Genomic DNA, 257,302 nt, shown 5'->3' with positions numbered 1-257,302 from the left:
ATACAGTTTATTTAGACAGGATTCCATCCACGTGGATGCAGGTCCAAGAATAAGAAATTCCAGTGGGTTTGGGTCTTTGTGAACAATATAGTCGTAATGGTAATTGATTAATCTTGTTTATTTTCAAAGGTTTTGGGCTTCTCTGCCTTAAAGATTTTTAGCACTTATGTTCCAATGTTGGGAGTTAAATGTGTAAAAACTTCTGTAATAAGAAAGGGTTCTGAAAATGGGTTTTAATACTGTTGGATAGTGTTTCGCCTTTAAATGACTTATTCATCCTAGTCTACACAGTCCAGGCTACTAAATCAAGGGTATGATAAAATTAATAACTGCTGGTTTGTAATTAGCATTATAGTTGGCACTTGAGATTGAGAGCTTTTCTCTGCCTTTCTGAGGCACAGTACAATATACTTAGATAATTATAATTTTTCAAGCTTTTTGAAATAGTTTCCTCAATATTGTGAAGTCCTTTGTGCTTTCATCCATTTGAAGATGCCCAATTTCCAAATTAGAAATGTGTGTTCAATTTTAGCTCAACTTTCTGTGACTTTTAGAGGACTCCCATGGACTTAATTGTTTAGTATTTCACCTTCGAAAAGGAAAATATCCTGAGAAAAACAAATTCGAAAGGAATTTTACCTAGATTTTCCTACCTTGTATTCAGGTTGGATGTCAGATCATTCAAGATACTTTTTTGCAATTTGAAATGTTAGTTTAGTTTAAGCCAATGCTTCCCAATCTTTTCATGTCACATAGAAAATACTGGTATGGTTTTGGGTGCAAACTGAAAGGGATTTGGATTTGGAGCCCCTAGCTATCCCTGAGAGTTTGGGGAGGGGAGGCTGTCAGGATGTTGGATTTGTGTATTGGAAAACCCCAAAACCATATTGGCATTTTCTGTAGTATAAAAAATTAGACTGTGTTCACTCGAAGAGTTTGGCCAAAATTGGTTTGGTGAAGACCCCAATGCAGCTAAACTAGTTCTGCTATTTGCTAATGAGTTTTTCCAGTGGAAATTGTTGACGTTTGACTCTTTGTTCTCAATGCTTTGTTCTGTTGTCATTTGTGACTTTGAATAGCTATGTTTGTTTACTTTTCTCCTTTGTTGAAGACAAGGGAAAACAGTCTCACCATGTATGATCCATGTCAGTTCAAAGCGTTTTTTGTTTTTTTTTTTGTTAATCCTCACCGGAGGATGTTTTTCCATTGATTTTTTAGAAAGAGTGGAAGTGTTGGGGGGAGGGGGGAGAAAAACACTGATGTGAGAGAGACACATTGATTGGTTGCCTCCTGCACCAGGGTTGGGGATCAGGTCTGCAACTTGACTGGAATCAAAAACCAGGTACCTTTCAGTCTGCTGGTTGAAGCTCTAACCACTGAGAAAAACAGCTAGGGCAATTCAAAGCATTTTTAACCTTTAATATTAACAAAATGTATCACATTCACTCAATTTAATCTTAGTTACATTTGATTGGCTATCTTCCCCCAGCATGTTACATTTTTAAAATCTTATTTTGGAACTAGAAGCCCAGCTCAAAATCGCGCGTCCCCGCCCACCCACGCCTGTCTTTGGTAGTTATGGCGTTAGGGCCACAGTCCTCTTATAATATACACTAGAGGCCCAATGCACGAAATTCGTGCAAGAGCAGGCCTTCCTTCCCCGGCTGCCAGCACCGGCTTCCCTTGCAGCCCTGGCCTTATCTGGAAGGTCGTCTGGTCTAATTACCATATTATGCTTTTATTATAGATAATTTTAGTCTTTTGCAAAAAGAATATGCAGAGTTCTCATATAACCTTAACTCAGCTTCCTCCAAATGTTAACATTTTACATAATTAATAAATAGTGATATAGTACTATTAACTAATCTACAGATATTATTTGGATTGTGCTAATTGTCCAAGGAATGTCTTTTTGTGTGTTTTTTTTTCTGGCTCAGCATTCAATCCAGGATCCCACATGCATTTAGTTGTCTCTAGCCTCTAGCCTGTGAGTTCTTTAATTTTCCCTTTTTATGATTTTGACTTTTGTGGAGAGTACTAGCCAGTTATTTTATGGACTGCTCCTGGATTTGTCTGATTTTCTCATTATTAGATTAAGTTACTTTTTTTTTGGCAAGAATGTAAAAAGTCATGTATTCTTCTTAATGCATTAAATCAGGATACATGATGTCCATGTCTTATTACTGGTGATGTTAACTTTGACCTTTGGTTAAGGTAGTGTCTGCTGGATTTCTCCACTATAAAGTTATTGATTTTTCCTTTGGAATTAATAAGTAACTCTTGGAGGGGTACACTTTAAGATTGTCAATCTTTGGTTCGCTAATTTTGAGACCTTTGGATTGTTATTGCCTGCAAAAAGTAGCATTTGCCAAATGTTTATTATTTCTTCTACATTTATACTAATTAGAATGTTTTTTTTTTAATATATATTTTATTGATTTTTTTACAGAGAGGAAGGGAGAGGGATAGAGAGTTAGAAACATCGATGAGAGAGAAACATGGATCAGCTGCCTCCTGCACACCCCCTACTGGGGATGTGCCCGCAACCAAGGTACATGCCCTTGACCGGAATCGAACCTGGGACACTTCAGTCCGCAGACCTACGCTCTATCCACTGAGCCAAACCGGTTTCGGCTGTTGTTGTTTTTTTTAAATCCTGACCTGGGGTGGGTGGGTATCAAACCTGCAACCTAGGTACATGCCCTTTACTAGAATCAAACCCACAACCCTCCAGTGCCCAGGCAGGCACTCTAACCATTGAGCAACACTGGCCAGGGCCTACTTAGAATTTTGTAAGGAGAAGCTGTCCTCTTTCCCCTTTTGTTTATTCAGCTATATCAGTATGGACTCAGGGATATTTTATTCCACGGTCAGTGCTATTATTTATTTGGTTGCTCAAATTATCCCGGCTTGGGAGCTCCTTCAAGTTGGCTCTTGTCTTTTTGACTGCCCCAACATTTTTAGGAGCCCTTTCTTTCTGGTACTACAAGATGTTCCTGGATAATTCTGTATTTTCCCTGCCATGGCCCCATTTCTCCAAGGAACAAAGGTTCCTTTTTATTGGAGAATATTTAGAAACCATCCCTTGATTTAAAAAAATTTTTAATCTCACCCGAAGATATTTTTTCCGTTGCTTTTCAGAGAGAGTAGAAGGGGGTGAAGAAGAGAGAGAGGAAGAAAGAAACATGGATGTGAGAGAGACACATCGACTGGTTGCCTCCTGCATATGCCCACGTGCCCTGACCTGGGGTGGGGAGCAAACTGGGAACTGAGGTACGTGCCCTTGACTGGGAATGAAAGCTGAGACACTTGGGTCCACAGGCCTATGCTCTAACCACTGAGAAATACAGGCCAGGGCTTGATTTTTTTTTAAAGCAATTTTTTAAATTGCAAGATTAGAAAATGGGTTTTTATTACTGATAGATGGAGGATTATTTAGCCTAATCTAACCACCTAACCACTTTATTTTTTACAGCACTGTATATGAATCTTCTGGAGTTATGGAGAGGGCTTTCACTTAGCATAATGCTTCACCTAGAGTGAGACCCACTGAATGCACATTGGCTTGCACCCTTTCATAATTCCTACCTGTAGTTTAGTTAACAGAGACAAAAATGTTGGAAGCCCTGGTTTGTACCCCATCTAAACTATTTTATGGGTTCAGGCCTTTTTCTATTTGTGAGAAAACACATGGTCATATACTAAAAATTTTGTTTTTCATTATAGCACTTGAATATTGCCTCTTATTTTGACCTTTATTTGAAAAATGATTTATTTGAAATGTGCTCTGTGTCTGTCATGTAGGATCCTTCTTTCTGAAAATGAGTTAAAGTGTCCCTAGCATTCAGATCTGATAAAGTTAGTTCACAATTTTTATTTTTTGCTTTAGGGAAGTGCCCAATTATAACTGCCATTTATCACTAGTGGTTTCTGGGCAGCTGGTGAAACTTCTTAATCCTGAGAAGCCTTTCTTTGGAACCGTAATACTTACTACAGCTGTTGGGTTTACAGGTTGAAAGCTGACATGGCTGGGGGATAAGCCATCCACAGCCAGGATAAGTGGATTGGAGGTCCCACAAACCTCAGGCTTCTGCTTCCAGGTTTCTAGGACTGGTTCTGTAGCCCCACCTGTGGGGTTGGGGTGGGAGGTTGTGAAACCAGGTGGCACCACGAGGTTCCTGCCCGACTACTGGGCTGGGCCACTGGACAGCACTTGCGAGCTGCTGGAGATCAAATCAGCTAACCTGATTCTCTCCATACTCCTGCAACCCCGCCAACGCAGGCTGGGGCTGTCCGGCATTCCCTCTTGTTTTTTGGGTATAGCCCTCATCAAGCACCTGCACAAAACCTCTGCTGTCAAATCTCTTACTGTCACAGGTGAGCTAGATGAAAATGGGATTTTTCCCAACAAAATTAGTGAGTGGCAAAAATGTCACTTGTGCCATGTATGGTTTATTGTTTTCATCTATTTAATGCTCAAATGTCACTGTCTAAAAGTTGGAAAGTTATTACTCTGGCCCCACCTGCTGGCCCTATGTGCTACTCACTTGCTCAAAAAAATTAAAGTTATTTTACAAAACTAGGATAATGCCAAATCACCTGCAGAATGTCACTTAACCCCTTCTTTGTGGTTCCATGAAGTTTTAATTTTGGTCTGCTAAAGTAGGACTCAGGTCTTCTATGACAATCTTATATGAGTGGCTTTACAGGATTTGGGCATGAGTAGTGAGTGCCCCAAGGGCCTGGATCTCTGTCACCAAAGCAGTTTGGCAGAAGCCTGCCCTCTTAATCTCATCCTCTCCAGCATTGAAACCCAAACTCTTCCAGATTTCTGCTTCCCCAAAGCTTATCAACTTGAATTAGGTACTCAAGTTTTTAGATGCATGTCATTCAAAGTCAAGGCATCTTGATGCAGATGTATAAGGACATGTCCTGGGCCTGTGAAGAGCAAGCCGGCCAGAATTGCATAGGGAGGGTACTTGGGGGAGGGTTGCTACAAGCCAGGCAGAGTTATAGGCACTCAACAGCAGAAAACTAAAAGGCCTTCCCTTCAATGGGACAGTAATGGTGGTGGAGAGATGAACAAAGTTGTCAGGTAGTGAAGAATGCTATAGAGGAAAGTAACAAGAATTTGAGGCTGCAAGAGAGTCTTTCTACAGAAGCCCAGAGAGGTAAAATGAAGACAAAGGGAAGAAAACACCCACTTTTGAAAAAAGTATATCTCCTTTTCATTTTTTCTCATCATCCCTCGTGTCTTCTTTTCCAACTTAAATTTTGTGCCCCACCATAATCTCCCTCCCCATCTTGTATTTACCATCATCTTCCTTCCCTCTTCTCTTCATTTAGTTTGACAAACCACGATCCTGGTTACATACAAATCCCCACCTACCTGCACCCGGGCTGTTTAGAGTGGTTGGAGAAAAATATTCAACCAGTGTGTCATTTTAAATTCATGGTTACTAACCTTGAGAAGGAAATCAACATTTTCCCCATCTTTTCACTGTTGAGAACCATTTCATAGCCTCCCCTTTCCCCAAAATTCTAAAATCTTGTATCCCATATTTACTCTCGGTTAATGACTTCCTACTCGACTGAGGAATGAAGCATCACGGACTCCCTCCACCACATCTGCTCCACATAATTGCAGATCAGTGTTGAAGGCTTCTCTCCCGGCCAGTGTCATCAGCACCACTAGGGAACATGTCATACGGCAAATGATTGGGCCCCACTTCAGACACTGAATCACAAATAGGGGCAAGGTGGAAGGAGGCGCAGCAATCTGTTTTAATAAGGGCTCTGGGTGATTCTATGAACCTTAGAGCTTGAGAAATGGTGTCCTTTGACTGCTTTTTCTGTCTAGAAAGAATCCCTCCACTCCTGAGACCTCAGTCTATCACCAACTCAAGAACATGGCCCCATCAAATCTTTCTTCCACACACCAGTTTTACTTCCATTGGGTCATTCCCATCAGTATACAAGTATGCCATGAACCCCCAAAGAAGAAGCTGTTACTGGCCCCATTTCTCCTTTCATTCTCTAACCCACTCCAATCAGGCTTTCATCCTCTCAATTCCAGTGGAACTGGTTTTGTCAAGGTCTAGTGATGTCACAGTTTCAATTCTCAGTTCCCAACTTATTTGACCTAAAAACAGCATGTGGCATTATTGCTCTTTCTTCCTTCTTGACCCCCCCCCCCCCCCAACTTGGATTCTAGCATACTTATTGATTCTCTTATTTCACTGGTACTTCCTATTTAGTCTCCTTGGCTGGTTCCTCCTCTTGCTTTTTGTCTTTTTGATGCCAAAGTGAGCCAGCATATAGTCCTTGACCCCCTACACACTAGGTTTCATCCAGTCTTGTGGCTTTAAACACCATCCATGTGCCAACAGTTCCCAAGTGTAGACCCAGTCCAGGTCTGTCTCCTTAACTCTGGTATATTTGACAGCCTGCCCAGCCTCCAGTGGATGTCTCACCAACATCTCAAACCCAACACTTTAAACTCAAACGGCTTCCTTCACCATTGTCCCTATCTCATTTAATAAATTCATCTTTCCCATTTCTCAGGCCAAATCCTGGAGACTAATGCTTGACTCCCTTTCTCATGTATTTGTCAGAAAATCTTACTGGTTGACCACTTTTTGCCATATGTATGGGCCAAGTCATCATCCTTGCCACCTAGTTGACTGCAACCTTCTCTTAGCTGGTCTCTACTTCCACTTTTGCTTCCTACAGTCTGTCCTCCACACAATAGCAGGGGGATCCTGTGAAAATGCACAGATCCTGTCACCTCAGCTCACACCTCTCATGCCTCCCATCTCAGAGTAAAGGCCAACGGCTTCTACGGCTCATAAAGCCTTATGCCATTTGAGCCCCTCCCCATTCCCACTTTCATCTTACTGTTCTCTCTGCTCATGCTTCCACTGTTCTTATTTATTCCACTCAACTTGGCATCCAAGCAACCCTTCAAACATGCCAGGTTCCTGTCAGAGGGTCTTTTCCCCAGAAGTGTCTTCCACCTGGAATACCCTCCCCTCATATCTCTGCAAGGCCCATTCAAACCTTCACTCCCTTCAGGCTTTTCAGTTGGGGTTACCTTATCACAAGGTCTCCCCCAACTGTCCTATTTACATTCACTATGTCCCACACTGCCTGTCGCCCTTGCTCCAGGCTGCCCGTAGTCACTGGAGGCCCTGAGATTCCATTCTGTCTCTACTCTGAGGTGGGGAGTCAAGAAGCAAATAGAAAGTTGTCAAACAAATTAAAAATGGAATATGTCAGTCATTACTGGTTAACAGAATTTTTAAAATCCAGTTTCTATTCTCAAATTCCAACTCCCATTTTCCTAGAGTGATAGAACACTGACGGAGCGCAGGCCGGGATCTGGCATTAGGAGCTCTCTGACCTGTGGCAAGCAAGTCCCTGGCTTGCTCAGTTTGGGAAGTGAGGGAACTGGGCTAAGTGGTCGATGAGATCCTGTCATCTCTGCTTCCAAAAGAAATCGCAGCGCTGTCTACCACCACCCGCTCTCCACGCTGCTGTTATCTCCTGCCTAGGCTACTGCATCCTCTTCCTCTTGTTCTTTCGTTCTTGTTCTTTAATCCACTTTCACATTGCTGCCTAAGTGAAGTTTTTTCTTTAATTATAAATCAGAGCGTGCCCATTTCTTGAACTCTCCAGTGGCTTCCCGTTGCATTTACTAGTAGAATCACCCCTATGCTCCTCACCCGCCTATAAGGCCCCTCGCCATCTGACTCTGTGCTTCCAACACCTCATCTGGTTCCAGCCACTCCAAAGTGTCAAGCGAATGCCTGCCTTGGCAATCCTTTGTTTTGCTTGAACGTAACGTCCTTTCTCTCTGTGTTCCCCTAGTGGATTCCCTCTTATTTTTTAGGACTCGGCTTCAGTGACATTTCCTGAGCATGAACTTCCTTTCCAAACCACCTTATCTAAAGCCAGATCGCCCTTGTTATTTTAAAATTCAGCTTTCTACTTATTTCTGTTTGCAGCATAACATCACAATGTAACATTATTTTAAATCATGCACTACTCACACAATAGGATACCATATAACTATAAAAAGAATAGAAATCTATGTATTGATATAGAACAATTAAGATATATTATTAAGTGAAAAAATCCAAGGTGCAGTACAAAGTGTGTAGAATACCGCCATTTGTATGATTGGGGGGGGGGTATATTTGCTTGTATATACATATGTTATCTCCTGGTGGATGCAGAAGGAACTGGAGGGGACTAGGTAGCTAGCAGTAAGAGTGGGAGGTTTTTCACTGCACCTTTTTGTATTTTGAATCATATAATGTACCACTTATTAAAAATAAATAAATACTTAAAAGTTGTTTATTGCTTTGTTTCCCATCTCCCCAAAGAGAACATAAACATCATGGGAGTGTATGCCATGACTTTCCTTGTTCACTATTATGTCCTCAGCACTTTACACATGCTTGGACCTAATGGTGCTCCGTAAGTATTTACAGAATGAATGAATGAAAGAATGAAGGTCTCCTCCAGCTCTAACATTGTGGTTCTCATGTTAGGGCTTCAAAACCATAAGACATGGATTCCGGGTCCCAGTCATTTGGAGGCACCGAAAGAGACACTGACTGGTTTTGTAGTGTGGTGTACTGTTTGTCTTTGTTAACAATAAGCTTAGCCCAGCCCGTGTGGCTCAGTGGCTAAGTGTTGGCCTATGAACCAGAAGGTCACAGTTCGATTCCTGGTCAGGGCACATGCCCAGGTTGCTGTGCGGGAGGCAGCCAATTGGTGATTCTCTCATCATTGATGTTTCTATCTCTCTCTCCCTCTCCCTTCCCCTCTGAAATCAATAAAATACATTAAGAAAAATTAAAACAAACAACAGCTTTAAAAAGAAAAAGTAATGAGTGTGTAGGAGGGTGGAATGTGGAAGACCTGCATGACACAGATGTGCTTCCCAAATTAAGAGTACAGGGAGCCACAAGAGGGTAATCTGCTCAGGCCGTGCCTTAATCATGGCCTCTGGGGATGGCAGCCTTAGGGGCAGGCAAAGAAACCCCCTTTCCTGTGGCCTAAAAATATTCAGGATCGCAGCTTCTATCACACCTCAGTTCTGAGACTCTTCTGCACTGAACTTCCTAAGGTCAGGAGCTGAGTGTGTAATGAAAGCAAGAATAAAAGTTACCCTAGCTGTTTTTTTTTTCTCTGTGGTTAGAGCAGCAACCTGTAGACTGAAGGGTCGAGGGTTTGATTCCAGTCAAAAGCCCATGCCTCTGATGCAGGCTTCTTGGGGTGGGGGTAGGGGACCGCCGGGAGCTCAGCACATGAGGGAGGCAACCAAACCATGTGTCTCTCACATCGATGTTTCTCTCTGTGTGTCTCTCCCCCTCCCTCCCACTCTCTCTAAAAAGAAAACATCAATGGGAAACATCCAATAGCTCCTCCAGGACAAGGGAGACAGGCCTCCTTGCTCTGTTTCTGGCTCCTGCAGATTTTCCCTTCTTACAAGTTCAGCAATGAATTTATTTTCCTCCCTTTTTGGCTTGCTGGCTTGCTTCCTTTCTTGTAATATTTTATCCAGGATTTTGGGGTGTTTGTGTTAGAAAGGGCAAAGTCTGCCATGTTGCTGAAACCAAGACGACAACAACAAAAAGAATGAAAGTTGAGGTGAAGGTACCCCAAGAACAAGGAACGCCTCGAACAAGGAGCTGTCATATCCTATCTAACCAGGAGGTGGCACTAGAGGAGCATTTTCTGAGTTGTCAGCGCACCCTGATCTTCACAGTCAAGGGTCACAGATCCCTATTTTGACCAGGGGAGGGGCGGCTGATATTTGACAAATTTAACTAAGCACTCTAGGCTTAGGGACTAGGGATTGTAAGAAGAGGAACAGCTGGGCCAGGGAGACAGTAGCCCCCGCTGGAAATCAACACTATATATGAAGACAAGTTCTATTCTGACCCTTAGGAGTCCTGAAAAGGGAGCTTTAAATTCGTCTGAGGCATTTGGGGGAAAGTTCACAAAGAAAGTGACATCTGAACTAGGCCTTGAAAATGAGGAGGATTTATGCAGTTGGAGGACATTCTACGTACAAGGAATGGACTCATGGGAAATTGGGAGAATGGTGAGTTGCCTAGGATGGCTGGGCTACCCACGTTTGGTGGGAGATAAAAGGGTAAAGAAAAAGTTATTTTTCTGAGAGTTTACATTTTTTATGAAAGAACAAAGGACTCATGAAATTAACTAATGCAATGTACACACTGGGGGCTCAAGAAATAGCTAATGAATTGAGATGTATGTATCAGGTGAATAGTAGAGGCTCAATAAATGTGTTGTTGAATGAATGAATCATGGAACTTCAGATGGTTTCTTTGCTAAATCATGTGCCTTTCTCATATTTTAGGAATGGGTTTTCCAAGATTCTGTCCCCCTGTGTCTTCACAGACAGCCTTTTTCCTGAAATCTTGAAGTCAAGAAATCCTGACCCCCCAAAGGGAAAGGATTGCAGTAACCTGTGAGGTCCCTGGCATCCAGAGCCTCGTTAGACGATTCCCAAGTCCTACCCCTGGAACCTGGCCTCCTTCCTTAGGACTGAGACAATAGTAATCATAACTTATATTTTTACTAGTGTCCTGGTGCACGGATTCATGCACATTGAAAGGAAATTAATTAGAAAAAAGATTTGTGCAGTAATTACGTTACTGCAAAAAATTACATGTCAAAATAATATATATAATATAGTATTATAAAATTAAAACACGCGTGCAATTGGTGCCAGCAAGAGCTTTATATGTATCACGCATGCGCTAGTCAACATTTATTTTTAAATTGCCAGTGCACGTCATATGTACTGGCCGGTCGGTTCGTCGGACGGTCAGTCACTTAGCCTCTTATATATATATATAGATTCTCCTTCTGACTTGTGTGACCCTGTGCTCTCCAGTTTGCCACCTGCCTCTCTCCTCTTCTTGGTTTCATTTGCCAGCTTCTCTTAATCCTCTCTGTAGCCATGAAAGGTTGAGTTCTAGACCCTAGCTTCTACTTGTTTTATTCTCTCCCTGGGTGATCTCTTCCTCCCCTGTGGTTTCAATGACCATCTAGATGTCAATGGTAATTCTCTCTCTGAGCTCCAGCCTATGCACCAACAGTAGACTACTTGACTTTTTCACTCGGATGTTTCTTAGGCATCTTAATCTCAACATGTATAAAAACTCCTCATCTTCCCCAGCAGAACCTGCTTTCCCTCCAGGGGCCCTATGGTGGAGAATGGCTGCATCCTCCAGCCTATTGGTCCAGCCAGAAGCCTGTGTGATTCATCCTTTATTCAAGGCCTACCATTCCACCTCCTCAGGATCTCCTGAATCTTTCCACTGCTCTCCATTCTCTCCGCTGCCATCATTGTGAGTTGCCCCTTCTGCAGACCATTCTCTCCTCAGTAGCCAAAGTGACTATTTAAAAATGCAAATAAGCCCGGCCAGCGTGGCTCAGTGATTGAGCATCAACCTATGAACCCAGAGGTCACTGTTCAATTCCCTGGGGGGCACATGCCCGGGTTGTGATATGTATAGTGTGTCTCATTTGTGGCAGGTGTGGTACTACTAGATGCTTGGGTATGAACAAGGTGAATGTTTTGTCCTTATGAAGCCCCCTCTCTCTAGAGTTTTCTCTTCCAGATTCAGGCCCTTTTCCCATGCTCTTTCCTCTGCCTGAACTCCCTTCTCCAACACATGCATTCTACTTCCCTCAACTATTAACTCTGGCTCATCATTCAGGTCTGAATTAAATCTCATTTTCTCTCGGAAGTTTTCCCATACCTTTTAGGCTCAGTTAGAAACCTCTGTTACGGATTCCCATGGTCCTGAACTTGCCCTACAGCACTCATGTCTGTTTCCCCCACTGGACCAGAATCTCCATGAGACTTAAAACCAGATGTGCCTTATTCACCATGACCTGGCACCACACCACGCATTACTCATGTCATTAACTCAATTCATGTTGGTTGAATTAAAGGACATGCCATTTCCACTTGGATCTGTTTTTAGAACATTCGAGGATGACATCTTCAATGCTGGCCCCCTAGGAATAGCCTCACACAATCAAGTCTACCATGCTCCAAAGCCGTGTTCTGGAGACCATTGACCGTTACATCGCCCTGGTTCAAGAAAGTAAACAGCCAGCCTGCACAGAGGCTTGCTGCTAAAGCCTTTTCATGCAGTCAGCTCATCTTTCAGAAAGGCAGGCCATGGTGTTCCACAGAGAGCAGGGCTTTATGTTGGAAGGGATCCTAGTTCCAGTGTTGGCCACTGGTTAGTTATCTGGACAAGTCATTCACCGTTTCTGACCCTCAGCCTTCCTACCTGTAGGAAAGACGGGCGTAAAAATATGTGCGCCGCTGGGTTAACAGGGGGTGGGTGAGGGTTGATGAGCTGTCACCAAGGAAACGCGGACCATTAATGTTAGCTTCCTTCCTCACTACAAGGCCGTGGTTGGCAGGCTCAGCTCTGGGTCAGACAGACCAAGATCTGAGTCCTGATGCTGGTACTTCTTCGTAAGCTGACTTAGAAACTCCGAGTTTCAGCTTCCTCATGTGGAAATCGGGACAAAGCCATATACCTGCATCTAGGATTGTGAGCGCTCAGTGATGCTAATGTGAAGGACTTAGCCCAGAGCCTGACACATAGTAAGCCCTCAATCGATGTGCACAGCGGCCTGACAGATGGTAAGAGGGACAGAGAAACTGGGTCTGTTCTGATCTCCATTGGGGAATTCATTTGGGAACGATTTATTGAGCATCTAATTTGTGGAGGGGCCTAAGGAAGGAGCTGTCCAACACCGTGTCCAACTGCAAAGTACGGTGGAGGGGAGAAGACAGGTAACTAAAGAAGCTGTCATGTGCAAAGCGATAAAGGTTATTGGAAAAAAAACACACAAAAAAACACCACACCAGGAGACTCAAAAACTTGTTAAATGGAAGAAGCTAGATTAGAAGCAAAGGAGAACATACTATGTGATTCCATTTTTACGGAGTTCTAGAGCTGGCTAAACAATCTATGGTGATAAAGATCAAAACAGTGGTTCCCGTTGGGGTATTGGTTGGCACGAGGCAGGAGGGAACTTTCTGGAAATGTTCTCTATTTCAATCTTGGTAGTGGACCCCTGGGTATAGGTGGACCCCTTGGTATAGGCACATATGTAAAAATTCATCCAAAAGTTCACTTAAAATTTATACACTTTACTGTATGTAAATTACATTTGAAAAGTGATTGTGCCAGAAGACTTTAGAGGCGCATTCTTCCTGCTAAGTGGAGGGTGAAGGGAACCGGCCTGGAGAGGGAACTGCAGGGGGGAAATGGCTACTCTCTCTCTCTTCCTCTCTCCGTGGCTCAGTAACAGGATCTAAACAAAGCACTTAATGGAGTCGGAAATCATCAGTAAGTGGTTTTGGAGATTATTTGCTATTTGTTTACAGTGCAAAAAAAAAGTTTGGAATTATATACTTGCAAAAGTCATATGCAGAGAGGTAATTATCAAGTGTAACTTGAATGATCTATTTTGGGGGTCTCTTCTGGTCCTTCCTTCCCTTTGGCTAATGTGATTGCGAGTTGTTTCACTGGTTCTTTTCTGTTGGAGGCAGCGGGGTGATGGGAGGAGGCGGATGGGAGATATACGGGGGAATGACAAATCACATTTCTGCCGGGTTTCACTGTTCACAAAGCACCCGTGTACACAGCACCTCATTTGATAGCAACCTAGGAGGGAGGCAGGGGTATCCGTCATGGTTATTGATCATAAGCAACAGAAACCAATGCTGGATAGCTTAAGCAGAGAAGGAATGTATTGGGAAGTTATCAAATAGCTCACAGAGTCAAAAGGAAATCTGGAGGACGAGGGTCAGAAAACAGGCAGGAATCAAGGAAGGTGTGAAGTATGGTAGCAACCATACTTAGGTAAAAACTGCTGTTTGAATTTTAACCCTGCTATTCTGGCTTCTGTACACACTTGCTTGGACAATAGGGTGGTTACCTCAGCTTCCACACTGAGACCTGGAGACTCAAAGAGGTAATTTTCCTGTGCCTGTGGACCAGAATCACAGGAGATTGATTCCCATTGACTCAGTAGCTCCAGGAGTAGAAACTGTAGATAACCTTTAGAGATTACTGACTCCGCTTGGGTCTGCTTCTGTAAAAACCTGCTTTCCCAAGATAAGGCCACATTCCAATAATGTCCAGCAGGGGCTGGGAACCCCCCTGCAGGCTGTTCCCAGACTTTAGAATTTAGAATTTAGAACAAAGGAAAATTTTTGTGGTTTGGACCTTTAAAAGGACTGCCTACACCTGGGACAGCGCGGTCGTGAGGGTGGCCACCTGCGTGTGGTGCCCTCGCGGCCGTCCTGGCCAGCTCAATAAATCCTTGCCTGTTTTTTTTAATCAATCAGCAGCCTCCGGTGGTCTTATTTTTGACTCCAGGGTTCGACCCCACAACAGGCGTCCTTACACCCAGGTGTTTTCGGGTGTCTTTGTTTCAGCAGCTTACCTTACTGGTTACACTTGGGAATGATCAAGAGAGATTTTCGAAGAAGCAGTAGCACGGACATGGATGAGGGGAAGCAGCTTGACCGGCAGAGAAGGGGGATTCCAGGAAGGACCAGCACGTGGCCACGGCAGGGAGGCAGGGAGAAGGGCGGGGCTGTACTTGGGGTACCCGGTTTGTGCAAGGGAGCCGTGGGAGATGGAGCGGGAAGGCCGTGGAGGCTGTTTCCTGGAGAGCTCTGGGCACCCGGGTGCTGAGTTCCTACTGAAACCGGTGGGCAGTGAGCACGTTTGGAGGCTTTTGAACAAGGGAATGCGGTTCCCGATTTGTCCTTCAGGAGGAATAACCGGGACCCACAAGAAGCTGGAAGGGTCCGGACCCAGGCCAGCTGACACAGCGAGCAACAGGGTCAGCGCTCCTGAGAGTTTGAGGAGAATGGGAACCAAGAAAGGGCGCTGGGACCTGTCGGCGCTGCTGCCTGGTGGTCACAGAGAGAGCAGCTCCTGGCATCGCCGGTCACTTCCAGCCGGGAGGCTGCCAGGCAGACACAACAGGGGGTGCCCTGCGCCCGCCGGGCCGCCTGCCTGGGAAAACCATGTCCCCCTCCCAGCCCCTTGTCATTCACATTCTCCTTAGACTTCATTTGCCCATTTTATTTCTCACTTAGCAGGGGTGAGGAAAAATGCTATTTTTAAAAGCTGCTCGAAGTAGTAAATTTTGCGTATATTTAACGATATATTTAAAAAAGCAGCCCGATAGCATTCTCTACACGAAGGCTGCCTTCCTGTTGGTGGAAGACGGCCTTTTTCTCACCATCATACCTGCTTGGCCCCCGGGTTAAGCAAAGCAAGTCTGGGAAGCAACGTGGCTGGGCCCCGGGTGACCAGGGGTGATCAGGGCGGAGTCTTCCTTGTGGTAAGGTGGCTGGCTTGTTGTTTTGTGTTGCTGTTGTTTGCTTTTGTCTGGTTGTAAGTGCTGTTCTCGTTTTCTTCCTCTGGAGGCCCCAGGAATCGCCTGCGGGCCACAGTTTGGTCCCAGAGAAGAAAGAGCCAGGCCCGGAGACTGATCTGAGCAGGGAAGGCCACCCCCATGGGCAGGGGTCCTGGGGCGGCTGTGCGGAGGTTGAGGGACCGGAGGGCCGTGACTGAGGGGCCTTGGGAGTCTGGATTTGAGTTTTCTGGGAGGACATCATCCGTTTTAAGTTTTTGTTGACTGAGTTGCAGTTTCTTCATGACTTACCCAAGTCGTCAGCGAGACCTGTCGCTGCCACAACTTGGACTTCGGCTGGGGCTAGTGCTGCTCGGGGACCGATGGGGAGGAGCGTGCCCTGTCCCTGGGTGAAGGTCACCGGGAGCCTGGCAGTCCCTGAAAAAGTGACTAGAGGCTAGCCTGGCGGAGCAGGAAGAAGCCGAGCAGCTGTTCAGATGACGGGGAAACAGGACGCGGCTATTGTTAAGATGTAAGTTTTGGATTCCGTCTTGTTTGGATTCCTGGTTCTACCTTACAAGCTGTGGGACCTTCACCTCCCTGTGCCCCACTTTTACTCTCTGTTAAATGAACGTAACAGTTTCTATCAGGGGTCCTCAAACTTTTTAAACAGGGGGCCAGTTCACTGTCCCTCAGACCGTTGGAGGGCTGGACTATAGTTTAAAAAAAACTATGAACAAATTCCTATGCACACTGCACATATCTTATTTTGAAGTAAAAAAAAAAAAACGGCAAAAACACCCGCATGTGGCCCACGGGCCGTAGTTTGAGGACGCCTGCTCTATATCATAAGTGGGGGGGTAAATGAGATACTGTATGTACATCACTTAGTAGAGTGCACGTGGCCTAGACTTCAGTTCAACCATATGAAATTGCTGATGTGTGTTCAAATATGGTTAAGAGAGGCAGTCATATGGAACCTAACCAGGAACCAATAAACACAGGTCATTATTATTTTTATTATTGCTGTTGTTATTATTACTTTTAGTTATTGATTGATTGATTTGAGAGAGAGAGAGAGTGAGAGAGAGAAAGAGAGAGAAACATGGCTTTGTTGTTCCACTTATTTATGCATTCCTTGGTTGATTCTTGTGTATGCCCATGACCTTGGCATATTGGGACAATGCTCTAACCAACTGAGCTACCTGGCCAGGGTTTGTTGTTGTTGTTATTATTAAAGTACCTCCTGTCTAGGAACCCTCAGAAATATTGGCAAGAAGTCTAGACTCCCTGCAGTCACTCAGAAGGGAGGATTGAACTATTTGTTTCTGATATTCAAGAAAAGGGGGGACGGCCAGGAAGAGTAGAAAAGGGGACTCTCAGGTTACAACTGTTTTCATCTTGATAATAATTTCTCTCACTTAGACCACTTACCAACAGAACTCTTGCATGTAACTCTAGGTTTTTCTGACCTTTATTCCCTTTCAAACCCCCCTCCCGCCCCAATGCTCTTTGTGACCAGGTTTCACTTGGACCATCATCTGAGGAGGAGGCTGGTGAGACGGAGTCCATGTAACCTGGGCTGCCAGGCTGCCAGGCTGCGGGTGGGGCTCCAGGAGGGTGTGGGGGGGGAGGTAGTCCTGGCTTCCCTGAGGCCTGCAGCCCTCTCTGGCATCAGGGCCCGGGGGCAGCAAAGGCTGCAGAGAGCGGAGGCCTTCTCTCTCTGGAACCCAGGCCTGGCTATGGAGCTGGGAGGAAAAAAATGGAAATGAACACCCACCTTGTTAACTTCCTGGCCTGAGGGTGAGTGGGAGGCAGCTCTGGGTCTGGCAGGCAATGGCCTGGAATTAGCTCCCTGGAGAGACGAGCAGGACTATTGGGTTCCTCTTCCTCTCAGAGAGAGAGAGAGAGAGAGAGAGAGAGAGAGAGAGAGAGAGAGAGAGGAGGGCAGATGAGCAATTTGCAAGTCTGAGGAGGAGATGAGTCATGTTTAAAGGGCAGTGGAGGAGAGAGACCCCGCCTGCCCTTCCAGGCCCTCTCCACCGCCCCTCCTGCTGAGGACCCACCTGCTGTCCGGGCCACTTCAGCAAGATTGGCAGCAGGAGGAGATTTATTTATTTCTAAAAACGGAAAACGGTGTCGGAATTTTTTCTGCTTATTCTAAAAGGTTTATAGTTGCATAAAGATATATATAAAGTAAACAGAATCACATTAGTCCATCATCCAGAAATAGCCGCTGTTAGCATTTTGGGGTCAAGCTTTCCTCACTTGGTTTTCTTACACATTCCCTTCCAGGTCACCTGGAACAATGCTGGGGTCCTAAGATGGAGATAAAGTGCACTTGAACCCTTCATCCTGTGCCCAGTGGAAAATTCCAATTTTCTCTTCAAAACCATGTTTCTCCAGGGGGTGTAAGTGGGCACAGTCACTTCTGGCTCCAGGGAATTTTTAGTCTCTGCCTGCATCTTTTGGCTGTTCTGGTGTGTAATTCCTGGGACAATATGGGCTGTTCTGGTGTGTAACTCCTGGGACAACTGAGACCTGGAATTTAGCTCTTTTTCTCCAATTAAAAAAAAAAAAATCCCATTCCCAGGAAGTCATGTTTGCATATATCCCTAAGGGAGGAGGGACAAAGCGTGGGCTTTTGTCACAGGAATACAAACCATTTAAAACTGAATGTTGACATGCTGTTAAGAAAAGTCTTTGGTCCTCTGCCCCCACCTGCTGTCCTCCTTCCTTTCCTCTCTGCCTGGTGGCTCCCTCCCCAGTTCTCCTTGTTTCTAATGCATCTCTGATAGGCTGGTCTGAGAGCTAATGCCCTTGGGCGCATGCGCACTTCCTGCCTCAGGTGGCTTGTCAAAGTGTTATCTTATGGAGACAATTCTCTCCCTAAGGAGCCTGCTGCCATCTGTTAAGGCGACAGACAGTTCCTTCCATCCTGCTAGACACATCCATCCTTTTTTAAAAACAAAAAATGAGCTCATTCTACACATTCTCTATGGCAACAGAGCTGATACTCCTTTCTCCGTTTTGCAAAAGAGTAAACGAAAATCTTGGCCTTTGCCTAAAAGCTGCCCTGCCCAACTCGGGGTTCTGCACGTTTGCAAACATCTCTAATGAATGTGTTTAATGCTGTGCTGGTTTTTAATTTATTGTTCCCTTCTCCCACTAGAATGTAAATCTAGCGAAGCCACAGACCATGTTGTTTTGCTCACTGCTCTGTCTTCAGAATTAATCAGATAGTAGGTGATGTAGTCAGGGATCTCCAGAGAAACAGAGTCCGTAGGATGTGCATATATAGAGAGAAAGATTTAATTCAAGGAATTGGCTCGTGTGATTGTGGAGGCTGGCAAGTCCAGAATCTGTAGGGTGGTTGGCAGGCTAGGAACCCAGGGACAGGCTGATGGTGCAGCTCGTGTCTGAGGGGTGTCAGGCTGGAGAGCTCCCTCTTGCTTGGGGGAGATCAGTCTTTTTTCTATGCAGGCCTTCATCTGATTGGGTGACGCCCACCCATGTTACAGAGGGCAATCTGCTTTACTCAAAGCCCACCTATTTATTTTTTCCAGTTTTTATTTTTATTTCAAAAAAACGATTTTAAATACAATAATGTTACATGCAATAAACCTTAATATTTCAAGAAAAGTGATCTTAAATATAATAATCTTACAAGCAATAAACACCAATTCAAGAAACATGATCTTACATATAATAACATTACATGCAATAATCGTTACTATTTCAAGAATAAAAGGCTTTCAAGTATAATAATATTACCAAAACTGTACTAACATAGTATGATATAACAAAACTTGTAGGAAATATTAAAAATCTGCAAATAACAGGATTACTTCTATTATATTCTAGTATATATTTTTCCCCTCTGGCTCTATTTTTGTTCATCAGTTTATATTGTCCAATATATTCCACAAATGAGTGAGTGAGATCATATGATAATTATCTTTCTCCGACTGGGTTATTTCGCTTATCATGATGCTTTTAAAGTCTATTTTGTTGGATATGAGTATTGCTACTCGAGCTCTTTTTTTTTCTTTTTCATTTGCATGGAAAATTTTTTTCCAGCCCTTCACTTTCATCCTGTGTGTGTCTTTTGTTTTGAGGTGGGTCTCTTGTAGAGTCCAGTGGTCGCCGACCTTTCAGACCTCATGGACCACCTGTAGACAGCATATAGTTGGGTCATGCTTTTGTGTCCATTCAGCTACCCTACACCTTTTGATTGGAGCATTTAATCCATTTACATTTAGGGTTATTATTGAGAGGTACTTATTTATAGCCATTTTAATTCTGTATGGCTAGGTTTATCTCTCTGTTTCTTCTTCTCAGCAATCCCTTACAGCAATCCTTTTAGTATTTCTTGTAATGCTGGCTTGGTGGTGAGGAACTCGTTAGCCTTTTTTTGTCTGGGAAGCTCTTTATTTGACCATCTATTCTGAATGATAGCCTTGCTGGATATAGTAATCTCGGTCTCAGATTCTTGCTTTCCATTACCTTGAGTACTTCATGCCATTCCCTTCTGGCCTGTAGAGTTTCTGATGAGAAATCAGGTGTCAGCCTTATGGGAACTCCTTTGTAGGTAACAGTTTTTCTCTTGCTGCCTTTAAGATTCTCTCTTTGTGTTTAATTTTTGGCATTTTAATTATGATGTGTCTGGGTGTGGATCTGTTTTGGTTCTTCTTGTTTGGGGTTCTCTGTGCCTCCTGAACTTGTGTGACTTTTTCCTTTACCAGGTTAGGGAAGTTTTCTACCATTATTTCTTCAAACACCTTCTCTATTCCTTTCGCCCTTTCTGTCTCCTCTGGCACACCTACTATTCTACTATTGTTACATTTTGCATTGTCCCACAGCTCCCTTAAGCTGTCCTCCTGTTTTTAAATTGTTTTTTCTTTTTGGTTCTCTAATTGAGTGATATTTTCAACTCTGTTTTCTAATTCACTGATTCAATTCTCAGCTTCCACTAATCTGCTGTGTATTCCTTCCAATGTGTTCTTTATTTGTGTTATGTCATTCTTTATCTCAAACTATTCTTTTCTCATAGTTACTATATCTTTTTTCATACTGTTGAGCATTTTTAACATCATTACTCTGAACTCTGTTTCAGATAAATTTCTTATCTCTGCTTCATTTATCTCTTCTTCTGGAGAATTCGATAGTTCTTTCATTTGGGGGTTGTTTCTTTGTTTCCCCATTTTGGTTGTCTGTTTGAGTTTGTGACTATGTTTTAGGTAAATTATCTATACCTCTCAATCTCTAGTGCAGGACAGTGTTAAAGGCTGTTTCTGACTAATTGGATCAGGCAAAGACTCAAAGCCTCCAGAGACCGCCTCTGTCTACAAACTAATAGAATTCTGACTTGAATTGCCTCCAGGCAATTGTCCTCAGGTATAGTGAGAGTTTTTTTCCAACAGGGTGGTGCAGTTGCTTCTGCCTGGAGGCTAATTGTTACTTTTAATCTCTTAAGTGGCCTCAGGGCAAGGTGTTTTCCAATAGGTGATGCTTTTAAAGTTTATTTTGTTGGATGTGAGTATTGCTACTCCAGGCAAGGCAGGTATCTATGTAGGAAAGATATCCTTCTCTGTGTGAGGGAATGACTCAGCCCAGAAAATTTGGGGTGTCTACCTTCTGAGCTCTATCCCCGGAGTCCCCAGTCCTGGGTTCTGCTCTCATAGCTCCAGTCCACTTCACCCTCCCTCTGCCAGAGCACAAGGTGGGTGGCTCCACAGGGAATTTTTGTGCATTGACCCTTTAAGAAGATGCCTGAACTTTCAGCTGCCACTCCTTGGCAGATAGCACCCCACTGCTTTTCACAGCTAGATGTTATATGGGTACCCTCCTCAGTTTGGTGCTTTCTGCTGGGGAGCCCAGCTTTGGGATTAGATCCCAGAGTTCTCAGTGGCATCCCCCCCACAGCTGAGATATCTCTCTGGGACTTCAGTTGCCGTCTTTGGGTGCTTGGCTAGCCCTTTCGCACCTCCGCCCCTCCTACCAGTCTCTGTGCTGTTTCCACCTTTGGTCCTTGGGTATCAGGGTTCTCTCCTGTGAGTTTTCCATTGATTATTCAGGAATAATTTCCGTATTTCAGTTGTAATTCCAGCTTGTTCCTGGGAGCATGTCCGTGCAGTATCCTCCTACTTTGCCACCATTTTTAATCTCCAAAAACCCACCTATTTAAATGTTAATCACATCCAAAACACCTTCACAGAAACATCTGGAATAACATTTGACCAAATCTCTGTGCACTGTGTGGCCCAGCCAAACTATTTGTTGAAGGAGCTTCTTAATGAATGAAAAAATGGATTAATTTAAGGAGGGGGAGAGTCTTGTCTGAGTCACACAGCTGGCAAAAAGAAGGCCCAGGTTGCCTGACCGGCTTGGCTCAGTGGTTGAGCGTTGACCTATGAACCAGGAGGTCATGGTTCGATTCCTGGTCTGGGCACATGCCTGGGTGTGGACTCCATCCCCAGTGGGGGGCGTGCAGGAGGCTGCTGATCAGTGATTCTTTCTCATCACTGATGTTTCTATCTGTCTCTCCCTCTCCCTTACTCTTTGAAATCAATAAAAATATAGTAAGAAAAATAGAAAAAAAAAAGGAAGAAGACACAAGTTTTCTGAGTTGGACACAGGCAGCTGTTTTTTTCATCCCACCACAAGTCTCCTCAGCGTAGCAGCCAGAGCCAGCCTTGTGTGGCTCTAGAGCTGCTGTCACATAGAAGACATTCTCTTGCAAAGACTCTATATTCCACAAAGGTCTACGCGCATGCCTGGTGTCATTACAAAATGCTTCTGTCAGGCATTATTAAAAAGCAGGTCTTTTGATAGATTTTTCAGTACCTGTGTGGCCTGAAGCAATTAAAAATTTATTGTTTTTACAAAAAGGGGAGCCTCACTCAACCCTTCTCCTGCAGGCATGAGTGAGCTAAGGGCTAGATGTTCTGGTGTGGAGATCTGGCCCTGCCCACTCACCCACTCATCAAATCCCTGCCCACTTCCCTTTGTGCTCTCTACCCTCCAGCCAAACTTAGCTACTCTCTGTTCCCAGTACAGACCCTGCTGTTATTGCACCTGGAATGCACCCCACCTCCTCTACATTGCATCCAGTTTTTTATTCATTCACAAATATTTCTTAAGCACCTGCAAGGTGGCAGGCACTATCTTTGCATTGGGGATGCAGCGATGAGCAAGAGAGTTAAGGTGCCTACCTTATCGGAGCCCACAGTCTAGTACTGGGGAAACAGACACAACTCAAGCCAGTAAGTGAACAAGATAATTCCAGGTGGTGATAAGCGCTGGGAAGAAAGCCAGGAAGTAATAACAGGTTGCAAACAGGCTGATGTGAAAGATAGTGCTAGGGTGGGAGAGGGATGCAATTTAGATGGGAACTCAGAGCTGGTGTTTGGAGAGAGACCTGAATTGGTTAGAGGACCAGCCACGTAGGGGCTGGGGGAAGGACATTTTAGGCAGAGGGGACAGCAAGTGCCAAGGCAAAGGGTAGGATAAGCTCGATGTGTTTGAAGAACAGCAAGAAAAAACTTGTATTAGGTACTTTCTGTCAGGCATGTGCTAGGTTCTGGGGCTACAAAGATCAATAGGGTACAGTCTTTTCCCTTGAAGAGTTCATTATTTGGGGGGGGGGGGGAGGCAGACATAGCTGACACCCTTTGAGGGACCTACCTGGACCGTTAACCAATGACTCCCCTCACCCCCTACTTTCTCCAGGAACCTCCACTTTCCAGGGTTGCTGGTCCCTGGAAGCCATGTTTGTACTCTGAGCCAATTATTCGGCCATGGCTGATTGGAGCAGGAGGGTCACCTCCCTTAAGCAGGACCAATCAGGTTTCCTCTCGGGATCATTGAATGGGGGTTCAAACCCTACCCCCGCTTGGCGCCAGAATATGAACTCAAACATAGCTTGAGCACTACTGTTAGGGTGACCAGCCCTTCTGATATTCCCAGGACTGAGAGGTGGTAAACTAGGGGAGTCCCAGGAAAACCAGGGTGGTTGGCCGCACTATCTGCTGTGTGCCAGGCTGAGCATTTTAGTTGCTGCCCATGTGTCACTGGGCAGAGGCATCACTGTGGCTGGAGCAGAAGAGGTTTTTTTTAAAAAAAAATTTTTAATTGATGTTAGAGAGGAAGGGAGAAGGGGAGAGAGATAGAAACATCAATGATGAGAGAGAATCATGGATCGGCTACCTCCTGCATAGCCCCCTACTGGGGATTGAGCCCGCAACCTGGGCATGTGCCCTTGACCGAGACCCTTCAGTCCGCAGGCCAATGCTCTATCCACTGAGCCAAACCAGCAGGGCAAGAGGAGAGGTCTTTAGAGAGAGAAGAGGAGAGGAGAGACAGGGAACAGAGAGTGAGTCCCCTGGAGTGATTCTATTCTTGACTCCAGGCCTTCCCAAAGCCAGTCTATATCCTTGACCATGGATTCTCAGACACCCTTGTTCCCTTGCAACAAATCTCTTTGTCCTCTTCCATTAACTGCAGGAGGCTTCTGTTACTTGCAGCCAGAGTCCTAATTGACAGAGACAATATGTGTAAAGAACTGTAACCCAGGAGCTACGTGCATTCGCAGAGGTGTCCACAGTCCCGTGTGTACCTGCCGAGCGTAACTTGGCTACGTTCCCAGGCCACGTTCTCCAATCTATGGTCCCTGTCTCTCAACTCCCAACAGCTTGATCTGACTCTCTCTCATAACACTTTCTGCCTCTTCCTGTCTGTCTTATATGTTACCTTCTAGACCATGAAGACTCATGCATGTCCTAGCTGGTGTGGCTCAGTTGCTTGGGCGTGGTCCAGTGCACTGAAGGGTTGCTGGTTGGATTCCTGGTCTTCGGGCTTGATCTGCCTCATAGGGGAGATGCAGGAAGCAGCCCATCGATGTTTCTCTCTCACCTTGATGTTTCGCTCTCTCTCTCTCCCTCCCTTCCTCTCTCTAAAAAATCAATAAACTATTCTTAAAAAAAGATTCATGCATGATTCATCTTCATACTTCTCCCCAAACATGTGTCTTTTGTATAGAAAATGCTCAGTTCAATTTATATGCAACAACCAGGGGAGTGTGCATATTCTTAATGAGTAATAATAATCTGTTGCTATATATAAAGCAGTTTCAAGTTCATTTTCTGCTGGGCATTCAACTCTTCTGAATTTAGATATTAATAATCCTATCTAATAAAAGGGTAATATGCAACTTGACTGTCACTCCAACACAAGATGGCCACCCCCATGTGGTCAAAGATGGCTGCCCCATGTGGACACAAGATGGCTGCCACAAGATGGCCAGCAGGGGAGGGCAGTTGGGAGGGACCAGGCTGGCAGGGGAGGACAGTTGCGGGGGACCAGGCCTGCAGGGGAGAGCAGTTGGGGGGGACCAGGCCTGCAGGTGAAGGCAATTGGGGGGAACCAGGCCTGCAGGGGAGGGAAGTTGGGGGCAACCAGGCCAGCAGAGGAGAGCAGTTAGGGGCGACCAGGCCGGCAGGGGAGGGCAGTTAGGGGTGACCAGGCCGGCAGGGGAGGGCAGTTGGGGGCAACCAGGCCTGCAGGGGAGGGCAGTTAGGGGCAATCAGGCTGGCATGGGAGGGCAGTTGGGGGGACCAGGCCTACAGGGGAGGGCAGTTGGGAGGGACAAGGCCTGCAGGGGAGAGCAGGGGGGACCAGGTCGGCAGAGGAGGGCAGTTAGGGGTGACCAGGCTGGCAGGGGAGGGCAGTTAGGGGCAATTGGGCCAGCAGGGGAGTAATTAGGTGTCCTTCAGGCTGGCAGGGGAGTGGTTAGGGGGTGATCAGGCTGGCAGGCAGGAGTGGTTAGGGGCAATCAGGCAGGCAGGCAGGCAGGCAGGCAGGTGAGCGGTTGGGAGCCAGCAGTCCTGGATTGTGAAAGGGATGTCCAACTGCCTGTTTAGGCCTGATCCCTCGGGCCTAAACAGGCAGTCGGGTATCCCTCGAGGGGTCCCAGATTGGAGACGGTGCAGGCTGGGCTGAGGGTCACCCCCCCCCCTTGTGCACGAATTTCATGCACCAGACCTCTAGTCTATATATATATATATATATAAAAGCCTAAGCGACCTGATGAACGGATGACTGGCCGGTAGCTATGATGTACACTGACCACCAGGGGGCAGATGCTCAATGCAGGAGCTGCCCCCTAGTGGTCAGTGCGCTCCCACGGAGGAAGCACCCTTCAGCTGACAGGCGGGTGTCAGATGCCAGGCTCACACTCTCCTGTGGACACTCCCCATGCGTGCCTGAGCGGCGGTGGCGGCAGGCACAGCGGGGCTGGGATGAGCGGGAGCAGCGGGGCGCCCAGCCTGGGCTCGGGCTCCTCCCTGGCCGCCTGCCTCTTCACACACTACTTCGTGCTGTGCAGGATCAATGTCGACAGCAGGCTGGAGCCCGATGAGCTGGTGGGAAAGGCCGGGCTGTGGCGGCGGAGGTCCACTGACCCCCGCAGGCCAGGCCGAGGGACCCCATTGGTGCACGAATCGGTGCACCGGGCCTTTAGTAACAATAATAATAATAGCAGCTACCAATTATCGTGCGCATATTCTATGTGCTAGGTAAGAAAAAGAAGCTCTTGAGGCTCAGAGAGACTAAGTGATTTGCCCAAGATCCCAAATTTATATGTCACAGATCTGACCTCAGGATCTTATTTTCAGGCTGCAAACCCGTGCTCTCTCTGCCCGAGCAGCAGGATCTCGGGGCAGAGTGCAGGCCCCCTGTGGTCTGATTCAAGTCTTCCGGGCAGGCCCTGCCTCTGCCCTGACTCCCTTGGGGACAGCAGGCTTAAGGTCACTGGGTTTGCCAGTCTGGCTAAGTCAGGCGAATTCCGTTCTTGGAGCCACTGTGGTTACCATGGCACCTTCCCCAGGCTCCTCTCAGTGTAAACTGGGGGCGAGCTGTTTTGAAGCAAATCGGGAAAACAGAGCAATTCTCCCACCAATGCAGGCAACGAGCAAACAGCCTGCCTCTCCTCGAAATTCCTTTCAATGCCCCACAGGTGGGTCCTGGGGCCGTGGAGCCCAATTCCTCCATTTCACAGGTGAGGAAACCGAGTCCCAGGGTGCTCAGTGTCAGAGAGGGTTTGTGCCTTGGCCAGGAGGGTCTTTGGAGTCAGAGAGACCTGGGTTCCAGTCCAGCCCCTGCATGACACTGCGCAGGCTCCCGACCTGCTCTGAGTCCTGGGTCCCTCTGTAAACAAGGGGTCGTGACCCTCCTTCCCTGGAACATGCATTGTCACAGGATCCAGGCGGCCTGGGTTCTGGGCTAGATCCTGCTACTAATTTGCTTCACCACGTTGGACCTCGGCATCCTTTTCTGGAAGTGAAAGGAGATGATGCCTAAGCTTTTTTCCAGGCCCGAATGCTGTGCATTTGGTGACAGGACGCTATCTTGGGGCTCCTAAGCGGTGTTTCCTTCACCACATCACCCTGCCAGCGGGGCTCCAGGACCAGCCAGGAGGCCAGCCCCCGAGCCCCAAGTTCCTTTGCTGGAGAGGGAGAGATGGCTCTGACCTCTGAGGGCAAGACCTTTCCATGAGGGCTGGGCTGTCGGCATTCAGTCTGGCTCCCCAGGGTCCACCTCCGGTTCTGGTCCTGCCCAGGCCTTGTGGGGACAGGCTGGGGAGGACAGGGATGGGCAGGGAGAGAGGGATGCCTTGAATAAGGAGACTGTGCCCATTTGACAAGGTCAACTGAAAGCCAGTTTTAACACCCCCTGCATCAGAGTGTGGCGATGAGAGATGGGCAGCTGCCACGCTCCAGAGAGTGACTCCTGAGGGTGAAGGAGGAGGGGCGAAGGAAGTGGGTGGCATTAGGGATTCCAGGGGAGGGGAGGGGAACTCCAAACGGGGGGGTTGGTGGGGTGGAGTGAGAAGCTGAAGGAAATAAACAGAGAGAAAAAAGTAGGGGAAGGAAGGGGAAGAACTGACTCTTGTCTAAGAAACATGACAGCTTGATTAAAAAGACAGGAGAGAGTGTTTACGTCCACTGTCGTGCTGTCTGCTCACTGTCCCCGGGGGCCAGGCGGGGAGGCCCAGCGCACTGCTCTCGGAGGAGAGTTCCAGAGAAAGCCGTCCCCCCCTGGGTCACACTGGATTGCCTGGGCGGCTGGGGCCCCTGCTCAGAGGCCCTTGCTTTCTGCCTGTGACTCCTCGGCCTCTATTCGGGCAGCTCTGTTGGCACTGGGCTGGGGAGCTCTGAGCCTGTCCCCCCGCCGGCCCCCTTAGCCACTGTCCCTTCCCTGCTGCTGCTCACTCATTTTTCAAGTCCCTTCTAATCCCTCCCCTGTTCACCCTCCACCCTGAACAAACAGATCCTGCAATTTGACACGTGTGAGTTACTCCAGGCAGGACCCAGCACACCATTCAGTACATGCGCCCACCATTGGCTAAATCCCAAGGGTGGATTCGTCTAAATCTGGGATCACTGCTTCCCAAGATCAAGGAAGGAAGGCTGATGGAAACGTTATTGGAATAATAGAACCAGCCAAGACAAGAGTTCATTGAATGTTTCCAATGGGCCAGGCACTGCAACAGGCTCTATCTTTGCATCGCCTCATTCACCTCCTGCACAAGCCTATGAAATGTGTATTATTCTCATTTCCTCTTAACAGGTAAGGGAACGGAGGCCTGGCAAAGTTGATAGACTTATCCAAAGTCACATCACTAGCATGCTCAAACCCAGGGTTGCTGCTCTTAATCACAGAATGCCACCTCTCAGTCTCAAAACAAAGATGTATTTGCCAATAAACCATGTCTGTTTATTTCTGGGTCACTCTTCTTAGGATGTCACCCAAACACTGGTGCATCCTTTAGGAATGCTTTAAGCTGCAATGACAACAACAAAATGACAAGCCGTTAAGGAGTGGCTTACACAAGAGGTCTTGCAGCAGGCAGTCCAGGGCTGGTGTACTAAGAGCTCAACAGCATCCCACCCAAGACTCAGGTTTGTTCTGTCTCTTTACAGAAAACCTCACCGTATTAGCTTTTTATCTTCATGCTTATTGCTTTGTGATTGCAGGATGGCTGCTACAGCTCCAGGCATCTTATCAGCATCCCAAGGGGTTTGGTCAAACAGTCTTCTTCTGTTGGGGCTTTGCTTTCTTTAATGGAAAAAACAAACAAACCTGTCAGTAGATTTCTCTTTGCATTTCATTGGTTGTATATCTCCCCATAGACCAATCCCTGATGTGGGAAAGTATGTATTATGATAGCCCCTGCTTAACAAGTCATCCCAAAACCTAGTGGCGTGAAACAACAGCCATTTCTTATCCTTCAGCTGCCAATGGATAGCTGAATAGTTCTATGTTCCGAGCCAGGTCTGGCTGATCTTGGCTGGGCTTGCTCGTTCACCTGTGGTAACTGTTGGGTCTGCTGGGGTTGCCTGGTCTAGGATGGCCTTACTTATTCACATATCTGATGTTGGCTGGTTGTCAACTGGGGCGATGGGTAACTGGGTCTTTAATTCAGCAGGCTAGCTCAAGCTTGTTTCCATGGCAGCAATAGAGTTTCAAGAGATTGGGTGGAAGAAGCAAGGCCCTTTGGGGCCTGGACTCTGAACTGGCACTGTCATTTCCATCCTAAAGCAAGCCACAAGGCCAGCCCAAGTATGAGGGTGGGGAAATAGATTCCGCCGCTCGATGGGAAGAGCTGCAGAGCCGCGTAGGGCGCGGATGCAGAGAGCGATGAAGAATGTGACTATTTTGCATTCTGCCACAGAGGACCATGATTTATTTAGGCCAACTCATCCCCTGAGGTGGAGAAGAGGCTCCCTTCTCCCCAAACCAAGGAAATATCCGTATCCCTGATCAGGGTACAGCTGCAGGGAATGAGGCAAAGACATGGTTGTTGGGCAGATGGCTGACAGTGTCTGGACAGGGGGCTAACCCAGGCCCAGGGAGGAGGAGGGAGACTTTGCAGCTTCAGTTTCTCCAAGTCACCTTCCTTTTTCTGAAGAGGGTGCTTTTCTTTCTGTTTTTTTAAAAAATATTTTTATTGATTTTAGAGAGGAAGGGAGAGGGATAGAGAGAGAGAAACATCAATGATGAGAATCATTGATCAGCTGCCTCCTGCTCGCCCCCTAATGGGGATCGAGTCTGCAGCCCAGGCATGTGCCCTTGGCCGGAATCGAACCTGGGACCCTTCAGTTTGCAGGCCAACGCTCTATCCACTGAGCCAAACCGGCTAGGGCAAGAGGGTGGTTTTCATCTGTCTTTTTTTTTTTTTAAATATATTTTATTGATTTTTTACAGAGAGGAAGAGAGAGTGATAGAGTTAGAAACATCGATGAGAGAGAAACATCGATCAGCTGCCTCCTGCACACCCCCTACTGGGGATGTGCCCGCAACCAAGGTACATGCCCTTGCCCGGAATCGAACCTGGGACCCTTCAGTCCGCAGGCCGACGCTCTATCCACTGAGCCAAACCGATTTCGGCAGTTTTCATCTGTCTTTAGTTGATGCTTGGCCTGGGCCTTATGAAACTCAGGTGCAAAGGTAATTTAAAAATAAACAGAAAAATGTGAACTCTGCCTCTGCCCCCATCCGCCAGGGTTGGGAAATCCAGTGTCACTCACTGAGGATGGGGCTGGTGGGTGGTCTGGTCCTTGTCCTCTCTGGGGTTTGCATGACCCAGGAGACATGGGACAAAGACCTTTGGCATTTGGTCCATCAAGGTCACCTCTGAGATGCTTTTGTCCCAGCCGCAAGGGTCCATTAGGAAGTGGGAGGCTATTTCTGCTCCCTTGACCCTGAACTTGTTGCAGGAAATTTCAGGCTATTCTGGCCCATCGAAGTCTTTAACCAGGAACTTACAAGCTTCTCTGGTCTCCCCTCCTCAGGGAGTCCAACTCTCCCCTTTCCTCCTCAGCTCCATCCTCTCCTCCTAACAGACCCAGGTCTCTCCAGTAACATCTGAGGGGGATGGTTTTCTAGGGACCCAGGGCTGACTGTGCTTCCAGGAGGGGGACACACCCTAAGGGAACAGGCCGTGTGTGACGTAAACTAATCCGGGGGAGCAAGCAACATGTCCGCTGGGATGTGATGGGGGCATGGGAGTGGGTTAGGGGACAAAGGCTGGGAACCTGCGGGGGCATGTTCCGGGCACAGGAGCCATCACAGCGACTGCTAGCACATACTGGCACTGTCCACACGCCAGGGGTATAAGCAGATACTTTTGTTGTCCCCATTTTATGAATCTCAGAGAAGTTAAGTAACTTGCCCAATGATGTATTTAGAATTGTATACCTGAAACCCATTTAGTTTTATTGACCAATGTCACCCCAATAAATTCAATAGACTTTTTTTAAAAAAAATAAAATACATTTTTATTGATTCCAGAGAGGAAGGGAGAGAGAGAGAAACATCAATGATGAGAGAGAATCATGGATTGGCTGCCTCCTGCACGCCCCCTACTGGGGGTCGAGCCTGGCAACCTGGGCATGTGCCTTTGACCAGAATCGAACCTGGGACCCTTCAGTCCGTAGGCCGACACTTTTGGATCCACTGAGCCAAACCGACTAGGACAATAAACTTTTTAATAAAGTAAAAAAAAAAAAAGTAACTTGCCCAAGGTTGTGCAACTAGTAAGTGGCTAAGTAGAGATTTCAAATTCAACCAGTCTGACGCCAACGCTCCCCTCTTTTTTAGTTTATTTATTTTTTAAATATATTTTTATTGATTTCAGAGAGGAAGGGAGAGGGAGAGAGAGAGAGAAACATCAATGATGAGAGAGGATCATGGATCGGCTGCCTCCTGCACGCTCCCCTACTGGGAATCGAGCCTGAAACCTGCTCTACAGGCATGTGCTCGGACTGTGAATCAAACCATGACCTCCTGGTTCATAGGTTAATGCTCAAACCACTGAGCAACACCGGCCAGGCCAAAGCTCCCCTCTGAACCACTTAGATTAACCCAGAGGTGAGAGTAGCAGGTTATCGGGAGACCCACAAGTAGTTTATTTTGGTTGGAACAGAGTGTGTGAAGGGAAAGGTGGTACGACAAGAGGCTAGCAAGATCGAGGCGACAGTGTGGCGCATCCTGTCGCCATGTTACTGCTTGAAGGCAGCAAGGGAGGTCATGCCAGGGCTAATTCAGTAGCTTCAGCAAGAAATGGTGGTGCCATCGGACTGGAAGATAGAGCAAGAATAAAGGACAATGGTAGGACTCATGGGTTATTTAGGAAGAATGGACCGGACTTAAGGATTGGTTAGAGGTAAGGGATTAGAGAGAAAGAGAGAGGGGAGTCAAGAACAACTCTCAGGTTTCTGGCTTGAGCAACCCGATGGATGGTACCAACCCTATGTCTTGCCCCGATTTGCTATGTGTCCTTGGGGAGCTCACCCAGGCTCTCTAGATATCTGTCTTCTCAGCTCTAAAATGAAAATAAAGAAACCTGACCTTTCCATGTATCCAGATGGTGTCACGGTAAGATGAAGTCATCAATATGGAAGTGCTTTGGAAAGTCAAAAGTACTTTGCAAATGTAAGTGGTTCTTAGTTTGTGGGCATTGTCAAGTCCTCCCTCTCCTGGGGCTCGCAGATGGAGCCAGACTGAGAGGCAGCCCAGGGGAGCCGCCTGCTCACTCAGAGGAGCCGCTGTGCTTTCCATCAGGCGGATCTGTCTCTCTGGCAGGTGGGAACCGCATTCCCACGTACTAAATTGTTAATAGCTTCCCCAGGGAGTTCCTCTCTGCTTCTGTGAGTTCTGTTTCTCCACTGCTGACACCTTCTGATGCCCCCAGTTGGCTCGGGATTTCCCATGCATTTATGTTTTTGTGTTTTCCCCTGAAGTCAAGATCAGGGTCCCTTGGACTGAAAGTCCAAGATCAGGGTAGACGGGCTCCAGTGAGGGCTCGCTTCTGGGTTGCAGACGGCTGACTTCTAGTGTCTGGAGCAGAGACAGCAAGCAAACTAGAAAGGGCCGTCTATAATTGCATATCTATGTTTTTGGGGGGCAATTTTGATAGTCTGTTCATGTACTTGGTCATTTACATATCGTTCACAGCTTCTTTTTTGTTTGTTTGTTGTTGTTAATCCTCACCCAAGGATATTTTTCCATTGATTTTTAGGGAGAGTGCAAGCAAGAGGGAAAGACAGAGAGAAGCATCGACATGAGAGAAACACATCGATCGGTTGCCTCCTGCAGGAGCCCTGACCAGGGCCTGGGCTGAGGAGGAGCCTGCAACCAAGGCACGTGCCCTTGACCAGAATCGAATCCAGGGCCCTTTGGTCTGCAGGCCAACGCTCTACCCACTGAGCCAAACCGGCTAGGGCTCTTTCACAGCTTCTTGATTTGAGCTCGTTTAAGAGAGCAATGGTCTTACTCATCCTCGTGATTTAATAACGAGGATGAGTAAGACCAGGCGGCCTTTCTCAGTTGGCAGAGAATCGGTTGTTTCACCAGGTTCTCACCCATTCTGCACCTCTCTACCTTATAGAAGAGAAAAGCAAGGCTCAGAGACGTGAAGGGAATCTTTTTCTGTCTTTTGCCTCCACTCTAGCTATGGGTTTCCACCACAGCATCTCTGTATCCAGGAGGGACTCGAAGAAACATTGTGAAATGCAATTCAAAATAATTCCTTTCCGCCCAGAGTGACTGGAGCATGCCATTGGGGTGGGAGCAGGGGAAGGAGTCGCAAGAGGACAGCAATAAACCCTGGTTGGGACCACACTGGGAGGGACCAAATGCAAGGCCAAGGAGTGAGGGTAGACTTGCTTGGTGATGGCCAAAAGCCAAGGATGGGCATGGAGCTGGGATCTGGTATTTCAGTCCCAAGTAAGATGTGATTGCCGAGTTTATGCAAAGGATTTTAATTGCTTAGAATTCCTAGGCCTGCAGTAAGCTCTGTTTGTTCTGTCTCCCTTACCAAAATGAGAGCTCACCAAAGTTGGAATTCAACTACCTATTCACTCACTCACTGAGCTCCAGGAACTGTACTGAGGTGGGGGTACAGGAGTGCACTAGACCTATTGTAAAGGTGATGCACAAAAATCCAATGAGTGTATAAATACTATGTGAGACATTCTGTAAAGAAGAGGTACATGATGCTATGAGAGCAAATAACAAGGGGAGCCCTAGCCAGTTTGGCTCAGTGGCTAGAGCTTAGGCCTGCGGACTGAAGGGTCCCAGGTTTGATTCTGGTCAAGGGCACATGCCCGGGGTTGCGGGCTTGATCCCAGTGTGGGGCATGCAGGAGGCAGCCAATCAGAGATTCTGTCTCATTATTGAATTTTCTATCTCTCCCTCCATCTCCCTTCCCCTCTGAAATCAATAAAAATGTATTAAAAACAGAAACAAGGGCACCTGGTCCCGTTGGTGGGATGGGGGGCAGTGAAGTGATAGTTAAGCTGAAACCTGAAGGATGGATAGCAGTTAGCCTGGGGAAGTGACAGCCTTCGAGTGGAGAAAGAGAGTGTGCAATATCTTTTTTTTTTTTTAAATATATATTTTATTGATTTTTTACAGAGAGGAAGGGAGAGGGATAGAGTTAGAAACAGATCAGCTGCCTCCTGCACGCTCCCTACTGGGGATGTGCCTGCAACCAAGGTACATGCCCTTGACCGGAATCGAACCCAGGACCCTTCAGTCCGCAGGCCGTCGCTCCATCCACTGAGCCAAACCAGCCAGGGCTAGAGTGTGCAATATCTTGAGGTAGGAAAGCGTTTGGCTTGTTGGAAGGATAGGGAGGGCCCAGAACTCCAATAAAGCAGCTCTCCTCTTCCCTGTCCCAATTTCTCCCCCCTGGCACCAGAAAAGTCTGAGTGTCAGGCCCTTTGGGACAGGGGAGAGAGTTTTGGCAACACCTGTGACCACAGAGCAAAAATCACCTCTCTGAGGAGTCCTTAGATGGTTAAGTGGGAAGCCTGGGGGTGAGGAGTCTACTGTAGCTGATTGAGGGGCTTGGGCAGCAGCTGGGAGGGGCAGAGCATGGAGAGGAGGGGGAACTTGAGAATTCTGGCTTTGCTCTTCCTGGGAAAGGGTAAGAGCCTCGCATATAGATGGATGACTCAAGCCAGAGAGTGATATGGGTGAGGGGTCCTGGCCAGCCACTCTCAGGGTCAAGAGCATCACCCCAAAGCCTCAGGAACCCCAGTGTGGTCCCATTCCATCCCCCCTTGGGGCCTTTATTCATCTAACCAGTATTTTCTGAGCACCCACTGTGACCCTAGCCCTCTACGGGGTGGAGAGATCAATCAAACCTGGTTTCCCCAAGGAGGAAACAAACGCAGGTAGAAATAATTGCTATACGGGCTAATTTAGTGCCTAGCTTAGTCTTCTCATCTGTAAAATGGGGACAGTAATAATAGAATCGACTCCAAAGGGTTGATGCATGGCTAAAGTGCTAGGAACAGAGAAATGGTTGGTAGAGAGAATGTTCTGGGAAGGACAGGAGCCCCACGGAGGGTGGTTCTGGGCCGGGGCAGGTCAGGTTAGGGAAGGAATATGAGAAATGCCCCCTTCCGGCGGCATTGGAGACCTTCCCACCCCCTCATCCCATTCCCTCCACACTGGCTCCCTTCCCTTCTCTTCCCCTGGCCTCCGCTGAGCCCTCTGACCACAGTGCCTTTGCACATGTGGACATGTGGTTCCCAAACTTCACATCTCGCCTTCCGTGTCACTTTGTCGGGGAAGCTGTCCTGACCTCTGTTTTGTAGGCCCCGCCTCGGGAAAGCCTTGCTGACCTTCACTTTCCTCCATTTGTAACTGGATCTTCATCGGTGTAACTTTAGGGTCGGTGTCTCTCCTTCACTGGACTGTACGCCCCCGAAGGCAGGGGCCACATCAGCTCTGGTGCACTAGCGGATCCCCAGTATTACCTGGCTCTTACACGCCCCCAAGGCCGCTGCGTGAATGAATGGGGTTCAAGAAACCATGGATCCTAATGGCTATTTGTGGAGCACTCACTGTGTGCCAGGCACCGAGCTAAGTTCTTCACTTAATTAATCTCTGAGCCCAGTGGTGTGATCATCCTCATTTTACAGGGGAGGAGAATGGAGTTGAGAGGTTAAGTGACTCGCCCAAGGTCACTGATCCTTAGTGCAGGGTGAGAGGCAAGATTCACGTCCGGGTCCTTCTGACTCCAAAGCAGCCAAGGTGTGTGTGGGGCTGGGTGGGGAGGGGGTGTCCCGGCTGGGGTCGCGTACACCCGAGCCCAAGGAGCATCTGTGGGGGAGAGTGGGAAGCTTCCTCGGCCCAGCTCCAAGCCGGTGGTGCAGCGCCCGCCCCCGGTCGCGGGCGCAGACTGGAGGCCGCCTCCGGGCCACGTGGTGCGCGCGGCGGGCGCGTCCGAGGAGCCCGCAGCGGCTCCCAGTTAAGAGAGCTCCGGGCGAGGAGAACAGGCGGGAGGGCTCCCGGGGCCGGGCCGGTGCGGGCTGCGAGGCGGGCGAAGGAGGCGCGGAGGGAGCGGGGCTGCCCGGGCGCTGCAGCCGGCGGCGTCGGGGCCTCGGCCTCAGCCCCAGCCCTTGGCGCGCTCCAAGCCTCTGGACTCTGCGCCCAGGGCGCACGGTGGGGAGTAACGCGGCGCTGGCCGCCCAGCCGCCATGGAGCCGGCCCCCTCCGCCGACGCCGAGCTGCAGCCCCCGCTCCTCGCCACCGCTTCGGACGCCTTCCCCAGCGCCTTCCCCAGCGCGGGCACCAACGCGTCCGGGCCGCCCGGCGTCCGCAGCGCCTCGTCCCTCGCCCTGGCCATCGCCATCACCGCGCTGTACTCAGCGGTGTGCGCCGTGGGGCTGCTGGGCAACGTGCTCGTCATGTATGGCATCGTCCGGTGAGTCCGCTGCCGGCTGGCGCAGCGGGGCTGGGCCCGGGTGTGGAGGGACCCTGACGGGGGACCCCGGACTCCCCGGGCCTCCGTACTTTTCTGTAGGGGGCGCATGGGGCCCAGCGGTAAGACCACTTTCCTTGGGAGAGGACGCTGGATTTGTATCTCTGTGTGCGTGTGTGTGTGTGTGTGTGTGTGTGTGTGTGTGTAACTAATGACATGGGATCATCTGTTGGCATTTCTTTCTGCATCAGGCATTGTGGAACAGTTTGGCGACAGTTTGTGTACCTGCCAGTTTGTGAGTGGGTGAGTCTGTGTTTGTGACTGTACAGACGCACGGTATGTTTGGACTTCTGAACCCCATAGGGGCGGGCAGAGGTGTTTGAAGTGCCATGGAACTCTGGGGGAAACGGCTGTCTATGCAGGTGGGGGGGTTGGGGGCGGGGAAGAGAGTGTGTCTGCAGCGTGCGTGGGGCACTTACCAAATCACATTTGGTGGTCCTCTGCTGGGGTCCCTGTGTTGGTGTGTGCTGCCCCACACTGCCAGTTTGTGGTTCTCGTGTATGATAACATGACAATGTGCTGTTTCTTGTCAAATCCTTGAGGCAGAGGGAGGGGCATCCACAGTGCCCTTAGACACTTGTGTTTGTGCAGTTGTGTGTGCATTTGCCAGTGGAGAGCCCGTGGTTCCTGGGTACCGTGGACAACAGCTGTGGGCCAGCCAGTCCGTTCTTTTTGTTATTATTATTTAGTCTATTTTTATTGGTTTCAGAGAGGAAGGGAGAGAGAGAAACATCAATGATGGAAATCATTGATTGGCTGCCTCCTGCATGCCCCCCACTGGCCAGGAAGCAAACCATGATCTCCTGGTTCATAGGTCGATGCTCAACCACTGAGCCACACTGTCCAGGCCAGTCAGTCCTTTGCTCCTGTCCCCCGTGGCCATCTGGGCGGGAGCTCTGGGTGTGATTTTGAGAGGCCTCAGATCCTGTTCACCAATGCCCTTCCCATTTCCCCCTCCTCTCTTCTTCTTCTTCTTTTTATATTCCATTGATTTGTCCTGTCAATATAATTTATTTAGCAAGTTCTAATTTATTCATTCAGTTTACTCTTCCCCTCCTCTCTAGTCTTTTCCTGCCAAAGGCAGCAGAGGCGTGTTTGGGCCGGAGTTTGTGCTTTCCCATCGGGAAGTAAGGCTCTCTTCCTGGAATCCATGAACCTCTCCTCAAGTCTAAAACATCACTGGCTTGCCCCAGCAGCAGCCCCCCAAACCAGCTCCACTAGTTCAGACACGAGCAAAAGGATGGAAAGGAAGCTCCTATTCTTGTGACAACAAAGATGCCCTGGTATTTACCGTTAGTTGAAAATGGGTCCTCGTGCTGCTTGATCGAGGGCACAGCCCTAAACCTCTCTGGGCTGTGGTGCCACCAGGCAAGGCGGAGGGAGATGGTGGACTCAGAAGTTGGAGGTGTGAACTGTGGTATCGGCCCAGTCACTGGTGCCCATCAGAGCGGGAACAACCCTTCCAACCCTGCCCAACCTCCCACCTGCCTCAGTTTCCCTGTCCTAAGGATAGAGACCCAATCTCCTCGACGGGGAAGTGTGGGGTTTCTACAGGGCAGAGCTCAGGGCACTGGAGTACAGTATTGGATGCGGTGTGTGGGTGTTGAGGGGCTTTGGCATCCATGAGCTCGGGGGGATCGTTGCTCCTCCAGGAAGAGTGGAAGGCACAGAATTTCCTGCGTTTTCAGTGACTCATCACCAGCTACAGTGGGCAAATTCCCCCAGCACAGGCGGCGATGATCTTTGCTTTGTGTTTTTGTCCGTGATTCTCTCCACTTTGCCTTCACAGATAGTGCAGGGGTTAGAGCTGGACCAACCTGTGTATGTGTCAGTCCCAGCTCTGTCATGAGCTGGCTTTGGGACGTGGGTGAGTCACCTCGTGTCTTTGAGCCCCACTTTCTTCATCTATAGGATGAGGTCGTAATAGGACCTTCTTCAACAGGGTTTTTGTGAGGTGTCGACGAGAGAGCATGTGTAATGCAGCTGGCCGGGTGCCTGGGCCCAATCAATGGAAGCTGAAGAGGGGGAATTTTCCAGATCCTTTAGAATCTAGTGCCTACTAAAGAGGGGAGAGTGAGGGAGGCACTTGTCCTAAGGTGGGCCTGAGAGTAGCTACCGTTCGGAGGGTTCCAGGTTCCTGGCACACACCCTCTCTTGGGGAGCCCTTGGTGCTCTATCTGAGGAAAGCTGAGTGTCGGTGTGTTCACTCCCATTTCCAGCCTCTTCTCCAGGGCCTCCGGCTGGTGGGCTGATGAGCATAGCACCCCGCTACCACCGAGCTGGGGGAAGGCCTCACTTCTGAGGGTCCACTCAGGGGAGGCCTTGGGCTCAGCCTGCTAGGGGTGCTCCCAGCCAGCCTTCCTTAAATCACATTATCAAGTGCATCTTGCTGCCCTGGCTGGTTTGGCTCAGTGGATAGAGCGTCAGCCTGTGGACTGAAGGGTCCAGGGTTTGATTCCGGTCAAGGGCACATGCCTGGGTTGCGGGCTTGATCCCCACTGGGGAGCATGAAGGAGGCGGCCGATCCATGATTCTCTCTCATCATTGGTGTTTCTACCTCTCTCTCCCTCTCCCTTCCTCTCTGAAATCAATAAAAACATATTTCAAAAACATGCATCTTGGCCAGCAGTGTAGCTAGCCCCCAGAGGTCCCCACATTGCAAGCCCATGGCCAACCATGTGATAACTGTATATCTGGGTCTGAATGACTTAATCCTCACCTCCCTCCCTGACTGGTAAGCATTGGAATCCTTATCACCATCCCTATTTCACAGATGAGGAATCGGTGGTTCAGAGAGAGGCAGGGTGCCTTTTTCTCCTAAGGGCCCGCAGCTAGCCTAGACCCGGAGCTAGAGCCCTGGTCTTGTGACTGCACGTCCAGAACTTTTCCCAGAGTTGTCTGGGAGAGGCGACCGTCAAAGAAATGCATGGGAGAAGGGGGCCGAACCCTGTCCCTCCTCTGGTCCTAGAATCCTCAGAGAATGACGGGGCCAAATGGACTGTGATCCTACCCATGTTATTCGGCCCATGCATTTTAGGCTGCTGTCCTTGGGGGAGGGGCAAGGAAGGAGGATCCAAATTAGTCTGTCCCCACTGAGTGGGAGACCAGGGACAGGGTGGCTGCCTGGGGCTTGGCTGCTGGCAAAGTCCCAAGAGCAGTGAGGAGAGGGGAGCCCAGGACAGAGAAAAGCCTCTGCTCTATCTGACTCTCCATATAAGGCTTGGCACAACCAATAAGTGAGTCAATTGATTGGTTGAATGAATGAGTGAATGAATGAATGAATGAATTCTGCTTGTCAGTTTTGAGCGTAGGCATTTTGGCGTGCAGGGGGAAGGTTTGCAAGGGAAGACCCAAAGACCCCTGGGGGCAGGAGAGCAGGGTGGTATAGTGGCAGAGCTGGGGCCCCGAAGCCAGACAGAACTAAGTTCAAATCCTGAGTTCAAAGCCACGTACTGGCTGTATCTTGGGGCTTGTGGCTTTACCTCTGAAGCTCATTTCTTTGCCTGTAAAGTGGGAATACAATGCACCCTGGGTTGTGAGGATTAAGTGTGATAATGTGTAGTATCTGAGCCTTTCAAGCCCTTTGAGAACAGGGAGGGTCTCTGTGTGATGGAATGAAAAGAATTAATTAATTCGAGAGAATTCTATGGGTGCACTGTGCTAGACGCTGAGATGAGGAAATGGTGAGGGAGAAAATACACGGCCCCAGCCCTTATGGAGCTGAGGGTCTGGAGGGAGAAGTAGACGTTCGTTGGTCATCCAACAAGCTTACATTTGTAGCTGCAGGGGCTTGAGGGGCCCACGATGTGCGGAGGGTCTCCCCTGAGCAGGGAACTCAGAGAAGGCCTCTGAGGTGCTGACGGATGACGGAGGGGTAACTAAGTAAGAAGCTGAGGGAGGCCCGGCTGGTGTGGCTCAGTGGTTGAGCATCGGCCTATGAACCAGGAGGTCATGGTTTGATTCCAGTCAGGGCACATGCCCTGGTTGCTGGCTCGATCCCCAGTAGGGGGTGTGTAGGAGGCAGCCGATCCATGTTTCTCTCCCTCTCCTTTCCTCTCTCTGAAATCAATAAAATATATATATATATATTAAAAGTTGAGGGAGGAGGCTCTGATGGGAAGATGGACACAGATGAGGGGCTGGGAAAACAGAGCGCTGGGCTCAGAATCCGACATCACGAAGCACTCTCCATCCCCCCCCCCCCCCCGCACCTGCTGGGCCTCTCCCCACCTCATGGGCAGGCCTGAGAGGCCCCGCCATCCTGCGGGGTGCAGAGGGGGGCCTCTGGGAATCTCATTTTTAGCAAACAGCCCGTGGTAGGGAGACGGAGCCGACTGCGGAACAGACGAGAGGCCAAGACACGCTCCCCTCTCCTCACTGCTCTTGGGGCTTTGCCAGCAGAAGCCAAGCCCCAGGCAGCCACCCTGTCCCTGGTCTCCCACTCAGTGGGGACAGACAACTTGGATCCTCCTTCCTTGTCCCCCCCCAAGGACAGCAGCCTAAAATACATGGGCCGAGTAACCTGAAGTGTGAACAGGATTCTTCAGGACCTCTGGCCCCAAGCAGAGCATCCCTCCCTAGTCCTGTGGGGTGAGTTCGGCTGGCGGGTGGCTCTGTGGATCCCCGGAACAGAGGCTGGACAACCCGTTTCTGGGCAGAGTCAGTGCCTGGAGCAGGGCTGGTATCTCAGAGTTCCCTTTGGCAGCCCTCTGGGCGGGGTGGAGTGTGAAGAGCTTACCTGGAGCCACCCCCCTCTAGCTCCCTCTCTTCTCTCTACCTGGCCCAGAACTTCCTGGTTCGCCTGGACTCCGAATCCAGGGAGCTGAACAGAGTTGGTGCTTTTCCACTTGGCTTCTTTTTTAAAAATATTTTTTTATTGATTTCAGAGAGGAAGGGAGAGGGAGAGAGAGAGAGATAGAAACATCCATGATGAGAGAGAATCATGGTTCGGCTGCCTCCTGCACGCCCCCTAGGGGACCTCGAGCCCTCGACCCAGGCATGTGCCCTGATCGGGATTCGAACCCGGGACCCTATGGTCTGCAGGCCGACGCTCTATCTACTGAGCCAAACCGGCCAGGGCTCCACTTGGCTCCTTATCTGTTCCACAGTCTGTCTCCCTACCACCACCTCTCCCTGATCCTGGTTTTGGCAGATTTACACCCCGCCATGTCTCTTACCAGCCCCACCCCTGCCCCTCTTGAGTCTGTTTTAGGCGGTGTGCTGCTCTGCCCCCTCCCCCTTTTTAAAAAAAAAAATATTTTATTGATTTTTTACAGAGAGGAAGGGAGAGGGAGTTAGAAACATTGATAAGAGAGAAACATCGATCAGCTGCCTCCTGCACACCTCCTACTGGGGATGTGCCCGCAACCAAGGTACATGCCCTTGACCAGAATCGAACCCGGGACCTTTCAGTCCGCAGGCCGACGCTCTATCTACTGAGCCAAACCAGTTTTGGCATGCAGGGTTAGAACTCTTGATTTGGGGGATCCAGCATGAGCTCCTTGCCTTTTGTGCCCCTCCCCTCTCCTGGGGCCTGAGTGGGCCAGGAGGGACCCCAGTGAGGTGACGCGATGCAGTGCAAAGGTCACAGCTGGAGTTCAGGTCGTGCCCGGCCTCAGTTGCAGCTCAGCCACATCCTGGGCAAAGCCGAACTCCCCTGAGCCTCCTTTCTGCGTGTGTAAAGTTAGGGTGGTCTGTGGTGGACGATTGGAGAGATTAGTGAGCTCGTGCGTGTGCAAGGCCACGGCCCAGCACCTGGCCCATCGCAGGCCCTCAGCACGGCCAGCTGTGGTTGACCCGCACCCCGCAGCTGCTCCAGGCTCGCGTCTTTCGTGGCTGCGAGGCCAGCTTGTCTGCATTTTCCACCTTGGCCCTTTCCTGCTTCCTGAATCGTCTGCACATTTACTCACTCAACAAGCATTTGCTGCTGCTGACCCCCCGCCAGAGCCGCTCCCACTGCCCAGACTCTCCCCTGAAGCCTCAGCACAGCCCCTGGCTCCTAACACAGCCGTGCCCCTCCAGACCTCCTGGTTAGCTACAACTCCAGGGACAAGTGCAGCTTCCCGGGGCTGTGGGATTCTGGGGCTCGGGCGGTGGGGGAGGGGGAGGGAGAGCATGCTGGGGAGGTGATGCCTGTGCTGCGCTACCAGGAGAGGTGGGGTGGGGCATTCCAGGCAGAGGGAACAGCAGGAGCAAAGAAAGGTTCCTCGGATTTCCTGTCCCGCAGAGGGCAGGGCTGGGCGGCTGTGACGTGGGAGAGGCTGTAGGGACGAAGGCAGGGAAGGCCTTGCCAGCAGGTGTCCTCCCGGCCATGCTTGTCAAGGTGCCTGCTGTGTGCTGAGCTCTGGCCAGGCTTTGGAGCCAGGGGTGAATCCAACTATGGTCTCTGCCTTCCACAATTCCCGCAAATGTTAGAGGAACTCTGTGGACCAGCCCCAGGTAACTGGGGGGAGTCGTTCTGGTGGGGATGGGGAGGCGGGGAGGCAGGACTGAGGAAGGAGACAGCCTGGCAGGGCTGTGTTAGGGGCTGGAGGTCGAACGGAGGCTCCAGTTTCAAGTCAGGGCAGTGGGAGCTGGGGCTGGGCAGGTTCTCGGGGCCCAGGACAAGGTGGCCATGCTGGGAAACGAGGGAGCTTCGGGTCACAGGCCGCGGGGGAAAGGACTTTGGAGCAATGTCTGTCCAGAATGGTCTTCAAGAGGATGCGTTTGGTGTGGGTGGGTGTGCGGTGGGTTGGGCGGGGAGGGCCTCAACGTGTGGAAACCCGAGAGGCCAGCTCAGGGTGATGGAAGAGAGCTGGGTGACCTTGGGCTGGTCCCTGAAACCCTGGCCTCCGTTGTCCCCGAAGCACTGTCAGACCTACAAGACGCCAGGAGGCTGCCAGGTGACTCGCGGTGAGGAGAGCAGGGAGAGCGAGCCGAGGCCAGGCCCAGGCTGGTGTGCCGGCTCTGCCTTCTGGCCTCGCCCGGAGCCAGCACTTCCCAGGCCCCCGGTTCATCCCTGAGGCGTGTGTGTGACTCAGACCCAAGCGACCGAGTCCAGGAGTCACAGAGGGCACCGAGGAGCCCCTCCTGAGCGCCGGCCACATGCCAGAGGCTTCTCCGAGCCGCACAGCAGCTCTGCAGTGGGGACTGGACAGTCTCACAGATGGGTGAGGGGCAGGTGGTCCTCACAGCCCGATGGTGCAAACCCAGATCTTTCTGACTGCAAAACCACTCCACTTCAGCTCTGCTACTGCCGTCCATGAGACACAAGAGGAATGGGGGCGAGAGCTGGGGTGTCTGTTAGAGTAGGGAGGAACAGGGGAGATTGTAAACCTCTGAGGCCTCTGTGTGGGGGAACAGCTGATGAGAGCCTGGACATTGGAGCCAGACTGACCTGGGATCATGTCCCAGCTGTGCCACTTACTGAGAGAGTGCGCTTGGGCCACATATACACGACCTCTCTGAGCCTCAGTTTCTCATTTGTGAAATGGGAGTAGCAATAGGTCCATATAGGGTGGTTATGAGGAGTTCATGAGGCATGACGTGAAGGACTGCAGCACAGAACCAGGCGTTTAGTAAGTGTTCAATAAACAGTTTCTATTATTATGTCTACTTAGAAGAGGAGTGAGACTTACTTCTCATTCATTTGATCGATATTTATCAAGCCCCATAGGAACCAGGCTTATTGGGTGGATACTACAGAGAAACTTGATCAGTTCAATATTAGAAATATTCTTTTACTATAAAGGTCACACAGTGGTTATTTCAGAGAAAAGCTTTGCCATTTTGGTGTATTTCTCCTCTCTCTCTCTCTCTCTCTCTCTCTCTCTCTCTCTCTCTCTTTCTCTCTCTCTGTTTTAATGACACGAGGATCACACTTCATTGAAATAATGAGCACATTATATAAACTATTTTGTAAGCTGCCTTTTCACGTAACATTATCTCATGAGCATGTACTCATGGTATCAAACACTCTCTGAAAACATGATTTTTTAAAAATGGCTGCATTATATGAGTGTGTTCTATGTGTGGGGGGGGGGACTTACATTATTTCTAATAATTAAAAAAATATTTTATTGATTTTTTACAGAGAGGAAAGGAGAGGGATAGAGAGTTAAAAACATCGATGAGAGAAAAACATCAGTCAGCTGCCTCCTGCACACCCCCCACTGGGGATGTGCCCGCAACCAATGTACATGCCCTTGACTGGATTCGAACCTGGGACCCTTGAGTCCGCAGGCCGACGCTCTATCCACTGAGCCAAACTGGTTAGGGCTATTTCTAATATTATGCCAATTTAAATAATGCATCTGTGAACTTTCTGGAACACTTACGTTCATGCACATTTCATATGATTTCTATAAGAAATTTTCCAACTGTCAAAGCTCTCCAAGAAGATATGGGCTGCTGTGTAATGTAGGGAGCGTCTGCTGTGTGCTGAGCTCTGGCCAGGCTTTGGAGCCAGGGGTGAGCCAAGAGGACGCTGCATTAAAAAAAAAAAAAAGAGGACACTGCATAACCACTGGGTGCGGGTCTGGCCCTGCAGATTTGACAAGACAGACCATTCCAGGCCCCCTGCCCATGGCTGAGATTTGAAGAATGCTTCTCAGATGAGATCTCAGGTTCCCTTTCTCCCCTTCCTGGCAGATGATGCCTGGACTTGGAGAGGAAGGCGGGCTGTGCACGGGCCAGGCATGATTTCATTAAGCTCAGAGTCCTGGGACCTCTAAATCCAATTGGCTACCCAGAATATCGAAACATGCCCAGGAAGAGGGATAATCGTGGGGTGAGTAGAGCAGAAAGCCTGGCCTAAATGAGCCATTTAGGCCCCATTATCAGCTGGGAGATACGGGGCGGGATGGGGCATCTGGGCTGTGCTCTGTGGATGTATAGCTCCCGGTGCAGCTGCGAAAATCAGCCGCTTTGTCTCCGGCCTGGGTGGGTGTGAGCAGAAAGAATCGTGTCTTTCTTTTGTAGCTTTCTGAGTCATTCTTGATAAGTGGAAAGAACTCAAACTTCGAAGTCCTTTGCGGCCCAAACGCCCCATTCAATAAACAGCACACAGAGAGAGGGAGAAACAGCTTCGCTCTTCCCCCTGCGGAAGTAACCTTCTCACCAAGGCATAGAATTTTGAATCGTGACCATTCTCTTTATTGAACGCTTATGTTGTGCCAGGTGCTCTGCTTAGAGATGTGTCTATAATATCCCGTGTATTCCTTATTCCCGTATGAGGTGAGCCCCCATTTTATAGACGAGGAAAGGTGAGGCTCAGAGACGTGACAGTGACTCCAAGTTCTGATCTTAGGGCCCACACTCACGACCTCTGCCCTGGTTTCTGCCGCCTTGTATGTCCAGTGCAGCCGGTCTGATTTACAAATGAGGAAACTGGGGCCTGGGCATGTTCTGTGTCTTTTGAGTTCGTGGCCAAGTCAGGGTTGGAACCTGCTTGTCCTAATCCCTTGTCCCCTCTTCTTGCATTTCTTTCCACGCTTAGAATTGCCTGGGCTAGGGGAGAGCCCAGGGGTGGCTCGAAGTAGTAGTTCTGGGAGCACGAGAAGTGGGTTCCCGCCCAGGTCAGTCCAGCCTGGGTGCCGGTGACAACGCCTGAGAGGCCCCAAAGCACCCTAAGTTCCGTCGGGCAGCTGCTGGAGAGGCAGCCACATCCTCAGAGGTGGAGAGGTTGGGATTCCAATCCAGGTCTGCTTCTTGCTGGCTGTTCACCCTTGGGCTCACCTCACTGAGCCCGTTTTCTCATCTGTGAAATGGGGATGATAGAAAAACACTTAATAATCCAGAGCCTGTCACATAGAAAGAGGGGAGACGCACACAAAAATAGATGGTCATGAAATAGTGTGGTTTTGTGTTTTTTTTTAAATATTTTTATTGATTTCGGAGAGGAAAGGACAGGGAGAGAGAGATAGAAACATCAATGAGGAGAGAATCATTGATCGGCTGCCTCGTGCACGCCCCCCACTGGGGATTGAGCCTGTAACCCAGGCATGTGCCCTGACCAGGGATGGAACCACAACCCCCTGGCTCCTAGGCTGAGGCTCAGCCACTGAGCCACGCTGGCTGGGCTGGAACAGTGTGTTCTAACTGCAGTGGAATTAATTGCTCCTGTGTTTGCCTTCCCGTTTACACTGGCTACTCCTGGAGGGCAGGAGCTGTGCCCCATTCATCTTCTCCCTTGTTTCCTAGTTCCATCCCTGGCCCTAAGGAGCCATCACTAAGTATTTCTTAATTATCTAGTTGACACTTTGTTAATGAGATTCCCTCTCTTGAGTTGGGTTCTATAATAAAAATCCCCCAACTACCAGACAAGAGGGACGTAAAGTGTGCAGGGACCTCAGGTCTCGGTTCTCTCTCGAATAACCCCTTCTCAGCCCAGGAAATCTTTCCTCCAGGGGCCCTCTCTGACCCCCCTCCTCGGTGTTCCCACAGTGCCCTAACTGGTCCCATTACAGCAGGACCACACACATTTCCAAACACATGATTGCTCATCTCTTCCTCTACCCCCCACCTGAGCAGATGTGTGGTGGGGGGTGGGGTGGGGGGAGGATCCTTTGTTCAAAGCGGTAGTTCCAGCCCAGGGGCTGACGCTCAGGTGTTTGGCCAGTAGGTGTTGGTAGGAGGGACATGTCCTGTTTCCAGAGACACTCGAGGAACTCTGTTTTCTCGGGGCCTCTGTTGTGTCCGACTGCCCCATCCCTTGGTCCAGCGGTCCGCAAGCCTCCGTGGCTTCCACGAGCACATGGTGGTTCTTGAACTGAACGGAACAAGGAGTCTGCCCTGTTTATTGCTCACCTGGCTGGCCTCCCTGCTCATGTTCGACTCAGTGGCCCTGTGTCTCCATATTCCAGCCCTTAAACTTCTGTGACACACTCACTGGGTCTCATTATAATGAACCACCTTCCTTCCTCAGGCTTTGCCAGAACGGAGGCAGCTCATTAATTTCTGGCCACTCGCCACTCCTTAGATGGTGGGCAGGGCTGTCGCTTGCAGCCCTTGCTGCCCAGCCGCCTTGTTTTGCCCGTCGGAAGAGCAACCCCCCTTTGTCTGCAAATAGAGGGAGCCCCCGCTGGACCCCTGCTGGCTGGCAGCGGCTTTATTTAAGCTGTTCCCACAACGGGCAGAGCCTTTGTGATCACTGCTGTAGCTGTGCCTTGGTCTCCTCATTTGTAAGACAAAGGGATTGAACTTGACATTTAGGGAGAAGAAGGTGTGGCAGAGGTTAGGAGGGTCTGAGCCTCAACGTTCCTCATCTGTAAAATGGGGTTACTACGGCTCACCTCCTGTGGTGGTTGTGCAGACTCAGTGGGACAGTGAACACCCACGTGGCACTTATTTAGTAAGTGCTCCGTGAATACTCTCACCAGCCGTCTTTCCTTTCAGTGCTAACATTCTCATCGTCCTGATGTAAAAAAGTCCTTTTGTTGGGAGAGTTGGAGAGGGGAGCAATTTTAACAGGCATTGCTTCTGTGTTTTAGGCCACGGCTGGCCACACGGTGAACCCCTCGCTGTTAGTTTCCTTGGGCTGCCCTAGCAAACTGCCATAAACTGCGTGGCTTAAAGCAACAGTCCGGGAGGCTAGAGGTCTGAAGCCAAGCAGAGCCACGCTCCCTCTGAAGGGTCTAGCGAAGACGCCGTCCTTCCTGGCTCCCGGCGCTCATTGGCAATCCTTGGCCTCCCTTGGGCTCGCAGCTGCATCATCCCAGCTTCAGCCTCTGTTTCCACATGGCTGTGTTCCTTCTCTCCGTGTGCCACTGTGTTTCCTTTTATAAGGACACCAGTCTTGGATTTAGGGTGCACCCTCATCTCGTATGGCGTCACCTTAGTGAATTTCATCTGCAAAGACCCTATTTCCAAATAGGGTTGCATTCTGAGGTGCCCGGTAGATGTGAATTTTGGGGACACCTGTTCAACCCAGTACACTCTCCTAGGCTCACTCTCCTCCTGTGTGTGAGGATGATAATAGCAGCAATTTCATAGGGTTGTTGGAGTGATTAAATGAGATCATCTCTGTAAATGTCACGGTGGAATTCTGTAGACTGTGTCAGGACCGTGTAAGCACTGAGCCTGTGTAGCTGCTGTGATGGAGACGGTGGTGAAGATGATGACAGTGATGGGGATGGTTCTCTCCATGGACCTACCCTACCTTGGCTAACCATTGGACGTGGGGCCTAGAACATAGGCGTCTACTAAGAGCCCAGAGCCGCTTCAGGAAGTCTGAAGCCTTGGACAGGAGCCCCCTTCCCCTCTGGCCTCAGCTATCCTGAACCCGCACCTGGGACTCACCCTGGGGATGCCGCTTGGAGAAGTAGAACGTGGCCTTCCAGAAGTCAGGAGAACCAGTACCCTAAGTCAGAGAACATGTAACCTTGTGCCTTACACCTTTCCCTCTCCTGGCCTCAGTTTCCCCATCTTTAAAGTGGGAGAGGAGTTTTTAATTAATTGTTGCAGATCAGAGCCTCCTCTAGTGCTGAGGTTGTAGCACAGGGCTCTGTGTCCCACCAGTGGTGGCAGGTGACCCAGGGCCAGCACAGGAGTCAGGTTCCTGAGACACCCGGAGCAGCTCAGGAGGTGTCATTCTAGACCTATTTTCATCTGGACAAGAAGAGGAGCTACTGTCATATGGGTGCGCCTGGCAGTGTGCGAGGGACGTCATAGGCATGAACCCATTCGGTACTCACCACACCCTCATGTGGTAGGTTCGATATACCCAGTTCACAGGTGAGCAAACTGAGGCTTGGAGATGGTAGAATTGCCCGAGGTCCGACTGTTAGTTAGAGGCAGAGCTGGGGCTTAAATATATTGTGTCCAGTGACGACGTCTGTGCTTCTCCCTGGTTCGCACCTTTACTATTTACGGGCTGCCGTAACACATTACCACAAACTTGATGGGTTAGAACAACAGAAATGGTTTCTCTCACAGTTCTGGAGGCCAATAAAAATAATGTCTCAGGGCTGTCCTTCCTCGGAAGGCTCTTGGGGAGCGTCCTTCCCCAGCCCTTCCAGCCTCTGGTGGCTCCAGGCATCCCTTGGCTTGTGGTTGCATCGCCCTGCTTTGTGCTTCCATCTTCCCATGGCCGTCTCCTCCTCTCCCTGTGTGTCTCTTACAAGCACACTTGTCACTGGAGTTCGGGCCCACCCAGATAATCCAGGATGGGCTCCTGTGGAGATCCTTAACTTAATTATATCGGTAAAGACCCTTTTTCCAAATATGCCACATTCATAGGTACTGGGGGTTGGGATGTGGACTTGTCTCTTTCAGGGCCTCTTTCTTTCTTTCTTTCTCCCTTCCTCTCTGTAAAAAGTCAATAAAATATATTTTAAAAAAAGAAGACATATGTGACGACAACAATAATCAAGACTTACATAGAAGCTTACTTCTCCTCACATTTTTGTCCTGTGGATGTGAGGAGATAAGGCACAAAAAAAACCAAAAAAACAAAAACCAAAAAACCCCAACATCTGTGGGGTTTGCCCTGGTTCTTGTTTAAGCTTCACGGAGTAACACATAGGAGGCTGCAAATCGGAGGGCTTTCATCTGCGTGGGTCCCTTGGCAAGAAAGTCAGAAGTCATCGTCACTCTCTTCCAGGGGCTCAGGTTTCCGGACCCTGCGGCTCGGTTTAGCCGGAGAGAGAGCAGTGCTCTCCTCTTCCCAATCATCGTCGTCTCCCATGTCAGTTTCCCTGTCCTCTGAGTCTTTATCATCATCCGAGTCTCCCCCGTGCACTGTGCCCACGATGCATTTGCTAGGTCTTCTTTGCATGAGCACCTCCGTGGCTGTCCGTGGCTTGGACGGCCTCAGGGCCACTTTCAGCCCAAGTTGTTGAAGCCTTGGTGGTGACAGTATCTGCCGAGTCCCTGGCCCAGGACAGGGAGGTGCAGGGAATGGGGAATTTCTGGAGTGGTTTAAAAGTAGAAGGAGATGAAAAAGTTGTGACTTGGGGAGGCCGATCTGGGGGGCCTGTGTGACGGGGTGCAGCTTCAGCTGACGTTCTGCCAGCGGTGATGCCAGGTAGGTAGGAAATACATGAAGACCACATCCGGTAATGGGTGGAGGAGCCAGCCACAGGGCAGAGACCTGGAAGCCTGTCCTCGGGAGCCGTCTGTGCTGGCTGGGGCATATGGCCACGTGGACTGACATTGCAGAGCCACGGGAAAGGGATTTGGCCTCATTTACTTGCCTGGAGAGACGGGAGAAGCCCGGCCCGAGCACCATCTGTGCCTGTGAGGTAATCACCTGCATGGTCTCGGGCCCTCCATTCACCTAAGAAGTGGTGTCTTCTTCACTCAGATAATCACATTAATGAATACACGAGGGCAAACCAAGATGGGGCTCTACGAATGGCCACACCGTGCTGAGAAGGCAGCTAACCAACCAGCCACAGCAGCTGACACGTGCCGAGCACTTCCTGTGTTAACTCCGGTCTCCCCACGGCTGGGTGAGATGTGCACTGTTACTGTCTCCACTTTCCACCATGTGCGAGGGAGCAGGGTTAGGGTTAGTTTCTGTGATTCCATGGGCAGAACCAGGAAAAATAGTGCCAGGTAAGAAGGAGCCAGTCTTTAGCCCTGCCCCATCCCCTAACCACCCCTACCCCCCCCCCAAAAAAAAAAAAAAGAGAGAGAGAGAAGAAAGAACTTGCCTACCCTGTGAGTGGTGCCAACACCGGGACGGGTTGTGCCTGCAGGTGGGGCTTTGCTGTCTCCAACACTCAGGTGGAGGCTGCGAAGCCGTTTGACGAGGGCCACAGAGGGAATGCCCGCCCTGTGACGGTTCCTTCTAGCTCAGATTCTCGGATTTCTCTCCAGGAGACCATCCGCTAGCTGGGTGCACGAAGATGTGGGTCACAGCGTTATCTGTAATAACAAAAAGAGGGGAAACACCTGTGTGTCTTTCGACAGGGGATTGATAAGTAACTTTCTGTGGGAGCTTTAGTATCTCATAGTCAGACGCTTTGCCTGTCCTCAGGGACGCGGCTTGGCGCCCTGTAGTTTCTCCCTGACCCTCTGGGCACAGAGGTCCGGCAGACTCTCTGGAGCTTTAGTATCTCTAAGTGAAACTAGATCCAGCCTGAAGTCTGTTCTTGAGCTAAAAATGACTTTTATCCTCTTAAAGGGTTGTTGAATAAAATAAAATAAAATAAAATAAAATAAAATAAAATAAAATAAAATAAAATAAAATAAAATAGGATATGCAACAGATATGGCCTACAAAGCCTAAAATATTTTTAAAAAAATATTTTATTGATTTTTTACAGAGAGGGATAGAGAGTTAGAAACATCGATGAGAGAGAAACATCGATCAGCTGCCTCCTGCACACTCCCTACTGGGGATGTGCCCGCAACCAAGGTACATGCCCTCGACCGGAATCGAACCTGGGACCCTTCAGTCCGCAGGCCGACACTCCATCCACTGAGCCAAACCAGTTAGGGCATAAAATATTTACTCTCTGACTCTTCAGAAAGAAGTTGGTTGACCTCTGGACTAGAATAACAATCAGATTGGTCACCAAAGTCTTTATTAATTTGTACCTATGGTTCTAGAAAGATGGTCACACCATAGTTTTGAGAGAAACAGGTTACATAACAGTATTAGAGCAAGATCCCAATGATATAAAACAGGGCGTGTGCGTTTGCGTGTTATCGATAATGATGGTCTGTAAGAGTAATGATGTTTTTAAAGCTTTCTTTATTAAATGATTCTGTATTGTTTGAACATTTTATAGTGAGCAGCTGTTATTTTTGAGCTCCCAAAAAGCATTTGGGAATATTCATTTGAATTCTAAATACTCCAGCAATCCCCGCTGTTTGGGACCAAGTGAGTTTTGATCGAGGCTGAAGCCATGTTCAATTTGGTTCCAGTACCACAAGGTGGACCAGACTGCGGGTTGGTGCTCTTACCTTGTTGCTGTTACTGTTATTGTTTTGGCTTTTAGGTCTCTTGCCCTGACTTTGACCCACATGGGGTTTTGTGTATAAATAGAAAAAAACATTCCCCTCAGTTTGGTCCAAAACAAATGAGCTACTTGGATAAATGATCTGACAGTATTTCCCTTTGCTGCTGCAGAGCTGAGTCACTTCAGATTCGGGGCAAACAGGGTGAGGCCCAGATGTCCTTCAGGGGACCTGGACTGGTCCGGGTTAGAAGGTAGGAATCGAAGAAGGAATGAAGGGAAGAGGCAGGGAGTGGGGAAGGGCTGTCCCAATCTGAGCTCTTCACTCCATGACTGGTTACTCTCAAGGGTCAGGACACCGTGACTCCTCTGCCCACAGGGAGTCAGTCCTCCAGTAAACGCTGTCCCCTGTGTATAGCATGAAGGGGACACGGTTTTTGCCTGAAGGATGATGGCCCAGTCTAGTGTGGAAGACTGACTCATCAACATTCATTCATTCACCAAATGTGTTTGGAGCACCTGCTTTGTGCTAAGTGCTGCTGTAAGTTCTAGGCACGTGGTGGCGACCAAGAGAAATGCCATGCTTTGGGGAATGTATGCTTTCATTGTCCGAGAGACTATGTGGGGGCACACAGAGTACTCTGGATTCACAAGAGAGAAGCGGAAACCGAAGTCAAAGGCCGGCACCGGGGTTTCAGGGGAGAGCTCTGGGTTTGAAACTCTGCTCAGCCTCTTTCTGACTGTGCAACCTTGGGCAAGTTCTGTGTGAACTGGGAATAATAAATACTGTCTGCTCTGTAGGGGGATCTGTGAGGATTAAATGACTCAGATCGCTTTCCCAGTGCCTGCTACGTAGTCAATGTCCAACAAACGTTTATTTTCTATGAAAAAACAAAACAAAACAAACATAGGTGTAAGAGTGCATCAAACCATGCCCGAGAAGACCTTACACATAGTTGTTCATAAATACTGGCTACTGCCCGCCCCCCCCCCCCCCCCCCCCGTGACCAAGGGGTATATTTTGTGCTGAATTGACCTCCCCTCTTCATCTCCCCATTGGGCCCGTCATTGTGCCGGTGACATTGTTCTGATGTTTATTGGTCTGTCTCTCCCTGACCCTGCCTGGATTGTGAGCAGGTTGTCTCCAAAGCACGGGACATAGCAGGGTTGAGGAATGTGTGAAAACCAGACGAATGCTCTAGAGCCAGCTCACCTCTGGACCAGTGTCCTCCACTCGGTCCTGGCCTCCGGATTGGGGCCCTCGCCATGGCCAATGCTTGATAAGGTAGTGCAGGTGGCAGGAAGGCCTGGGGGACAGTTGTGGGAACCCCTTTCACGTCCCGCGTGGTTCAGGGTTCGGGTTCTGAAGGAGGCCGCACACAAATGAAAGAGACTAGAAAAGTATTAATTTGGGAAATGGGGACCAGGCGGAGGCCCAAGAGAGGACTACACCCCGCTCTGGCCTTGCTATCCCTTTTATTAAGATCATGGGATACACCCATAGCCTTTAGGCAGGCAATTCCAATAATAGCCAATCAGCAAGAATTTACATAAGACTAACAGGTGGAGGCTGCTTCAGCTACCAATGTCTCAACTAAACAGTGAGTGATTGGCTCTGGCCTTTCAGAGCTTCCAAGGTTAACCAGCCTTCCGGGTTCCTTGTCCACACCTCTCTGCTAGTGGGACAATGATCGTTTCCGACCACAGTGAACAGCAAAGCGCAGACCGGAGGGGTTATGAGCGTGGGTTCCGGAAACCAGATGGAAGTTTGCATCCTGTCCCTGTGGCCTCCTAGCCATGTGTCTTTGGGAGCGCCATCTAACTTGGCGCATCTGTAGACCGAGCATGGCATTAGCACTCAGGGTCACAGTGAGGATGAGATGAAATCATGCCTTTGCTGCTTTAGGCATAGTGCCTGGCACATGGAAGCAAAGGCGGCCAGAGACTATTGCTTAAAGGAAACAAACAACCCACACAAAGCTGTCAGGCCAGTCCCATCGAGGCCTGCACACAGGAGGGAGTGCGTTAGTCTGCTTCTGGGCGCCAGGCACTAAGACGTCAGCCAGTCTAACCAACTGCCCTGCGGGTGTCTAGGGGAGAAAACTCTTATAAGGAGCTTGCTTGTTGTCCGTCCAGCTCTTCAGAGCTCAGGAGGGTGTGTGGATTTAAGGTGGCCCTGCCTGTGCTTCAGTCACACCCCGTCTCCTTCAAATGGGAGGAAAATCAGTAGAGGTGGTGATGATTTCCCTTGACAACGGGCTGTTTGACAGAGGACAGGAGGGGTTTAGAAGCCTCGCCGAGGACTGCGAAGTTTGGGAGCACATTCCCTAGCAGCTGCTTAATTCAAGGTGAGCTAATGGGGATTTGACTTAGAAAGCAAAGGGTTTCCCAATGCATCTCAGAGTCAATAGAGGTTCAGCCAGAGCTTACCTCACCTCTGGGGTTGGGCCCAATGGTGAGGATTGAATCTTATGAGAAAAAAAGCAGAAAAATATCAGAAGAAGAAGAAAACCCCCAAAAGGGCTGCCAGTTCTTGTCTACATGCTGGCTAGTCAGCTAGACATTTTCACAGGTTTTGGCTCCTAAAAAGCATGATTACACTGAAATTACCAACAAGAAAACAGGTTCAGAGAGGTGAAGTAATTTCTCCAAGATCACACCGCTGTCTGTTGAGGAGCCAAATCTGAAAGGCTCTGAAGGACACCCTTACCACATTCTCCAGCTTAGAAAATAGACAATGAGGACAAATATGTGACACCTTAATCAATAAAGAAATTAAAAAAAAAAAAAGAAAATAGACAGCAACAGCTCTTGGTTACCCACAACCTTTCTTCTTTGTTGTGGTAAAATACACACCACATAAAATTTACCGTCTTAACCATTAAGTGCACAGTTCAGTGACATTAAGTGCATTAACGTTGTTGTGCAGCCATCACCACCATTCGTCTTCAGATCTCTTCTCATCTTTGTGAACTGAAGCTCTGTTCTAATCTAAATATAACAAAAGCGTAATATGCTAATTAGACTGGACGTCCTTCCAGACGACCTTCAGGACGAAGCCGGGGCTGCGAGGGAAGCCTGGTCCCGGGTGGCCAGAGGGAAACCAGTGTAAGCAGCCGGGGGAAGGAAGGCCTACTCTTGCATGAATTTCGTGCATCGGGCCTCTAGTTAAATAATAAGTCCCCATTGCCCCTCCCCCAGCTCCCAGAAACTGCCAATCTACTTTCTGCCTCTATGAATCTGACTACTCTACGTACCTCATGTAGTATTTGTCTTTTTGTGACTGGCTTATTTCACTTGGCACAATGTCCGTAGATTTATCCATGGTATGACATGTGTCAGAATTTCCTTCCTTTTTAAGGCTGAATAGTATCCCATTGTATGGCTGTACCACATTTTGTTTATCCACTCATCCATCCATGGACACTTGGGTTGCTTCCAGCATTTGGCTGTTGTGAATAATGCTGCTATGAACATGGGGTGTATGTATATCTGAGAGCCTACTTTTACATCTTCTGGTTATATACCCAGAAGTGGAATTGCTGGATCACATGGCAGTTATTTTAGTTTTTTGAGGTATTGCTGTGCTGTTTTCCACAGCATCTGTATGACTTTACATTCCTACCAGCAGAGCACAAGGGTTTCAGTTTCTCCACATCCTTGCCAGTATTTGTTATTTTCTGTATTTTTTTAGTAGTAGCCATCCTGGTAGGTATGAAGTAATATCTCATTGTGATTTTGATTTACATTTCCCTAATGATTAATGATATTCATCATCTTTACATGTGCCTATTGGTCATTTATATATCTTTAGAGTTAGGCCTTTTTAAGTCCTTTGCCCTTTTAAAACAATCTGTGTTTTTAAAAATATTTTTTAAAATTGATTTTTAGAGAGAGAGGGAGGGAGAGGGATAGAGAGATAGAAACATTGATGAGAGAGAAACTTCATCAACTGGCTGCCTCCTGCATGCCGCCTCCTGGGATTGAGCCCGCAACCTGGCATGTGCCCTGACAGGGAATCGAACCGGTGACCTCTTAGTTCCTGGGTCAATGCTCAACCACTGAGCCACACGGGTTGGGCTGTAGTTTTTTTTGTTGTTTTTTGAGTTGTAAGAGTTCTTTATATATTTTGGACATAAATCCCCTATCAGATATGTGATTTGCAGATATTTCCTCCCATCTGTGGGTGGCCTTTTTACTCTGTTGGTAGTGTCTTTTGGTGCACAAAGGTTTTTAATTTTGATGTAGCCCAGTTTATCTATTTTATTTTTTGTTGCCTGTTCTTTTGGTATCATATCCAAGTAACCACTGTCAAATCCGGTGTCATGAAGCTTTTCCCATATTTCCTTCTAAGAGTTTTATAGTTTTAGCTTTTTTATTCATTTTTAATATGGTATTAAAGTAGGAGCTCAATGTCATATCCACAACTTTTTGAAATAGAGAAAAAAAATTAGAAACCAATGTAGGATTTTGGGCGTGGGGCAATAAGCACTTTATTTTTCTAGAGAGTTCAGTCTCTTGCCCCTTCTTGCTCTGCCCTTCATCTAGCCTCCACACAGTAGTCAGAGTGATTTTTAAAGACGCACACATAGATCAGACCACATCACTCCTCTGTTTAAAATCTCTGATGACTCCCTCCAACCCCTTGCACAAGGAATAAAATCCACCTTTTTGTTATGGCCCGAAGGTTCCGCATGACTGACTTCTCAGCGGCCGACTTCTGCCTCTCCTGTTGTTTCCTCTCTGGCTCGCTCCCCTCTAGTTGCACTTGACTTATGACTATCCCTGCAGCTCACCAGGCTCTTTCCCGCCACAGGGTCTTTGTACATGTTGTTCTTTCCGTCTGAAACAACCTCGCCCTTCATCTTCACGTGGCTGACTCCTCATTCTTTCCAACCTGGCAGAGGTATTGTTTTGTCTTAGCTCGAACTGCCATAACAAAATGCCACAAACTGGGTAGCTTAAACAACAGATGCTTATTTTCTCATAGCTCTGGAGGCTAAGGTGCCAGAGAGCTCTCTTCCTAGCTTCGCATGACACGGAGAGAGGGAGCGACTGGAAGATTGGGGGTGGGGTGGGGTAGGGAGGGAGAGAGAGGGAAAAGGAGAGAAAGAGAGAGATATTAGTGCCCTTATAACAGGTGTCTCTTCTTAAACGGGCACTAATCCCATCATGACTTCATATAACCCTAAGGATCTCCCAAGGCCCGATCTGCAAACACCATCACACGGGTAGGGCTCCGATGAGAATTTTGGGGAACACGGTTCAGTTCACAGCACATCTCCTCAGAGAAGCCATCGATGACCTCCCAATCTATGCCAGGTTCCTCCCACAAACCCCCTCAAACTCCCACTGGTAATGTCCATCACTAGACCCTTCTCTTATCTTTCATGGTAGAGCGGTAATAGTGGGTAGCTATACACTAATTAACACAGTTAATTTGTTCAATGTCTGCCCCCTCCCTACGACCATAAATTTCAAGGAGCCAGACTATCACCTTCTCTCCTATGTCCCCTACTCAGTGCCTGGCACATAAGAGGTGCTTGTTAATACCTATTGGATGAGTGGAGAACTTTAGCACATAAGCCCACATCCCTGGACTTTTTCACTGACTATGAGAGGTGGGGGAGGAAGGAAGGTAACACGCACCGAGGGGCAGTAGAGCGAAGTCATTACCAGGTGAGTTGGCACTAGAATACCTCAGTTAAATACCAGCTCTGCCACTTACGGGTCATGGGACTTGGGCAAGTCACTTTACCTTTTATGCCTCAGCTTATGTTTCTTAAGAGATGTCAGCACCTATTTGGAAGATGGAAAGCAATTGGAAGAGGAGTACCAGGCTGAGCTGGGTGAGGTGTGGGAATGAAACCGGGCAGGGGGTTGATTCCCCAGAGAGGGAGCAGTGAGACCTTCAGGCCTCTCGCTCTTAGGCCCTGCCCAGCCAGGCAGCTGCCCCATTTTGCAGGAAGTCAAGATTTTTTCCTGAGAGAATTTAACCTGGAGAAACTCTGAGCTCAGGGCCAGCAGACGCAGAAAGGGTCAGAGTGAGATACCGAATGGAAAACGGAGGGATCCCAAGGTAGTCTCTGTCTCTGCTACCAGAATCCCTTCAGCCAGATGTGTGTTGCCAGCAGGAGATGGGAGGATTCTTTTCTGAAAGCCTCAGAGAAGAGAACTGATATTTAGCTGTCCCCCAGTGTAAAGCCAGATCTTTGCTCAGTCCCCCTACAGGGCCCTTGTGCACACACACACAGACACACACACAGACATACACACACACAGACACACACACACACACACACCTATCAATTAGTGACTTAGTGCTTCATGGAAAGATCCACATTTAGTCACATATTACCAGATAGTTGAAGGCAGTCTCCAGAATAGAAGAGAAAGGCCAGTACAGACAATTAAATAAAAACGTTCGAAGCAAAAAGACAATGCAGAGAGCAGAAGAAAATACAAAAAACAAAAACTATCATATCCTTAGAGAGGTCAGAGAAGATATTGTATCCATGAAATAAGATGTTATAAAAAGGAATAAGAAGAAAGGACACTGAGAAAACAAAATACAAGAGCCATAACATTGAAAAAAGTCAATAAAAAGGTTGAGAGACAATGAAAAGGAAATGTCCCCCAAAGACAACAAGATGAAAAGAAGAAAATTTGAGATCAATCCAGGAGGCCCAATGTCTGGCTAGCGGATTGTCCAGGGGTTCCAGACAAAGCAGAGGGGGAAATGAGCTAATAACTATGAGGACATTTCAGATCGACGGGCATGAATCTCCAGACTGAGAGGGCCCAATAAAATGAAAACGAACCACCCCAAGTACATCACCAGGAACGTCAGAATACCAGGGATAAAGAGACAATACTGAAAGTTTCTTGGCCGGGGAGGGCAGCTTACAAATCACCAGGAGTCAGAATGGCTCAGATACCTCAGTGGCAACATAAAGTTAGAAGATGAGGAAGCCAGGCCTTCAAAATTCTGATGGAAAATGATTTCCAACCGACTAATCCTTATACAGTCAGAGAAGTCAGAGGTGAGGCTAGAAGGAAGACACTGGCAGACATGCAAGAGTGTAAAAATGTTATTTTCTATGTGTCCTAAAGGTTGTGCTGCACCAACATGAGGGCATAAACCAAGACAGAAAAGACGTGTAAGCCAGAAAGCAGGTGCTCCAACACAGGAGCACAGATGTGCAGCTGGTCCAAGAAACCGCCGGCAGATTAAAAGGGGAGGACGGTCCTAGACGCCTTGGCTCAGTGGATAGAGCATCGACCTGCGGACCGAAGGGTCCCGGGTTCGATTCCGGTCAAGGGCATTCTCTCTGTCTTTCCCTCTCTTTTCCACTCTCTCTAAAAAGCAATGGAAAAATACCCTCTGGTGAGGATTAAAAAAAAAAAAAAAAAAGGGAAGGAGGGTGACTTCAGGAGATGGATCACTAGGAAAAGAGAAGGAACTGGTATATTATGTGACTGCACGGGAAAGGCATTTTATGGGTCTGCTGGAATGTTTGAGGAGATTTAGCAATCTGTGTACAAATGAAAAAAAGGAGGCAATTATTAATTCCAGGAAAAACAAAAATCTGTAGTAGAAAATAAATGTGATTATAGCATACCGTTTGGCTCAGCAGTGGACAATATCGACAAAGTCATATGAATGTAAACCCTAAAAAAAAGAGTATAAACCTTGAATATCAGTTTAACTTAAATTTTAAAAATTGTGGTAAAACTGTATTGGAAGAATGGAGAGGGGTGGTGGGTTTGGGTAAGTATAAGAGAGTTAATCCTCTCCCATCATTAATAGGGAGTTGTGGAGGACATTATAGTGTTCCGTATTACCTGCTTCTCCCTGCTTCTGGGCACATAAAAGAATGAACTTCTCAGCCCCTTGCTGTTGGCTGGGGCCACATGACCAGTTCTGGTCCGTCGGCTTCAGGTGGAAGGGCTGTGCTGCAGCTAGACCAGAGCGTGGATGGCCCTGCAGCGGCCTCTTCTCCCTCCCTCGTGGTGATGGAGGAGGCCTCAGGCAGAGCCGCACGGTTGCAGCAGGCTGGGATTGCCTTGTGGAATCTAGTCCTGGAAGCACTGACAGGACTCTGCAAGGGGGAGAAAGAGACCTTGGTTGTGTTAAGCCACTGAGATTTGGGGATTGTTTGTTACGGCTGCCTAGCCTGGCTCGACCGAATACAAACATCAATTACTGTCTAGCATGGCTACATCAAGAAACCACTGTTTAAACATGTTGTTTAGAATGATGGAGGTACTAATGAGAAGAATAACGGAAAACGTGGAAAGTGGTGGCTCTGGAGAGCAGCCAGAGGAGTGGGGAAGGGGAGGGCAGAGGGGCGCCTATTTTCATTATGGTGCGATGTGACTTTTCATATGATGTCATTGTATTGCACTGGCAGAAAGAACATTTTATAAAAAGCTATATGCATATATGTGTGGTTTGGAAGGATTCCCGCCAAACCATTACCGTGGCTGTCTCTCAGGGGGGAGGGGGTGCGCGATGGCGTGGCTGGGCGCCGAAGGCACTGTGGGAAAGGAGCCCACACAGATGGAATGCCCGTCTGAGGAGTTTGGCTTTTATCCAGATGGCAATGGGGAGCCACAGAAGGACGGTAAGCAGAAGAGTGTCCTGAGCAAATCTGTCTGTTACCGTGCGCACCCGGCTTATGTGGATGATGACTTGAGGGGCGGAGAGGCTGCTGTGGGGGACCTGACCTGTACAACAAATGCCTATTGAAGGCTTGTTATTTACCGGGCACCGTTGGTAGGGCCGATAATACAGCAGGGAACAAAAATGGACAAAGGACCTGTCTTCAGGGAGTGTATGTGGGTGAGAGAGTCAAATGGACAGAAAAGAAGATAAATACTAAGTCAGGCGGTAGTTCGTGACGTAAAGAAAATGAAGCAGCGTTAGGAGCTAGAGAGTGATGGTAAGGATAGGGGGGTCAGGGCAGCCTCTCTGAGGAGGTGACATTTGAATAGAGCCCTGAGTTACGTGAAGGAGCAAGCCATGCACAATTGGGGACTCGAGGCTTCTAGGAAGAGTGAGCAGCAGTCCAGAGGCCCTGAGGTGGAAGTGGGCTTGATGTGTCCAAGGAACAGGGAAGAAGTGAGGGGTGGGGGGCAGCCATCAAGGGAAGGTTCTGGGAGCTGAGGCCTGAGAGGTGGTTGGGGCCAGTTTGTGGAATTGGCCTTGAGAGTAGGAGAGCGGCATTATTTTTTTAAAATTTATTTTGGTTAATCCTCATCCAAGGATATTTTTTCCATTTATTTTTAGAGAAAGTGGAAGGGAGGGAGGGGGAGAGAGAGAGAAACATTGATGTGCGAGAGACACATTGATTGGTTGCCTCCTGCACACTCCCAACCAGCACTGGGGTTCGAGCCTGCAACTGAGGTACGTGCCCTTGGCTGGCAGTTGAACCCGCAACCCTTCAGGCAGAGGGCCGATGCTCTAACCGCTGAGCAAAACCATCTAGGGCAGAGCAGCATGATTTGTCAGAGGAGGCCAACAGGGCAGGGCTTGGTGCTGGTTAGCTGTGGGGTGGGGAGGCCTGTGAGGAGAGGGGGCTCTGGCTGGCCGGCAGCGCTGGGCCTCTCAGCCCTGCCTGGATCAGCTACAGCAGCTTCATCACCTACTTCCCAGCATCTCAGCCCCCTCTGGGAATTGAAGGAGCCTTCATAAATCAAAATAGCAGGCAAAGAACAGCCTCTAATTGTTCTGCGTAAAAGAAGCAAAATTAGACGAGTCAGCTGTGGGGTTGAGACTGCCTCCCACACAGCTGTGATCCCGCACCCCACTGAAGGCAGACTTTCCAAGACTTGCAATTCTGCTGTCTTCGAGCAAAACTTTTTGCTTCTCCAGCTGCAGGGCAAGTGACAGCTATTTTGGGAGGGAGTAGGACAGATGCTGGCCCTGGAGGACAATGAGTGACTCAGTATATTTTTTTAAAGCCAACCAAATCAGTGACATCATGGAGCCTTAGCTGATAGAACCCATTCAGTCATTCCAAACACCTTGAGGGCGCGCATCTGTCCAGCCTAGAGGGGTAGAGACAGAAGTGTGGTCCCACCCTTGGGGTAGAGTGGAGAGAAAGCCTGGGTCTGCGAGTCAGGAGGTCTACGTTCTTGACTTAGCTCTGCCACCGTCGCTCCTGACCTTGGCTCAGTTTCTCCATCTCTCCTCAATATGGGCAATAGGCTACATAGTGTTTCTTAAACGTTAGGATCCATAAGAATCACCTGGGGGAGGGGGTTCTTGTTAAAGATGAAGATTCCCAGAGATTAAGACCTAAAGGTCTGGGGTGGGGTCCCAGAATCTGCATTTCTTGGGGTCCTTCCAATGATTGCGAGGGAAGTCCTTGGACCACACTTTCATAAAATCACTCCCCTCCACCTCTCAGAGTTCTTCTGCTCTGACATTTGAGGAGTCACTCATACAACTCTTCTTTGGGTTTCTCAGATCACTCCAGGGACATGAAAGCAGTCCTTACCCCTGCCTCGGGGTACTGGTGTGTTTCCATGATCACACTGCACTGGAACTGTTTTTAGTGTGCGAGCCTCCTCCAGCACACCTGGTGCCCAGCCCAGGACTGGAAATGTTGGCCAAACAGGGGCCAGCTGTGGTGCAAGCAGCTGTGTGGAGGGATGGATGTTGGAGAGTTTCAGGTTCAGGGTCTGGTTGAGGACATTTGGCTTGGACACCTGGGCACGTGCTCTGTGTTGGAAGTCTGACACTGTCCCCTGCTCCCCTTTCCCACAGCTGGTGAGTCCAGCTGTATGGGAATAAGATAGTCTGGAAAGGACAGTAGGAAGTATGGAGGACATTCCAGGTGGCCTAAGGTCCTAGTCATTCTTCTAGGCAGAGTCCCTCCATCAGAGCTGCCCAATCATATGCCCAAAAGGCCAGGTCAGTGGTAGAGGGTCAAGTCACTCTGGTCTAGCCCCCAGCTTTGTTCTTTATATGTGAAGAATAATAACATCTATCATATACCAAGCACTTATCATGCTTTGGGCTCTGGCCTAAGTGCGACATCATCTCATTACATTTCCTAACAACTCAATGAGATTGGTAAAAATATTGTCTCTCTTTTTACAGTTGTGGACACTAAGGCTTAGAAAGTTCAAGTTCCTAGCCCAGAATCACTCAGCTGACAAACTGTAGAAGCAGGATTAGAACCTAGACCTGTTTCCTTCTGGAGCCGTTTTATTTTTAAAGATTAGGGTTTTTTCCTAAAATACCTTCTGCCAAAGTTACTCCAAGCCAGATACATGCTCTTTCACCTGTTAGCATGGGAAGGAATGATGCTGAATCAGATAGGTCAGGGTTCTAGTCCCTCCTCTGCCCCGGACTTTTGTGTGACCTTGGATCAGTCATTTCACCTCCCTGAGTTTCAAGTGAAACTGAAATCTGTGGATTGGAACAGTTATATATGCATTTTCTTTTAAGGTACGCGAAGATGAAGACAGCCACCAACATCTACATCTTCAACCTGGCCTTGGCAGACGCATTGGCCACCAGCACGCTGCCCTTCCAGAGCGCCAAGTACCTGATGCAGACGTGGCCTTTTGGGGAACTTCTCTGCAAGGCTGTGCTCTCCATTGACTACTATAACATGTTCACCAGCATCTTCACACTCACCATGATGAGCGTGGACCGCTACATTGCTGTCTGCCACCCTGTCAAGGCCCTGGACTTCCGCACACCCGCCAAGGCCAAGCTGATCAACATCTGCATATGGGTCCTCGCATCAGGTGTTGGTGTACCCATCATGATCATGGCTGTGACCCATCCCCGGGGTGAGTGGCCACAGGAGGCAGCACATGGGCCTCTGTGGGTTTATAGGCCACTTACTAGGGTAGAGATATGGATTGCTGATCAATGAAAGTGTGGATGACTGGCCAGTGGGAATATGGATAGTCAACCAATGGGAATGGGAATGGTTGGCCAATGAGGAATGGGAATGGTTGACTGTGGTGAGGATGAATGGCTCATCAGTAGTCATATGGATTGCTGGCCAAAGGAAATTATCAATGGGATTATGGATGGCTGATTTCTGAGCATGTAGCCGCTGGCCAGAAGTGTGTGGATGACTGACCTTTAAGGAGATAGATGGATGGCCAGTGGGGTGAGGCTGTTACTGATCTGTGAGCAGTGGAGGCCACAAATTATTAGTATAGTAACCACCTCTATCAGTCAAGGTAGCTGCGCAGTGGCTTAACAAAGTAGAAGTTTATTTCTTACTCACATTACTATTCAGTGTGAGCAAGAGGAGGGTCTCTATGCCCCACATCATTCAGGGACCCAGGCTCCACCTGATGGTTTTGGAATCCTCCACTGCTGGATCTGGGCAGCAGATGAATATGGAGAGGGAGTGGTGAGAAAGCACAACCACTTTTAAATGTTATGGCCCATCTCTTCCTAGTGAGAGCTGGTCACATGACTCCAACTTGATGTAAAGAAGTGGGAAAAGTAGTTCAGCAGGGTGCCAAAGACACTGGTCACTAACCTCTCTGAGCCACACTCTATCATGGGGTGTTGAGAAGATTAAATGAGGTTGTCAGTGTAAAATACTTAGGACAAGTATTGGCTCATTGCCAAGGCCCAATAAATAGCAGCAATTAAGACGATTAAGCCTATGAGATAGACAAGGCAGAGACTCCTATCTCCATGGTTTATTTAGGGTCACACAGCCAGACATTTGGTGGAATTTGGCCTAAAACCCAAGGCTCCTGGCCCCTTTGGTGAAGGTTTGCAGATCATCAGAGCTGTGGTGGGAGAGGGGAACAGGCTTGGTGGGGGGCTTCTTGGCCATCACTGACTCTCACAAGGGTAGAGCCCTTATGAAGTCTCTGAGCTTATTGGTCTTGACTCAGCAGCTGGGCCCTATTCCTCACTGTCAGCCTTCAGTTTACAGGCCATTAACTACAGCCCTGCTGGGGGCTGGGCCAGATGGGCCTCCTCACTCCCCCCCACCCCCCTCCTCTCTCTCATTCTCTCTCTCTCTCTCTCTCTCTCTCTCTCTCTCTCTCTCTCTCTCACACACACACACATACACACACACACACACACACACACACACACACACACACCACTTCCCCAGTGTGTGCCATCAGCACTTATATGCCACTTGCTGTGTGACCTTGGACAAGTGCTGTTCCTCTCTGGGCCTGGTCCTACCATCTGTACAATGAAGTTCTGGGACTCAGTTATCCATGTGATCCTGCCACTCTGATGTCCCAGGTCCATTCCGTCTGTGGATTCCCAGCCCCCTTCTCTCAACTCTCCGGCTCCAAGTCCACTGTGTAGCTCCTCAAATTCCAGAATTCCAAAAGACCTTGGGAGTCTCTTGGGCCGCCTCAGCCTTGTATCTGTATCTCACAAGAGCCCAAGCCCACACTCTAGGGACAGGGAGCTCATTCCCTCCTGGGTGCCCCTCTTACCTCTGGACAAGTCTGGCAGTCAGAAGTGTTTGCCATGAAGCTGAGATTTGCCTCCCAGCCCTAGCCCTGACCTTTGGACTCCCACATGTATCTCCTACATGAGTGTACCAAGAGCTGGAACCCCACTGTGCTATGTGCTTCACATGCTTTGGCCCAGTTAATCCTCACAACAACCCTATGAGGTTTAGGTACTGTTGTCAGTCCCACTTTAGGGAAGCTCTTGAAGTTTGAATAATTTGCTCAAGGCCACACCACACAGTTAATAGGACCTGAGTCCTGCTCTGAACTCAGGCTCTCTATGTCAGTGTAGCAATATTGTCCCCACTGAAGCTACTTTGGAAATGTGTGAGCTCTTTTTAAATATGTTTATTGATTTCAGAGAGGAAGGGAGAGGGAGAGAGAGATAGAAACATCAATGATGAGAGAAAATCATTGATTGGCTGCCTCCTGCACGCCCCACAATGGGATCAAGCCCGCAACCCGGGCATGTGACCGGAATCGAACCTGGGACCCTTCAGTCCACAGGCTGACGCTCTATCCACTGAGCCAAACCAGCTAGGGCTGTGTGAGCTGTTTTCAGTTATCATAATAACTGGCATTTAGTGAGCTTAGGCTAAATTATAGCATTATTGTTGGGCTTATAAAGGGACTTGGGGAGAATATAGGAAGACCTGTATTAGGGCCAATCCTGCTGGGGTCTTGAAGGATGAGTCAGAGTTCAGCACGTGCAGAGGAGGATATTCCAGGGAGAGGAATCACCCTGAGTGAAGGCTAGGAGGAGGCAGTGGGACCTGACCTGGTGGAGAAGGGCGGGTGAGCAGGCCGGCCGAGCCCCTGGGGCCCCCATTCCCCTTACCCTGCCTGTTTTTCTTTCTTCCCTTGATCCAGACGGAGCAGTGGTGTGCACGCTCCAGTTCCCCAGCCCCAGCTGGTACTGGGACACGGTGACCAAGATCTGCGTGTTCCTCTTCGCCTTCGTGGTACCCATCCTCATCATCACCGTGTGCTACGGCCTGATGCTGCTGCGCCTGCGCAGCGTGCGCCTGCTCTCGGGCTCCAAGGAGAAGGACCGCAGTCTGCGGCGCATCACGCGCATGGTGCTGGTGGTGGTGGGCGCCTTCGTGGTGTGCTGGGCGCCCATCCACATCTTCGTCATCGTCTGGACACTGGTGGACATCAACCGCCGCGACCCGCTCGTGGTGGCCGCGCTGCACCTGTGCATCGCGCTGGGCTACGCCAACAGCAGCCTCAACCCGCTGCTCTACGCCTTCCTGGACGAGAACTTCAAGCGCTGCTTCCGCCAGCTCTGCCGCTGGCCCTGCGGCCGCCCCGAGCCCGGCAGCTTCAGCCGCGCCCGGGAAGCTACCGTCCGCGAGCGGATCACCGCCTGCACCCCGTCCGAGGGCCCTGGAGGCACCGCTGCCTGACCAGGCCCGGCTGGCCCACGGCGCACCCCTCCGGAGTGACCTGGCGGCCACACCGATGCTAATGGGGGCGGGGGCCAGGGAGCCGCCGGAGGATAAAGGGGCCTCTGTTTTGAAAACAGACCCAGGCTGGGGATGGGCCAGGGGCCGAGAGATGGGGCCCCTGCTGTGGGGGGACCTCTGGGGCGGGGCAGAGGGCTGGGCGGTGGGCTGTGCCTCTGGACTGAGGGCCTGGTCCAAGGCTCTGGGCGGAGGAGGAGCTGGGGAGCAGGACCTGTGGCTCTAGAACCGGGCGGATAAATAGGGCCTCTACCGTGGGGAGAGCTTCACGTTCTGACCCTGAGCTGGGCTTGCCGGTGAGGATGCGGACTGAGCCCTGAAGATGCCCGACCAGGACCCGTGGGGCAGTGGAGGGGACAGTGGCTTGAGAATTGAGCTGCAAGAGCGGGCCTCTGTGCAGTGAGGAGGGGCCTCTTGGACCGAACGCAAGGACAGAACAGGGAGGCGTAGCTACTGCTCAAGTCAAGACTGGGCCGCAGAGATAGGGCCTGTGTGCAGGGGACAGGGGCCTCAACTTCGGGCTAGAGGCCCAGCCCTGAGTTCTAGCAGGAGGTGGGGCTCAAGGCCGGGCTTGCCCAGGTCCAGGTCCAACTTGCCATCCCTGTAAATAAAAAGAAGAGAAAAATAGAGAGGGAGAGAAAAAAATGTACCTCCTCACTCCTTGACAGTCATTTCCGTGGAATGGGCAGGGTGCCTGAGCATGGAGGTAGTGCCCCAGCGCTGCACCTCCGTGGGGATGGGACAGGACACCAGGGCAGGGCGGGTGGCTCCAGGATAGGATAGCAGACCAGGGCCCCGGTTGGGGTAGACTCCTCAGCGTGACTCCCTATCGGGGCTCAAAAGGAGCAAGGAGGTTTTGTGGCTTCAGTTCCAAAACCGAAGCTGCTGGTTGGTCTCAGTGCCAAGGGGTGGTGGTGGGTGGGCTGAGGCAGGAAGTGGAGGTGGGGGTGGTGCTGGTTCTGCTTTGAGGTTAGGTCCTGAAGTCAGTGGACAGATGCCTTTGGGGGTTCCCCAGGACCCTGGCTTTTCTGGCCCAGGTGCTGCAGGACAGAGGACTGTGGGTCAGAGCTCCGTGGAGGGTAAGTGCCCCTGGGACTGGGTGGGCTTCTGAAGCACCAGCACAGACTTCCCTGCCCCCTGCTCCGGGCCTGGGGCTCCTGAGAAGAAACTCCCAAAATCCTCTTTCTCCCCACATCTGGCTGCCCCCACTGTGTCCAGTGTTTCCAGAAAGCTGAACAGCTCACGTGGGCACCTGACTCTGAAGGAACTGAGGCGGGGAAAGGCTTTTATAACTGCAATGCTCCTGTCAGTGCGTGCTCCCCTCTGCCTTTTCCCTGGACCCCCAGGTCCCCACCTGCTCTCGCTGCCCCCTTCAAGCTGCTGAGAGGCGGGTCCACCCAGAGCTAGGCAGAGAGTATTTCATTTCATTAGTTTGGCATTTTATTAAGGCAAACCCAGATCTTTGCTCCCCCCAGTACCAGGGTCTGTCCTTGGTCCCTGGCCTCCTCTTGCTTTATCTCCCCCCCCCCCGTCCCCCCCCCTCCCCCCGCTTTCCCCTTCCTCACACACGCGCAGCCTCAATCAAGCACCCTGGCTCCCTATTGAAGCAGTGTTCTGACATCCTTGTAAAAACATTTAATCATCTTTCCTTTGGGGGACAGATGGAAAGAAATTGACGTCTGTCTCAAGCAAAAAAGAAAAAAGAAAGAAAAGGGGGGGGGTAAAAGAAACAATGTACCTCTTCTCCCGTTGACAGCCATTTCCTTGGAACAAAAGGCTTTGCGGTGTCTGGGAGGCTGTCACTCAGCAAGGGCTGAACTGGATTCAGCGAGGTGGGGGCTGAGGCACCAGGGTGGGCTCTGGGCACATTAGGAGTAGGGTACCCTTAGTGGGCAAAGCACAGTCCCCTTCTCAGGGCGAGGTCCCCGGAAGCTGCAGACCTGGGACTTCCCTTCTTCCGAGAGAGGCCCCCCAGTGCCTTGGGAAGATGCGGGGCTGTGCCCAGCACTCAGACCCGCCTGCTAAGTTACCTAGGTCTGGGATCCCTGCTCGCTTTCACCCTTCAGATGGAGCCTGTGACCATGGGATCTCTGTGTCTGAACGGGGGGTGGGTATCAGCAAGGTGGGAACCCTCCTGGACACTCCTCATCCCCTGGGACTCCTCGAGTGAATGCCTTGGGGAGATGTCAGGGGAAGCAGACAATTTAGGAACCGAAGGGGGTGATGTTGGGACCAAGTCTGTTTATTTTCCTTGCAATCGCCGTGTCCCCTTTAATTCCTCCTAGAACAGGCTGCTCAAGGTTGCCCCAGTCTGTTCACTATCGTTTTCTGTGGCTATAACAGACTGGCTCCCTTTTACTACTTCTCATACATAAATTGGTCCTGGGGTGAGCAGGGGCTGGGTCCAGACCATGTGCATTTAAGGGAAAGCAAATTTGTACTGAAATGTATGCCATGCCAGGCTGTGAGCACGCTGGGCACTGGGACTGGGAAATGAGTCAGATACTGCCCTGCCCTCAGAAAGTTTGAGCTCATGCTGGAGACAAAGCATAAACGATGATTGCATCTCCCTGTGGTGTGTGTAGCCACAGGGAACCCTGGGAGGGTGTCACAGGGAAGTACCTTTTCTAGCTTTTCACAGAAACAGATTTGTAGCAATTCTGAAAGAGGTGGAAAAGGGTCAGAGGGCCTTGATGCATGACTAGGAGTTGGCCACTAAGAAGAGGGAACAGCGTGTGCAAAAACAGGGAACTGTTCCAGTGCTTGGCAAACCTGAGAAGTTGTGTGCAGCGGGAGCATGGGGCTTAACTGAACGTGTCTGATGACATTCCTGGGGGGACATGGTGGGAGTAGTACGATTACCCTTATTTTAGACAAGAAGTCAGGCTCAGAGAGGTCAAGCCACTCACCCTAAGTCACAGAGCTTGATACTGGTAGTGGAACTCAGGTCAGTGGAATTTCAGGGTCCAAGTTTCCAGGAATTTAATGATGAATTCCAGACATCATGGAAGTAGAAGAGCTGTAGAACCCTGGGATGAGGTTTTGAAGACTTAAAACCAAATGGAAAGACTTGAAGGAAAAGTGCAATTTTCCATGACCTTTTGTTCCACCTGACGCTCTCTAACTCTTCGCAATTTAAAATGTACTGAAGCCCTACCTGGTTTGGCTCAGTGAATAGAGCACCGGCCTGCAGACTGAAGGGTCCTGGGTTCGATTCCAGTCAGGGGCACATGCTCGGGTTGCGGGCTTGATCCCTGGTAGGGGACCTGGAGGAGGCAGCCGATCGATGGTTCTCTCTCATCATTGATGTTTCTATCTCTCTCTCCCTCCCCCTTCCTCTCTGAAATAAATAAAAATATATAAAAAAATAAAATGTGCTGAACATGATGCATTTTAAAGCTCCAAATTGACAGTGTAATTCTAGAGCATCACAGGGCTCTCAAACTAGAGTACATCTTATTTCCCCCGAATTCCCATTCCTCTCTCTTCAGGAGGTGGGAGGGAAGGGAATTACTGCCTCCTACAGTTTCATATCTCTTTAATAGAAGTAGTGGTTGAGGCTGGAGTCAGAGCTTGGCTTTCCCTTTCTGTGCCTCTGTTTGCTCCTCTGTAGAATAAACATCTTTCGTGAGCCTGTGAGGATTTGATGAGTTAATGTACAGCAAGTCCTCCCTTAATTTCATCTCTAGTTTCTTGGAAAGTGCAACTTTAAGTGACATGATGTATAACAAAACCATTTACATAGGCTAATTGATATAAGCAAGAGTTAAGTTCCTACGGGATATTTCTGGCCACAAAAACATCACACTGTCCTATAGAATAAAAGCCTAATATGCAAATTGTCCCCTCAACCGGGAGTTTGACCAGGGGGTGGGGCTGGCCGGGCAACCACAGGAAGGGAGGCCCAGGCCGGCAGCGGTGGCAGGCAGCTGGGGGGGTGGGGGGAGAAGAAGGAGGCCCCAGCCAGCAGCCAACAGCTGCTAGTGACCCTACCCGTGCACAAATTTTGTGCACTGGGCCTCTAGTTTCTAAATAAAGACCCCCCCCCCAAATACTTCTAATATTAGACATCAAAATCAATGTCAGCTATACATACATTTAAGAAAGAGTAATAAAATCAAGTAAGATGATTATTTTCCGACTCTCTTATTTAGTTCAGGATCACAGGTGGTCACAGCCTCTCCAGGCAGCTCATGGTGCAAGGTGGACAGGATGTTCTCCCATCACAGGTCACATCACACACACACACACACTCTCTGACTGAGACAATTTAGACGTGTCAGTTCACCTCACGTGCACATCTTAGAATGTGGGAGGGAGCTAGAGTATCCAGAAAACCCCCACACAGACAAGGAGAGAACATGCAAACCCCAGATGGGCCTCAGCTGGGAATCAATTCTTTTCTCATCACTGTTCTAATGAATTGGTGTTGAAGGAAACGGCATCATTTGGGGAGCCTCTGTATAGGGTCCAGGGCATCAGTAGGCTCTTAGCACATGGTTAGTCACTGTTACTATTTACAAGTGGACCAGCAGCGCAAGGTCAGAGCTAGAGGCCTAGAGGGAAAGCAGATGAGCTTCCAGGGCAGCAATAGGAGAAGAGACTGGGGACCCAGCCTAGGGATCCCTCCAGGCTCAGGAGCCACTGTGGAGAGTGAGAAGCTGGAGGAGGACGGGGAGATGTGCTGCCATGGAAACTGGAGGAGGAGGGCGTTCCCAGAGGGAGGGAGTGATGGATAATGTCAAGTGTCATATAAGAGCGGTTGGGGGTGGGGAGGGCAGGAGAGTGATGAGAGTAAGCCAGAGTCCTCAAGTTCAGTCTCCTACCTGTCCTGCAGTCAAACCTCAGCTCTGAAGCTAACTGGCTGTGTGACCCAGGCAAGGGATTTGCCCTCTCTGGGCTTCTGTGTCTTCCTAGATCTACCAGTAAGTCCAAGGTCAGGCTCTAGTATGATGCTTAGTCTCATCAGAATCCTGATTTTTCTGCTTATTGGCCACTTGCTAGCAGTGTGATTGTAGGCAAGTCGCTTTACTTCCAAGATTCCCCTCTGAGGGCTGGATAGTGCTAGTGAGGTGCTTACCAAAGTGCCCGGCACGGAGCAGACCCCAAAGACAGGGTTATTCTGTGACCAGGATGGGGCCGCCAGCGGCAGCTGTCTAAGGACGTTTGCTTGGCTTGGAATTTGAAGCGCTCCTCAAGGTGGAGAGGGGCCCCCAGCGTCCTGAGAGGACTTGGAGGAGCAGCAGCCCAGGCTGGGCACCTGCTAGGCTCCCACCGAAGACCAGCCCCGTCTGTTTGCAGCAGCAGCTCCCTAGCCTGGGCCCTGGCCTGACTGCCTTCCCTGCCCGGCAACTGCTGCAGACCCACGTGGGAACGGCTCCAGAGGCTCCAGAGCCCCTGGGCAGTGACGCCCCTGGGTGGAGGCCCCAGCATTCACACACAAACACAGACACACACCTTTCTCTCATCACTAACTTATTGTTATTTATTCTTTTCTTTCATTTCTGGGCACTGAGCACAGAGTGCTGTGGGGAGAGAGTCGGGCTGGTTCCTCCTCCGAGCTCGCAGACGCCCGGGAGACAGAGACTAGGACAGCTGGCTGTGTGCTTCTGGCTGCCTGAGTGTGGGAATTCTGAAAGGGGCTGGGGAGAGCCTTCGAGATGGACATCCTGATGGAGTAGAGGGCTAGGCCGGGGGTTGCCCAGGTTCTAGCTCTGTCATCTCCACTGGCCATGAGCCCCCTCCCCGTCCCCCCCCCCCCCCAGGGCCCAGCTCTTCACAGAGTGCAGAGCGCTTTCACAGCCATCTCATTGCGAATGAAGCCCATGTAATTAATAACAATAAGTCACACACAGCACGCAGTCCTCATCAGTGCTCTGAGCACATTCCTGGGATAATTTATTTAATCTTCACAGCTTGACCAGGAGGTAGGCATTGTTATTGTTAATACCCCAATTTTACAGATGAGGAAACAGACTTAGAGAGGGAATGACTTGCCCAAGGCCACATGGCCTATCGATAGCTGGGCCGGCGAGGATGCCCTCTTGGGTCTGTCAAGTCCCCTTCCTCTGCTTCCCTCCTCCTGCGTGCCGAGAGGAAACGGTGATTATACAGAAGACACTGGGGAGACCTTGCGCCCAGCTCACAGGCATGAGCTGAGCCTTCCCGGTGCCAGGTTCTGTGCCTCAGCACCTCGGCAGCAGAGCCACATGCCAGCTGGCCAAGAAACGGCTGTGACCTTGGCAGGTTCTCCCATCCATTTCTCCCTGCCTTGGAACACCTGCTGGTTCGGTAACTTTCCCACTGCCTGCCATGACTTTGCGGTATGACTGGGGGCAAGTCACTTCATTCGATCGTGGATGACAACGCTTACCTGGTAAGAAGTTGTGAAGATTTAGAAAGAGGCTGTGAAGGAAGGACTTCGTTTTAGTCAAGAAAGGGTTCCCAGCAAATGGCACTGCCCACGGTAGTTACTCTACTCCGTGGCTGAATGAAGTGCCTGCTGCATAGTAAGTGCTCAACAAATGGAGCTCTTTAATATTATGTAGTATTAAGGTTACCCGTGCTCTGACCCGTCTCTTAAGGCTGTAGGGCTTCCTCTTTTAACCATTCTCCTTGAGTTTCAGACGGTGGGGCAGAATGCATTGGAGAAGAAATTTTCAAGAGGATGTCTTCTCCTCCAGTACCTTACCCAGCGCTGTCCCCTTTTGTCCTCACCAGGACCGCTCTCCCAGGGACCCAAGAGGTGGGCACAGCCAGAGGGAAGGAAGGTCCCTGGGTGGCTCTGGCCTAGACCTTCCTGGCCTGAGGATGGAGTCCTGTGGTGGGTATAAGTGCAGGTGACATCCATCTGCTGGGACTCAGCTCCTGGAATCTCCTTCTGGAATGAGTCTCAAGCCAGGAGACAGGGGATGTGGGTTCGACTCTGTCATCCATTTCCTGGCTGTGTAACTTTGGGCAGGTCTCTGTCCCTCTCTGGGCCTCTACACAATGGAGGCACAGAGGTAGAAGTTGATGGGTTCTGGGGGTTCTACCATCCTGGGAGAGAATAGAGACATTTCCTTCTTGTTCCTTGGCCCCAGAAACAAACACTTATTGGTAAAATCCCCTGGGCATCTGCGCAGAGGCCAGGACAAGGACGTCTTGGGGTCTGGTGTTTGTAACGGGAGCCGCTCCACTTCGGGGATGAGGGAAGCAGGCCTGTCACAAGAGCAGCGTGACTCAAACATCTGGCTTGTTGCCAATCCCAGAGCCCATCTCGGTACCAAGGACCCAACCTTCTGTTTTCCCAATGAAGTGAGCACTATTGCAAGGGTCCACATCTCTGGCTGTTTCTTTTGCTCACCTTCTGTGATGTCCTTGTGTGCATGTGTGTGTGAGGGGGGAAGCGGGGGCAATTTTGGAGGTGATGTAGACCTGCCTGCCCACAGAGTGAAAAGGATAGCTCTGCCCTCAGGACCTGCCTTGGAGGTAAATACAACACTGTCCCTTAAGAACCCCATCTGGCCCAGCCAGTGTGGCTCAGTGGTTGAGCGTTGATGTATGAACCAGGAGGTCAAGGTTTGATTCCCAGTCAGGGCACATGCCCTGACTTGATCCTCAGTAGGGGGTGTGAGGGAGGCAGCCCATCAATGATTCTCTCTCATCGTTGATGTTTCTATCTCTCTCTCCCTCTCCCTTCCTCTCTGAAATTAAAAGAAAAAGAGGGGGGGGGACCCCATCTGATGGGAGAGACGGATACACAAGGCATGCTCCCTCCCCTCCCCCTCCCTCCAAGTTGGCTCCTCCTCTTCCCTGTGGTAAGCCCCCTAATCTAAGTCCCTTGTTCTCCAGAGCCCTGCCTACCCCCTAACTCCTTCCTGCCACCCTACTCCCACCTCCCTTCCACCCCCCTGCCCCGTGGTGACCTTGCCTCTGACTGTAAGAGGCCCAAATCTTTGTGCATATAGGCAGCTCTGATGCTCCAAGAGAACTCCACCTCCTCAGTGTTCTCTTTCTCAAATAGTTGCTGGCCCTACTGGTTCATAAGTCACTCTCCGGAAGGAAAACTTCCTGATGTGGGATCTGCCTCCCCACCATGTGTGACAGGTTGTGAGGAGGGCACCAGGGCACAGAGCCCCTCCTCCTCTTCCGGGGCGACCTTCCTTCAGAGAACCAGAGCCCCAGCCCAGGGCTTCCCCCCTGGGGCTGCCGTGCCAAGATGAGGCGCCCCAAGGTGGTGGGCTGGGATCTCAGTCCCACTCAGCGGCAGACGGTGTGGGCAGCGGCCTGGGCAGGGCTACCAGACCTGCCATGGTGGGGAGGTGGGCTTGACTGCTTGGCCTCAACCTGCTCCCAGAGAGGTCACGGACACTTCACAGCCTGGCAGCTCCACCCAGAGCCAGCTCCCACTGCAGCTGGGAAGAACATGTCTGAAGGTGAGGATGTTTGCACAGCATGGTCGGGAGCCCCTGGGTGTTCATGTGAGTACCTGTGCACAGTGGAGCGTCAGGTACTCACATATTCCCCAAGGAAAAGCACACGTGTGACTACTATGGGTATCGCGTTCCTCTTTTGTAAAACCGGATAACAACTGTTATAACTAAATTACCAGGACTGTCCCGAGGGCCCAACAAGACAACAGCTGTGCGTGGTAACTAGGGCACACTATTATCATCAGGGAAACACACTCAGCCTTTAACCTTCAAGAGCTGTTAGTTGCTTGAAAAAATCTCTAGATGATCTCTATGCCCCTTCCCAGTGGGGAATTTTCGGATTCTAAATTCAATCCTGCCTGCCTGCCACCCCAGACTCTCCAGGGGGAAGAAGTGGGCCCCCTACAGGAGGCCCAGGCCAAGGGTGGGCAGTTCTCAGAGAAGCGGAGTAGACAGGGCAGACTCCCGTCATGTGCCAACTTCAGCACGCTTCCAGCTCAGCTTCGCTCCCTCTGCCTCCACGAAGCCTTCCCTGATTGCGCTGTACTGACCCTTTGTCCTGGTTGGATGACCCTCAGCGGCTATCAAGGCTCCCCAGCGCTGAGCGAGACCTGCTCTTCTCAGCGGGCTGCTGCCCCCACCCCCCTCGCTGCATTGCCAGATGCCTGGGAACAGCGCCGCGCCCTGAGGGAAAAGGAAAGACTTTGGAAGGAACGGGTTTTTTCTTTAGTAACGTTTATGGTTGTTACAGAATGTTCAATATAGAAATCTGATGAGCTTGGAAAGAAGGGGAGGAAACATCACCCACAGTGCCCCATTCTATTAACATTTGACTGTACTCCTTACCCAGGGGCATCCCTGGGGGGGGGGGGGGGGTCCACAGGTGATTCCAGAGCCATCCAAAACAGGGTATGCACCACGTGTCACCATGTGCCCTGTGGTGAGAGTCATTGGCGGTGCCAGGAGTCCGGGTCCAGACCCAAAAGATTAGGAGGCTCTGCCCCCGGGGGGAGGGGGGGAAGAGGAGAAGGGGGAGACAGTCACATGCACACAGACCCACATTGACCAAGAGGCCACACATACACACCCCTGACTGTGCACACAAACATCTTCTCCACACAGGTCTTCACATGGTCAGGTACATTCTGCTCTGTCACCAAGACTCCTGGCATCCGCATACATATTGCTCATGTGCGTTCATACCATAGGTATGCACATGTATGCACATGCCCTTCTTTGTGCACACACCTCCCACCGAGGCACACACTCATTCATACAGCGATGTTCATACCCTGGGAGTCAGCCAAACGACTTGGCCTGGGAGAAATGTAGGAGAGGCAGCCCGTGGCGGCGGGGTCCCCTCAGGCAGCATCTACCAAAGTCACAAATGCACGTAACCTCTGACTTCGAGAGACGAGACGCATCCGGCAGAAACCCTACTCATCCTGGCGGCCCCGGGAAGGACACTCCGTGGGTCTGGAGGTGCCCCTGTGCCAAGATCTTGAGCCAAGATCTTGAAGGCGCGTGGCTGCAGGACACGGCGGGAGGGGACAGTTAGTTTGTAACTGTGCTGCTGCCCTGAGTAAAAGGCAGACGTAGACAGACGCTTCTCAATGAGACAGGCTTATTCCACGGGTGCTTCTGCCACCTATTGGCCGTGCCTGGCCTTAGCACCCTTATTTAGTTCCTACTCTTTTTCCCAGCTGGTGTCCCTAGCTCATCCAACTGCCCCACCCTCTCCTCATCCCTGGAAGCTGTGGGCTGGAATTGGTTCCTGAAAGAGGGTCTTGAATGAGGGAAGCGTTCTGTTAAGGGACACTAGGTGAGCGTGGGCTGGAGGGGGTGGGGAACCAGCACAGGCTGACCACCCATTGTGTGTCAGGCAGTGTTGTGCTTGACAGCTATGATCTCATTTCTTTTTCTCAATCGCATGTGCCTTATGCAATGCCTGACACATGAAAAGTTATACTAGGTATATCAATTGAATAATTAAAAAAACGCTGTAGCCCCGGCTGGGTAGCTCAGTTGGTTAGCGCGTTGTCCTGATGTGCCAAGGTTGCAGGTTTGATCCCCTGTCAGGGCACATACAAGAAGCAACCAGTTAATGCATAAGTAAGTGGAACAACCAATAGATGTTTCTCTCTCTCTCTTCTCTCTCTAAAAGAAAGAAAGGAAGAAAAAAACAACACTGTAAAGGGGGTATTTTTAACAAATGAGGAAATGGAGGCGGAAGTGACTTTCCCAGAGTCACAAAACAGCTTCCTCTGAAAGCACATTGTTCTGAGGATAAGAAGGAAGATGCAGCAAAGCTGAAGGTCTAATAAGACCTGCAGGAAAGCCAGCCCAGACGCCCACCCCCAGGGGACCAGAAGACGTGCCCAGAGGTGGGCGAGGTCGACCTGGAGAGGTGATTTCCCACCCAGGAAGGTCCCTCTGCTCTAAGTTGCTGCTTCAGATTCATCCACTCAGCTAACATAAACTGAAAACGGTGTGGCAGGCTCTGCGCTCCGTCTGAGGATAGCAATGAACCAACAGACAAAAGTCCATTCTCTGCCCTTGTTTCAGCGTGGGGGATCCAAGAGGACCCCTTCTTTACTGTCCCACTCCCATGGGCCCCTGGGGTCCCTCTGAACTTCCCTTGGCCATTCTGGCTGTGCTGCGTGGGTGGAAGATCCGGAGTGAGATCATGGAGATAGGAGTCAAGGATGGGAAGCGATGCTTCAGTATTGAGGTTGAGCCGAGAGCCTCAGACCTGGAGTCACGCAGACCTAGGTTTGAATGCAGCCTCAGCCCCTAACTATTTTGTGACCTAGGTCACACCTCTTCCCCTTTGCTGGGCCTGTGATAAAGCAAAGGGCTTGAACTTGAACAGTGATCCCAACTATAGTTCCTTAGAAGGGCTGGGAGAGGCCAAGCACACGAACCTTCCCACACCCGCACCCCCCCACTGCTGCCTTCTGTTTCCCACACTGAGCTTCTCAAAGAGTTTGACAATCACCTGGACTAATTTCTTTCTAAGTTATTCTTGGCGCTAAACGTTTTACGATTCAGTCCACGTCTTACTGACCACCAGATTGTGAGCTAGAGGGGGGCTGGAACTGGGTCTGAGTCCTCTCTCTATCTCCCACTGACCTCTGACCTCACCGCCCCTACCCCCTACCCCCCACCCCCCAGGCCTGGCTGCAAGAGGAGGCTCAGAATGTGTCCATCTGGACTGACCACATATGGGCAACATTAGACGGATGGCACTGTAAGGACTCAGAGTACTGACCAAAGGCCTCTGTCCAAGCAGAGTGCTGGCGATACCTCGGGAGGCAAGGGCAGGCAGAGAAGTCTTCCTGGGGCTTATGGGTTTGGAGCCCCAAACCTGGAAAGCAAAGGAGGGTTCCACTGGATGGAATAGAGCAGTGATGGGCAACCTTTTGAGCTTGGTGTGTCAAACTTCGCCAAAAAACTGAGCATAACTCGGGTAGTGTGTCACTTTGAGGAAAAAACTAACTCCAAGACTCTAGTCGCAAATGTTTCATCCTCAGGAGCAGCAAATGTTTCATCCTCAAGAGCAGCAAATGTTTCATCCTCGGCATGCGGCTGCGTGTCATCAGAGATGGCTACGCGTGTCAGTGCTGACACGCGTGTCATAGGTTCGCCATCACTGGAATAGAGGGTCCCTGAGCAGTCCTGGCTGGAGCAGCCCAACTGTTAGGATGTGGCCACACAGAAGGTGTGGTGAGTATGGACTCAGGTCCAGGAAGCTCTGGAAGTCCTCAGTGAAAGGCATGCCTAACAGGAGGATGGGAGGGTTGGGAGTGGTTGGGAGACATGAATCCAGAGCCTGCTCTGCCTTCAGAATCCCCAAATCTCCCATGGGGACCTCATACTTGACTAGGGATGAACTCACCATGAGGCTTATGTGTCAATCAAGGCCTCACACTTGCATAGGCCCTAGGAGGGACCCTGGCCTGTGCTGACAGGGTCTATTTTCTATGATATTTGCCAAAGCAAAATACATGCACATCAATTGGTTAAGACCCTCTCTTTCCACTCTGACTCCCCGCCCTCCCACTAGTGTCCTCCAGCTTGAGTGGCTACAGGCATTTTGTATTCTTAGCTTAGCTTTCTTTTTCTTTTCTTTTCTTTTTATTAATCCCCACCTGAGGACATTTTTTCCATTGCTTTCCAGAGAGACTGGAAAAGAGGGAGGGGGGAGAGAGAAACATCCATGTGAGGGAAACACATCGATTAGTTTGCCTCCCACAGGTACCCTGACTGAGGGCGGGGAGTGAACCCGCAACCCAGGTAGATGTCCTTGACTGGGAATCAAACCCAAGACCCTTGGGTCCGCGAGCTAATGCTCTAACCACTGTGCAACACCAGCCAGGGCAGCTTTCTTTTTTCTTTTTTAAATATATTTTATTGATTTCTTACAGAGAGGAAGGGAGAGGGATAGAGAGCTAGAAACATCGATGAGAGAGAAACATCAACCAGCTGCCTCCTGCACACCCCCTACCGGGGATGTGCCCGCAACCAAGGTACATGCCCTTGACCGGAATCGAACCTGGGACCTTTCAGTCTGCAGGCCGATGCTCTATCCACTGAGCCAAACCGGTTTCGGCAGCTTTCTTTTTTCTTACAGAGGCCCTCAAATAAGCTTCTAGCGCCACAATCCTGGATCTTATCGCTGGGTCCCTGGTTGTTCCCAACTGCGAAGATTGCATAAAGGCTGTGAAGGGTCTTTGCAGGAGTAAAGACTCTCTCTTTTAATCCTCTTACAGGCCTGGCGGGGCGATGAAGAGCAGGGATAAGAGACTTGCCTGGGGTCTCACAAACTGTGCTGAACTGGAGCTGTAGTCTAGGACGGTCCCACTCGAGAGCCCACCCTTCCCCGACACCCCCGGCCTCGGAAATGACACACAAGCACCCGCTCTCCTTGGGGGAGGGCGCTTGGCACAGCTCCCCTCAGGCAGCCCGGACAGCTAGGGCTCCGCCGCTCTGCCCAGGTGTCTCTGGGACCACAAGGTGGCGGCAGACACCTTCTTTCTTTCTCCCTGGAGCCCGTTTCTGGCCCCAGAAACCAGAAACTTAGCTTTCCCACCACCTGCATCAGCTCTTTCCCGCCCTCTCAGGAAATATGCCTTCAAGTCCTGGCCTTGCCATTTGCTGGCTGTGCAATCGCCAGCAGATCACTTTGCCTCTTGCAGCCTTATTTCACTCATCCATGAAATAAGGGTATCTGATGGGAACAGGTTCGTGGTACCTGGCAGATGTGTAACAAGCTAATCGTTGGTACCCATTGCTGTTTCAACAGGAGCTTCTGGAGATGATATTTTCCCTGGGAAGGCGTTCTCCTGGTAGGATTGGCCCCCTCTCCATACCGCAGCAAACTCAGAGGAATGCCTAGACAGTGGGATCTTTCAGAGACTTTAAATGTTCATTGGTGGGCACCCTCTGTGCCCATGCATGGGTCCCTCCCTGGACGGGGGCAGCTGACAGTCTTTTCTCCATCCTTGCCAATACCCATCTCTCCTTTGAAGGAGGATCTACGGATCTTGCCCGCCTCAATGTTATCCTATGGATCTGCCCCAGGTTTCAAATATATCCTCATGGGGAGAGGGCTTTCTGAACTGTCCCCCAATTCTCTCTCTCCTCTCAGCACCCCCCCCCCCCCATGACTGCTACATCCCAGCCAGAACATGGCTATCTCTACCCCAAAGACTCCCTGGCTATCCCTATATGTCAGTATCTCTCCCCACGCCACCTGCTGCCCTGGTCCTAACCTGGCATTTAAGGCCTTCCACAATTTGGTCTCATGATCCACTCTGTGCTCCAAATATACTAGCCCAGTGGTCGGCAAACTCATTAGTCAACAGAGCCAAATATCAACAGTACAACGATTGAAACTTCTTTTGAGAGCCACATTTTTTAAACTTAAACTTCTTCTAATGCCACTTCTTCAAAATAGACTCGCCCAGGCCGTGGTATTTTGTGGAAGAGCCACACTCAAGGGGCCAAAGAGCCGCATGTGGCTCGTGAGCCGCAGTTTGCCGACCACTGTACTAGACTATTTTCTGCTCCCAGAGCACATCTTCATTATTCTACCTTCAGGTCTTACGTGGGCTCTTCCTCTACCTGGAATGCCCTCTTCCATTTCCATGTAGTAAATTCACCCTCACCATAAAAGTCTAGCTGGAAGGTCACCTCCTCCAGGCACTCTCCCCTAATCCTCAGATGGGATCCTTTCCTCTCTCTGAGCTCTGGGTGGACGGTTGCTTTAGGGCCTTTTTACAACGGGAACGCCCATTAAGTATGGAGAGCAGCTCTCAGTTTACAAATGGCTTTTCCTTCCAGGACCCTGGAGTCAGGAAAAGCAGGAAGGATGAGCACCATGACCGCACTGGGCTGATGAGGAGACAAGCTGGGAGAGAACTATGACTGGCCAGGTCACATGCCTTGTAAATGGTGGAGCCAGGATTCAAACCCGTAACAGATTCTAGCCACACCTCCTACCGCAGGCCTGAGCTTTGCCGTCAGTCTCCACCATTTCTTGTGGCCTGGTCTTGTGACTCTCCTCTCCTCTCAGGCGGAGCAGAGTAGTGGTCAGTTTTTAATCATGTGGTCAAACAAGTTTTTTAAAAAAATAAAATATATTTTTATTGATTTCAGAGAGGAAGGGAGAGGGAGAAAGAGATAGAAACATCAATGATGAGAGATAATCATTGATCAGATGCCCCCTACTGGGGATTGAGCCCCTAACCAGGGCTTGTGCCCTGACTGGGAATCGAACTATGACCTCCTGGATTATAGATTGATTCTCAACCACTGAGCCATGCTGGCCGGGCAGTCAATTGTTTTATTGAAGGAATAGATGCTTCCATTGCAGCCTTTTCCATCTCCTCCCCAGCCCCCCAGTCTCCTGGCCTCTTTATCACCCAACTCAAGACCCAGTCACCCTGTCGGAGCTGCTGGCAGGGTCCAGGCTCTGAAGGATAAGGATTTGGCTGAAGGCCCAGGCAACTCAGAAGAGGGGGGGGGGGGGGGGGGGGGAGGGACACACAAACAGGTCCCTTTCCTTGCCCTCAAGCTTATCAGTTCCCCCACAGGCCCCAGGCAAACTGGGTGCCCAGCTTAAGGGAAAGACCTGCCTCCTCCTTGCCACCTTCAGGCCCGCCATTACTTAGGAGCTGTGTGACCTTGGGCTGTCACTTCCATTCTCTGAGACTCACTCTCTTCTGAACGTGTTGGCTGTAAGGATCCAGAGAGCAAATGAGAAAATGCATGTGAAATAGTGATCACTACATGCCAGTTGCCTCCTCTGGAGGTCTCCCTTCACAGGGAGCATCTCAGGTACCAAATTGCTCCTTATATTCTGGGGAAGGAGAAGGAGATTTCACAGGCTGAGGCAGTGGGACAAGGGCGACCGCACCGCCACCCTCAATTCTACAGTGACAACAAGGCTACATTCACCCTTACAAGTACACAGGTGACCTTAACAAGAAACACAGGCTGCCCGGACAGAGAGGCCCCTGGGGCAGGGCAGAACTCTCTAGGTCCTCAGGGCTGGGAACAGTTTTTTTTTTGTTTGTTTGTTTGTTTTTTTGGGGGGGAGGGACCTGTTTATATGACACACAGAGAGAGACAGACACAAACAAGAGTCACACCCTCTATGCAAAGTCACCAACACATGGGCACACCCTCACACGAACCGATGCACTCCCCTACACACACACAACTACAGAGATGAGACACACACAGGTTCAAGATCACGAACACACTCCCACAGGTACTCCTCACAAACTCAGAAACAGAGTCCTCCCTGGCCGCCCCCAACACGCGCATTCAGAGGCACACACCCTTATCAGGCCGGGCAGGCGCCGGCCCTGCTGAGTCACCCACCGGCAGCTCGGCCCAACGGAGCCGGAGCCACGTGCCCGCCCCAATCAGGGAGGAGGCGGGGCCTGCGGCCGCTCCTTAGCGGAATCCCGGGCTCAGCCAGGATTCTCCCTGCCTCGTCCCTTCCATGGAAGACCCCGAGTCAGAATGGAGGGAGCTGGAGAGGAAACCTCAGTGCTAAATTGAGACATTCTCTCCTGGGTGCATGAATACATGTGGGGACAATTAAAAAACAACACTAGCTCCATTACTGGGTATTTGCATATGTATTTTCCCATAACATTTGATTTTCACCACAGCTCTATGTAGCGTTGGAGCTATAATCAGTCCTATTTTACCGCCGAGAGAAAGTGACTTGCCCAAAGGCATAAAGCTGGTAAAATGCAGAGCCAAGACTCAACTGCCACCAAATTGCAAGCCCAGGTGACGGGGCAATGTCACCTGGTGGGCAGGTGAAAGTTGTGTCAATATGCTTGGAGCCTGGGTGTGTGTCAGCTTTCCCTAGGGCCTGAAAGTGTCTCAAGTGTCACCTCTGGTGAAAGGAACTAACGCTTCGCTGGTGGGTTGGAGCTCACCCATCTATATCAGAAAGCATCCCTCAGCTCTAGGGGCTCAGTCAGACCCTCCTCTGCAACACGGTGAGCTTCTTAAAGGCGGGGGGGAGGAGGGGCGGGGGCAGGACCCTGGAGCCTGAAACAAGACCTGAGTCAGAGGAGGCTTCAGCAAATTTGAGGGGCTATACATAAATGTATGACCTTGATATAACATTAACATCAATAATCATAATAAACGCGAACACTTTTTGGCTGCTTAGCCTGAGACTGGCACTATTCTCAGTATTTCACATGGATTATTTCATTTAATTCTCACAACAACCCTTGAGGGAAATACTTTTATAAAAATAAAAAGATTTTTAAAAATTTATTTTTAGAGATAGAGGAAGGTAGAGGGAGAGAGAGAGAGAGAAACATCAATGTGAGAGTGACACATCATCGACTGCCTCCTGCATGTGACCTGACTGGGACCCGCAACCCCTCAGGGCTCAGGATGATGACACCTAGCCAACTGAGACATTTTGGCCAGGGTGAGGGAAACATTTTTATTAACCCCATTTTCCAGAGGAGGAAACTGGTTTGGAGAGGGTTAGCAGCTCACCCAAAATAATGCACAGCTAGTAAGTGGCAGCATTGAAGACTGAGACCCAGACAGTCTTATGCCAGAGCCCATCTAGTAGAAAGATCACCGTTACTTGCCCACAGTGGGCCCCAGTTTTCCCCATTTCCCCCAAAAAGTGATTAGCTCTCCATAGCTCTCTGACCTGAAATATCCGATGATCTTATTATTCTGTGATTCCTCTACATAGGAGAGGGATTAGGTTTGTTCTCAGTGGGCAGACATCATAGAGGGCAGATTTGGCCTTCATTTTAGGAAGAGCTTTTGAAGTTTCAGGATGGTTTTAAAATGAAAGAGGCCAGCCTGGGAGGTGGTGAGTTTCCTGTCACTGGCGTTATATGAGCACAGGTTTGAAATGAGGTATTGGGGAGGAGGCTTGGATCCCTGACTATGTAAGCACCTGCTAGCACTGAGATGAACCAGCAGGAGGGGAAGTCTCTGAGAGGAGTGGCAAGATGCGGATGAGAGGAACCAGAACCCCCATTCACTGAATGTCACCTACTGTGTGCCAGACCTGGGCTTGCTATATTGCTAATGCTCAGGAAGGCACGGTAAGATTTATAGTTAAGGAAACTCAGATTCAGAGAAGTGACTTGCTCAAGGTCACACAGAACAAAATGGTGGGCAGGTGATCCCGGTGTCTCACCACGGTCACTTTCTTAGGTCACCTAAGACCAACTCCGCTCCTTCCTCTCTTTCTGAACTTAGGGACACCACCACGTGGTAAATTGCATCATACTTTTGCCATATGACGTCAGAGACCATACCAGCCAATCCAGGAGCTCCCTGCTCAACCTTCCCTTAAACTCCTCGGGTTAACACGCGGCTGCCTAAGGCTAGGCGTCCGGGTCGGGCCGCACCTGCAGCCCCCGCCCCTTCCCGGTTGCAACGCTCCCAGTCCCCCGCCCAGTTCTCCCCGCAGCCCCGCCGATTGGCAGTTGCCTGCGCCAATCAGAAGGCCTCCCGGGTCGGGGGCCGGGCCTCAGCCGGAGTTGCCCTGTCAGTGCAGGTGGAGGCCCCCGGCCGGGGAAAGTGGCAGGAACCTCTTAAAGGGAGAGAACAGCGGACGGAGAGAACGCGGTCCGGCTCGGCCCGGCTCGGCCCGGCCCGGTCCCGCCCCGTCCGGCCCAGGTGAGCCCTGACCACCCGTGGGGAGACCCCTGGTCTTCGGGAGGGACGGGGTGAGGGACAGATAGACCTACTCCCAAGGGCCCGGGCCGTCCCGGTAAGGGTGAGACCAGAGTCCAAGGGTTGGGGGAGTTGGGGTCTAGGCGCCCGGATTCTAAATTCCGCGCTGGGGACCTAGAGGGTCCTGGGCGTCTTGAAGTTAAGAGTGCGGGGAGGGGCACCGGCGACCGGAGAGGAGGACCGGCAGCTCGGGTCCGGAGCTGGACGCTCGCCGCAGGCGGTCCCGGGCCTGCCTTGCGGGGGGTAGGGGGGGGGTGAGGGGAATCCCGGGTTAGGCTCTCGCGGGCGGGTCTCTGCGGGGTGTGCAGCCCACGGTCCCCCGCCCCCCGCCCCCACCAACCCCGCCCTGTTCGCGCCCCGCACGCTCCCGCCGGGTCCTGCGCAGCGCGGGCTGCAGCCTGCAGCCTGCGGGCGGGTAGCGCGCAGCGGGAGGCCCCCCTCCCCCGGGCCCGGAGCCCCGCGCCCCGCTCCGGTCCTTACGTAACTGACTTTGAGTTTCCGGACCGGGGGACCCGCGAGGTGGGGCGCCGGCTCTGCCCCACACTCTCCCTTCTAGGCTTGGTCTCTAGGGGGCTTCCCTCTGCCTCTGGTCTCTCCGAGGTCTCTGTCCGTCTCAGATTCCGGCTGGCTCCTTTCCTCTAGTCCCTGTGTGCCTCACCTCTGGTCTCTGCGGGGCCCCGTTTCTTCCTTCCCCGTCCTCTGCCTTTCCCCGTGAGTTTCCTCCCCCTAACCTATACCCTCTGGCAGACCCCACCTCTTTGGGGGAGAACTGTTCTCACCTCCAACAAATTGGAGGCGGGACTTGTCCCGACAGAACCCAGCCCAAGTTAGCCCCAGAAGGGGGGAGGGGAGGACTGTCCTGGGAGGGGTGGGGGTGGGGGTTACTGCTAGGCTTCCCTTGAGAGGGAGTGGCTGACCGAAGGCAGTCTCTTCTCTGTTTCTGGAGCCCTTTTCTCCGGAAGGAGGAGGCTTGGGGAGAGCCTGGCTGGGGCTGGGGCTGGGGCTCAGGGCCGCTGGGAGTCCCTGTGAGAACTGCCCGGTGTCAGGTCAGGGTCAGATCCTCAGCTACGGAAAGGGGGTGGGGAGTAGGGCCAGAGCACTGGCACAGGGCCCTGAAGTTTGAGCAAGCTTCCCACCTTCACCCCAGTTTAGGCCTGGGGATGGGGAGATCAACAGGAGGAGGCCAGAGGACTTTTGCATGGGGTGGGAGAAGGGGACAGTGCAGATAGAAGGGACAGATGATCAGGTCTAAGGAGCACCTACTGGATCACCCTCTGTCTTCAGGGCCTTTCTGTGTGTCAGAGAGACTGGCACCTCAGATAGAACTCCTGTCTCCTGCTGCTGTCCGGTGCATGGAAACAAGGTCTTACAGCAGTCATGAGATGGGAATTATTATTCTGACTAGGAATGGGGGAGGAGAGACCTTGCAGAGTGCGGTGGAAGTTTTGGGAATTAGGGGATCCAGAAGCTGTAGGAAGCAGAGAGGAGGGGGTGGGGTAGGGGACGTCCCCTGCCCTGTAGGCTTTGCGTGCAGCAGAACTGGGTTTGACTCCTGGCCCTGCCACTTCCTTGCTGTGTGGTGTTGTTGCATGAGTCATTTCACCTCTCTGAGTCCCGGATTCCTTTAGTCAATAATCCAGATCTCACAGGCATTAGCAGAATCAAATGAGGTAATGCATGTGTAGTGACCAGAATGGTGGCTGTTCTGAGAGCAGGCCCGTGGGAGTGTTTTAACAAGGAGTGGAGTGGGGAAGCCCTGAGGTTTCCTCTGTGCATATAGGAGAGTCAGGCAGGGCTTGACAGGTTTCAGCACTGTGGGATGCAGGTGGAGGGCCTGGGTGTGTGGCTGATACTCAGTGAGGCAACGAGGTCCACACCCGTCTGTCTGCTGATCTGCCCATCTCTGCACTGCCCAGACCACGCTGGCCTCCCTCCTGTAGCCCGCAGGTGAAAATAGAAGCTCCCAGGGTTCCTAGGCTGCCCCACCCCTTAGACCAGTGGGGGTGGGGCCCCTGGCAGGACAGGGTCAGCACCCCCTCTGCAGAGTGGATCCTGGCCAGGAGCCTGGCTGGCTGTGCTGGGCAGGAACACCCCAGCCTGCCTGGGAAGATGCTGACACTGTACAGGCCTTTGGAGGCCTAGAGCTCCGCTGGCTAGGGTCGGGTCCAGCACTGGGACCTGAGCTGCAGGGTGAGACAGAGGCTGGGGTGGGCGTGATGAAGGGAGATACAAGGAGAAACCCTGGAAGGGGAGCCTGAGTAAAGCTGTGGGACCAGAGAGGAACTTCATGGGGTTAAGCCCTAAGCCTTTCCCGAGCTCCTGCTGTGTGCCAGGTTCAGGTTTGCTAGCCACAGAGCTGAACAGGATACCCATGAATGGTTCACCATAGAGGTCGTGGTGGGCTGAGATTTGCTAGGGGTTTGCAGAGTAGATCTTTATGATAGTCCCCTGAAAAGGGGGGGAGGGGGATTGGGCATTCAGAATTTCCCAAGGGCCTAAGATTCAGATGTTTATTAAAGGGGTCAGGATTTCACTTCCTTATAGTCTATGGACCAGTCACTTTTCTCCCTGGGTTTCAGTTTCCCTTTCTGTGAAACGAGAAGGGAAGATGAGCCTAGAGTCTCTTAAAGTCTTCCAGCACCCATTGCTATAGTCTCCAGGACCTGTTTAGGGACTTTGTCCACCCCCTACATCACCCCACATGAGGGAGAATGGACAGAAGGGGGCAAGAACAAGGGCAAGGTCAAGTGAGATGGGCCCCCAAGTCCTGTTCTTGTCCTGCATTCTCTAAGCATAATTAGAGCTGCACTTACTATGCATGGAACTCTGTGCTAAGCCTTCAATATGCACATTAACTCATGTCATCCTTACAATCTCATGAGGGAATAGGTATTATCCCTCGTTCATAGGAGTTCAGAGAGGTGAATTGACTTGACCAAAGTCACACAGCTAGGAAGTGGCTGAGCTGGGATTTGAACCTAGGTCTGTCTGACTTCAAAGCCCAGACTCACTCTGAGGGAGAGCCTCTACCCCTATAGGTACTAGCCCTTACCTATGCCCATATTGCACCCACATTGTTTACCCCTTACCTATGGAGCCTGCCTGACACCTGCTGGGTGAACTCGGAGCTCTGGGATATTCAGGCTGTGCCAGTGCCCACTGGGCCTGGTATGGGGGGAAAGGAGCAGAGGGAACAATCTGTGGGTCAGGGTCCCCCCAGAAGTTTCCCCCGATGGTCAGCAGCAATTGACTATTGCTCCGGTGTCAGAGCTGGACACTGAGAAAGGCAGCCTTGGTTATGTGGCCAACTTTGGACTTCAGTTTCTCCACCTATAAAACTTGGATTTTATTATTTATTTTTAATGTGTTTTTATTTATTTCAAAGAGAGAGGGAGGGAGAGGGCGAGAGAAACATCGATGAGCTGACTCCTTCACACCCCCTACTGGGCATCAAGCCTGCAACCTGGGCATGTGTTCTGACCTGGAATCAAACCTGCAACCTCTTGGTGCATGGGATGATGCTCAACCAACTGAGCCACACCGGCCAGGGCTGTGAAACTTGAATTTTAGTAGTTGAGTGCAGACATTTCTTGGCCCACGGGTTTGTAGCTGAAGTCAGCGATGGGGTAAAAGGTTAGAGGCGGGGTTGGTGCAGCAGGGCCTGCGCCTGTGGTGAAGGAAGAAGCGTTTGGGCCAGGAACAGCGTGGATCCTGGGCTGGCTCTTTGACAGCTATTTCAGATGAAGGGACTGAGGTTCAAAGCCGTGTCTGGGGCTGTGCAGCCAGTGCTACAGAGACTGAAGGGGAAAAAGCAAGGGAGGACCTGGAGAACAACATCTCGGCAGATGCCAGTTGGAATCCTGGCTTGACTCCTTAACTTAGGCTTGGAGATATGAAGCGACGTGGCCAGAAACACACAGAGGAGTCCCTTCTCACTGTCCTCATCTGTAGAATGGGAATAGTAATAATTTCACCTTTGTCTACTTCCGGGGTTATTGTGAGGATCAGAGGAGATGAGGCATTTGTAGAGTCAGGTGAGAAGGTGGGTGCCTGGTATTTTTCAGCCCAAAGCTGCAGTTCTGGTTATGTGTTTGTGGGGAGAGACACTTCTAACAGCCCCTCTGCTGAGATGCTTTACCCTGGTGATGTGTGGAGAACAGCCGTAAGAATGCCACCACCACTTATTGAATGGGCTCAGGCCTTCGCCTCTCATTGTCTTCTTTAATCCCTACCTTGCCAGGCAGGTGGTGGCCTGACCTGTACTAGATCCCTCTAAATCCCAAGCCTACAGTTCCCTGTACTAATAGTAGCTAACACTAATGGACAGTTTATTGTGTGCCAAGCATTGTGCAAAATGTTTTACATATATTCACTCACTTAATTTTCACAACAACCATGGAGGTGGGTACTAATGCTATCCCCTTTTTACAGATGAATAATTGAGGAGGCCCAGGGGTGGGGTTGGGATAATTGAGGCACAGAGAAGTTAAGAAGTGGGTCCAATGTCACAAAGCTAGTGAGTGGTAGGGCCAGGATTTGAACCCAAGTTCTCATTTCCTCCTTGAAGCACTCGTCACAGTTGTAATTCAGCTAATAGTATATGATTGCCTCCTTACTGCGCTGTAGGCTCCATGAGGGCAGGGAGCATGTCTGTCTACTTCATATTGTATCTCCAATACCTGGCACATAGTAGGTGCTCAGTTCCTATTTGTCCACAGGGATCCCGCTGCCTCCGGTTGGGCTGGGCCCTGGGAGGACTGATGAGCTCAGGGTGGATTATCAGATTATCAGGTTGCTGACTAAGAGGGTATCTGCCCCAGCGGAGCCCCAGAGGTAGAGGGAGGGCAGAGTTTCACCCCTGACCTAGGCCCAGGCCCCGGCCCAAGAGGCGCCCCAGAGGTTGTTTGTTGGTTGTGCTTGTGTCTCACTGCTGTCCTTTGCTTCCATGTGCCACCGTGGTGATGGCTCCTCGGCTTCCCCCTGATTGGCTGCGTGACCCCGATGGCTGCTTCTGGGTGAGTACTGGGTTGGCTAAATAGCTGCGCTGTGGGCTTGATTCTCATGCATGTCCTGTGGCTTTCGAGCCACTAGGAGGTGTAAAGGGAGGCCCAGGAGTGGGGGTGGAAGAGAATACTCTGTGAAGTTAGGATCCTGCCACAGCCACCTGACTTCTCTCAGACGCTTAACACACTGATGTGATTTTTGGGTCACGTGGTACAATGCAAAGGTCTTTGGGGCTAAATAGGTCTGGAGTAAAATCCTTATTCTGCCATTTTGTAACTGGGTGGGTCTTTGCATCTCAGTTTCTCATCTGTAAAATAGGGGAATATTAACACCTAAGGTATGTTTGTTCTTTTCTTCATGTAATCCCCATAAGGGCAGGGATTTTTGTTCATCTGTTCACTGCTGTATCCCCAGCATCTAGGATATAGTGGCATGTAGTAGATGCTCAATGAATATTTCTGAATGAACCTATTTATTCATTCAGTGTCACTATTCCCCATCAATGTGCTTTGTATTGGATTAAATGGCTAATGGATATAAAGTGCCCCGCATCATAGGGGCTCGTGAATGTGGGTTTTCCTTTTTGCTCACTAGACTGTGAATTCCTGGGGTTGGGGGACTCGTTACTGAGCTCTGGGACCTCTGTACTGAATATGGGGCCAAGTACCAAACCCATCAATTAGCAGAGAGAGAGGCCTAGGTAACTAGACTAGAACTGGGGAGGGAGTGGTAGAGCCTCTAGGTTTCGTCAGCAGAGGGGTGGCTGGGGAGGTCTGGGGCTGAATGTGGGAGGGGTGAGGAGGGATTCTGCCTCCAAGTACTTCCGTTTTCCTAGCTGTGTGACCTTGGACAAGTCATTCACTTCCCTGAATCTTGGAGACCTCATCTGTGACATGCATACTTGGAGCCAAGGGGAAGTGCCAGCTCAGGGCCCCATGTGATAATTGTTGGCTTCCTTCTAACCCTGGGCTCATTCTGGGATGGGACCAGGTAAAGGGTCCCTCTTTTGGGCACCTTTCTCTTTTAACTTCCTACCTAGCTGGGACTGGAATCTATGAGTCAGGAGTCTCAGACTCCTCAGCAGCCTGGCCAGGGCCCTGGGAGAAGGGCTGGGCTCTGCCCAGTGTAGAAGCCGCCCAGTGGAAGTCTCAGCGTGGTCACTCTTTTGCTGTGTGACTTGATCACTAACCCGCCTTCTCCAGGCCATCATTGCCTCATCTATAAAAGAGGGTGAACAAAGGACACTTTCCTTGAAGGATTATTTAATGAGCAAATGGATGGATTAGGCATTAACATTGCTGTGACTACTTGGGTCTGGCTGAGGAGGCTTCAGGGCGGGCCCCGGAGAATGACATCCTATCTCAGCCTAGGGATCCTGAGAATGTCTAGTCAACGTATGTATTATTGCCATTCATTGGATGTTTCTTATATGCTGGGATGGTTGTTTATGCTATTTTAGATACATTATCTCAATTAGTCCTTCCAGTGACCCAAGTATTATGACCCCATTTTATGGATGAGAGAACTGGTGCTGAGTAAATCAAGTGAGTTACCTGGAATCACAATGTTATTTAGGGGTGAATCTGGGGCTCAGACTCAAGTTATGACCCCATTTTATGGATGAGAGAACTGGTGCTGAGTAAATCAAGTGAGTTACCTGGAATCACAATGTTATTTAGGGGTGAATCTGGGGCTCAGACTCAAGTCTGCTCATCCAAAAGCCCAAATTCTTAGTGTGACACTCTTTTATCTCCCCTGAGGAGACAGATACTGTGTTTGAGTCATTTCTGTTAATCTCCAATGCCCAGCATGGGGCCAGTGGAAACTACTGAGCTGTTTGCTGAATGAATAAATTCACACACACACACACACACACACACACACACACACACAACCTTCTCCCAGGCCTGCAGTTCTAAGAATTTTGAAGACAACAGAAAGCAGGAGAAATCCAGACGCCATAGTGGTTTAGAGTCAGACAGACCTGGCTTTGAATCCCATATCTATTGTTTACTTTTGTGACCTTGAACAAGATCTTTAACCTCTCGGCCTTAGTTTCCTTATCTGTAAAATGGGGATAATAAAAAAAACCTACCTACCTCCTAGATTCTAGAGAGTTCTTATGAAGATTAAATAATGCATTTGAGGCACATGGTGAGTAATCAGTGATAGTAATTATTGTTATTATAGTTGTAATTATGAATATTATTTGGGGATTACAAAGATATCCCTCTTGGGACAGTGGAGTCCAGATCTGGGAGGGGTCTGCTGGAGACAAGCAGGTGGCAACCTAGTCTGACAGGTTCTGAAAGGCATCTGTAAGGTGAAGGGAGGGAGGAGACCTCTTGGAAGGTCATCTAGTCAGTCACCTAGTTATCTGCTCTCTCCATATCATCTGCTTTCACTAACACCCACTCTTTGACAGAGCATAGCACACAGAGATGAGTCTGTGTTTTCTTTGCCCCCTACCTCCCCAGGTCTTCAGAGTCTAGTTTGGGGGATAAAGATACAGGAATCACCAGCTCCACCTTTGATCGATGGACTGAAGTATGACCTGTGAATATCTTCACAGGCAAAGACCGGGAGAAGGGGCATTCCTAGCTGAAGGAACTGCTTTGCCAAGCTGCAGAGCCATGACCTGCACTTAGGGGAATGGGATTGGAAAGACATGCTCAGGAGAGTTGGGGAACTTGACCCAGAGGCAATGGGGAGGCCATCGGATATTAAGCAGGGGAATCACATAGTCGTGCTTGTATTTTGGGAAGATCACTGGTATAGAGGACAGATGGGAGGGGAGGGGCAGAGGCAAGTCTCCAGGTGAGAGATGCTGAGATATGGGGCAAGGATTGAGTCGTGGGATGGGGAGCAGCGGGGTGGATGTGAGGCCTGCTTAGGAGGCAGAGCCGGCAGGATGTGATAGTGGAGTGCAGGGGGCAGGCAGGAGAGGAAAGAGGTGAGAGTGAGATCTTGGAGAGATCTGAGTGACATACCTGGGAGAAGGAACCAGAGCTGGCTTGGGGTGAAAAAGCCACTTGTCTACTCCTTTCCACCTTCTGTCTCAGTTTCCCCAGGTAGCTTCTGTGTCTGAGCTGGACACTGGCAAGGCCTCTGGCCACCAGGGCCCATATCCCCCATTCCTGCCTTGGGGGTTCCTTGTGGTGACCCTGGCAGCAAGGGCAGCTCTTTGAGGTGGGGGTCAGGCAGGGGCTGTGTGGTCTAGAGAAGCCCGTGGTTGTAGTGCTACAGTGTCACTGGATGTCTGTGAGAGCGGAGGTAAGGAAACCTGTTTCGCCTGCCTCAAAGCTTCAGTGATAAAACGCAATTAGAGACAACAATCACTGATTGGACATTGACTGTGTACTATGTTATAGGGGGAACAAAGATGACTCAGATAGGATTCCTACCTCTTGGGAAGCATGAAGCACTTCTGAGCAGGCCCCGCTGAGCAGGTAGTTAACTTTCCTAGGCATCGGGGGAAGAGATATTTAAACTGAGATTTGAAGGATGAGTAAGGGCTCTCTAGGTGGGCAGTAGAAGGAAGACATTTCTAGGCATAGGGAACATATGTGAAGGTCTGAACCCACATAATGTGCGCAGGGCACGTACTGTAGTTTGGTATGGCCTGAGCACAAAGGGAGAGAGAGGTGGTGGTGGGAGATGAGGCTGGACAGGGAGGCAGGGCCCAGACCATGGAGGGCTGAGAAGATGGTCACTTTGCGGATGGTCACTTGCTACCCTCTCCGCACTGCACCCTCATAGCTGCCTGTTCTCTCTTCTCACGGAGACTGCCAGGCCCTTTCCTCGCCCACCTCCCCTCCTATTCCCTTCTCATCCCTACCCTCGTCAAACCCAGTGGCTCCTCTCCCAGGAGCCAGCACCCTGGGTTCCCTGCCAGCCTGCCACTTACGGAGTGTGGCCTGCAGTCGCTTGTCCTCTTTGAACCTTAGTTTCCACCTCAGCGCAATGGGGACGGCAGGCCTTCCTCACAGGGAAGGGCGGAGGCTTCGATGAGGTAATCCCCACAAATGGCCTTGCACATGTAATGGACACCCGTAGAAAGGATTATATCATGACTTGGACTGCTCCGTCCCCGGGTCCCACCCACCGCTTCCCCTGCCTCTCCTGGCAGCCTGATCTGGCCAACAAAGGAAGGAAAGGATTGAGAAACAAGCCCAAATCTCCAGAGGGGGCCTGGCCCACTGCCAGCGTGCCCCTCCTGCCCCTTGCTCCCCTTGGCTGCAGGCCCAAGGACACTCACTCAGTCTTGAGGCCTGGGCTTCTGCCAAGGCCTCACCCTAGAAGCGTCTTTCTGGCTAGAGGCCAAAGCCAGCAGCAGCCTTGATCAAGAGACAAATACTTTGGGGAAAAAAAAGTACCTTTATTTTTACTCCCTGGAAGCTGGCAATCGGCCCCTTGCTTTGGGTGAGGAGGAGAAGAGCAAGTGTGATGTCCTATATCTGTGGGAGGCCCCACGGACTGGGCAGAATGGGATCCCGGGACCTCCTGGATTCCATCGCAGAGGCTGGTGACCAAGTTCCTTTTGGTATGGATGCGGAACCTCCAGTTAGAGCAGGTGGCTCATGGCACAAGCTCATGCAACAGACACCTCGGTCTCTGGACCCTTCTCTGCGCCGTCCTATGAATGGGCATGAAGTGATGACTGACCTTAGCTGTCCCTGTATTTCTCTGAGCCTCGGTTTTCTGTGCTGTAGAAGGGGCTGCTTTTACTGTGAGGATTGGCAACGATGTAGGTAAACCACTCAGCCCAGTGCGTGGCACTCGGAGTCCTCAAAGGTAGGTAGCTAGTGTTACTGTTATTGGAACTGCTGCCTTTCAGAACCTTCTCTGCCCTCTCTCTTTCCAGTCTAGGGACTTGGAGTTTTGATACAGTTTCTTGTTAAACAAATGACACCCAGTAAACCTGTTGTAAAGCCAGAGGCTCAGCATCTCCCCCCTCCACCACCACTTTCCCCTCTCCTGACTGGCTGGAATACTCTAGCCTCACCCTTAGCCTGATTTTGGCCCCTGCCCCCAGATGACCTCTGCCCTCCTGGATCCAAGCCTGCACAGTCTCTCTTCCAGAAGCCACAGGAGGCCAGTTTCCCTTTCGCACCTTTCTCTGATCAAATGCTACTCTAGTCACTTTGGAAAAGCAGAGTCGGAAGGGTCCTGCGTCACCCACACCTGGGCTGAGGAAATAGAGGTAGACTGTGGGTTCCTGAAACTGTCCTTAGGGAGCCAGGGCAATGCTAAGACTTTCGCAGAGGCCATGAAATGGGCCTAAAAGAGAAAACCTGGTAGAGTGGAAGGAACACCGGACGGGAGGTTGGAGGGCTTCATCTCTCCCCCAGCTTTTCCTGCCCTCTCTGAGCCTCTGTTTTTTGATTTATAAAAGGAAGGGGATGGATTGATGTCAGAGGTTTCTACTAATATTATAGGATTAAAAGAAGGGATTTGGGAGCTGACAGACCTCGATTTAAATCCAAGTCTCACGACTTAGTAGCTGGGGGACCTCTAGCAAGCTTTTTTTTTTTACTTCAGTGAGCTTTAGTTTTTTCACTTATAAAATGAGAAAAATGTTAGCACCTTCACATAGGATTACTTAAGGACTAAATTAGATAATTTGGGGAAAGTTCTCAGTCTATAATTGGCACATTGGAATTATTATTGTTATTCATAATTGAGTAAAGACAAGAACAAGAAATCTGTCAAAGCCAGTCAGAAAATAGTTCCTCGAAGATGAATCTCAGAGGAAAGAAGGGTGAGGGGAAGGGAAGAGATTAACCAAAGATCTTACATGCATACTAGAGGCCTGATGCACGAGCAAAAGTAGGCCTTCCTTCTCCTCTCCCCCCCACCCCCCCAGACTGCTAGCATGGGCTTCCCTCTGGCACCCGGGGACCTGGGCTTCCCTTGCAGAGGGAGGCCCCGTCCACCGCCCATCCGCCACAGCCCATTGGTTGGTGGCCTGGGTCTTCCTCTGCAGGGGCAATCATGGGGCGACAGCTGGGCCCCTGACCAATTGCATCGACCAATTGCATCGCACCCACCTTGGCTGGCCTGGCGCCAGTGGGAGTCATGCGTGGTCCCAGATGGTCGTCCGGAAGGTCATCGGGTCGGTCGTTTAGCTGTTCGGCTGTCTGGTCTAATTAGCATATTATGCTTTTACTAGAGGCCCAGTGCATGATTTAATCATGCACCTGGTGCACCAGCGGGCTGGCTGTCCGCGGGTGCCCCAGGCCTTCCGAAAGCCTCCGGCGCTGCGGAGGCTTTCGAAAGGCCTTGCGCCGGAGCAGACAGCCGGCCGGGTCCCCCGCTTTGGCCTTTGATCGCGGGGGACCTGGCCGGCTGTCCGCCGGTGCCCCAGGCCTTCCGAAAGCCTCCGGCAGCCATGGCACAGACGCTGAGCTCGCGGCGCCAGTGGCGCCGCGAGCTCAGCGTCCTGCTGGCCCAATCAGCTACCCCGGCCACCCTGAGTCCCGCCCCCTGCGCCTCCTGCTGGCCCAATCGTGGGCGTAGCGGAGTGATGGTAATTTACATATTACCATTTTATTATGTAGGATTATTATAGACTAGTAGCCCATTTGCACGAAGATTCGTGCAATAGACCTTTATTCACCTGGCTGCCTGCACCAGTTTTCTGCTGGCACCAGGGACCCAGGCCTTGGCTGTGGCCACTGCCTTCTGCCTTTTTCAGAGTCAGGGCTTGGCCCCAGGCGGTGGCCTTGGGCTCAGCCGCACCCAGCGTCCCTGCTACCGATCGCAGGAGCCGACCCCCAGTGGTTTCCTGCGATCAGTGCAGGCTCCCCGCTGGTGCCCAAGGCCCAGAAAGCCTCCGCCCCAGGCTTTCCTGGCCTTGGGCTCGGCGGCACCCAGCGTCCCTGCTACCGATCACAGGAGCCGACCCCCAGTGGTTTCCTGCGATCGGTGCAGGCTCCCCGCTGGTGCCCAAGGCCCAGAAAGCCTCCGCCCCAGGCTTTCCCGGCCTTGGGCTCCGCCACACCCCAACGTCCCTGCAACGGTTTCCTGGTGGGCTTGGTTGGTGGGCGTGGCTTGGTTAGTGGGCGTGGCTTGGGCGTAGCGAAGGTGCGGTCAATTTGCATATTTGTCTATTATAAGGTAAGATATGCATTCCCTATGGACTCAAACAATAAGATAGTGAAGGCCTGGGGTGGGGCAGGAACCCAATAGAGGGAGGTAATGCGGGGGGGACGAAGAGGGGACATCTGTAATACTCTCAACAATAAAGATATAAAAAAAAGAAAATAATTCGTCGAGAGGGTAGGACTAGAGGCATGTACAGGATTCATTCATTCGATAGTCATTCATTCACTCAACAAGTAATTTGGATTTGGATAGATAGGACACAGAGAAGAGGAGCCAGGAGGCTGGAAAAAGCTAGAGTCAAATAGACCTGCCTATAGCTGCTTGATGTGGAATCAATTACTTCTCTCCTTTGGGTTTCACTCCCTCCTCTGTAAAATGGTGAGAATAGTGAGCTTAATCCTTACCTCCAGGATTGTCCTAAGGCTTAAAGGAGTTCAGGTTCACAGTGGGTGATCAGTCTGTCTGGTTTCTTTCCTCTTCCAGTTCTGTTACTGACTAGAGGTAGATTTCAGGCAAGTCCTTGAATATGTCAGGCACACTTCTGCCTCAGGACCTTTGCACTTGCTGGTCCTTTGGCGTGGAACACTCTGCTCCCCAATACTTTCGTGACTGTTCTCTCATCTCCTTAATTTTTTTGTTTATGTCTCCTTCTCAGTAAAGCCTTTTCTGATTATTCTATTTAATATTGTAACACCCTCTCCTGCCACAACACCAACACTCCCTTATGCTCCATCCTGGCTTATTTCCCCCCATAGCACTAATCACTCTTGGACATACTATATTTTATTGGATATTTGTTTATTGTTTGCCTCCCCTGACGAGAATGTAAGCTCAGTGATGACAGTGATTTTTGTCTGTCTTGTTCAGTGTTCTATTCCCTACACCTAGAACAATGTGTGGCTCATGGTAAGTGCTCAGTAAACATTTGTGGAGTGAATTAATGAATACATAAAGCCTTTTCTCTCTGGGTCTAGCACTGTGCTGAGCACGTAGTAGATTCTCCGTAAATAATTATAGGAGTAGTCATCATCCTCTCCATTTGTCAGATAATATGTTGGGCTGGGTCAACCCTGAACCCTTTCTTCTGACATTTTCTGCCAGGGCATCAGTTTCAGATAGAGTGCCCACATCTTTTGTTCCTGAGCCTGAGCTATGCAGAATTTCTAGTTCAGGCTGTTTGGCTGTTGGGCCACAATGGTTATTATGTCATTATTGGTAATTAGCACTTAGGCTCAGAGGATGAGCTTTTGTTTTTCAGCCGAAATCACAGCAGAGAGTTGTGCCAGCCACTGGGGCCTAGGCCTGGAGCAGCTTCCTGTGTAACTCCCCACTTCCCAGCTATGGGTCCATAGCGTAGGGAGACCTAGGGGCACCTGGGTAAGCAGGTGCCTTCCCCAGGCCGTATTCTGCAGTTTCTCGTCTGCACCCTTGACTCTCCATGCCTGGCCAATATATATAGGGGCTCCTACATAGAGGAGTGCTAGGTTTAGGGTTTCCCAGTGTCCAGCTGTCAGGGGTATTTTCTGATGCTCAGGATTCAGGTAGAATGGGTGGAGGAAATAACCCTGGGTTTAAGACTCAGGAGCCTGGTTCAAGTCCCTGCTTTGTTGCTGTGTTGCTGGGAACCTTAGGCACACACATCACTGCCTCTTCCTGGGCCTCAGCCTTTTCATCTGTCAAGTAGAGATAAAGACACCTCCTGAGCTTCATTGCGAAAGAGAGGCAGGATAGTGTAGTGGGCAAAGGATAGAGTTCTGGAGTCAGACACACATGGCGTCCCACCTGTACCCCTTTCTAGATGCGTGACATTGGGCGAATTGCTTCACTTCTCTGAGCTCAGTTGCCAAAGCTATAAAATGGGGTTAAAATAGTACCCACTCCATAAAGTTGTGAGAGCTAAATAAGAGAATGCAGGCCAAATACCTAGGCACATAGCAAGTGCTCTATACATCTTTGCTGGTAGTTTTATAATGACCATTGTGGAAATGCAGGTAATCTGTAAATAGTGAGAAGAGTACTAGCAGTAAAGCCAGGCAGATGTGGGTTTCAATCCTAACTCTGACACTAAGTGGGTAATCTTGGGCAACTTTTCTCTTCTCTCAGACTCTACTTCCTCATCTGTAAAATGGGAATTATAGTCATACCTTCCTCCAGGGGCTGTTGGGAATGTTCAGTGACAGGTTGTATATACGGTGCTAGTTGATACAGTGGTTGGCACATGTCATCCCCATTTTATAGATAAGGAAGAGAGGCAAGTGACTTGACTGAACTCCCACAGTATCTCAGTGGTGAAGCTTTGATCTGAACCCATGTTGGCCTGCCTCAAGAGCCCATGTTCTTTTTACTTCTTCCTGCCATCACCCATTTAGGGGCTGATGATGGAGATTCTTATGGCTGCTGTCACCTCATTCATTCTGTGATCCCCAGTGCGTATACAAAGGAGATGCTCAATGAGTGTTTGTTGGATGAAGAAAAGGGGTACCAGTGTGTCCTCACTTCCAGATAGGCTTTTGCCTTGGGGTTGAAGAATTTTTTTGGCTTGGTTGAAGGCAGAATACAAATACAAATAAAAAATAAAAATCATATGCAGTGCAGGTGTGAGCTTTGTAATCTGCAGAACCTTTTGCAGCCCTCCCATAATTTGATCCTTCTTGCTACCCTGTGTCACATCCTGGGTAGGCCCTGCCGCCTCCCTTTGACTGGTGAGGATATGGGAGCCCAGAGAGGGTGTTGTGGGCTGAATGTTTAAGCCCCCCCCCCACCCCAATTCATATGTTGAAACCTCAAACCCCAATGTGTTGGTATTTGGAGATGGGGCTTTGGGGAGGTAATTAGGGTTAGATGAGGACATGAGGGAGGAGCCCTCATGATGGGATTAGTGCCCTTATAAGAAGAGACACCAGAGAGCTCACTCTCTGCCATGTAAGGACACAGAGAGAAGGCAGCCACCTATAAGCCAGCAAGAGAGCCTTCACCAGAACCTGACCAGGTTGCCATCCTGATCTCGGACTTCCAGCCTTCAGAACTCTGAGAAAGTAAAGTTGTTGCTTAAGCCACCCAGTCTATGATATGGCAGCCCAATCTGACTAAGGCAGAAGGTAAGTGACTTGCCCGGAGTCACACAGTGAATGTTTGGCAGAGCTGAGGCTGGCAGTTATTTGTAGTCATTTGTCTCTTTCTTCCTCACGGAAACCCTCCCAGTCTCTGGAAGGCTTAGAAATTGAGACAAGCGAGGTTACTAGTTCGATTCCCGGTCAGGCACATGCCCCGGTTGTGGGCTCTATCCCTAGTACGGGGCGTGCAGGAGGCAGCCAATCTATGTGTTTCTTGCTCAGAGATGTTTCTATCTCTCTGTTCCTCTCCCTTCCCCCTTCTCTCTCTAAAATCAATAAAAACATTAAAAAAAAGAAAGAAATTGAGACAAGCTAGATAGGCAGCTCAGGGACTGTCCTGCCATAGCAGCTTTGGAGCATCTTGGGGCAAGTCAAACCTGGGCCATTTCTGGATGCCTAATCCCCACTTCTTCCCTATAGCTCCTCCTCTGCCCTCTCCCACGGTGAGGGGACGGCCAGGCTGACTTTACCGGTTTTAGAAGGGGCCCAACTAGCTGATGGCACTGAGCCTATTCCTGTGTTTCTTGGGAAATTCTCTAGCTAGTGGGTTCCCTGCCCTAGAGAGAGAGAATTAGTGGGTTAAGTTTGAGAGAGCTGGAGGCTTTGCTGGATCAGGGTCATTAGGCTCACTCCCAGCTGGTGAGAGAAGGGGATTCGCGGGGGGGGGGGGGGGGGGGGGCATGGGAGGCCAGATCCTTGGATTCCTCCTTGAATGTCTGTAATCAGAAGGAGTCACAACAGTCTTCCCCTGGGGTCTTGGCACAGATTTTTTTTTTTTTTTTTTTTTTGACGAGAGAGAGAGAGAGAGAGAGAGAGAGAGAGAGAGAGAGAGAGAGAGAGAGAGAAACATCAGTTTGTTATTCCACTTATTAATGCATTCATTGGTTGATTGTTGTATGTGTCCTGACCAGGTATTGAACCTGCAATCTTAGTGTATTGGGATGATACTCTAACCAACTGAGCTACCCAGCCAGGGTGAGGACAGATGTTGATGTTGCTCATTCATATCATTTCTAGACTACTTTCCTGAGAGTGATATGAAAGCAGTATTGGGGGGTGAGGGCATGAGTTGGGGGGTGGGGGGGTAATGGGGGAATAAGGACACGTATGTAACACCTTAATCAATAAAGAAATTTAAAAAAAGAAAGAAAGCAGTACGGAGCAGAGGACAGTGGGATTGCACAGACCTAGTTTAAGCTGTGTGACGTTAGGCAAATCACCAACCATTTCTAGGCTGTAGTTTCTTTTTTTTTTTTTTTTTTAGGCTGTAGTTTCTTTAACTGTAATTGAAGCTAATAATACCTTGCAGGGTTACTATAAGGCTGAATGCAACGATGCATATAAAGTACTTCGGATGTGCCAGACACATAGTAAACACCTCATAAATGTAGTTGTTACTATTTTTAATAATAAATTCTCTTTAAAGTCCCTTCCAGCTTAGGCATTCCTAGGTTTTATGGCTGTAGAATTTAGCCTGGCCTCCAGCTTCAGGAGGGAAATGTAGCTGAAACAGAAGAAGGCACTGAACAGAATCTTGTAGTAGGGGTTGGGAGGCTTAGGTTCAAGTTTAGGCTCTGCCACCCCTATATTGTGTGACCTTGGGCAAATCACTTCCAGTTTCTGGACCCATTTCCCAAACTGTTTAAAAGTTAGCAACGTGGCTTGAAGATCTCTAAGGTCCTATCCAGTCCTAACCTTTTGTGAATCTAGAGGCCTAAAGGAATACCTTAGAACCTACTCACCAGGCCCGCTTTTACTGTTTCAACTTCCTTCCCTTCTGCTTCTTGCATCTTGGAGTGTCTGCACAGCAGAAAGGACATACCTTGCCAACCCTAATATATTTCTGTTACTTACATTTAGATTTTTGCTTTTACTGTGCACAGAGAACTCTTTAAGACAGAGCTTAATATAATTTTATAAGCAAAATACATTGTGTCAAAGAGTCAAAACATGCTCTGTGTTTTCAAGTAGACTTTCATTGCATCTGATTTCTTTTGCTTTTATCTCAATCAGAACAACATACGCTGCAGTCAATACATACTAGAAGAAGAATCACTGGTGTGATTTAGATAAAAGTGTGTTTATCAGGTAGCATAGAAGAGCAAAGAATGGGAAATAACCTAAATGTCCAACAGGTAGGTTTAACTCAATTATGGTATATTCACTTATTATTATAAAAATATAACAAGGCATTGTTAAAAATGGTGATGTAAATGTCATAATTTTGTTAGGTGAAAAAAGTTGGTTCCAAAACAATATGATCTAAATTTTTAGCTCTAGCCGGTTTGGCTCGGTGGATAGAGCGTCCACCTGTGGACTGCGGGGTCCCAGGTTCGATTCCGGTCAAGGGCACATGCCTGAGTTGTGGGCTTGACCCCCAGTTGGGGGGTATGCAGGAGGCAGCTGATCAATGATTCTCTCTCTTATCACTGATGTTTCTATCTTTTTCTCCCTCTTCCTCCCTCTCTGAAATCAATAAAAATATATTAAAAAATAAAATAATTTAAAATTTTAAAAGCATTAGGTTGAATCACATGCAATTTGCTGATATTTGACCATTTTTAACCTATAAAATTAGCAATTTTGTATGACAATTTAATACATATAAAAAGAAAAAAGTGTATCTATAAGAAATGGTACTTGAAAAGAAGTCTCCCACCAAAATATTGATGTTGGCTATTTCTGACTGATAGCTTTATGTTGATTGTAATTTTTCTTTTAATTTAACTATATAAGTACATATAGTTAAATATATCTATCTATATATATCTATATATCTTTGTTAATCCTCATTGATTTTTTTTTAGAGACAGTGGAAGGGAGGGAAGCAGGGAGAAAGAGAGAGGACACATCAATTGGTTGTCTCCCGTATATGCCCTGACTGGGACTGGGGATCAAACTTGTAACCCAAATACCTGCCCTTGATTGGGAACTAAGCCCATGACCCTTTGGTGTATAGGCCGACACTGTAACTACTGAACAATGCTAGCCAGGGCGCGTGCTCCCCCCCCACCCCCCCGCCTCTCTCTCTCTCTCTCTCTCTCTCTCTCTCTCTCTCTCTCTCTCTCTCCATATATATATATATATATATATATACACACACACACACACACACACACACACATATATATGTATTTTTTTTTATGAACAATTCAAGTCCTACTACTAAAAACAATCCCCCTAGAGAGGCATACCACTGTATGAACAGTAATTTTCCCAACCTGTTATAGCTTGCTTGATTTATCATTTGTGTTTAATAGGTCTAAAATGACTACAATTTTATGACCATGGGCAGGATGGAAAGCTCCACTCTTCATGTAATTTTGGTACCAGGATTGGTTTTTATTCAGTAGTGATTGTTCAGAACACTTTACTGTGTGCCCAGCTTTTCAAAGCCCTCTTCATCTCTTGTTACCCTCCCCACCCCAACAGACAAATGTTTTCCATGAGCCCTATCGTTGGGGTGTCAGGCCAGCTGCGTCCCTAATACGCCCATGTCCCAGATTTGGTAATGGCTCAGATTCCAACTGTGCCCCCACTCTACACCCTCTTTCTTTCAATCTCATCTCTTCCAGGTCATCGGAGGCCCCATCTACCCTCTCTGTCTTTCCCCACTGGTCACCACCTAATTTCGCCATCTGATTTTACCCTCTTTCATGCAGCTGGTGCTTGCTTTCGCTGGAGCTCAGTTTGCAGTGGGGAAGGATTAGGACCCTTTCATGCCTGTCTTTTTTTTTTTCTGCTTAGTGGCCTTGACCGCTCCTGGGGCTGACAGGCAGCCAGCAGGGCCTGTATTCCCTAGGAAGGAACGGGAGGGGTGGTGGGGGAGACAGTGGCGGGCTCAGCTGGCAGGCGGGATAGAGATGGCCCCTAGAGACCCTATCCTGGGGCTTGGAGCACGCCTCCGCCACCACCCAGATGTGTGCATGGAGCAGGCAGGGAGGGGCTCTGAGTTTCTGCCTAGGTGATTAGCTTCAGAAATGATGCTTGAGACCTTCATCCTTGGTACCCAATGGCAGCCTCTTCAGGGTGAGCTGGGGCTCAATGTCTGGTTTGCAGAGGCCTCTTTTGAGAGGACAGATGGGCATATGAGTAAGGGTAGTTTCTCTGCCTTCAGATTGGGCAGTAGTTACCCCCAACCCCCAATTATGTGTTGGGCCCAGCTATACTCAGGGACTGGGCATTTAACCTAGCTGGTGATGGTGTGCACCTAGTTAATAACAGAAATCTCCCTTGTGTGGATGGTCCTTTATAATTTACAGAGCTCTTTCATCTTCAGGCTAAAAGCTAGGACTAGAATTTAAGTCTTTCAGATTCTAAAGCCTGAGCTAACAGTTCTTGGTGTGGATTTTAAGAGTGGTTTACACCTGCCTGTGTAGTCATTTTCTGCTAGCCTGAGACCTCCAACTTTCTTCAGGGTGATGTTTATTAAATATTGTACACTCAGTGCATCAAAATAAGCCTCTTTAATATGCCGTGTCATTACCTAGCACTTCACAGCACAGAGAATATTGGTCTTTATGAATCTGAATTTGGTGGTAGAGGTGAGCTGTCTTGTGGATTTATCCTTCATGGTAGCAGATTTCCAGGTCTAGTTGTAGGAAGCCTCTGAGGCACAAAGGTGGTAGAGCTAGAGCTCCCCAATCAGAAGCATGGCTGAAAGGGAGATCGTAAAACAGGGGACCAGAGTATTCAAGAACAGGTGCTTCACCCCTAGTATACAGAATGACCTTGGCCATGTCATCTGACCTTATAAGCCTCAGCTTCCTTATATATAAAACTAGAGGCCCAGTGCATAAAAATTGTGCACTGGAGGGGGAAGGGGGGTCCCTCAGCCCGGCCTGCACCCTCTCTCAGTCAGACATCCCTCTCGCAGTCTGGGGCTCTCGTAGTCCAGGACCCCTCGCTCCTTACCGCCCGCCTGCAGTGGAGGCGGGAGAGGCTCCTGCCACTGCCGCTGCACTCGCCAGCTGTGAGCCCAGCTTCTGGCTGAGCGGCCTCCCCCTGTGGGAGTGCACTGTCCACCAGGGGGAAGCTGCAGTGTTGAGCGCCTGCCCCCTGGTGGTCAGTGCGCATCATAGCGACAGGTCATTCCGCCATTCGGTTGATTTGCATATTAGGGTTTTATTATATAGGATGACTTGTTCATTAAATGAAAAAGAGGGACAAAGTCCCTGCCCTCCTGGGGCTTATAGTCTAGTGGGTCTATACTGCAGCAGTTTATTGAGAAGGACAGCAAACAAATAATACATAATATAGTTGAGTCAGGTAGAAGTAAGTGCTGTGAAGTAAAATGAAAGCAGGACAAGGGGGTGTGAGTGGAGGCAGTTTCAGATAGGGTAGTCTGGTGGTCCTCTAGGGTTTCTCAGAATGTCTCAAACAGATAATTCATATAATGTGCTCAGTTCAGTGCTGACAATTGAGTGCTTAACAAATATATTATTATGATGTTAGCCAGCTCCACATCTCCCAGTCCATATTTTAGTGTCCAAATAGCAGTAATAATTCTGTAGCTCTTACTATGAGCTAGGCACTGTTCTAAGACCTCTACATATTTTAACTCATTTAATTCCTACAGCAAGTCTTATGAAGTAGAAATTATCATCCCATTTTATGGAGTCTGAAACAGGCACAGAGGAGGCCAAACCATTAAGGAGGGCTGGAGTTTGAGAATTGAACCTAGGTAGTCGGTTTCTTGAGGCTGAGCTGAGATGTGAGAGGGCTGTGATTAGATACTGAGACAGTGTAGCTGGCACATACAGGCTCTGATGTCAGATTGTCTGGCTTCTTATCCTGGCAGGTCTAAGCCTCTCTGCTTGGGCTTCTTCTCTGCAATGGGAATAGCAGAACCTGTCTTACCTTATAGAGACCATGCTTCAAACAGAGCCTTCTTTCTGCTCTGTGGGGCCCCAGCCTGTTCAGAGACCAACCTGGCAGGAAATGTGAAAGGTCAAGCGGCCTCTGAAACTTCTGAAAGGAAATAAAGGCACACAAGGCAATTGTCAGAGCAACCCTAAGTTCTGGTAGTTTTTTTTATGATTTTGAGGGTGCCAGGGCAGAATTAGGAGGTCCTTAAACACAGAAATCTTGGCGTGGCCACACTTAGCTTCCATTTCAGGCATTACACAGCTGCCAGGAGAGGTAACGTCTAATCAAATGTCAGGGTTAGAATGGCATCAAGAGATGGTCAAGTTACTAGAAGGGGAAACTGAGGCCCAGAAAAGCTCAGTGGCTTAACCAAGGTGCATGAGGGGGCAGTCAGCTGGAGTCATCTGGCAGCAACGTCAGCTTTCCCTGAGGCTTTCAAATCTCGGCCTGTTACCTGGCCCTCCTCCGGGTGGAAAGGGCCTCACCTTGGTCCCGGGCACTGGCTGCCTCCTTCCCCACGTGGGTGCCGCTGCAGGCCAAGAGCACCCGGACTCCTGAGCAGGTTCGACTTGCGCCTGCGCACACGCCGCCAGCCCCTTGCCTTTCCCCTCTTTTTTCTCCCCTCCCCATTCCTCACCGGCTAGGGGAGTGGGGAACCGGAGGAGTCAGAACTTGGCTTCAGCCAATGGGGTGACGGGCCGCGGCCCAGCCCCCTCCTCCCCTCCGGCACCGTCCAATAGAAATTTACTACAATGTTGTGGCGACCCGAGGGGGAGGGGCGCGCGCGGGCGGGCGGGCTGGCTGCGGGCCGGGCCGGCCTCGCTTCGCGGAGGGAAGGCGGGAGGGCGCGCGGCGCAGCCTCCAGCTCGCTCACTGGCTCCCTCCCTCCGCCGGTGGGTTAGTCTGTCAGTCCGCCTGCAGCCGGCGAGCCCGAGAGTCGCCGAGGGCCCGGAGCCTCGGACGCCGGCACCTCCTCCTGCCATTGTTCATCCGGCAGCTGCAGCGAGCGGTGGGCGCGGGACCCTGGTCCCCGGAGCGCCGGTGAGGCGAGGCGGCTGCAGCGTGCGGGCTGGGTGGCGGGAGGCGGGGCGCGGAGCTGTCCCCGAGGGGACGGTCCTGGCGGCCGCGGTGGCGCCGCAGCCTCTTTGTCTCCAGCCCGCCGCAGGCCCGGGCCGGGGGCTCTGGCGGTGCGGCCTCGGACGCGGGAGGCTGAGGGGCTGCAGCCGGGACGCGGCGGCCCGCGGAGAAAGAGGCGGGGCCGATCTCGGGGAGCGTTTCGAAGTTAGGCTTGGGGTTTGTTTCCGACGCGGGGAAATCTGTGCGGTCTGGTCCGTCCGTCATTGCCGGAGCCCTGGAAGGGAACCAAATGGAGGCGGATCGCGGGTTTCGGGCGGTGGAGGTGTGGTGTGCGGCGGCGGGGCGCTTTCTTCCGGACCGGGGAGCGGGCTGCCTGGAGGGGTCGGGCGCAACCCGAGGGGTGGCGAGAGCGCTGCGAGGACTTCCAGGCCTTCCCGCCATCGACTCCCGTGTCATTAAACAGATTCGCCCGCACGGGGGGCTCGCAGGCGCTCCCCCTCGGTCTTCACGGTCCCCGCGACCAAAGGGTTAAATCTATTCTCTCAGCGTCGTGACCTCCTTTTCCAGTTCGCGCATCTGTCGGCTTGGAAATCTTTCCTCCTGCTCGCCGGGCCCCCTCCTCCCCTTCCCGTCCATACCTGTGGAGGGACGGGGTGGAGGCTCACCCTCCAGGGTGCACCCGCAGGCTGTGCTTCCCGGTGGGGCTTTGCCCAGACGGGCTTCTTCTTCCCCGGCTCTGGCATTCTCTGGGAAGAGAAAGTGATCTCACGTGAAGCCTTGCTGACGGGTCGGTTTCTGGCCACATGACAGCGACTGTCATCCTGTTGTGTGTCTAACTGTACCCGCCATAAATGACTAGTCTGTGGAGACTCGCCGGGTTTTGGCGTGTATTGCTGATTAGGAGATAGTGGTGGTTTTTTTGTTTTGTTTTGTTTTGTTTTTAAAGAGATGCTGAGCTTTTTTTAGTAGTCTGGATGATTTCACAGCTGCTATTCTGTTCGTTCTGTTTTTAGGGAACATTGCAAGAAATGGTGATGCCTTGTATCCTGAATATTAGTATAGTGGGTTTATACTCTCTTGAGGATATACTGTGTTCAGTGCTGTTCATCATGTTGTCAGTATTCTCAGTTCCTGGCAAAAAACTTCCGTTGGTTTGATCCTTTTAATTAAGTATACATGCACACACATATGTAAGCTACCATCTATCTCGGTGTCTATGTCTCCCTTGTATAAAACTTCTCATCCCAATTTGGTGAGTGTAGCATTAACCCTTAACTTGTTATGGAAACTTAACTACTCTTCGTTTTCCTTTTCTCTAAATTAGAAACATGTAAGTTCTTTGTTGGCTGGACAGTTTTTGGCTTTATAAAATAGTTTCTCGGGATGTGATTGGTATAATCCATGTAGAGTATACAGCAGACTATCTGGCACGCAGGAAGCACTCAATAAATGGCAGATTTAAAAATGGGTATAATAACCGAGCATCAGGTTGCCTTGGAATGAAGGTGCTAATTCAGAGTGCTTTCTACAGAAAGGTTATAATTAAGGTAAAGATAGGCATTATTATTTTTTTTTTAAATTACTGATTTTTTACAGAGAGGAAGGGAGAGGGATAGAGAGTTAGAAACATTGATGTATCCTGCAGCCCCCTACTGGGGATGGAGCCTGAAACCCAGGCATGTGCCTGACCGGGATTCAAACTGGGGATCTTTCAGTCCATGGCCCACGGCTCTATCCACTGAGCCAAACCGGCCAGGGCGATAGGCATCATTTATATCCCTGGGGAAACTGAAGTACGGTATCTTTGCTACTATTGAAAGTGAACTCACTAGTAGACCCAACCTGAGCATGCTAACCTGAGTCCTTTCTCTTCTAGTAACAAAACTACACTTTTTTCCTTGTATAGTTGAATTCAGGCTTAGAAATAAATGTTTTTAATCTTTAGGCTTACCAAAATTCTCTCAACATTTATACTAGTGTATTATACCAAATGTATTATAAGTCTTTATACAATACTAGAGGCCCAGTGCACGAAATTCAGCCTGGCCTGCGCCCTCTCACAGTCTGGGAGCCCTTCGGGGATGTCTGCCTGCCGGCTTGGGCCTTATACAATTTGGCCTCAATCTACCTTTCCACCTTTATGCTTCCCCCCCTTTTTTTAGCTGCTTAACACAATAAAAATTTATTCTCAGTTTCTGTAGGTATTCTCCTTATTACGTATATTTTCCAACCAAAAAGAACTGTGCAGTAATAACCCATATTTTCCCACCTCTGTACCTCTGGCAATGTGATTTCATCTATGCTTGTCATATGTGTATATTCCTTCTGATTGTTTTCAGTTGTCTTACCTTAAAAATATTAACTATATTAGTAGTTTGAAATGTGAAGAAAAGTTCCCTATGTTGAAGGAACTTGACGGAATTTTTTGTTTTGTTTTGAAGTTTCTTTGAGCTTCATTATTGAATTTTCTTTAAATGGTGTTCATGAAAAGGATTTAAGTCCTAAGTACTGCATCCATGTGTGCAGCTCATGGTAAATGATGGTTGATGGTAGATTAAGAAAAGCTCTTAGGCTTCCATTCTACTCAGAGCTAAGAATTCCGACAATTAATGCTTGGAAACTCTGGCTGTCAGCAAATAGACTAAGCTAGAAGAATAAAGTTTTATCTTTTAGGTGGATCTCTGCTTGCTTTCCGCATCTCTTTCTTAGTGGTCTAAGGGCCAATATTTCCTATTTATTGCATTAAAGTAGTAAATATGGTGAATAAACCCGTGTTAAATCCTATTTATTGCATTAAAGTAGTAAATACGGTGAATAAACCCGTGTTTTAAAGTAGGGTTACCCTCAATAGAATATATAAAATAACATTATATAATAATTTATATAATATTAACAAAAAATATACAAATCTCCCTCTTTGTATATTTAAAAGTACTTCAATTTTATCTCCTTTTTTTTCCCCTTCAGAAGTGAGAAACACTTGTAAATTTACAAGTGACTTTTTAAAAATCCTCACCCAGGAATATTTTTATTGCTTTAGAGAGAGAGTAAGGGAAGAGAGAGAGAGAGAGAGAGAGAGAGAGAGAGAGAACATTGATCGGTTGCCTCCTGTATGCACCCCCACTGGGGGGGGGGGGGGAGAGAGAGAGAGAGAGAGAGAGAGAGAGAGAGAACATTGATCGGTTGCCTCCTGTATGCACCCCCACTGGGAATTGAACCTGAAGCCTTTTTTTGCAGAGAGAGGGAGGGGAGGGGGAAGGGGTACAGGACCAGGCTCAACCAACTGAGCCAGCCGGCCAGCCGGGCTTAAGTGATTTTAAATGATTCCTGTCTCCTCTGAAAAATGTGGTTGTGGTATTTTGTTGAGATATGACCTATATATTTTTCTTGTTGTTCTCTTCTGTCAGGTTTGTGCCCCACATGCAAAGTTCACCGGTATGATGTTTTCTTGTGTGCAGCTTGAATTTAACATTTCTGGAAATTATAGAGCTAGCTTTCCACCTCATTTCTTAGTTTATGCTCTTAATTTTGAATAGATTCATGTTATAGGAGAGAGCGTGCTTACAGTGCTATTTTGTTTCCTTCTTCCTGTTCCTAAGAAAGCTTTCAGGTAAGCGTGTCAGAGTGCTGCGTAGTAGTAATCAAGGGATTCTTGAATTCTCTGCAGGAACTTTGATATGCGTACCAGTAGATTGAGATTTAAAGTATGTTAGTCTATAATTTGTGATGTGAGTGGTCGGGCTTGCTTATATTGTATTCTGAGTGTTCAAATCCAATTTAATATTGGTGATCTGATATTATAACTTTAGAATAGCAGTGGCCATTGTGGGTTGAATTTGGTTCTTAAACCAGTAGGAGTGTAGGTTTATATCTTAATCTGTCTCCGTGTTATCTAAGAAGCAGGCCAGCCCAAGTGCTACCAGTATATTTTTCCAAGAGGCTCAACAGATTCATGATTGGTCATGTGCATATTTATATGCAGGTTAATTGCTACCTCTAAAGGAATTGTTTCCCCCCTATTGCTTGAGCATGGAATTACCTTATTTTGTTTGTCAGCTAAACAATAATAATTCTAATGAACAACTTTGCGGTGTTTTTTTTTCCCCCCTGAATAATGCCCTCAAAGATGAAACTTTTAAAAACTTTTAAAAGAGTTATAAAAATAACGTAATGATTCGTTACAGGCCTTATTTATGTAGAGAATTTAGAATGATTGGAAGGTAATTGGTTCATTGCATTTACTAGTATATTAGCTTTTAGTTAGAGAAGAGCCAGATTTCAAATATATATGTTAATTTTGTTGTCTAAGTTTGTTGGTATGTGACTGGTGATTTACTGTGTGTCCTTTTTATGAGTGGGGTCATGATTTGTTCAGTACAATGCAGTATAACAAACACTTGGATGTACACACTGGGTTAGGTTAGTATTTTTATTTACTCTGCTTCTATTTAAGGAATACAGTGAGAAGGATAATGAAAATAGGTATAGCCCGGCCAGCATGGCTCAGTGGTTGAACGTTGACCTATGAACCAGGAGGTCACGGTTTGATTTCTGGTCAGGGCACATGCCCGGGTTACAGGCTTGATCCCCAGCGTGGGGTCTGCAGGAGTCAGCCAATCAATGATTCTCTCCCATCACTAATGTTTCTATCTCTCTCTCCCTTTCCCTTCTTCTCTGAAATCAATAATAAAAATATATTTTTTTAAAAAAGAAAGAATCTGAGAGAATCTGATTATGATCAAAGTCTGTTTACACTTATTTTTGTTAATTATTTTTATTAAAATGGGATTATACCCATCTTGAAGTATTTGAAAATAAATTGGCTAGCTCTTTTAACTTTAAAGAAAAGCAACATACCATGAGCATGGCCAATACAATTCAAGGAATGACTTGGAGAGACTTTAATATACCCTACCCCCTAATCTTCATCAGCTTTCTCCCTAAGTCACGTAAGTAAATATGCTACCCCTAAAACCCCTTCTATATAGAAATTCCAGAGCCATTCTGGCATCATGTTTATTTTATTATTTATTATTTTAGTGCATTAATACCAGTTCTCATTTTGTAGTTATCTCTTATTATCTCCAAGATAAATCCATATGGATTAAATTGTGATTGTTTATTAAATTGCTACTCTCTCCCTTCCATGGCTGAAGGCTCTTTGAGTCACTTCCACTCAATTAATCTAGGGTCTCTTCTGTCATTCTTAATTTTCAGAGCAATCTCTATTTGTAGAAATTAAAGTTGTTTCTGAGCTATGTGGAGTGGACTTTGGATAGCGTTGAAGTAATCTTGCAGATTGGGTAGGAAGAGGCAGGATTGTCTGATGAAATGGATGCGAACTATGACTAAATATGTATATTGATAAATAAGATTGGAAGAAGCAGTAGATACTCTACTCATATTATCTATTCTATCTGTATTCAATGTGTGTCTATAATTCTATTTATTAATATTTATCTACTGATAGGGATTGGAGCACCTCAATTTTTTTTTGGAAAATAAGTGGAAATCAGAAGATAAAATAGGATATAATGTGTATTCCTATGTGTAATTCTGATTTACAAATGCAACCTACCTGCTCTTTGTGCCTTCTATCTTCTATAAAAATTATCCTAATCCAAATTAACTTTTGGTAGGCCCTCTTACATGCCTGAATTGTAGCACTGGACATAACATAGACTGATGTTTATATACTTTCTACATTAATATTCACTCAGAAAACTTTTATATTACATTTTGATAATATCTGCATTAAACCATAAAAAGTTATGGTTAAAAGTCTTGAGTGAGAAACTCTCAGTGATTTAATGTTAAAGCATAGGGTTATTTTGAAATAGTTAAATTTAAGACTGTGACCCACAAGTGTAATAGAAATGTATACTTTTGGTAATTTGTGAATATACAATAATATGCCAAGCTTCATTTGTGATTGCTGTTTAGCCATTACTTAATGCTTACATAAATTAAGTAACCCTATCAGAATCATTTTAACGCAATGCTAAATGCTGTATTTTAAAATATATATTTTTATTGATTTTAGAGAGAGAGGAAGGGAGAGGGTGATAGAAACATCATCAAATGGCTGCCTTCTTCTGGGGATCGAGCGGAAACCTGTGCATGTGCCCCTAATGGGAATCCACCAGGAATTAACCGGTGACCTCTTGGTGCATGGGTTGATGCTCAACCACTGAGCCACACTGGCCAGGCCTAAATGCTATCTTAACAGTATAACTTTTTTTTTAACAGTATAACTTTTAATACAAAAATCAAATATCGTATAAAAAAAGCATTATTTTAATTGATATGTCAAGTATGTATTTTAATTTACCAATTTGATGTTCTATATGTATTCAAGTGAAAAGTGTTTCACCTTAAAAATAGACTTGGTACAAATTGTTGAAATTCATTTCCCCCCACTACTTACCCCCCAGTTTTGACCATATGGCAGAACTGTCAAGAGCTCCAAGGATTTTAAGCCCTCAAATTTTACCTGCCAACCTGTTTCAGTGTGCGACAGGGACACATGGAAGGCAGTTTAAAGTGAAGGCTTTTTTTTGCTACCACCCACTTGCTGTTTTTTGCCCTTTTATCTTTTTAATGATTCAGAGAATTGATACTGTTGCTAACTTACTACCTGCAAGAGTCCTGCTAGTTTTGATGGTATTACGTAATTATATAAATCTTTGCATGGTGTCATATGATGTTGTATATATGTCCTCCCACACATGTCTTTAGAGTAATTTCTTTCCATCTGGTGTTGGAAATGAGCTCTTTGTGAGGTTATTTTTAAATCTTCAAGCTTTCTGGCATCCTCAATACTTGAAACAACGCAATTGCTTCTGAAGGCAAGAAAATTCAGATAGTATATTTAGTGCTTTTTTTCCAGTGAAAATGTAAAAAGTATTTTATTTCAGAAATCATATCCTGCGTTCCAAGCAAGCAAAACATGTATTTTATGTTTATATAGTCTCCAGATAATTTTGTTAGGTAGGAAAAAAATTAAGTCAGTTGTTGCCAAGTAAATTAAGTAAAGGAGAAGTACTTAAGGGAAAGGAGGCCAAGAATAAGAAACCTGTTAAAGGGAAGAGGTTTTAAAGATATTTTATTCTCTGGAGGTTTATTGGTATCCTCTTCTGAACTCTTGCAGCATTTATTTGTTCCACACCATATTTGTCATGTATTGTTTTATATTGCATATAAAATTTGTATTCCTAATGAGATTATCAGCTTCTGGAGGGCAAAAGATCAACGTCATGTCTTTCATTGTCTTCCCCATTCTCCCAAACACAAATATTGCTTAGTATAGTAGCTAGGTACATAACATAGGGAACACACTAGACATACAGAGGTGTTGTGAGAATGTGAATTCCAGGATAATTAAGATTTAAGACCTGGGTTATAATTTTGACTCTGCTTCTGATTACCTCTCTCTTTATATGTGTAAATGTATCCTAATTTCTTGGACAGTAAGATTCAGAGGCATAGCCAGGTAGCTCAGTTGGTTAGAGTGTCATTTTGAGTTGCAAGGTTGCGGATTTGATCCCCAGTCAGGGCTCATACAAGAATCAACCAATGAATGCATAAATAAGCGGAACAACAGATCAATGTCCTGCTCCTACCCTCCCTTTCTCTCTCTCTCTAAAACCAATTTTTTTAAAAAAGTAAGGTGCAGATTTATGACATTTTACTCCTCTCCTAAGAATAAAGATGTTATCCTTCATAACTACAATACTATTATCAGACCTAAGAAAATGAACAATTTTTCATAATAACCAATATCCAATTCATATTTTTTTAAAAAAAACTGATGTCATCTACTAACTGATGTTAATTCCCTTTTACTTTTGTTAAAATCTGAACTCATGGAAATGTGGAGAATAATCTTTGGTTAAGAAGAATAATTTTTGCATCTTGACCCATACCTTTTTCTCCTTCAATTTGGTATTTATTGTGTGTATATTATTATTTTTTATAAACAACGATAGCTATGTAGAAATATATGGTTTTGTCTAGTGGTGATCTTTGGATTTTATTCAGACTTACACTGTAACATTTTTAAGTCTGCGTGTCTGAAGACCCATTTCACAGCAACCCTGGCTTCATAGCTTCATTTCCGGGTTGGTATGACACGGTCATGTGGTTGATGTCTCCATTGTTCCTTTTATCTTTTGCAGCAGATGTGAAAGTAAACACACAAGGTGAAAAACAGGAAGGCGTTGGGCTGGTGTTCGTTGGGAGGGTATTTTTGCAGGGTAACTTGTACATAAGGCACCTGAAATCTGTGCCTTGAATCTGTGTGACTTTCGGCAGATACAGAAAGATATGCCTTGAGAAAGCAAATGATTTTGCAGTTTAAGGAATTCATGAATTTGCGTGTATTTTTGCATTTAAACATATTGGAGAAGTGAGATAGCGTGTTCCCCTTTTTGTTTGAAAGCGAGAACTGATGTATGAATTTTATAGTTGCCACAATTCTGGGTTCTTCTTACCTATAGAATATTTTTAATAAGGAAATGTGGAGTGTTTTGTTGTTGGATATCTGTTCTAATATCATTACACTTGAACTTTTTCAAAAGCTAAAACGTAAGACAGCATATTTCTATATGGCTTTTATCTTTGTTCCTAAGAAAGGGAATTGACACATACCAAATGCTAGCTATATATCAGGTACTACTCTCCATATATGCTAAGTGCATATATTAAATTGAAATATTTCCATCTTTGACATTCAATCCACAATGACTTTTTATGCTTTGGTGAAATCCCTTCTTTTCCCCTTTCCTCTCTCTTCCTCTCTCTCTTTCCACTTTCCTTCTCCTTCTTCTCTTAAATAATTATCTCCCATACTTTTGCTAATCAGTTCTCTATTTATAGTATTTCAGAGACAATGTGATGTAGCAGCTAATAAGAATACGGATTTGGAATCAGATAGTCCTGGGTTTACAGTAAGCTTCATTTTTGATAGGAAAAAAACTACTTTCTATCTTAATAAATAAAAGTCAGAATCTTCCAGAATTGGCTTTAGAAGGAAATTCTGCAAATGGGGTGAAATAATTGGGGTTCACAGCAAGATCTTTTGATCCCTTGAGGAATCCCTTGTAGACATTAGGGAATCCCTTGTTGCTTTCTTTTTAATTTTCTGTCCCAGAGATGAGTCTTCTCTTAACACTCCTGTAGTACGCAGCTGAGACCAGGCTAGAACATTTAGTACTTTACTAAAGGCTCAGAGATACAAAAGGGACATGAGCGCAGAGTTACTAGTATGCTTCTGTGTCATCTGGCTCACATGATCAATTTGTGGTCTTCTATTGGGATGCCTCCTTCTTGACTGCAACACATCTATCTGCCTTCCGGTGGCAGACACCATTTCTAAATCTACCTGGGAATGCCTCCAGCATATCCAGATTGGTCTAAACCCGAGGAGAAAGCCCAGGAAAAAGGGGGGTTCTCTATCTTACTAGCTATGGTTATATCTCAGAGAGGACCCATTTCTTGCTTGTGATCAACACCAGGTCTATACAACCCTTAGGGGAAATCACAGTTCCCATAGAATATCATTACTATTCACAGAAGAGAAATACAAACAGTAGAGGGGTTTTGGGGTAGATGTATGGGGGTTCCTTTTAATCATTTACCTTAGATCCGTGGTCGGCAAACTGCGGCTCTTTGGCCCCTTGAGTGTGGCTCTTCCACGAAATACCACGGCCTGGGCAAGTCTATTTTGAAGAAGTGGTGTTAGAAGAAGTTTAAGTTTAAAAAATTTGGCTCTCAAAAGAAATTTCAATCGTTGTACTGTTGATATTTGGCTCTGTTGACTAATGAGTTTGCCGACCACTGCCTTAGATCATAACAATCTCCGACCACAGCTCAATAATTTGGCACAAAACAGCTCTCAATAAATATTGCCTTCCCACTCTTTGATTCTTAATACCATTTGATACCCAAGGATCTATCCTTTAGTTTGTTGTAATTCTTTTTTAAAATATATTTTTATTGATTTCAGAGAGAGGAAGGGAGAGGGAGAGAGAGGTAGAAACATCAATGTTGAGAGAGAATCATTGATCAGCTGCCTCCTGCACACCCCACACTGGGGATTGAGCCTACAACCCCGGGCATATACCCTAACCAGGAATCAAACCGTGATCTCCTGGTTCATAAGTCAACACTCAACCGCTGAGCCGAGCCAAGCCAGCCAGGCTAGTTTGTTGTAATTCTGTCTCAGAGTTTTGCTTGAGGAAATCCTAAGCACTTAATCAGTCCAAAGTTTGGCAGAGGACAGTAGTGATAAACATAGCTTGGTGTGATCAAGATGGAATACCTGGTGCCCTGAGCAAGCTGAATTTAAATGTTAAAGGGGATGTCCTTTGTATCACAGACTATTAATACCAGAAGGGGATATGGAAGTGGGCTATTGATACAAGGTTCCTGGACTTGTTTCTAAGATAGGAAAAGAGTAATAAGGTCAAAGACCTTTGTAGTCACAGCTCAGATTTAGAATCCTGGCTCTGATACTGATTAGCTGTGTGTATTTAGGCAAGTTACTTATCTTCCCTGTTTCTCAGTTTCTTCAGCTGTTAAATTTATATAACATTTAACATCCTAAACCTATCTTTTAGAATTGCTGAAAAGATTAGAAATATATATGCTTAACATAGTACTTTGCACATAGTGGACACTTAATGAATAAGAACTAATTATTATTATTATCCTATCTAATAAAAGAGTAATATGCAGATTGATCATCACTGCAACACACAATATCGCTGCCCCCATGTGGTCAAAGATCCTGCCCCCATGTGGACACAAGATGGCCACCACAAGATGGCCAGCAGGAGAGGGCAGTTGGGAGGCACCCGGTCTGCAAGGGAGGGCAGTTGAGAGGGACCAAGCCTGCAAGGGGGGGCAGTTGGAGGTGATCAACCCTGCAGGAGAGGGCAGTTAGGGGTGACCAGGCCGGCAGAGGAGGGAAGTTGGGGGCAAACAGGCTGGCAGCAGAATGGTTAGGGGGTGATCAGGCTGGCAGGCAGAAGTGGTTAGGGGCAATCAGGAAGGCAGGCAGGCAAGCAGTTGGGAGCCAGCAGTCCTGGATTGTGAGAGGGATGTTCGATTGCCCATTTAGGCCCGATCCTGGTGGGATCGAGCCTAAACGGGCAGTCGGACATCCCTTGAGGGGTCCCATATTGGCGAGGGTACAGGCTGGGCTGAGGGACAACCCCCCTCCGTGCATGAATTTCGTGCACCGGGCCTCTAGTTTTATTTATTTATTTTTATTTATTTTTATTTTTATTTTATTTTATTTTATTTTTTTAAAATTTCTTTATTGATTAAGGTGTCACATATTTGTCCTCATCCCCCCATTCCCATCCCACACCCCTCCCCATGGATGCCCCAACCCCCTGTTGAACTTAACCATTGGTTAGGCTCATATGCATGCACACAAGACCTTTGGTTGATCTCTCCCCCCTCCCCCCACCCTCCCCTATCCTCCCTCTGAGGCCCGATAGTCGGATCGATGCCTCCTTGTTTCTGGTTCTGTTCTTGTTCATCAGTCTATGTTGTTCATCATTTCCCCTAGATGAGCGAAATCATGTGTCACTAGAGATATACTTATAAGAATTGAATGTGCGACGAGCAATAATAGTTATGCTGACAGGCAAATGAATCAGTCTGTAGTGAGTTTCTTTCTGGACCAACAGTTCTTTTGAGACCCAATATCAATGTCCACCAGTTCCCTATGAGTACATGTCGGCACTGACCCCTCAGCTCTGGATGGTGGACAAATGGTGGTAATGCAGGTCCGACTCCCTCTGGTTTGGTCTCGGCTGAACCCAGGGGCACGGCTTCACCCGGATCCAGGGGCCCACGGCCTCACCCGGACCCAGGACCCAGCCTCACCCGGATCCAGGGGCACACGGCCTCGCCCAGACCCAGGATTCAGCTTCACCCGGACCCAGGGGCGCATGGCCTCACCCGGACCCAGGGACGCGTGGCCTCTCCCGGGCCCGGGATCCAGCCTCACCCGGATCCAGGGGCACACGGCCTCGCCCGGACCCGGGATCTAGCTTCCCCCGGACCCAGGGGCACGTGGCCTCACCCGGACCCAGGGGCGCGTGGCCTCTCCCAGACCCAGGGTCACGTGGCCTCACCCAGATCCAGGGGCCCACGGCCTCACCCGGACCCGGGACCCAGGCTCACCCGGATCCAGGGGCCCATGGCCTCACCCGGACCCGGGACCCAGGCTCACCCGGATCCAGGGGCCCACGGCCTCACCCGGACCCGGGGCCCAGGCTCACCCGGATCCAGGGGCCCACGGCCTCACCCGGACCCGGGACCCAGGCTCACCCGGATCCAGGGGCCCACGGCCTCACCCGGACCCGGGACCAGGCTCACCCGGATCCAGGGGCCCATGGCCTCACCCGGACCCGGGATCTAGCTTCCCCCGGACCCAGGGGCACGTGGCCTCACCCGGATCCAGGGGCCCACGGCCTCACCTGGACCCGGGGCCCAGGCTCACCCGGATCCAGGGGCCCACGGCCTCACCCGGACCCGGGGCCCAGGCTCACCCGGATCCAGGGGCCCACGGCCTCACCCGGACCCGGGACCCAGGCTCACCCGGATCCAGGGGCCCACGGCCTCACCCGGACCCGGGACCAGGCTCACCCGGATCCAGGGGCCCATGGCCTCACCCGGACCCGGGACCCAGCCTCACCCGGATCCAGGGGCACACGGCCTCACCCAGACCCAGGATTCAGCTTCACCTGGACCCAGGGGCGCATGGCCTCACCCGGACCCAGGGGCGCGTGGCCTCTCCCGGGCCTGGGTCCCAGCCTCACCCGGATCCAGGGGCACATGGCCTCGCCCGGACCCGGGATCTAGCTTCCCCCGGACCCAGGGGCACGTGGCCTCACCCGGACCCAGGGGCGCGTGGCCTCTCCCAGACCCCGGGTCGCGTGGCCTCACCCGGATCCAGGGGCCCACGGCCTCACCCGGACCCGGGACCCAGGCTCACCCGGATCCAGGGGCCCACGGCCTCACCCGGATCCAGGGGCCCACGGCCTCACCCGGGACCCAGGCTCACCCGGATCCAGGGGCCCATGGCCTCACCCGAACCCGGGGCCAGGCTCACCCGGATCCAGGGGCCCACGGCCTCACCCGGACCCGGGACCCAGGCTCACCCGGATCCAGGGGCCCACAGCCTCACCTGGACCCGGGACCCAGGCTCACCCGGATCCAGGGGCACACGGCCTCACCCAGACCCAGGATTCAGCTTCACCTGGACCCAGGGGCGCATGGCCTCACCCGGACCCAGGGGCGCGTGGCCTCTCCCGGGCCTGGGACCCAGCCTCACCCGGATCCAGGGGCACACGGCCTCGCCCGGACCCGGGATCTAGCTTCCCCCGGACCCAGGGGCACGTGGCCTCACCCGGACCCAGGGGCGCGTGGTCTCTCCCAGACCCAGGGTCGCGTGGCCTCACCCGGATCCAGGGGCCCACGGCCTCACCCAGACCCGGGACCCAGGCTCACCCGAATCCAGGGGCCCACGGCCCGGGCCTCTAGTTTTAAATAACATTTAAAATTCAGCTTATACATGACATATATGTTCTGATCTTGGCTTTTTTGATACCTTTATTGAGGTATAATTAACATAACATACAATTTACCCATTTAAAATGTACAATTCAATGTTTTGTAGTATGTTCGCAGGGTTGTACAGTCATCATCTCAATCTAATTTTAGAACACTTTTGTCCCCCCAAAAGAAACCACATACCCATTATCAGTCAATCCCCATTTCCCACCCTGCAACTCCAGCACTAGGCAACCATTAACTACTTTATATCTTTCTAGATTTGCCTATTTTGGATATCTCATATAAATGAAATAATATAATATGTGGCCTTTTGTGATTGGCTTATTTCATTTATGATAGCATTTTCCGGGTTCGTCCGTTTAGTAGCATGTATCAATAGCTCATTAATAGTTCATTCATTTTTTTTTGCTGAATAATATTTCATTATGTGGTTGTACTACATTTTATTTATCCATTCATCAGCTGATGGACATTTGGCTTGTTTCTACTTTTTGACAATTATGAATAATGCTGCTGTGAACATTCATGCACAAATATTTGTGTGAACATGTTTTAATTTATCCTGAGTATATTCCTAGGAGAGGAATTGTTGCATCATATGTGAATAACATTTTGAGGAACCGTCCTTGGTTATTATTATTTTTTTAAATATATTTTATTGATTTTTTTATTTTTTATTTTTTTATTTTATTGATTTTTTACAGAGAGGAAGAGAGAGGGATAGAGAGTTAGAAACATCGATGAGAGAGAAACATCGACCAGCTGCCTCCTGCACACCACCTACCGGGGATGTGCCCACAACCAATGTACATGCCCTTGACCGGAATCGAACCTGGGACCTTTCAGTCTGCAGACCGATGCTCTATCCACTGAGTCAACCGGTTTCGGCCCTTGGTTATTTTTTTAATCATTTTTTTCTCTTTGATTCTATGGTCTCCTGTTTTCTGTCAGCCATCTTCACTGTTAGTTACCAACAGCCTCCTGACTATTTTTTATTATTTTCTTACTATTTAGCTGTATTCCATCTTGCCTAAATAAATAATCTGATTTCAAAGGAATGGTTTTCTATACTAGATGTACCACCTATCCATGAGCTGTTCTTTTCCATTTCACCACCTTTTTCATCCCTGTTTTTCTCTGGCTGAATATGGTTTTAAGAAATAAAGTTCTAAATAAAATTCCACTGAAATTTGATTTACTCCTTAGTATATTGTACTTGGTGATGAATAATACCCAAGATCTGTGATAGAAGGAGAAGTCTTTAAATAGGTCTTTAATACAATGATATTAAAAGTATGAAGCAAGTAAAATTATTTCATCAGTTTTTAAAATGCTTAACAACAAGGGCTTTTTAAAGAAAAATAATACAAATTTATGAATACAAAATTAGGAAAAATATTTAGAATGAGAAATTGCAACTAATTACGTAGTTTTATTTATCTATTTATTTTTTGTTAATCCTTACCTGAGGATATCTTTTCCATTGCTTTGTCAGAGAGAGTGGAAGGGAGGAAGGGAGGGGGAGATAGAGAGAGAAAAACATGATGTGATAGAGATACATCAACTGGTTGCTTCTGGCACGTGTTCCGACTGGGGGTGGGAGCAAACCCACTATCCAGCCACATGCCCTTGACCAGGAATCTAACCCAAGACCCTGCGGTATGTGGGCCAACACTCTAACCATGGAGCAACATGGGCCAGGGCACAAGTTACATAATTTTAAAAAGCTGGCCTTGGCCCGTGTGGCTCAGTTGTGGAGCATCATCCCATACACCGAAATGTGATGAGTTCGATTCCCAAACCTGGGTGTGGGTTTGATCCCCAGTTGGGATGCAAACCAATGGATGTTTCTCTCTCCCTCACCCTTTCTCTCTTAAAAATCAATAAAATTTTTTTAAAAGCTAAAAAATAGCACAAACATCACAGAATTAAAAAAATAGCCTAACATTTTTTATTAATTAACTGCCTGTTATACTGCTATAATTTTTAAAATATTTTTAGCTTCATACTCCTCTAAAGATTGTCATATTATGACTTTGTAATATTTTCCATAAAGACAATAGAAAGATAATTCAGCCTTTCCTCTACTACTTGGACTTGGCAGTACAAATGAGGGCTCTGAAGCTTAAGTTCTTTTAGTTTCACAGTCGATCTACCTATGCATAGTAAATAATCTTAAAATATTAACGAAGAGGTTGTAATATGCACATTCTGTATTGATTGCAGTTTATTATAAGTTACTTGTGAATCATTCTTGGATTGAATGTTCAATTATAAATTTATTTGTGTACATTTCTATAATATCTTTTCTTCTAGGAGTGTGCAGTACTAATTAGTCATACTTGACTACCGAAAGCTTTTTTTTCACTCTCCCTCCGTCCAATGTAGATATCTTTATTTCCCAAATAGTTTGTATTAGTGTTAGTTTGGGGATAAAAAACAGGACAAGCATAAGTTTGGTATAGCCATATATTTTTCACCCTGAGATGTCTACTCTGTTCAGTTTCACAGTAAATAGTCTGTTTTTTCAGGCCCTCAGTACATTTACTCTTTCATGTCAACTTTAATTCTGTTTATCTCTTCTTGTATTAGTGTAAGTCAAGTACAGTATTAAAAGACCATATGCTCTGCAAATCACTTACAAGTAAATGTGCTCCACGATAGTATGACCCTAGTCTCTTATTAATATTATTGGTTATTTAGAGTTTTATTTTTGGAGTGACTTTTTGGAGGTCAAAGGTCTACAAATAGGATAAAAAAATATGAGAAGTTAGTAACAGTAGAAGAACTAAGCTTTTTCACCAAGGCGTATACTCCTGTTTTATAAACAGAAGTCTAGACATTTTGGTAGATTTTTAAATACCTTTGTTGATAATTTAAAAATTTAGTATGCATATAGTTGAGTATTTAATTTTTTTTCCAGTTTTTAAGAGCTATGACATCTTCTATTCCAAATTTAATTATAGGTCTGCTAATTTACTTCTTAGTAAATTATTATTGTATAATATAACATATTTTAAAAATTAAACTTAAAAATTTTAGAAAGAAAATGAATTCTAAATCACATTGAAAATTAAAATCAAATCCAAATTTAATTATAGGTCTGGTAATTTACTTCTTAGTAAATTATTATTGCATAATATACCATAATATACCATTCTACTACTTCCTGAAGCAGCTACATTTTCCAACCCTGACACCCATGTTCCAGTCTATCTTTTCTTTGTCTGTGGGATTACTCTATTTGGATATTTTGGCATCACCTCTCTCCACCATTTGTCTATCCAGTATCTTATTCTTTGCTAGTCATTATACTAGAAATAAGGATTTCAGAGCTGAACAAGACACAATTTTTACCCTAAAGGAAATCACCAAAGTGGGAATAGCTCTGTAAGGAGATATGCACAGAGTATTTTGGGATTACAGAGAAGAAAAAGCAAGGAAGGAAAGCAGATTCTACTAGATCAAGTGACTTTTGAATAGATTTTTTTGAAGGACACATGAGAATTAGCCAGTTCAGCTGGAAAGGAGTGTGTGTGAAAAGCTTTTCAGATAGAGGGAATTGTAAATACAAAGGCACAAAAAGGTGAAACATGTTTGGAGAAGTGTGAGTAATTCTCTGTCCTAGAGTACATGATGTGGAGAGAGATGAAGTGAGAAATCAGATTATGAAGAATCATGGATGCCATTATGAAGGGGTTTAAACATTATTCTGAAACATGGTGAGCTATGAGCGGATTATATTATTGAAAGATTATTCTGATAGTTCTATGAAGAACGAATGGGAGAGGACTGAAACTGGAGGCAGGAAAACTAAATATAAGGCTACTATGTTAAATAAGAACAAAGATTATCTTTGCCTGAACCTGGACAGTGACAGTGGAAGAGGTGAGAGATAAGAGATTTAGGAGTTAGGTTAAATTTCACGTGAGGATACATTGATTGTGTGAAGTGAGGACAACTAGGTTTTTTGTTTGAGCGGCAGGGCTTCTAATTAGGTTTGCTTGTTATATAATGGTAACCTTAGCATTTTGCACTTCTCTGAAATACTCCATACTTTGTAATTTCTTTTTTAATCTCACTCTTCCTTGCTAGACTATAAGACTACTAGTGGCCCAGTGCACGAAATTTGTGCACGGGAGGAGGGTGTCCCTCAGCCCAGCCTGCACCCTCTCCAATCTGGGACCTGGCAGTTGGACATCCCTCTCACAATCTGGGACTGCTGGCTCCTAACCGCTCACCTGCCTGCCTGCCTGATTGCCCCCAACTGCCCCCCCCCCGCTGGCCTGCTTGCCCCCAACTGCCTCCCCTACTGGCCTGATTGCCCCCAACTGCCCCCCCTGCCAGCCTGCTTGCCCCCAACTGCCTCCCCCACCGGCCTGCTCGCCCCCAACTGTCCCCCTGCCAGCCTGCTCACCCCCAACTGCCCCTCACAGGCCTGATCGCCCCCAACTGCCCCCCCTGCTGGCCTGCTCATCCCCAACTGCCCCCCCCCCCCCGCTGGCCTGCTCGCCCCCAACTGCCCTCCCCTCCTGGCCTGATCGCCCCTAACTGCCTCTGCCTTGGCCCCGCCAGCATGGCTTTGTCCGGAAGGACATCCGGAAGGTCTCTCGGTCTAATTAGCATATTACCCATTTATTAGTATAGATGAGGGCAAGACCATATCTGTTTATTCAGGTGACCAGCTTTTACTGGGTAAATGAATGAATGAAGAAATAATGATGCTGCAGTACAGGCTAAATACAGGAGGAGGAACCTGTTTAAAGGAGGGGAAGGAGGAAAATATTCAGTAGGTATTCTAAGGCCAGCCTCACTTTTCCAGTCTTGTCTTTCCTGTTTCATTGTTTTGTTTTATTTTTGTAATGTCAATAATATTTTTCCCTTTCCCAGACTTAAAAACATCTGTTTAATATTCCACTTGTTTATCTCCTTCAGCCATCATATTTTCTTTGTCATCCGGTTCTATTATGTCTTTCATTTTAATATGTCTTGTATTTGTCCTTATGTTTGCATTCTCACTGACAAAGCACTAACTCAGACCAGGGTTAAATTGTTGCATTAACTTTAAAAAAATATGTGAACTTTTATCAGATTTAGACCTATAGGCCCACAGTGGCTGCAATAAGTTTAGAAACAGCAGGGAAACTAAAGGCTGGTGACACCCAGGCCTGCTGAGAGTTTACTAGCTGACAGGCATTGCTCTAAACACTTTAGATCTTTAAAAAACATCTTTTTATTGATTTCAGAGAGGAAGAGAGAGGGAGAGAGAGATAGAAACATCATGATGAGAGAGAATCATTGACTGGCTGCCTCCTGCATGCCCCTCACTGAGGATTGAGCCCACAACCTGTGCATGTGCCCTGACTGGGAATGGAACCGTGACCTCCGGTTCATTGGCTGAAGCGCAACCATTGAGCCACGCCGCCCGGGCTCACTTTCTTGATTGTGTCCTTAGAAGCACAAAAGTTTTTAATTTTGGTGAAGTCCAAGTAATCAAATCTTTTTTATAGCTTGTGCTTTTGGTGTAATATCTAAGAAACCATTGCCTAATCTAAGGTCATGGATATATACACTGATGTTTTCTTCTAAGAGCTTTATACTTTTAACTCTTACATTCATATCTTTGATCTATTTTGAGTTATTTTTATATGATATGAGGCAGCAGTCCAGATTTATTTTTTTTCCATGTCCCAACACTGTTCTAGTTTGGTTAAGAATCATGTTTAAGTTATTCTGGTCCTAAATAGGGAAACCAAAATAGTCAGAGATTGGCCATATGTTGTGTAACCAAAAAAAAAAAAAAAAATTGCAACTGTCTCATGTGATATGCCAAGAAATACGCATTAGGATATTCAATGTGTTGCTTGATAAGAAAATGAAAGCATGACATTTACTTTTCTTACTGGAGACTTTACACGTAGAAGATCTTAATGAATTACCCATTACCCTTGAAGTATGGGATATGAAAAGTACATAGAATATTACTAAATGGTTATTTTGGTTTTCAGGACATATTTCACAGTTTTTGATAGAATACCTGATTATTGTACATTTAGTGTGGAGTCAAATGATGAGAAAGAATGAGTTGTATGTGGTTGTAAGCAATCTGTTAGATGAGTATCCTTTGGAGGAAGAACTGTTTTTTTGTTTTTTAAAATATATTTTATTGATTTTTTTACAGAGAGGAAGGGAGAGGGATAGAGAGTTAGAAACATTGATGGGAGAGAAACATCAATCAGCTGCCTCTTGCACACCTCCTACTGGGGGTGTGCCCGCAACCAAGGTACATGCCCTTGACCGGAATCTAACCTGGGACCTTTCAGTCCGCAGGCTGATGCTCTATCCACTGAGCCAAACCAGTTAGGGCTGGAAGAACTGTTTTTAATGAGTCTGCACTGAGTTAGAAAGTACCTCAATTGCGCTATTAATTTATCAGCAGAGATAATTTTTCTGCAAAGAAGATTCATAGAAATAAGTGACTTAAAATGCCTTTCACCCTGATTTTAAAAGCAATAAATAGTTGTGGAGTATTAGAAAATGTGGGCAATAAAGAAAAGTATAAAGACAAAACTAAAAATTTACCCATAATTTTACCAAACAACAGTAAAACTATAGACATATTAATGGTATTTCTTTCTGAACTTCAATATTTTTCATTTGATAAGGAAATATGGAGCTTTATGGATTTCATACCCCCAACCCCTCCCACTCTGATAGTTTTAGCTCTTTATTCTTTTAATTATAATAGGAATATTAACTCAGTTTATTGGAAGAAAAGAGAAAAGAATAGAAAAAGTTTATTTTCTACTTATGCACAACGAGTAAAGGTTTCAACCCTGGTCAGTGAGACAAACAAACAATCTGATGTTAGCTTGGTAAAAGCTTTCTTTGGTTCTAAGGAATAAAATCAAGATTTCAAAGCTAATTTGGAGAAAAAAAAACACCAGAATATAATTCTATTTATAAGTCGATAAATCTGGACTGATGAATCTCAGAGGGACTTGGGAAGAGATTAATCCAAGAACTTATATGCATATATGCTAACCCATGGACACAGACAATAGTTTGGTGAAGGCTTGGGTGGGCGCAGGGTGGAGGAGGTCAATGGGGGAAAGAAGGGGAGATATGTAATACTTTCAATAATAAAGATAAATTTTAAAAAGTCTATAAACTTGGGGGTAATAAAAATAGTTCTTACTAGTGATGATATGAGCTAAATTGGCTCTGAGTATGCTATAATTGACTTTGTGACCATGTAGTCCCTCTTGTTACTTGGTTAGTTATCTGGTGATAATCATATGCATACAATTATTTAATAATATGTGTACCTGAGGAAAACTGCACCTGGGACACAAGTCATCTTTTTAAAAAAGTCATATTAATAAAAATGGTGTGTGTACGTCTCATTAAAGCTACGCCTAATTCAGTTAATGTTTGTTTATGATGATGACTCCTTAGTGTTTGCAGTTTAGAATTTTTATTCATTTATTTTAAACATTTTTATTTATTTATTGTTAATCCTCACCTGAGGACACTTTTTCCACCAATTTTTTAGAGAGAGTGGAAGGAAGGGAGAGAGAGGGGAGAGAGAGAAACATGATATGAGAGAGATACATTGATTGATTGCATCCCACATGCTCCCCGACTAGGTTGGGGATCGAACCTGCAACCTAGGTACGTGCCCCTGATCGGGAATCGAACTCGAGACCCTTATGTGTGCAGGCTGATACTCTAACCACTGGCCAGGGCTGCACTTTAGAATTTTTAAACTGATGATTGTTAAAGTAGCTATATCATCAACCCAAAACATTGTGAGAATAGACCCAAGACTGTATCTTTTACACTGCAACATAGCATAATTCTAGAGTTGAGTTTCATAACTCTAAAGGAACAAAGGTCTTGTGCACCAGTAGAGTATGTCAGGTATATGTATTTAATGTTCTGGGGTTTTTTTAAATTGTCTTTAAGTTAAAAAATGGGCTAAAGTTATTGGACTGATGTGCATTGTGAGGTTATTGTTAGAATACTAGTATATGTTAATATACCGTTAGAATAGTATATCTTTACATTTTAATTGTCTGTTTTAGAGGGGTTCCTTAAATAGGTTTGACCACAAAATTAGAAAATAAATTTGCTTTTAATAATACCAATCTTATTGGGCTGGCTGAATTAGATTGACATCTAAAATGTCTTTCAAATAGGTATTGTGAATGAATGTCAGAATAAAAATGGTGCTGACGCAGATTTGGGTTATTGATAATGTGTAATATTTTATTCCTTTCATAAATGTTTGTAGCTTTTTACTAATGTATATAATACTTTTATGCTTGAGGAGAACCTTAAAGTTATCTATTTTAACTTCTTATTCAAAACAGACATCTCCCCTGCTATCTCACCTACCCATAGCCAGTTAAATTGGAAATTGGCAAAATGTGAATGAACATTAACAATTCAGGATAACTAGGCATGATGTGAAAATTTTGGATATTTGATATTTTAGAGCTCACTTTTTATTTTGGTGTGTTGATTTCCATTAGATTAAAAATTTCAAGTATAAATAATTATAACTTGATTAATACTTGATTATAATTTTACTTGCAATAATGACTCCACTTTTCCTTTCATTAAGGTAGCAACTGCATTTTATTTCATGCTACACTCCTTCCTCTCTCCAGTATTCAGCATGTAACTTAGAATAATAAAAATCAAGTAATGAAGAAGATATCTAGCTGGTTTAAATCTCAAAGGACTGTTCTAGAGTTCTCTGGCCTAGTTCATGCTCTTTGATATATTCAAGACATTTATAAGGGTAAACAGAATGCTCATGGTTACCTCAGGTGTTTTGTGTTTTTAATGTGGAATGAAGTAAACTCATACAAAAGGAAAGAGGTAGGGAAGCCTACATCATGGCTGAAAGGAAAGATTTTGAGTATGGAGAGAATATGCAGAGTGTAGTAGAAAAACAAAAAGTGAGAAGATGGAGGGTGAGTAATTATTCAGGAATGGGAATGGAACAGCTGTGGGTGTGTACCAAAGGGAAGGCCAAATTAATGGATAAGTGTAACTTTAAATTCTTTTCTTAATTATAAATCTCAAATAGGCCTCTTAATCCCTCAAGGATGAATGGATTTCTTTTTGTTAGATACAACTAGGGATTCTTTTAGTGTTTGGATGTCATTAAAAATATAGTTATTTTAGATATTCCTCAGAATAGGTTGGACATCTTAATGTTTAATTTTAGGATATTTCATATTAATTCTTCTTAATCAGCAAAATTGTTTTAATCAATTTAGTATAATGACAAAAATGCATTTTGGCTTGCTATAAATTGAAGTTATTTAATAATTACAATTTTTTTCATGTTCTTTTTAAACATTCCCCTGATTCCTTATAAGACATTCTTGTGGAAATTGTCACATCTTAACTTTCATACTATTCATACTGTAGAAATTATATTTTTTATGTCTCAAATCATGTGGAAATTTTATTTCTTTAAGAGAAATTTTACATGTACTCTGAGAGAAAACAAATCAACAGTTCTTGGAAAGCTGCTAAGGACAGTACTATATTTACTTGTGTTTATGTGGTGAGAATTGGTTATTGATAATGAAGCAGCAACTATTTGCGTGTAGCAAGAATGGAATTTCTTATTTATTTAAATCAGCATAGCATCCTTATACACTATTTTATGTTTATTATGTGACGTTTGATACATTAAAATAATACATAAAATGTAATTTAGAAAGTATAGTAAAAGGAATACCTATACACCTACAATCCAACTTAAGAACTAGGACATTACCAGTACTATTAAATCTATCAATGTTTCCCTTCCCCATCATTTCCCTGCCTTCCCCTCGGGATAATTGCTGCGATGCATGTTGTATTTTACATTTATTTTAAAAACTAGGGCCCAGTGCGTGAATTTGTGTACCTTGAAAGGAGCTGTGGGCCGTGAGGCTGCAGTGGGCACAGGGGCGGGTCTCAGCCCATCCTCCGTGCCCCTCCCTGGCCCCTCCTGCCGCGGTCCCTGGTCTCTTATCTGCCGGCATTCCCGCTCCCATTGCAGCCGCTCCCACATGCTACGGTGCTGGCCCCTCTTGCACCCACTGATGGCATGGAGCGATTGGGGCCGGTGCCAGTAGCGGGTGCGAGCAGTGGCTGCTGCCCTGATTACCCCTCAGGAGCAGGGGGAAGTGGAGAAGCCCTCAGGGGTGAGCACGGTGCAGGCAGCTGGTACGAGTGGGGCCGTTGCCGGCAGTGGGTTTGAGAGGCAGCTGCCAGCCCCAGGAGCAGGGGGAGGTGGAGAAAGCCCTGAGGGGCGATCGGGGCTGGCAACTGCCGCTCACACCTCCTGACAGCGCCGAGCAATTGGGGCCCGGGCTGGCGCCAGGTGCCAGCAGCAGGTGCGAGCGGTGGCTCCGTCGCCGGCAGCAGGTGCGAGCAGGGCCATCGCTGGCAGTGGGTGCGAGAGGTGGCTGCTGGCCCTGATCTCCCTTCAGGAGCAGGGGGAGGTGGAGAAACCCTGAGGGGCAATCAGGGCTGGAAACCACTGCTCGAACCTGCTGACAGTGCCGAGTGATTGGGGTCTGCACCAGGCGCCGGCAGCGGCTCTGGTGCCGGCAGCAGGTGCAAGTGGGGCCAGTGCCGGCAGTAGGTGTGAGCACTGGGTGGGACTGTGGCCCGTGGAAGCAAAGAATTTTCAGTAACCACCAGAGGCTTGCCCCAATGACTGTGACCGGCACCCCGCCTTGGTCTGGTGCCCCGACTCACCTGCTCCACCATCCCGCTGCAGCCGATGCCCACCATGTTCTGCGCTCTGCTGCCTGCTGCTGACACCTGCCATGTTCTGTGCATGCCCCCTGGTGGTCAGTGCACATCACAGCAACTGGCTGTTCGGTTGTTCCTCTGTTTGGTCTATTTGCATATTAGGGTTTTATAACATAGATAATTTTACTATATATATATCCTTAGAAATATATCATTTACTTTTGCTTATGTTATTGCATGTAATTATAGCTGATTCACTTTTACTATGGTATAATATTTCATTGTGTAACTATTTCACAATTAATTTGCTCATTTTCCTGATGATAGCCATTGCAATGCTGCAATGAACATTGCATTCTTGCACATGTCTACTTGTATGTGTGAGATGTCTCCGTGTGTGTGTGTGTGTGTGTGTGTGTGTGTGTGTGTGTGTTGGGTATGTAGGCATGCATTAGCACATCATAGTTTCTCTAGAGTAGATTTTTATGAGTAGAATTGCTGGGTCATAGAATATACATGACCAACCTTAAAGATAATACCAGGTATGGTACTAAGTGTTAGAATTTAATAATCAGAACAACCCTAACTATCAACAGTTTAATAAAGGAATTGTGGCGTGGAGATGTTAAGTGTCCAAGAAGCCACATAGGTAGCAAGTTAGCTGAACAGGGTCAGATTCATGTTTAACTTTAGAACCAGACCATTAATCAGTATAATATGGTAAGTTTTTATATCTAAAACCTCATAATCAGGTTTTAGATATAACTGCGATGCTTTTTAATGTGAACGTTTGTCATAGATCTATTTTAGAGAATAAAATCTATGTATATTAAACAAAAAACTTCCATAGTTTCATGAAATTAAGAAACTAGTTTCATTCTAAATTGTGTTCTGCCAGCCTTCACATATGGCTTCCATTCTGAAGGTCATAAGATGGCAGCTTATATCCCGGTGAGCATCTGCATTCTAGGCAAGACAGTGGGGGGGGGGGGGGAGGGTAAAAGGCCAAAGGGCAATGACTTTCATTTATAGCCCACTGGCAGACTCTTTCCCTGTAAGGATAGCTGGGAAATGTGGCCTTTTAGTTGGGCACATTCTGCCCATAATTATATAGGGATTTTATTAATAAGAAAAAGAGAGAGAGACATCTTGGATAGGCACCGAGCAGTTTCTGCACATTTACATCAAGGCTAAGTGAAGAAAGTTGTACCTCTTCCATTTACAAAGGATGATATTATAGTTGTTGGTTTTTAATTGTTGAGAAAACGTGTTTATAAAAACCTACCTCTACTTCTACATGTAATTACTAATCATGTTTGAACCTGATATCAGGTTGAACATTAGGTTGTGTCACATGAAATTTTATTTTTACATTATCCCAATGTATTGGTGCTTAGAAATAGGGCAGGGACTGAGAAAACAAAACAAAACACACACACACAAAAACACACACAAAAACACACACCACACATACACACAAAAACAACAACAAAAACCCTAAAAAACTAAGTGATTTGATGTATGTTGGAGGAATTGAAGCAGGAGACTGAAAGGAGTACAATAATTGAGTGGAAACAAATCAGAAAAAAATTGAATGAGAGGATCATTTCTAAGGGAATTTGGCCTAGGCAGACAGACATTGTCTAGAAAAAAGATACTAGTTGATGGATATTTCTTGAAACCGGGAGATTTCAAACTAGGAAGTTATTTAAAGACTAGAAGCCCGGTGCACGAAATTCGTGCACGGCGGGGGGTTGTCCCTCAGCCCAGCCTGTACCCTCTCCAATCTGGGACTCCTGGAGGGATGTCCGACTGTCCCTCTCACAATCCAGGACTGCTGGCTCCCAACTGCTTGCCTGCCTGCCTGCCTTCCTGATTGCCCCTAACCGCTTCTGCCTGCCAGCCTGATCACCCCCTAACCACTCCGCTGCCAGCCTGGTTGATGCTTAACTGCTCCCCTGCCAGCCTGTTTGCCCCAACTTCCCTCCTCTGCCAGCCTGGTCACCCCTAACTGCCCTCTCCTGCAAGGTTGATCACCTCCAACTGCCCTCCCTTGCAAGCCTGGTCCCTCTCAACTGCCCTCCCTTGCAGGCCTGGTCCCTCACAACTGCCCTCCCTTGCAGGCCGGGTGCCTCCCAACTGCCCTCTCCTGCTGGCCATCTTGTGGTGGCCATCTTGTGTCCACATGGGGGCAGGATCTTTGACCACATGGGGGCAGCTATATTGTGTGTTGCAGTGATGATCAATCTGTATATTACTCTTTTATTAGATAGGATAGAGGCCTGGTACAGGGGTGGGGGCCAGCTGGTTTGCCCTGAAGGGTGTCACAGATAAGGGTGGGGGTTCCCTTGGGGTGTGGGGCAGCCTGAGCGAGGGGCCTGTGGTGGTTTGCAGGCCGGCCACGCCCCCTGGCAACCCAAGTGGAGGCCCTGGTATCTGGAATTTATTTTCCTTCTACAATTGAAACTTTGTAGCCTGGGGCGGAGCCAAGCCTGCTGTTCCCTCCGGGGTGGTAGCCATTTCTGTGGCAGTTAATTCACCTTCTACAATTGAAACTTTGTAGCCTTAAGCGGGTGAGCCCGGCCAGGGTGTGCGGAAAGCTTTGCTTCCCCTGTTGCTGCCGGCAACCCTGGCCTGCTCTCTCAAGCTCCATTCTGCCGCCATTTGTTTGAATTTGTTTACCTTCTATAATTGAAACTTTGTAGCTTGAGTGGAGGCTTAGGCCTTCAACGGCTATGGAAAGCTTGGCTTCCTCTGTTACCTGGGAAACCTTGCTCTCTGTGGCTGTAGCCATCTTGGATTGGGGTTAATTTGCATACTCGCCCTGATTGGCTGGTGGGCGTGGCTTGGCTGGTGGGCGTGGCTTATGTAGCGGAGTGATGGTTAATTTGCATATTACCATTTTATTAGAGAGGATTAGTGTTATCTACCCTTTGAAGTAAACCTATGGAGAAACAAACAGAGGTGACCTTGTCTCCTACTGATGAGGGCTGCTGAGAAAAAGATGTCTAGTTCATATTGGGGATACAAGCAAGGATAAGGGTAGAAGAAAAACAAAATTATAGTCTATATTAAAGATAATATAGGCCCAAATTGAATTGTGTAATGGGACAGATAATTTACTATATGATGTGGTAAAATAAATTTTCTTCTGTCCCTGGAGTAGAGGGGCACTTTTTCTTCCTAGCTATCAAAGTGGTAGATGCTCATTGTAGTAAATATGGAAAATCCTGAAAAGGGCAAAGAAAGACATCCCTCCATAGGAAGATAACTACTGTTACCTTTAGTATATTCTTAAAATAGTATATTTTAAAATATACTATATCCATATGATGGTGTAAGATCATCAATTAGGTATATTATGTATATTTTGGAGGGTAAGTATTTTCACACAAGGGCTGCTGTCTTGAAGTTTTTCTCTTTGCCAATTTTGTATTTTTAAAATAAATTTGTTGTGTAAATCAGGATGAAGATAAAGATTTTTACTTGCCTTTTCATGGAAACATTGTGACAGATTTTATGTGGGACCTGAGCTGTGGTTTCTCCATCACCCCATTTAGGAAGAAGTTGATAGAGTGGCCCTCGGGAAGAAAGCATCTGTATACACACTATAACCATTTATTAATGCCTGGGGCAGCTGAGTCCGGACCGAACACTGGTTATTTTCTTAGAGAATTAAAAATACTTAAGAAAACTGAGCAGCTCACAAGAATGTACTTTAGCCATCTCTTTCTTTAAATTGCAAAGTACAGTATTCAGATTTGTGTTTTAAGTTCTAAAAGTCCTAAATAGTCTTATTTTTAATGTTTTCCTGACTTCAGTATTTCAGGCAATACACGGAAAAAATGTTCCTTTCACAGTTTTGCCAATCTCTTTTAACTTCATTTAGTTTAAAACTTTAAAATTTTGGATAATTTGAAACATATGTATTAGGATAATTCACAGTATACGATAATGCATCCCAAGTACTCATCACCAGCCTTAACAATTATCAACTCATAGCCAATCAGATTTCATTTCTGTCATCTACCTGCTTTTCTTCCTCTTGTGTTATTTTGAAGTGAATCCAGGACATACTATTTTATCTGGTAATAATTTTGTATTTCTTTAAAGATAAGTATGCTTTAAACATAATTATAATGCCATTATTGCACCTAAAATTAGCAGCAATTATTCAATACCAGATATCCATTTAGTGTTCAAATTTCCAATAGTCTGAAATACACTTTTTATTTGTTGATAATTTGTTTGAGTTAGAATCCATTGCAGTTGATTGATATATCTCTTCAGTTTCTTTAACCCATAGGATCCTTTATATCTCTCTTTTTCTTATTCTTTGTTTTTTGAAGAAATTGGGTCATTTATTCTGTAGAACTTCTACTTTGTCTGGATTTTTGTCTATGTCAGTTCCATGGTAGGGCTTTACAGGCTTCTTTGTTCTTTGTATTTTTTGTAAATTGGTAGTTGATTCTAGACATCATGTAATCTTAAAATGAAAAAAGAAAAACTATGTGGTTTTTTTCCATCTCAAGGTTTGCAATTAATCAGCTGACTTGAGAAACTCCTGCTTCCCAGGACCAGAGGAAGAATAGACAAAATGCCATGCTCTCTTTGGATCTCTTATCTAATGCCTGGCACATTTATGTTTAAAAAGGAAGCCTGATCCAAGAACTGACAAATTGAACCATTTTCCAATCAAAGTCACATGAGTGTTAATTTAATGATTCATTAAGACAAAACAAATTTTTAATAAAAAACTCTTCAAGTATACTTATATTAGTTAAATCTCATTCTCATCTTGTAGAGTTAATAAAGAGGAGGTGGACACCATGGTATAAAGCAGAGGATCTTAAACTTTAGCATGCATCACAATAACTTGGAGGTCTTGTGAAAACAGGTTGCTGGGCATCATCCCCAGAGTTTCTGATTCATTCAGGGGAGAGTCTGGGAATTTACATTTTTAACAAATTTCCAGGTGATGTTGATGCTACTGATAAAGGGACTACACTTTGAGAACCTTTAAGTTCAAGTTTATCTAAGAGTCTGAATTAGAATTCTTTGGAGCTTTAAAAAAAAACAACCACCAGTCTTGAGGGAGGCAGGAAGGAAGAGAGAGAGAGAGAGAGAGATGCACCCCGACCTGGGATGGATCCTGCAACCTAGGTATATGCTCTGACCAGGAATCCAACCCACAACCTTTTGGTGTATGGGATGATGCTCCAACCAACTGAGCCACCGGCTAGGACTGGGCATCTGTACTTTTAACATATTTCACAATGATTTTGATGTGCATCCCAGATTGAGAACTGCTATTGTAATTGTTTAATTTATCCCTCTATATTTTCTGTTTACCAAGATATGCTCATTCCTTTTCCATTTTAAAATATTATGGGCTTTTGATATTGTTATAAATGAGGCACACATTATGGAAGATTCATAGTTTTACACTGTGCTTTTATTGTCACAGTAGATGCCATAGTTAAAAAAGGGCAAATGTAAAAAACAAAGCTGTTGGTACCTATCCTTGACAAATCAGCATTGATGCTCTTGCTTGCTGCAAAGCATAACTGTTATTTCAAGATGATTAATGTTTCCCAAAGGGAGATTGACAATAATTTGATCTGAGGATACCTCAAAGCAGGGAACCCCTCTGTGTAGTGTTAGATCCTGAACTTTTCATTAACCATTATGTGTGTGAGCCAATGATGAGTGATGACATCTCAATCACATTTAGAGTAGAATCTTACAGATTAGATATGCCAGTTAGCGTGATACAAATTTTTGTTCTTTAATAACAACTTCTAAGGAGAGGCTCTAACTTCATACAACATATTTCTACTTTACCCTTCACAGGCTTAAATATTTTAGGGTTTTAAAATCTTTGGCCAACTTGAAAAATATGCAGAAGGGAGATTAAGACTCCCCATGTTTAAGCCATGTTCAGTTTAGTGTAAAAGCACCTTTATTCAGTAATTCCTGTGTGTTACTGGCAACAAAAACATGAGTTATATACAGTTCCAATTCAAGGTGCACAGTCTCATGAAGTGATTTTCAACCTTAAGGTTGAGATTTTCAACCTTAATTCATCTTTAATTTTCAGTCTCAAATCAGTCTCATCAGTTATATAGACTCTTTTTTGGGTAAAATATTTTAGTGGATCTTCATGTGATAGTAGCTATAATTTTGGTAATTATTAACTAACAAAATACATGACAAAACTATTATAAGTCATTAAATGTTTTAAATGTAGTTTGATTTTATTAATCATAACAGCATCTATGTACATTTGAAGAATAGTAGTATATAAGAACCATTATTTAGTTTGTGAGCAATATTGGTGTATATGACTTTTTGGACCCTTTGTTATAGCTCCAACCTCCGTGGCCCTTACTTTAAATGAAGTAAGTTCATCATTATAGTTACTAGTAATAATACGTACTAATGTAAGCACATAGGTCAATTGGAATGATATTTATCCATGAGTGAAGGAATTTTCATTCATATTGCTATAGTGGGGAAGGGACAAGTCTTTTATTCCTACTTGAATTTTACTTGTAAATTAAATGTTTAACAAATGAGTTGTTTTTTTCTTCAATTTGATAATGTATTTTACTTGACTCTCCTCCATTTACTGAAAGGGTGTGGGTTGGAGCTTGACAAGGTTATTGATAAGCTGTGGAGAAGATTGAGTGAAAGGTGATGCTGGGTGGGAGTCTGAGGAGACTGGATGGTGAAGGGAAGGTAGAAGAGGATCCAGAGCCTTCATATATAGGCAGTCTGTCTAACTGTCTTAAGAAGCACTAATTAATTTGGCTGAAAACTATGACTTTACACCAAAATCACAGTAAACTGTCATGTAGTAAACACCACAACTTTTGTAGTAATTTGTGAAAAAAATATTTCCTTGACAAATGTGGTTTATGTACTAAGGTCTGCTTTAGAACCTGTATTCATAATTTTACTCAATCTCAACTAGGTAGTTTCCCTTCTTGCAATTGGATTGTGTGTGCAATAAGAGAAAGGATGAATCAATTTGCAGTCAGTGTTGAGTCAGTTGCAGCTGCCAAGTAAAGTGCTCTCATTTAGCTATTGAAGGCTTGCATGTGTAAAATATTCCTAATTTGTTAGGAACACACATGGCTGTGTGTGTATACATGTCATTGTGCTGTAGGCTGTTCTTTATTAGAAAAATACAGGTCCCCATGGGGTGCTAATTATGGCTTTGGCTAGCAAGCTGCAGAAAGGCAAATAACAAAGGCAAGGGAAAAATATAGAGGAGTGGAGAGAGAATCGGGCTTTGCTGTTTTACACCTCTAGTATAAATGAGACATGGTGTGAGTAAACACAGCTGTATGGAAAAATTGGTTTTTAAGAATTGAAAGTAACTGCCACTTATTCAGCAGATCTATTATACTGCAGGTCTCTAAGAACACGAACTTTTTCTTGAAATTTAGAGAGCTGTCACGGATTGAGCTATTTATTTCTTGGAAAGTTGCTTGACAGATGAATCTTTGTGTTGAGTTGCAATCATTGTTACTAATACTGCCTTTATGCAACATTTAACCACAAATAAACTTGAGGAATTTCATGATTAAAGAATTATATGTAAAGGTTTAATATTTACATTACTATAAAAGTAACTCACAATAGGAATCTTCTAAAATATTCTTTATTGAGAATCTACTATGCAACACCTCTGACTAGGTACTGTGGGAAATACAGACATTTAGGATATAAACTCTGCCTTCAAGGAGCTTGCAGTTTAGTAATACACATAAAATATTGGAGAAAGTATTTAATGAAATGCTGGGTAACGTCGTATGAACAAGCTCTCTAAATTTCACGGAGAGGAAGAGAGATGATGGAGAGCTAGAGTTAAGGAAGTTTCCTGGAAGAGCTGCAACTTGAGCTTGGCCTTGAAATAGTGTAACAATTCTATAGGCAAGACATGAAGAAAGCATTGCTTACGAAAGACTAAGAATGGGTAGAAGTGTGGTTGGATCTGGAGTAAGTCAACCTTTAAAGGGGAAGCTTTTGCATTAAAGGTGGGTAGGCAGTGTATCCTATATGTATGGCTTACATCTGTCAAATTTGGTTTTGGCAGATAGAACCACACTATATGTCGAAAACCTTTTCCATGAGGGATACTATGCAGAGGAAGTTAGAGAACATTAAAATAGTTTTTAGACATCTTCATGGAAATGTCCTTTGATTTTGCTAATGACTGATTGCTTCTGGATAATCCATTTTCCCTTCCCTCTGTGGAGAGACTGCCAAAATAAAAAAAGAAAAGAGAAAAGAATGCTCAATTTGCCTTACAGAAACACAGCAAGAATATGTGCCTGACCGGGAAACAAACCCACCACCTTTTGGTGTATGGGATAGCGCTCCAACCAATTGAGCCACCCAGCCAGTGCAAGAATATTTTTGTAATATACTGTTGTTTTTAAGAATGGGTCTTTAAAAATGGCCCTTTTTGTTTTTGGGAAAAATATCAATTTGAATGAATGTTTATAATTATGTGAACCTGTGCTGTTCCCACAATTCTTCATACCCTCTTTACACTCCTCTGGTTTGATTCTCTTTACCTTTACCTAGTTGAATTTGCTATTATAATTTTAGCAAATAACCTTTCTGTACTTGTTTGAATTTTCTAACCAGGAGCATGTATTACTTTTTAAAAAAGGGTCAACAGGTATTATCTGGTCAGAGGGATTGCAGAATTATTTTTCTTTTCTTCTCTAAATAGAAGAATTAATGTTTTAAAAAATTGTATGCCATCTTTGAATAAAACCTGTGGCATTTACAAAGTAAAATACTATGCAACTATTAAAAATAATGAGCTGAAAAAATGTGCACTATATGTTAAGTAAATAAAGACACTTAAATGGAGGGATTAATTATGACTGGAAGGGTTAGAGAAAGTTTCGTGGAATACATGGCATTTTGGCTGGGCCTTGAAGGAGGGTTAGAATTTCAGTAGGTGGATATGCAGACATAGGGTATTACAGAGAGCAAAGGGGCAGAAGCAATGGAAATGCAGGTGGATTTAGGAAATTTAGTAGTTCCAGGTGACACCGGTGGGAAAAGAGAACGGTAAGGGCAAATCACAGCCAAGCTGAGGTGATGTGGAAAAGGAGTTTGGGTTTTATACTGTAGCAACTATAGAGCCTTTAAAAGTTAGATCTCTCAATAAATATAGGGTGTCCCAAAAATGTATACGCACACTTTGAATAATTATAAAGGCAGTGTTTATTAAAATACATTTCATTTTCAAAATTGAGCTGGTCAGCTGCTAAAGTGTTAATTTCATTTTGGGAGGACACCCTATATTTGTTACTTGAATGAATGAAAGAGTGACATGATTAAATCTCTGTTTTAGGAAGATAGCTTTGGTAGCAGGAGGAACTGGAAATAGTGGCAGGTTATTTGTAGTATTCTTGAGTGAATTAGTGCAGGAACAGTAAAAATGGAAACAAGCAGGTAGATGCAGAGGTAAAATCAATAGGATTTGGCAACTGACTGAATTTAACTAATTTGGTACAGGAAAGGGAATAGAAGAATCCAAGGTTTTGAGTTTGAGAAAACAGGAGCTGCATTCTTCCTGCCTTCTTGAATAAAGTATATGGAATTGCCATTTTTTTATTGGTGATTTTGTATTATTATGAACAGTAATAAAGATCTTAAGTTATGTAGGATTTCTTTTCACTTGTTTGGTGGTGCCCTTGGGAAACGTAAAAGAAAAAATTTTGAGGAACTCTAACTTATGTATTTTCTCCTTGGTTACTTGTGCTTTAGCTGTCATTATCTAAGAAACCCTTACTTCATCCCAGGTCATGAATATTTACATTTATGTTTTCTTTTAAGAGTTTTATAGTTTTAGTTTCTATATTAGGACCTAATGCATTTTGAGTTAAATTTTGTATATGGTATAAGGTACAGGTCCAGATTCATTCTTTTAAATGTAGATATCCTGATATTGTTCTTGTGGCAATAATTCTATTACCAGACACACAGGTAGTCTACACAAACTCATTCACTAATTTTAAAATTAATATTTTAAAATTAGTGAATGAGTTTGTTTGAATTAGTGAGTGGGTTTTTTATATTGCTTATAATGATGATATAACTTTAATTTTTACTTTCCTCAAAGGAGGAAGAAGAAAACTATTTTGTTGTTTATTATGGGGAAAAAAAAAGCTGTTTTTATATTGTAACTAGAATCTCAGCGCGCGAAATCGCGCAGCCCTGCCCACCCACACTCACAGCCCCACCCACCCGCGCCCGTCTTTGGCGTTAGGGCCACAGGCCTTTTATAATATAGATTCTCATTGGCCTCCAAAGAGAATTTTATTATACTGTTTAAAAATTTTTATGAAACCTAAATAATTCAGGGAAGCATTTTATAATTACTTATTAAGAATTTTTTCAAGTTAATTCTTGATAGAAAGAAATCCTTTTAGGGTATTATTACTTAAAAAATAGGTGTATTCTGGAGACGGTATCAAAGAGAAGAATGAGTCAGATGTAGATATAGAATGAGTTAACAGTGTTTCTAGCATCTAGTTTGGTGCATGATCCTCTTGGCAGTATTGAAACACAATCTTATTTTTTCAGAGCACATATAAATAAAAATGACCTAGAAGTTAGGTAGGAATGGCTAGGCTTACTTCTCTCTGGACTCAGACTCCTGGGATCTGACCCAGAACTATGAACCCTTAGGGACTCTAAGGTCATTGCCATTTGCATTGATTCTCATCACTCTAATTTCTTTTGAGTGTTACCTTTGTTAGGTACACAAGAAAATATTTGGAGTAAACTTGAGCATTTTTAAGGCATTGGCATATTAATTTACTTAAGTGGCTAGGCAACACAAAAATTTAGCTAATTGTTTTATAATTAAATTACAAAAGCATTTGCCTTATGATGGAATGTTTTTCTTTAAAATAGTATTTATTACTAAAAAAAAAACTTTAGAAAAGTAATACAAAGTTTCTGATATTGATTATTGCCCATCATTAATTTATTTTAAAAGGAGTTACTATATCCACATCTGAAGTCTCTGAATAACTTCGATATATAAATAAGCCTTTTGTATTCTTGAGTATGCCTGGACTCTGAATTTCTTTACTGTTTATCAAATGACTTATGTGCATCTTTTATCTTGAGGAAAATAGTTGTTGGGCATTAAGCATATTAAGATCAGTTTATTTTATTCATTTGCTCATTTATTGGTACAGCATTCTAAGTACCAGATATGAAGCAATGAGCAAGACAGGTAAAATCTTTTGCTTCAATGGAGTTTACATTTTTCTAGTGGGGTAAGGAAAAACTCTATAGTGTGTCATTAAAGAATAATAAGGGCAGAGAAAATTAAAGGAAAAGGAAAAAAAGTGCAGTGGGGGTTCCAATTTTAGGCAGGAGAGGTGGTAGAAAAGATTTTTGGCTTTTATTCAGAGAATTTACTTCAGTTTTCAGTTTAGAATTAAGTTATACAATTGAATTCGTATAAGAACTTTTCTGATTTCAATTATTTAGGAAAATGTATTTGACTCCAAGTACCATGTATGAAAGAAAGATACTGATACTCTGGAATCTATTTGGAGGAGGGCTAAAATAGATTTCATAAAATCCATGAGTTGAAGTTATTCCAGTAACGTGAAGCTTTAGTCTTTTACTCTTTCTTAGTCCTTAACTCTTATTTTAGACACAATTTTAACACACTTGGCTATTGGCTTCCTAGTCAATAGTAGAAGAGGAGATATTGGAAGCTACTTGTTGGCAGGCCACCTTGACATCAGCAAGAAACATGAGTTAATTTTGCAAATGGACAAACAGGAAAACTATTAAAGGCTGATACAAAAAATTAAAAAATAAAGTACTCAGGTATTCTCATGACAGAGCTCACTGTCCCTACAGACTTCAGTAGCCCTGAGGACGTTATTATTGCATAGTACTTGAGGTTCATAATGATGACTAAATCAATAAAGGTTTAATTATGTTCTACTAGAGGCCTAGTGCACGAAAATTCGTGCACTGGGCTGGGGGTGCCTCAGCCAGGTCTGCACCCTCTCACAGTCCGGGAGCCCTTGGGGGATGTCCACCTGCCAGCTTAGGCCCACTCCCAGGGAGATTGGTCCTAAGCTGGCAGACATCCCTCTGGCAGCCTGGGACCCCTTGGGGGATGTCCAACCCCTTGGGGGATGTCCCAGGGAGCGGGCTTAAGCCACAGTCGGACATCCTTAGCACTGCCGCGGAGGTGGGAGAGGCTCCCACCACCGCCGCTGTGCTCGAAGCTGTCAGCCTGGCTTGTGGCTGAGCGGAGCTCCCCCTGTGGAAGTGCACTGACCACCAGGGGCAGCTCCTGCATTGAGTGTCTGCCCCCTGGTGGTCAGTACGTGTCATAGCGACCAGTCGTTCCCGGTCGTTCTGCTGTTAGAGTCAATTCGCATATTACCCTTTTGTTATATAGGACTAGAGGCCTGTTGCACGAAGATTTGTGCAATAGGCCTTCCTTCCCCTGGCGGCCGGCACCAGTTTTCCTCTGGCACCTGGGAACCAGGCCTTCGCTCCTGCCGGAGCCTTCAGTCTTCTCCACTCCAGCCAGAGCGCTGCTCCTGTAGCCCCCTCCACCCCTCCCCTCCCCCTCATAGCAGGCGTCCTGCCCCACCCGGCTTCTCTGTGCCTGTGTATGCAAATTAACCCATCATCTTTGTTGGGTTAATCTGCATACTCACTCCTGATTGGATTGTGGGCGTCGCAGAGGCATGGTTAATTTGCATATTTCTCTTTTCTTAGTGTAGATAGGTTTTTAAAATGAAATAAGGAAGCATATAGTCCATTTTGTAATGGTTTCCATTCAGAATGATTAAACTAACATTTAAAAGAAGTAAAACTCAGTTCTATGGAAAATGATTTTTTTTAATCTCATATCTTTCTGTGATGCCTATACGTTTTAGGGGTAGTGTATTCTTCTGGGAGGGCCTGAGTGGTGTACTTTTAGATTATGTCCAGACATTGTCTCAGTATAAGCTTGAATTCTATGGATATATATTTGGTCTTCCTAGAAGGAGATGAGTAAGGGTTTGTTTATTTTAAAATATCTATGAATGAGTTGATTCAATGGTGTTAGTTACCATAGAAATGACTTAAATTAAAAAGCAACTTGTTGAAAACAGCATGTTCATGCTGACATTCCTGATTCACTCAGTATCTCAAGTATTCTTTAAAAGTCTACACAAGGAGTAGTTAGTTTAAGGTTCAAATAATTTTGGAAGGATAGAGGGGAATCACAAAATAACTCTTGTATATTTTAAATTACCATTTTAACCTGAAAACCATGTAAGTCGTTGTCCTGTTTTTCTAGAAGTGTTAATTGTGTGATTTAATTCTAAAGGAAAGACACTTTCCTGTGGTTTTGAGGGGATTGATTTTATTGGGGAACAAACTATTCTTTAGCATACTTTTTGAAACTTCAGTATTTGAACTTCTTTTTTCTTTATGTCTTAAAGAATGCCACTGGATTTTGTTGTCTGATTAGAGAAGTAAAAGGGCCTTTTTCTTTTATTTTTCCCCCTCCAGCTTGTAACCTAAATGGCAATTCTGACTTTAAAATAAGGCTTTGCCCTGTCCACGTAGCATCTGCCTGATACGCCAAGGTTGCATGTTCTATCCCAGGTCAGGGCACATATAAAAATCAACCAATGAATCCATAAATAAGTGGAACAATAAATCAATGTTTCTCTCTCTCTCCTTCAATGTTGCTCTCTTTTTTAAGCAATAAATTTTTTAAAATTTAAAATAAAACCTTAAAGAAAAAACCCAATTGCATCACTAGCTTACTGTTTCTTTTGGTTTAGTCCTTACTTTCCTTCCTGTAAAATCTTAGCATTGGATGGGATCTTAAAGGTCAATTAATGTAAGGACCCATTTAATGGAAGAACCCTTTCTCTGGCATCCATAACAGATGATTATTCAGCTTCTGAGTGAATATTTCCGTTGATAATAAGCTCACTATTCCTAATCAGCCCACTTAAATATTGGATATCTTGAATTATTTGGAATTTCTTTTACTTTATTGGGATGAAGAATGTGTCTCTGTAATTTCCACAGACTAATCTGAGTTCTGCCCTTAGGAATCACATAGAATTTGGCAACTCCTGAAATTTGTGAGGGCCACAATCAAGTCCCTGCTTTGGATTCTCTTTCTAGGCTAAGCATTCTAATACCTTTCACTTATTTATCTTATGATGTGCTTTCAAATTCCATCCTTTATTTCTTCTTCAGACAGATTCTGGTTTCTTTTAAATAAACTGTCCAGAACTGAATGTAAGTTTTAAGATGTAATATAAATAACGAGAACTGAGGGATTGTTACTTTCCATGATCTTCTGCATGGAGAGCGAAGCCCAGGAAGTCGGGGACTGTGTTTGTCTTTCTCACTGTTGTAGCCCCACTAACCATGTTGCATAGCACATAATAATGTTCTCAGAAAATATATGTTGACGAGTCAAATGAGTGCTGTGGTTCCTATAAATCTAAAAATGCAGTAAAGTTTGTTAGCTATTTTAGAATTTTATCTCTGGAGCATGTTCAATCAAGAGCTTAACATCTTTTTCTTGTGAACTATCATCAAATTGTATAACCTTCAGCCTGTACAGGTATAATTGATATTGTTAAACCTAAATTCTTCTTTTTCTTTATATTAATTCATTTACTGAACAAATATTTATTGAGTACCTACAGTGTTCTGTGCTGGGCACTAGGTTCTGTGCTAGTACTAGGTTCTGTGCGAGGTGGCACAAGTTCTGTGCTAGGTACTAGGTATACTGTGGAAACAGCCTTTCTGTCATGGATATTACAATGTAGATGATGGTGCAGTGGGGAAACAGATATTACACAGGTAAACAACAAGTATGTTCGTATACACTGAGAGAGTTCTGAGAAGGAAGTAAATAGGTTCTGGAAAAGAGGACGGGGAAGTGACTTACGGGGAGAGTTTTGTAGATGTTAGGGTAGTCAAGGAAGATTGCCTGAGGAGGACTTATTCTACCTGGAACTTGAATTATAAGAAGAAACCAGACTTGTTGCAAGGGATGGGGTGTGTTCCAGTCTAAGAAAATGGCATGTACCAATGATTTAAGGCAGGAAAACACTTGACTAGTGTGACTAGACTATAGAGGCAAGGAAAAAAATAGAACAGGGTGAGGTTGTTGAGCTCATTCAAGGATCTGTAGTTCAGTGAGAAGTGAAAGCAGCTTACACAAACATGGCAGCAGTAGAGAAGAGGAAAACTGGGCTGATTCTAAATATATTTTGGAGGTAAACTCTATAGGATTGACAGATAGATTTTATTGGGAAGGGAAATGGAGAAGACTGAGATAAGGATGATGCTTACGTATCTGGTCTGAGCTACTGGCTGGTATGATTGAACAATTTACTGGGACAGGAAGAGAGAATCAAGAGTTTACTTTTGGACATGTGTTTTGTGATGCCTGTGAGATATCCATCTCTCTTCCCTCTCTTTTCTGTTTTGGTTGTATTGCTATCCCTCCTTTATTAAGCTGTTCATCAGAGTGGGTCAAGGAAGGTGTATTATAAAAATGACAGACTCAGACATGAAACTGCTTGGGTTAATGAGAAGCATAATAAAAGTAAGCTGGAGAATAAGCTGGAGAATAAGCATGCTAATGAAAATAAGGGCAACAGTCATTCCTAAGCTTTGGTTGCAAAGGCTTTTCAAATTTCTCTGCTCAGTATTTGTTTCCACTTCCCTAGGGATTCCCATTGTGAATTTATTCACTGATAACCTGAATTTACTCAGTCATTTGCCAAGTTTCTTTCTTTCTCTAGCCTCTCCCGCCGTCACTTTGTTTACCCACTTCACTGTTTAGAAACCTTCAGTGGTTCTCCATTGCCTTCAGGATAAAGTCCAAACTGTTTAGCAGGTTATTCAAGTCCTTTTTTAAATCTCCTCTTTGCCTGTCTTTCCCTGTCTCCCCATTCTATCTTTACATACACTCTATGGAAAGAGAAATATGTAAACAAGTGCGGGACTTGAAACTTGTGGGAACAGAGGTGGTCTTGGCCGGACTGAATAGCCTGTTCATAAATTCTTAACAGACTTTAGCAGAGAACAGTGGAGTAGAAGCATCTGAAGTACCAAGTTTCAGAAAGACAAATACTATCCTGGGAATTTACAATAGAATCACTACCCTGTAGTATATTAATAGTTTCATTAAAGCATGGCGTAGTTTTATAATCTGAGGGGAAAAATTAACCTCCCAGAACCTGTTTATCTGGGAAATGAAGACACTTACCTTATAGAATGGTTGTAAGTAGTGAAGTATATAGAATAATATATGGTATTTAGTAGGTGCTCAATAAATGGTAGCTACTATTATTTCAGTTAGAATTATTTTATTCTTTTTTCCTCCCCTCCCCACATACCTTCTTCTGTCTCCCCTCATCCCCCTTCCAACAATAATCACCATATTGTTGTCTGTGTCTGAGTGTTTTTTTTGTTTGTTTCTTAATCCCTTCACCTTTTTCATCAAGTTTCATAACCTAGAATTAATTTTAAATGGTAACTATATAACCTTACCTCCTTCTACTTCCCTTTTTTTATCCCTATTCCAACCAGTCTGGACTACTCACTATACTTTGGAAGTAGACTCTATAGGGCTGTATATGTCTTATTTCCTTAAGAATTGTGTAGTATCCATTTTTAGTCCCTCTCAAAGAGCTGAGCCAAAACTTTATGCATGATTAGCACCCAGTAAACATTTATAGGTGTTCTGTGAGCTAATTTGAAGAGTATTACCAATAAGTAAATCATTAAACTTTATCCCTAAATGGTGATTTTAAGGGAAATTTTCTTAGTGGTGCCAAACTGTACTGTTTTTATAAAGTTTTCCACCCAAAAAGCATTAATGGAGTACTGACGGTGCTAATGTTAGAAAGGGATACAAAAAAGGTGAAAGATAAGAGTCCAGCACTTGCAATCTGCTCAGTATCAGGTTTTTAAAGATCTGATTTGCCTGAAGTCAACAGATGCACACTGTTAAAACAAGTGTATCTTTGATACCAGATGGGGTATAATTCCCAGGGTTTGGAGGATTAGGATTGAAATGGAATGGGAATTCATTACTTGGTCTTCAGCGCTGTTCTGATTTTTTTAAAATCAGAAGACCTTTTTCTGACATTACATAAACAGATATTTCCTTTTAGATATTGTATCCAGAATGAAAACTAGTATTATTTACAGAGGAAGGGCCTATTTGTAGAATATTTATCCTGTTTTACTGTTTGACTTCTTTGTATCTTTTCCTCTGGTTACCCATTCTGTCATTTGTAATGCGAATAATTTGGCTACAGGTAAAACAGGTTTGTCAGGATGAGTTTGTTGGTCCATAGAGTATTTCTTTTTGCGATTATTTATTTATTTAATTCTGATCAACCTTCCGTGCTAGGCGCTTGATAAGGATTTGTTGAATGGTCATGCATTTGAAGTAAATGTGCTTGAATAAATTTAGAGAATGCCTTTGCAGTTTATATTTGTCAGATTTATTCAGTTGAAGTGAATTAATTCAACAAACTTTTATGAAGGTCTATAATGTGCCAGGTATTATTCTGTCTTCATGGAACTTATATTTTAGCTGGGGGAGAAAAAGGGAGAGGACACTAAACCAGTAAACAAATAAGGTAACAGGATAATTGTAGATAATAAGTGCAGTAGTGGTGTGAGGCCATCTGGAGGACAAAGGGCCACTACTTCAGACAGGGTATGTGTGGGAGGCCCAAGGAGGTGACTTCTGAGCAGAGAAGGTAATTATGAGAAGAAGACCAGCTTTGGTGAAGAACATCATCCTAAGTAGAGAGAAGAGTAAGTACGAAGGGCCTGAGGAGGGAATCAACTAAATATAGTTAATTAATTCAGATTGTTAGCATCCAAATACAATTTCTTCATATAAATAGTAGGGAGCAGATGTAAAGACAACATAAATGGTGCTTTTTGAGTGGAATACTTTCAGATATAACAGTGAATCAAAGTGTAAGATCATCAATAGTCAACTAGTGTCTCAAAAGTTCCCTTGTGTGGGGGTTATTCTTTGGTAACAAGGTGTGACAGTGCTTTTTGGCTATTATTGTAAGGCTTGGTTAATAATACTGGGATTTTGAGATCAAGAGGCTAGAAACCAACAAATTTGAAATTTGTGCGGTCTATAGCCTACCTCTCCTCCTTTCCTCCAATTGAATTGTTTGCTTTCTAAAATTGTCTTCTCTATTTTGTTCCTTTTTTTCCTCTCTATTATTTCTCTACATTGTAATAGTTTAACTGCCTACTCTTAAAAATGCTGAGCATTCAAAATCACATTTGTCAGAGATAAAAAGGTCTTAAAGAACTTAAAGTGGGATACTTCTATAAAACCCTGTAATTTAGTATTGCAACAGGAAAACCTAAGGAATTTTTTGTGATTCCTTGTCATTGTTGTCAAGTTTGATAAATGATCAGAATTCTGAATTTGTTGTTCTTAATAGAGAAGTCTATGCATTCTAAGAAATATAGGGGAAAAGAACAATAAGGAGTTGGGGAGGGGCTTTTAATCTCATTTTTTGGGGTATAGAGGAATAATTCCTGCAACCTTGCACCTTCAGATTGATACCCTCAGAAGACATTATACAAATAAGATCCTTTTTTAGGCAGGATAAAGTATTTGCTCTGTACAGTTTTGAGCATTGAATTTAAAATATGATATATTTCACTAAGGTGACCTCAAGGGGTACTATTTTAAGCTAATTTCTCTATGTGAATATCTTTAGCAAGACAAGGCATTAATAATTTATTCAGGATGTATAGGTAAATACTTTTGTGCTTTAATGGAAAGCCTGATGTTTAATGGACTGGAGTATTGTCTGTTGGCGATTAAATACCTAAATATATTAATTTTAGCACACTTGACCTGATTTAGGGTTTCGCCTGCGGTAATGTGTTTTGCTTATAATAGCCTCCTTTTCCAACTTCTTTTTAATAGCAACATCATGACAACAGAGAAGAGTTTAGTGGCTGAGGCTGAAAATTCACAGCACCAACAACAGAAGGAAGAGGGAGAGGGAGCTACAAACTCAGGCCAACAAGAAAGTCAGCTGGGAGAGGTTTCTCAAGCAGCAGCTGAGGGAGATAATCAGTGTGAGCAGAAGCTGAAAACATCTAATGGAGACACTCCTACACATGAAGACTTGACCAAGAACAAGGAGCGGACATCAGAAAACAGGGGCCTGTCACGGCTGTTCTCCTCATTTCTCAAAAGGCCTAAATCTCAGGTCTCTGAGGAAGAAGGCAAAGAAGTAGAGTCAGCTAAAGAGAAAGGTGAAGGAGGTCAGAAAGACATAGAATTTGCAACCAGTCTTGATGAAGAGGTCATTTTAAAGGCCCCAATTGCAGCTCCTGAACCTGAACTCAAAACAGACCCATCCTTGGATCTTCACTCATTAAGCAGTGCAGAAACACAGGTAAGGATATGTGAATGTGTGAGAGGTGGGTGTAATGAAGGTAGGTTAGACACTTTATTTTTCATTTAAGAACATTAGGTTTTATAGCCAGTTGACTTGGGATTGATAGTAATAAGTAACATGAAGCTTTGGAGTTTCTGCTCTAAAGAAATTATTGTAGTCATGGGGATGTAAAGTACAGCACAGGGAATATAGTCAATAATATTGTAATAACTAGGTATGGCGCCAGATGAAATATCAGGGGAACTACTTTGTAAAGTATATGATTGTCTAACCATTATGTTGTATACCTGAAACTAATACAAAATAATACTGAATGTAAACTATAATTAAAAAATAAAATTATAAAAGACAAAGAAATTAATGTAGTCAATGGAAACTTGATTTTTAAAAGGTACTTATACGGTATAAATCAAAGAAAACAAAATGAAAGAAAAGAACTTATCCAATGAATTTATTCAGCCTCTTTGTCATTTTACTGTTATTGTGGAACATATCCATGATATTTAATAAAAGGGAAAAAAGAATTAAGGTGGTTTAGAGTTAATTTTGTTGGAATTATTAGGAATGGGATAGTTATCAGCAGACATGATTTTTTAATGGAACTCTCATTAAAGCCATGTGATAGATTCAAGCCATCCAGAGGTACGTGATAGATTTGAGCCATGCCTGCCTTATTTTTGTCATCTTTTCTAACTGGATCATATTACCACAGAGTAACAGAGTATTATATACAGATGAGAAAGTCTAAGTCTTTATATCACCATTGTAATATATAGTAATTTGTGGTCTTAATTGTGTCACAGTGTAGCTAATGAAACATGAGCTCTGGATTTGTTCATTTGTCCAAAAAACATGGGGAAATTTTCAGTCTTTTTATTTCTGAAGCATGTGAGTATTATCTGCATAGTAAAAGTCTAAGTCCTATATATTTTTACTAGAGGCCCGGTGCACGAATTTGTGCATGGGTGCGGTCCCTCAGCCTGGCCAGCGATCAGGGTCGATTGGGGCTGATCAGGGCTGGCCAGGGAGGAGGGACCGCGGGAGGTTGGCCGGCCGCGAAAGGTTGACTGTAGGAGCACACTGACCACCAGGGGGCAGCTCTTGCGTTGAGCATCTGCCTCTCGTGGTCAGTGCACATTACAGCGAATGGTCAACCAGTCGACCTGTCGACTGGTCAGAACAGTCGCTTAGGCTTTTATATATATAGATCATAGGTCTCAGGTTTGGGCTATACAGTTTTATTAGAATTTTCTAAAGTATTACATGTATTTATAGAAATATTGTATAATAAACGTGCTAAGAGTAAAATTTAGGATAAAGTTGTAATTACATACTTACTAGTAGTGAAACAAGATTGAACATAAGATTTACTATATAGTGTAATAGTTAAGAATGCAGGCTATGAAATCAGACTAGAGAGTTCAAATCATAGAGAAGTTACACTTTTGCTTTATCATTTTCCTCCTCTGAGGATAATAATATCCACCTCACTTGGCAATTATGAGGATTAAAAGAGATAAACATGTAAAGTCTCAAGTCATTGCCTGGCATTTAGTAAGCACTCAATGTTAGTTATTGTTCTCAGTAAAGGCAAAGATACACTACATATCTTAATATTGTTAATTTTATTTGAAGAATACCAATAGTTAAATTCTACCCTCTTTCAGGAAGCCTGGTACTTTCAAGAGGTTTTTAACTGCTTTTTTTTTGGTCCTTTGCTTTATGTAGGGAAAAATCCATATCTCATTCTAGTTAGCGTTTAATCAGGGTTATTTTGTCTAAAGATCATAGCATTTGTACTGAAGTTGAAACACATGACAGACAAAATTAATTCTAGACTTAATTAAAATCTCATTCATTGAAATTTCATTAATTCAGAATTGGGATAAATTGTGTTTAGGTATTTATCTACATATAAAGAAAAATAAACAAAATAAATAATAAAAATTCAAGAGGGTATTGTTTAAAGGAGTGAACTATTTAGGGCTTTATGGAAGCTAGTATTTAAAATCACAGCATTGTGGATCAGAACCTTATTGCTTAACCATATTTCTTTTTTTTAATTTAATTTCTTTATTGATTAAGGTATTACATATGTGTCCTTATTTCCCCATTACCCCCCAGCCTCCCCCATTCATGCCCTTACCCTCCTGTTGTGTGTGTCCATTGATTAGTCTTATATGCATTAACTATATTTCTTACATGTAGGAGAATTTCATTTGCGTGGTCCTTTTCTATTCAGAATTTTTAACAAAGTGAGTTTACCTTATAGGACTGTACCATTTTTCATCTAGAGTGCCTTGGATTTTGTTAGAAGCCATGTGTCAGTTTTTAATACTTATTTATTCATTAAACAATTGTTTATTGAAAACCTACTATGTGTACCAGACCCTAAGCTGAATATACATTAGTAAATAAAAACTATAATATGGTGAAGAAGTTTGATATCATGAATTTTGGAGCCAGACTGATATGTGACTTATTAACTGTATGATCCCAAGTTATTTGAATTTCTCTGGCTTCAGTTTCTTATCTGTCAAATGGGGATAATAATAGTAACCTCCCCAGAGGTTTTTATGAGGATAAAATGAGTTCATATGAGCAATGCTTTTGTAATTGTTATGTAAATGTTTGCTTTATTTTTATAAAACAAATATCCCTACTCTTGATGACTTTATAGTCTAATGGAGGAGACAAAAAGTGGTAAATACAAAATAATTATCATAATAAATGTTATGAAAGCAACACAGCAGGTACTGATGTGAAGAATAGGATAGGTAGGATAGCCAATGAAGGCCTCTCTGAAGAGGTGGCCTTTAAGAGGGTCATGAGGTTTGGAAGGATCCTTTTAGACCATTGGTTCTCAACCTTTCTAATGCCGCGACCCTTTAATACAGTTCCTCATGTTGTGGTGACCCCAACCATAAAATTATTTTTGTTGCTACTTCATAACTGTAATTTTGCTACTGTTGATGAATCGTAATGTAAAGATCTGTGTTTTCCGATGGTCTTAAGCTCTACAGCAGTGGTTCTCAACCTGTCGCGACCCACAGGTTGAGAACCGCTAGCAGGGTCGCCTAAGACCATCGGAAAACACAGATCTTTACATTACGATTCATTAACAGTAGCAAAATTACAGTTATGAAGTAGCAACGAAAATAATTTTATGGTTGGGGGTCACCACAACATGAGGAACTGTATTAAAGGGTCGCGGCATTAGAAAGGTTGAGAACCACTGTTTTAGACAGACCTCTTCCAATATGTAATGCAGGAGCCAAATAATTAAATTCTTTTTCCTAAAAGTCAGCATGTATTCTTTTAAATGAAAATAATTTTGTTGTGCTTGAAAAATGTCTGCCAAAATCTTATTCCACTTAGTTGTATTGCTTTGGGATATAAGTGTAAATTATATGAAGATACATTCAAAGATGGATAGACGTAAAAAAAAAAAAAAAAAAAAAAAAGCCTCATAACAGTTCAGGCCCCAGGAGACCCATATTTCAATTTGTCTCTTGCTTCTTTGAACCTTCTTTGTATTTATCATGATTGATACCTGGTATCAGTTAATTGGTAATTACAGTTAGCCTACTATATATGTTGCTTTATGCTCTAAAATTGGTCCCAAGAACCCCTCTTAGCCATTCATAAAATTTTGAATATGTGACAAATCACATCTCATTTTGCAGTTCATTAGGCTACCTTGTTAAAATTAAGGAGCATGGCACAGAGATGTTAACATTTTGATAGGTTTTAAAATTATATAATGGCATAATCAGGAAGAATATATAATGCTGAAAGCAACAAAAGGTATCCTCTAATTCACCTGAAACCTTCATTTATTGATTTGAAAGATGGGATTCTACCTTCTGTTATGCAGTTTTAAGAATAGGAGAGTCTGTAGTTCTTTTGGGAGATCATAATATCTTTTATAGAAAAATAATTATTTAATATTAGCATCACTTATATTTGTTTCAACAGTTTTCCTTCTTCAGTTAGTGCTTTTATTAGTAGCATTATTATAGGTAGAAGTATATACAGGATGCTTTGTGAAATGTCTTTATTATTGACTTGGTGTTGTCATGCATATGTAGCCTGCTCAGGAAGAACACACAGAAGATCCAGATTTTGAAACTAAGGAAGGAGGAGTTGAAGAGTGCTCTAAAATAGAAGTGAAAGAAGAAAGCCCTGAATCAAAAGCAGAAAGAGAATTAAAAGCTTCCCAGAAATCAATCAGAAGACACAGAAACATGCATTGCAAGGTTTCTTTGTTGGATGACACAGTGTATGAATGTGTTGTAGAAGTAAGTACATTTTAAGTTTCGGTAGTTAGAATTCTTACAAATTATTTCATGTAGGATTGGGTAAGTGGTGTCATGCATGGCCTGAGATAAGACCCAGTATAATGACAATTTCTATGGGCTTAAATGCTAATAGTGATATTTCTGGAGGTATAGGTGTAGAAGGATTATGAGTGAGTCTATTTTCTTCAGTTTGTGTTTTTTTTTTGCATCTGTCAAATCTTGTGAATTGAGCATGTGTTACTCTTATAATCAAAACAAATTTTTAAAATTATTTTTATTGATTTTTAGAGAGAGTGGAAGAGAGGGAGAGAGAGAGAGAAACATCGATGTGAGAGCTAAACATTGAAAGGCTGCCTCTTGCATGCTCCCCCATTGGGGATCGAGCCTGCAACCCAGGCATGTGCCTTGAGTGGGAATTGAACTGACAGCCTTTTGGTACATGGCATAATGCCCAACCAACTGATCCACACCAGCCAGGGCCAAAACAATTTTGTTTTTAAAAAATAGGTTTGTTACTTATAGATTGACCTTCCATGACTAAATTTCCTAAGATAGCTTCAATTTCTGATATTATATCCAGTTATTCCCATAATTATATTTGTAAAAAAAAATTTACTATGTGTTCACTTCTGCTCTCCTCTCTAAACCTTGATAAGCTTTAGTTTACTTAATGTATTTCTTTATCCCCATTATATAAGATATAAAAAACTTAAATCAAGTAATGCCATTTCTTTCCTTTTTTAAAAAAATCTTTATTGTTCAGATTATTACAGTTGTTCCTCTTTTTCCCCCCCATAGCTCCCCTTCACCCGGTTCCCACCCCACCCCATGCCCTTACCCTCCACACTACTGTCCTCATCCATGATTTTTGTCCAGTCTCTTCCCGTACTCCCATACCCCTTTCCCCCTGAGAATTATCAGTCCACTCCCTTTCTATGCCCCTGATTCTATTATATTCACCAGATTATTCTGTTCATTGGATTTTTTATTCACTCGTTTTTAGATTCACTTGTTGACAGATATGTATTTGTTGTTCATAATTTTTATCTTTACCTTTTTCTTCTTCTTCCTCTTCTTAAAGAATACCCTTCAGCATTTCATATAGTACTGGTTTGGCGGTGATGAACTCCTTTAGCTTTTTCTTATCTGTGAAGCTCTTTATCTGACCTTCAATTCTGAATGATAGCTTTGCTGGGTAGAGTAATCTTGGTTGTAGGTTCTTGCTATTCATCACTTTGAATATTTCTTGCCATTCCCGACTGGCCTGCATAGTTTCTGTTGAGAAATCAGCTGACAGTTGTATGGGTACTCCCTTGTAGGTAACTAACTGTTTTTCTCTTGTTGCTTTTAATATTCTCTCTTTGTCTTTTGCTCTTGGCATTTTAATTATGATGTGTCTTGGTGTGGTCCTCTTTGGATTCCTTTTGTTTGGGGTTCTCTGCGCTTCCTGGACATGTAAGTCTATTTCTTTCAACAGGTGGGGGAAGTTTTCTGTCATTATTTCTTCAAATAGGTTTTCAGTATCTTGCTCTCTCTCTTCTTCTGGCACCCCCATAATTCAGATGTTGGTACGCTTGAAGTTGTCCCAGAGGCTCCTTACACTATCTTCATATTTTTGGATTCTTTTTTCTTTTTTCTTTTCCGGTTGGGTGTTTTTTGCTTCTTTGTATTTCAAATCTTTGACTTGCTTCTTGTGATCCTCTAGTCTGCTGTTGGATCTCTGTATATTATTTTTTATTTCAGTCAGTGTATGCTTAATTTCTAGTTGGTCCTTTTTCATATCCTTGAGGGTCTCACTAAATTTATCAGCCTTTTCTAGAAAATTCTTAAAAAACCTTATAACCGTGGTTTTGAACTCTAAATCCAGTCGTTTGCTTTCCTCCATTTCTTTCATTTGTGACCTGTTTCTTTGTCTCCCCATTTTTTTTTAATTTCTTTATTGATGAAGGTATCACATATTTGTCCTCGTCCCCCCATTCCCATCCCACACCCCTCCCCACACATGCCCCCACCCCCCTGTTGTCCTTAACCGCTGGTTAGGCTCATATGCCTGCACGCAAGTCCTTTGGTTGGTCTCCCCCTTTACCCCCACCCTTCCCTACCCTCCCCCTGAGGCCCGAGAGTCTGATCCATGCCTCCTTGTTTCTGGGTCTGTTCTTGTTCATCAGTCTATGTTGTTCATTATTTCCCCTAGATGAGTGAGATCATGTGCTATTAGAAATACACTTATAAGAACCGAAAATGAGACAAGCAATAATGGTTATGGTGACAGGCAAATGAATCAGTGTGTAGTGAGTTTTTTTCTGGGCCAACAGTTCTTTTGAGACCCAATTTCAATGTCCAACAGTTCCTTATGTGTACATGTCAGCACTGACATTTCAGTTCTGGATGGTGGACAAATGGTGGTAATGCAGGTCCGACTCTGTCCAGTTTGGTCCTGGGCAATCTGCAGTGATGCACAGCTGCTAACTGCTAGTATGGGAAGGCCACATCAGCGTCTTCCGTCTCTGGACTGCTTCTCTTCTGTCTTCATGGCTGGAGTAGTCCTGTCGATTCCTCTCTTGCTGGAATCCACATGGTCTCGGAGTTGTTTTCTGAAAATATACAAACATATTCTCGACCAAAGGTTAATAAAGGAATATTTTCTATAAGTTTGACTGGGGATCCTTTTTCAATTTTTGCCCAAATGATTTTCCTCTGGCTTGTTTTGTCACCTTGTGTGTTTTTCATGGGTGTCTTGCTTTTAGCCTTACAATTAATTTTCTAACGTATTAATTTTCTAGATGTAATTTACTTACAGGATATTTTTCCTTACATGATATTCCTCTACTATCCCCTCCTTTTTTGATTTAAATGTTAGGAGGCTTTTGAAAATTTTATAGTGTATTCTTGGTGGCTTTTACATTTTAATTTTTTGCACTATAATATAGCTGTTTTAGGTTCATTATATGGTGCACACTTTTATCATGAGATGAAGTACCAATAAAAATTTTAGTTGACTCTTTAGGAACACCTTTTTGTCTGGTACAATTAATTTTTCTAGAATATTCACTTGTTTCAACTAGCCAATTTAAATTTGTCTGAAAACTTGACTACTATTTTACTGTCAAATTTATTACTCTAACAATAATCTTGTTTTACCCTGTAAATATTGGTGGAAGGGATTATTTGCCTTCTTGAGTAGGTCCTGAGCATTCCTGGTGGTAGGCTGGATTTAGATATCGTAAACCCCCTTCCCCACACCATGGGTACAGGGCAACTCAAACAATTCTTGTTGGAGTGAGAGGGCAGCTGCTGTCGGCCAAGTCTCTGTCGGTCACCTGGGTCCTGATCTGAGCTGGGCATGGGAAGCACAAAGCAGCCATGGGGGCAGGAGACCTCCCTCAGAAGGGGCTAGGATTCAGGCCCCTGCAATGTTGGGGGGGTGAGGGTCTGTGCCCCACCTCTGTTGATCCCCAAATTCTCTCCTGATGGCCCCTCTGCGACTGTGCCTGTCTTAGGTTGTTCCTTCCTTGAGGAATCTTACCCGTCATTGACTAACCAGCCATCCTCCGGGGCCAAGCAGGGTGACGTGAGGTTCAGTTTTGTCTTCTTGGTAGCCTATGCCCCCGTGGCCTCCATGCCCAGCACCTGCCTTGGGATCCCCTTGCCTGCTGGCGGGGCCCCAGCACTGATCACATATCTTTTGGAACCCGGGTTTCTTCTCCAGGGAGGGCTCAGTTCGCCCTACTGGGTGATAGACAGATCCATGGCACCAGTCGTCACGAGACTTCAACCTCGACATGAACTGATAGCTCATGCAACAGCTGTGAGCAATTGAATTGTGAGAAGAGGGTCTCTCTTGGCCTAAAGGGTAAGAGGGACCCATATAGAATGCTCAGGTGCCCTCCCAGGAGGCCCTCTACCCAATGAAAAGGGTTAAATCCTTACATGTCCTTTTTAAATTGCTGCCAGACATTCAAAGAATTAGTTTGTATGTTTGCTTGGGATAATTGTATATTATGCTGTAGTAATTCTAAAGTATCAAGAGATGTGTTAAGTTTGTCTCCAAGCACCAAACATATGACTTTTTTTATTTTATTTATTTTTTATCCCCAAGGGTGCGAGGAACTATTATAAGTACAGGGGGTGTTCCAAATCTGGGAATAATTTTTAATGACAGTGTAGGATAATATCATGTAAGGATATTCTTTGTTCTAGTCCATGGGAATTCCCTTTCAGACTGGCTGTCCATTTCTTTTTATATAGACAAGGTCTTAGTTACATTTTCTGCACCTCCACCGGGGGCACGTAATGATAGTAGTGACACCCTTTCTTTGGTGTCCTGTCTCCCCATTTTGGCTGCTTCCCTGAGTTGATAGAGTGGCTTTGTGTTCTAGGTGTCCTATAGGGCCCAGTGGCTCAGCCTTCCCAGTTACCTGATGTGGACACTCTTGGTGCACCCCTTTGTGGGCTGTGTGCACAGTCTTGTTGTAGTTAAGCCTTGATTGTTGTTGGTATCACTGGGAGGAATTGACCTCCAGGCCAATTGGTTGTGAGGATCAGCTGTGTCTATGATGGGAGAACTTCTGTGCTGGAGACACCCTTATGAGGCAAGACTTGCTTTAGTGGGGCTTTGGTGCTCGCTGGGTCTGCCCCCTGAGTGTGTCCCTTATGGATCTGAGGAGTTGTAATCTGGATTGCCCCACTCTGATCCCTGGGTACACTGGCTCTTGGATCTCCAAGGAGGTGCTAATTTAGCCTCTGCCTGAGGCCACCCATCAGGAGCTAGGAGAGATCTGAGGATTCCTCTTCTTTGTTTGGGTTTTGGAGGTGCCCAGATGAGGCCCAGCTGTGAAGCAATGCCAGCTGCTGCGAGGCCTTGGGCTTTCTTTTGGATGTTCTGGGTCTCTCTGATATTTCTCTCTCAAACTCAGCTGCAGTTTGATAGGTAATTTTAGATTTCAAAGGACCAGGCCATTCATTTGCAAAAGCCTCTGCGCACAGCTTGGGTAGGGCGGAGTCTCAGGGCGGAGCAAACAGCAATGGCTTCCCGTCAGCCCTGCCCTAAGCGGCCCCCAGGTCTCAGTGTCCCTTGGTAATTGCTGCAAGCACCTCTGAGAGAAAGCCGCCCTTGAGTTCCGCCCGCTGCCAGACAGTCCAGTTTCTCCCTGTATGAGTCTAGGTTCCCAGAGTCTCGCCCGGAACTGGAGTTCAGAGCAGTCGGGAGCTTGTGTCTCCCTGTGGATTGAAAAAGCCAGCCGCGTACTCAGTTGCCAGCCCTCTCTGTACCTCTGCCTTTACTTCCGCAGCTCCTCTGAGTCTCAGCGTGCTTTTCTCTTTCCTTCTAGTTGTAGAATTTCCACTTAGCTAGCCTTCCTGTGGTTCTGGATGATGTCCGTTTTGTCTTTTAGTTGTAGTTTTGAAGTGGTTGTGCGAGGCGGCAAGTTCAGGTGTTTACCTATGCCACTCAGTAATGCCATTTCTTAAAATTCTCTATTTTCTGAAAGAATAAAAATTGAATCAAGATTGAATAAAATTGTGAGTTATTCAGTTACTCTTTTGCTCCTTCAAGACAAGTTAAAATCCTTAAAAATCTTAGCTATTTTTTAAACTAGAGCAGTAATTGTCAATTATATGCTTGATATAAAGCAGTTGTTGTGAAGAATTCCCAAATCATCTCTGTCATTTAGAGTAAAAACATAGGTAAGAAAATGATGTAATATAAATGGGCTAAGTCTGAAATTGAGTTAACATCTATATGAATTACTAATTGTCATTAAAAATAACTCAGCTAATTGAGAGAAGGACATGCCATGTATATGTTCCAAATTATTTCTAGTTTTTTGACATTTAAAAAATATATTTATCAGAAGGCATTAATTAGCACATTTGACTCTCTCCCTCCACCCCCCACTACTATTCCAGTCAATAAGTAGGACAGGTGTAAATGCAAAAGCTAATGTTCAGTAAGAGTGATTAAATAGACTCAGGTTATTTAGCTAGTGCAGTGGTCGGCAAACTCATTAGTCAACAGAGCCAAATATCAACAGTACGATTGAAATTTCTTTTAAGAGCCAAATTTTTTAAACTTAAACTTCTTCTAACGCCACTTCTTCAAAGTAGACTCGCCCAAAGTAGACTCACATGTGGCTCGCGACCTGCGGTTTGCCGACCACTGAGCTAGTGTATGGAGGAGCCAGGATTTTTTTACTCTAAATCTCAGCTAGGGCATTTCCTCACTATAAACAGGAATATAAGTACCCACATTTGGCAGTCATTTATTTTCTAGGTAAAGAGATATTAAGAAAATGATTCATAGCACATCTGAAAGAGCAACTGCAGTAGGTAACATATGCAGGTATCTAGAGTTTTACACTTTATGCATTTTTCTGAAAGAGATTGAACGGACTTGAGACATAGTTTATTCTCTTGGGACATTTGGTCTGAGAATGATAGAGAGTAATAATTTCCATAGCCACTAACTGTCAATGTCAGCAATTGGTTCAGTTAATTCAGATCGTCATGATGACTGACAGCAGCCCATAGCAAGCTTCAGGAAATATTACACCAAAAAATAAAGAATGTTATGTTTAGGAAGGAGGTGAAGGGGTGGTAGTAGATGGAGGGAAGCTTTTTTATATCTTGCTTTGAATTGTAGCATTATTTCCAAGCCATTATAAGTGTGTTGCATATTTAAGTAGACAAATTATGAAGCAAGATTTTTATAACTCACGTTGTTCTACTTATACTGTATAAGCCACTTGAAAATGTTAGCTATTAGCTATTTTTTAAACTAGATAAAAGAGGAAATTGAAAAATGACATTTTATTTTATTTGGTGATGAATACAAGAGTAAGAGGAAACCTCAACTAAACTATGTATATTTTTGCAGAAACATGCAAAAGGACAAGATTTACTTAAGCGAGTGTGTGAGCACCTCAATCTTTTGGAAGAAGACTACTTTGGTCTAGCCATTTGGGATAATGAAACCTCCAAGGTGAGGAAATTGCTGGTAATGTAAGAAGCTGTGTTGTTAATTAATGTATTTATGTCTGCCTCTCCAAGACACGGTATACTTAACAATTTTTCTTATTTCTCTAGACTAGAATGAACATTTTAAAGAAAAAATATCATTGCTACTGTGTTCTTTCATCATTGAAAGTATCTATTGTTTACTTTTAAAACACAGGCAAAGTACAGAACTTTGATATCCTGATTAGCAAGTGTATACCAATAACTTTATGTATTACGCAATTAGTATTTGATCTAGTATTGTAGCAGATTTATAATAAACTAGAGGCCCGGTGCATGAAATTTGTGCACTGGGGGGGGGTGTCCCTCAGGCCAGCCTGCATCCTCTCCAATCTGGGATCCCTCTCACAATCCGGGACTGCTGGCTCCTAACCACTCACCTGCCTCCCTGCCTGACTGCCCCTAACCGCTTCTGCCTGCCAGCCTGATCGCCCCCTAACCGCTCCTCTGCTGGCCTGATTGACACCTAACTGCTCTCATGCCGGCTTGATCACCCCCAACTGCCCTCCCCTTCCGGCCATCTTGTGACAATGTGGGGGCGGCCATCTTGTGGCGGCTATCTTGTAATGACGTGGGGGTGGCCATCTTGTGACAACGTGGGGGCCATTTTGTGACATGAGGGCATGAGGGTCAATTTGCATATTACCTCTTTATTATATAGGATATTTGTTGAATGGATGGTTCTATCATAATTATTCTATATTTATAGGATAATTATGATATACAGGGATTGGCAAAAGTAGGCTTATAGTTGGGAGTATGCAAAACACAGAGTTTATCCTTGTACTATTATTTATTAATTATTGTATTATTTTCCATATGAACAACTGTAAACCTACCTTTTCCACTGTATACTTATAATATGAAAGTAACATTATAAAAGAGAATAAAATCCCAATATTGCCGAAACACTTATACAATGAAACTGACATTTTGTTCCAACCTAAAAGAAAACCAGTAAAGTTAATTGAAGGAAGTAAAAAAGCGTGAGAACATGGAGGAAGGAAGAAAGGTTAAAAGTCAAGGATTTTAAAAATATATATATTTTTATTGATTTCAGAGAGGAAGAGAGAGAGAGAAACATCAATGATGAGAGAGAACCAGTGATCGGCTGCCTCCTGCACGTCCCACACTGGGGATCGAGCCCACAACCAGGCATAAGCCCTGACCAGGAATTGAATCATGACCTCCTGGTTCATAGGTCGACATTCAACCACTGAGCCATGCTGACCAGGCAGAAGTCAAATATTTACTTCAGAAAACTTGAATTATTTCCTGGGCCAATTAACTGAAAATTATAAATATTTAGCTCAAAATTTAATGATGAAGACTTTAGTTCAGTTTAACAAGTATTTGCAGGTGCTATTCTAGATGATATGGATATAGCTGTGACTAAGTAGACATGGTCCTTGCCCTCTGGAGCTTACCGTGGAGTGTGATGAGTGTCATACAAATGGAAGTACAAGACGTCATGGGAGAGTGTAGCCAGGGAAGTCCTCTCTGGACAGCTGTTGCCTAAGCTGAGACCTAAAGGATAAAATGGGCTAGTGAAGTGGGAGAGAGAAAGGCCTAGAGTTGAGAGAGTAGCATTGGAGGAACTAGGAGCCATCCAGCCTGGCTTTCTATAGGGAGTGAGGAATAGAGTAATAGATGAATGTGTGGATAAATTATTTTACCTTAGGAGTGGGAAAATCACCTTTCAAAGGAAAATAGCAAACATCAGTATAATGAATATTACATTAAGAGTATGAGGAATTTAGTTTATAGTTCTCTGAAAGGATGGATTGTGTTCCATTGATTCATGACTGGCTTTGAAGGGCAAATGCCAGTTCTGATTATGTCTTTATTGTCTGGTAAATGAGAAAGACTAAAATAAATTTTGTAAACATACTTGCAGAGTAGGGAGACCATTTTGGGGATCTTATCTTTTACTTGGAAGATTTGGGTTGACATCACTAGTGGACTTATTTATTTATTTTTAAAATATGTTTTTATTGATTTCAGAGAGAGGAAGGGAGAGAAACATCAGTGATGACAGAGAATCATTGATTGGCTGCCTCCTGCATGCCTCCTGCAGGATGGAGCCTACTGGGGATAGAGCCCGCAACCTGGGCATGTTCGCTGACCAGGAATTGAACCATGACCTCCTGGTTCATGGGTTGATGCTCAACCACTGAGCCACACCAGCCGGTCTAAATGTGGCTTTTTAAAACATGTAAGCAGTGAAACCTAGATTACTTGCACTATAGTGTCTATAAACAACTTAAAGTTCTTTGGTCTTAATGAGAGACAAAGAAGAAACACCCAGGTTACCCCCTTTCTGACAGGGCTTAGACAAATATGTGCCTAGTTTTATACTATAGATTAATTTTATATTGCATTGTTTTTAACATATATTTCTTAATCAGCTGTGGTAATTGTGGAAGCAGGGGAGATAAAAGGAAACTGGTCCTCACTCTTGTGCTTATTGTCTGTTATAGTGACTATCCTATATAATAAAAGGGTAATATGCAAATCGACCAAATGGCAGAACGACCGGTTGCTATGACACACACTGACCACCAGGGGGCAGACACTCAATGCAGGAGTTGCCCCCTGGTGGTCAGTGCACTCCCACAGGGGGAGCATTGCTCAGCCACAAGCCAGTCTGACGGCCAGCAATCTCAGCAGTGGTGGCGGGAGCCTCTCCAGCCTCCAAGACAGCACTAAGGATATCCAACTGCAGGCCTAAGCCGTCAGTTGGACATCCCCCGAGGGCTTCTGGACTGCTAAAGGGTGCAGGCTGGGCTGAGGGACCCCTCCCCCCCAGTGCATGAATGTTGTGCACTAGGCCTCTAGTCTTTATATAACAGTTAAAGTGGTATGCAGTTAAATAGAAGATTGTGGTGTTCAAGCTCATTTCTTTGGTGGGGCAAATGGGATGGTCACCTGTGCTTTGCCCTTGTTGGTAGAGAGTGAAGAGGGAACACCTTACTTCTCTTGTTTAAATACCACTAAAATTCAATTTTAAACTTTTTAGTGGAGGGAATGGGGAGGGATTGGGAAGAGGTGTGAGAGAAGCTCCTGGGATGCTGGTAATCTATATATATAAAACCCTAAGCGACCAGAATGACCAGGATGACCAGTCACTATGACATGCACTGCAGGAGGAGGGGGATCAGGGCCAGCTTGTCAACTTCCCGCGGCCTCTTCCCCTGGCCAGCCAACCATCCGCGGCCCCTCTCCCAGGCCGGCCCTGCCCCCAATCAGCTCCCCTATCCCTATCAGAGTTGAAGCTTACCGGCCAACCTCCCGCGGACCCTCCCCCCGGCCAGCCCCAGCCCCGATCAGTTCCCCCATCCCAATTGGGGCGGGGCCAGCCAGCCCTCACCCGTGCACAAATTCATTCACTGGGCCTCTAGTGTTATTATATATTTGCTTTGATAATTTATGTACTTTTCTATATGCATCTTATGTCAATATAATCTTTGAAGCAATTCAATTTAGAACTTTCTGTCTTTAAACGTTTCCCAAGGAGCCTATGAAAGATGTGTTAAGGGTGAGGCTCTTTTCACATATAATTATTTTGTATGGTTCACCACAGTGGTGGGCAGATTTTAAGTGAGATTGGAAAACAGTGAAGGGAGAGATTAATGTGGACAAGAATAGTCAGGGGAAACAAAATAGTCATTCAGTAAACATTAACTGAGTACGAACCATGTACCAGATGCTGTGCTGACATAGAAAAGATGGAAAAATAAGATCTGGGTGATGTCAATAACTCTGGTTATAGGCCTCTACTAGTTTTTATAGTGTAATAAAAATAACAGGTGCTTATTTAGCATTTCTTGTTTACTAAGAGCTTTACATATATCAATTCATTTAATCTTCATTCTATAGATGAGGAAACTGAGGTATAGAGATGCCTAAACAGGGACACTCAGCTAGGAAGTAGTGGAGCTGGGATTCCAGCCCAATTGTCTGGCTTCATATTTCTCTGCTTCATGTTTCTATGCTATGTGAAATTAATACAAGAATATTGGAAATGTAGGTTGACCTGGAGGCACTGTTTGAAGATGGTCAGTAATTCTGCTTCTGGCACTCTCTTGTTTATGTTTTGGAAATCTGTATGAATGTGTTTTCTTCTTTTTACAGACATGGCTGGATTCTGCCAAAGAAATAAAAAAGCAGGTTCGTGGTAAGTAAATATTGCCTTTTGTATAATTCTTTCTTTTAGTAGGTCAGCGGATTTCCAACCATTTTCTGGCTGTGGGTCACTTTAGAATCCTGACTGTAGTAGATGGCTTTGAAATTGAGATAAAGCCTTCCCCTGGAAGGAGGAGATTCCATAATAGAGAGATACAGCAGTGGTGGACACTGTTGAGATGTAGGTCAGATCTTGATGATTTTTTTTTTTTTTTTTACAACTAGGCAAAGTTGGGGAAGATAAGAATGGTTGAGAGAATCAGAAGGTGGAAAAGAACAAAGATGAAAAGGGAAAAAGGATAGGGGAGTCAGTTCTCAAAAGGGTAGTGATTGAAACTGTAGCAGCCTTCAATTAGGAGTATGCTGCCTGATCCTGTTCCTTTTAAAATGTTCTGGACTATTGCATTCTAACTGTCTCCATGTTTTCCTCTCTATAGTTCTTTTTGTCCCTTTTTAACATTCTTCTTCCAAATTAAAGTATAAGAATAGATAATAAGAATTCTTTGCCAATGATCCTTTTGACATTTTGGCTTTCTCCTAGCTTCAAACCCTCTAGAACATATTACTGCTGCACACCCTGCTCCAACTAATGTTTAGGAATAGATATTTCTAGGTCAATAAAGTATAATTGGTATTTTATAACCCTAGGCCCAATGGGATGGCTAAAGGATAGAGACTTTCTCCCCAACACTCCATTTGTGACTAGATGTCCTTTTAATTTAGTTTATTTTGAGGAAGCTTCTAGGAACTGAAAGATGTTATTCATCATGATTAGAAGTCTTCACTTTTAATCACATGGAAACAAATTTTTTTATTTGTTTCTTAAAAGAAAACACTTTTATTATGGTGAAATGTTTTCCTTTAGATCCTATTTATAATTATACTAGAGGCCCGGTGCACGAAATTCGTGCACAGTGGTGGGGGGTTCCCCTCAGCCCAGCCTGCATCCTCTCCAGTCTGGGACCCCTTGGGGGATGTCCAACTGCCGATTTAGGCCCGATCCCAGGGATTGGGCCTAAACCAGCATTTGGACATCCCTCTCACAATCTGGGACTGCTGGCTCCTAACTGCTCACCTGCCTGCCTGCCTGATCGCCCCTAACTGCCCCCCCTGCCGGCCTGGTCGCCCCCAACTGCCCCTCCCTGCTGGCCTGGTTGCCCCCAACTGCCCCCCCCACTAGCCTGGTCGCCCTAACTGCCCCCCCCCTTGCCGGCCTGGTTGCCCCTTACTGCCCACCCTGCTGGCTTGGTCGCCCCCAACTGCCCCCCTCTGCTGGCCTGGTCACCCCTTACTGCCCCCCTGCCTGCCTGGTTGCCCCTAACTTCCCCCCGCCGCTGGCTTGATCGCCCCTTACTACCCCCCCTCCGCTGGCCTGGTCGTACCCAACTGCCTCCCCCCACCAGCCTGGTCACCCCCAACTGCCAGCCTGGTTGCTTCTTACTGCCCCCCCCCGCCAGCCTGGTCGCCCCCAACTTCCCCCCTCCGCCTGCCTGGTCGCCCCTCACTGCCCCCCTGCCAGCCTGGTTGCCCTATGCAGCCTGCTGTTCAGTCGTTTTGTCGTCCCTCACTAACCCCCCTATCGGCCTGGTCGCCCCATGCAGCCTGCTGTTCGGTCGTCCGTCTGGTTGTTTTGGTCATGACATCCCCTGGCTTTTTATATATTAAGATTTCTTAAGACAGAGAAATAAAATACTCCTTTGAACTAGCAACTCTCCATATTTGCTCCCAGCCTATAAAATTTTGTTTTAAAATTCAAGTCAAAAAAGTACTCAGCATATTTGAAACATGACCAGAAAAACTTAACTCCTAGCCCCTTTCAATAAAAATACTTTTAATATTCAATTTTACTCAGGAACAAATGATTATACAAGAAGACTCTTTAGGAAGAAATGTTAAAACAGTTTATAATAAGTAGAGAAGAATATCTGGTAGATTATCTTTCTGGTTATAACAAAATCTTTTGCTAAGGAAAAAAACTCAAGTGTTTGTCATTTTTCTTAAATTACAAAAAGAATAAAAAATCCTTACTTCAACATAGGAAAGAAAAACTGTGTTCCTAAAACAAACTTTAATAGAGAATCAAAATGTAAGCATTTCATTTAGCCAAAGAGAAAGAAGATTGATATTTATCTATTGCAAAAGTTTTTTAAAATATATATATTTTTATTGATTTTGGAGAGGAAGGGAGAGGGAGAGAGAGATAGAAACATCAATGATGAGAGAGAATCATTGATTGGCCGCCTCTTGCACACACCCCACTGGGGATCGAGCCTGGAACCTGGGCATGTGCCATGACCGGGAATTGAACCTGGGACCCTTCAGTCCACAGGCCGAAGCTCTGTCCACCGAGCCAAACCAGCTAGGGCTGCAAAAGTTTTTTAAAATTATTTTTCATCATGCAAGTAATGTTTAATCATTGTGAAAAATTTCAACATTATGAAAGTTAATCCTGGAAAAAGTAAAAGGCCCCTAATCCTGTCCTCCAGATTTAAGCACTATTAAATTGGTATAATCTGTAAGATTTTTTTCTAGGCATATGTAGATTCCACCTTTCACAAATACAATTATGCTATAAATTGTTACGTATTATATAATGTATATATTATGCTACATATAGTTTTTAAAATTAATTTTTAAAATAGGCAATATAAAATATATGGCATAAAATTAAAATTAAAAGATGTAAATGAAATAGTACAAGGTAAATCTCTCTTCTACCTCTGTCCTTTAACCGATTCCTTGTGTTTTTTTCAGAGATGTTTTGAGTGTATATATGTGCACACAAACATGTATTCTAATATAAATATGTATTTACATATGTGTGTTTTAATATAAATATCTATTTAACATGTTTTAATATAGGTATTTAATATTTATATGTATTTAATATAAATATGCAATCAGCCCTAGACAGTTTTCTCAGTGGTTAGAGCATTGGCACAGGGCATACTTCATAGACCTAGAACAAACTCATCAAAAATTCATATGGAATAAAAAGACCCTGAATAGCTGCAGCAATCCTGAGAAAGAAGAACAAAGTTGGAGGGATCACAATACCAGATATCAAGCTTTATTACAAAGCCACTGTTCTCAAAACTGCCTGGTACTGGCACAAGAACAGACATATAGACCAATGGAACAGAACAGAGAACCCAGAAATCGACCCAAGCCATTATGTTCAATTAATATTTGACAAAGGAGGCAAGAACATACAATGGAGTCAAGACAGTCTCTTCAATAAATGGTTGTTGGGAAAATTGGACAGAAAAGAATGAAACTAGACCACCAACTTACACCATACACAAAAATAAACTCAAAATGGATAAAGGACTTAAACATAAGACGGGAAACCATTAAAATCTTAGAATAATCCACAGGCAGCAAAATGTCAGACATATATCAGAGCAATATCTTTACCGATACAGCTCCTAGGGCAATAGAAACTAAGGATAAAATAAACAAATGGGACTACATCAAAATAAAAAGCTTCTCCACCGCAAAAGAAACCATCAACAAAACAACAAGAAAGCCCACTGCATGGGAGAACATATTTGCCAATGTTATATCTGATAAGGTTCTAATCTCCAAAATTTATAGAGAACTCATACATCTTAACAAAAGGAAGATAAACAATCCAATTTAAAAAATGGGCAAAGGACCTAAATAGACACTTTTCGAAAGTGGACATATAGAAGGCCAAGAGACATATGAAAACATGCTCAAAGTCACTAATCATCTGAGAGATGCAAATCAAAACGACAATGAGGTACCATCTCACACCTGTCAGAATGGCTATCATCAACAAATCAACAAACGACAAGTGCTGGAGAGGATGTGGAGAAAAAGGAACCCTCATGCACTGCTGGTGGGAATGCAGACTGGTGCAGCCACTGTGGAAAACAGAATGGAGTTTCCTCAAAAAACTAAAAATGGAACTCCCATTTGACCCAGTAATCCCACTTCTAGGAATATAACCAAGAAATCAGAAACACCAATCAGAAAGGATATATGCACCCCTATGTTCATAGCAGCATAATTTACAATAGCTAAGATTTGGAAACAGCCTAAGTGCCCATCAGCAGATGAGTGGATTATAAAACTGTGGTACATCTCTAATGGAATACTACGCTACTGTAAATAAGAAAGAACTCTTACCATTCACAACAGCATGGATGGACATGGAGAGCATTTTGCTAAGCGAAATAAGTCAGTCAGAGAAAGATAAATATCACATGATCTCACTCATTTGTGGAATATAATGAACAACATAAACTGATGAACAAAAGTAGATCCAGAGACAGAGAAACATCGAACAGATCGTCAAACCTAGAGGGAAGGCAGGGGAGGGTTGGGGGGTGTTAAGAGATCAACCAAAGGACTTGTATGCATGCATATAAGCATAACCAATGGACACACACTAGGGGGGTGAAGACATGTGCTGGAGGGTGGGAGTGGCCGGTGAGAGGTCAATGGGGGAAAAAGGAGACATATATAATACTTTAAACAATAAAGAATTTTTAAAAATACTTCATTGCTAAAAAATGCAAACCATCATCTAAACCTGTTGGAAAAATGGTGCCAATAGACTTGCTTGATGCGGGGTTGCCACAAACCTTTAATTTGTAAAACCAAAACCAAACAAAAACATTATCTACAAAGTGCGATAAAGCAAAGTTCAATAAAATGAGGTATGCCTATATAATAATGCTAATAAATAATAATGCTAATGCCAGAAGAGAACATTCATGTATCGTTCATATGACCTCTGAGCACCCATAGTAGTATATAGATCATATTTTGAAAACTATTGATATAAACATGTCTACTTATAAGATGGTTTCATTCTTATTATTTTGCCTATATATTTTAGTCTTTTGTAAATAAAACTATATTAAGTTGAATAAAAGAAAAATTAGACCCTCTGACTTTACCTATTAAGTGGTATCTAAACAAATTTTATAAAAATATCTCATTTACAAAGCATGAAAATATTAAAACCTCAGGGGGAAAAAAAGGAAAAATAGAATATTTTTAGGTATTTCTAACAGAAACTTAAGCATAAGCATAAAATTCTTTTGCGTTTATTTTTACAGGTATCCCTTGGAATTTCACATTTAATGTAAAATTTTATCCACCTGACCCAGCACAGTTAACAGAAGATATAACAAGGTAAACAATTTACTAATAGTTAAATATGTAATAAGTAATTCTCATTATCATAAACTCTGGGAATTTCTCTTCAGAATTGAAGGAAAATGTTGAGCTATTAAACATAAGATAAAAAGTTTCTGATCATATTCTAGTGAAAATGTATCAATAATGTCATCTTTGAATATGAAGGGCAATGTCTACATTTGGCAAAGCAGTATGAAAAGGCCCAATTTCAGAGCCAACCAGCCTTTATTACTACCTAACATTGAGCAAGCTTACCTTTTGAGGCTGACTCCTCATCTTATAATCTAGCAATAATTTCCTCCCTCACAAATTATTTTTGTGAAAGTTAGATGAGTTAATATGTGTATGGTTCTTACTGCACTCAACAAATCATTAGTTTCTTTACCTCCTTCAGACTTTCCCTCTTTTCTTTCTAAACTTCTTTCCAACAATGACTCCAACATAGTTACAGTTTAAAAAAAACATGGGAAGTTTTCAAACACACAGAAAAGAACAAATAACAGTGCAAGAAGCAACCATAAACCCACTACCTAGATTGAACAATTATTAATATTATCTCATATTTACTTAATCACTTTTTTCCCCTCTCTTCTCTTTTTTCTTCTCTCTTCCCTCTTCTTCCTTTTTCTCTCTCTATATTTTGTAATTGTTGTTGCTGACATGATAACATCTTTTCTCTTTTGGCTATAGGTATTATTTATGTCTTCAACTTCGACAAGACATAGTTGCAGGACGCCTGCCATGTTCCTTTGCAACTTTAGCATTATTAGGTTCTTATACCATCCAGTCTGAGCTGGGCGATTATGACCCTGAACTCCATGGTGCGGATTATGTTAGTGATTTTAAACTGGCCCCAAATCAGACCAAGGAACTTGAAGAGAAAGTCATGGAACTGCATAAGTCATACAGGTAAATATGTCTCCAGGGTTTGTTCAGTGTTTGTTTTGGCAGTAAGTTTAAACCCTTTACCTGGTCTTAATTTGCTGTTTGCTTTAGTGGGAACTGGTGCCATAGAATGAGTCAGCATGAGCTCAATTCCCTCCCAATTTATTAAGTCATTTAAGTCCTCTGATCTCAGTTTTCTCATAAGAGAAATGGGTGCTGCATTGTAGGAGAAAACGAAATGAGCTAATATATGTAAAGTACTAAGCACAGTGTCTCTGGAAATAGTAGATGCTCAATAAATGGTAGCTATTAATATTACTAGAGGCCTGGTGCACAAAATCCATGCACTGGCGGGGGGGGAGGGACGAGTGTCCCTCAGCCCGGCCTGCGCCCTCTCGCAGTCTGGGAGACCTTGGGAGATGTCCAAGTGACGACTTAGGTCTGCTCCCCACGTGAGCCTAAGCCTAAGCCGTCAGTTGGACATCCTTAGCGCTGTCGTGGAGGTGGGAGGCGGGAGAGGCTCCCACCACTGCTGCTGAGCTCGCCAGCCATGAGCCCGGTTCAGGGCTTCTGGCTGAGCGGCGCTCCCCCTGTGGGAGCACACTGACCACCAGGGGGCAACTCTTGCATTGAGTGTCTGCCCCATGGTGGTCAGTGCGTGTCATAGCATAGCGACCAGTTGTTCTGCTGTTTGGTTGATTTGCATATTAGCCTTTTATTATATAGGATTGCTATACCTTATTTTTTCAAATTTTAAACTTATACTATATTACGTGTCTTGAGATTCTAGTGCAGGGTTTCTTAACTTGGGGTCTGTATACATGGATAGACTTCAGAGGGCCCATGAAACCCCTGGAGGTATTTTTAAAAGTCTTCATTAAAGTTACTGCTTTTTCTCATGGAAATAATTGGTAATGTTGGGAGGTAGCAAAATACATTGATCAAAAGCAGGATTTATGGTCATACTGAGCTGGATTATATTTTTGGCTCTGCTTGGTCCTGTCCTTGGGACTTTGGGTCATTCATTTAATTTCTCTGAGCCTCAGGTTTTTTATGTCTGGTGGAGATTATTTACCTCAGAGGAAATAGGGTGGTTGATAGAATTAGGAAAGATAATGTGTGGAAAAACTTAATACAATGTCTTACATAGTAAAAATTTAATAAAAGTTAGCTAATATTAAAGTGCCAATATAATTTGTGTTTCTTTCTACCATACATCCCATATTTGACTTGCTATAACTAAATTTTGCAAGCTGCTTTAGCATACTAAGGTGAATGTCTGATCTTGGCCTTGAGTTAGTACCCTCAGTTATGGTTGGCATGAGTAGGTTACAATGTTCCAGAAGGTCACACTGCTGAGAAATCCAGAATAGTCTTATAGGCTTTACATGGTACTAACAAGTATTCTGTCTAGACATTGAACAATCTTGTTTTCCTTGGAGTGGTTCCAATAGGATTGCATGCATTGAGATGCTTTGAGTAAGAGACCTTTAACTCAAGTTGCCCCAGTTCTGGCTGCCTTATTGCCCCTGTAGTGTACATCAGTCATGAGAACCATAAGGATTTTAAGTCTACAACATATATAGCAATAGCCTTGTAAGAATAACCCTATTCTCATGGGGTCACCTATTTCCAAAGAAACACTGATATCTAGGACCCCGTAAATATACCATTTTCAACTTGTTAATGATTATAACTTAAGGATCTTACATTATCCTTAAATATATTTTTAATACTTTTATTTATTTCTGATTATGATTCTAGAAAATTTTATATGTATAAAATATATATATTCACACACATATCCATGCAAAAACAAATAATAGAAAGAAACAATCAGTTAATGTAATTTGATTTGTTAGAATGTCAGGATTGTAGGAGAATGCTCTTTTTAGTTTAAAAATAATTTTTATTATTGATAGTATAATCTTGGGCAATCAGTAAAATAGTAAAAGAAAATATTTTACTGTTGCTGTGTAGCCAAACAGCAGATGGTGTCAGATTATGATTGATGCCTTAAATCTATCTCTGATGATTTTTTAATGGTTATTTGATCATAATAGAATCTCAGGTTATCCAATGCTTGATTCTCCTTTGTAGCATTGTTACGCAATCATCATCATAACTAGAGGCCTGATCACGAAATTAGTACAAGGGGCTCAGCCCTCGCAGCCCTGGCTGGCTTTCACAGCCTCAGCCGGCCCGTGCAGCACCCGCTTCCTCCAGAAGGTCATCTGGACAGTCTCACTGCTATTCGGTCTAATTAGCATATTAGCTCTTTATTATATCCTATCTAATAAAATAGTAATATGCTAATTGACTGTCACTCAAACACACAAGATGGCCGCCCCCATGTGCTTAAAGATGGCTGCCCCCATGTGGACACAAGATGGCCACCACAAGATGGCCAGCAGGGGAGGGCAGTTGGGAGGGACCAATCCTGCAAGGGAGGGCAGTTGTGGGCCATCAGGCCAGCAGGGGAGGGCAGTTGGGAGAGACCAGGCCTACAGGGGAGGACAGTTGGGGGGGGGGGACCAGGCCTGCAGGGTAGGGCAGTTGAGGGAGACCAGGCCTGCAAGGGAGACCAGGCCAGCAGGGGAGGGCAGTTGGCAGGGACCAGGCCTGCAAGAGAGGGCAGTTGGGGGGGGGGGACCAGGCCTGCAGGGAGAGCAGTTTGGGGGGACCAGGCCTGCAAGGGAGGGCAGTTGGGGGGGACCAGGCCTGCAGGGTAAGGCAGTTGGGGGGGACCAGGCCTGCAAGGGAGGACAGTTGGCGGGGACCAGGCCTGCAAGGGAGGACAGTTGGCGGGGACCAGGCCTGCAGGGGAGGATAGTTGTGGGGGACCAGGCCAGCAGGGGAGGGCAGGTAGGGGCAATCAGGCCGACAGGGGAGCAGTTAGGCGTTGATCAGGCTGGCAGGGGAGTGGTTAGGGGGAGATCCAGTCTGGCAGGCAGAAGCGGTTAGGGGCAATCAGGCAGGCAGGCAGGCGAGTGGTTGGGAGCCCCAGTCCTGGATTGTGAGAGAGATGTCCGACTGTCAGACTGGGCCTAAACGGGCAGTTGGACATCCCTCGAGGGGGTCTCAGATTGGAGAGAGTGCAGGCTGGGCTGAGGGACACCCCCTCCTCCTGTGCACAAATTTCGTGCACTGGGCCTCTAGTAGGATTATAAGCAGCTAATTATTGTGTATTATTATGTGCCAGATATTATGCTGAGCACTTTACATACAATATCACATTTAATCTTTATAACCACTTTTTGAGTTAGGCCAGCCTTGTGGTCTTCAAGACTTTTTTAAGGTTAAAATTATTTTTATAACAATACTAAGATGGTATTTGCCTTGTTCACTGTGTTGAAATGGATGGAGCACAAATAAAGGCAATGACTTCAAACTGTACTAGTTGTTATATTCTTTACAGACAGGCACTTTTATTTTACTTTTTAACTTGAAGTTAGAAATAAGACTGAAAGGGCCAGTTCACTTAGAAATTTTCTTGATGAGGAAGTAAAAAGTATTAATTTTATTAAATCTTAAATACATTTCTATGTAATATTCTTTGTGGTTAAATGGGACCTACACACAAAGCAGTTATGCTATATACTGAGGTACAACAGTTGTCTTGAGGAAAGCATCTGTGTAATTGTTTCGAGTTGTGAGCTGAATTAGCCACTTTTTTTTTTTTTTAATCTTCACCTGAGGATATTTCTTCCATTGATCTTTAGAGAATGCAAGAGGACCAATGGATATGGTTCAGTTGATGTTCTGTTAGGTAGACGGGTAGATTGAGCAATAGTGGATCTCCATGACTAGAACATTTTGCAGTCTGTCATCTTGGAATTTACTTCCTCCTTTTTAGAACAATTTGTAACCCTCACAAACAGAAAGCCAATTGGTTATATATAGAAGGTTTGTTTTTTGTTTTGTTAATCCTCACCCGGGGATATTTTTTCCATTGATTTTTTAGAGAATCAAAGAGAAGGGGAGAGATACAGAGAGAGAAACATCAATGTGAGAGGGCCGGGGATCGAGCCTGCCACCGAGGTACATGCCCTTGACCGGAATCGAACTGGGGACCCTTCAGTCTGCAGGTCGATGCTCTGTCCACCGAGCCAAATGGGGATTTTAATTATGTCCAACAACATGACATTTTAACCAATCCAAAGAAACTTCTGCTTGAGCAGAGCATTTACTAGGCATGGAAAAGCACAAGCAAATACCACCCTGCTCCTCAGATAAGGCAGAGATAGCCACTTACATGGAACTCTTAGTAATGGCCCTGTGCCCAGACAGAGACTTTGAAGCTATAATTAACACTTTAAATTTACACGAACACATCAAGCTTTAAAAATTAATTGCCCTCCATTTATGGATAGTAGGACTTGTTAGTTGTCCCCCTGAATTATTTGAAATCACAGTCCTTAATTAAGAGATGCAAGAAACATTATTAAACGTCTGTCACATAACATTGGAACTCACTGGCTATATATCCTGACCCCACTTGCTCAAAATAAATACAGGGAAACTTTGTTCTAACTTTCTTTTTTAATGAGCAAGAGTTAACCAGTGTCAGCCGAAACCGGGTTTGGCTCAGTGGATAGAGCGTTGGTCTGCAGACTGAGAGGTCCCAGTTTCGATTCCGGTCAAGGGCATATACATTGGTTGCGGGCACATCCCCAGTAGGGGGTGTGCAGGAGGCAGCTGGTCGATGTTTCTCTCTCATCGATGTTTCTAGCTTTCTATCCCTCTCCCTTCCTCTCTGTAAAAAATCAATAAAATATATATATATATATAAAAAAAAAGAGTTAACCAGTGTCAAAGCTTCCTGGTTAGGTACTTTGCAGGCTGCAGTACTTTCAAGAAGTAAATTATTAGGTGGTATTTAATAAATTCATGACACTACTCTTAATGGTTTAGAGATACCTAATCTCTTTCCAGCTAATTTGTTATTACTTTCAAGAGTCTTGGAAAACCTGGGAAAAGCCATGATCTTTAAAATTTTAAGTTAAAAATACTTTAAGTTTGATATATGATATTACATTTAGAAAATGTTATATTTACATGCACAGATGTCTGTGGATGGTGGGATTATAGGAGATTTTTTTCCTGTGTTCCTAATGATACTTTCCAAATTTTATACAATGAACATGTATGGTTTTTATAATCAGAAAAGGCTTCCTCAAACAATTTTGTTTTAAAACCAATAGGTGGGACAGAGCAAGATTGTCATACGTGCAGAAGGGCAGTCTGGCTGGCGATATTCAGGCCTAAGCAGGGTGGGGAGAGTGTTCATGGGGATGAGTGTGCAGCCTGGCATGAAAAGTCAGAGCTCATATAGGATAAAGAAGTCCGTCATATGTTAGTTGGTAAAGCAGAATGAGAAAGGCATCCACATGGGGCTAAGGCCTGCATCGGGTGGAGGGCACCCATATGGTTGGTACCTGATACAGGGTGTTGAAGCCTGAGTAGGATGAAGAAGATGGCCATGGCTTTAGCCAGTCTGGCTCAGTGGATAGAGCGTAGGCCTGCAGACTAAATGATCCCAGGTTTGATTCTGGTCAAGGGCACATGCCTGGGTTGTGGTCTCCATCCCCAGTAGGGGACGTGCAGGAGGCAGCCAATCAATGATTCTCTTTCATCTTCCAAAGGTTAAGATTATGAAACAAAGATTAAGGAACTGTTCCAGACTGAAGAAGACTAAAGAGACATGAACTAAATGAAACTTGTGTTGCTAATCTGGATCCTTTGACTATACAGAACATTTTTGAAACTGGCTAACCTTGAATGGAGTCTGGGGGTTAGATGGCAGTATGTATTAATATTTCCTGCCCAGCCAGTGTTGCTCAGTGGTTGAGTGTCAACCTATGAACCAGGAGGTCACAGTTCCATTCCTGGTCAGGGCACATGCCCAGGTTGCAGGCTCAATCCCTAGTAGGGGGTGTGCTGGAGGCAGCCGATCAATGATTCTCCATCATCATTGATGTTTCTATCTCTCTCTCTCTCTCTTCCTCTTCCTTCCTCTCTGAAATCAATAAGAATATATTTTAGAAAATATTTCCTAGTTTTGATAACTATATTGAGGTTATATAGGAGAATGTTCTTGTTTATAGGAATTACATACTAAAATATTTGGAAGTGATGGGTCATCAGGTTGACAATTTACTCTCATGGTTCAGGAAAATATTACTAGTAATTATAGGTAACTTAAAAATTTATTTTTCAATTACAGTTTACATTCAGCATTACCTTGTATTAGTTTTCATATTATAGGTAACTTTTAAGTTTAAGTGTGTTTCAAAATTTTTAAATTATATTATTTTAAACTAACAGGAAAGTTATATCTTTATTTTTATTTATTTATTTTTATTTTTTTAAGTATATTTTATTGATTTTTTACAGAGAGGAAGGGAGAGGGATAGAGAATTAGAAACATCGATGAGAGAGAAACATCGATCAGCTGCCTCTTGCACTCCCCGTACTGGGGATGTGCCCACAACCAAGGTACATGCCCTTGACTGGAATCGAACCTGGGACCCTGCAGTCCGCAGGCCAATGCTCTATCCACTGAGCCAAACCGGTCAGGGCTATTTTATTTTATTTTTTAAATATATTTTTATTGATTTCAGGGTGGAGGGAAGAGGGAGAGATAGAAACATCAATGATGAGAGGGAATCATTGATTGGCTGACTCCTCCCTCCCACCCCTCCCCCCCGCCCTCTCCCCGCCCTCTCCCCTCCCCTCGTCCCCCCCCCTCTCCAGGCATGTGCCCTTGACTGGAATCGAACCTGTGTCCCTTCAGTCCGCAGGCTGACATTCTATCCACTGAGCCAAACCGGCTATGGTGGAAAGTTATATCTTTAAATTTAAAGATCTCTTCTTACTACCTGCCCATAATACACTTTTAAAGCATGCTAATCAGAAAAGCATTTGACCATATAGTTTGAAATTTAAATCTGAACTCAAATTGATTGACCCCATTAATATCCCTTAGAGTTGGAGGAGTATAGGGAAGATTTTATCATAATTGTTTTAAAATTTGTCTTCAAATTCAAGTGGTCAAAATTATTTCTCTTTTATGAGCTGCATAAGGTATATCACTGTTGCAATAAAAAAAATAAACATTTATATTTTACAAAGCAGTTTTACAGCCATTACCTAATTTTGTCCTACCAGTCACATTCATTCAGCAAAGAAAAAATTAATTATTGTATTGATTTTGATTTTATAGTTCAGATATTGAAGAAGACACCAGGTCACTACTTTTTCAGTGTAGGAGCCAGGATTCCAGTTCAAGCAATATAACTTGAGTCCTGACTAAATCCTGCTGCCTTAAACAAGGAGTCATAACTTGCCCATGACTATGTGATCCCTCAGGACCTTTTTTTTTTCATCAGCAAAATTAAAGTGTTGGACTCTGCAATTTTCAAGCTCCATTCCAGATTCAAAATCCTAAAATTCGCCCAGCCCGGTGTGATTCAGCGATTGAGCGATGGAGCATTGACCCAGGAACCAAGAGGTCACTGGTTCGATTCTGGTCAGGGCATAAGCCCTGGTTGCACTGGATCCTCAGTAGGGGCATGCAGGAGGCAGCCAATTGAGATTCTCTCTCATCATTAATGTTTCTATCTCTTTCTCCCTCTCCCTTTCTCTCTGAAATCAATAAAAACATATACACTGAGTGGCCAGATTATTATGATCTCTGAATGCATAATAATCTGGCCACTCAGTGTATATTTTAAAAATCCTAAAATTCAAGCCATAGATAATAGTAACTACAAAAACCATGAAATGACTCTTATATCTATAAAGTATATAACTTATGTGGGGTGGAAAAACTATAAAACTTTCCTGTTTTTTAATGACTTGACTATACAGATTTGTAAATGTCTTAATTTTCTTTTCTCCAATTTCAGATCTATTAATAAATAGAATTCAGGTGTGACAGTGGAGTGCTTGTGAAAAGCAGTTTATTCAGGGAGGCTGTGACATGAACAATTCTGCTCCTCTCTCCTGAGATTTTTTTTTTTTTTTTTTGGTTGTTGTTCCAAGGAACCCTTTGTTCTTTTTAATGAGGGTAAAGACAGATGGGTTTGAAAGAGACTTTTCCTCCTGTTAAATGAATAGGCCAGTGCTGCTTTGTATAGCTCGAGGCAGTCTTATGGGAAACAGGCATTTCCATGATTTTTGTTTGGGGTTGTGGGTGCATTGTTGTTGCTGTGAAGTTATATTTGATTGGTCTGAATTGTGCAGCACTAGGAGTGATATCTTTCTCTTCAACATAACTGCTCATGAGATCTTTTTTGGGGGAAAAAGGAAGTTAAAAAGGAGAAGGAAAGACCATCACAGTGAGTGTTTAGGCAATGAGACTGATTGTTTTCAAACAAATCAAGTTCATTATATGCCTAGTAATGAAGACATCTTAATAACAGAGAAAGCAGCTCCATTATCTACATGCTTCTATTAACCAATTTATTTTGTTTAGATCAGTGGGCAGGAACACCATCTGTTAGAATTTTTTTTTTTCATCAAGCCTGTCCTCATTAAGAGTCTCCAGTTAAGTAACTTCAGCTGCCCTTCTGGTTAATTTTCATAGTAACTCAATTCAGGGGTATGGAGAGAAAAAAGCAGCTAAGAAGATATTGTAAATTGTACCATGCCCTCAGAGGATTTAATTTAGTCACCCCTTTAGCAAGAAAAATTAGTGGGAGGAGAGGAAGGGGCAGAACTGATGGTGAATGAGGCTGCTTTAAGGAAATTGGTTAGTAGGATTTTTTTTTTTTTACTTTTTTTTTTTCCTGATAGCTTTTTGGTGGACTTTCTGTTGTTCTAAGATCTCTTATTTTAAGAGTCATTTTCCATAATATTCTTCTTTCAGAACTATGACCTATACATACATATTGGTATATATGTTTATATGTTTATATAAAATACAGTTATACAAATGTTACTGCAAATGTTGACACTGTGACACTGAAAGGGTTTTAAATTTGTATTCTTTCAAAGGTCCATGACTCCAGCTCAAGCTGACCTGGAATTTCTTGAGAATGCCAAAAAGTTGTCTATGTATGGTGTTGACCTTCATAAAGCAAAGGTAATAACTTCGGCCTTTATTAACATGCATGTATCAGACCTGTGCCATATAATACTTCTCACCAACCTTTATCTGGGGTTATTATTATAAAACATTCTAAAGAGAGAAGAGTTCTTGTTAGACTTTTAAGTCTATGAATTGAATCAATCAAGTGTATCAAGTATTAAAATGAATTGCCCCTTTGTAATTCCACCATTAGAATTCAAGTTTCGCATCCAAGCTATCAAAATATATAACATCTAGAGCAAAAGAAATTGTTTTCCTAAAATACAGATATATTTGAAAATGTTGCGTGGCATCCGCGTATGTTTCACAGCCAATGTCACATATGTCCGAATTGGAGTGTTTACTAACTATGCAGATTCCTAAACTCCTCCCAGTTTTACTGAATTATTTTGGAGGAAAGGCTAAATTTCTAGATTTAATAAGCATCCCAAATGATTCTCATCTATGTTTGAATCTGAGAACCATTGGCCTAAGGTAGTAGTTCTCAAAGTGTGATCTCTGAACCAGCATTTAGCATTATTGAGGAACTTGTTAGAAATGCACACTCCAGGCCCCATCCCAGAATTACTGAATAAGAAACTTTGTGGGTAGAACCCAGCAATCTGCTTAATCAGTCTTTCCAGGTGATTCTAGTGCACATGGCATGAACAATAGTGGCTCATTTGAGAACCACTGGGTTATGATATTGGAAACTTGAGCTCTAATCCTAGTTCTGTTTAATACAACATAATAGAATGAATACTTAAGGGCAGATGCTTGACTTCTCTCATCTTCAGCTACTGAAATGGCTGGGAGGTTGAGGAGTTTGTGAGGGAAAGGGCTCAAGGGATGATCAGAGTTTCATAGAGGAACTTAACTAGGATGCATGAAGAGGGGACTTAAAACGATGTCCAATGAGAAACAAGCAAAGGAATAGGGATACTTAGCCCACAGAAGAGAAAGTTGGGAAGACATAATATCCTGTCTTCATGCATTTAAAGGATTGGTATGTGAGATATAGATTTTACTATGGCTCCAAGATATAAAACTAGAGCCAGTAAAGTAAACTACAGAGAAATTCTGTTCAGCATAGTTTGACAAATTGTCTAACAGTCAAAGCTATTCAAAGAAGGGATGGGCTACCTTATAAGATAGTGAGCTCTCTATTGTCAGAGGTATCCCATGGTAGGCAGTATAGTTACTTGGGTGATTGGACTAAAGTGACCTTTCAAGCTTCTCCCAATGTGAATATCTGATATCTGAAGTCTCTTCCTTAAGTTACATTAATTCTATTACAATTTCATTGCATGTTAGTGGTTTTTCTAAAGATGTTGTTCCAGATTGTTTTGGGCTGGGCACTATAACTTTGATCTATGTAATCGGTGAATCTGTAAAGTAGATGGTAGGAAGATGAGTATATTAGAATAGCTATATTTCCAGAACTGAAATTGTTTGGTTTTGCTCTTAATTCCTGCTGGAGGCTGGCTGCTGATTCAGTAATTATCTGGAATGAATAGAGGAGTCAGGTAACATGTTCCTTTCCCAAATGTTGTAAAGCAAATTGTTTCTTCAGAACTTATAATTGAGAGATATTGTTGTACCTACAGGCTTTAAGAACTTAAGAGGACATCTTCTGGGAAATTCTCAGTTACGTAGTCATTGAATTGGAGCTCTATATAATTTCTGCTTCTCGATTGTGCTTACACGTACACATGTAGGCACTAATATGTTTTTCTATACCCAATTGAGGAAAAGAATTAGTCAAGAAACCTTTAACTCTAGGTTTTGATTACTTATCTAAATAAGTAATCATGTGTAGAAATTAACTTAGGTGAAATTTAGTTTCCTTGAGTTTCAGACATACACTGAGTGGCCAGATTATTATGATCTCTGAACTCATAATAATCTGGCCACTCACTGTATTTCCTATATAATAAAAGGCTAATATGCAAATTGTCCCCTTGACCAGGAGTTCAACCAGCAGGCAGGCCAACCAACCGCCCATGTCCCCTCCCCCTGGCCAGGCTGGCCGGACCCCACCCATGCACAAATTCATGCACCGGGCCTTTAATACACACACACACACACACACAGAGTGGCCAGATTATTATGCATTCAGAGATCATAATAATCTGGCCACTCAGTGTATAGAAGATTAACATTTAATTTTTAAATTTTTCTTTAAGAAAAGAGGCATGTAAATGTGACTATGTTTTATCTCACTGTTCCTTCTTGACTTGGGGATAATATTTATAATTTAATATACTTAACATAATAATTATAAGAATCTGCAATTCTCTCACATTAAGTTTATATAGTAATAAAGTTAATTCCTTTACTTATCATGATTTTTGAAAGGATGATCACTTTATCATAAAAAAAAAAAGCCTGGCTAGTGTTGCTCAGTGGTTGAGTGTTGACTTATGAGCCAGAAGGTCGCAGTTTGATTCCCAGTCAGGGCACATGCCTGGGTTGCAGGTTCGATCCCTAATAGGGGGACTGCAGGAGGCAGCCAATCAATGATTCTATCTTGATGTTTCTCTCTCTCTCTCTCTCTCTCTCTCTCTCTCTCTCTCTTTCTCTCTCTCTCTCTCTCCCTTCCTCTCTGAAATAAATAAATATATATATATTTTTTTAAAAGATAATTGTGCAAAATGTTTATTGGTATACTAGAGGTCCAGTGCATGGATTTGTGCACTGGTGGGGTTCCTTGGCCTGGCCTGCACCCTCTCGCAATCTGGGACCCCTCAGGGGATGTCGGATAGTCGGTTTTGGCCTGATCCCTGCAGACCAGGCCGAGATTACCCCACCAGTACATCCGTGCACAAGGCCTCTAGTATGCATATAAGAAATTTGGTTAATCTCTTCCCACTCCCCGCTTCCCTCTGAGATTCATCAGTCTGTTCCATGTTTCTATGCCTGTGGTTTCCGTTCCAGTGTTGAGTGTCTGCCCTCTGGTGGTCAGTGTGCGTCATAGCTACCAGTTGGCCTGTCGCTTAGGCTTTTATATCTATACTAATAATAGCCTAGGACCGTCAAGACTTAAACGACCAGATGGACGACCAGTCACCAGGAAGTGCATGGAGTACCTCTTGGTCCCTCCCCCATGGCCCACAGGCTCCTATCACAGCAAGGCTGGCAGCAGGCGGTCAGGCGGGGTGGCGGGGGGGGGGGGGGCGGTGGGGCGAGGCAGGCACAGCAAGGTCATTAGCCTCCGGCCAGGGACCAGGCCGGAGGCCTAATGACCTCGCTGCTGCTGCGGCGGCTGCGGATCAAGCCCAGAGAAAGGCCTGGAGAGAGAGGCAGGGCCTGATCTGCAGCCTCCGCGGCTGCTGGCGAGGCCTGGAGAGAGAGAGAGAGGCAGGGCCTGATCTGCAGCTGCTGCGGAGGCTGCGGATCAGGCCCAGAAAGAAAGGCAGCTGTCAGCAGGGCATTCTGGATTTCCCAGAAGAGTCAATGGCTCCCTAGTAGGTGGAGCTTTTGACACTGACTGGCATAGAAACTGACCAATCAAAACCAAATCTGGGTGAACTGCGAGGAGCCAATGGCGGCCTAGGAGGCAGGGCTTTTGACGCTGACTGGCATAGAAACCGACCAATCAGAACCTAATTTGGGTGAACTGCTAAGGCAGAACCTAAGGTGGGGGCTGAGGAGGGGTTTTAAGGGCAACAGCTGTTTGGTACAAGGTGCAAGAAAGCGGTTCAATTTTTTAATAACCAGTTTGGCAGTATAGTGCATATGGCTGGCTATCAGTCCAGATATAGGGATTATGTATTTTTGTCTGCAAAGAGCATCTCCTCCTGCTGAAAAAGGCTCCCCCCCCCCCCATTTAAGCAATCCTATCCTATATTATCTATACTAATAAAAGGGTAATATGCTAATTAGACTGGGTTGACTGGCCATCTTCCAGATGTCTGACTTCCTTCCAGACAAAGCCATGGTGGTGGGGGTCAAGGGCAGAGGCAGTTAGGGGCGATCAGGCCAGCAAGGGAGGGCAGTTGGGGGTGAGATCAGGCTGGCAGGGGGTTAGGGGCAATCAGGCCAGCAGGGGAGGGCAGTTGGGGGTGAGATCAGGCTGGCAGGGGGTTAGGGGCAATCAGGCCAGCAGGGGAGAGCAGTTGGGGGCAATCAGGCCAGCAGGGGAGCAGTTAGGGGTGATCAGGAAGGCAGGCAGAGGTGGTTAGGGGCGATCAGGCAGGCATGCAGAGAGGTTAGGGGTGATTAGGCAGGCAGGCAGAGGGGTTAGGGGCAATCAGGCAGGCAGAGTGGTTAGGGGCGATCAGGCAGGCAGGCAGGTCAACGGTTAGGAGCCAGTGGTCCCAGATTGCGAGAGGGATGTCCGACTGCCTAAACCGGCAGTCGGACATCCCCCAAGGGGTCCCCGATTGGAGAGGGTGCAGGCTGGGCTGAGGGAACCACCCCCCCATGCACGAATTTCGTGCACTGGGCCTATAGTATATAGATATATCCTTAAACCCTGGCCTCCAAGAAGTCATGTAGTCTACTGACTTAAACATATACACTGAGTGGCCAGATTATTATGATCTCTGAACGCATAATAATCTGGCCACTCAGTGTGTGTGTGTGTGTGTGTGTGTGTGTGTGTGTGTGTGTGTGTATAGAGGCCCAGTGCATGAATTCGTGCATGGGTGGGGTCCTGCCAGCCTGGCCAGGGGGAGGGGACATGGGTGGTTGGCCGGCCTGCCTGCTGGTCGAACTCCTGGTCAAGGGGACAATTTGCATATTAGCTTTTTATTATATAGGGTATACACTGAGTGGCCAGATTATTATGCATTCAGAGATCATAATAATCTGGCCACTCAGTGTATGTATAGGATATGCAGCTACCATAGCTACTGTAGTAATTATTTGGGGATTATGATAGTATTTTGAGTATTTTAGACCTTAGAGGCCAAAATGAAAACATTAATGTTTACTAGAATTTTTATATACAGATAAGCATTGTAAAAGTAAATTAGTGTCTCTTTTTGGAGTATTAAGGTAAGCCTTTTTAGAGGCAGAGACTCAGTTTTATGGGAGGAATGTTGTGAAGGCAAATGAGGTGCAAGCTCTGTGTCATTTCACAGTAGCTTTGAGAGGTAGTGATGGTGGCGATATAGCCATATTGCTTCTTATAGCAGTTGATTCCTTCAGTATATACCATATGTTCATGTCTGTGTTTCTTGGACAAAAGAAAAGCAGATGTTCCCTCAGAATCACCAATAACGAATGAAATAATTGATATTACTGGTTCAAGGTTTAAACCTAATGTATTTTGTTACTAAAATAACTTGAAATTCTTTGTCAATCTAAATGAATCAAAACTCTTGTAAATCAGAAGCAAAGGATTTACTGATATTTGTCATAATAAGTTATGAATAGTAATGTAGGCAGGTAACAAACTCAGTGTAAACATATATTGAGCATATTGTCAATAACAGACAGTATTTGGGGTAATACAGAAATGATTAAGATACAATTTCCACACTTAAGGACTGGATTGTAATTTTTTTCTAGTTGTTTTCCTAATTATAGGTGATATACATATAATTACATAATATAATAATTACTAGTAATATCTATGTATGTATATATGTATGTCTTACCCAAACATATTTGTATGTGCCTAGAAAATAGGATGATAATCCTGCAAATTATCAAATTATTACTGGTTACTGTTAAGGAGTGTGGGAGGAGAGGGTAGAGTTTTACTTTTATTTTACATACTTCTGTATTTGAATTTTTTACATACATGTATTAGTTTAGTGATATGTAAATGTTTTTTAAAATACATGTTTATTATAATTGGAAAATATAGAAAGCTAAAATGAAATATTGCTCATAATTGTACCAACTAAAGAATACCATTGTTAATGTTTTGCTATATTCATCTTTCTTCTCTCTCTATATTTTTTATATTGTTGTGGTCAAATTATATATGCAGCTTTAACCTGCTTTATTTTACTCAACATTATAACAATTATTTTCCCGTTTATCTCCCAAATTCTTTGTAATTATTTTAATGGTCACATTGTATTGCACCAAAGGATGGGCAATAATTTAACCCTGGAGGTTGGGTACTTAGGTTATATCCAATTTTCCACTCTTACAACATTCTGAATATTTTCATATATAAAGCGTTTTCTGTGATTTGAATTATTTTCTTGGAACAAATTACAGAAATAGAATTACTGTGTCTGTTTTGGACATTTTAAAGATATTTGTGATAGGTAATAACATTGTGTTTGTTTGTTTTTTAATGTGGTAGAGTAATGACATTTTTACATAGACAGAATAGTCCCATGGGTTATTATTGTTATGTTAAGGTTTATTATTCATGGTATGCTTTGTAACCCTTTTTGGTTGTTGATAGCTTCAGAATCTCTAGTAATAGTCAGCAGTGTGATCAGCACTTTGCTCAAGACTGAAATGCTAATGCTTCTCTTTTTCAGGACTTGGAGGGAGTGGACATCATCCTAGGTGTCTGCTCTAGTGGCCTTCTGGTTTACAAAGATAAGCTGAGAATTAACCGCTTTCCTTGGCCCAAAGTGCTGAAGATTTCTTATAAACGTAGCAGCTTTTTTATCAAGATTCGGCCTGGAGAGGTATAGAATTTGTTTTTCTTTACCGCCCACCCCTCCCACCCCCCACCCCCCCGCCGAATCAAACACATATCATGTCTAAAACATCTCTTCGCTTCCTGTTTTTCTTGTTCTGTCATCTAAGAGGTCTCTCTGTAGTTAATTATGCAGGAGCTGATATTCTATTTTCTCAATCAGTCCTGTAATGCTGCTTTTCCTCCTTGCTACTGGTTTTCTGGGCTTTTCTCTTTATGTAAGTAAATATACCATGGCCAAAAGTGAAACTTGCATTGATAAACTTGTTCCTTGTTTACTCCAGGTAAAATCTTCAGGGAAAATAGTTTTAAATTGAGTAGCATGAGATTTTTAAATTGTGGAGTTTAAGTTACTCATGTTTTATACTACCAATCTCTTACTCATTTAATTAAAATGTATTTTTATGCGTAGCTTCCAGTAGTTACTGGGAATATATTCCAGGCTCAAGTTCTAGATTTTTAATAGAGTTGTTTAACTTTGTGTCAGATAATTCAGTTATTAGTTGGTGGGCAAGTTTCAGGATATACTAATGCTGACCAAATTTAACTTTTATATTAAATAGTCATTATGTATAGAGGAAAATTGTTTAAGTAGGAATTAATTTTTTTTAAAAGTTCTACCTCCTACTCTGCCACCTACTAAGTAAAAGACCCTGGAGAAATCTAAGACTCAGCTTCTTTATCATTCAAGGTGGAAAATACTTTCTCTGTCAGGGTTGATTTGAAGATCAAATGAGAAGACAGTTGCAAAAGGTCTAAGCTGGAAAACATACTAATGTAGAGGGGTGTTTTTTTTGTGTGTGTATATATCACCATCTGCTGGTGAAAATGGCTCATTATTTGAGCATGGAAATACTGGATTTTCAGCCTTAAAAATCTCATAAGAATGATCATTGAAACATTTATTTAGTACCATAATTATTTACCTGTGCCTTTCACAGAACAATCTCTGTCTTCTGTCAGAGTTTCAAACCAAAAGTCATTCAGTCAACAGATACTTATTGAGGGTATTTGTTGTGCCATGCACTACTCTAGGGGCTAGGAACAGTGAATAAAAGTCCATCTTTTTGTGGAAAGGCACGCATACACACACATACATACACATTTTAATAAATTTGTTAATTGGAGTTTTTGGTTTCTTTAAATGTCAACTATATAATATACACTAAAATTTCAGAATTCTTACTTTAAGAAAGCAATCAGGAACAACAGTAGGATTTCAATAAGTGTACTATTATGACTATAGTAGATGATTTGGAAGTAGCATGGCTTAGTGGAAACCAAGAAATTCTGGTTATGCCACTTCATAACTGTGAAACTGAGAAGTAACTTGTCTGACCTCAGTTTTTTTATGTGTAATATTATCTAGTCATAGCATATTGGCAATAATAGGCGCTAGAAATAAATGTCAGTTTCCTTTCCATCTTAAAAAGCATGCTTAAAGCAGAAACAAAGAGATAGAGACTAGCAGGATATGGTTTGCTTCAGTCAAAGAGGTATCAGGATAAATTAATGATCAATTAAAGGAAAAAAGAGAAGGCAATTAATAATCAAGAATTGGTTTGAGCCAAAATCTTTCCATTTAAAAAAAATTTTTTTTTAATCCTCATCCAAGGATATTTTCCCATTGATTTTAGAGAGAGTGGAAGAGAGAGGGAAAGACAGAAATATTGATGTGAGATAAATATTGATTGGTTGCCTCCTGCACGAGCCCCGAACAGGGCCAGGGCCGGGGAGGAGCCTGCAATGCTGCAACCAAGGTAGGTGCCCTTAACCGGAATCAAACCTGGGACCCTTCAGTCCGCAGGCCGATGCTCTATCCACTGAGCCAAACCGGCAAAATCTTTCATCTTTAGCTCCTATTACTAAAATAAATAAATAAATAAATAAATAAATAAATAAATAAATTTGCATAATAATATTGTTTGATTGGAGGAATCATCTGCTATCTCATTCCCTGAGCATTAAGTAATCTAGTATCCCAAGTGCAAATGATGACTAAGAAAGAGCACTATCTGGACAATCAAAAGGTAACTTAATTATGACCCAGAAAAATGTACTCTGTATGTGTGTGTTTCTGAGGAAAATAAGATGCATAAATAATATAAGATGCATCTCATGGCTTCCTTATTGTGGAAAAAGCCACCTTGGTGAGTAAATTTCTTTTTGTAAGTAGGAAAATATTTCAAATATTTTATGCCTTTAGGAATGTTCTTTTTATTCTTGATGACCTTTTCTGTAGCACCATATTTCTCTGGTCCTTATCACTATAGTCTATCCTTTATGTTCAATGTTTATTTGTGTTTTTATAGCAAGAACAGTATGAAAGTACCATCGGATTCAAACTTCCCAGTTACCGAGCAGCTAAGAAATTATGGAAAGTCTGTGTAGAGCATCACACATTTTTCAGGTATTGTTCTCACTTCAGTATTTTTCAAGGATAAACCGTTTATGTAAGTTTCTGTTTTAAGTCTGCTATTAAAATTCCCTTCTTTGAATGACTGGCATTTTTTTTTTGTTTAGCTCAGGTAAGACCATCTTAAGCAAGACAAAATGAATCCAGTCCTCCTTTGGGTTGAAAAACATGCCTCCGCATTCCCAGAGCACCTTTCTGTGTATGGTAGGAGTAGAGAAGTGAGGATAGGAACCTGTGTTTACAGGGGGCTCTGTGATTGCTCTAACGGGAGCTGAAATCAGTCCTATCAGGAGGAGGTACCATGACTACCTCCACATGTAATTGCTCTAAGTAGTGCTTAACTACTTTCTGTGTGGGGCTTTTCACTGAAAGATGAAAGGTATGAAGCTGATCATTATCTTGGCTCTAATCAACCCAGAAAGGGAGCACAGAGAACCATCTTTGAAGCTCAAGTGTATCAGATGATCAGAAGAAAGTTTTCTTTCCTCTGGTTTTCAAGAGGCCATATCATTAACCCCCTGTCTTCATTTACCAAGCATTTTCTCTGTGTAGGTACTGTACGAGGCACTGAGACTATATATACTACAAGATAGTTCTAGTCCCTGTCCTGATAGAACATGCAGTCTAGCTGAGAACACAGACCTTAGACAAATTACTGTATTGAAAGGAGAGTCAGCTTGTTATTGTCAGCTTGCCTTTTTAAGAAAAGTTCTTTATTATGGAAAATTGCATACGTAACAACAGTAAAGGGACTAGTATAGTAAGGAGACTAGTATAATGCATATCACCCAGCTTCAATAATTATCATCCCAAGGCCAGTCTTGTTTTATCTATCATGCCACCCAATTCTTCCCACTACTTCCTAGATTATTTTGAAGCAAATCCAAGACCTCATGTCATATCATTCATAAATAAACTTGACTAGCAAATGGCTCTCAAGAGAGAGAATCATGATATCTTTCCTTCTAGTTGTATTTTTCATATCATACTTAGTACTATAGCACAGTGGACAGGAAGAAAAGCCAGGGAAAATAACATTTAAATTCTCATTTAAAAATAAAACATGAGGCCCTGGCCGGTTTAGCTCAGTGGATAGAGCGTTGGCCTGCAGACTCAAGGGTCCCAGGCTCGATTCTGGCCAAGGGCATGTACCTTGATTGCAGGCCCATCCCCAGTAGGAGGTGTGCAGGAGACAGCTGATTGATGTTTCTCTCTCCCTTCCTCTCTGTAAAAAAACAATAAAATATATATATTAAAAAGAAATAAATAAATAAAAATAAAACATGAGGATACATTTTATACCCAATTAAAGAATCTTAATCATTGGCTTTAAGATTTTTGTTTATGCTTTCATCATCCTCTTCTTTAAAATCAAACCAATAAAATAGAGTTTTTAAAAAGGGTAAGGAAAAGTAAAAAAAAAAAAAGTTATTTTGAGTGTTTAGTATCTATGATATAGATTTCAGCTACAGCCAGTGTATTTACTTGTAGGATAGCATATTTAAATCCATTGCATCAAAATAAGAGGCTATATTAACATGTAATGCTTCAGTACATAAAAGAAAGTCAATATTTGCTGAATTAAAATAAATGATCCCCAAGGAAAAAATATTATTTTTTTATAGTATTTGATGTAATAATTTATGTATTTATTCAGCAAACATTTATTGAGTGCCAAATTCATGCCAGGCACTATGCCAGAAGTGAAAACACAAGGATGAATAAGTGGAGACCAGCACATAAATTGTTTCAATTCAGTGTAGTAAATGCCCTGACTAAAGAGAGCACAAGGTACTGCATAAGAAGATGGGGTTCCTAACTGAGTTGAAAATACACTAAATAACCTATTAAATAGGTTGCCAGGCATTAAATGAGTTTGGAGTACATTTGACAAAATTATTCTAGTAGAGTGGAAAAAGAGCTCTGATTTACAATAGCTAAGATTTGGAAACAGCCTAAGTGCCCATCAGCAGAAGAGTGGATTAGAAAACTGTGGTACATCTACACAATGGAATACTACACTGCTGTATAAAAGAAGGAATTTTTACCATTTGCAACAGCATGGATGGACCTGGAGAGCATTATGCTAAGCGAAATTAGCCAGTCAGAGAAAGATAAATATCACATGACCTCACCCATTTGTGGAATATAATGAACAGCATAAACTGATGAACAAAAACAGAACCAGAGTCATAGAAGCATCGAATAGACTGTCCAACCTATGAGGGAAGGGGTAGGGAGGGGAGGGTATAAAAAAACAACCAAAGGACTTGTATGCATGCATATGAGCATAACCAATGGACATAGATGGGGGGGGGGGCTGGGGGGAAGGAGGGGAGGGCATGTGCTGGGGGTTGGGGGCAGCCGGGGAGAGGTCAATGGGGGAGAAAGGAGACTTATGTAATACATTAAGCAATAAAGAACTTAAATTTAAAAAAGAAAGAAAGAAAGAAAAAGAGCTGTGGGCTTAGTCTCTGTTACTGCCCAGCCTCTCTACAGCTATGTGACCTTAAGCAAGTAACTTTTTTGAGGTTCAGTTTCTTCTATCAATAAAATGATGACAATATTACGAGGATGTAGTAAAAATATTTTAGAGCTATAAAAGGATTTTGAAAACCATAAGGCCCTGTCTATATATAGAGATATAATAATGTAAGATGATATTAATATAAGTAAATTACACAGGTTGCTTGGGTAAATGACATAGAATTAAAATAATGATTGCTTGATATAAAATATGTCTTAGTAACTATAAGGAAACTGAAAATTTTGAAACTTTTAAAATCTAGATTTTTGTCTTTAGTCTCACAGTCTCAGTAGAGTGAGGTAAAATATCCTACCTAATAATAGAGTAATATGCAAATTGACTGTACCTTTGCTACACCAACAAGCCACGCCCACCAGCCACGCCCACCAGGAAACCTTCGCAGGGACGTTGGGGTGCAGCGGAGCCTTGGGCACCAGCGGGGAGCGTGCACTGATAGCAGGCAACCACCAGGGGTCGGCTCCTACGATCCTTAGCAGGGACGTTGGGGTGCAGCAGAGCCCAAGGCCGCTGCCCGGGGCCAAGCCCCGACCCTGAAAGAAGGCAGAAACCGGTAGCCACAGCCAAGGCCTGGGTCCCCGGTGCCGGCAGAAAACTGGTGCAGGCAGCCAGGTGAATGAAAGTCTATTGCACGAATCTTCGTGCAAACGGGCTGCTAGTATAATATATATGATCATTTGTTTTTTTCCCCCAAGACTGACATCTACAGACACCATTCCTAAAAGCAAGTTTCTTGCACTGGGATCCAAATTTCGATACAGTGGCCGAACTCAAGCTCAAACCAGACAAGCTAGTGCTCTGATTGACAGGCCAGCCCCACACTTCGAGCGTACAGCAAGCAAACGGGCATCCCGGAGCCTTGATGGAGGTTTGTGTTGAATTTTGGTGATTTCCTATGAATCTCTTTTTTTTTTTTTTTTTGAATCTAACTCTTTAGGGAGAGATGAAGTTATCTATAAGAGAACCAAATTAAAGAATGTAATTGGTAAAATGAAATGGATCTCACTAATTATCTAAGTCAGTGGAATCATCTTAAGAAAAGAAAAACTGAGGTTCAGAGAGAATAGTAACTAGACCAAAGTTCCACTGATAGATAGTTGGAGATTGAACACAACTAGAATTAGAATTCAGAACCTCTACTGCAGAGTGAAACTTAATGTAGTATATTGAACTAAAGCCTTCTTGAATGTTTTTGTTTGATTCTCACCCGAAGATATGTTTCTGTTGATTTTTCTCTTTTTAGAGAGAGGAAGAGAGAGAGAGAAGAGAAGAGAGAGAGAGATATCAATTGGTTGTCTCCCATATGCACCCCGTCTGGGGATTGAACCCACAACCTCGGCATGTGCTCTGACCAGGAATGGAACGCACAACCTTTCAGTGTATAGGACAATGTTCCAACTAACTGAACCACCAGGCCAGGGCCCTCTTGAATGTTTTTAAAGTTATTTTTTTCAACTAAAAAAGAGGAAAAGGGTCTGCCTCATTAGAGCAATCAGTTAATTATTTTAGATCATTTGTCATGTGGCAATTATATACAGAAAAAGCAGTCCTATTAATGGAATCTCCAAATTTTGTTTAAATAAAATAGGGAGAAAATAAATAAGTTTCATGATAGTGTATTCTAACCGAATATCTGTCTGAATCTTTCTAAGTATCAAGGATTTGAGAGCATTACTGAAATGAAGTATCAAGCCATATTCAGTTCTTTATGCCACTTTAGAAGAAAAGGTGGCTAATAAATAAAAGTTCAGAAGTCAGAAACCAAAGTAGAGTATTGTTATATCTGGTGCTCAGAGCATCTGCTTCTCTAGCTGAAGAAGTAAAACTGGTTCAGATCCCAGTTTACATGACAGAGTTGTAAGTCACAAGGATAGCTAATAAAGATGACAAGGATCTTTCAACTTATATTTTTGTTGCCCTTTTTGCTTTTCAAGCCATTTCCATATATTCCTATTTAGTACCAAGGAACATTTAGGAATTCTTCTTTTGCTCATGAGGAAACTAGGGCACAAAAAAAGTTATATAACTTGCTAGGGTAACACAACCAGGAAGTTCATCCATTCTGCGAGTAGTGGTTGCAGTGATTCTTGCCAGGGGAATACATTCCTATCATTTTTTGGAGCTTTAAAACAAATCCCCAAGCCTGACTCTTAGATGTCTCATCTGTCTATGGTGGACCTGGGCAACAGTCCTTTTTAAGATCCACAGCTAATTCATGTGGGGTCTCTCTGGTAATGGAACCACTGATCCATTGCATACCTATTGTGTCTGTACTATACTAGCAGAAACTGTGCTAGTAAGTTACAGAGCTAGAACTGGAATGTAAGTCTCCTTTTACTCAACATGATGGTTTTGAGTTTTACTCTTTACTGCTATAATATATAAATGTCTAAGTTTCTGTTGTCACAGGGGAGCAATATAACACTGGAATTAATGGGTTCATAAGATTATCACAACCAGCACTCCAGAAATGGGAAATAATGGAATTTTGCAGGTTAAGTATTCTCTACAAATGCATCAAGGTCTTGTATTAGTTAACAAATGAATTCATTAAACTGAAGAGCCAAAGCATCTTAAAAAGTATTCACTACCTACAACACCGTGAATATACTAAAAAACATTGAATTATGCACACTAACTGGGTGAATTGTATGTTATGTGAATTATATCTCAACGACCACAGTCACTGCCATGATTCTCTGTTCTGACCCATAATTTGTAGTAGTCTTATTGAGAAGAGGAAAGAAAGTTGTCTCTCCAGGGCTTCCAGGTTATATTTTTCACTTGAATTGCATATCCATGTATACATAATTAATTTTTGCTCCACATGCTCTTGAAATATTAACCCATAACAAAAGAATTACAAAGACTTAGGTATGACATTAAAAGTTATTAATAGTTAGGGTTTATAAAGTATTTTTATAGGCATTGAATATGCTTTCCCCGGCTATTCTGTGGAGTTAATATCTTCCCCATTTTACTAATGATGCAACTTTCTGCCTCTGTTTCAACTGCCAGTTTCCACACTTTTACCTACTTTTCCACATGCAGTAGATTGCCAGGGCTAGGCCTGCTGAAGACATAAATCATTTGGCTCTGCAATATTAGTATTGGATTAAAACCAAACGCAAGTGGCAAAATAACACATGGTGAAAGCATGGGCTACGTTTCTGTGATGCCAGTCAGAGTTGAATTAATTCTTTGAGAGGAGGTGTGACTACACATGTATAATGATACTTCAACACAACTGTGAGCAAAATATTTTGTCACATTCCCCTGTGTTGTTAGAATTGGTCTACCATCTGCCATTCTTGCATTGACTGGCTTAGAGCACCCATGAGAAGCAGGGACTTGCAACAGGGCAGAGTTTTCATCGAAAGAAAAAGTAGGTTATTATATTTCTGCTGTTGTACCTCTGTGTCCTCTGAGGAATGATTTCTTTCACTGGAGATCATTATAGAGTTATGAGCATTTCTTTCTTGGTGTTGTCTATATGAAGTAGTTGTGTATTTTAATTTTTTATCCATCCTGATTTATGGAATTTTTTGTTGTTTTACCTAACCCTTACTGTTTATAAGTCTAAATTTATCAGAAGTTAAGTTCCATATACTCCGTTTAAGAAGGCAGAAACATGTGTAATACAAATTGTAAAGGTTTTCATGCAAAATAATTTAAAAGTCTCAGTACATGGAAGGATGAATTGTTATCAGAGATATTAAATCATGTAGAAACACACTGCAATCCTAGACACTGTTAGGTAAGTTAGGTTTTACTACAAATTGTATAGATGTTTTATTTTAGTCTATTTGGAAGAAGGAAGATAAAAATCATAAGAGTGTGAATGATTGCTTTGAAATAAGCTATCTGAAACTTAGCTGTCAAATAGTCGAAACCAAAACTCTGAAAAGATCAAGCTTTTGTCATAAATCTGTATTGAATATTCTCTCTAAAAGGTTAGTTAACCTCAGCAACCTTAGCCTGTGCACTCTGTATGCCTGTACCTCCTTCCATTTCTCTTCCCAGTTGGAACAACCAAAAATGTCTCCAGACATTGCCATGTGTTCTGTGGGAGGCATAAATTACTCCTGGTTGAGAACTGCTGGCTTAAATAGATTAGAGAATAGGAGTTATAATACAAATTGATAAGACTCAAAGAGATGGCGGGACAGAACTCAAAAGGTTGGAGGATATTTCTGGTGGTGTTTTTTTCCCCCCCAAGGACTAACAGCCCAAAATTTTGAATTTGTATTATTTTAATCACATGACTTATTAAAAAGGAAAGTGTTTTGTTCCAAGATTTACCCTTAAACAAGCATCAAAAGCATACATGTCTTAAAAGATCCATTTATCAAGTTATTTTGTAATCATTCCGAGGAAGCTTCACAGAAGAAATCAAGCTTATTCCTTTTTTCTAGAATATATTTTTAGGTTCCTGAAATTACCTGTAAGTGAATAGATCTTTATTTGTGTTTTTTTTAAAAATATATTTTTATTGATTTCAGAGAGGAAGGGGGAAGGAGAGAAACATCAACGATGAGAGAGAATTATTGATTAGCTGCCTCCTGCGCATGCCCCCTACTGGGAATTGAGCTTGCAACCCAGGCATGTGCCCCCACTGGGAATTGAACCGTGACCTCCTGGTTCATAGATTAATGCTCAACCACTGAGCCACACCAGCCAGGCCATAGATCTTTATTTCAAAGAGGCTTCATGGAAGAAATAAGATTTGATTAAACCCCTTCTTTCCCTACATAGACTGCATTAGTGGTTCTTGAAACAAACAGATTACTAGGTTACACAATGTTGGTAACTTTTTAATAAAATGAGCTTTCAATTTCTTTTCTTATTTTGATGTCAGCACCTCCACCCTGACTCCTGTTATGGAACATGATCGCCTGCACATTTTAGTTTTTTCTTATTGCCATCAATTACCTGGCCGAGCAGTCCTAATGATTTATTTTTGTACCTTCTGTGTGATAGTCCACTGGACACTGCAGCACTCATATGGTCACCGGTGACTTCGAAGTGGTACAGTGACTCTTGCCTTCATTTATTCTCTTTTCCTTTTCTCACGTAACAGCGGCTGTCGATTCAACAGACCGAAGTCCTCGGCCCACTTCTGCACCAGCCATTGCTCAGAGTCAGGACACAGAAGGCAGTGTGCCAGGTGCACCTGCCAAAAAAACAGGGGTTTCTAAAGCACAGAAGGAAACAGTGAAGGATGAAGAGAAAAAGGAGGAAGTGCCACCTGAGCAAGCTGAGCCAGAGCCCACAGAAGTGTGGAAGGTATGTCATAAGTGCACGTATCTGGCAAATTAACTTTCCGAGTTAGAGGTGTTAACTGCTTGACCAGGGTGGTTTTCAAAGCATTAATTCTTATAGAATCCTAACAAAGTTATTTCTCCCTTACTCTTTCTTCAAGAAAGTATCTCCTGTGAACCTGTAAAATGTTTTCATAGAATAATGTCATATTAAAGACTGTGAGCTATTCAGGAGCTTTCATATGACCCAACCTTAACTCAGCTTTTATCTAAATAATAATAATAATAATAATAATAATAATGTTTATAAAACATGGAAGCACTGTGGTCATCTGCTTTTAAAAATGTTTTACTCATCCAGAAAGAATATCCGTATTCCTTTTTAAGAGTAAGCCATGCTAGTGTGATAAAAATACAATTTGATTTCCCTAAGTTGGATATGTGTGCAGCACAGCCAGAAAATATACAGGTATTACATAAATTGCATCTATGTGGTTGTTGCTTTCTAAAAAGGGGAAGATCCAGTATGTGGGAGAGGTTATGCTACTGACTTACTTATAGTTCTGAATTGATTGTACCCTTAGTCACCAAACGGTATTGAAAAATTACCAATTTAATTAGCAGATTTTCCAGGAGTAACAGTAACAGGACTGATCTTTTATGTGTTGATAAGTGGTGATGGAGTTGAGGTACTAGTTCAGATTTATTGAAGTAAATACAAGTCTCTCTTTTGACAACAGAAATTAATAGACTCAGTCTTTATAAGAAAAATGATGTCTTTATATGTCTGTTTAGAAATTTAAAGCCATATAAGACCTGAGTAAGTGCTCTCACTTTGGCAGATGGATTAATTCTGTTCTTTTGGAGTCAGTTCAACATCTAGTTTATCTGTAGAGCAGAGGGCAAGTTGGCTCTGGGTTGATGGTATTAAAAAGAAACTGTCCAATACCACATGCAGTTTTTACTGTCCTTTGAGTCCAACTTGAGTCCACAGAGAAAACAAAAAACATTTGATTGACTGATGGGTGTTTGCGTTTTTGTACCAGCCAAATGTGCATGACATCAGCCATCCAGTTCAATGTCAACAGTGCCTTTTTCATGTTAGACTACCCAGTTTAAAGTTAGGATGTCTTACCTGGCACTTCTGACTGTTATGCTAACTGGAAAGTGTTGGATTGCTGGAGTTGACAAGGGAATCTTTTTGAATGACAAAGATTCCTTTGCCTATAAGCAGACACAAGTATCTTCAAGAAGGGTTCCCTTTGCTCGTGGGACCTCAGCAGAGTGGAGAGATCGCTTTCTGGTATATGGTCCCCATTTAAGTGCCTCAAGGGGGTCTTCTTGCCAATTAATTCTGTATGATATTGTTTTGAGATATTTGTGTTGAGATCAGACTGAAAACTACCTGTGATAACCTCCTATTACTATAATATAGTACAGAATTGAGGGTGACTCTGAGTTGATTTTATTTGCAGCAGTTAGAAAATAACTATGGAATTTCCTTGAGTCATATTTTTTTACTTGAGCCATATTTTTTATATAAAGCAATAACAGTAATAAAGTAGTCTTGTAGCTGTGTAAATTTCACTAGCTAACACTAATTTGGTGCCAGATAGAGAGAGCTCTTTGGCATCTTGAGTCATTTGACAAGACCTGTTTTGCAGGTGTGTACATCTTGTCTTTTAAGGTCCTCTGTAGGGGCATACACAGAACTACTGCTGCTACTTGGCTTCCATTCTTAGACTGAAGTAGAGGCTCTCAATTTATGCTGTTGGATTGCTAGGAACCCAAAGCAAAAATATCATTATTCATTTACACAAGTAATTTAAGCTTTACAAAATAATTAAAAACTGCCATTTGCTAGGCATTCACAAGTCTATGAAAATATCATTTCCACTTTGTCAATAAAAAACTTAAACTCAGAGAGGTGAAATAACTTGCTAATGGCCACATAGCCAGTATACTGGGATTCAGAATAGAACTGACCCAAATTGTTAATTACCCTTGGTAGTTAAAAGTGCTATTATGGATGTGTTTCTGATTTGACAGAGTCACAAGGTTTGGTGTTATCTTATGTTCTTCACAGTCAGTCCTAGAGAAAATAGCACAATGACATTGTACTCTGAAGTTATGCTGCCAAGTGGGATTAAAAATAAACTCTGATCGATTTGGTTCTTTAAAGAACTTAATGATGCAAAGTGACTGAGTTAACCCTTAATAAAAACAGTTTTCTAATTTTGAGATATCCAGTGCATTAGGCATTGCTCACTTTATTATGCTTTCTCTTAATAGTCTGTCTAGTGTTTGTTTATTTATATATACTTACTCCATTTGGGGTATATGAAATGACTATTACTAAAGGTATTTCAAAGCTAGGCAGGAGGCCTTAGTTATTCTCTTCCTAGTTTTAAGGATGAATCTTACCCATTCAACAAACAGATGGGCTCCCACTGCCTGGAGAGGTGATTACAGAATGTTGAATACTGCAGCTGAGCCCTGTGTGTGCTCATTTATAAATCAGCCTTAGTTATAATTGCATGCATCAGTAACAGTTTGGATTAAGTTTATGTTGATGTTTTGTTGTCTAATAAACTCGGGAGTGAAACTGCCTCCTTAAATATATTGGTCAACTAACAAAATGTTTTATATTTACCTGTTTGGTGTTATATGTGTGCTTTAACTGCAAAGATTTTCTTTTTGTTTCTAACTATCATGTATGTCATACATTGATATCTTCATTTGTAAATTTGTTTTTAAATGTTATTTAAGGTACCTCTAGATCATTAAAAAGCAAAACAAAAACATATGGCTTTTTTAAGCCTAATTATTTTTAATATGTACTTTTTTATAAATAAGTATAAAGTGTTCATCAGTAGAATAATTACCTTAATTTTCTTTTTTGGTCACTTGGCTGTCCATATTACCTCTTCAGCCTTGGAAATGCGATGAACTAACAGATTGCCCTTGAGAGTAATGACCTTCCCCCTCCCCCCCTAAAGGCTTCATCATGATGATTACATATCAGCTTATTTTACAACCAGCTTACAGATGCGGCTTTTTTGAAAACAATGCTATTCATAGGAACCAACTAACCTAAAATGTTTTTAACCACTTTATTTCTTAAATGTAGGGGGAAAAAGCCCACATCGAGGTCACAGTACCCACCTCAAATGGTGACCAAACACAGGTTTGTGCCAGTAGGCCACTTGTTCCTTTCCCCTCCCTCCTCAATTTTTATTTCTCCCCAACTCCCCTCTCCTTAAAAAAATTAAATTAAATTAAGGTTCCAACTAACTTTAATGAGCCAATATTTTATCGTTTTTCTTTCTTTTTTTAATAATGGCAAAACAGAAGCTTGCAGAAAAAACTGAAGATCTGATAAGAATGAGGAAGGTTAGCCATTTTCACTTTCACAAAACTGCATTAGCATCACCCATGCTGACTTTCACAGTGCATTAAAAAGACAGTGATCCATTCTTTTCATTGATTTCTCTTAATCAGGAATTACTTTCAAGTAGAGATAGATGTATATATATATATACATATATATATATGCATATATGCACACACATGATATAAAAGACATTATAATCCTATACTATAATTGAAAAATTTCATTAAAATAAACTTTCCAGTAGAAAAATATCTTTTGAAACACAGTAAAATAATTAGTAAAGGCCAAACCTATCCTTTATTAAACTTTATAAAAAATATTTCACAGTGGCACCATATTCTCGAAATCATTGACAATATTTTATACATATTTATTATGGAAACCATCATAGCATTTCCCAGTACTGTTAATAACTGGGTTTGACTGCTCTGTGCCTCTTTCTTCCCAATTATAGAGTGAGATGAATCAGTTTCTACTGAATATAATTTTGAATGATCATATATAAAAGGCCCATAGATCTTTCTTATGAAAAGTATTAGAGATGTTCATACTGCATTATGACTATGTGTGAAATATGTCAAAAAACTAAATAATGTTTTTTAAAATATATTTCTTTATTGATTTCAGAGAGGAAGGGAGAAGGAGAGAGAGATAGGAACATCAATGATGAGAGAGAATCATTGATCGGCTGCCTCCTGCACGCCCCCTATTGAGGGTCAAACCCGCAACCCGGGCATGTGCCTTTGGCTGGAATCAAACCTGGGACCCTTAAATCTGCAGGCCGACGCACTATCCACTGAGCCAAATAGGCTAGGGCTAAATAATGTTTTAAAGTATTTATCTACTCCAGATATACAGGAAGGAACATGGAGTTTTAAAGCTTCTTAAAATCATGTGTTAAGATAACCCCTCAAACAGCTCAATTTCAAAAATGAACATAAAACAACTTATAATATAAGAAGCCAATGAAGCCAGGAGCACTGTCTGTTTAAATAACATCATCACGTTCTTCCATCGTTCATGAGCAAGGTCATCCATTTCCCAGTGGTAATGGTGTTCTCTGTGTGTCCTTGTTGTTCTGTGACCATTTCATGTTGGCTTTGCTGCGCTGTGGACATTTAATTTTAAACAATTTTTGGTTTGCCAATTTGCAGTTTTTCCCCGCAAGAACAATATTTTAATTTTTTATGCTTTTCTGTTTTTCCCCTCTTTCATTTTCACAGAAAAAGAGAGAGAGACTAGATGGTGAAAACATTTATATCAGACATAGCAATTTAATGTTGGAGGTTTGTATGAACTTGAAGCTTATTTCATTTGGTTGCCTGTAACCTTCTGCATTCTTTGCTGATGCCCCTTTCTTCTTTCTGTGCTGCGTTTGGTTTTGCATGCCATTGCATGGGAGAACTTTAGGTTTAAAATGCTTTTGCATGTTGGTAAACACGAAGATATGTAACCATCTCACTTGATTCTTTTTAGTTTCCATCTCTCATACTTATCTAAAAAATATATGATTGGGACTACCTTTGCCTCTTGTGGTTCCATTGTTTTATCCACTTTTAGAAAATTCTGCATCTCTGTTTAAAAAAAATTCATTGAATTTTCTAAGAGTATAAACTACTACATGTCCCAAGCATCAATTTTTTTAATCTTCTGAACTGAGTTTGGAAAAGCAAGAGAAATGACCACAATTTAAAACAGGCTTCAAATTTTGGAGATACCAGAAAATGATGGAAGGACAGTCAGAGGGGAAGAAAAGTAAGACACAGAAAGGAAAGAAGGGAGCCTAGCATTTAATGAGTAGTTAGTATGACCTAAGATGGTTTAATCATAAAAACAGTTATGTGGGCATGAGATTATTATTTTAAAGATGAGAACATTGAGGCTTAGATAAATTAAGTAATTTCCCTATGGTCACAGAACTGGTAAATTGGTAAAGGTAGGGTTTGAGGTAGGGCCTGTTTAACTCCATTACACTACTTTTCCCCCCTACTAAGAAATAGCAACATACCGTCGACTGTAGCAATTGTAAGGTCATTTTCCCATTACAGTCAACATTGGTGAGAATTTTATCAGAGTTGTGTTGCATACTTCATCTAGTTTTGGGCTCCATATTGGATAGGGATACAAAGTTAATTAGAAGATTCGGGGAACTCTGAGCAAAAAATAAGGAAATGAATTATTCTGTGTGGAGAAAAAACTGAGGCTATGTTAGTTTACACATCGAAAAACTCATATAAAAGTTGATGACCGAATTATTTTACAACTCCACTCTAAACAGAGCCAAAAGAAACAACCACCAACTCTGATATCAGGGATTTAACTTAGCTATAAAGGAAATATAAATATACAGGAAGATGATGAACATGGTTTCAGCCTTCAGAAAGCTTACAGTGTGAGGAAGTGGAGAGCAGAGAAAAAATAAGTAAACAAATAGTAATAAAATGATTACAAGTTGTTATAAAAGCGATGAAGGAAATAAACCATATCTGTGCTAATCAAAGGGATCTACTGTGAATAAGATGGATAGGAACGTTCTCTCTCTGAAGAGAACATTTTAGCTGAGACCTGAAAGATGAACATATATTAAATGTGGTCAATAATTAATCTGGAAGATTAAAGAAACTTTTTAGGATAGATCACTGATTTAATGTAATAGTCTCTAATAATTACTTAAGCTCACCTTATTCTTTGTCAAAACATAAATTTTGAGTGCCTGCTACGTATAAGGTACTTTGATGAAAGTAACACAAGTTATGGCCGGCCTGAATTCATTAATCATGTACTATGTAGTGGGCACAATATCAAGTGCTCTACATACATTTACCTCATGTAGCATGAGGTTTTCCAAGGCTAGACCCTAGGATATTTCAAGCATGGCAACTAGATCTCTTTGCTTTAGCCCATAACTGAAACTAGACCTGAATGGTTCCTCTTCTGAGATTAGGAAAAATAACTGATATCAGTTGATCTCCTTGAACTCAGCAATGTAACGTCTCCTAATTCCAAACATGCCAATTTCTTGGCTTCCTCTTAACTGGAACCTGCAGTACCAATCATATATTTGTCATTTGTTTCATGAGGTGTGTTATGGCTTCTGAGACTCATAAAGTCCCCGTGTGTGGTGTGTTTCCCCCAGCATTTCATTGACAGCCATGAGAGGGGATTTCTAATAAGTGTGTGTTTGAAAATTAAAACTACTAACTACCTTTTGAGAATATTTTATATTTAATGAAATGTTTGGTTTGATTGCTGCTAAAATTAAAATATGAGAGGCATCAAAAAGTGTCTAACCTGAAAACGGCCAAAGTAATTTGGCTAACCATCACTCTCTAGTTATTGTAAAAGTTTGGATGTTTTTTTTTTCTTCTAAGGAAATTCTCTCAAGTTATCTGTCACTCTAGCAGTTTGGTGGTGTTTTTTTTTAAGCGTCCCTCCTCCCTCTACTCCTACCCCACCCCCACTAATGCTATGTTCTGGCACAAATAAGGTCGGGTTAATTTTTAGATGTACCGCCTCCTCCTCCTCCTCCATCTCCCAGAGGGAACCTGTAGCAAGTGTCTATGACAAATTCTATTTGGAACAGGTCCCTTTGAGCTCTTAATTTTACTCTGTGCCCCCACAGGTTTTCAACAGAGCCAGCTAAGAAGGATGGAGAAAGCTCCCTCAGAAGCTACTGATGTTATTGAAACATTTGTTTTCTCAGGTTCCAAGCCAGAGAAAAGCTAGCAAGAAGAGTAACAAACTCACGTGTTAAAAGGTCAACCTAGAGAGTCATGGTTTTACCTTAGCATCTCTTGCTCATTTATATTTTGCTCCATTCATTCTTTTAACTCTCCCCAAAATGTTAAGTTATTATTGGCCCAAGCAGATTTAATTTCCAGTCGGGAGCTGGGTCACAGGTCCTTACATGCCTGGTGGGTCTCAGATGCTCAGCCTACTACAGAGTCTTTGACTGAGCTTGTTCATGCCTTTTCTTTAGCTAGTAAACATGTTTTTCTTGCTTTCACATAGAACAAAAGTGCAAACTGTTGTTTCCCCATGGTGAAGCCCATGTTCATGAGCTATACTTACACTTCATCCCAGAAAGCAAGAGGTACTCTTATAGGGGAGCTACAGGATTGCCCTTTTGGGGTTAGTTTTCTCTTTGAATGACCGCAAATCAAATATACATGGTTCATTCTTGCAAAAATAGAAAGCATAGACTACTAAATGAATTTTCTGAATGAATATCTCCAGAATCAAAATTGTGTCATGTGCCTTACTGATTCTTTTTTTCTATGCTATTTTTGTTATTTTCCCTTTGACATTGCTTTTGAAAAATATCTAATTTAGTTGAAGCCTAAATTGCTGCAGAAAAAACTTTTAAAACAAATTTTTATTTCAGTGAGTTCCAATTTTTTTCCAAATGAGGCTGTTCCCCACAAGAGTCAAAAAGAAAGAAAAAAAAAAAGACAAATCCCAAAATTCACATAGCATATTAGGAGATATATTTAGTGTTATGCTTTTCTTGGATACAGAGCTGCCTTGATATATAACAAACAGAATTTTTAGCAGTCATCAAGTGACGGGCTACCACATATTTTGATCTCAAGTATAAATCTTTTGGTTTTTTTCAGAGAAGTAATTTGGACAAAGAACATCTGAGTTTTTGTATTCCAGTTGTATTTCTCAGGTTATTTCTGGCCAAATCTCCCTTTTGAAAGTTGTTATGTACCTCCTGTTACATAAACCTAAGTATTTCTCATTATTACAAGCTTTGCTAACCTTCGTTTTGATCATTTCTCACTAGAATATGCCTTTTAAGTGCCTACCCTTAGTTGTCCAGTATACGCATCTACTGGAACAGTTGAGGTATTTTAAATCATCAAGGAGGTATATAAATTATTTTATGAACTCTTGTTAAATCACTCCCAATTCATTGACGTTTACTATAAGAAGGCCCCTATTTTTAATTGTACTAACTAAGGGATGAAGTGAAGCTGTCAGAGGCTGGAAAGCATAAGCCTTTTAGTTTGTATGAATAGTATTGGCAAAGAAAAAAAACCATTATATGACATATACCCCTAAGTAAATATTCAGAGATAGTAACAACCTGCTCTGGAGGCTGGAGCCTGGAATTTCAGTAACTTTTTTTTTTTTAATCTTGGAGCCAATCACTTTCTCACAGAGGGATAGTCTTTTTTTCTTCTTCTTCTTTTAATTATAGTTGACATACAGTATTATATTAGTTTCAGGTGTATAACATAGAGAATCAACATTTATATAATAGTAATAAATTCTTATATCTAGAAAGGACTATTCCTGTTAACTAAAAACCAACAACAGCCACTAAATAATAGGGAAGCAAAACTACCTCTAGGTAGAAGTAGAGAATATTGAAAGTTGCAACTCACCAATGCAAGGCAGCCAGTGATGGAAACTGAATCTTTCACCGTGTCCTTCACTTAACAGTTTCTCCTTGTCTATTGCTATCTCCATCCTGCCTGAGCTGAGCCTAAATCAGTTTATATCAAGCTGAGGCTAATTGAGTTGTGGGGTTACCTTCTTGGGATGAGGAGTTGGAGATCTAGCACTGTGTCATAATGGGAAGAGCGTTGTAAAATTGAGTGAGCTCCTAATGGGTTACATAACTGCTAAGAGCTATGGGGTTTTGATGCTTCACTGCTTCCAAGAAAAGCACATTGTTGGAGAAAAAAAAAGGCAAGCAGTTATACCATGTTGTATATTTACAATTTGAATGCAATTTATGGGTTAGTTATATCTATCCCTGGATGTGGTGTGTTTTCTACCAGTGCTCAGAAGCTGTGATGGGCTTCCCTTGGTGTGTGTGGGTTTTTTTTTCTCTGAGTATTTATTGTTTTGCATCTTTGCCCTTCCAACTATAGGATTTAGACAAAAGTCAAGAAGAGATTAAAAAACATCATGCCAGCATCAGTGAACTGAAAAAGAACTTCATGGAATCTGTACCTGAACCACGGCCTAGTGAGTGGGATAAACGCTTATCCACTCACTCCCCGTTCCGAACACTTAACATCAATGGCCAAATCCCGACCGGAGAAGGAGTGAGTACTTTATTCACGTGACCAATGATGAGAATTAGTGAAATAAGTGTTTTTTATATTCATACTCTGTATCTGAGAGAAAGTTTAGAGCTGAAGTTTAGCTTTGGTATCTCACTAGTTTATTGCAGCTTTAAGTCATTCATAATCAAACACTTGTTAATTTTTAAGTAATTTGGACTACCCAGTCTAATTAAGGGAGCCACTTAGAGCTACCAGTAGATGATTAGGGTCTGAGAACTCTCTCTGTAGCTGCATGTGTGTTTACAAATTGACCATAAGCCAATGGAACTTTATGTTCAAACTGTGCCTTCAAGGACCAGAGAGTACACTAAATTTAGTAAGGTCAAAATTAGAAAGGAATAAGCATTTTTAAAAAACTTTATTTGAACATTTGAATAACTTAGAAATATCTGGAATGGTTGACTACAATTATATAATAAACCTAGGAGGCCCCTAAGCCAGCGAATGCAGAATACCAAGTATAAAATGATTATATTTCAATTTTAGAAAAACTGTTGATGATTTATTTTATTTTTATGAGAAACATCAAACTTTTAATACACTGCTTTATAACATAGTCATAATTAGAGGAACCAGAGATACTTTCCAGGAGCTATTCTTTTTCTGTTATTGTTGTCATTCCTATTGTAGAAATTCTACACCCAAATAAATGAATCTGTGTAATGAAAATGTCTAAAAGTTACCTTGAGCATATATTCAAAAATTCTTTACTTAGTCTTTAGCCTGTTGGGCTAAATATTTATATAAATAGTCACAATGACTTGCTGAGTGACTGTAATGATTTTTAAATTATACGCTTGTTTCCACCCCTTCTCCCAAAGCAATAGCAATTCTAGTTAAGAAAGGTAAAGTGATATCTTAATAATTTTTAAAAATTGCTTTTATATTCAGAATTTAGGATAAACTATCCAACTTATTTAGTTTCTGGAACTGGAGAAGATAGTAAAAATTGGTTTACAAAGGGTACTTTCTATATTTTTCAAAATGTGACTAAAATTGGCTAATGATTTTCTAAATGGAGTCAAACCAGTTTCACTGAGTAAGGGTGGAGAAATCCTGAAGATGGGCAGCTAAGTAGAGTTACCAGGGATGTAGGATGCAGTTGTACCTATTCACTATCTTCTCGGCCTCCATGCCCTGATGTACATGGACATAGTTTTGTATTCTAAATCTAGCAAATGTCCCCTGAACTGACTTTTTTTTCTCGTGGACAAAATGCTTTTCTATCTTGCCTGGTAACTGCATATTTCCTAGAAGTTTTCTTTTTTACTTTGTGCAAATAATAAAAGATGCTCAACTACTTTGGGAAAAGTAAACCGTATTCTCTTGGATGAGGTTTGGTAAATTTGAATCAGTCTCCATTTCCAGAAAATATCTTATATCTTAATAGAAACCCTTCAGAAACCATCTCAGGACTGGTTTGGGGAATGGCTATGTCATTCTGTGGACTTTAAAGAAGTGACTCTTTATAAATTAAATTACATAATTGGGGATACTTGTGAAACTTTAGCTCTATGTTTGTGTATCTTACCCCTCCAAATGAATAATGGAATAAATAAGAACTGTATTGTGATAACCTTTTGTATAGGATAACTCCACTTTCTGGCATATCTTACTTTTTCTTTAATAATTAGGATATTATTTCTGTTATCTGGGGGTACCTCTTCCACCTTTGACAGCATTGTTGTTGCATTGCAAAGCAACTGAATCTTTATAATTTGTGTATGACCAGGTGAAGAAAACCTCTATCCTTCCCTCGGAAAGAAAGGTTGGTGGGCCAGAGGTAAAGCTGCTGTTACTTGTGCTTCTCAATCACAATTTGCTCTTGTCATGGCACTAAGCAGATAATGCCCCAGAACTGAACAGCAGCTGCTGAGTAATTTTTTTTTCTTTTGGCTATACTAGTAAATTCACACCCACCACCTTTTGACCTAACACATAACACTACCACTGCTGCAGCTTTTGCAGCTTTCAAATTGCTTATGTTGGCGCATGGCTGGTTGAAAAGCTGCATGCAGATGTAAATATGTATTCAGAGAGAAAATTAATTTAATTGTACCCTATTCTTTTTATGTTGTCTTTCTTCTCCCTTTGTTTTCTGTTAAAAATCATTATTATAATTTTGCATCCTTTCTTTTCCTTTTTTTTTTTTTTTTGCTGACCAGTCCCCCAGCTACTTTCTCCCTGATACATATCACTTAGGGGTGTGCAAAGAACCAGTGTCGACCTTCCAAACTGATCCGAGAAGGCTGGCTCAACTGAGAGAACTTAGAGCCAAGTTTTTCCTTTCATAGATAACATCTATCTTGACTGGATGGCAGAGTACAGAAATTTGGGCGGGGGGGCGGGGCATGGAATTGAGAAAAACTTAACAATTGGACAATTGTAAAAAAATAACTTTCCTTAAAAGTATCAAAAGTATTTGCCTAATGTGATGTATAAACCTTCATGGTGGTCATTATTTATTTTTAATCATAATTTTAAGAGAGAGGGGAAGGTAGTTTATAATTGTTAAGATTTGTGGGGTTTTGGTTTTTGGTGTTTTTTGTTTTTTGGTAGACCTTGGAGACACATATAAAATTTCATACTTTTTTCTTTGCAATCTTTAAAATATATAGGATTAAGGTTTTTATTCCCTTGAGCAAAAGCTAATTGCCATATTGGATGAACTGTTCGTTTTTAAAATCTATATGAAGAAATATGAGGATAACTTTATATTCTGCCATTCTATTTGTAATAAAGGTAACTTTTCTGATGGCAAGAAGAATGCTTCATTATTGGTTTTGCCCAATTGATCTAAGAAAAATTGACAGCACCAAAACAATGAAAAGTGACCCAAAATTCTTATGTGAATATCCTCAAAGGAGGAATAAGTGCTATAAGGAAGTCCAGTGATTCCTTGAATTGTCAGGACTTCTAGTGTTCATTCAAAAAAGTTATCTTTGAGTATTGTGTTCTAAAAACTTTGCCAGAATAAGTTGCCAAAGTAAAACAGAGTGTCCAAAAGATCTTCCCAAACCCTTTGCACATCCCCAAGTATCATTTTTAAGCATTTTCCATCTGTCATTTTGTTCATCTTTCTCTGTCTTTCTTGATCTTCTACCGTGAAAGCAGACACAGGAACGTGCTCTGTTAGTACAGGATGAAGAGAAAATTAAAAGGCAAGAGAGATCTACTGAAAGAGCTTTGCCCCAGCAAGAAAATGAAGAAGTTCTTCCCAAGGTTTCTATTCCAATCCCTGAGGATCACAAGTCTTTCAAAAAGTGCCACCTCTACTCTAATACTTTTCCATCTCCTCGTATTCCTTTCATGATGTCTTTTCTCGTGGTTCTTGCATTGGCTGTTTGGTGGTTGGTCTTTCTGTGATTGGAAAACAGGGTGCTCATCTGAAATGTCAAGACTGAAACTGTTGAACTTTTGGCTTCTACTGTATGATGCCCTCTGATCTTGATAGCTCGCTGTCCTTGATAGCTCTTGTGATCATTTTTCTGTCGATAAAATGTTACTCTTTGTAGAATATGCATTATGGGTACAAAGGAGTAGGAATGGATTGCCCAAGTCAGCTTTCTTCACTGAAGTGAACAAGTTTAGACCTATCAGATTTAAGTATATGGCAGGTTGGTACTTTCTCCAAAAGCTTTTGCTCCTTTATCCTGCATGTTTTTATTATTTATTGTTGCTATGTCCTCCTCTCCAGTGTTTCACACAAAGCAAGATACTCTGTAGAAACATTCAATGGAATATTTTCCTAATCTTCCATAGTAATTTGTGTGGCACAGGTTCTGTAGTTTTAAGAAAAAATTCAACTTGCTAACCTTTCAAAAGCCTTAAAATGACACATTTTAATCTATGAATCCAAAACCACTCCTTTTCTTGGTATATCAAACCAGTATATACAAAGGCCCTTTTTGAAAAGGGTTTTTGACTTCTGTGGCCTTCCTAATGTGTATTATTTCTGAGATGTACAGGGACGAACAACTTCATCCTGTCTGGTGTAGAGAAGAGTTCTGCAAAGGTTAAATGCCATCTTTTCACAAATAAAATGTTGATGGTTTAAGGAAAATGGTGCTGGTATCCCTTAGCCTCCAGCCAGGACTGAATTTCCCACACTACTCCACCCATCTTTAGAAGTCCTGGAATACAGATTTATTCAAGATCTGTACATAAACATAGTCTTCTGAATTAAAATACTGTGTTCGTCTTTATGACTTAAGTAATTATATTGCTGGAAGCATAACTTAGTCATGTGGTAAGCTTGAAATATATATTGATATATTTTGTTTTCTCAGCACACTTTAAACACGTTTGTTCTTACATTTATGTTGAAATCAATTGTTTTGAATTGATGACCTTGTGAGCTATAAAATTCTTTCGGGACAAGTGTGTCTTCTGTTTGCATGTTGGTTTTTAAGTCTTTCCTGAAGTAAATATGAGTGTGCTCTCTCTTCACAACATAACTCGGATGTCTAACCTGTTACTTTCTACCTTTACTAATGAAGTCTTGCATGTAGCTTGCTTTTTATAGCACTTGAATGTACCAATATGGGTGATTTGGTTAATGTTGTCTCAAATATTTGTTTGTAAGTCTGAGTTCATAGAGTCATCAAAATGAGATTATTGCACTTCTTTTTACTCTTTAATGCTTTTCAGGTGGTGAAACCGCTAAACAAGACTCTGTTTTTAAGATGATGGCTTCTTAGAGCAAAAACAAAACACAAAAAAAACAGTAAAACCAAGAATCTTTTGTCCTTAAGCATTCATCACTACATGCATATTGCATCGACATGCAGATGTAATTTTCTGGTATTCCTGAAAACAGCTACTCTGTCATTATAGGCTTTCCAAAAAAAAACAAACAAACAAAAAAAAACACCAAATAAAACAAAGGAAAAAGAAGCAAGGAGCAGGTTAAATTTAAAAATCTGGTATGAGTGTGTATCTTTCATGTCAGAGGCTATGTCTGTTTACAACAAATATTTTATAATTAAGCATATTTATTGATTCATTCATAAAAAGAAACGTCAAGTCAACCTGAAATATTGCAAAGCTATTCTCTAACTTCGAAGGTGATCATCATAAATACTCCCCTTTATCTGTGAAATAGAGGTATAAGAGCTTTCCTTATAAAATAAATAAAACTATAGCATTGGTTTAAATTATTTTTTCAAGGAACTAGAAAGGAAATAATCTTAGAATTTTATTGATACTTATATAACTGTTCAGATTATAGTTCTAGTTTTCATTCCTATACACAGCTTTTTATTATTATTGTAAACTTCAACTTGAATTTTTTCCTCTTTGTATTAGAGTTATTCCAAATTCATTAAAAGTCTAGTGTAATCCAGTAATACTTTTCAGTTTTATCAAGTGCAGTAGGAGCCCTCACAGATCCTTACTGATGGAGGAGAAGGGCCAAAGCTTTATTTGTATTGGACCAAGTTGGCTCAAAAATTATACCCAACACAATTATCAGAGGAAACACATTGGACATTACGGCTTTGTATTATCTAAAATCAATGCTGCTGATATTGGTAACCTAAAGCTGTAAATAGTTTTGGTTTCCGTCTCATACCTCATTCCATTCTCAATACCAGAGACAGATCCAAATAACTGTATTGGTTTTACCCTGATTCTGTTTCTTTTTACTAGTATATATATTTATTTATTTCAGAGAGGAAACGAGAGGGTTAGAGAGATAGAAACATCAATGATGAGAGAGAATCATTGGTTGGCTGCCTCTTACGCCCCCTACTGGGGATTGAGCCCACAACCCCGGCACATGCCCTGACTGGGAATCAAACTGTGACCTCCTGGTTCATAGGTTGACACTCAACCACTGAGCCACACCAGCCTGGCTGGTTCAATTTCTTAATGGCAGGTTGATAAATAAAAAATAATTTGGACTAAAGTTATTAATACAGACCAGTAAAAAGTCTTGAGTGTTTGCCTTGGTTTTGTTATTTATTTCTAGAATAACTGAGAGGTTCACTTACTTATGTGGTGCCCAGATTTCCACCTCGTAGTGTAGAGACAAACCTACCTCATGAGAATGAATCTGTAACATGTTCCAGGTACCAGAAGCTCTGGTTATTGTTCAATTCCTGCTCTTTTGGGGACTGGGAAGATGGAAACTAAAAAACAAACACATGAAAGTAAGAAATTAAATAGCTGTGTTTATTTCCATCTACTCCCTATTGGTATTTGAAGAAGCACTTAAAACGACTAAAGTTAAAATGTCTTTCCAAATTCATTCAACTCTTAAACAATTCATTTATCCTTATGACATACTTAGAGTGGGCCATACTTGTGAATAAAGCCAGCATCAATATTTTGGACCTATCTTTTAGCCATTTTCTTATGCTAATATGAAGAAGATTCAATTTGCATGGGTGAATTTTACTACTTGTTTACATTTTTGGTAAAAGTTTTGAAGGGAGAAGATGACTCTGTTGACTAACATTAGACTGCAGTTATCTGTGGATTAGATTTACAGATCATCCTACATCCTACTACATGTCTTCCTATTAAATATCATTATAAATTTTACTCTGAAATTTCTGTGAATATCAGCCAATTCACTTTCTCCTATATTCCTGAGTCACTTCTGTAATAAGCATATAGGCATTAGAGTCTCGGTTATTTTTTTAGAAGGCATTACTAATCAAAATTTATAGTTGGGTTTTACCCTTTCCTTTCAAAAGGAAGTCCTAAAATTCAAAAATAATATAAAATGCTTTTCACTGTTGCTTGTGTTTGCCAAGGGTATTGATACTATAGTAAAGCTATACAGAACTTCTCCACAGAGTTTCTTTCCTTTTTATTCTTCTTCATAGAAATGACGAAATCCCAGTCTTCCTCTACACTGTAGTGGATGGTATCAGTAAGTCTGCTCTCACTTCTGCTCCTGTTACCCCTCACACCTTAGGATCTCCTTTGTACTGCAACAGAACATGATGCAAAAAGAAACACATTGGTGTGGACTTAGGAGTGGGCACCTGAAATGGTTAAGAAGGTATGGTTGTTAGAGTGAAGAAGCCATATAAAGTTAGGCTGGAAGAGGAAGAGATGTGGCTGTGACCAACAATTACAAATTCATGGAGTATTTCATTTCCTAAATGAAATTCCTATCATACTAGAACTTGAAAGACAAGAAGAAGAGAAAATAATTTATTGCGTCCATAGATAGGAAATACAGATTGAAAGCTAAACAACTTTAATAATAGCCTAACTAAATGTATAAATGACAGATTTAGGAGTGCTTTTCTCATCTTTTGTGACTGATATCCTAGACGCCACCCTCCCCTTTATCATAGTCAGAATTCTGTTTGGGGTAAATAATAGAATAAATCTAACATTTAGAGATTAAAGGAGCTAAGGGAAGCATAGAGTCCCAACTATCTTTGTGGGTCCCCCAAAATCAATAAAGGATGCAGTTTAGTCTCATTTTCTCCTCTACTGTCTCTTAAAAAGAGTCTTTCATGTGTGTAGGATCCTATCTCAACAAAATGCAGAGGATAAACATCAAGGAAAAACATGGTTACTGCTGTCCATTCATTTATTCATGGCCCACTAAGGTAATGAATTGCAGGATTATCAGAATTTTAATATCCAACTCCTCTCCCCTACAATGCTTGACTCTATAGTACAGTATCATTTAGAGATTTAGAGACCAGGTGGTCTCCTAGCCTGTGTTTAAATATCTCCTAAAATATAGCACATTGCATCTTTGGACATCTAATTCATTCTGTCTTCCACATTGTAAGCTCTTTATATAGTTAAAAGTAACTCTCATGTTGGAATTAGTCACAGTTATTGACCTCAGATAATTTACCATCTTATATCCAGATCTGACCCAGTCTTCCTCCTCTGCTTTCTTCCTTTCTTTTTTAGCTTTCCTTGTTTTATCAGCTCTTTCTCTTCTGGCTCTATTGCCCGTAGGTTGCTTCCCTAAGGTTTATGTAGCTTTATGTCCATACCCATTGACTTATCCTCTATAAAAGAACATTTTGAAATTCCTATAAATCCCAGCTTCTTCATAGATAACACAGACACCTGGGATTTATTTATTTTTTTTAGATCAAAGAGTGGGGGTGGGATGGTTTTATCACTTTGGAAACTTCTTGTAGCCTAGAATCTGTTGGCAAGATAGTATCACTATTATATTTTGAAGAAACATTCTAAGGTTGCTTGCTTCTCTGACAGCCTGACTAATGTTTATATTAACACCCCAAGTGATCTGATAAAATTATAAAAACTTACTGTCTGTTTAACATTCTGATTTAGATCTCCACCAGAAAAAATAAATTGAAACTTTGAAATGTTGTTAATCCGTATCTTTTAGTTTGTGCCTGTCTTCTCAAAACTGAGAAGGCCTTGGTTTGTTCATCTCTGTTTGCCAGTCTATCACCTCTGTATCTCAGATATATATCAAATAACTGATAATTGTTAAATAGAATTAAATGATTACTCACAAATGGTAATGGATCAACTCTAACTTTTCACTTAGACTCTCTTATATTGGGACACAGATGTGTGCCAAATTCTTCACCGTATGTCCAGTCAGTACATGCAGGTAGCCCAGAAACCCATATACAACCCCGAAGCCACTGTCCCTTGTTAATTCTGTAGTATGGCCCCTGGTTTATTCAAAGAATCTACGTATACCTCTGTGGTAGGTGTTAGTCTCTCCAGTAAATGTCTTGTAATTTGGTTCAATTAAAAGTTCTTATCCTTTTACCACAGGTAATAATCAACTATTTTCACTATAGAACGTATTATCAAGACTGGGGTGCATTTCTGTATGTATAAATTCATCTTGGATTGTGATATCAAAAAGGAACCTCATTATTTGACAATTTGTATTTATAAAAAAATGCATTACAGAGAGCAGTTGATACATTCATGTTTTACATGATATAAAAACATGAAATGTATCAAACTCTTGTGATAGCAAGAGTTTTATATACATCACATAGACCAGGGGTTGGCAAACCTTTTCTGTAAAGCACCAGATAATAAATATTTTTAGGCTTTACAGGCCACATAGTCTTTGTCAAAATTTTGCCATTAGAGAGTGAAAGCAGCATACACAATAAGTAAACAAATGAATGTGTTCTAATCAGACTTTATTTATATAGACACTGAAGTTTGAACTTCATATCATTTTTATGTGTCATTAAATATTATTCTATTTTTCCCCATCATTTAAAAAAAGAAAACCATTCTTAGATCATAGCCATGCAGAAGCCAGGAGAGGGCTGGATTTGGCCTGCTGGCTGTGGTTTGCTGACCTCTGACATAGGTCTGGAGAACCAGAGAATTGATTAATTACATTTCCTGCCCTTGTACTGTTTTGAAGAGCTGTAGTTGTAATCTTGTCTTCATTCATTGTAGAGGTATTTTTTATCTTGTTTATGATTAGAAATGGAAAACAAAAGACAAGGTATTTGTTTCTGTTTATCTGGCAGAGTACACCTGAACGGTAATCTAGAACATCTGTAACCACCACAGCATGCCCGCCTTTGTCCGTTTTCCAAATTTTCGTTCTTTGTTAACATATTGCGTTTGTAACGTATTCAGTGATGAATCCAGCTAACTCCTTTGGTGTTTTTAGTTGTTTTTTTGTTTTTTAAGGGTCTACCTCCATTTTTCCCTAAGGAATAAACAATTCCCAAATTCACCTTCTCTTTAGCCAAGTTTTAGACATTATCTAAAAAGCATGGTAAAGAAAGTGAAATTATTTTCAGTCTCAACTTTTGGTACACCTTAGTGGTGTAAGCAGTTGGGTATCAAGGAGAACATTTCAGAAGGGTTTCTCTTTCAAAATAAAGAGATTTCTCTGACAGGAATTCCTCCATTCAGAACCTAATTAGGCAATATTTACCAATAAGTCAGAATAAAATGAAGTTATATTCTTTCATAAGTGTCTTTGCTTCCAAATTGACGTGGTTGTGTTCTGAAGGATTCCTTGATCTGTAATGAGCTTTGGGAGGTCCTTTCTAACAAACCCCTAAACTTACATTCCTTTCTGTTTCCTGGTCCAGGATTCTTGAGCTCTGATACTCGGTTGAATAACTGTTTATCCATTTAGCAGTTCAACAATATATGTAAGCCTAAAGAAATCTGCTAAGAACTTCTCTTTTGGAACAATTTCTTTGATATTTTTCTCACGTTATTTGCTCTGTTAATATGTAAATTTATCATGAATAAATCTTGTTGCAAATCTGATTCTGGTTGATACTAGTCATTAAGGGAAATAGGAGCCAGTGATGCTATACATCGACAGACCTACTACACAGACACACACACACACACACACACACACACACACACACACACACAAAGGAAAAATGAAAAAGGAACCTCTGCTTCAGTGGATCTGCAAGAGATACTGTCAGCCAGTCTTTCCAGAAAAGTTCTCCTGTTTTACATATTTTTACTCTTGTCTGTGGCCCAGTAATTACCTTTTGCTCACTCCTAAAAAAGAGATAACCTATTGACATGTGTTCAGTTCTCAGAATATTTTAAATCAGCTTGGAACTCATTCGACTTATTTATACCAAGTATTTTAAAACAACTTTTTCTAACCAACTTAATCAGTTACTATAATACATGTAATTGTCACATCTGTTAGAAGCATTTTTAATATGCTGACTGTCTTTCAGATGTTGTTTCATAAAAGCACTCTACAAATTAGTAGTTATTAACCCACCAGAATTGCCACTCTGGATCATACTGAAGAGTGAAGAGTGGAGTGGGTGTGGATCTGTGGGTGTGAGGAGAGCTTGCTCCTGGAAGGTGGAATTAACAGAATGTATTCCACTTGATCTCTTACTTCACCTTGGATAAACCTTATCTCTTATTCTCTCCTCACAGTTCTAGCTTCTATTGTATTATCCAGGTGATTACTTAAAACCAACACTCTACATTTTGAAGTGGTCTATTTACTGGTTCAAAGTAAATACCTTGTGGAGGTCTGAGTAATAGAAAAATTTTGTAGTGTTTCTCCAAAACCACATTCCTTTTAGGAATTTGTTGAAAGCCGTTTCATTATTACAGGATTTTTCAGGAAGAGAAGGCACAGCTAGTTAGTATCTAATAGTTTTCTGTTGTATTTAGTTCTATGGGATCATGTTATTTTTTTAGATATCAAATAGGGGCCATAATATTTTTCTTAAATGCTTATTATGGCTTTGTCATTTTTGGAATTGGGACTTCCGCGAAGCCCTGCCAAATATGTTTGTGTTCCATACTAAATGAGTTTTCGCACTGGTTATAGCCCCTTGCTCTCCATCTTTATCTCGCCACCTCAACCCTCCTAAGTATAATAAAATAAAATTGACCAACCAAAGGCTTCTGGTCTCCTAGATATGTTTAGTATAACCTTTAATATTTGCTCAATCACTTTGACTTCTATAGCTCTGTTCAAGTTTGAGAACTCTCATTTGATCTGTGGAGTCCTTTGCTGGTGAGTGCAGTATCAAGGCAAAATTTTCTATTACCTAATAGTTAAATTTTGCATCAGGCACTGATTTTGAAGCTGTTTGCTTTTACATTCACGTATTCTGGGGATAATCTAATAACAGCACTACTTAGGAAATTATAAAAACTATGCTTGAAGGATACATCACTGGCAAATTCCATTTGCTGGCATTTGTGAAGGCTGCATTATGGAGTGATTTTCATATAATAAGCAGTTTTACCAACGGTGATTTAATTAAGGCCTACATCTTCCTAAATAAGCTCCTTTATCCAGATGCAATCTTTATATGCCAGAGAATAGCAATGGACCATGAAAATGACTCAAATTTCATGGAGAAGCTAGTGGTCTCTACAAGGATGTATTTCTAGCTGGGGACCAATAACATACAAACTTTTTTTTAAGTGGGGGAGGGTGTAGCCAAGTGATAAAAGTTAGAATGAAGAGAAATGTATTGCCTGATAAAGAACAGCACGCTAGAGAGGAAATACAGAGTTTTTAAACCATCTTTTGCTGGCCACATGGTTACTCTGTTGTTAGTTTATCCCCATCTTGAGTGTTTGTGATTCTAATGTCCTTTTTTAAACCACTAGTTGGCCTGAGTTTTCCACCAAAAGTGTACCCAAACTGTTATTTATGAGGCTTTGGGGGGCAGGGGCTAGGGGGTGCTTTTCTTTTTGGTAATTTTTGTTGTTCTTTCTTCATTTTTTTCCTTTTTTGGCTGAAGAATGGGCTACTGCTGCTTGACTTGTCATCTTTATGTGCTGTTTATATATGGCTTTTACAAAAGAAGGCATTACCACATCTGATTTATCTTTTATTGCAAGTGTCCATTTAAAAACATTTGTTTTAACTTGACAAATTTTTTAAAACCACCAGGTTAATGTTTCTAGTAATTATTATACAACCAAGGAAAACACTGTTATTATTAATGTTTCAAAATAGAAATAAGATTACAAATATTGGTATGACATAAGTTTTGTTTTTTAGAGCTTTCCCCCAAGGCGTTTAAAGCCATTCTTTGGTGAAATAAGCTTGCCATGTTTTGTTAAAGAGAAGAATGTAGAAACAAAGCACTCGCAATTAACTGATCTTTCAGGATTGGGTTGTACATTTTTTAGTTTGCATGTTGCAGACTGTTTGGGGTGGTGGTGGTTATTGAAATGCATTCTTGATCATTTAAGTGACTGTGATATTTATTGTTTACTTTAGTTAAGAACCGGGAGCTGGACTCTTCTGCTCGGTATCTTCCTTCTGTGCTAAGATAACCTCGATTCCTGCTGGTTCTGTGGGCACTTGCAGTGCAAAGCATTTCTTACTGGGTTTGCAAAACAAGGGTAATGTGCTCCGTGGGTGTATGTGTGTCTGTGCACACCCTTCCCCCTCAACCCTACTGCCACCTTCTGCTCACTCCCTTTTTCTTATCAAAACTTATTTTCAAAAATCATACAAATCTTAGCCCTGGCTGGGTGGCTCAGATGGTTGGAGCGTCGTCTTGTACACCAAAAGGTTGTGGGTTCAATTTCTGGTCAGGAGGGGATATAACCAGGTTGTGGATTTGATCCTGTCAGGGTGTGGAGGGGAGGCAACCGTGATGTTTCTTTCTCACATCAATGTTTCTCTCTCTCTCTCTCCCTCTCAAATCAATAAACATATCCTTGGGTGAGGATGGGAAAAAAATTATGCAAATCTTATTAAGATGTCTAATGAATCCCCAAATCCCCTTTTTCTAAGGTCCAAAGATACTGATAAAAATTTAATGGATCAGCTTCCCCTGAGGTCTTTGCATCTCAACAGGCCAGAGTCATTGAAAAGGCGTTGGAGACATCACAAGGCCAGTCCTGACTCTCAGTTTACTGATAGAATGGCAAAATAGATTGAAGAAAATGTGAAAACCAGTGGTAGTTTAATAGAGGTAGTGAATTTAGGGTTCCATTGTGTCAGTGACTACAGAGGTAGTAAGCTAAATTCCAGACTCTTTTTAGGCAAAAGTTAGGAAATTAGTCTGTGGATAGTAACATAGAAAGATATGCTTTGGGCTTAGAAACAGCAATAAATCTATTAAGCTTTAAAATGATTGTAAGTTTTGTCATAAATCAGAAGTGTTCTCCCTATTTTCTTTCTTAATAGTGTATATCAAAACTATTAAAAATGGCCTACCTACTATTCTTTGGAAGGATCTTGACTAAGGAATATTTATTAAATATCCTCATAGTGTACCTATTTAATTCTTATTTTCTATCACAATTTCTTTCTTCAGAATGTTGCCTGGTCATGTTCTGTAAAATATAATGAGAACCTCGCCGAGAACTTGCTGAGCTAAAAGGAAGTCAGCTTTAGTTAAATCCATAGGCGTGGCCCACTTCGTGTGCTCAAGAAACACTTCCATGTACGGACTAGATGCCCTTATTGCTCTGGTTCATGTTTCTTTGCAAAAAGTAATATTTTAAGAAATATAGTACAAAGGCAAATAAACTCAGGGCCATGTGGTGGTTGTGGCAATGGTGGAATCTTGGTGAAAAGGCAAACTTTTATCAGAGCTTAGCAGGTCATTTTGAGCACTCTACACAGTTAACCCTCCCTTTAGCCATATCAGGTAGATAGTGATGTTCTTGCTTTATATGATTAAATTGAGTCCCAGAGAGGTTCAGAGACTGCTCAAGAAAAAGCCTCTTTTAAGTGAGAAAAGTGGAGTTAGACCCCAGGTCTTCTATGTTTCAGTCCAGTGACATTCTCTCTTACTCCACAACTGTCTAAGTCACTTAGTCCCCAAATGAAAATGTGGTGGAAGTTCCAGTGACTTAAGGAGAAGGTTGGAATTTGTGATGCCCTAATGCTTTATAAAAAAGTAGGCATTTAAAATGGTTCTCTAAGATTGGGAAACCACTAATGAATTGATTTATTAATACGGGACTCCTTTTATCTTGCCTTAAACCCCCCAGGTTGAGTCACACAGAATCTCCCAGAAACTGAAATTGGATCTCTTTCAGTCAGTAGGAACCAGAAGTTGAGAATGAGAGATGAGGCCTTGCCTGTTTGTGAGACAGAAGGTCTCAGGGCTTTTGATTGGCCCCCGTGGAGATAATCTGGTTGCAGTATTAAAATCATTCAATAAAAAAGAATTGAATTTTTTAGAAGAAAATAGTAGTTTCCTTTTTATTGGGGCTATTTAGGTAGATCAATAGTTTACATTCCTGTTAATTAAACCAAGCCTCAATCACAAGATCAGAAGAAAATTAGGTTGGTATCCAAAAGCAAACAAGCCAAAAACACTATCATCAAAACAAATGACATTTTGTAACTCTAATATAATTATTTCTTCTTCATCAAAGAAAGTATTGTTGGTATTCTGTACTTGAGTCCCTAAGTGTATTTATGTAAATGTGAAACTCTTATTGTTTGGAATATAGGGTTTGAGACTATTAAAGATGGTGTTGGTTCAGTAAGGTAGCCAGGGTATTTATGCAGTTTAGTGAAAGAATTTGTATTTTGGTCTGGTTGGACTATGCAAGTTCTTTCTGCAATTATCATTTGTTTCTTCTCAGTTTAGTCAATTAGATAAAATAAAATGTTACTTTAGCATGTTAATAGCTCTCCCTTAAAGTTTGTCTTGTATAATTTCAACAAGAAAGCCCATATTTATTAATTTATTTATAATGTCTGTTTGAACATGCATATATAAGAAGATAAAATTTTCACAGATATTGTAAAGATAGAGCTTTGACAACATTGAATAGAATATGAGGGAAAGCTTTTTTTGGAAATGTAAACAGGTAGTGATTCCAAGGCCCTCATTAGAAGTTAGCTTTATAACGGACATGACTGTTTTCTTCTTTCTCTCAAAATTTTCTCTCAGCTGTCTAATTCTGCTTGTTTTGGACTCAGTAACATTGCTGACTGGTTTATTTCTGTGCTTATCCTATATAATAAAAGCCTAATATGCAAATTGTCCCCTTAGGCGGTCGGTTGTTCGACCAGGAGACTGGGAGTTCAACCGCTCGCTATGACATGTGCTGACCACCAGGGGGCAGCACGGAACATGGTGGGCGTCGGTGACGTGCTGTGCGACCTCTTGCCAGCTACTTGGGAACAGAGGTGCAGTGAGAATGCGGGGTGTCCATCGAGCTCGCTCTCACTCCCCCTGCTACCCTCCCCTGGGACGCCAGGGCTCACACACAGGGGAAGCACCCGCACGGCCTCTTTCAGGTGAGCCGGGCCCACAGGAGTCGGTCTGCGAAGCCGGCAGGGGGAGAGCCCGCTACCCGCCCAGCTTCTATGCAACGCCGCTGGGTGGCCCAGAGGCCCACGCTGCACCCTGGCCTGCAGCGTCTGGCTGCGCTCACCACATCTCCGTGTGGGTACTTGGGCACCGTGACTCAGGCGGAGGGGGATGTGCAGGACCCCGGGGCCCAGGTGCTGCCCAGGGCCCAGAGGTAAACTGGGACCTGCCCTTCCACACCAGACGCTCGCGCTTCAATCGCCAGCCAGGCCTAGGGACCATACTCGTGCATGAATTTCATGCACCGGGTTTCTAGTAACATTATAATTCTGGAGAATGCACAGAAACATAACAAGATGCTGTAATTAAACACAGAGACCAGCTCTGATAAAAGTTTGTCTTTTCCCCAAGGTTCCACCATTGCCACAACCACCACTTGGCCCTGAGTTTATTATGTAAAGACTAGAGGCCCAGTGCATGATTGAATCATGCACGTGTAGGGTCCCCTACACGCTTTCGCTTTCGATCGCGGGGGAGCTGGGTGCCTGTCCGCTGGTGCACCAGGCCTTTCGGAAGCCTCCGGCGCGGCGGAGGCTTCTGAAAGGCCTGGTGCCGGAGCAGACAGGCACCCAGTTCCCCCGCTTTTGATGGTCCACGGCGGGACATGAGCTCGCTGCCCCATAGGCCCCTTCTGTGCCGCAGCACAGCCATGGCGCAGGCGCTGGCCCAATCGGCTACCCCGGCCACCCCGAGTCCCGCCCCCTGCACCTCCCGCTGGCCCAATCGTGGGCGTAGCGGAGTGATGGTAATTTGCATATTACCATTTTATTAGGTAGGATATTTAACTGCCATTTGTACATATTGTCGGTATCCTCATTTAACTAAATCTATCCTGGAGATTGGATTACTGCTTTCTCTCTGATTTACCCCCAAATCACCTAATAGGTTTCTCTTTTGAAATGACAATGAAACATTGTCTGCTGAATTTGGTCAATTCATTCTGATGTCTCATACCTGACTTTAATAAAACAAGATGTCAGCAAGATAGATAGATAGATAGATAGATAGATAGATAGATAGATAGATAGATAGATAAACCATTCTGATGTGAAGAATGATAGTGTTGATCTATAATATCACTAATCTAGAGTTATTGTTCAGATCAAGTTTGGGGATCTTTAAGATTTTATATTCATCGTTGCTATCATGACTTTGCCAAGAGAGTAATAATTTTCTTTTAGTGTCTTCACTGCTGCAAAAGCAGGTATCTAATAAGAACATTTATTTAGGGATTAAATCACAGTTACAACCATATTTTTATTCACATTCCTGAGAATATCCCTGCCATCTCTAAATCAGAAACATTAAGCAAAACATAAATTGTTTACCAGACTCTTCAGGTTTTATAGATCACATCATTATGAAACCAGATACAAAAGTTTGCATAAGGAAAGAATGTAGTAACATTTTTTAAAATAAGTCATGCGTATTTGTTTTAGGAAGGTTAGAAAAAAACAACACAAAGAAAGAAATGAAATTATTTGCAGTCCTGCCACTAGTGGTATTTAAGTATAACATACCTTAAGGTCTTTTTCATGTGTATAATTATACACATAAGAAAATATTTTCAAATGGATAAGAAATGAAACATCACATTATCGAGAGGAGGGTTTGGTCTTTGAAGTTAGCATTTTTGCCTTCTTTCCTTATTCCAGCATCTAATCATGTCCTAGATGAAAGCACTTCCTCGAAATCACATGGCCGTGTTGGCAGTGATACTACTGTTGTTCGCTTCATTCTTATCTGCCTACCCAGGACCTTAATATATAGAAACATAAAAATGAGGCACCACCAGGCTCTTGTCTTTCTTCTAACAGAGAAAGGGTTTGTTTTTGTATTGTTCCCCAAAAGTAAAGTTGATCTTCACTAAACAGGGACAAGTGATCACATGTGTGGGGCAGAAATCACTACATAGGCCTTCCAGAAAAAAACATATGGCTCTTGCTTATGTAGCAAAATTAGAAAGGTTTTCAGGATGTATTTTCATTGTGACGCTAATAGGATAAGATAGTTTTGTAAGCACAACTGCAGTTGTACTAATAGTCTCTTCAACTATATAAATCCTTTACTTCAAGGAAGGCTTTATATATTCTGTGTGGTTTTCTTTTTTCTTTTTTTTTCTTTTTTACTGGAAAAGAAACACACACACAAAACTCTGGATTGCATTTAATGAAATGGCTGTAAAACAAACATATCCTGCTCTTACTGATATTTAGAATATCTAATAAGGCAAGGGAGAGGTAATTTATAACTCCCCAAAGTACACACATACATGGAGTTGGATAATCCTGAGATATATCTCTTTGAATAAATAGTTTTCAAGAGATATCTATAAAAAAAAAATCCCCTGTCCCCCCACCAAAGAAAGTATTGAATTATCATACATAGTGGGAACTATTGACTTTTTAAGTAAAATTAAGAATTTTCCATCAATAGTGTTCCTACTCAATTAAATACTTATCTAACATTCTTCCTCCTCATGTTTTTGAAACCAACTAGATAGCCTTGTAGTACTTTATACAAGCAGCTGGTCTTTCTATTTTAGCATCTTTCTTCTTGTAGATACCCCATCAGTCCAGATAAACAACATCTGAATTAACACCTTTGAATCATATTAAGTCTCAATTTTGTCTGTCATTGTGGATGATTCAGATGCAGTCATATATTTATTCATGTCCCTGAGAAGTTCCCTTCAAAGTTTCCAGACCACTTTGGTATTTGCAATTGTTCAGAGTTTTATATAACCCTTGCTGATGGTCATAGCCAAAAGCACATTGTCAGTTAAAATTTCCTGATGTTATATTCCAAATTTTGAGTGTTTTATGTCGTAGAGGTTTTATATATTTTTTTGCCTCAATCTTTTCTTCTGGCTTTTCAGCCTTCTCCATTGATTGATTGATCTTTCTATCTATCTATATATTTATTTATTTAAATGTAATTTGTTTTATTTTTTCCTTTACCATTTATCCTCTCTATGCTCTCTTCCACCTCTAGCTCCCGCAACCCCACAATCACCACACTGTTGTCCATGTCCACGAGTCCTCTCTCTCTCTTTTTTTTTGCTCAATTTTTTTTTTTGCCTGTCTATTCTAAGTAAAATGTTGAATGTAACTAATGAAAAATGCATGTTTAGGGGAAAAAGGGAACATATATAGTACTTTCAACAATAAAGATTTAAAAATAAGATATTTAGGTTTTTTATCTTTGATTTTACTTGTTTTCAGTTGTCTGTGTATGTGCTTACTGTGCTGTTTTAGTGGTTATAGGATAAAGTGCACTTGTGAAGCAAATGTGGGGCCAACAGAAGGTGATTTTCCAGTTGTATGTGACATGCGGCATTTGAAGGGACTGTACATCTTAGAACAATCACAGTTTCCTCCAAACCAGATTTCATTTCTATTATTGTTTTACATGCCAAACCCCAAAGTGCATTGGGCTTGAATCTCTGAATGATGTGGACCCATTAGAAGACTGTTTTGATGGTCACAAATTGTAGTGGCTGAAAACATTCTTAAGCTGATTATCTTTTTGAAAAATGAAAGTTTTAGCCCTGGCTGGTTTGGCTCAGTGGATAGAGCATTGGCTTTCGGAGTGAAGGGTCCCAGGTTCAATTCCAACCAAAGGCACATGCCCAGGTTGCAGGCTCGATCCCCAGTAGGGGGTGTGCAAGAGGCAGCCAGTCAATGATTCTCTCTCATCATTAATGTTTCTATCTCTCGCTCCCTCTCCCTTCCTCTCTGAAATCAATAAAAAGTATATTTTAACAAAATGAAAGTTCTCCAAAGAAAAAACGGGAACAAATAATTATGATCGAAATGTGTGTGGTTCCTTGGAAATGCTGCACTTTTTGTATTTTCTATCATTGTGGTGCAGTTTGAACGAATGTGTACATCAGAGGTCTTCGTGTTTGCATCTTAAAATTAGGTAATGACCTCATCTTTTAAGCTTGAATTCATTTTTAAAAAACAGGTTTTTATTGATTTTTTTAGAGAGAGAGGAAGGGAGAAGGATAGATAGAAACATCAATGAGAGAATATCAATCGGCTGCCCCCTGCACATCCCATACTGGAGATTGAGCCCAAAACCCGGCATGTACCTTCACTGGGAACCGAACCAATAACCTCTTGGTTTATGGGTCAGTGCTCAACCACTGAGCCACAACAGCCAGACTCATTTTTAATTTTAACTTTATACAATGTGTAGAGAGTTCCCTGTTCTCTCCATTTAGAAATATAAGCAATATAAATCTTTAATTTTGTAAGTAAATTTTATCCTTATGATGTAACTCTATCCTATCCTTAAAACATTTAATATAAACCCTTTATGTGCAGAAAAAGAAAGAAAAGAATAGTGTTGGCCACTAAAATCAGACTCTGATAAGCAGACTTTGGCTAACCTTTGCATTTCTCAAAAGTGTAGTCAGGTTTGATGGATTTATCCTTTGGTCCTACTTAAAATGCTTTCTGGTGCCATGAGAAGAAATGGACTTTAGAAGCAGAGACTGATTTGAGTTTAAATCCTAGCTCCATCACTTACTAGTTCTAAGTTGCTTAACCTCTCCATCTCTTCACCTAGAAAATAGAGATAGTGACTTACCTCATAGTGAGCTGAAAAATTAAATGAGGAAACATGTTTAAGTGACTAGCACAGTACCTGGCACATGGTGAACATGTAATAATGTTAGTTTTCCTCTTATTTTACTGATGTAGGAGATAAAATGCTAGACTAGACAATAGGTCATATTTTATGTTCTTTCTAAACATACCTTTTCAGTTTTTGCATAGCACAAGGCGAACCAGAAGTCTCAAGTATGGATATTGTATACTTTCAACAAGTTTTTACTTAACATATATTAGGTGCTAAAAACTGTACAAGAGAGTACATAGTAACATAGCTAAGTAACATAGTAAGTGCTTATCCCTCCAAGGAGCTCATAGTCTAATAGAAAAGACTAATGACTAAATCATTAATGACAGAGTACAATGGGATCAAAAGAGGAATGGTATCTAAACATACTCTAGGCAGCCAGGGGGAAACGTTCAGAAGAACTGACCCTTGAGCTGAGCATGGACTTCCAGGCAGATGGAACGATATTGACAGTATTTACAAATGCACAGAGGCAAAAGAAAGCATGCTCTGTTCTAGAAACTGCAGATAATTTTGAATTAATGGAGAGAAGGATGTGTGTGGAGGTGTAGCAGGGTGAAGCTCAAGAGAGAGGTAGGAGTCATATTTTCAAGTATTTTCTGTCTTACTGAAGGGTCTGGACTTTAACCAGAAGGCAATGAAGAACCACTGAAGGGTTTTAAACTGAAAAATGGAATTTTCAATGTTTCTTTTTTAGAAATAACACTTTAGCAGAAGAATAGAGTGTATATTTAAGGAAGGTTTGAGATAAGAAAGAAGGTAAGAAGAAAACTGTTTAATGTACGAGTAGTAAGCCAGGTGAGGCGTTATAAGAGCCTGAATGAAGATAGTAAGTGTGGGGATCGAAACAAGCAGGTAGGTGAGGGAGATATTAAAGTGGAAGAGAAATGACTTGCTGACATAATCTATGGGAGGTGGTGGTGAGTGTAAGAAAGGCATTGAGGATGGTTCTCAGGGTTCTGGCATGGAGGACTGGGTGAATGATGGCGCTATCTACCAGCATAATAGGAATGATGGAGGAGGTTGGGGTGACAGGTCCAGATGGCAGCAGAGATGAGTTTAATTTGGGGCATATTGCATTCCATATGCCGGGGAGGATGTCCAGTAAGTCGTTGGCTGTGTTGTCCAAGAGATCTGGACAACCGAGCCAACTGGAGAGGTGGATTTGACCTTATGTGAGAATGCTGTAAGTGGCAATTTAGCTCAACTGCTATCAGTTTTCCTTTCCTTCCAATGACTAACACATATTAGGTGATCGGTAAATATTTGTTGAATTGATATTACTGTGGCTACAGCTTTTACCCTTGGTCTCCCCTGTCTATATTTTGAAAAAATTATTGATCTATCTAATTTTATTCAGCAGTAGGCAACATTGGGCCAGGTGGTGCTGGCCTACACAATGTTTAATTCACAAATGGCTTCTTGATGACAGACCACCTCTTATCACTTGAGTAGACTGATATAAAATTGTCTCTTACTTGACTGATTATCTTGGGTATTTTCCTGGTTATTAATTAGCCTTCTCAGTTGTAAATGTGTGTGTGTGTGTGTGTGTGTGTGTGTGTGTGTGTATGTGTATGTGTATACATACATATATGCATATATATATGGAAAAGCCATGAAGTTCCTCTCCATGTGAATAGGTTTGGATGTGCCATTCACAGAGCTAGCATGTAGCAATTTGAGAAAGCCTATTGGTTTATTATCAGCTAATCTATTTTTTGATTTCTCTATATAAGCTTGTGTAACCCAAAAGAAATGGTAAGATAAGTGCCTTAGAAAATACAATCTATAATAATAAAAGTGTAATATGCTAATTAGACTGGACATCCTTCCAGACAAAGCCGCAGCAGGCGGGGGCCAAGGCAGAGGCGGCAGAGACTCCTGGCCATGGCGGCGGTGGGTGGGGGCTGGGGCCAAGGCCCTTGCATGAATTTCGTGCATCAGACCTCTAGTCTATAGATATAAAAGCCTAAGCGACCTGCCGACTGGCCAGTAACTATGATGCGCACTGACCACCAGGGGGCAGATGCTCAGCGCAGGAGCAGAAACCACAGGCATGGAAACATGGAACAGACTGATGAATCTCAGAAGGAAGGGGGTAGTGGGGAGGGTGGGAAGAGATTAACCAAAGATCTTATATGCATACTAGAGGCCTGGTGCATGGATTTGTGCATTAGTGGGGTCCCTCAGCCTGGCCTGCAGGGATGGGGCCAAAACCAGCTCTCTGGCATCCCTCGAGGGGTCCCAGATTGCAAGAGCGCAGGCCAGGCCGAGGGACCCCACCGATGCACAAATGCACCAGTCCTCTAGTATGTTTATAATATTACAAATTCATTCTAGTGTCCCCAGGCCCTAGCATATTATAAGTGCTCTGATAATGTTGATTGGATTAAGTGAATCTATATGATACTTTAGATTTTACAAAGTGCTTTCATTTAGATTATTGTATTTGATCCTCAGAACCCTATAAGTCAAATTGAGAATTATCCTCATTTTGAGTATGATGAAATCATATACCCTTAGCAAGATATTTTTTTTAAAATATATTTTATTGATTTTTTACAGAGAGGAAGAGAGAGGGATAGAGAGCTAGAAACATCGATGAGAGAGAAACATCGACCAGCTGCCTCCTGCACACCCCCTACCGGGGATGTGCCCGCAACCAATGTACATGCCCTTGACCGGAATCGAACCTGGGACCTTTCAGTCCGCAGGCCGACGCTCTATCCACTGAGCCAAACCGGTTTCGGCTTTAGCAAGATATTTTATGTATCTCTGTTATATCTGCTGACAGGGATAATTTCCATGGTCATTTCTCAATTCCATTTTTTAATGTCCTTAGTCAATTTATAATGTCAGTGAAAGACCTGCCTAATCGAAATTGTGATGCTCCTGTTTCAAGATGGCTTAGAAGAGCCCTGGCTGGTTTGGCTCAGTGGATAGAGCGTCGGCCTGCGGACTGAAGGGTCCTGGGTTCGATTACGGTCAAGGGCACATGCCCAGGTTGCGGGCTCAATCCCCAGGAGGGGGCATGCAGGAGGCAGCCGATCAATGATTCTCTCTCATCATTGATGTTTCTATCTTTTTCTCCCTCTCCCTGTCTGATATCAATAAAATAAAAAAAAAAGATGGCTTAGAAGAAAACTGGCCTCAAGTTCTTGGTACACTGCCTCTTTTCTTGCCTTAACAGAGTGCTGGTTTATGTTCATCACAATATCACAATGTAGGCTTGTTTACAAGTAAAGGAGCAGCAGGGATGTGGGTACTAAAATGTGTAAGCTGGTCCAAGCATATGTCATTTACTTCAGAAACACCTTCTTAAGAGAGCCTGTCTGTGATTCAGTTCCTATGTGGTATGTAATATGGTAAATTGCCCTTACTAGATTTTCAGGCCCAAATGGCATATTTACAGCTTTCTGTTGAGTACTTGAATATGTTACTTCCCATGACATTTGGCTTCTGCTAGATAGTTCGTTTTTCAGATGACTTGTTCTTTTCTTACTAGTGTGAACTCCTTCTCTTCCACCTTCAGCGCCTTTCTTTAAACTTTAGGAATAGGTCTATCTATTGTGGCATTTTCTTCTCATCCACATTCTCTTGAAAGTACTTATTTTAGATCTGTTTTCCTGTGATGTGAGATGTTTAGCCTCAGAGGGAACTGTGTTTCCAGGATTCATTTCCCTTAGGGGTTGCAGATGTTAGTCATTCATCTGTGAAGAAATGACCTCAGCTGCTGGGTCACTTTTATTTTGTTTACAAAGAAATGTTTCACTACTTTTGATATTACATTGAATTCATGGCAATAATTGGATTAAGCCTGTGCCAGATGAACTCAACTTTTATATCGCTGCCAACGAAAGTCTAGATTTCAGCTTCTGCATTAGATGCTAGTATGATGATACATATGGCTTGGAGATATGAAACATTTTTCAACTTGATCAGGCTCCTCAAGTTGAAACATAAAGAATATGTTTTGATTGACTCTTAAGTTGCATTGTTCCCTGTGTCTAGTAATGAGTTGGGTGTTTAGGAATAGCAAAGTAACTCATTTAAGTATGAGAGTATGTTATACAGGAAAGACCAAAATAATACAAAGTGCTTGGTACAGGGCAAGAGACATCGAAATTACTTCTCAGATTAACAGAGTTCTAGAAACATAACCAAAATATGGCTGGAACTGCTTAAGCTGCTTAATTCTTCCTTTGACTACCTCACGAGCTAAGATTATTAGTTTATATTAGTATTAATATTAATATTTTTGAGGCCTCTTAAAAATCATTGTTGATTCTCAGCGTTTACTATATTCCCCATTTATTCCTAATCTTCTTGCTTTTGTATGTGTTCATTCATTTGTAGAATATAAATGGCATTCGCACAGAGGAGGCGGCTGCCGTGACAAAGGGGCCATCTACCAACCCTGACTCTGAATGGGAGGGCCCCAAGCATTCAGTAATTCCTAGTAAGAGCCAAATGACCACCCCCGCGGAGTCTTCACAAAGCTTTGACTTTGGCTCCCTCTCCATAAGCAGCAAGGAAACAGAAGAGAAGGAGCAGGGGGCTGCTGGCCATCTTGCTATTAAGGAAATGCCAAGAGGCCCAAGTGGGGAATGTATAGCAGTGGAGGAACAGGCCAGTGCCTTAAAGCTCTCAGTATCACCAGCTTCCTCTCAGCTGCAACTTGGTGAAACAGAGGCAGAGAGTAGTGAAGAACATGTTACACCAGGAGAGCCACTTGGAAAGCAAAATGGATCATTTCCTGACTCTTGTGTGGGTAACCAGTTCCCCACCCTCATTCGAAGTTTCCAGGTAGTAACTGATTTAATGATGCAGGTCTAATGACTCACTTTGGGAGAGGGCCAGAATCTGTTCTGTAGAGGAGGTGGACGTGGTGGTGGTGGTGGTGGTGGTGGTGGTGATGGTGATGGTGATGAGGGTAGTAGTCTGTCTGCTTTTCTCAAAATCACAGAATAAAATTGAAGCCCTTGATGACTATAAAGAAATTTAGTCAGAGGAATTAACTCCATGAAATGCTTTAACAAGACTCTTGAGGGTAAACTCCAGCTGTTTGCCTTTATGAAGCTGGTGTGTGTTTCTCTTTTCCTTACTCAAGTGTGGGCAATGTAAAGAGATGAATTTCTGAGACTTATATGATGAGGAACCAACAGTGTTCTGAGACCATGCTCAAAAAATTCAAATGTTCCTAATTAGAAGGGATAACTGATTTTATTATGAGATTTCAGGCTCCCAAAATTCATTTATGTATTGTAGCCACACTGTACAGCCCACCACTCCCACTGACCCCACTCACAGGGGCTTCCATGCTCCTAGGCACTAATCTCCTATGCTAAGGTGGGTGGCCACATAACTGAATCACAATCAAATGGTAGTTGTAGGGTGATTTATAGTCTTGGGGCAGGTGAACTGATGGACAAGAAGCCTTTGATAATCCACTAATGTTCATTCTTCTGAAATTCTGAGATTAATCACCAGGTGGTGGTACAAGTGATTATTTTCTTTCCCGTTTTCCAAATATTGTTTCTTCTCAATCACTTCAAAGTGAATGTCTGACATTGATTTGAAAGAAGTTAATGAATTCCAGGGTAATGCATTGCAATGCCACTGCTATTTCATGTACCACTTGAACTTAGTGGAAGAAATGTGGCTGATTTTTTTTAATGGTATGGTTACAAGGACAACAAAAGTGACTGCTATTTGGCAAATAGTTTTATTGTCAAATTCTGAAGGTCAGTCTGAAGTGTTTTATATCACCAGCCATAATTGCCTGATCTTATAGCTTTCCATTAAGCATATGAAAGTGATTGCAGTAATGCTGTTCTTTAATATCCCTCATGATTTGACACCTTGTCAGAGCTACTTTGGAGTAGTGTCCAAGTCTTGGGCAGAGATTGAGCTAGCCTTTTGCTTGATTAGAGCTATCACTTTGATCAGATCAATGTCAGAAGATTAATTCTCCACAGCCTTCAGAAGATTCCGGTAACTGTGTCTTTACTGCTTCACAGCCTCCCCTGGTGAAGACTCAGACCGTCACCATCTCGGACACGGCCAATGCTGTGAAAAGTGAGATCCCAACCAAAGACGTCCCTATTGTCCACACTGAGACCAAGACCATCACCTACGAGGCTGCTCAGGTAGGACATGGTTTATGTCTCAGATCAAAGGCTGGAATAAGCGCAATAAATAACCTTTGTTCACGTGGTTTCTAATTGTTTACTCCAGTTAACACTAGGCTTTTCTGGGGCCGTTCTTTTTAGAAGAGATCACTGATCTAAGAATGAACTGACATACTTTATAAAATCAAAATTGTCTTGGATCTGATTGCTTATATCCACCCTATTCACTTAGGGAAGGCAGTCTAGTGTAATGGTTAAGAACATGAGGTTTGGGACAAACAAACCTGAGTTCAGGTCCTGGCTTCTCCACCTATTAACTTAAGCAAATAACAGAATATCTCTGAACCTTGCTGCCCCGCCCCACCCCCTCCTCCAGTCCACATGATGTTAGTGCCTGCATCTACCTCATGACTTTGTTAGGAAGATTATATAAAGCACTAGAGGCCCGGTGCACGAAATTCGTGCACGGCGGGGCAGGGGGCGGCGGCGGGGGGGGTGTTGTCCCTCAGCCCAGCCTGCAGTCTCTCCAATCTGGGACCCCTCAAGGGACCTTCATTTTTTCCTTCAAGAGTGTGGTGGAAAAACCCTAGATCACCTTCTTGGATTCTTATAACCCAAATTACCAAGAACACTGTAAGTGGTGGCCTACAGGGAGCTTAGCCAATGAGTTGTCAGAAAAGGTATTTACTCTCAAACTGGTTTGGCTCAGTAGATAGACCGTGGGCCTGCAGACTGAAGGGTCCCAGGTTTGATTCCTGTTAAGGGCATGTACCTTGGTTGGAGGCACATCCCCAGTGAGGAGCGTGCAGGAGGCAGCTAATGGATGTTTCTCTCTCATTGATATTTCCGACTGTCTATCCCTCTCCCCTCTTCTCTGTAAAAAAAAATCAATAATTTTTTTTTAAAAAAAGGTGTATCCTCTGCAGCTCATGCAGCCACTGGGTTGTGTCCACTGGGCTAGGGGTGTGTCCCTGCCACCCGGTGGTGGCTTCCAGGGTCTCCGCACACCCCAGAGGCCAGCAGCCATCCCCCTGTGGAGGGTGCTAGGCTGGGGGCGTGGACACAAACCGCCATTTGGTGCTGGAGCTTGGAAAGCCTCTGGGGCGGGGCGGGAACATCCCTGTCTCCAAATGCCCCAAGGCGAGCAGCCAGCCTGACCATGGGCCTCAGACTCAGGGCATGCAGGGACCCTAGGCAGCACGCAGCAGTGGCCACCAGGGTCTCGGCACACACCAGACGCCAGTAGCCAGCCCCTCGGTCCTGGGCGCCTGGCTGGGGGCGTGGCCCCAAACTGCTGCTTTGGGTGGGAGCCTTTGCAAGCTGCTGGGGGCGGGGCGGGAACGCGGGGATGTTCCCGCCCCACCAGGTGGCTTGGCGCCTACACCCATAGGCTTCGAGTGGCCAGGGGGCGTTCTGGGACCCCTGCCTCTCAGGACCTAAGCACGGGCCTACAGGCTAGGAGTGGTCTGGGTCCGGAGGATGTTTCCTGGACCCAGGGCACTCAGTGCCCGCATATGCAAATTAACCGCCATCTTGTTCGCTCCGATTGGCTGTGGGTGTAGCGAAGGTGCGGTCAATTTGCATGTTTCTCTTTTATAAGGTAGGATTGTACTGCATGGAATTGACTTGAGCGCCATGCCTGAAAGCAAACATAAGTAACAGCTATAATAATTATAATCAATTAGTGCAATTAAATTAAATTTAACATCACATAAGAATTTAAGTATTTAAAATTCCATTTATGTCCTACTTTTAATAAAATTTTTCTTTTATTATTGGCAATTTGAGTGAGCTAGGGTTGCTTATGTTGAATTATCTTTATTTCCTTTTTTTAATTCACAAGAGCCAACAGTAAGAAAAATGTTTCCCTCTATAAACCAAGCTGTTAGTTCATTCGTTTATGTATTGCAGCCACACTGAACAGTCCACCCCTCCCATTGACCCCACTCACAGGAGCTTCCATGATCATAGGCAATAAATATTTCTCTTTTTTAAAAAATTTTTTAAATTTATTGATTTTTTTGAAGAGAGAGAACAGGAAGGAGAGAGAGAGAGAGACATCAATTTGTCATTTCACTTATTTATGCATTCATTGCTTGCTTCTTTTTTTTATTTTATTCATTTCAGAAAGGGGGAAGGAGAGGGAGAGAGAGAAGCATCTGTGTGAGAGAAACGTTGATCGACTGCCTCCCACACACATCCCGACCGAGACTGAACCTAAAATGTGCCCTGACTAGGAATCAAACCTTTCCCTGCACAGGACAGTGCTCAACCAACTGAGCTACACTAGCCAGGACTAAATATTTCTTGAGCATTTATTTATTAGGCCAAAGCAGTGTACAGGTAAACACTGGCCATGTCCTCCAGAACTCACATTTGATCAGGAGAGACAGGCAATAAAACAATAAATAAATATATAAATTTCAGACAGTAATAAGTGCTATGAAGAAACTAAAATGAAGAGTTAGATAATCTGAGATAACATGAAAGGCTGCTACTTTGGGGCTGGAATAGTCAGGGAAACCTCTCTGAGGAGGTGACGTTTTGGCCGAGGCCTGCAGGATGACTAGCTGGATCACTTTAAACAAATCACTGACCTCTCTCAGCCGCTGCTTCCTCAGCTGTAAGATGGAAATATGCCTCCCGTTGCAAGATCTGGGGGAGGATTACGTGAAACGACATCTGTCAAGTGCTTGGTGCGTTCACAGACATGGAATGTTAGAATGCGCCCCCTTCTCTTTCTTGTGGTCTAGAGCGTGGAATTCAAGTTGGGTAAATAATGAGAGGTCGCTTGAAGTTTTTTAATAGTGGTGATAAAGTGGCATAATTACAGCAACGATTTTAGAAGATGATTCCTTCCCCCTCCCTCCCTCTCTTCTTTCCTTCCTTCCTCTTTTCTCCCTCCCTCCCTCCTTCCCGTCCTCTCTCCTTCCCTCCCTCCCTCCCTCTCTCTCTCTCGCTCTAAATATCAATTTAAAAAAAAAGGTTTAGCTCTCCTGGCATGCAAATTTATATTCTTATAACAATTTATAAAGCACTTTTGTTTCTGTAGTCTCTTTGACCTTCAGAACAATGCTATGATGGAGGCAGAGCACTTGCTACAGCATCACCTCTTACAAAGGGGAAAACTAACACTCAGAGGAGTCAGAGTAACTTGCTCAGTTATTTGAGCTGGGACCCAAACCTCAGTCTTCAATCAAGAAGTTTCTTGCTTTATGTCTTATTTCAAACGCTTATTAACTACAGAGCTGTGACCAATTACTTCACCTCTCTGGACCTCAGTTTTCTTAACTATATGCAGTGAGTATAATAATAGGACCTACTTCAGATAGTGAGAAGTGTAATTGAGATGACAGTTGCATTATGTGCTTGGCACATAGTAGGAGTGCAGTAAATAATAGTTAAGTCTGAATCTAAGGTGGATAAGAGGGTCTGGGCTGAAGAAAGTATCAGCGAACTAGCTAATAATATGCCCAGTATGATGCTGCCATATGTGTGAGACTTAGGTGACATGACCATGTTCCCTCTCTTTGTCTTGTCTAAATTCCTACTTGAAAGGGAACCCAGCGAGGGACTCTTCTCCTTCCTCCACCTGATCTCCTCCCCACCCCATATCTCAATAAAATGTAGTCCTTAATAAAATGTAGTCCTGCTCATGAAAAGGTTGGAGGCCTCTGCTTATAATACAGATGACTTGTATAAAGTGGCAAAGAAAGATAATGGCCTAACACATGTTTGCTTCAGGATTCTTTGTGAAAATAATTGCAATTCTCTAAATTCCTTTCTGAGACAGTGTGCAATACCAGTACCAGGTATTTTAGATCATTATCATCTGAAAAGCATGTTGCTGTAGGCAGCCTCTATCTTCCTAGTCTTGTTTGTTTCCATAATGATTGTGGGCTAATCAGCTGGTCTGAGTCTAAAGGCCCTAACTTTTCATCAAGTTGAGTTTGGCCTCTACTAACCATCCCTCTTCCTTTTTGCTAATGTCATTTCTCAGCCTGATCATAATATGTTTGTCTTTCTCATAATGTGGTGAGCTCCAGAGAAACAAGAAGTAGCCCAGCCCTTGTTCTCCATATAGATGAACTGTATAGCTCAGCATTTTGAATACTTTTTTTTTTTTTAATTTAGAGAGAGAGGGAGGGAGGGAGGGAGAGGGAGAACAACATCGATGTGTTGTTCCACTTATTTATGCATTCACTGGTTATTTCTTTTATGTGCCCTGACCAGAGATTGAACCTGCAAACTTGGCATATTGGGACAACACTCTAACCAACTGAGCTACCCGGCCAGGGCCTGAATACTTTTAAATCCCTCCTGTAATAAGGAGGATCCATTTCAGTAATAGAGTTGTCAGAAATGTCTTTGAGGTAGTGTCTATATCTCCTTACACTTTGCCTTCAGTGGACAGTTCCTACCTCATTTGTTCCCATCTCCCATCTCCATCTTCAAAGAAGATAGCCTGAGATTCCTTGGCCTTTGCCAGGCCTTCTGGAAAGCTCCCCCTATGATTCAGAACCTACTCATGCCTTAGCAACCAAGAGCTTACACCTTCCTGTTTTGGGTGCTGTGTATAAGGAGCCCCAGATTTGTAGAGAGGACAACTGCCACTCACTAGTTTTGAGTTTGGGGGCAAATCATTCCCTTCTCTGAGCCTGACTTTTCTTACCTGGGAGTATAAACCCCGGCCCTTTGAATAGTTTCATAGGGCTGTGTGAGCAGCAGAAAAGATCATGACAGTGCGTAGTTATTGTCACTCTTGTTGAACCTCCGGCTACACTCTGCCTCCTCTTTCTGATCCACCCCTATTAGACCCAATGCTAAGGGAAACTGGGCCCCTCCAACTTTTTTAGAGGGAGCCATGTTGCCAGGGTATTTTTTAACATTTGATTTATTAAGAGATCACTGTAAAGGAATCGGGGGGTTTGATTTAGAATGGACAGCTGAAGAGCAAAACTGCATCCTACAACATTTGCCCACAAGGCTTCCTTTGAGGCACAATGATGGGTTGTGCTTCCTTCCCCTCTGTAGACTGACGAGAGCAATGGGGACTTGGACCCAGGAGTCTTGCTGACAGCTCAGACCATCACCTCTGAGACCACCAGCAGCACCACCACAACTCAGATTACCAAGGTAACAGACCAGCCAGTACTTCCTTCTGGAATCCCGTGGTGTAGCAAGCTTGCTGTCTCTCTGCAGGAAGGACCCTGGTCCATAAACCAGGGTTTTCTGCTCCATCCCCTTTGAGCCAAACTATGCCAAGTGTCCCAGGTGGAAAGGACCTGCTGCTTTCCCCAGGAATAAACGTAGAGAGACCCTGAGAACAGCCCCACCTACTTAGCAGTCTCATAAAGTCACGTCTGGTTGTTCTCTTTTCACATCTCTCCGATTAGTGAGTCTCTTATCTGGCGGTGGAGGTAAGTTTAATAAGTCAGTTTAAGGGCAAGTTTGTTGGTATTATAATGCAAACATAGTTTCCAAGCCAAAAAATCAGAACTCAGGGTCCAACAAAGAATTTTTATGTCATGTCCAGGATCAGGGCCATGGGAACTAGAGTTTGGATGCTGAAATATTGGAATTATGACCTAGTTCAGTAGTGCTTATGGGGACAAGAGGGACAACATATCTGACATTGGAACTGCGCTCAGGAAGTCAGGGACAGCCCATGTTTGCTGTGGCCCTGGAAGAAAATGCATCTTCTTCTAAGTAGGAAATCCAGATTTCTGACCAAGCTCTGTCACCAACACACGGATGACTGGAAGCCATTACTTAGCATACCTAGACCTTGGTTTTCTTCACCTGTCAAGTCAGGAAACCAAGCCACGCTGAGGGGATTATTTGAGGCCCTTTTGACATCAATAATATGAAAATGCTTTAAAGTGAAGAACCCAATTTCAAGTAGCGTGAGACTTTTGGCCAGTCTTCTGATTTTTTTCCCCCTCCTGAAAATAGTCAAATAAAATATACAGTAATGAAGAAACAAAATACATCTATTTTGTTTACTCACTGAATTTCTGTGATATTTATGAGAAAGAAAAAGGGGGAAATAAACAACTAGAGAATTCTGACTTTCTGTTTAACTTACTGAAGATTTTAGCAATCCAGGGGGATAGAGGTGTGTTCATTTAGCAGGTTCAGCCAAGATTTGGACAAGTAGGTGAGAAGCTATTCTATCCAGTACCCAGCAGCAGATTAAAATTTAGAGTGGAGCTTTCAGAATAATCTCTTGCTGTTTCTTTTTCTTTCTTTCTCATATGACCCCCTCCCTTTGGTTTCAGACTGTCAAAGGTGGGATATCAGAGACCCGGATTGAAAAGAGAATTGTGATCACAGGAGATGCTGATATTGACCATGATCAGGTGGGAATGCTGAGGAGACGCTGGGCATGGGAGGGGTCCTGGGCAGGAAGACTGATGGATGCAAAAGACACTTCTGCCAGCTTCACCTCCGAAGAGCCCCCTCCGCTACTGTCGCTCTTACGCAAGAAGAAAGACAAAGGGATGCAGATCACAGAGGCCTGTGGGTGGGGGCCGTAGACTGGGGAAGCAAGGAAGTGTAATAGGAAGAAATGGACTTTAGACTCCAAACAGCTGAGTTTAAATCCTAGGTCTTAACCAAATCCTAGCTCTTTAAATCCTAGGTCTTACCAAATCCTAGCTCTCAACTCCCTAGGCTTCTGCCTCCTCGTGTATAAGATGGGCATTTTAGCACCTTCCTGCCAAGGTTGTAAGACTGAAGTGAGATACAGCATGTGTCACATGGTGTGCTAGGGACAGCAGGTGATATCAAAGCAAAAGGAAGGTATGACCTCTACCCTCAGGGCTGTCATAGCTGAGGAGGCAACTAGGGGGACACAGACCAGACTTGATTTCTGCCCTACATCTATCACTGACTTACTGTGTGACTTTGGGCGAATCACTTTACCTCTGATTTTTTTCCCTCTCCTAAAAAAGTACATTGATCTAGATAATTTCTGGGCCTTTCTGAGAGCTAAATTCTATGTTTTTATGTTAATTAGGTGCTAATTGTGTGCTACAAGCAATTAGCAAATAATAAGGTCAGGATTAATGTTCCCAATTCTCTGCCAGTGAGGTTAGAACTAATGCTGCAGAGAAGAGGGGGCGGGAGACTCTGCATGCAGAAGCTTCTGGAATCACTGACAGGAGCGCTGGAGCGATGCTGGCCTCTCTGCTGATATGCTGGGTGCCTTAAAAAACACAGAAAACCTGAGCCGAGTGCTGGCTGTTCCCTGGGTAGCAGGCTTGAGACTTACAGCTAAGAATGCTGGGCTCAGGGTCCCAGCAACAAGGCTGCTCACCCAAGTGAGAGGCCTTGCAGCCTGTCTGCCCCAGCTCAGTGGCTCCTGCTGCATCACCAGCCTGCACCCCCTCCTCAGTCTCATGTGATCTGGGCCCCCACTCTGTGCTCGCTCAGTCTGTGCTGGACAGCAAGAGTGGCGGGCAGAGAAAGTGCGTGGGGTTCAGGGTGAGATAGACCTGGGTTGAATCCCGACTCCATAGTCCTTGAGCAGATGATGTTACGTCTCTGAGATGTAGTTCCACTGTCTATAGAATAAAGATAATCGGAGGTTTCTTCAGGGCTGTTGTGACAAAGGGGCAAGCTCACTTGATAGCTCAGAGAGATGCGCAGGGTCCCACGGTTCTCCGGGTACTGAGGGCCACATGAAAGGAGTAAGGTGTGGTGCTCCCTGGAGCACTTTCAGGAGGCCTATTCGGGAGAAGTTGTGTGATGCAGGCTTTCATAGAGAGGTAGGTGAAGGCCAGAGTAACCAAGAGAGGGCTTGGACTGGGCCTTGAAGCATGAGCAGATGAGTTGAGCAAAAAGAGGTCAAGGAGGGAGAGGATTAACCAAAAAAAAAAAGGAGCCCAGAAGAGGATTTCCCTTCTTCCCCTGTTCCTCCATCTTAGAGATGGTTCTTTAAAAAACATATTTATTGATTTTTAGGGGGGTTGGGGGAGGGAGAGAGAGAAATGTCAATGTGAGAGAGAAACACCAATTGCCTGCCTCCCACAAGCCCCCTACTGGGAATCAAGCCTGCAACCCCAGACATGTGCTCTGACTGGGAATAAAACTGGCACCTTTTTGGTGCACCGATGATGCTCATCCAACTGAGCCACACTAGCCAAGGCTTAGAGACGGTTCTTTTTAAAATATATATATATTTTTATTGATTTTTAGACAGAGAAGAAGGGAGAGGGAGAGAGAGAGAAACATCAATGCATGAGAGAAATGTCAATCAGCTGCCTCCTGCACACCCCCTACTGGGGATTGAGCCCGCAACCCCAGCATGTGCCCTGACCTGGAATCCAACCTGGGACCTCTTGGTTCATGGGTCAACGGTCAACCATTGAGCTACACCAGCCAGGCTTAGAGATGGTCCTTAAGAGCCTGTGTCAACAGGCAGCTGGTCAGATCTAGCTAGAGTCCTTTTTAATGGGGAGAGGGGGACTTCTCTGAGAAAGGCTAAAGGCTCAGAGACTTGCAGCCCAAGGCAAGTAGTGGCTTCATTGCTCTTCTTTCCGTCTGCTCCCTCAGCTTACCTGGAACGAGCAAAACCCCTTCAGATGCTAAAGCAGCCCCCATCTGAAACACTGTGGTAAAGAGGAAAGTCCAATGGACTTGAGTTCAAACGCCTGTTGCGTTACTTGCTGTGAAACCTTAGGCACCTTCACCCCTGACCCCTCAGTTCCTTGTTTATAAAAGGGAAATAATGATCCCCCTCGTGCACTGGGTTGTTGTGAGATTAACTATATAACAATAAGTCATGTGGGGCTAGTACATGGCATGGAACGAGGCCTCCCGCTCTTCCTTTCTTCTCCCTGCTTTAGCCAAAGCCACCTCTTCCTTTTGGTAGCACGCGTCTTCATTTTCCGCTCCTGTTCGCAACTTCCCAGCTACTGTTTGCTGAACACAGATTTTGCTTTGTCCTTTAGACTCACTTCTGAGTGGATCCTCCCAGATGCCCCTAGCAGGTGCAGCCTTCCCCCTGAAGTCCCTCTCTGATTCCTTAAAGATGCTCTGACCTTCCCGGTCCTTGTGCCTTTAGTCCAGGAGCCTCCCTGTGCAGGATAGAGTGGAGAAGGTCACCATCAGCTTGGCTTAGCCTTAATGCTGCCCTGGTGCTGCAGACAGGATTGAATTTGCCAGGAAAATGCTGTCCTGTGACCTTACCTCACCAGCCAAGCTGCTTCCTGCCTGATGGTGTCCTTTCTGTCCTCCTCAGGTCCTTGTGCAGGCCATCAAGGAGGCCAAGGAGCAGCACCCAGACATGTCAGTGACCAAGGTGGTCGTCCATCAGGAGACTGAAATCTCTGAGGAATGAGCTCAGGTGGGCGCTGTTCTTGCTGTGGTCGAGGGGCTCCCTCTCCCAGCCTCAGGCACTGGCTGGAATCCTGGCCACGCTGGGAGCCATGCCCCCAGAGGCGTCCACCCTGGAGCTTGGTACAGTGAAGGCAGAGGGCGACACAGGAGGTTATTACGTATTTGGCTCCAACTAAAGCAGCCAGGTCTCCTGTGTCCTCCCGCCCTTAGCAGTGCCTGCAGTGACGGGTTGGAGGAGATACCCCAAATGTGAAAGCAAACCCCCACCCACCTCCTGAACCTTCATGCAGCCGCCTGCCTCTCCACCCTGCGCACTCCCCATTCTCCTCTCTGCTCTCTGCTCTCTGCTCTGCTCTCTGCTCTCACAGAGACGAGCCAGAGAACAAAACCAAGAGAGGCAGGGCCAGGCTGCCTGGAAACGGAGGGGTTGGGGGACAGGGAAGAAATGACTGAAGTTCTCGCAGCAGACTAGAGAGTTGGAAGCAGGGTAGCTGCTTTTGGAGAGATGGGGATCCAGATAAATTCATGCCTAAACGCAATGGACAAATGACTTGGAGCTGCTCTCCATCACCAGTCAGGACTGGGTCCTGTCAAACCGCTCAGGCCTTGATTATTGCTGTGGCCACAAGAACTTGGTGATGGGACTGGGTGAGTCTCCCTGCAAGATTTATCACCTTTGCTTTTCTTTCCTCTAGGAATCACTTACCCCCGACTCCCTGCCCGCCTCCCATCCAAGAGAAAACCAGAGAAATTATAAAGAAGCTAACCTGCAATAGTCAGACTTCAGACTTTCGAGGTTCTAAACCACCAGAAAATTAACTTCATTTTCTATTTGGAATTTATACCAACAGAGTCTTTTAGACATCAATGACCTTTTGAATACCTTTTTCTATATTGTGATACTAGAACTGTTCAACTTTTCACTCTACGAACTCTAATTTTTAAAGAGCTTTTTGGTTTTTATGGGGTGGTTTGTAACCCCTTCCACCCAGCCTCTCCCCATTTATTTCCAACCCAGATGCTGACAGGGTCCACAGATTTCTTCTGGAAAACCTCCAAAGACTCTGTCCGCTGCGTCAGGGCCAAGGCCAGCTGCATGGGGCTGCCCTGCTCTCCCCTCGTTTTATACCCTTCGGGTGACAGTAGAAACTTTAAAAACCAGCCCTTTCTCAGAGCCAATGATGTGACTTTACAAGAATGTCGGGCAGGGCGCTGCCCTGATCCACAGACCAGGAAAGTGTCCCTGTCCCTTTGTGGAGGGTGGTTTGGGGGAGGCAGAGACCTCTGCTAAGAATGTGGTATTGCTTTTCCTTCCTCCCTCCTGTTCTTTCTTTTTGGAGATTCTTTAGATCAAAGATATAAGAAGTTGCTCAGCTCTATCTGATACTGTGAATGTTTTAACAGATCCGTGGCCTTCACCTTCCTGCCCTCCGACCCCTTTTACCTCACCAGAAGCACTGGCTCTGCTAAGTCCTCCCCCGCTCCCATCTCAGGAGAGCAAAACTCACAGGAAAACAGGCACTTTGGGCCACAAGCACTAATGGCACATTTCTAGTGGTGATTTGGGCAAAGAAAATGAATGAGGTTTTTGAAAGGTTTTCTAGTTCTGGGAATGTGCTCTGCACACGGGGGAATGGGGGGTTCACCTCGGTCAGGTCCTGCTAAGAAGTATGTCCGGGTGACCACCCCGACCGGTGTGGCCGCTCTCAGAGCACAGGACCATGGTCAGGGGGCCCACCCTTCCCTCAGCTCTGTCCCCCACTCAGCGCACTTCTTGCTGCTCCTTCGTCTGTGAGTCTGTGAACGAGCAGATCTGTAACGCCCTCCCAGCTCTGGGAAGTCACCATGGGACAGGCTAGCAAGAGGGGTGTCCTTCCAAGCCTCTTCCCCCCTCCTCGCTCTCTGCTGACAGATCTTGAGGTTTGGCAATGGTTTGGATTTTTTCTTCCTGCAGTTGTGTGTGTGTGCGTGTGTGCGCATGAAGAAAAGCAGGCTCTGTCCAGGTAGGAAGCGAAGAGGAGAGGGACTTGGCAGTTTCCCTATAATGACTCAGACACATCACAGCAACAGCTCTCGCTGCAATTTTATTTTTATTTCTCTGAGAAATAAAGACTTCCTCCAAGCCACCCGAGGTCTCTGCCACCCCTCCCCACTCCCCACGCTGGACCTGCATTTATAAGCTGAGGGCCCAGAGCCTGGCTGTCAGGGCATCTTTCTCTCCCTTCCCAGCCCCCGCCCCCACCCCACCCCCATGTGTGTGCAGCAGGGCAGCCGAGGGTGAGGGGACAGCGGTCCCCTCCGCGCTGAGACTGGAGCCGCGGCCATGGCCTTACCAACACCGAGGAATGCTCCTGGGAACTGTCTGCCAGGATCTCAGCCCCAGGCTGGTTTTACAAATCTCTCTCAAATGTACTATTTTGGTGACAAAAATGAAGGAGCTTTGTAAAATTTTAAAAAATTATGAATCATATCAAGTAGTTGTTTACATTTCTTGACAAAATAGGAACTATGGCAGCAGAATCAAATTGGCAAAATCCTTAGGTTAAATAGGCAATAATTAAGTCTGCTGTTTTGGCCTTTTGTAGTTAAGAGAAGTGGCTGTAGTGTTTAGACGTGTTTGGTCTTGCTTCTTGTACTGCATTTTTCAATAAACTTCAAAAAAAAAAAGGACTGAATCTGTGAGGATTGATCAACTTTTAAAGTTATCTTCCCTCTTGCTAAAAAGTAAGTAACCCACATTGGCCAAAATGCAGCTTCAATATTGTATAAAAACGTTTCTGAGAATTGGCAAGTGCCTTTTGCCCAGTGAAGGGAGATTTTGCAGCATAGACCAGGACAGGGAGAAGGGGGTTTCTCAGTCCTGCTTGGGAGGGGCAGGCCCTCAGCATGAGGCACTGGCAGTCTGTAGCCCTAGGAGGATGTATACACCCTGCATGGCTGAGGGGAGAAAGGGATTGAGGTGGTGGGCGTTAAAGGCTCAGTCCCCATCCCAGATGGCAGTGAAGGGTCACAACTGTACCCCATTGCCCCTCTTCCTGGAGGCCCAAACCCCATCACCAGTGCCACCTTGGAGGGAGCCTGCCCCAACCTGTAACATCGCAACCTACCTTCCAAGTCTTAGGGGTTCCTGCCCACCACTGGGGTTTGCCAAGACACCAGGTGCATCTCCCAGTCGCCCTGGCCTGGACTTCAGCCTCCTCAGGTACCTGTTCCGGGCTAAGGCCACTTGGGAGGCTGAAGGAATCCTGAGGCCGAGTCATGCTGGTCTCGAGTTCACATTCACACACTTTCCAGCTTATTGAACCCTGTGCAGGTGGCATTTCTCTGCCGACATGCAAGTCAGGATGCCTTAGCAGCTGCGGGGCCAGAGCATCCACCCCCAGGCTGGGACGGGACAAGCATCTACTAGTCGCTGGGACTCCTGGTCCTCCGACTGTGGTCCATGCTGCAGCCTCACAGGCTGCCCCTGCTCCTCAAACCGGAGCCCCAGAGCCCCCTCCTCCTCCCAACTTGGTATAACCCTCCAGACTGAGGCGGTCCAGCCGGGGCCAGCTCCGGTGAGCACCGTCCCGGGCTGCGGGTGCCCCAAGCAGGAGCTCTCCGAGGCCCAGATCCAGAGACTTGGAGTGTTCGATGCCGGAACCCGAGGGCTGCACGGTGATAATCACATGGCCAGTCTGGGTCCGGGGACCCCAAGGTGGGGGCAGCCCCGGGCCCTTCAGCGGGTAACTGTTAAGCAGGGCAGGCAGCCCCAGGCGAGGATTAGCAGGTTCTGAACGCAGACTCCGCACCGAGGGGACGGGGGAGGTACCCCGACGCGGGGACAAGTCCCAGCTCTCTGGTTCCACACAGCCTACGGCTCCGGGAGTCCTGGGCCCGGGGCTGGGAAGGAGGGCGCAGTCCCAGCCAGGGCCGTCGGGGGGCCGGAGCGCCTGAGCCCGCAGCACGTCCTGGCGAAGCCGTTTGGTCTCCAAGTCGCGGTTCTCATAGAGCAGCGTGTTGGCGCAGATGAACACGAACAGGCCGACGCCCATGACCACGGGCCCGAGGAGCCGCATCCGCTCGTGTGGGCCGTGCGCCCGGCCGGCCCCGCGACCCTCGCGCCGCAGCTCGCTCACGGGGGGCGCGCTGGCATTGGCAGCTCGGGGCCCCGGGGCTCCGGCGCGGTGCGGCCAGTAGCCGGCCACTGCGATGCCCATGCCCACCAGGACCACGAGCGCTCCCAGCGCCGCGAACGCCCCCGACGGCGAGCGCAACCGCAGCCGCGCCCGCACCCGCAGAGGCTCGGGAGGGGAGCGCGGGCGCCGGCGGCGGCCCAGGCGGCGGCCCAGGCGTGAGACGCGGCCCTCGGGGCTCCTCCGCACCTCCCCGCGGCCTCCGGGACTCCCGGCCGTCATCTCGCCGTCGTCCGGGCGCTCTGCGGAGAGAAGCGGGAGGCGGGGGCTGAGCCGACGGGCCTCGGGTCGGAGCGCCGGGTCGGGGACACCGATCCGGGAGGGAAGGTCGGGCTGCCTCGCCAAGGACGCTTGGAGATCCCTGGCGGCCACCCCCGGATTTTCCCGGGCTGCCAGGCGGGGAGCCGCCCCCACTCCGGTTTTCCGCAGCGGAGCTCGGAGCCAGGGCCGCGCGGCAGAAGCCCGAGCTGGCCGCGCCTGCGGGCGGAGAGGAGGGAGGGGGCGCCGGCCGTTCCCTGGCGCATCCTCGGCTGCGGGGCTCTGGCCGCCCGCCGACCCCTCTTCGCCGACCCGCGGGCCCCGGGCTCGGGAGGCGTGGGAGCCCGGCAGCGGCGTGTCCGGTGTAAGTCCCGGCCGGCCGGCCTCACCCCCGCACGTGGCTGCGCCGTAGTAAAGCGGGGAGCGGGGGAGGGGGCCGCCCGGTCCGCGGGAGTCGCTCGCGGGCCCCACTTCCCCACACTGCGCTCTGCCTGCCGCAGCGCCGGGAGGAGGGGGCGCTGACTCCAGCCTCCCGCCCCCCCTCCTCCAGGGCCTCCGTCCGCCGGGGCGCTGCAGCAGGAGAGACTTGAGCGAGACTCGGGAGGACCGCTCTCACCTCGGCCGGCCGGCGCGGACCCGGCCAGGATTCTCAGTTCCGCGCAGGAGAGGCCGCCCCTCCCCCCGCAGCCGGGCTGCGGCGGGCGGGAGGCCGGGCTGCGGGGCCGGGCTCGGCCTCGTCCGGGACTCCCTCCGGGCGCTCCCCTCAGCCCGGACGAGGCTGCTCCCAGGTTGCGGCGTTGCCAATTCGGGCTCCTCCGGATGAATCATCCCCCTTTCCCGCCGCCTGGCCTCCTTTCCGGCCTCCTCCGCCCGAGGCCTCCGTGGCCCGCGTCCCGGCCGGTGCAGCACCGCCCCGGCGCCTCGGGCCGCCCCAGGGTCCGGGCCGCCAGCCGAAGCCCCTCCCGGCGGCCGGTCCGGCCCGGCCTGCGGCCTGGGGGCTGGATCCGGGCTGGGGCGGGGCAGGAGCCACGGGCTGCGTGTGGTATGGCCCCCACGGAAGGGGGGGTGCGGGGAGAAACGGGGCCCCCGCCCAGGGCGCCCCGGGACCGCAGGAGCGGAGGGTTAGGACCCCGCGGTCCAGCGGGGCGTCCTCACAGCCCCAACCTGGCTTCTCAGCAGCTCCAGCGCTGGAGCCGCCCCGAGGCCCCAGGGAGGAGGCCTGGCCGCCCCACCCACAGCCCACCCGCACCCCGAAGCTCCAGGCGGGACGCCCACCCCGCCCCCGAAAGCAGGACTGAAGTCCGGGGCCCAGCTCCGAGCAGCAGCCTCGGCCGCGTCCACCGCCTGGTTTCCACGGGTGGCAACTGCGGCCGCGGGGAGCCGGCCGGCCACACCGCCCAAGGCGGGGGCTCCGCCGGCCCGGACCCAGTCAGAGCCGGGCCCCTCGCGGAGCAGCCACGGAGCGCCCGGCAGGAGGCGAGGCCGGCCCCGTGGGTGCGAGCGGGAGGCCCTCTCCCGGCCCCGTCCATCCCGCTCGGGGAGGGTGACCGCGCCCCGCGCCCCGAGGAGGGGGGTCGGGGGGTGCAGGGAGAGGGGCCACGCTCCGACACCCCGGGCTGGGGGTGGGTCGGCGGGGAGCTCAGAGGCCAGAACTTGGACGTGAGTCCGGAGGTCCGGCCGCGGGAAGTTCTCGGGACTCCGCCTCCGCCTCGTCCACACTTGGGCGCCGACACGCTCCCGGGCCTTCGGAGCGCGGAGCCCAACGAAAAGTTGGGGAAAGTGGGGGACGAACCCCGGGACCCTAGTTCTGCTTACCTGGCGCCGCCGCGCCCGGGTGGGTCCGGGTCCGAGTCCGCGCGCCGGGGCTCGAGGCGCTGCCGGGCTCCGCGGAATGTGGGCCGCGGCCCCGCCCCCGCCCCGCCCCGCGCCGCCCGCCCCGCCCCCGGGACCGTCCGGCCCGCGCCCCGCCGCTGGGAGAAGGCGGAGCGCCGGCCCGGGGGCGCAGGTAAGCCCGGCGCCCGCCCGCAGAGGCCCCGGGGCGCCCTCCTCCCTCCGGGGAGGCTGAGCCCGGCCCCGCGGGGAGCTCAGTGCCGGCGGGGTTCGCGGCCCCCCGCCCGCGCCGCTCAGCCCCTCAGCCCCGGCGCCGGGAGGGGACGTGTGGGGCGCCCCGGGGAGCTGCCTGGAGGAGGCGGCCCGCGTTCCTGCTTCGCCGGCCTTTGCTCTCTGCGCCTCACCGTCCTCACCTGTGAAATGGGCACGCGGTGCGGGGGGCGGACAACGCGGGGCGCAGCCCGGACTCCGCTGCGGGCGCTCACGGCGAGGGGGCGGGAATAGGGGTGACCCGGGCCGCCGAGCGGAGGGACCCAAATGGGGGGCCTCCCTAACACCCCTAAGAAGATGCGTCCCATCTGGGGTGGGGGTGCTCGTCCCAAAGCCGGAGGGGGCCCCGGGGGCCCCGCCCGCGCCGGAGGCAGGACTGCGAGCGGAGCGCGGGGGTCGGCCGGCCGCCAGTTTCCATGATGCGGGGGGCGGGCCCGGCGGAGGGGAGTGCGCGGCGCCGCCAGGTCCCGCGCCGGCCCCCCTCCCGCAGCCGGGCCCCCCGGGAGGAATTTCCGGCCTGGGACTGATTAGGGCGCCCCGCCCCCGGCCGCCGAGACCCCCCGGCCGCGGGGCGGGGCGGGCGGTAATGAGACCCGGCTGCGCGCCCCGCGGGGAGGGGGCGGGGAAGCCCCGGCCGGGCCACCCAGCGCCCCTCGCGAGGCGGAGCGGGTCCCGAAGCCACCGGCAGGGCCAGGCCTCGAACCCGGGCTCCTGCCCTCTGGCCGGACGGAGGAGCTGGCACCGCAGCCCCTCCCGCCCCCAGCCCCGCACCGGGCTCTTCCGGAGCCCCCGCGGCTGCCCCTGGAGCAGAGCCTCCTCGGGGAGACCGGCCCGAGGATAGCGGCGTCCAGAGGAGGACAAAGTGGGGGGTCGGGGCTGCACCCCCGCGATCTGAGAGCGAGGCCTCTTCCTGCAGCCGCATGGGAGGGAGCCTTCCTCCCGCCTCCCCACCGCCTGGCTCCTCCACCTCCTTCCTGAGGCCCCGCATCGCCCTGTCCTTCACCCGCCCCGCACACCCCGGCCCGCCCCGCACACCCCGGCCTCCGGGGGCACCGCCTCTGGGCTGTCCGGCTGCCCCTGGCCTTGGCCCTCCCCCTGCCCCGGCGTCGGCCACTTGCTTTTCCCGCCTGCCCCTCCCAGCTCTCCCCTTCCCGGGCTCCCGGTGTGGGGCTCCTCCAGCTTGGGCCCACAGGCCCCCATCGCTGTCGGCCTAAGCCTCCAGTGATCCTGGCCCCTTCCTGCTCCTCCCATCCCCCCTGAAGAGCCTCACCGCCCCCCGCCCCCCGGGCCACTGCACGGGGCGGTCACCTCAGGCCCCCCTCCCCCTTCAGTGAATTCACCAGCCCCGGGCCCTGCTCTTTTGATCTGGAATCAGCCACCTTCTCCCTGTGCCCGGGCCCTGTCCTGCCCACAGGCCACGCAGGGGGCACCACACAACTGCACTGAGTCTGAACCCGCCGCTCACCCCTCTGAAAACCCCGTGGTTCCCCTTGCGCCTCCCCTCTCACTCCCCTGCCTGGGGTCTGAACTTGTTCCCACCCCAAACCTTCTGCACTGCAGCCTCCCCTGATCGGCCCCCTGGCTCCTACTCACCCTCAGACCTTCCCTGTCCCCCAGACCAGGTCAGCCCCTCCTCCACCCTCCGTTCTGCACCCTCACAGGAGCCTTCCCTGAGCAGCACTGCGCTGGCAAACTGAGGTCAGTGTTTGGGAACTGAGTCTGCTTCCCGTCTGTGTCCTCCCCGCCCCCCCCCCCCCCTCTGTCTGCTCTCCCCTGGAGCCCTGTGCCCAGCACAGTGCCTGCCCACAACTGGCCCTGGACTGGCCTGTGTCTCCCCGAAGCTCCACACCCTTTCCCAATCTTCACCCACGGGCCCCACTCAGACAGCCGGAGAGACTCAGCTCTCTGTGTCTCCCTAAAAAAAGGGGGGGTGGGGGGCTTAATACCTCCTAGTGTTGTTTTGAAGATTAAATAAGAATACGCATGTTTAGCATCTGGCACGGAGTGCGTGCCCACCACACAGCCGCTCCTCCTCCCACTATGGGGTTTCAGGCACGGAGCACAGGGTTCCGGGGTGTGGGAGCCTTCCCTGGGGTCATTTTGGGGGGAAGGGGGAGAGAAGCATCCCCTTTCCTAGATTTAACCTCTTTTAATTCTCTTGAGAGTTCTAGGAAGTCACTGTCAGGCCTGGTTTCCAGAGGAGGAAACGCTCAGAGAGGCAGCCCAGCCTCCCAGACACCCAGCCAGACAGCCTCCCTCTGTCCACGGGCCCGCGGGGCGGCACCAGCGGCCTCCCTGTTGGGACCCTGACTTCCTCCTGAAGCTGTTCCTGCCGCTGTGACCCCGACCCTCTCACTTTTGAGGAGGGGCCTGTCTGTGTCGCCCCTCAGGGACCCAGGGGTCAGCATTTCCCCCCCAGGCTTCCCTGTGAGGCCGGAGCTGGACAAAGTGACCCTCAGGTCCCTGCTGCCGGAGGCTCCGTGTCCTCCAGAAGCCCCCCTGGGGAGGGCGCAGCTGTGGCCTCCTGCAGGTCACTGCACCCTAACGCCCCGGGGCTGCAGGGCAGCGGGGCCTGGACGTCCATCTTCGCGCCTCCCCGCTGTAGGAGCCCCGTGCCGGCTGAGGCCGGGCTGCCCTGGCCACGCTCCCGCGGGCGTAGCTTCACCCGAGAGACACCTCCACTGAGAACCCAGACGCCGGGTCAGGAGGGAGAGCGTGGCTCCGAGGCCCAGTTTTGTTTTGTTTTTTCATTTACTGGTTTTTTTAGAGAGGGGGAGGAGGGAAACAGCCACGTGTTCCACAAAGCATCTGTCCCCGGAGCCGTGGGCGTGTCAGGCGCCCCTCACAGCTCCTGCCTCTGCGGCCGTCCCTCACCGGAAGGACGGTGTGCTGGTGCAGTAAGTGACTGGCAAGTGGAGCCCAGAAGCCGGGCTCCAGCGCTCCCTGGCATCGGGGCAGAACCCAGTGCCCTGCTAGGGGACATCCCCACTGGGTTTCAGGGTCAGAAGAGTTTCCCACATCACAAGGTCCCATCCAAGGCTCAGGCCCCCAGAGGGTTCTGGGATGTGAACCCCAAATCCATCTCCCACTCCAAGGAAGCTCTGAGCTGGGCCACGGGCTTCTCTCCTGGTGTCCGGGCCATGGGCAGAGCCCTGAGGGAGAAGGAGCCCCATCTCCGTTGCTCTCCCGAGCCCAGGAGAGAAGGAGGCAGAGTCTGGGTGACACTGGGAAAGTCAAGGGGATGAGACCCTTCTGGGAACAGGGCAAAGCCAGCCTCCTGCCCTAATCCCTAGGCTGAGGCACAACACAGGAACGTCACCGTCTGGCCAAACCCTGTCGGCTGCCAGGCCCTTTAAACCGTTACCTTCCTAAGTGTGCAAGGCCACTCTGAGCGTGCGGCACCAGTCACCTTGTCACGTGCCTGTGGCACTGTCTGTCCATCTACCTGTCAGTCACCTCCTGCAGAGAGCCAGTCTCCGGCTCTCCGAGCACATGGTCCAGCGTCTCCCACCCCGACGCCACAACCCTGGGCCGGTCCCAGTTCTGTCTGTAACACGGGGGAAATGCCAGCTTCCAGAGACCTGAATAAAGTTCTTTGTAAACAGGAAGACAACGCAAGGAGGCCCCGAGAGGGTGAGTGGCATGCCCGAAGCCACACAGTCCGATGATGGGTTGTCACCCCAGTTCGCCCTTCCCCGTACCAGTGAGGCAGGACTCCAGTCCCAGGGGCTCCGAGCTGTGCCAAGAGCTGGTACCCAGGCCCCGAGCAGCGGGCAGCAGGAAGTTTGCCAGAGACACAGCGATGGAGACACAGCCCCTGGACTCAGAAGCCTGGACGCCACAGGCAGCGGCAGTCGCTCTCGGAGCCTGCCTGGCGCCACCTGGCGGCGAGATCCCTCACCTGCACCCGCGGGCTCCATCCTCCCGCGCGGAGGCCCGGGTTAGCCCTGGAGCCCCCGCCGGCCCGTCCTCCCGTCCGGGCCCAGAGCGCCGCGGCATTTGCAGCGGAGAAGCGGGCACCCAATTGCACCTCTCCGCTGACTCCCCACGCGGGGATCTGGGCCGCACGTGTTCCCCTCGGGCCTCGCGGCCCCATCCGGCACGCGGGGTCACCGGCCTTTCAGGCCGTATGGATGCGCTCCCTGGCGCACCGCAGGTTGCTTACGACAGAGAGGATTCTGCTTGGGAGGTCGGCGTGGGGGCTGAACCATAATGGACAAAACTGGGTGGCTGAACCGTATGGGACAAAGCGGGGTGAGCGCGTGGGGGTGGGAGGTGGAGTCAGATTGACCCGGCGTGGGCGCCCCTGCGAGGCGCCGCTTGAGCAGGCCCTCTGTAATCCTCCTAACGGCCGCGAGAGGGCAGCACTACCTCCATCCCTGCCCTACCCACAGGACAGATTTACGGAGACAAATGGTAACTGCCAGAGGGGGCTGGACCCCAGGACTGCCTGATCCAAGCCCAAACTCTAGTCTTGGGAGACTTGCCCTGGTCTTTATTGGGCCATCCCTAACCCTAAGCTCGCCTGGCCCGGTCCCTAGCTTCGGCATTTGGCCCAGGCAGTAGAGTTCGCTTTTTTATCAGACAGACACGTGTCCTTGATGTTTGCGGTGACTAGCACCGTTGGGAAGGGGAAAGGAGGCCCAGGGAGCGCCCTCACAAGCACCTCTCCTCCTTCCTTCAAATGCTGCGTGATGCAGAGAGCAGTGGACCCAGGGACTTGGACATCAGCGCAGCTTTGCGGCTCATTTCCACAGGAGGAGACCCAGGACATGGCAGCAGCAGTGGGCATCCGCAGTGGGGGGCCTCCCTCTCCACTGTCAAAGCTGCAAGCCCGGAGGGGGTACGGAGGAGGCAGCCCCCGTTGAGGGGCTGGTGTGAGGGTAGGAACTGTATTTGACGCCGAGGGCACCACTCACAGAGCATTTACTGTAAGCCAGGTGGGTGTGAGGCCATTGACCTCATCTCCGGCCGCGGAAACGAGACTGAGCTATTTCCTCTTCCTTCTTCAGGGGTGAGATGACTCCAGACCAGGCTTCTCTGACTCCAACCCTTCTCCTCAGAGCTGGGAGATAAAGGTGTGAGCTTCACCGAGGAGGAAACTATGGCCCAGAGATTTTAAGTAACTTGTCCAAGGTCACACAGCAAGACGGTCGTGAGAGTCACGCCCTTCCTAGACTCTCTCGTCTCCTCACCTGGAAAAGTTGGAGAACACACTGACCTTCCCAGAGTGTTGTGAGGACTTGGTAATGTGGCGTGTAAACCCCCTCCACTGTGCCCTGCAGTCAGTCACATCCTTCACTGGGCCTCCTCCTGACATTTTCCAGGAACCTCACGGGCCTCGCCACATTCCAGTAAGAAGAGGTAGCCAAAGGGTGACAGCATGTCCTCGGCAGTCGAAGGGCCTGGCAGAGTCTCTTCACAGGACACCAGCGCCTCCAGTAATTCAGCTGAGAGACCCTGCCTGGGAGTCCTGGCCGTGAGTCAGAGGCGTTACTGGGTCCGGCACAGATTCTGGTTTGGAAGAACCACTGACGATGTTCCAAGAGACTTTCAAACCTCTTGCCAAGAGATGCTCTGGGAAAACGGTAAGGTGACTCAGAGCTCATTGACGGGCCTTCCGTCAACTTCCGGCAGCTCCGTGACAACAACACCACATCCTACTGTGTGTGTGGTCGGGGAGTTCTCACTTCTTTTCCAGCAATTTGAGTCTTCCCAATAAAGATGATTCACTCAAGGATATTTAACATCTAAACCTTTGTAAGGCTTTTCATAGAAATAAATTCGGAATGGGGGCATCAATCCGGTGGGTGCAGAATGGCCCCTGAGAGGACTTAGGAGACTGGGTTTGGCGAGTGTCTCTTGTTGGCTTGGATGGCTTCCGTGTTGGTTATAATGACGGCGTATATAAAGAAAGGCCTTTTCCCCAGCCGGGTTTGCTCAGTGGGTAGAGCGTTGGCCTGCGGACCAAAGGGTCCGGGTTTGACTTGGCCAAGGGCATGTACTTTGGTTGCAGGCTCCTCCCCGGGCCGGGCCCTGGTCAGGGCTCCTGCAGGAGGCACCCAATCGATGTGTTTCTCCCACATGGATGTTTCTCGCTGTCTTTCCCTCTCTCTTGCA

General features: G+C 45.0%; 3 protein-coding genes across 16 annotated transcripts; 2 read left to right on the top strand and 1 right to left on the bottom strand.

Moving 5' to 3' along the window:
• Window positions 1-36,002: 36,002 nt before the first annotated feature.
• Window positions 36,003-67,052, top strand: OPRD1 (opioid receptor delta 1; the record flags this gene model as incomplete). The annotated part of the gene is made up of 3 exons (XM_079776518.1): window positions 36,003-36,229; window positions 63,632-63,981; window positions 66,514-67,052. The coding sequence occupies 3 exons, from the start codon at window positions 36,003-36,005 to the stop codon at window positions 67,050-67,052; spliced, it is 1,116 nt and encodes a 371-aa protein (XP_079632644.1).
• An 18,510-nt stretch (window positions 67,053-85,562) lies between these two features.
• On the top strand, window positions 85,563-248,087 carry EPB41 (erythrocyte membrane protein band 4.1). Of its 13 annotated transcripts, XM_079776687.1 has the most exons (24): window positions 90,249-90,786; window positions 151,337-151,814; window positions 155,909-156,118; window positions 162,993-163,097; window positions 167,267-167,309; window positions 172,411-172,486; window positions 173,183-173,401; window positions 182,378-182,465; window positions 188,903-189,055; window positions 191,379-191,476; window positions 194,723-194,895; window positions 199,108-199,313; window positions 202,419-202,475; window positions 202,640-202,681; window positions 203,906-203,968; window positions 208,568-208,744; window positions 210,498-210,548; window positions 211,880-211,987; window positions 233,530-233,979; window positions 235,194-235,322; window positions 240,339-240,440; window positions 241,586-241,666; window positions 244,552-244,656; window positions 245,345-245,826. In XM_079776687.1, exons 1-23 carry the CDS (start codon window positions 90,773-90,775, stop codon window positions 244,648-244,650), a joined length of 3,222 nt encoding a protein of 1,073 aa, XP_079632813.1. In that variant the 5' UTR covers window positions 90,249-90,772; the 3' UTR covers window positions 244,651-244,656; window positions 245,345-245,826. The 13 variants fall into 13 exon arrangements, with proteins under 13 accessions (XP_079632820.1, XP_079632813.1, XP_079632814.1 ...); XM_079776694.1 differs by lacking the exons at window positions 90,249-90,786; window positions 202,419-202,475; window positions 202,640-202,681; window positions 211,880-211,987 and adding an exon at window positions 85,563-85,714 and having other exon boundaries at window positions 151,354-151,814; XM_079776688.1 differs by lacking the exons at window positions 202,419-202,475; window positions 202,640-202,681; window positions 211,880-211,987 and having other exon boundaries at window positions 90,251-90,786; window positions 210,498-210,533.
• Window positions 245,974-250,984, bottom strand: TMEM200B (transmembrane protein 200B). 2 transcript variants are annotated; one of them, XM_079776696.1, is made up of 2 exons: window positions 250,898-250,984; window positions 245,974-249,066 (listed from the first exon to the last, which is right to left on the bottom strand). In XM_079776696.1, exon 2 carries the CDS (start codon window positions 249,044-249,046, stop codon window positions 248,123-248,125), a length of 924 nt encoding a protein of 307 aa, XP_079632822.1. In that variant the 5' UTR covers window positions 249,047-249,066; window positions 250,898-250,984; the 3' UTR covers window positions 245,974-248,122. The 2 variants fall into 2 exon arrangements, with proteins under 2 accessions (XP_079632822.1, XP_079632823.1); XM_079776697.1 differs by lacking the exon at window positions 250,898-250,984 and adding an exon at window positions 249,699-249,809.
• Between the last annotated feature and the right edge of the window lie 6,318 nt (window positions 250,985-257,302).

The sequence above is a fragment of the Cnephaeus nilssonii genome (assembly GCF_951640355.1).
Source record: "Cnephaeus nilssonii genome assembly, chromosome: 7".
NCBI lineage: Eukaryota > Metazoa > Chordata > Mammalia > Chiroptera > Vespertilionidae > Cnephaeus > Cnephaeus nilssonii.
This window is presented reverse-complemented; position numbering and strand designations above follow the sequence as displayed.

What these genes read in the sequence shown, in the direction of transcription:
- TMEM200B (XM_079776696.1), bottom strand. Translation starts at nt 249,046, where the DNA reads ATGACGGCCGGGAGTCCCGGAGGCCGCGGGGAGGTGCGGAGGAGCCCC.
- EPB41 (XM_079776687.1), top strand. An exon ending in TGTATGAATGTGTTGTAGAA is followed by an intron (nt 156,119 to 162,992) that starts GTAAGTACATTT and finishes ATATTTTTGCAG; the next exon opens with AAACATGCAAAAGGACAAGA. An exon ending in GAGCATCACACATTTTTCAG is followed by an intron (nt 191,477 to 194,722) that starts GTATTGTTCTCA and finishes TTTTCCCCCAAG; the next exon opens with ACTGACATCTACAGACACCA.